The 288,358-nt window shown below is 38.4% G+C and overlaps 14 protein-coding genes, 1 long non-coding RNA gene and 3 other non-coding genes across 31 annotated transcripts; 10 read left to right on the top strand and 8 right to left on the bottom strand.

The window, feature by feature from the left end:
- Positions 1-11,142: 11,142 nt before the first annotated feature.
- pcdh8.2 (protocadherin 8, tandem duplication 2) lies at positions 11,143-15,417 on the top strand. The gene is made up of 3 exons (XM_066706672.1): positions 11,143-13,746; positions 13,861-14,068; positions 14,489-15,417. Exons 1-3 carry the CDS (start codon positions 11,299-11,301, stop codon positions 14,836-14,838), a joined length of 3,006 nt encoding a protein of 1,001 aa, XP_066562769.1. The 5' UTR covers positions 11,143-11,298; the 3' UTR covers positions 14,839-15,417.
- A 2,641-nt stretch (positions 15,418-18,058) lies between these two features.
- On the top strand, positions 18,059-25,679 carry cnmd (chondromodulin). The gene is made up of 7 exons (XM_066706670.1): positions 18,059-18,481; positions 18,871-19,011; positions 20,344-20,484; positions 20,604-20,717; positions 23,175-23,328; positions 23,601-23,764; positions 25,017-25,679. The coding sequence occupies exons 1-7, from the start codon at positions 18,410-18,412 to the stop codon at positions 25,236-25,238; spliced, it is 1,008 nt and encodes a 335-aa protein (XP_066562767.1). The 5' UTR covers positions 18,059-18,409; the 3' UTR covers positions 25,239-25,679.
- Positions 25,680-26,279: 600 nt separating this feature from the next.
- On the bottom strand, positions 26,280-36,943 carry sugt1 (SGT1 homolog, MIS12 kinetochore complex assembly cochaperone). 2 transcript variants are annotated; one of them, XM_066706668.1, is made up of 13 exons: positions 36,834-36,943; positions 36,692-36,740; positions 35,607-35,697; positions 35,307-35,376; positions 34,632-34,702; positions 34,475-34,528; positions 33,377-33,405; positions 32,815-32,840; positions 31,858-31,954; positions 29,750-29,857; positions 27,645-27,735; positions 27,071-27,243; positions 26,280-26,824 (listed from the first exon to the last, which is right to left on the bottom strand). In XM_066706668.1, the coding sequence occupies exons 1-13, from the start codon at positions 36,932-36,934 to the stop codon at positions 26,723-26,725; spliced, it is 1,062 nt and encodes a 353-aa protein (XP_066562765.1). In that variant the 5' UTR covers positions 36,935-36,943; the 3' UTR covers positions 26,280-26,722. The 2 variants fall into 2 exon arrangements, with proteins under 2 accessions (XP_066562765.1, XP_066562766.1); XM_066706669.1 differs by having other exon boundaries at positions 36,692-36,737.
- A 2,570-nt stretch (positions 36,944-39,513) lies between these two features.
- LOC136751229 (ETS-related transcription factor Elf-1) lies at positions 39,514-59,174 on the bottom strand. Of its 8 annotated transcripts, XM_066706662.1 has the most exons (10): positions 57,059-57,123; positions 56,607-56,668; positions 50,000-50,380; positions 48,055-48,226; positions 45,689-45,799; positions 45,182-45,337; positions 44,292-44,372; positions 43,058-43,250; positions 41,842-42,360; positions 39,514-40,954 (listed from the first exon to the last, which is right to left on the bottom strand). In XM_066706662.1, the coding sequence occupies exons 3-10, from the start codon at positions 50,069-50,071 to the stop codon at positions 40,375-40,377; spliced, it is 1,884 nt and encodes a 627-aa protein (XP_066562759.1). In that variant the 5' UTR covers positions 50,072-50,380; positions 56,607-56,668; positions 57,059-57,123; the 3' UTR covers positions 39,514-40,374. The 8 variants fall into 8 exon arrangements, with proteins under 8 accessions (XP_066562759.1, XP_066562760.1, XP_066562758.1 ...); XM_066706663.1 differs by lacking the exons at positions 56,607-56,668; positions 57,059-57,123 and adding an exon at positions 59,073-59,174; XM_066706661.1 differs by lacking the exons at positions 56,607-56,668; positions 57,059-57,123 and adding an exon at positions 58,469-58,558.
- A 5,837-nt stretch (positions 59,175-65,011) lies between these two features.
- Positions 65,012-71,454, bottom strand: LOC136751228 (endothelin receptor type B). Its single transcript, XM_066706658.1, has 8 exons — positions 71,317-71,454; positions 70,109-70,620; positions 68,475-68,587; positions 68,162-68,366; positions 67,836-67,985; positions 67,611-67,744; positions 67,399-67,507; positions 65,012-66,643 (listed from the first exon to the last, which is right to left on the bottom strand). The coding sequence occupies exons 2-8, from the start codon at positions 70,529-70,531 to the stop codon at positions 66,506-66,508; spliced, it is 1,272 nt and encodes a 423-aa protein (XP_066562755.1). The 5' UTR covers positions 70,532-70,620; positions 71,317-71,454; the 3' UTR covers positions 65,012-66,505.
- A 29,456-nt stretch (positions 71,455-100,910) lies between these two features.
- Positions 100,911-117,157, bottom strand: cog3 (component of oligomeric golgi complex 3). The gene is made up of 23 exons (XM_066706657.1): positions 116,956-117,157; positions 115,788-115,934; positions 115,582-115,643; positions 115,300-115,465; positions 114,890-114,964; positions 114,501-114,593; positions 114,136-114,261; positions 113,663-113,743; positions 113,350-113,393; positions 112,893-113,019; positions 112,664-112,755; positions 112,261-112,400; positions 111,718-111,878; positions 111,387-111,492; positions 111,126-111,250; positions 110,864-110,953; positions 105,294-105,414; positions 104,619-104,707; positions 104,262-104,396; positions 103,946-104,021; positions 103,520-103,647; positions 103,242-103,340; positions 100,911-103,100 (listed from the first exon to the last, which is right to left on the bottom strand). The coding sequence occupies exons 1-23, from the start codon at positions 117,130-117,132 to the stop codon at positions 103,071-103,073; spliced, it is 2,490 nt and encodes an 829-aa protein (XP_066562754.1). The 5' UTR covers positions 117,133-117,157; the 3' UTR covers positions 100,911-103,070.
- Positions 117,158-117,919: 762 nt separating this feature from the next.
- On the bottom strand, positions 117,920-130,970 carry LOC136751223 (kidney mitochondrial carrier protein 1). Its single transcript, XM_066706651.1, has 10 exons — positions 130,662-130,970; positions 128,242-128,336; positions 127,311-127,458; positions 125,673-125,767; positions 124,324-124,409; positions 122,321-122,416; positions 121,832-121,956; positions 121,085-121,223; positions 120,680-120,760; positions 117,920-120,333 (listed from the first exon to the last, which is right to left on the bottom strand). The coding sequence occupies exons 2-10, from the start codon at positions 128,303-128,305 to the stop codon at positions 120,292-120,294; spliced, it is 876 nt and encodes a 291-aa protein (XP_066562748.1). The 5' UTR covers positions 128,306-128,336; positions 130,662-130,970; the 3' UTR covers positions 117,920-120,291.
- An 858-nt stretch (positions 130,971-131,828) lies between these two features.
- tpt1 (tumor protein, translationally-controlled 1) lies at positions 131,829-136,391 on the top strand. Its single transcript, XM_066706656.1, has 6 exons — positions 131,829-131,985; positions 132,664-132,737; positions 133,101-133,285; positions 135,080-135,185; positions 135,370-135,486; positions 135,886-136,391. Exons 1-6 carry the CDS (start codon positions 131,958-131,960, stop codon positions 135,886-135,888), a joined length of 513 nt encoding a protein of 170 aa, XP_066562753.1. The 5' UTR covers positions 131,829-131,957; the 3' UTR covers positions 135,889-136,391.
- On the top strand, positions 133,369-133,501 carry LOC136752100 (small nucleolar RNA SNORA31). The gene has a single exon (XR_010817265.1). It is a non-coding gene; the product is annotated as a small nucleolar RNA SNORA31 (small nucleolar RNA).
- Positions 135,231-135,303, top strand: LOC136752098 (small nucleolar RNA SNORD58). The gene has a single exon (XR_010817263.1). It is a non-coding gene; the product is annotated as a small nucleolar RNA SNORD58 (small nucleolar RNA).
- LOC136752099 (small nucleolar RNA SNORA31) lies at positions 135,617-135,746 on the top strand. Its single transcript, XR_010817264.1, has one exon. It is a non-coding gene; the product is annotated as a small nucleolar RNA SNORA31 (small nucleolar RNA).
- Positions 136,392-137,669: 1,278 nt separating the features above from the next.
- Positions 137,670-162,793, bottom strand: LOC136751224 (general transcription factor IIF subunit 2). 2 transcript variants are annotated; one of them, XM_066706652.1, is made up of 9 exons: positions 162,598-162,793; positions 161,808-161,881; positions 161,422-161,440; positions 160,667-160,811; positions 156,545-156,580; positions 140,422-140,503; positions 139,701-139,800; positions 139,465-139,608; positions 137,670-138,497 (listed from the first exon to the last, which is right to left on the bottom strand). In XM_066706652.1, exons 1-9 carry the CDS (start codon positions 162,661-162,663, stop codon positions 138,378-138,380), a joined length of 786 nt encoding a protein of 261 aa, XP_066562749.1. In that variant the 5' UTR covers positions 162,664-162,793; the 3' UTR covers positions 137,670-138,377. The 2 variants fall into 2 exon arrangements, with proteins under 2 accessions (XP_066562749.1, XP_066562751.1); XM_066706654.1 differs by lacking the exon at positions 156,545-156,580 and having other exon boundaries at positions 162,598-162,791.
- kctd4 (potassium channel tetramerization domain containing 4) lies at positions 150,464-152,268 on the top strand. The gene has a single exon (XM_066706655.1). The coding sequence runs from the start codon at positions 150,639-150,641 to the stop codon at positions 151,413-151,415; it is 777 nt and encodes a 258-aa protein (XP_066562752.1). The 5' UTR covers positions 150,464-150,638; the 3' UTR covers positions 151,416-152,268.
- Positions 162,794-163,329: 536 nt separating the features above from the next.
- Positions 163,330-169,841, bottom strand: gpalpp1 (GPALPP motifs containing 1). The gene is made up of 8 exons (XM_066706650.1): positions 169,645-169,841; positions 168,752-168,926; positions 168,208-168,324; positions 167,867-167,987; positions 167,045-167,179; positions 166,594-166,758; positions 166,313-166,414; positions 163,330-164,577 (listed from the first exon to the last, which is right to left on the bottom strand). Exons 1-8 carry the CDS (start codon positions 169,727-169,729, stop codon positions 164,359-164,361), a joined length of 1,119 nt encoding a protein of 372 aa, XP_066562747.1. The 5' UTR covers positions 169,730-169,841; the 3' UTR covers positions 163,330-164,358.
- A 65-nt stretch (positions 169,842-169,906) lies between these two features.
- On the top strand, positions 169,907-178,513 carry nufip1 (nuclear FMR1 interacting protein 1). Of its 2 annotated transcripts, none has more exons than XM_066706649.1 (10): positions 169,907-170,379; positions 170,660-170,730; positions 171,015-171,116; positions 171,412-171,474; positions 171,642-171,718; positions 173,972-174,064; positions 174,403-174,569; positions 175,225-175,356; positions 175,879-176,114; positions 178,057-178,513. In XM_066706649.1, exons 1-10 carry the CDS (start codon positions 170,148-170,150, stop codon positions 178,396-178,398), a joined length of 1,515 nt encoding a protein of 504 aa, XP_066562746.1. In that variant the 5' UTR covers positions 169,907-170,147; the 3' UTR covers positions 178,399-178,513. The 2 variants fall into 2 exon arrangements, with proteins under 2 accessions (XP_066562746.1, XP_066562745.1); XM_066706648.1 differs by having other exon boundaries at positions 169,908-170,379; positions 174,403-174,629.
- Positions 178,514-190,005: 11,492 nt separating this feature from the next.
- Positions 190,006-239,144, top strand: tsc22d1 (TSC22 domain family, member 1). Of its 4 annotated transcripts, none has more exons than XM_066706644.1 (3): positions 190,006-193,551; positions 236,636-236,687; positions 237,619-239,144. In XM_066706644.1, the coding sequence occupies exons 1-3, from the start codon at positions 190,652-190,654 to the stop codon at positions 237,886-237,888; spliced, it is 3,222 nt and encodes a 1,073-aa protein (XP_066562741.1). In that variant the 5' UTR covers positions 190,006-190,651; the 3' UTR covers positions 237,889-239,144. The 4 variants fall into 4 exon arrangements, with proteins under 4 accessions (XP_066562741.1, XP_066562743.1, XP_066562742.1 ...); XM_066706646.1 differs by lacking the exon at positions 190,006-193,551 and adding an exon at positions 230,464-230,771; XM_066706645.1 differs by lacking the exon at positions 190,006-193,551 and adding an exon at positions 235,656-236,013.
- A 2,275-nt stretch (positions 239,145-241,419) lies between these two features.
- serp2 (stress-associated endoplasmic reticulum protein family member 2) lies at positions 241,420-246,763 on the bottom strand. The gene is made up of 3 exons (XM_066706643.1): positions 246,187-246,763; positions 243,016-243,088; positions 241,420-242,233 (listed from the first exon to the last, which is right to left on the bottom strand). Exons 1-3 carry the CDS (start codon positions 246,268-246,270, stop codon positions 242,193-242,195), a joined length of 198 nt encoding a protein of 65 aa, XP_066562740.1. The 5' UTR covers positions 246,271-246,763; the 3' UTR covers positions 241,420-242,192.
- A 1,347-nt stretch (positions 246,764-248,110) lies between these two features.
- Positions 248,111-280,724, top strand: LOC136751790 (uncharacterized). Its single transcript, XR_010817071.1, has 3 exons — positions 248,111-248,252; positions 252,254-252,292; positions 279,367-280,724. It is a non-coding gene; the product is annotated as an uncharacterized LOC136751790 (long non-coding RNA).
- The last annotated feature ends 7,634 nt before the right edge of the window (positions 280,725-288,358 follow it).

Genomic DNA, 288,358 nt, shown 5'->3' with positions numbered 1-288,358 from the left:
GAACTTTTAAAACAATCTTCTAGAAGTTTTCAGCAAACTTTCCCTGCAAGGCTCTTGATTATGGAAAAGAACTGAAAGCTTATTTAGAAGGTAGAAACTATAGGAAAGCTGGCAACTTTTACAAGCTACATTTAATATTACAAAACCACGCTTGTTAACAGCCTGAGGTATACTAGCCAGCATAAGAGGTTTCAATTATGTGAATAGTTTATGAAAACTTACAAAAGTCTGGGGAAACATGATTTCTACAAGGGTTGCAATTATTCAATTTTCAGTAAGGGGTGAACAATGTAAAATGACAAATTTGTCTTGGAACACTGCCCGTTACTGAAATAAATTGTACTTTGCTTCATTTTTAAAAGTAAAATATAGCTATCAACCACATTTAGACCCACAGGCTAGGTGTAGCCTGTAACTGCTGATAAAAAGGAATTTCAAGGAGCTCTGCTATCAACATATATTCGAGGGCTGCTGGGTATTTGATAAATCATTTATTTATAGATTTTTATATTTTGGGGGTAACCTTATTCATTTATAAGGGTTCCATTGACATATTGCCATTGAATTCTGTGAAGTCCTGCCTGCAAATAAAATGCATTAAGAATATAGGCTAATTGAACCTATTTTTAAGACTATATTACACATTCAAGGAAGTGATGCAAATATGTCATAGAATATATGTCTGATACTTTTAAGTTGGATGTAGAGAACATTATGCAATTTTTTTTTTTAAGGCAATTTTCAAGAATATATAGCACACCGACAGCTCTGTCCTTAAAGCATCGGGTGTTTATGTGTGATGATTAAACATTTGTTGCCATGTGCGCAAATCTGCAAAATAAATAATGCTCTCACATTGTGATGAACAGATTGTACTTTTGTGGTTGGGAGCACGTAGGTGGCAAATTTACTCCGCATGAGGTACTACCGGGATGCCATTCAGGAGCAATTTGCATAATCTTCTGTCTCTTTGTAAAAAGCACACCACCCTTTTAACAACCCACTCTTCCTTCACTCGCGTGCCTTGGATGGCATGATTGCTTTTAGCAGAAGAATGCAAGTAATTATCACATGTTTAACCCCTATAGCGAAGACCCCAAAATGATGAAAGTGTTTACTCGTCCCATCTGTTAAATTTCAGAGAATGAAGCAATGGCTTCATTTAGGGAAAAAAATACAGTAAGACGGAATATTTAAAACACAAAAGAGTGAAATACAAGTAATATATAAATTGAACTTTAACGAATACACACATGATATTATGATGTGTTGTGTGTGTGTGTGTCTTTCACGAATTCGTATGCTATTTCAAGGCATTATATACTGTATTCTATGACACCTGTCAAGTTTCAAGTCTGATATATTGTGCTATGTATAGGCTACATTGAGATTTAAACCATAAGTATTGTTGTTGTCCGTTACTTATTGTGTATGCCTGAGCCAATTCTCTTTATCCAAAGGTGATAGAGAGATGGATAGATGGATGAATGGATATATATATATATATATATATATATATATATATATATATATATATATATATATATATTGACTAATAGATAGATGGCTAGATTGATACATGGATAGATAGATAGGTAGAGAAGAGCCGTCTATTATATAATCGCATATAAAGCCTTGTCTTGCATGCAAACCAGGTAGGCACAGAATCTGAAGACACAGTAAGTAGAAGTAGGGTTCATGACCGATGGACATGTGGCTATGCATAACTATTCTAGATTGAATCTGAATTGTTAATTGGCCATGGACCACATTAACATTTTAATGTCGCCTTGATTAATACCAGGATCTTAAACATAACAAGATTGGAAATGTTCAGAGGATAATAACCATTTCTCAGCTGGCACAGCCTCTAATACAATTCTTAAATACATAAAGTGAAGCGTAGTGGAGGGAGGGGTGGGGGCTCTCTCTTTTTTGGGCAGATGGTTGCAGATCTCCAGGTTACTTTCTCACTTAACCTCCTGCAGATGTTGACTCGAACGAAAAGCAATCTGAAGACAAGGCAGAAAATCTGTAATATACCGTAACGAAGTTGTCAATAGAGAGGACCACTAACCGCTTTTTTATTGCAAGCGCTAAATGCGTCGCATCACTCTTTAGAGTCGGAGTTATGTCAGTAATTGTGAGGGAGATGAAAGGCTAACTGGATGCATGTGGTGGTTTGGTATTATTAAGAAACAGTGGAATGGTGAATGCGTGAAAGATATGGACGGGTTTCTACTTTATATAGTAGTACTGCACCAAACTGGACGTTGATATATTGTCTCCTTTGAGACCAAAGCCATTTTCTTTCTCCTAATGAGGTTGTCATGCACTTGTCTTTATTTGGCTATTAAAACCTTGTCTGCATCTGCCGAGTCTAACCGGTTTTGCTAAACTCTTATCATTTAGACTGAAATCTCATGTATTTGCGAAATGTTCCGTTTATTACAGTATTCACCAATACATTAAGTAAACACAACATGTTAGGAAATCTAAAGTTAATAGCCTATATATCAGATTTCCTTGCTTTATTGTTTCATATTAGGAATCAAACTTAATCTCGTGTTTCTGTCATGAGTGATGACTAGAATTAAGAGAAGATTGAACATGTTCACTTATGATGTTGTTGTCGAATAATTAACTTAAAATTATATATTTAATGTTATAAATATGTGAGTTTATGCAAAAAGGCATATACGATCGTTAAGATCGGTCAAATTGGATGTCTGAAGGCTATTTAACATGTATGGTGAAGTGTAAAGTGATAGAGATGGATGGATGGATGGATGGATGGATGGATAGATTTGAGAAGACACCATTTAAAAGATGTATAGACTTTAGTTATGGGACTGGAATGTGTATATTGGTCCTCTCCGTAAGAGGCAGGTGAAATATTAATTAGTTAATGGGCCGAAACGACACGGCTATATATTAGGCGTCTAGTTTGTTTCAGCATGGAAAATCGTGGATGCTTTCCTCGCTAAATGCCGGACAATAGGCAAGCTCCACATGAATCCATTGTGCTCTAAATGCCACTTAGAGACAGAGGCTGTTGCCATTTAATCCAAAAATAAAAGCACTTGCAAAAGATGCTCTAACAATACCTTATTCCGTTTAGATTTACATTCGTTTCATATCAAGTGTAACTATGTTGTACGTTTTATACATTTCGCGCTTAATGAAGAAGCCCGCCATAGCTACTATCAGATGTATTAACATGTTTTATTGACATGTCTGTATTAGTATTGAAAAACAATTGAGTCAGTAACAAAGGTGGCAATTGTTCAGTTGAGGACCGGGGGTGGGTCCAACTCTTTTGCCCATCTCAAAATGCACCCAAGTTAGCAGAAACTCAAAAATTGTGAAGATGTTTCTTTTCTTAGACTCATAATATATATATATATATATATATATATATATATATATATATATATATATATATATATATATTGCTCATTTGTGCAATGCAGTTATTTATTTTCTCTCTCAAATGGCACACTATAAACCAGGGCCTGGAAACCTTGACACATCGACACTATTTCACTACAGGACTTCAATCCCACCAGTATTTTATGCATTAATTGACCCTTAATTATTCAGTTGACCCCGCTGCTACAGATCACCTAAATAATTTAGGATTCGTTGGGAGAAAGATATGGAGTGGAAGAGCAAAAGATGCTTACCTCTGCTATAAACTGGGGTAGAATTGGTTCATGCTGATCCTGGCGGAGATGTATCTTCAATGCCTCTTTTGACTTCTACATGTCAAGAAGGCACACTTAAGTCATGAATCACGTTTTCCCGATTTCTGAATCCTTAGCTAAGATTAAGGGGAGACCTTTTTTATTGCTTTGACCAGCAATAATGGCACTAAATCTTAACTCTTGGTTTATTCTGTGTGCCTAACTTAGGTAACTTCAACAATTTGTTTAACCTTGCTTCATTGCGCCTGATTTAATATGATAACACCATTTTTTGAAATAACTCTTTTCACATAATTGCTGAAACCTGATCTGCTATATAAACACTCATTGCCTTCTTTCACACACAAAAAAAGTGAAGATTAGAAAATGCAGAATATATACAGTAGACGAAGAAAAGCACTGTTGTAAATACGATATTTTTAGATTCAGTGACAGAAAAGCACCCACAGCAATGACTCCCCCGAGGTTACACAGGTCTCTTACGGTTTTAATCTCCTCTTGTGTCTCAATTCTGCCAACAGGTCAAAGGATGGCATATCAGTCATTCAACTTCCTAGCATTTTCATCTTTTGCATTCGTGTTTTCTTGGTAGGACTGGAGGAGGGGGGTCGGACACCCTTGAGAGTTATAGGGTACACTCTATAGGATGTTGGCTGTGGGCCAAAATGAAAACATTCATGTTGTTTATTGTCTACAGACTGTGGCAGCAAAATCAATAAAACATCATATTCAAATCCTCCTGGTGCCTTTTTAACGAATTTGAGATGCCATGTGGGTTTTTTCCTGGATGACTGCAGAACCTTTTTATTACAAAAACATAATTGTTCTGTTTAAAATAAATAATAGAGATTTATTTTCAGTTGAATTAACGCAAGTTGCAGACATGAAATACTTTTAACTTCTACCATTGTGCAAAAAGTGCATAAACTTAGAAACATTGTATCAGCTACAAAATAGTTAAAATTGCTCATTTGCTTTTGCAAGATTTGTTGATGTGAAACTATTTTTAAAGAGAATTTCGTAACGGTTTCCCAATGCAATTTGACTTTAAGCTGAATAAAATGAACAAGGGGCATTTTAATAAATAAACAATCAAGCATTCTAATGAGGCAAGCATTCAAATCTGTATTAGCTATAAAACTAGGTTCATTTACTTATGATTATCCTGCAGATTTTGTTCCTTGTTTGTTTGTTTTTCCCTTTTCTTTTTTCCCTAGCAATTATTTACGCTCCCAGGGGGATAGTCTGCAATAAACAGTATGCATGTAAGAAAGAAAAGCACAGAGACAAATTGATCATGCATGACTTTTTTCAGATGAAATATATTTCCTGGCGTTCAAAGAGAATTGTATATTAAAAACGTTGTATGTGGCCTTAAACATATATTGCGTTTTATAAACGCTTCTTTTCAAATAAAAAAACAGAAAGCTGAATAGTTGTAATAATTGCCTGGGGATTCTCCCAAGTGCCATTATCGATTATGCGCATCATCAAATGTTTCTCAACATTAAGAGGTCTCAAATTGAGCAATCTTATTAAATAATGCAGTTCAATCGTTGTAGCTGCAGAAGTATTTCAGGCCATGAATAACAATCTTTTTCGCACTTCCAAATATCCTTTGTTCAGATTTGTATACTGTGGGTTGTAATTGTATTGGGAAGTCATAGGCTATTAACACAAAATATGTCGAAGGTAGGATGCACATGTTTTAGAAAAAGACTTCTGCAGGCGAGCAATCAACATACAAAAGGTTTTACTTAGATAGGAACAGCAACTTTCCAAATAGACTAGTGCACCAGGGTTTCATTTTAATGTTAAGAATATCTTAATGTTCAGTTCTGTGAGAAACTGAAAGACTATCAAATGCTCAAATGCAGTACACGTGCCTTATCTGTCATTTCCTTTTTGGTGGCATTGTTGCATGTTAATACATTTCGACTACAGTGCTCTATGATGACCCAGTTAACTCCGCACTTCGGATATTGTAAGTACAAGCCATACGCACCTCTGCTGTAGAGGGTGCATTTGTAATGCGTTTGCTTCTGACACCTTTTGCAATAGCTGAACGTTTGAATTATCCCAGCAGGGTGTTCTGGGATCTTTGGGAACGGCTCGAAAGACAATCACAGCAAAAGAAGAGACGCGAGCCGAGTGACACGGATGTGTGTACACAAGACACTACCTGAATTCCCACAGAGGAGACTTTTGTTAAGAGTTTGTTCAGTGTGTGAACCTTTTGTATGACGACAAACCTCTGATCCAATTTACGGATGAATCACTCGTGCATTTTGAAAGGGATTTGGAGGCTTGTCCTCAATATATAAAAACATCACCCAAACATGCCTACAGCCTCGGGAGTTTGGGCTAAATTAGCACTATGCATTGTATGGACACATCTGTGTTAAAGAAGCTGCAATAAGCTAAATCTTTAAGATAATGTGTAGTACTGGTTTCAGTACTTGTTGGCAATGGTCAAAAAGTCTTCCTTTTAAACAGCAATCAGGCAGAACACATCAGTCTCAGCTGTGTAAATGTGTCTGCCTGATTCTCAAGATGTTCTCAGCAGTTGTCAAAGGTATGTGAATACCGAGGGAAAGGGAATGAAAGGTAATGCACTGCCATACAATATAATGTCCAGTTAATTTATTTTGTATTTGCATTGCAGCTGACCAACCACATGAAAGGCTAGGAGAATTAAAAATGAAATCTTTTTAAAGACTAAATGCTCTAATACAAGTTCATTTAATAAGACAATCTCTAATGTTTACTGAGCAGTAGCTGCACCTAGGCTATGTATAACCCCATACCCTTTTCCAAGTATCACATATTGCATTGTTACTCCAGGGCTTTTTCATACATTTCCACATGTCTTACTTTGTTCCTCACTTGAATGTGCATTAAGGCCTATTTGTATGAATGTCTTGACATATATCAACTAATAGAGCAGCATGTCAAAACAGATCCACGAAACTAGGGGGAGGGGGGGAGAGAGCATCAATAAAACTCAGATCTGCTCAATTGAAATTATTCACAGTGTGTATGCATCAAACTTATGGTCAATTACACCTGCATTTAGGGAGTACAATTAAGCATTTCAGCAACTGTGATCACCACTGCCGATAAGGGCTGATGATAAAACAATATAGGGTACACTTATTTTCAATGTCAGTGATTGTAATTGTAATTGACCAAAGTCTCTTTTGATCGCATACACATATTTCATGTGTAGCCTACATGTCAGATGTTGTCATGACAGTTAGATGATACACAGCCCAAAGCCATGTTGAAATTAGGCAGGTTTCTGCAATAGGACCAAAGTAAGAAACCGGTGAAAACGCACAAGGCCGATGTGTAATGACGCTTCACACTTTTGTTTTTTAAACACCTAAACATAACAATGAATTAAAAATGGTTAACAAAATAAGTGAATAAAAGGCATTTTTATTAATACTGAGTTTTTCCTTCCTTGTTGTATTGCTTATTTTTCGTCCTTGAATGTGATACTGATACTCTCCACGAACTTATTGTAATTCTTGCCTTTTTTACTTCTGAATTGCAATGTTTGATCTTGTGACCCTGCTAAAGTCAGAAAGAACCACAGCAATGAAGTCGATGAGGCGAATATGAGACAAAAGGTGAAGATATTCAAAAGGGCTGCCGGGGAGTGAAAGAATCAGGAGGTACAAAGACTCTTAAATCATCATTGGAAAATCATTAGAAATCTGGCGGGGTGGGCAGCACAGATTGCAGGGAAACAACACAAAACCCTGGTTGCTTTGGATAATGCTGGAAATGAACTGGAAGAAAGGTGGGTGTGGTTTGAGACAGATTTCTTGGGTTACACCAAGCTCGTAAAGTTTTTCGCCTTTTAACATTGTTTAAAAGTTTTATTCATGAGTTGTTAACCATTTTGTTTTGTAATTGGGTTTATCCCAGTGACCTCTCCCTGTTTAATTTTCTGGGTGCCAGATGGCAGGACCCAAAGTCTGCTAAATCCAGCTAAGCAAGGCTTATTTCTCAATGCCAGATACATAAAAATGGTATTTGTGCTACTGAAAACAATTAGTAATTTGCCAAGCTATTATTTATTGGCCACAGACGCTATTTTATGTTTTTTGTTTCCTGCCTTCCCCAAATCTGCTGTCAATATGCACCATATTTGATGCCAAAAGCCTTGTGAAAGCCAGTGAATTTGTATAGTCTCAAATGAAAAGTATTATGTTATATACGTGTACATATAGTTGAACTAAAACAATGTTATTTGGTTATTCCTAAATTTCATTACGCTTTTGTAAAAGTTTTTTGTTCAGTGTACAGGAAACTGTAAGGATCTCAGTTAATTGAATTGAATTAAGACAGGATGTGTGAAAACATTTGATTACAAAGAGACAGTCCAAAGGTTACACGCCGATTGTCTTAACCTGGTTCAGTCTGCTGGGATCTTTACAGGTTCCTCTAGGCTGCATTACTATGTATAAATAAGAATACTTATTAAACTAATCTAATCAAATAACTGTTTCAAAAGAAGGAAGTGAATACTTTTTACATGTGGACCCTTCATGGTTATTAGGTTCAGTTTAATTCCGATATGATTGCTGATTTGCTGAAACTACTCTCTTCTTGCAGTTGTTATTGTTGTTAAAGCGTGGTGTTCAAACAATATCTTTGTAGTGCAGTTGTCTACTGAGAGGTTTGCGTTGCAGCATTTGTGGTGAGGACCAGTGCACTCCGAACACATTCATCAATGCTTTGCCACTAATATACTTTTCATATGGGAAACACATAGGCCCGAGGAAGGTATTGTTTTCCTTACTACAGTAGCCTGCCTATAAGGTGGGCTCATACCCACAATAGGAATGAGACTGGGAAACTGTTAATGCTGCATTGAAAATACCCATTTTAAAATGCAACTGGGCCTTACCGTATGACTGTAACACAGGTGCCAAATGTTGGTGTCCTTCATGCCAGCGTCAGTTCAGACTAAATATTTACTTGAGCAATTTACAAGGGTGAGATATTAGAGTGTTTCATTCAAGCGTGCCAAGTACTCGGGGAAAAGTGTTGCTAATTAGCTTTAAGTTGTGTTAAGGAGTAATTAGCAGAAGAGTGTGATGGCACGCGAGTTAAGCGAGCGCAGGTTGCTGGGGTTGCCCGCGATTCTGCAGCCTGGATACTGGATTATGGAGATTTGATTTAAACGCCGCTGCAATTCAAGAATCGATGGTTTAAACCTCTTTTGCCCATCGCTTATCCCAGCAACAAAAGACCAAAATCACCTCGTTATCATACCAAAAGGGCTGAGCTTACTCAGAAGGACGGCTCCTACGGGCAACTTAGCTGACAACCGCCTGGCAATCATGAGAACAAATGTGGCCACAATGGCAGGCTTTCTCTATTTAAAGACAAAAATGCAAATACCCTGCGCGAATAAAAGCTGGCTTTCCGTGGCTGCCTCTAATTCTGCCATTGTGCGACTCGCGTGCAGACGGCGAGATTGACACGCAAGTCACGTGATTGAATGGGTGTCTGCAGAAGTTTGAAGGGACTTTACAATAGCCGGCTCAGTGGGAGAAAGTCTGTCTCGCAGCCTAAAGAGATCTTAAAAGCAGGAGATCCCCCGCAAATAGCATGATAATCTGTCCAGTGGAAATCCAGCATTGTGTAATTTGCTTCTGATTGGAATGATTTTCTCAGAAACTGGAGCTCCGAAGGCACCGCGACTGTCTATTATCATCCAATTTCCTATAAGGGGCATTGTGTACGGGAGTGATTAGTGCACCAGTACAAGTGCAATAGCTTTGTGTGCAACGCCTCGTCGTTTCTTCCTTTGCACGTTTATTTTGGCAGTGCTCATTGGAATTACTATCACCTCCACTTTTCCGAGACAGACAATTACACGTTTAAAGTATTAGATACAGCGTTGCTTATTGTCGGGGCGACGATGCTGCATATCTGTGGCACATTGCAAGGGATACACATGTTTGTCTGTGTCTCGGCGACTTGCTGCTGTGTTTATAGGACTTGCAAACCACACGCACACACACACACACACACACACACACACACACACACACACAAACACTTAATAAACTCTCGGGTGTCTCAGTTACAGGTATTTTAACACCTCTTCTGTGTCGTCGTGATTTGGAGGGCAGATGGTCCCATTCCCTTTGGTTCGTGCCAAACCCGAACCCCACACTGTTGTTTTGTCCTTCTGTTGGGAGGCAAGTGTTTCTTCCCAGAGAGGTCCCAGGGAAACAAAAAGAGAAAATCCTCTAAACAGCCGTGACGGGGCAATCGGGAGGGATCGGGCTCTAAATGTATTTTAATACGAGCTCGCAGTGCTATACAATGCAGCGCCCATCATCGTTTAGTCAAAGAGTTATGGCAGTGATGGGGGGTGAAAGGGAAGGCACAATAGATACATGTGGCGCTCGCTCATTATATTCAACTTAGCCGCAGCCCTCTGTGGAAACTGTTGAAGTTGCTTTCCCTTTAGACTGCCACACCGGAATAATACAGACATTGATGCCTCCAGTGGGATACCCTACCATGCTATTATATCTCTCCTGCTAACGAGGGTTTCATAAGCCTTTGATATAATCTGACTATAGAAATCCTTCTAAATCTCCTTGCGCTTAAGCCAAATCCCATTTGAAACAGGTTTTCTTCACCTGCTAGCGGGCAAGGTTAAAGAAAGCTGCATAAGTAGTGCCATGCATGTTAAAAACTACCCCACAATGCTGAAATTCAATAGCAAATTACAGCTCTGATCACACGAGATTGCGTGAGTAAAACACATTCATGCCCACCAAATTTAAATAAAATCAATTTTTAAATTGATCTATTTTTTTATGAAGGGAAACTGCATTAAATGCCTTTATTGGATTACAAGACGCAAGGGAGAGAAAAAAAATATGTAGCTATATCCTCCTTAGTTTCCCTTAACGACTTTGACATCAGACAAAATAACATATCTCACTACTACCCAGATAAGCGAAATAATATCATAAATTGGATAGATAGATAGAAGAGCTTTATTATTTAAATGTATATATGTATATGTTTAATGTTTGTATATATATATATATATATATATATATACAGAGATAGAGATAGAGATAGAGAGATGGGAGAGAGAGACAGAGAGAGAGATAAACAGTTTCAAATTCTGTATCTATATACCCTGTTTATATTTCAGGAAACTGAAGGAATAGAGCAACATAAAATATTTCAAAACCACTACGGCGTTTTACATTTCAGTGCCAAGTTCTTTACACATTCAAGGAATTTCCAAATAGGCTTAGATGTCTTTAAAAAGACCATTTTTAATTTCAAAGCGTGGGATTGGTCACACTTCATCTCATTTGCATGTGGCTCTCTATAAACCTCCCCGCCACTGCAGTTTGTGGAGTTGTCTGAATGCTTTCTGAAAACTGGCACAGCAGTGTGCGCGCATTCAACAGCCACTTTCATCGCAGGTTAGGAAACCTGGTGTGCCGCACAGAGACAAATTCGACTTGACAAGAGCTTTGTTTTAAATGAACAGTTAAGATAAGTGGAGTGTTTTTAGATTAGTTAACCAACCAACATGGTTTCAAGAAAGATACCAGGAATGTTACATACATGGATGCTCGGGCTTTACTTATTGCACATGTTGGCTGTCTTCCCCGCTATATCTGAAGGAAAGACGATCAAATACCAGACCTTTGAGGAAGACGTCCCTGACACGGTGATCGGAAATCTAGCCAAGGACTTGTTGTTCAATCCCTCTCAGGGCAGCAAGACTAATTTCAGGATGATGAAACAGTTCAACGCTTCCTTTATCCGACTGAGAGAAAGCGATGGGCAGCTTACCATCGGGGAGAGGATTGACAGAGAAAGGATCTGCAGGCACTCTCTACAGTGTCTGATCGCCTTCGACGTGGTCAGTTTCTCAAAGGAGCAGTTCAAGCTCATCCATGTCGAGGTGGAAGTAAAGGACATCAACGACAACTCTCCAGAGTTCCCCAACCAGGAGTCGACGTTGGACATTTCAGAAAACGCAGCCGTGGGCACCCGATTCCCCCTAGATGTTGCAGTTGACGAGGATGTGGGTTCAAACTACATTCAGAGCTACCAAATTTCGGTAAACAGTCATTTCACAATCGAAGTCCTGAACAGGGCGGATGGGGTTAAATATGCGGAGCTGGTGCTCATGAAAGAGCTTGACAGGGAAACTCAGTCATCTCATATTCTAGAGCTTGTTGCTACTGATGGAGGAAACCCCTCCAGGTCTGGCACCACTAGGATACACATCAAGGTAAAAGACTTCAACGACAACAGCCCCGTTTTCGACCAAAACAATTTCTCTGTGGAGCTGCACGAAGATGCGCCTGTCGGGTTTCTGTTACTGGACTTACATGCTGTGGATGCCGACGAAGGCTTAAACGGTGAAGTTGTTTATGGCTTCGGACACCAAGCATCCGCTGAGATCCGACAACTTTTCAAAGTGGACCGCAAATCCGGCCGTTTAACCCTTGAAAGCCCAATCGACTTCGAGACCAAGAAAACCTATGAATTAGACGTGCAAGCTTCTGACCTGGGTCCCAACCCGACACCCTCCGTCTGTAAAATTATCATTCACGTCCAAGATGTGAACGACAATGCTCCAGAAATCAGTATCACCCCGATGACTTCAATCACTGCGGGCATCGCCTACATCACTGAAGCTGCAGCCAAGGACAGCTTCGTGGCTCTCATCAGCACCTCGGACAGGGACTCGGGCGCAAACGGGAAGGTCCACTGCACTCTGTACGGACACGACCACTTCAAACTGCAGCAGGCTTACGAAGACAGCTACATGATTGTAACCACCTCTTTCCTGGACCGAGAAAAGATAGCCGAGTATAACCTAACCGTGGTGGCAGAAGATCTTGGTTCACCCCCCTTCAGAACCATAACTCAATACACCATTAGGCTCAGCGACGAGAACGACAACGCCCCTGTTTTTAGCAAACCGGTGTATGAAGTTTCGGTGGTGGAGAATAACGCACCAGGCGCATACATCACCACAGTGGTGGCAAGGGACCTGGATTTGGGGCACAATGGGAAAGTAATGTATAGGCTGTCAGATACTTATGTGATGGGCTCTCCCGTGTCTACCTTTGTGTCTGTTGACCCCGCTACAGGTTCAATTTATGCCCTGAGGAGTTTCAATTATGAAGTCATGAAACAGTTGGAGATACAAATCCAGGCCAGCGATGGGGGGTCTCCACAGCTTCACAACAGTGCCACCATCAATCTGAAGATAGTCGACCAGAATGACAACGCACCGTCTATCACGCAGCCCGTCCTTACTAATGGGTCTGCCGAGATCCTGGTACCCAAAGACGTGCCTTCGGGTTATCTGGTCACTCAGGTTAAAGCTAGGGATGCTGACGACGGCGTGAACTCGGAGCTGTCCTACAGGATTGTCAAAGAAGGCGACAACATGGCTTTTTCGATCAACAAAGTTACAGGACAAATCTACTTAAACCGTGAATTAAGCTATGAGGTGAGGGAAAGTTTAAAAGTCATAATCATGGTCAGTGACAACGGCAGACCTTCACTGTCATCCACAGCCACCATTCACTTTATCATTACTGCAGGGGCTCCACCTAGTGACCACGTCGTGGTCAAGCAGAGCAACGAAGACGAGGACATCTTTCTCTGGGATACGTCAATAATCATCATTGTGGTTTTAGCGGGGAGCTGCTCTCTGCTCTTGCTAGCCATCATCTTGATTGCCACAACGTGCAACCGACGTAAAAAAGACAAGAAAACGACCAGCTTCCAGGACCAAGTCGATATTCAAAACTTGGAAAAGGGGAGAAATAATACAGACTCTTTAATATCCAGTCACAGCGGGAACATATTTGATGCCCGCACATACTCCACTAAATCATCCTTCTCCAATTCCCAAGCTACAGGCAGTGATATGTGCTCAGCCTCTGAAGATGGAAATGAAACCGTGTGCGCCTATGAACCCGAAGGCAGGGTCCGGGCTTCTAAATTAGAGGTAAGATGCCGACATACTGTGCTTTACCCTTTGCTTGTTTTGCTTCTGACAGAATTTGCTTATATCTCTCTTGCTGGTGCTAATGGTTTTCTTCTTTTGGTTTGGCCGTTGCAGGGTTACTCCACTCTTCCTGGCTACGGGAAAGAAGCTGTGCGACCGATTGCCATATGGAAGGGGAATTCCTACACCACCATCTCCGCCCGGGACCCACAGTTCAGTGGGAAGGACAGTGGCAAGGGGGACAGTGACTTCAATGACAGCGATTCGGACATAAGCGGAGACGGCATCAAGAAAGAAAGTGCACCGGTCAATGTGCCAAATGGTAAGGACTGAAACATTCACACCGCCACAATTATGGACTGGGGTCTGAACTTCCAAAAGTCAGATAAGTCGTTAAAGTCAAACTTAAGCCCACAGAGGTTAAATCAAGGATTCCCAAACCGGTCGTGGAGGACCTCCTGCCCTGCTGGATTTTGTTCCAGCCAAGCTTAATTAGATAATTGATCCTTACATTGCATTGTTAGCTTAATAAAAGATGCAATAAAACAAGTAAGGTCTCAGTTGGAACACAAATCAGCAGGGGGGTCCTCCAGGACCGGTTTGGGAACCCCTGGGTTAAATCAATTGTTGTATTTGATGCATGTTGTATCACTTTGTCAGCAATTACAATGAACTACTAATGACAGGGTTGTTTTCAGGCACATCAGTTTGTTAACTGGTTATATGTGTTTTATCTTCTCAGGTCTGTGGGCGTGTACGAGCGAGTGTAAGATCCTGGGTCACTCGGATCGCTGCTGGAGTCCCTCGGCCATCAGGGGCAGTGCCAACAGCCAGCCCCACGCAGTGCCGCATCTCTCTTCCTTTGCCAAGACTGCGTCGCTTCCCCGCGAGTCTCTCCGCAGGGACAACTTCTACCAGGCGCAGATACCCAAAACGGTGGGGCTGCAGAGCGTCTACGAGAAGGTCCTTCACCGAGAGTACGACTATGTCCTGGTGTCCCCCCCTTTGCCCGTCAGGATCCAGGAGATCAACGAAATCACCCTGCCCGTTTACGCGCCAACCACAACAAGGTGCCAGGCTAAAAATGTGTAAAACGTGTCCAGATATACACACAGGCTCAAAAAGTGAAATTAATTTATTAATTTAAAAATATGTATATATATATATATATATATATATATAAAATTGTGAAGATTTTGCCTCGGGGCACAGGGCTAAGTAACATATAAGTCTTGGCTTTGTATAAACAGTATATATAGGATTTATATGTATTTACATTTTTTTAATGTCGGTGTAAGTCTTTTTTGATTGTACCCAGTCACTTGTATGACTTTGTTAAACATACTATGTATATTATGCAAGGTTTTGTACATACAGATTATATTTTTATATTAATAATAATAATAATAACAATAATAATCATTAATAATATTGAACTGAGCTCTTGTTATTGGTTCTTAAGGCATGCTTTAAAAGGAAATGGATATCCTTGTTATTAAATGGGGCCTGAAATTTCGATGGGCCGAGTAATTCAAATGCCTTAGCCTATAGGGCTTGAAAAATACTGTATCAAGTTGATAATTGTGTATGAAAATATTTGAATGCAAAGTGTCATTGATGTGTTTGTTTCTGTTTTATATTTTTATTGCAACATTGTTATAAATAAAATATTTAAATGTTGTTTATTTTATGGTAAATCAAAACTTGTGTGTGTTTTTTTCCGCACATGACAAAAACGTACATGTAATGACAATCAAAAGGCTCTTCATTTTCTTTTGCTGTATGCAGGAATAACTTCATAGCCAAAAACAGACAAAAAAATCATGTTAGCAAGGAAGGGTCGGAAGGTGGCGCTGTTGTTATATAAGACCACGAAGGTCGACATTGATTCAATAAATATTTCCAGTTCGTTATTTTACTGAGACATATAAATTATTAAAAATACAAAATATTAAAACATGAACATGAGAGTTCATGAGAGTTAACTTATCTATACAATTCTTAACGTATCATGCTTATTTGCTTAATTATTATTACGTTTTGTTCAATTAATTAGTTAATTAATTAATGATTGTTTAAGTACCTAATCACTAAGCCAGGCTGCTAGTAATTGTCCTATTAAACAACGTAACAGCCTTTCCTGTTGATCAAGGCAACAACATACACACACATTGATTCACAGGATTAAGAGATTAAAATTCCGCTCACAGCTCAGGTTTCTAGGGCCTTTTGCTCCTTCTGTCTGAGTCCTAATGTTTTCAGCTGGAGTATGTCTAAGAATTTAATACTAATGTTATTTATTTTTTTATGAATGTGCATGAATACTAATTTCTTCATATAAGCACATGAGTCAAACCCAGACTGCATATTGCACTTCACCACGGGTCCTGATTAACAGAGTTAAGTGTATTTAAGTTTTTCTTCTTCTCTCTCTCTCTCTCTCACTCTCACTCTCTCTCTCTCTCTCTCTCTCTCTCTCTCTCTCTCTCTCTCTCTCTCTCTCTCTCTCTCTCTCTCTCTCTCTCTCTCTCCACAGCTTGAAAATGCAGGTTACTCTCCAGCTAATGGCTTTTCGAGCAATTCAGTTTCTTCAGCCACCCCGCGTATACACACACACATACATACACACATATAGATATACATATGCATATACACATCAGTTTGCCTCTAAATGCATTCATACCCTCGATACAGTGTAGCTAAAAGTGAATTCATCAAAGCAAGCTCAGTCCTTCGGCATTGTTTATCAGGAGTCTCCAACCGAGGTCCCTGAGAGCTTCGGGGCCTTCTGGATGTAATACCAACCAAGTTCTCAATTAAATAATTTAACCAATTATTTCCATAATCAAGTCAAGCTTGACACAATCTTTAGCCACTGATTAAAAACATCTTTAAAATCCAATGAATTGGGAATCTCCAGGAAGAGTGTTATAGACCACTAATCTATATTAGAGAGTCCAAGGTAATGGGTTTAGAGTGATCGATATAGGTTCAACAAAATATCTTCAAAGGGGTTCTTAAGGCTCTAAGACCAAGGTACAGTTCTCCCAACCCACTTTGCATTTTGCATTGCATGAGCACTGTATTCTGGACCATCATTTTCAATACAAATGCTGTCCCCTGTAAACAATATATAAATCATAAGGCAAAGCTTTCCCACAACATTAACTGATTATCCATTCAGTTACATTACATACTAAAGCGGGAAAGGGAGATCTTTTTTTTCTTATTTATTCATTTTAAAGAAGTTAGGCTACTATTTTACATTATGCAGTTGTAATACCCTGCTCCGAATTCCAAAGTTTGATTTCCAGCATTCTTGCATACATACATAACAGTAATACTTTACAATAAGGTACCATCATTCCTCTTGAATTAATATATGAATACCATAGGATTTAAACATCAATACATCATCTGAGTTCTGCTGTTGAGTACACTTACCCTAACCCTGTTATACATGTGATTAACATCAGAACTCAGATGAAGTGCATGACATATTCATGTGTTTATCCTGTGGTATTCATATATTAATTCATAAAATCACAGTACCTTATTGTAAAGTGTGACTCAAATAATGATTTCATATTCAAAACAGTCAAATGTATGTAACAGTCAAACCTCTCTCTATGTTTGGGAGAGAGGTTCCCTAACATTCAAGTTTCTTTTAGTTCACATGACAATGACGCAAATAAATGGGGGGAGGCTCTCAAGACGAGGTAACTTGCTTAGAATTTGTGAAGTAAAAGACGAGGGGGTGAAAGGTTTGCCTTAGGATGATCTTCAAACAGACCCTGTGTATTCAACTGGAGGGGATGAAACGAGTCACACACTATATCGAGTCTGTTCACCTATGTGAGAAAATATGCGACCCTTCCCCGAAATGATATTCATGCATGGACTTTTCAGTTTGTGTTCGCAGATGCTGATAATGTTTCATAGGCTGGGGGGTTATAAGATGATGAAAGGCGCTATAAATAAGTCACCCATGCTTTAATCATAAACCCTGTAGTGTCAGGATCATAACGTTATGCTTTAGAATGTCCTCAGTCTAAAATGTTCAAACCCTTTAAATGTAATTAATAATTACTTGATAGCCTGGATGAGCCGGGGATATAGCAATTCACTTAATAAAGAAATTAATTGCATGTTCAGGAAATTCGTAAAGCTGGACACATGAACTCTTTACGCTTTGGTAGTTTATGCAAAGGAGATGGGGGGGGGGATGTTTCTGAACCATGTTCCCAGGTCTGAATATCTGATCTTCTCGTGTTATTGGCTATACGATGTGTATTCACATCAAGCTGATGCCTCCAGAGGAATTCAACTTTTTTCTTTCTTTCTTTCTAGCCAATTATGTCAAATATTCTAAGTGGAAGCACTAGTCTTTTCATTGAGAAATGTGCAATTAAGAGGAGCCTTTATGCACACAAATGAGGGCTGTCGTCTTTCGCTAAAATATCTGAAGGGGAAAGCATATGACATGAAAAGATTTTATGGGCGAAGGAATCTAGCAAGTTTTGTCAGTGGGTTTCTTCAGTTGCCGGTAGGAAACAGCGCTAGGGTAATATAACACGAGTTGGCAGTCTCGTCACGTCCAGGACTGGGGAAGTGCAGAAAGTGGACTGGTGGACAATCTGACTCCATAAGTTCATAGGACACCATGGCAGAGACTTCGGAGAAAGTCCCAATTGCTCTGGCAGGACCAGAAGATGTGGAACAATGTTTACCACCTGTAAGTGCTGACTTTTATATTGTATTATACAGTGACAAAGTTGGACTGATTTAAGTTGGAGAATCTTTGTGTTACTTGCAGGTAAAAAGTTACAGATGTCATCAATGTGTTAATTATTAGTAATATTAGTAGTATTAGTATTGACAAGGGATTTAGAACGCAGGCATTACAAAACATTTTATTTTGGATCTGTCTTTAATTCCTCAAGCACTATGGGACCTACACTGGATTAGTTCTTTACTTTCCCCAATTAAGTAACACATTCTCCCGATGTTGAATTAAATACTATAGCTCTGATTGTAAAACTAATTAAAGTAACTTTGGTACTTGGGAGCTGAGATGTAAAGGATTTAAATGTTTTGATCTTCATTCCACTTTTATTTCCAAAGGCGTACACTGCAGTCTCGGTAAAGCCCCCCAACAGCGGCCGTCTTGTGAAAGTGGGAGCTGCCGTGCTTATTGTGGGAGCCGCTCTTTTGCTTTTTGGAGCAATCGGCGCCTTTTACTTTTGGAAAGTGAATGACAAACATGTAAGACTTTCCATTTTTTCCATAAGTCCAAGTTGACTGATTTTCATAGAACTGTTTCTGCACTGAGTCCTGAAGAAGGTGCTAATTCAGGGCTGTCTGCTGGGTTGTTTCTAGTGGGAGGTTAGGGTTTTAGCTTGGTGGTCTTCTGGCTGCCCTGGGATCGAGAGGTGTATTAGCTGGCAACATTATTCAGTGTAGAGGATTATTATTACTCCTAGGGTTTACTTTTATTTTGATAGACTATAGGTATCAGTCTGGTGCTTAAAAAATGAATATGTAATATATTGTAGAACGGTAATAATTGTGAATATTTCTTTATTTTGTGAACTTGTTTGTTTTGCTGAAACAAAACAAAAAAAAGTTATATATGGTCACAACCATCTAGTCTCCACAATAATGTAACAGTAGGACATTTTAGACTTCAACATAGTTTATATATGACCAATTTTTATTTTGATTATTGTCTTGTCACCGTTTTGATATCAAAGTCGAAATCTTTGTTTTATTAAACAGTGATGTAAGAATAAGAAATTGTTGCTAGAATACCTACTTATGCTTAACAATAAATGTGTTATTGACTTGTTATTGACTTTGAAGTACCGCAGTGGCTACGTCACGACTCTGTTGTACTGTACTACGTCAGTTATACATTACAACAGAGTATTGTTTTGAGCTAAAGTTTTCTCATGGTGCAGACATTTTTGCGATTCACTATAGGACAATGTAATATTAAAACAAATAAGACAAAAATATGTAAAACAATCAAACAAACAAATCACAATTTGATAGCTCATGTTTTCTTGGTTATACCATGTGATATACTGAATACAATTGTGCAAGAAGCATACACACTTATTGCACTGGATGTGACTTTGTCTCTGTGTGTGTTTTAAAAGTTGACACAAATCATGGAACTATTTACAATATGTCACTACCCTATGCACATTGTATGTACTCATTGAAAGGCTGGTTTTAAGAAGTCTTTGCACTATGAAGCATCCAGCTTGCCCTTAAATGTGCAAGACAATTAAAATATCTTAGAAAGATATCACACATTTTTGTAGACAGGCTCTGAACAAGTCCGTTCCCCTGTAAAACAAAGTCTTTTAATCAGGAATACATCTTACTGAAAAAGTAAAGTATTATTCTGTTCAGGTAAGAATTTGTCTCTTTCAATTAATGAAAATCTTATTAACACAGCAAGTACATGAAAATAATAATAAATACAGATATGTAAAGCACTTTTGTCATTGAAGGGGTGTCCTCTCCATACATAAATTAAATGAACGTGATTGGAAGAAATGTTTCACTGCTGTATTTGACTCTTTGCAGGTGTACAATGTTCACTATAGTATGAGCATCAATGGAAAAGTCGAGGAGGGATCAATGGAAATTGATACCGGAAATAACCTGGAGACATTTAGAACCGGAAGCGGGAGTGACGAGGCTGTGGAAGTTCATGATTTTCACATTGTGAGTTTGTATCACTAATAACAGTTCCTTCAAAATGCAGTGTCATTGTATTTCAATTAATTGAGCATTCCCAAAACAATCTATCTACTATTTGTTTACAGTATAATTGTACATTGCAGGGAATTACAGGAATTCGTTTCTCCAGTGGAGAGAAATGTTATATTAAAGCACAAGCCAAAGCCCACCTGCCTAATGTGGAGAGCTTGAACAAGGAGACATTGACATTTGACCTGGTAAGTATTAAAGTAAAACCATAAGAAAACTCAACCTGAGATTGAACGATCATTTGTCAAAATTCACATCCAAATATCTTTGTTGAAAACATTTTATTGTTCACTATCTTCCATCAGCAAACATTCAAAAAAGCATTTGGTAGACTTACTGGTTTTACTGAAATTTTAAATACTGTGACCTCTTTGTGTTCATGTTGGGAAGTTTATACAAACTCTGAAAACTTGTATTCATGAATAAGGCTTTTCATGTACATTTATCTTCCCCTAAAAATAGTCAAACATCAATCATAATGTAGTCTTAAAGGTAGCAGATATAATCTATAGTTTTAGCTTAATGTCATAACTTTTAAGACCTGGTTCCGGTGCTCCCCATGAATGAACAGATACTGTGCTTCACATAAGTTTAATACATATTGGCCATTAAACTATATTAAGTTATCAATACAGTTTTATTTTTAACACTGATTCAGTCTAGGGGTAAAATGTAACAATTCCAGTAAATGGAACAAAGCTAAAATGGTGTGTGTTTAATCTTTTGACTGCCGCTTGATTTATGTGAAGATGGTACAGAAGTATAGCTGTACAGATGATGGTAAAGCAGTTTATCAAACTGATTTTTTTTAAATAATTACATATAACCCTACAACCCATAAATACATACAGGTCTACTGTCTATCACAACCAGAGAGTACAGCTGCAGCCTTCTGCACAATTAGCAGCTTGCTCTTTTGCCTAAGGCAATGCATCCAGTCTAATCCATAACCGCTGCTCAAAACATCATTATAAAGAAGCACTCTCATTGCTGGTGGGATTACTGCTACAAACGTGCCAAATTAATCCAGTAATGCCAATCCAATTTCACCAAACAGCTGCAATATGCTTTTTTCATAGTGACTTTCTCTTTGATACTTGGGATATCCATACATTTAACATATACATTCATTTAGATCTAAGCAAGGCGCTTTTAAAGCCAGACGAGGCATAGCCCAGACTAATAGTTGACCTTATATAGTCTGTCTGTTTATAGGCCTAGAATACACAGCAGAAATTACTAAACTAAATAAAAATCATTCAGTTTTAACATCTGTTGGAACAGGCCGTGAGACTATTAGTAAACAGGATGTATAAAATCTTTAGATATGATACCAAATACACCGATCAGCCATAACATTATGACCACTGACAGGTGAAGTGAATAACACTGATAATCTCGTTATCATGGCACCTGTCAGTGGGTGGGATATATTAGGCAGCAAGTGAACATTTTGTTCTCAAAGTTGATGTGTTAGAAGCAGGAAAAATGGGCAAGCGTAAGGATCTGAGTGACTTTGACAAGGGCCAAATTGTGATGGCTAGACGACTGGGTCAGAGCATCTCCAAAACTGCAGCTCTTGTGGAGTGTTCCCAGTCTGCAGTGGTCAGTACCTATCAAAAGTGGTCCAAGGAAGGAAAAGCGGTGAACCGGCGACAGGGTCATGGGCAGCCAAGGCTCATTGATGCACGTGGGGAGCGAAGGCTGGCCCGTGTGGTCCGATCCAACAGACGAGCTACTGTAGCTCAAATTGCTGAAAAAGTGAATGCTGGTTCTGATAGAAAGGTGTCAGAACACACAGTGCATCGCAGTTTGTTGCGTATGGGGCTGCGTAGCCGCAGACCAGTCAGGGTGCCCATGCTGACCCCTGTCCACTGCCGAAAGCGCCTACAATGGGCACGTGAGCATCAGAACTGGAGCACTGAGCAATGGAAGAAGGTGGCCTGGTCTGATGAATCACGAGTTCAAGGTGTTGACTTGGCCTCCAAATTCCTCAGATCTCAATCCAATCGAGCATCTGTGGGATGTGCTGGACAAACAAGTCTGATCCATGGAGGTCCCACCTTGCAACTTACAGGACTTAAAGGATCTGCTGCTAACGTCTTGGTGCCAGATACCTTCAGAGGTCTAGTGGAGTCCATGCCTCGACGGGTCAGGGCTGTTTTGGCGGCAAAAGGGGGACCTACACAATATTAGGCAGGTGGTCATAATGTTATGGCTGATCGGTGTATAATCACTATACTTGTTTTAAGTAGTATACACATAATTGCCTCGTAAATAAAATACTTCATTTGTCATTTCTGCTACACTTGCCTTAAAATCCATAACCATCACTGTTTAAATGTCTTCATTTATTAAGTTGCTTTTAACTTAATTGTAAAACAAGTTCAATTATTTGGGAGAAACATTAATTGAATAAGATATATGAACATATAATCCCATTGTTTCACTTGCTGTAGAATAGGCTCATTCGTATACATCACAGAATTGACTGAATAAATCTTGCCATTAAGTGGTTTGCTCAGTTTTACATTTAGTCAGGCGCATCCTTTGGGGAAAAAACAAAGACAGAAATAACAATAATAATTACATAATAACCAAGACGATCTAGAAGGTGTAATAAAGGGCTTCTTTCATCTCGGCAGGAAGACGAAATCATGCCAGCTAAGTTTGATGAGGAGTCTCTCATATGGGTGGCTGCAGACCAGCCAGTGAAAGATAACAGCTTCCTGAGCACTAAAATCTTGGACCTCTGTGGCGATCTTCCAATTTTCTGGCTTCGTCCCACATATCCTAAAGGTACAGAATCACAGGTTGCAGTCCTGAGTCCAGTCACAGAAAATATCTGAACCAGGTCTGAAATGTGATTGTTATATCTGTTATATTATATTGTTAGTAATGCAAGACTGGAAATTCAGTGAGTTGTAAGTAAAGGGTTGTGCTCATTTCTGGTAAAATTATAATGCTCTAATGAGTTGCCGGTTTTTGTATTAATAACTAACACCCATGTCTCAAAAAAGCTGGCTGTGAATCAATTGTGTGAAAGATCTAATTATTAATCTAATGAGTAGATGGTCAGAGGAAGAAAAGGGAAGCTCCGCGTGAAAGACGTCAGTCAGCCGATGCCGAGCGAGTGAACACTATCGGTGTGCCTCGAAACAATGTTACCTCAAGGAGAGTCGCAGGTGAAGAGGAGGAGCCAACCACCGCTTTCAACCCAGAAAATCCCTACCACGTAAGTCCTAGACAGCAGGGAACACAGATCACTGAGGTACCAAACTACATTGTAATTTATATGTCTTTAAATGTACCTGTTTTACAAAATAATACACCGCTGCATATCAAATACATTAACATTTTATACCAGTTTATATACCAACAATAATTTGATCTTAACCATTTCCCTGATCATCAAGAATTAAGTATTTACAAAATAAAAATAGAAATAAGGGTTAGATTTACGATATATATGTTTTGTCCAATCTAAAGCAAATAAAATAAAAGAACAACCCACAAAACCTTTATTACTACATTGAGCCATTCATCCACTATTTTCTATTTGGTAAAAGAAAAGAAAAAATTGTAGGCTGCATGGACATACATTTAACACTCTGGCTCGTGAGTCAGCATTATAATCAGATTTGAATAGCGGGGCAGCTGTGCGTTTCTTCACAGCTGCTAAGGTCACTGACAAAACCGATGGCTGCCACCTCAAGTCTATTTCCACAGCCTCCTTTTCAACAAATGAAACAAACGCCTTTGTCAATCCTACCATTATTCAGAAAGCCAGCACGATCCCCAGGAGAGATGAAGGGTCAGGCTTTGGCACCAGACCACTGAGCTCACACATGGAGACACACAGGTTTAACATATTTCAGGTTATTCTGTGTAATTCATTCACCATACCTCGCCAGAAGTGGTCTATGAAACGTGAGGAAAAAGAACATCGTTTGTATGGATCTGAAGGCTGAATTCACAAAAAATAAGTCATTATATAAATTAAAAATATCTGCGTTCTTAAGAGAGACTTAAAACAATTAAATATATGCCATTGGTTCTTACAAATTAACTGCAGTAAAATTAGGAATTGAAAGATTTGCAGGCTGAACCTACTTTATTTTTAATTAATCAAAGAACACAAAGGGGAGGAAAAACAAATGGATAATGTGGAATTAGACTGCCAGAGGTTTCAAGATTAGCACGACAATATATACATATATATATATTTTTTATGGGTTTCAAAATTCAACACATACATCCTCTGATGCTGCCCTATTGCGGCAAAGGGCAGACCATTACCTATGGGAGTTTATGGCAAACAAAATAAAAACAAGAATAAATTATGACTACCAGTACAAGACGTCTTATGAAGGTACACGCTGCAAGCACCAAGCAATTAAAATAGCCAAGAGAGGGAAAATAAAAAGTCTCACTACCAGTTTTCCTTTCCCTATTTGTTTATTTATACATTTAACATTAATTTCTAGCGAAGCCAAGAAGATGAAGGAGCCATGACATTCGACCCCATGCTGGACCACAAAGGAATCTGCTGTATCGAGTGCAGACGCAGCTACACACACTGCCAGCGGATATGCGAGCCCCTCGGTGGCTACTGGCCCTGGCCGTACGACCACAAAGGATGCCAAGTTGCCTGTAGGATCATTATGCCGTGCCGCTGGTGGGTTGGGCGCATGTTAGGGATTTTGTAGACCTGCAATTGATGACTAAAACCATAGGAAATTTAGCTCTGACCCAAGCTGAAGAAGCCCTTTAAATCCACCTTACATTAAACACTTTTCTGAAATGTATTTCAATGCCAAATAATGAAAAAATACTTTTTCTGGATGTAAATAAATATAATAAAGTGCTAACTATATTGGTGTTAAGCCATTGCAAAATTGTGTTACTTCTGAAACTGAAAAGGTAGAAAGCATGTCTTTTAGTGTAGTACATGTTACATGAGGACTAAATCGTAATCATGAAACAACCGATATCCAGTTTTACTTGTTTTGCTCTTGATGGTGTAAGCATTATAGAAATTCTCTTCACTTTTCTGCACACTTTGTTTTTTCCTGTAAACATCAATCTGTAATTCCCCACATGTGGTTTGTGATGAACTTGTTAATAAACCCAAACTTTGTTTTCCCGGCTTTCCTTTCCATTCACGGATTTGTTCATGGTCTTTAGATCTAACCACCTTCAATTTACATACATTTTTCTGGTTAATTAAAAACAAAGTGCAGACCAATTGTAATGTCCAGTAAGTATGTTTAAAATACCGATTAGACATACTTTAAAATATTTTCTTGTTTTGTAGACTGCAGTTCAATTCTGTAGATTTCAATGCTTAATGTATCATGAAAAAAATCTATAGCAATGTGACAAGCAACATATCAAAAATAATGAATGAAGGTAATTTATGGTTGTAATGATTATGGTCTGAAGTCAGTAACATCCTACTGATCAGACAGTACAGAAAATAAAATGAGCAAAGGAACAGTGATAAACAAGAATGCTGTAAACCTCTCTATGATCAATGCATGAACTAAAGGTGAACTAAATGATGTGTAACAATCTTTTACTTCAATCCCCACCCATGAGAAAGTAATTTAATTTGATTATCCTCCTATATGATAAACTTTGAAGTAATTAGAGGACTTCATGTACAGTATGAATTACACAAAGATTAAGGTAATTGATATCCTGAAGTATTAAATGCTGCAGAATTAAATACAATCAATTCAAACTAACCAGATCAGACAAATTTATTTACATTTTCTTCATCATCTTTTGTAAAGTAACCCTCTACATGCACACTGTAAAACTTAATGCCCCGACTAGCATGTCCTTTATGTAAAGTAGAATGGAGTATAATGAATTCAGTTTAATATTCCAATGCAACATTTATGAAATCATTTACATAAAAAAGATGCAGAAAAGATCAACTTTAATAAAAGATTATAAATCTATTAAATGTACAATTATTTTTCATTTAAAAATTAACAAATTCCTCCGTCACATCTTTTCCTAAAACACTGTTACAGGTCTCCTAAAACACATGCCAAGAAGTGAAAAGGGGGCATAATGAATTCTAGTGCATTCTCAGTGCATGAACCAAACATCCAATTGTGTAGACAAAAGGGTACACAAGGCCAAAGAAAAGCGTCTGATTTTTCGAAGGCTGATGAAACCTTTAAAACTTCTTCCATTCCGCGTCATCGGGAGGACTCACATCTACTTTCCGTTTGCCGACGTCCATCCAATTGGTGCTCAGGACTGTGCCTCCAGACTCCATCTAGAACAGAGATTGAAATAAGGATGCGTGTTTAGAGCTGCGCAGTTCCAGTGACCCTCAGTCCAGCTGTGCAGAACTGGCATCTCCAACATCGTCATTACGATCTGCTAGGGCAAACCTTACTATATTAACCCCCTGTTTGTCTACACACTCCCCATGAATGGGATCTGAAGTACAAACACTCAGCAAGTCTATTTTCAGTTCACATTTATTCACCCCCAATAATAAATTGGACGCTTTACTTACAAATGACTTGTTCATGGCCCGTTTCACCTCGTCGGAGCCGTCCGAGTAGATCTGCTGGAACAGCTTGTTTAGGGCAGCGTCGCCCTCTAGTTTCTCATTCTTCTCCTCCTCTTTTATGTCCACTACTAGCTTGTCCCAGTTTTTTGTATAATGTGAAGAGGAAGGATATTGGCCTGACAACACAGAAATTAATCGTTTTTTCTGCACATTTACGAAACGTGAGCAGAACATTAATTTATGGGAATCATTTGAACTACCCCCCCCAACACGTGCCTGTCCGCAATCACTTTGAGATATTTTAATTAAATTTTCTAAAGTCGTAAACAGACGCATTAAAAGCACTGACGACCTGCTTTGTGAATTATCTGGATAAGGACTGGTATATTTCTCTTGGTTAAGTATTGACTATCTTTCATGACATGAAACAAAAAACGAAGGCTGGAGGATTAGACTGAAATCCCTTATGAGATTGTTACCTTCAAACATTACACACATTTTATAGACATGCAGAACTGAAATTTCTTCAAGATCAAATAAATGAACCTGAAATGCATCATCCAAAGTTAGTGCTTACTTGGTGTGAAGTGCTTCACACATGCCTGGGCACCTTCCCCCTCTAGTTTCTCCCATCTGATAGCTTCAGTCTTTCTCATTTTAATTTCAATCTGTGAAGAGAAGCATTTCCAAACCTGTCAGTATAGGCTTATTATAGCATAAGCTGAACTTTGTCATAAATTAAACATTTAAAAATGTATTCATAATTAGAGGTAAAATCCATAAAGCTTCACCAAGGCATACACAGCAAGGTTCAATAAACAGAATGTAAAACATTGTATCAAATCTTTGGATACATTTATTCTGACATTTAATTATCACAGTAAGTGTGAAAGAAATGTTCAAAGTGCAAATTAATATTGGCACTGTTCTAATGTCAAACCAATTAAGAATCTGCTCTGTCAACTGCCTTCACAATGCACATGTTTTTAATTAATGTTGCACTAGTGCTAGAGCTGACTGGTAGACAAGCTCAGGAGCCAAAATCTTAAATATAGTGCAGCTAGTTAAGTAATCCACTGGACAAGTGGATCCATGATAGTTTAATGAAAAATGTGAGGCTGCTTTGTTAGAATTGTAAATATATTGAACACAAATGACAATAAGAGACTTGAAATGTTTCTATGCAACACAGATATTATTGTAAGGGGAAGAGGAGCTATACACAGCTAAATCAACCTGAAGTGAACACATTCCTCAACACAAGGCATATTGCTCAAGCACACATCAACTGATATTTTGAACAGGATATTCATCTAGTGGAGATGCAGCCTTCAGTTTCCCATTCTAGTAATTCAGTATGCCATATCATAGCGAACGCTCACAGCACACATATAGATATTGCACACACAACAAAGACATTGTTTGAGGGATGTTAAACTTTTTAAGTCTACTCAAACCAACGGGGAGTAAACACTAGAAATTACAGAACACAAAATATAATTTTCCATCTATTAGGATCAGACATTCTACATATTATACAAAATACATCACAATTCAAGTACTAAAAACATGTACATTTGTTTTAATTAGAAAAATACTAATTCTGTCAGCATTTAGCCTAACTGAGCCTCAATTTAAAACTCAAAAACTAGTTATTGCCCCTTTTTTCTTTTTAAACTGAACCACACATTTACCCATTAGATACAGTGAGGAAAAAAGTTCCATGTGGAATTCCACTGATGGACACTGAAATGCTTTACTATTTAAGTCTCGTTTAGACCAGGCTAACCTGGGGAGCCTTCAGGCCGCAGAACAAACAGGGCTTTGTGAAGGCTGACCTGTGCTGAGCAGCCAGCTGCTGAAGCCCTGCCACTGTGCTAATGGGACACTGCGAACACGTGCTCCACTGTAGCAGGAATGAGAAAAAAACTAAATCAAAACCACTCTTTTACCTACAGAACTATTTTCAGGTTTCATTTTCCTTTCCTTTAAGTTGTTATTTAGCCATTTGAACAGTTTTTCAGGAATGAAACATTCCACACTCGCTGACAACCTGTCACTTCTAACTGCCTTGTGTTTCACGGATGAATGCCAACAAATGAAATGGACTGCTTTCACCTTGTTAAAACCATTTCAATGTGCATTAACTAGAATTATTCATTAAAACAATTACCAATACATGTCAGGATTTTTTTTTTTTAACAAACTTTGTAATATAGATATTTAACTGTAATGTGCACATTTGAACAAGTCATAATTTAGACATTTCTTACTAATAAAAATTGCATTATCCCAAGCAGAATTTGTCAAGTCTCATTAATATATTGTGAATATAATCACAATAAAAGCTGCAATGATACCAGGCTTTACCTTTCTTTTCCCTAAGTATTATGGATGAGTGACCATTACTAGCTAGGCACAGCAGTGTAATCATCCTGCAGAGTCCAGATTGCTATGAAGTTTGCCGGCCTGAGGCAGAAATGAAAGCTGCACCTCCTGCAAGCACGATATAGAGCCCCAAATGCCCATTAATTAACTGCTTGCAAGTTTAATTCCAGAAGGTCCCCATTTCCATTAATTTTAATCATATTCATTTAAAATTGCTCATAAACACCATCAATTAAAATTAATGTACGTGTGAAAACTAATATGAAATTGAGGGGAAAAAAACACAGCCTTTACCTTTGACGAGAGAATTTTAAATGTGCTTTGCTGAGGATCAATTGGGTGAAGGAGATGAGTTTCCAAATTGAAGTCCTCTCCCGAGGGCAGTTTTATTGCTGCGTGCAGCTGAAGACACAAACAGAACACATTCAACCTTTTATTAATTTCCATTCCTTCCAAGCCCCCCAAATGATTCCACCCCCCTGTGTGAACAGCAGGAATGTCAGTACATTAATGATACCTCAATTAATTTGGTAAACTAAGATTTGGAATCCATGTGCAAATCAGGCAGATATATAGATATAGTACAATAGGGACTTCAGCAATTCACATTTTAAATCTATAAAAAGAGGAAATGTGCTCTGACTAGAAACATCATAATTATGCAGTCTTAACATGAGCAAGCCAAGACACCACATGAGGTTCAAAGAGGCAACTCCAGTCATGTAAGCTCATCACTGTTAGCTGTACCAACACAAAGGCCAGATGAAGCTTCACTGAACAGGTAGCCATGCCAGAAAACAGATGGGCTCTGAAAGGGGATGGCTGGCTGACCTATACAACATTGGTGGATGCCAAAAGGAAATCTCCAATGCATGCGATGTGCCAATGTCCACTGTTTATAGGGAGATCGTCAAGTTCAGGAGAAGCCAAAAGACAACAGTTCATGTGCATCCAAAAGGCATCAGAACATACAGATTTACTTTCCACAACAAATGTCCAACTTTCTCTATATACCATAGCGTTCATGGCAAGAAATCACAAACCACCCAACACCATCTCAGGGGTTGTATATAACAGGTTTGCTTCTGCACCTTGTTGTCTTTTGCACGATCTCAAGACCGTGTTCATGTACGGGCATGGTGCCCCACAGCACAGGAATTGGTGGTGGTGTGAAACTTGCTCCACTGGTGCAGCCTCAGTACCTGTGTCACAAATGGAGCTTATACTTAAAATTGTGATTCTCAAGAAGGGACGGCTGCCAACGTCTATGCCAGCAGTATCCTGGCCAGACAACACTTTCCCCACAGAACTCCAAGATGCAAAGAATCAGGGCATCACGCGGCCTGCCAAGTCTCAACACTACAGTGAGTGTGTGTGGGATAATGCTTGCCCCACCCTGAAGTGTCCCAGTAAACCCTCTTCCTGGCAGTGCTCTATATAAATTGTGCCAGGCATTGACTGCAGTCAGGGACTGTTTTTCTCCACCACACAATGTGTTAAAGCATGGCTGCCTTTAAGAGTGCGAAGGGTGGCAGAAAAAAATAAGAAGTAATTTTGTTTACAGGTGCTATAAAAAGTTCCAAAATAAACAGGTGTTGGGGGGTCTACACACTCGGGTATCTATTTAATTTCATTTAGTATCTGTCTTTGCATACACACATACAGACCATGTATCCACCCAAAATCAGACTTAAGTTTATAGGAAAGTTTTTAATCATACCACTGCGACCGTAACAATGAGGCCATAATCCTAAGATCTGAGGCGGCCCCAGGGGTAGGCTCTATACTTAAGATTTACAACACCCTCATTATCCTCCACATCTCAGATCAGAACCTACCAGCAGAGTGTCACAGGAAGAAATTGCTACCCCAACAGGCATCAGGCCAATACTCTCATACACTTCTGTACATAATTGCCATATGGACAGCATTTTGAGCCAGACTGAAGCCTAGAAAGCCCTACAGGCAGATTCCCTAGATAACTAAATTAATATTTTATCTCATTTCCATCTAATTTGCACCAAATTATTATACAGAACTGAAGTTTTTAATTAATTTATAGAACAGATCAAACACAGGTTTATACTTTGATTTTGGGAGATGTTATTTTTATAATTTGTACGATTTTTTTCCCCCCTTGCTTTTAATCTTTTGGCTTTCAACATGGAGATATGTAAGCAGACATAATAAAGTGTACAACAATTTAATAACTGTCACTAAATATGAAATGCTTGTCTGGTATTCATATGAAGCGTTACTGTATGATTCCTACCTGATAGCCACCGCTTAATTAGTTTCACACTGTTTAATTAGTTCTACTGTCTGTTGAAAGTGTATTGCATCAAAAGCCAATATCAAAAGATTGCTTGTTACGAAATACAAATAAAAAGATAGGTACTTACCATTCTCTCTTCAAACTGAATATTAACATCATCCTTTGTGGTATTTTTGACCAAGATTGTGACAATAACTTGAGATTCTGTCTGGTACCAATCATACCTAAGACAAAATTAAATAATTATATATTTTTGTTATTTCAAAATAACTTTAAAATCTAGCGCCTTCTGCTGGTTAAAATCTTTTATTTCATTATGTTTATTACACATTTATGTATTTCTTCAATACTTTTCCACTGCCAGCTTAAATTTAATTCCAAAAGATTAAGTAATATCTTTCCATCAAAACTAATTCAATATTCTCCCTTAAGCACACTGGTAGTATTCAGGAGATTTCAGTTTAAATAGAAGAATTACAAATGATCTGGGTACTTCAAACCAAACAGGAAAAAAGTCCAAAGCAGTAAAAAGAAACTTCAATTTTGAGCCACTAGCCAATTATTCATTCCAAACCCAAACACTTTATTCATGACAGCTATCCAATGGGAACCGGTACACATCCGATGGGTACCGAGGCCCAGAACGAGTACAGAGTTCGGTCCGTCACTTTGTTTGACAGACTTCTTACAGGATTCCAGTTTATTAAACAAAGTTAAGACTAGAGCTGCACAATCTTTGGACTGTCTATATTCAGATTTGTAAAATTAAAAGGTGCAAGGTTAATGTTCCCACGTTCCCGGGTTTTAAACAAGCTGGGCTGGAATGTTCCAAAAAGAAAGACTGAAATTGATATTATCGAATCTGTTCATTGTAAAACCAGTGAACTTGGTGATTAGGCTGACTCTAGAAGCAGTGGTGATGTGGGCTTTCAACTGGGCACTATGCAATCTGTAGATAAAATGCTGAAATCCTAGGTTTTAAAGGAAATGTTGGTCTTTCACACACAATGTAAAACAGGTGCTGACTGATCCACAAACTAACTCTTTGGGAGACAGGATAAAAGGAAAAAGACCTTCCACTTACTTCACATTTGCTGATGCTGCTTGTTTCTTGGTAAAGTAAGATGTACATTTGGGTCAGTTGATTAAACAAAGGGAAAAAAAATAAAAATATTTAATTTATAAAATTTCAGTAAAATCACAGAAAGCAATATACAGTATTTAGTCCTTTTGTGGAGCAAACCCCCTTTTGAGGTAAAACAGCTCCACCGTGTGGTTGTGAGGAATGATTCACACTGGGAAGCTCAGGGACCAGATTCATTCTCATTTCCTCAGTCCTGAAGTCTTCTCCCATACCATTTATTCTGCTGCAGTCTATTATTTTCTGTATGTACTTAAAATTACTTTGAAAATACCATTACACTTTCTTTAACATGTAAAATGGAAACCGAGATGGATGGATAAAGGAATCTTCACAGTTAATTCAGGAGCAAATACTACTCACCTAGAATAAGTTATAAGTGCTCAAAATTGGTTGTTTTCTTGAGACAAATCCTTACTGCAGGTGTTTATATATGCATTTATAGGGATAATTTCTGACTGGTATTTTATTCACCTTCTTATTAGGTATTAAAAAGAACACTTACCCCAGTTGCTGATCCTGTGTCTTTATTCACTATAAAAACAAAAACATAAAAAAAAAAAAACATTATCCTGATCCCCAACAGAAATTGAGTGCTTTTATGTTGTTGTTGTTTTTTAATACATTTAAACTAGTTTTATAAAACTTAAAACATGAACTCAAGTCATTTTAAGGCAGGACACAAGGATTCTAGTATCTTTGTTACCAGTAGCCTAATTCTCATAACCCCGGCTCACATAGACATTTCACAGGCAGAACACTCATTTTTTATGTAGTTTTTAATTAGATTACTCATAATTCACTTACAGATCAATTAAATTAGTTAATTATTAGGTGCATGACAAACCATGTTTCTTGGAGTGCAGTAGGATTATACTGGAAAAAAATATGACTAAGCAAGAACTGCAATGTAGCAACAGTTGGTGTAGAGTAACTCACTACAATCTCAAGAATGCTTTACACACAAATGTTTTTAGTGAACGGTTCTATAATTTGATTCTGCTGAATTCAAAGTGTGTCAATGATTTCACAATGAAATCCTGCATCCATCAGGATTTCATTGTGAAATCATTGACACGCTTTGAAGACTATACCTAAACAGTCATTCAGTTTTGCCTTTAGTAACACAGATTATTTTTCCAGGATTGGATTAAAAGCCATTTGAGTATACTGGATTTTCACTGAAATGCATATGAAATAAATATGTCAGCAGTTTCATAGTGTAATGGAAAATGGTTTTGGAATTTTGGTTATGGTATAATACTATTTTATAAATGACACTAATTACATTAAAGTCATTTTTCTTCCCCTTTCAGCTTCAAGTGACCAAGAACTTAATTTACTTCACTTGATTTCAGCTTTTGATCTGAGTGAGTTATAGTAGTTCAATACCAGTGTAGCCCTTCACACAAACCAGTAGAAGAGGCTTATAATATTAAACTTGAAAAGCTGTTCAGTGGCTTTTCTTCGGGCGCAGGACATTTACACAACCCAATATGCTCCTTCATTGATGTGTAAAAGCTATAATACTATGTTATCTATATAAATTCACATTTAAAATATATATACCTAGACCAGAAAAAGAGAATATAGATAGACTTACAACCCAGGCTTTCTTCACATCGTTTAATCCAAACTTGAAAGGTTGATTCTGAATCTAGGGCAAAGGGAGCACAGATATACTGGGGTCAAGAAATTATTACAAAAAGGGTTGCAGAGGGAAATAAACCCCCTGATTAAGAAAAGCATGGAGCTCTCACCATCTATCTTCTGTCCAGCTGCAAAGGCCTCATGCGAGGATGTGAAGTTTTCCAAATGGTATTCAGCAATTCTAATTAAAAAATAAAAAGGAAAAAACATGAAGGCCCTGCAGATTATTCTTATTCAGGTCTTGGCAGACACCCTGATCCAGGTGTCAGTTTACAAAAGCAGACAGAACAGAGCCACAAAGCAAAGCAACAAGCGAACTACACCAGATGATGGCATACAAGATGATGCCTTTTGCCATTTTAAAACAGTGACATCAGTGTGAAGAAAAGTATATGCATGCTTCTGTTACTTAACCTATTGGCTGATGAAAGTCCTATAAAGTGCTGTGTGTGTGTGTGTGTGTGTGTGTGTGTGTATTTCACCATTTGTGCTATTTCAATCCACGTCTGGACAAAAGCCTCCCCAAGATGCTTCGAATGTGTGTGTGTGTGTGTGTGTGTGTGTTCAAGTTAATTTTTAAAACCTCTAGACTAAATTGCTTGCCTTACTAACATCTTAAATATGTTTGATTTTATACGTCTTTTCAGGTGCAAATCTTGGTAAAGAAAATATCTTCTTACCAAAAGAGGAGAAAGCTGAATTTCTTACAAAAAGGACCATAGAAATCAACATAAACAATATTACACACAAAATGTAGGCCTGTGCATTTTATTCATGAAACATACCCTGTTCTTAGGTAAGCCAGAGCAAAGTTTGGCTGTAGCTCAATGGCTTTCTTTGCATCGTCAACAGCACCTACAAACAGTGAAATACATTGAACATATTAGCATTAAGATCGGCCAACCTCGTACATAATAATTTGAATAATGGCTAGGATCACAAGGAGGACATAATGAAGGGAATCAACTGAAGACAACACATTTAAACAGGTGTGCAAGTTTGAAGGAGTGTTGAAGAAACATACCTCCAGGCAAAAGGTTTGTGAAAACCCCTGAAACATCATACAATGCTTCTAATTTACTTACTGGTGTAATTCTTCAGTAGAATATGGGCGTAAGCACGCTGACAGTACAGCTCGGCATTATCCGAAGTCTGCTCCAAAGCCCCATTTAGCCCCTGGGAGACAATAGAAATGATTGTGTACAGTCATAAGGTTACATTTGGTACATTACAATTTTCTTTTTGTGCAAAATGTGTCACGTACAAAACTTCCACAATTCCATTCTATTGCTAATAAAACCAGCGAGCTTTCCATACGCATGCCCTGCCAGGGTTTACTACTTATAGCATCCAATAAACCAACAACCGAGTCTAATTGGTAAGCGTGAGGTGGACAAGGTCTATAAATAAGATATGCAGAACCAGTGAAACCAAAATAAGTCTTCCTGACTGTAGACATTTTATTTACAGTCCCTTCGTGGCAGAAATCCCGGGCCAAGGGGAGATGATTCGAGAACTTAATCAATGGCCTGGACAACTTCAGCTGCACTACTGATGCTGTTGATTTGAAAAGCCTACATTCAAATATAAGAATAAGATGTGTAACTTCATTAAAACAACAATTTCCCAGCAGAAAAATCAAGACATTTTGTGTGAACAATAAGAATGGACACCCGGGTGATAAAACATGATATATAGATATATATATATATATATATGTCATGTTTGACATACAAAGTGGTAACAAATAGAAAGGCTTAAGTTTTTTAAGGAGAACCCACTTTCATTATTTCATTATATTGAAATAAACAGAAGATGACAACAATCCTCACCAAAGCAAGGTTGGGTATTTAACAAAGTATGTAATGATTTAAAGATCAAATCAGCGTTTCTGCTTCAACTGCGGAATAAAGTCCAGATGGGCATCTCTGTGAAAGGTGACATGTTCAGGAATATCCCCCAAAGCTACCGAGATGCAGCAGCAGCAGCAGTCAGCTACTCCACGTACTGAAAAGGTCATATTTGACTATTATTTCAGATGACTACATAACTTGCCAAGCAGAAGCTGAGCACTGGCTGCTGCTGACAGGTACTGTCGTTGCTACAACACACGCAGCCGGGCTGGCAGTAAGGAAGTGCGGGGATAGTTGTGCGGGACGCTGTTGTTTACCTCCAGCGCTGTCTGGGGATCCTCGTCTATGAGGCTGTCCGAGAATCTGCTGAAATGCAAAACAGCATCTAGTTAGAGGACACCATTTGTACAACGCATGCCTTTCAATTTCACGCTGCGATGAAGCATCTGTTACACTTGCCGTTGGTCCTCCATGAGACGCTGCTCAGTCGGGCTCCGCTCGGAAAGTTCTGGACGAGCTGCGGGCTGCGGGGACGGAAGCGCGGCGCTCGGCGTGCTCATCTGACGTCAGACCTGGCGCCGCCTGCATCCGGGCACAGCGCCCCGCACCGCCGCCTGCTGGCCGGGAGGACTTGCGCACTATAAACGTGAGAGTGATGCGTACTGATAAGATATGGGTAGGGTTTAAGGAATTATGTCTATTCTTTATTCATTTTAACACATTGTCTAAATAAGGATCTTGTTTATTATTATTATTATTATTATTATTATTATTATTTCATACAATGCATATGGCATTTTGATATTAAGCAGATGAGGAAACTGAAGGCTGTTTAAGAGACATGTTGGTAGGGTAATGTGGGTCATTTTGTGCCTCTTGTACCATTAATTATTTAAATGTTTGTTTGATTATTGAATGTTTATTTGATTTATTGTTTAAGCCTAACCTCAGTAGCTACCAGATGATTGTATGTCTTTCCCAAGGTCAGTAGCCTAAGGCAAGGCTGATACCATTGCAAATTGCAGTTGCATTTTATTATTATTATTATTATTATTATTATTATTATTATTATTATTATTATTATTATTTCTTGGCAGATGCCCTTATCCATGGTGACTTACAACATACGTGCAATACAAAGTGCAAGAATACAGTTAAGTACAAGGCATCAAACATTACAAATTCGAATTTACATTAAACAGAGCAATTCAAAATATAATACATTTTACAACTTTTGTAAAATTAGCTCCTGGTTACTTTCCATTAGTCTTCCCTCTCAGCTGTAACAGATTCGCATAATGACTTCTCTTTGTGTTGTTTATTAACAGGAAATTAATGTTCCGGTGTTATCCAACCTTTTAAATTGTCCTCATTATATACTGTACTTTATGAAAAGCAGACACATTGTGATTCAATACTCTGTACATACGTCTCCCAGCTGCCGTGAGGATTTCTGGTTGTGTGACAGTGTCTTCTGCTTTGTCAACTGTAAAAGAGAAATTCTAGTTTCAGGTTTCTGGGCACTAATTCTAGGACTTCACTACAAACTTATCATAAGCATCCATCACAGATGTGGCTCCTTCAGGGAAAGAGACAGATTTGTCAATTATTTGCATTGAGAGCTGGGTGAACTGAGGACTTGTCAGCTCTTGTGGGTTGCAAGAGGAATCGTGTGGACTTTTCTGCCAGCCAGGTCACACTTTTATTTCTTCAAACAATCCAGAAGGTAAAACAGATGCAAACAGGAAACATGGATTAAGAAGTTTCAGCCACTTCCTTCTGGTGGTTAGTGGACTGCTTCAAATGCTTAGCAATGTTGCAGGTGTATCTCCTGAGAAAAGACCCTCTAGGCTCAGGTGAAGACTAATTAGTTTGTTTTAGTTGATTTCAGCAACAGCAGCTCATTCTCAGCAGCTGTTGCAAACTGTAGCATTGGCCTTAGGATACTGATTTATTCTGCAGTTGTGTGAGGAAGCAGTGTACAATCCTACTGACAGGGATGGGTTCACAGCAGACATTGCTTTCTTCTGGTTGCATGCAGGCTGTCATCCCCAGTACAGCTGTCAGCTGGCTTACCACATTAGCAAAGAGAGGCTGGATATGCAAGTATCTGACATGTTGGCTAGATCTCTTGCTCTTGATAAATTGTGGCATATTTGCAGCAGCCGCCTGGTTATCTTTTTGTTTCTTCACATTTTCACAATCTATTACTGGCCTTTGGAAGAGGCCTGTGATGATGACACTGATATGCTCTGGCTGGGGAAGTCACAGAGCAAAGGGTATTACAGGTTTCTTCAATGTCGAAGGATGCTGATCTAGTTGGAGGGAATTTGGAGTTGGGAGAATTGAATAGCAGTAGTAAATACACTAGTCAATGCCTGACCCTCACAGCTCACGCTCTCGTTCAGTGCAGTCAGGGTGTTGGGTTGGGTTTTATTTGTTTTCCTTAATCCACAAACCCACTGAAATTAATTGTGGGTTCTAGCTTTAAATATAGCTCTTGTTGATCCCTCTCAGGTGTATGAAAACTATTTAATCTGCAGATTTCAATAATATTACAATACATATCTTCTACAAGAACCAGTAGTCTAAAAGTCTAGCATCATATGTGTTCTCAACTAAATCTTTCTGCTGCCTGTGATGCTTTACTAAAATACATTGCCAGGTGTGCTTGTGTAGTAACGCCACTAGATGGCAGCATGGAAGAAAGCACAGTATAAGAAAGTTATATTAGTAGGAGTCGATGGACTGCGTTTTTATTTTTGAGCTTTGCATAGCATGGGGAAAATACGAGTTGGGGTTAATACATCATGGTGATACAGTGTCTTATTGTGTGTATGAAACAATTCAGGTTAATTGGGTTCTATATATGAACAGAATATATAGGTTCTATACTTGGACTATATATTAATCAAATCTACAGCTAGAAGTGCATAGGCAGGAGAGTTCAATTTGCCCAACTTTACTAGCAAAGCATTGTAAATGGTGTGAAAACGGTTTGGACTTAACTTTGTGTGAATGGCAGCTGAATTCTTCTAAGCACTCTGGATTTAAATTATTTTGTAGTACCTGTATAATGTTTTAGGTGAGCGACTGAGATAATCCTTACTGATTCTCCAGACACAAAACGGAAAGAAAGTTTGTGAAAATTACAAATTTATTTTATAAATACAAATCCACTCTTTCATTATTAAAAGTATTCTTTATCAAGAACTATTGAACTTATATAAAAAAAAATGGTACTCACACAATTAGTAACAAACTATATCCAGTCAAACATACTGTACAATATTTACAAGTATAGTATTCTCATCTCAAAAAGGTATTAGACGGTTAGCCCATAGTATCCAGTAGATAGGTCACAATATTATGTTAATAAAAAAATATGCATTTAAGAGCATTGCATCTGGGAAAATATGTTCTAACAAAAGGCAACAAACTAATTTTACAAATAAATAAGAATTACAATTTTAAAAATGCATGTCCCAATTATAGCTTAATTCAAATGTATTGGATCTAAAGCTTTTTGTACAATTATTCTTAATTAAAATTAATATACTCAGGCTTGATTGAAATCATTACAGACTTTAGTGATCCATATATATAATATCTGTAATGTAGAGGATCATTAGAAATTAGAAAGAGTGCAAAAGCCACAGAAAATGAAGCAGGTTAGAGAGCTAGCAATTCAGAAATTACACTTAGTTAGATCAATAAACAGGCCTGAGTGAATACCAAGATGAGACAACTGAGCACTTATGTCACTTTCTTCAATTTGTTCCAAGTGATGTTTGTAATGTAAAGTTAAGCAAGCCACCATAGTAAAAAAATAAATAAATAAACAAACAACTCACACTTGTGTCACTTTTAGGCAAGGATTAATAAACAGCAATCTCTTCACTGTGGATCTAAAGATGCCGACAGACACCAGATCCAAACTGCTAAATGTGGTTCAATTAGTTCACTTTAATTTAATGGCCAGGATCAACCCACAAGGAACTTAACCAGAGTCTTCGTCAGCATCACGGCGGTTTGCCTCGGCTTCGATCCAGGCATCGTTCAACACCACAACCCTGAACGATGGGTGCTCGTGGCTGTCCCTCTCACTGTCCTGAGGGTCTTCTCTCTGCTCCACAGTCTGCTTGCTGTCTGGCGCTGTGATGACAGAAGCGATGACCGTCCCAGGAGGCTGGGAGACGAGCTGCTGGCCGCCCCCTGCGAAGGTCACCACAGATGTTGCAGCAGCCCCCGTTGGAGAGGAAGGGGTGGAAACTGCCACATTAGCACTCTCTTGCAAAAGCACGATGGGGGGTTGATGAGATGAGTTGGGGGTGGACGCCACTGGAGAAGTTGCCGTCAATGTTTTGGGAGAAGACACGGTGACGTTTTCCATCAGCACCGTCACAGGCTGGCAGGAGGAGACAGGCTGCAGGAAGAACTTGGGGGATGAGGCTATGGTTACAGAAGGGTCCTTGCCACCAAGCAATGTGCCCAGAGGGAGCGCCTGCAGTGTCAATGAATGGAGCTGCTGGTTGCCTGGGGTTAAGACCACTGGGATCTGCGTTTGGCTGTTTGTGTCGCTGAAAAGAAGAAGAGACAAATGCAAATAAAAATATAATCAACTATTTATCAGTTATGGATGAAGCATTTTTGCAATTTATATCAGCAAGCAACTGTAGGTGTTTGGATAAGAAAACTTTCATATGTATTTTGCTAAATATATAACTTGCTTAACTGGCTTCATGTTAATTTTACATCATCATATTTTGGATTTAAATGGCAAAATAAAGTACGTAGAAAGTCCTGCATTTGTGGCCTGTGCAAAATATTGACAGATGTTTCCAAAACTCAGTGAGCACTAAAAAATATATTTATTTATTAGTAGACATGCTTATCCAGGGTGACAATTATATTCCACAGCAGTAAACATCATTCTCAGGTACCCTCTTTCAAACAATTACCAAACCACTTATAATGCTCTATTAGAATTAGAATAAAAAAACAACCTTTCATAGAACAGAATACAAAAAGGCTCGCTGTATGCACTTAATATTCACAGATGTTCAGGAGAACTTCAAAGAACTTGAATAGAAGAATTTGATAGAATCTGGAAAAGTTAATCTCAAACTGTACAGCAGGCCTTTCTGAACAGCTGGCAAGTCATCAAAATGGAAAGTTGGTTTGATAAAGGTTTTTTTAATTAAACAATGACAAAAATGCTGTGACAAATCAATATGTTGATAGTGAATCAATCATAATATGGGCTTTAATGGTGATAACGGCAACACAGGAGTAACTGCACGGAAAATAAACATTATGACTGTGAATTAAGCTCTGTTGCTTAATTTTCAAACTTTGAGACGAAAACTGTAGCTCTGAGGTTCAAACTGATATCAAAAGCATTGGAAATACACATACGTGAGAAGTTCGACCCTAGAGTAAATGGTAAGGAAAAGGCCCTGCGTACCCAGGCTGGCTGTGTGCAGGCACTGCAGTTGTGCACTGAAGGCCCCCAGCTGTTGGCCCCTCCTGGACGTTCTGAAGGTTCTCCAGCAGCTGGACTGTCCTAAACACAGAGCCATGCTGCCCTGGCTGCAGCGCCTGGAGGTTCTGCAAACTCTTCAACATTTCTGCAGACACTATCGGCAAATGATGCTGCTGAATAAGTCCCATGGGCTTGACGACCTTTGCAGTATTTTCATCTCCCACAGATTTCAGGACCATTCCAGTAGCCCCACCGGGGCCCGACGCTGTAGGTCCCTTTGCCCTGGATTTCACTGTTGAAATCCTGCTGACTGAAGATGAGCTGGAGAGGGCTGATGGTTGATCTTCAATTTGGAAATTGGCTTCTGCCGTATCTGTCGATTCATCGTTAAAGGAAGGGTCGTCCTCTTCAACGCACACAATATTTTTTGGCATCTCCTTAAATTGATAGACCAACCTCTGTCCTTCTACCTTGGCCAGTATCCCACGTTGGTAATAGTATCTGATGAAGAGATCACAAGGAATATTTAGGTTCAGGTCAAACTCCTAGCACTGAATCAAAATAGCAAGGTGTGATTATTTTTAGACCCAGTATGACAGATATAACTAACCTAATGTGGAAAAGGGCATAAGATTAACCAAACACCTCTCATAGAAACTCACAACTTCCATTTCTTCTAAGTTTTGATTTGGTCATTTGATCTCCAAACTTGCTTTATTTTAGCCAATTCTATTCATTAGAACCACATGGATTATACTCAGGAGAGGATCTGTGACGTTCAATAGATGAGTGCTCTAGCTGAAGTTAGGGAAAGGAACCTAGGAAGAAAACGTAGCAATGAAAACACCAATGAGCTCATTCTAAGGGTCTCCAAAAAGTGCTTTAGGTGGAGAGGTGATGGAATAATTAAATCGATGACTTTATTTGCAGTATTTTAAACTGAAAGAGAAGTCTTTGAAAAGAAGCCCTATACCTTGGTGATTCTGAAATCAATGCTTTCAGTCTGTGAAAGCAGCCCTGGGATCAGTTGAAATATAATGAATAAGTGTACCACTGTGACCAGGCTTTAGCCCCTTCCCCTCAGTCAACTATCTGCAAACAACCCCACCTCCCACCCCAATCAACAAATCTGAAACACCGCCATGCCTATGCTAATTTCTGGAGGAAACCCTGCTATGACCAGACATTAGCGCCTTACCTGAGAGCTCTGCCCATGGTCTCGTAATTCATGTCAGGCTTGTTTTTATGTTTTCCCCACAGGCGTGAGACAGCCTTGGAATCCACCAGCTTAAAGATGCCCTTCTCTCTGTGTGTCCATTTTATATACCTCGGACATGTAGTCTTGTCCTGCAGCAATGCCATCAAGAACTCCCACAGGTACAATGTATTTCCTGTGGAAAGATATGATTGGATAGATTTCAGTTTGATCTTCAGTGGATTCCTGCAAAGCTCAAATGCAAAACATAGCAGGCCCGGGTATTTCTAATGCAGTAAATGAAAACATCAGAAACACTAATACATGTCTCCAAGCTAAATGCTTCACAATGTTGAATACAGAAGATCAGTTTATGGACAGCTAATGTTACCTCTTTAGTAAATGACCTAATGTTTAGAATTTTTAGTTTGGGTTAGCAGTTAATTTGATACTTGCAATGGAATAGGAAAGTTAAAATCTTTTTTAGTCTAGTGGTAGAGAAGAAAAATCAGTTACTGATTTTATGTCATACATAATCTCAAGATCATAATGACATTTTGTAGCTGTGAAAACAGCTTAATTCTGCATTTTCATTAAAACAAGAAATGAACACTACAAAAATAAATCTTCATTAATTACTATTTTGATTACATAATGACAAGTAATACTATAATTACATTGTGCTTCAGTTATCTTTGGTGAAAATCTCATCTAATTAATGACACACAAAAACAAGTTAGATTGTGGAAGAGTCGGCAATATAATTTACATACAGTTAAGTTTGATAGAAAATCGAACATTTTTTTTTAATATTACCAGAAATTAAACATAACAGACCAAGTGATATAAAAATGTAGTGTTTTTGTAATAAATAACAAAACAACAGTATTTTACAATATACCTGTAACAAGTTAAACGTTACTAGCCCAATAATTAAAAAAGCGAAATATTATACATTATAATCTTGCTTCTGTGGTATTTTTAGTAAGTAAGGTTCTTGGCTAATCTCCACTCCAGTAAAAGCAGAGTTGCTCTTTTCCCTCATTTTCTAACTTGTGGGTTGTTCAGCTGAGTAATATCCAATACTGTGTCTTTCAATTAGCTGACAGAGACCATGCTCATCTATGCACAGAGCTCATCCACCCTGGGAACTGATGAACCAGATTCAATCCTGACCCATTTCCTGCAGTAGCTTCCTACCACTGGCATTGAACTCTGATACTGGACAGCACCTTACCTTTGCCATCTTTACTTTTCTTCTTGACTAAGATATCTGGCGTAGTTGGGGACTCGGGCCGGGACTGCTTCGCTTTTCTTCCTGTAATTAACATTACGATTTGTCTTTCAATCTGTAAAAATGTCTCTACTATTTTGTCTGATACACATCAAAAGAAACTGCAATGGTAATTCATGCTGTGCAAATCAATCATGCATACCTTAATATACTCTCTAAGAATTACCAGTACCAAGGGATGTATGCATAGAAAGCTAGCTGCTTATATACTCAGATTCTACCAACAAATCACCAAAGCTAATGTTCGCATGTTGTATATATGCCCTTTAAAAGTTATGTGGACTTTCTCTTCAGAATTGATAATGGAATTACTTCTATACAAGCAGAGCTACAGACTATCTCCAAAACCAGTGCGTTCTAATTTATTTTCATTGCCTTTACTAATCAAACCAAAGCCTGCTCTTCACAGACATACTGAAAGTTTGCCCAGTATCCAATCAAGTGTTGCAAATCCTACTAACCACAAAAATACTAATTGCAGAGCACTGACATTTCCAAATATAATAGGCCACGTTATGCTTATATTATAAGCTATGGCATGAGCTTCAAACCAGCCGCACAGTTGTACTTTCAATATTCAATGGAGTTGCATACTCTGTGTGTCTTCATAATAGAAAAGCAGAATAACAAATTTACATGAACGCAAGTGAAAGTAAAGAATGCATTCAAATCAATGCCCAAAGACTTTAACTAATGTTGTTAATCAACACTTTAATGTTATATTAGTGCACCAAAGCTCAGCTCAAATGTGAACAATGACTCAAGAATAAATCCAGTACTCGTTTCATACAATGTGACCCCAATGACTGCTGTGAAATCGCCTTGTCCCTTACCTTTCTTCTTCCTGGGCTGCTCTGGTGTTTGCGCAGCTGCCGCCCTACTGCCTGTGTGTTGGCCCTCCATCGCCTGCTCAATTCCATGAGATGTTATCGATACTTGCGAAACTGGAGTAGCGATGACCTCACCCACCGACGGGACAAACACATGAGCTGAGGAAAACACCACAACAACGGTCAGGACACTATCCTCTCGAAGCACTCCTCTGTAAAATAAGCTACTGGCTAGCCCTTTGCAGCAGTAGACTTTAGAATAAAGTTGCAAATCAGAACACAGCTAAAGACATATGGAAGGTGCTCTCTTTTTGTGCATGGTTTTGATGTATACATTAACCCCCACACATTAACTGTAAATACAAGACATGTATTCAAACAAATATCTGTACAGTAAAGACAGTGCCATTTGCAATGTGTTCCACGTATACAAGTGGGACCATGGGGACATGCCATCTAGCTCTTCGGTGCAGCACTGGTAGGACAGAGGCCCATCTAAATCAGACTCACTGATGCGCTTGTCGTCCAGCAGGGATCCAGGGGAGTCCATATTGAGCAAAGCCTCCGCGGCCTCGATGGTTTCCATGGTCTCTTCATCTCCATTCTGACAGGACGCCTCAACTGCACAAGAAAAGAGGACCCACAGAACCGTTAATCCCACATGCCCGATATCCACAGCAATGCCAATATTTCATACACAGCCTCTAGCACTGTGCTTTAAACCATGTTGTTGTTATTCATATTACAAGTATCATTCTTTTGATTGTATTTTATTACTATTCTAGTTCAAAGTTGTTGTAGTGGTATAAAGACATTGCAGTCACCTTAATCTCTCTGGGAATACTTAAAAAAAAAAACCTGCAGAAGAACATAATTGCACTTAAATTAAAGGCATGGACATTATTTAAGTTTTAACTTTAAGATAAAAAATTTAAAAAATCCTTGCAACTGGTTAAGGCAAGGTCAACAAGCACTGCAGTAAAGTTGCACATACTGGGAGCTCATGTTAATTTATTATTAATACTGCACAACGATGTGTGCTAACTTTGGAAACTGCACTATTGACACTGGTTGAGTACATAAATGGATATGGGCTGCCAGAGGAGGAATGCCAGAACATGATCTCTTCCTGGGCAGATGAGCCAGGAATCCCAACAAAGCCCTGCAGTTAATGAAGAGCCATAACTGTTTACTTCCACGATACATAGCGGATAAACATCACGTCTAGGTGACGCAGACTAGCGGGGAAAACGCAAAGCCTGCGGAATGTAAATCAGCAACAAACACTCAGTCCAACTAACAAAGTGCGTTTTGGAGACCAATCGATGCAGCAGCATTTCAATTTTTTTACAAATAAAACAGTATATGATTAGGCTTATTATGTTTCAGAAACAGGGCGATGCATTTACCTCGCAGATACTTAACATTGAAGTAACGCTGTTTTACTACAGTAACCGATTTTACAGTGGACGACTGCGAGTGTGTATCGTACAAGGAAAGTACTTTAAAAGTTGACTAGCAAAACACAAATAAATGCATCGATCAATTAATTAACCAAACATTCCTTTCCTTACTAATACTTTCTCTCGATTACTAACATATATCGGAAATAGAGGTAACTTGGTACAATCGTGCAAGTAAAAAAACAGCACCACAGTATGTTTGAATCACTGCACAACACATGCGTAGACAATACAATCTCACCCGTTACCTGCTTTAATTAATAGATCCAACTGATTTCTCCCCTGGTATAGTGTAGTCGCCATTTTATCAAACACTTATTTATATTCTAGATAGTTATCCTTCAAAGTTAAAAAAAATAAAAAATCCGGAAATCTATTTTTGTGCTCCACCCCACGAGCAGGGGAGCTTTGCACAAACCTTCAAATGTAGGTCTGTGTAAAAACGGACTTCATTGCGGCTGTTATATATGCGTCAATACTGGATCAACACGTTTGATTTCATATTCACTAGCAGCTGCTTTTTGCAATCGCAAAGCACAGATAATAAAGTGCGCAAATGCATGCAGGCGCGACAGTTCACCTACAGAGGCAGCTCCAGTGGACGGTGCCAGTGTTTTGCTACACTTCCTGGATAAAGGTCGGTCCATGTGCAAAAGCCAGAGCAAACTTGCTTCCTGGAGAGGCGGCGTCCGGGAAACTGAAACTCCGGAGACAGAGGTCGCTTCTGGTGGCGCAGATTCCCGCGGCTCTGCGCAGATCTGCACGGTTCCAGCGATTCCATTGGTGGAGCAGCGCAGACGCGAGCAGGGCTGCGGGGATCTGGGCCACATGGACGCGACCAGAGACTCCTTCCCTACGTGACCGCTCGAAATGCCATGTTGCAGACATGCTTTGAAGTTTTCAACACGCACATGCAAACAGTGGTTGGCAGAGTACCAGGCAATCGCAAATATGAATACTTTAATATGCATGAAATAAAATACTTAATTAAGACATTTTAATTTAGGTTATGCAACCCCTGTTTTTTCAGTCTTTATTATTATTAGGAAGGGATATTGTAGATATGATATGCTATGTTTATATTGTATGCCATACATATTGTACTCCCAGTCCCCCATTATGTTGTTACATATTGTATATTGTTAATATTCAGCATTCTCACAACGTTAAAGTAAGGTTGTGGTTTGGTTGGGGGTAATATTGTGAGCTAATTAGTTAGGCAATATTGTCTAGAATACAATTATGATGTTCAACACCAACAACAAACACAACAACACTAGGCTACTACAACTACCACTATTTATTTAAAGCATGAGAGTGATGGAATACAATTATGAAGTTAATTGCCTATAATAATAATAATAATAATAATAATAGCAGCCTAATAATAATCAGTATATAACAGACTCAGACCTGTGAGAGTGACGTCCTCCTGTATGACCACTTGTTCCTCTGCCACGTCGAGGGGGTGGTGGATCATGTCTGCAGAGTGATCTGCACAGGCCAGCTCGGAGTAGTTGTGCAGGAGGTGTGCACTGGGCACCTGCTCCACAATGACCGCAGGGAAGACTGACGGGTCATCCAGCTGCACAACACAATGGATATTGGATCACCAGGGATAACAGCAAATAGGTCATGTGTGGATTCAGGCTACAGTATTACACAGGGATACATTGAAGTGTCCTAAGCCTACTCTGTTTTTTTGTTTCTCTTCTAAACACTGACCTCTGTGCTTAGCAGAAAAGGAGAAGTATTTCAAAAAATGACAGATTTGACATTTTGTTACATCAGAAACCAATTGTGTATTATTTAGTTTGAGATCAGCGTTTATGTACCATGTGTGCTTGACCACTCTGTGCATGGGATCCTGTGGTGAACGACCTGCCCACCATATTAGCTGCTAATCTCCACAGATACATACAGCGCTGAGGTCGATAACAGGGAGTACCTAGACTGTCCCTAGTGGCAATACTGTTAAACATGTAGGCTATTTCTGTTAACTTTAACTGTTCTGGAATTGGGGGGGAAAAGGGAACTTAAATTTGAAAGCAGTTAGAGTGTGAAAGAATAGGATTGTTGTACATACAGTACAAAAGCATGTTTTTCCAGGTGTGACATCTGTTTTTGTCAGTATTCCAACGGCATTTTCTCTGGCTTGTGGTTAGAGCTGATGAAACTGCCTTCACAGTGTAGCTCTCAGAAATATCTTTAAAAAGTCATTCACACATTTCTAATGATTAACATATATAGACGAACATAAATTAACTGTTTTTTAATTGGTTACATTCCCAATTTGGGTAGACTTCATATATTTGTAGAGTATATTAATATGTGTGCGTTTTCCAGTTTCTTGCAAAAATTAAAAGTTATTTTTTTATAAATGGACAGGTAAACATTAGAAATTGAAGTGGATTTCAAGTGTTTCTTAAATATGTATACATACATATTGTATTTAATTCTTATAATCTTTGGAAAGATCTTGAGAATATACACAAAGGAATAATCTGTGTTTTAGAGGCCTCATTCTGCCTACTGTGTGTAGATTTTTTAAAGTCTTATGGAATTATTTTATTATTATTATTTTGCATAAATGACAGATGGAATGTATTACCAAAATTTAGAAAGGATTTGTGATACTCTTGATAACATTGTTTTTTTTTTTTGAGCTAGACTGAATCTAGTGTAATTCCCCGATCCTTTAAAACATTACAACAAAAACAGCTGTGGTTTATTAGCATGCTGAATTTGTATAACCCAGACTGTCTTTATATAGTTGTCGAGAATTTCCAATGAATCTCTAAAACAATGTCTGAAATACTCACTACACATTTTTTTTAATTCACCAAAGGAAATGTAGCACTGGTATAAAATTAGCATAACAAACATAACAAACAGGATATGTCAGGCACCAAACACATCATAGGAAAGTACAGTGTAAGAATCTCTTGAACCTGACAGGGATTATAAAACATGGTGTTTTTACATTATTTTGGTATTCCCCTTTGTCAAGATGAATTGACTTTCTTGGTAGTATTGTTTTATACATCGTCGGTGTGAAAGGAAAATTTGTAACAACTTCAGTCTAAGCACAAGATCTTGGTTTGCATGCCACTTTGTTGTCGTTAATCACACCTGCTTATCTACTTATCTTTTCCCCCTTCTGGTCTGTCCGCTTTGTGTTGGTGAAAAAACTAATTATTCAGTTTAATTTTCCTTTTTATTTTAGTCTCTTTGATGTTTGAAGTCACAAGGCCTAAGTTGTTTTTTGTGGTTGTATTTTCTTTCAATTTCAGATGGTTACAAAAGATGAGACAACATTAAACAAAAGCCTCTCTTGCTCTGTATTCCGTACACTTACCTGTTGTACGTCTTCCATGCAGTTGCTGGCAAACTCAAAAACAAGCTCATTCTGCTGAACCGCTGCAGCCATAGTGATGCATTCCCTGAGGTTTAGCACTTCATTACAGACGGTCTGAAAAATCTTCTAGCTTTCGTCCAAGTGTGGTTTCGTGTTTATCTTTCTTCTTTCTTGATGCACATGTGTGAGCACTGTCTTTGCACTGCACAGTTAGAACAGGCACCAGAGACCTTTAATAACATATGCATTTAAAACATAAAGATGTCATCTTTAAGGCACGGTTTGTAATCCAGGGTTACAAGAGAACTTTAAGTGGCTTCCAGCAAATTATCTTCTGTCAGCAGACATCCTTTGGGGAAAAAACACAGCCCAGTTTTTGCTCTGCAAAGGAAAGGGAAACAAAAAACAGCTTTCAATGATTTATCCTTTGGAACAGCTCAACAGCAGAAACAAATAATGGTTGAATCCTACAATTGAAAATAATCCTTTACAATAGATTGTATGTGGTTTCAAAGTTCAGAAGACTCCACAGCCATGTGAGCTGCAGTTCCTTTGTAAGAAGCAGGTTTAGCTGTCAGAGTTCATGTTGCTAGTCAGACGAACACTTTTTGTGTGGCACTTTGGTCTCTACAGTTACGGTTTATTGCTGTGCCTCTGACTTCGGTTAGTCATTCTGCTGTTCTCTCTTGACTATTTCTTATCTCTACTCGAGTCTTAAAAGCTGCAGGAAGGAAGCTCGCTGACCACGTCATGGCAAACAAGAACATGCAAACAAGCAGCTGCACACCCGCTCAACAGAAAACCAAGAGTTGCATTACATTTGAAGTGGAAAATGTAAGCAACGATTACTGTGTGAGCCTGATTTGAGAGCTGTTTTCTGTCAGAACGTGGTTTCAGAACATATTTCCCCTTGGTATTGCAAACAGAATATTATATTAAAATCAGCGAACCGCCCTTAACTGTATGAGTCATTGAATTGCAATTGTTAAAATATTTTAAGACAGAAGAAAACACATTTATATTGTTCAGGTTAGTAAGAGTACCATCAAACTTGTTTTATGTAACATCTCATGTTAACTGAGTTGTATTATTGAAAGTGATAAATTACAGATTACCATCTTTGTCTTTGGTTGTGATATACTTCAAAACAAGAACTGTAACCCTATTTTTAAACAACCCATATATATAGGCCTACATGTACTTGAATACATCTTACACTACATTGTGTGGGAGAAACTATTTAAAAAGGTATAGTAACTTTTTCTATTAGATGACCAGAAATAAGATATTAAACAGTTAAAGTACATCTTTGTATGAAATAGTTTCTTCTGTTTCATGTTACAGTAAATAATCATACTAATTTGCCATGAATGTGTACAGTCTGCTTGTTGTAGACAGAGCTGCCAAACATAATCAAGGACCGTTGATTGAAAAAGCATCTTCCTCATCTGGACAACATTCCTTTGAAACAACAGTGGAATTACCAAATAATTATTCATGTTTTACTGCACATTATATGATTTTCTGTTTCTAACTGGTAATACTAACCACGCCTCCTAGTTTTTACAGTTGGAAAATGTGACAGTATTATAAACATTAGATACATTTAAATACATGTTAATAGTTCTCTAGATATCCCGTCCCATGTTTTGCCTTCTCACAAAGCTATAAAAAAAGACACTGCGGTGAATCCTTTAGGAGGCACTAGCCATTTTGAGAACTTCAATCTAGTTATCCCAAAGCCTTCATTTGAATTTAAAATAATTAGCCTTAGGCTGACTTTCAACCACAAAAGCAGAACCTTACAAGCACTAACATGTTGAATGAAATCAGCTAGGTAGCTCATTTGAAGACCAACTGAAGCTTTGCTTACACATGCATATTATCTTTAATGCTTGCCCTTTTGGAACACATTACAAAACCTAATGAATTATCTGCACTAGTCATGCATATCTTACCTGCATTTAGTGTAAACTCTGCAAGTCTGTATTCAGGATCTCTGTTGTTCATTTCTGTTCCCTGTTCTCATCTCTCATTTAGCATGGATAGTATGGAAGTAGAGAGTACACCAACTGTTCCTATTTGGTCAGGACCAGAAAATCCTGTTGCAAACAATGTTTTTCTCTTTACCATTCCTACCTTGGTGTCAGATTACACAACGCAAGCACAACAGCAGTACCTTGCCATCCAGCCAAACAGATTGCATACCTGAGACTGCCGACACCTTCCGGCCCAGTCTGTTAACCCTTAGGTGTCTGGTTACTCTCTTCCAACAGCAACACAAAAGGAAAACAAATGTAGGCCAAGAATCCTGGAAAGTATGCGACACATATCTATGCTGTTCCACAATAACAAGTAAGAGGAGTTCAGTACGTGGAACAAAAGAGTAATATCCACTACTAAGATGGTCTTCTGGTCTTCCTGTTAATCATGTATACTATTTTACAGGTTATAGTCGGGTTAAATGACATTTACTACTGCCTGCAAATTCAGGTCTAAGGATACACATATGCTGGTCCACAAGAACATGTCGTATATATTACAACTATAAATATTACCCTAAAGTAGCTTATAACAGAAAATTGTAGTTTTGTAATTAACATACACCACAGTCATATGAATGTAAAACACTCAAACCTGCAGTAGTATAGCTTTCATGTTTTAAGTAATCCTGAGGAAGGTAATTAACAGTCTTCAAACAGGAAATTGATATTAATAAAGATATCAAGTGAGATGGAGTGTGTATAGAGCTTGTTATGATTACACGACAGTAGAGGTGTTGGCAGGAAATTATAATTCCTGCTCAGCAAAATTAGGTTTATTTAATCTTTTTTTGTTTCTGCACCAGTGAAAGAAGTTGTCCGTTTTACTTCCCCATTTCGCACTCTCACATTGGAGAATTCTTATATGAATATGAATATTTAGATAATATATCAGAGATTATAAATCAAATTACATTTTACTTTTTAAAAACTGCATTTCCTTTCCATTTCAGCCAAAAACACTGAGTTGTCTAGCTTTTTTACAATTACCGTTTAAAACTTAATAGTTGTGCCTTATCTTACACTTCAACTTGCATCACAATACACACTGCACATGCACGTCTGACAGTATATTACATGTTTGTTTTTTGAGCAGCCTTTTTATTTTCATTTCTCTCTATAGAACATATACAACATAATCCTAAGCAGTGTTATTTCTCAGTTACATGCTCACTTATTCATGGAAAAATATATAGATTAATAATTTCAAGTAAGATCAAAATAAATAATTGAATTAATTTAATACTAGCACCGCCAACACCATCATTTTAACAGCACACAGCTTTAATTTTGTAATTACTCTGTGGTTCTGAAAGATGCATGGTTGTCTGTTCTTGACTTTCCTAAATATGCATTTTAAATACCATGACATTGTTTGGAATTTTTTTTTTTTTTAAATATTACTTTCTCACTAAAAATGCCATAGTATGGAATTATCATCATTATTATGTATTAATCTCCAAACAGACTTTTTACTTTCTGTTATTACTAAAAAAAGTACCAGTAAAAAAGCCGAAAGATTTTGGGAATTCCAGTTTGTGGTCATATACTGTAGACACCAATCAAAACTCAAGGAGCCTATCTAGATGCATTCAACAGCTCATGAATGGAATTCAGAAACATTATGCCGAAAATCGTTCAGCCTCCAAAAAAACTACTTTAGTATCGACCTTTTGGAAAGAGCACCAGTAGCGACTATGGCAACAAAACATTTTTTTTTTAAATCAGATATTTCAAGATAATTCTTGTTGGCTTTTCAAGCTATGATTTTTTTCCCCAAAAAACTGCTTCTCTTTAGACAAAAATGATCTGGTATTGTTCCTCTCAAAACATTTGAATAGTATTCCAAAAAATAGATTTATACATGAAACTTCACGAGCTTGTGTTTTCGCAGTGCAGTGCACATTGACAAGCTGCTGCTCATATGTTTATCAAACAGGAAGCACAGCGCAGTAAATGGACAAAGTGCTTCCTGCCTCTCGATTGCAGGTCCATATCTGTGAGAAGTTATTTTTAATCTTCTGCTCCTTGCCCTCCTCCATTTCCTCACATCCTTGTCATTGAAAACTATAAATATTAGTGTAGATGTTTATATTCTTTATGAAAAAAAAGCGTTTGATCCCCCAAGAAATATAGTATTGCTGGGTATGTTAAGAAGGCATAAACTAATGTTATCTTTGTTATAATTTTCTTTTTTTATAGTATATGGTTAGACATTGTTATGTATAAATAAGGTGCTCCATCTCAAAAGGGTGAAAACACATCAAAAATTTTAAATGTTTCAGCAGGTAAAATGTAATGTTTAAGATACTGTAGCTCTTGGGGTGGTTTCCAATTAAAGAGTAGCCATACTATTAACAATCGGACAATTCAAACAATAGGCTGTGCTCCATCCGATGAAAGTAAGTCACCCTCTATAGGTTTCACTTATTTGATGATGATGATGATGATGATGATTATTACTATTATTATTATTATTATTATTATTATTATTATTTCTTAGCAGATGCCCTTATCCAGGGTGACTTACAAAACATAAGAGCATTATAAAAGTGCAATAGAGTCTAGAATTACAGCTCAAAACAGTACAAATTACAAGTTAAAAATTACATAAGTGCATATGAAAATATACAGTTAATACAAGTCCTAGAATCCCATGAAAGTGTGATGTGAAATCCCTGTGAACTTAACACTTAGCAGTTAAGGCTGTCTATCAACAGGTAATACCTGGTATCAAGACCTTTTATCATGGGATGTCTGCGTCAGGTTATAAATCCATCACTGTTATCATAATACGTGAGATTGTTCCCTTTTCATGTATTTACACCCTAGTTGCCGTCACAAGATCAATACCTCAAAAAGGAGAAGTGAAAAAGTGTTTTCCCTCCATTTTACGTTTTATGCAATTAGACTCCATACTGCAGTCTCTGAAAATGTACTAATGTCTTCTGTGTTCAAGAGTTAAGTAATCGTACATTCTATTTCTTAAGTTTGTTAAAAGTATATAAAGGTTCTTCTACTCTCACCAACATTAATGAACACTCCTGCTAAATCAAGTACACCAAAATAGCATTGTTTCATTTCAATACTTTGGCACTTCTGCAGTTTGCACTGTAATCTGCAGGGATTGTAATTCAACTCGTAAGCATTTTGGTAGAACAAATAACCACTGTCAAAGCTCTTGGTAGCTGTTTTGTAGACAAACAGCCTCTGCAGTATAAAAGCACCACCATGCTTCATAGAATCTGATTAAAGAACCTTACCTGAGTTGTTTTCCATTTTGAAATGAAAGGACATGTCTTTGGCTGGCTGTACTAAAGGTGACTGACTGATTGTTCAAAGGTTACTATTAGTTCATGTAAATACTCTGCCAATGTTGTTATGAGTCACAAGTCTGATGTATGCAAATAACACTGCACACAGAAATCTAACTGTGTAACAAAGCAGACTTTTTTAAAGGTTTAAACTACACAAAATCTCAGTATTTGTTTACATAAACATAACATCCACCTAGATGCAACCAACCAAATATGTTGATGTTGCAGTCATTTGCCTTGTTCAGAAGAATGAGGTGTTGTTATTCTTTTATTAAAATATTCCAATTGCATTGATTCATCCTCTTAATTAGTTTAAATACTCCAAACAAGTTTTGTATCTGAACAACTTGTCTGTATCCAACAATTTGACTCTATTGATTGTTTTGTCCATTTTGCCAGGGACACCTGTGTAAAGCTTTTATAAATGGCAGGCAATTTAATAAATTAAGTAGGCAAATGTCAAGCAGGATTTCAGAGAAAACAATATTGACTAAAACTAGATGATTCTAGGAACATAGTTCTGCTAATTCCAATTTAAAACAGCACTGAAGCTATATGCAGTGCCTCAGATAGAACAAAAGTTTTATTTTATTTTTATATTTTGCAGACTGTAGCTATTTCAATCAGTTAATGCTTTTATAGTCCCTTTGCCTCCTGCCAAAATAAATGATCTTCCTCTTCTGGACAGATACCGAAAAACCACACAACTGTTCTGTGCTATAGACTTGAACATAGGTCACTGTGCTGATCCTTGTGTGACTAACAAAAAAATGAACATTTTAAGTTAGCAGAACTGAATTTCAACTTTGGAGAGCAGCACACAAGTCTTCGTTTAACATTGTTGAATCCATATGTATGTCATCAGGAATGGCTTGTTTAATATTAATTGTATTCAGTGTATCATGTGCTCTCTGTATAGTTATCGACTCCTCTTTTTAATTATATGTTTAAGCACCTATACAAATCAAACAAAGTCTTGTTGAAACACAATCACATTTGAACAAATAAATCTCCCTAACACCAGAGTTGCTGCTGGCAAATGTGGACCTGGAGTTAACCCACATTTGCCTTAATTGTGTGTGTGTGTATATGTATGTATATATATGGTTGCATGGAGCCTGACTGTATGAAATCTTTGGTTTTATGTTATAACCTTGTATGATCTATAATGTATATAAACAATGACTGTCCTGCCATACCAATTGAATTAAACATTTTTAACACAGTTGGGCATATTTGAACCATCACCATCTTTTCAGGAAGCAGTCAACCACCCTCCTGTTCTTCCGCTATGCTCTTTGTGAAACTACCTAACAAAAATAGACACAAGGAGTAGTGTCAGAAGGTTTCATTGCCCCCGAACCGATGACAGCCCCTGCACAGGGTGTTGCTTTTATCTTATTTTGTGGTCACTTGCAAATGATTTAGCTACCTCCCCCCCCAAAAAAAACCCCCAAAACAATTACAGCATTAAAGGGTTGAGAAAGTATTAACTGTTAACAATGTTATCAGGAGTAATAAAACATACTGGGAGCAGATTCAACCCTGGCCAATTCAGGTCCTTTTAAAGCACACTAATTATTATACACAATGTATATTCAGTTTTGAAGAAGACCAAACTGAACTGAAAAATCAAATCAAGATTACAATAAGTGTTTGTTGGGTTGGGCTCAGATTTACAGAGAAATGCTATTTAATACCTTGGGGATGATTGGTCTTCTACTTCATTTGACTATAACTTTACATATGTCATCTTTGCATAACGTGTGTTTAGAAGTCTGCAAGAGAATGGTAATATACAGTTGGTTAAGCAAGCATCTTTCAAAATTATTTGTGCTGTATCATGTTCAGGTGTGTGTGTTGGGGGGGGGGGTCTGTTTTGGATCTTTCTTGCGTATGTTTAGAATAGCCGTCTGTCCACTATGCGACTGAAAAAAAAAATGTTTTTCTCCGGTCCACAAAAAGAAAATCCCACTCTTATCTAATTTTAGTGTTTCATGTTCTCTCTAGGAGGTGTGCCTGAAAAATATTTCTGTCAAGTCTCTTGTTTAGTTACTAAAAATGTTCACCCACAAGTTTGAAATCTGTTAATAAGACCAAAATCAAATTACTAGTTTAACATTTAACAAAACAAAATCACGTATTCAAAGTATTGTAAACAATGTGAGACTGATTTCATACATTATATATATTATGCATAAGAGAATGATTACACATTTTTTATATATAGATTTTGTTACTTACTGTGCAACCACAAAATTAATTGTGATTCGGTTTAACACTTTCCAACAACACTCTGACCCCTAAGACTCAGTGATGTCTGCAGCATTAAGAGTTATTCTCCCGCTTGCTTATCAGACTCACACTGAGTTTGGTTTGGAATGCGTTGACTTATTGTTTACTTCCACCTCTTCCCCTCAATCCAGCTCCTCTATTCCCTCGCTCACTGGTACAGTTTGTTAGCGCCAAACAATCCCCGGATTTCTTTAAACTGTAGCGGCACAGGGAGAACAAACTGGTTTTGCTTTTTACTCCTGATGAAAATGCACTCCCCATTTTTCTAGGTATTAGATAATGGATTAAGGATGCAAACATAGAATGTGTAAATGTTAGTGTAACAAAACACAAATTAAGACAACCCTTTTTTACCCACACTGCAAGTATAAGAAAACTATCCAAAGTGTTTTTTCATGTTAGGGAAAGTATATCACTTGTCCAATGTTTAGAGTATTTTTTGATAATGGTTTTATTTATGAAATAAGAAAACGTGTGCGATTACACAGTTAAGTAACGTGAATATTCAAAGCTGCCATGGTTTGTGCCTTCAGAAATTATAATTCTGTTTTTAACACTCTGAACCCGAAATGCAAAGCATACAATAATCAGACTAGGAAATTACCCATCCCCATTTTATGTATTAATGTATGTTTTACCGCACTCTACAACTGTCCACAAATTCAAATAATGCTCCCATGACTGCTTTCACTTTCATTTGACATTACATGTGTGGTGAGATATACAGCTCTTAACATAGATAGCTAGTTTTAGTCTTGTTTTACTAAGAACAAGCTATGTTGCTATTTAAATAATAACAAATACATTTACTATACCTTCTCTTCTGTGGCCCCAAGGTATTTGAAGTTATGCAGTGGAATAAAATGGCTACTGTAGGTTTTGGGAAGTTGTATGGCGGAACATTATGAGTCATATGTGAGCATGTTTTAGCCACACCCATGCTTTATCAGATTAGACACAAATCATGCAGGTGAGAGGGAACTCCAGCACCAATAACTAACCATATAGCCTCGGCCCCGCCTTTAGATGAAACAGACAAAGAGGAGGCAAGAGTGCTCAAGAGTGAGAGTTGGACAACCACACAATGGCTGGAGGCAGTTATTCTGCAACACCACACAGCTATTATCATGTTTCTACATGGAATCTGCAAAGTCCCCGTCCACCAATATTAACAAAAACACGAGAGCCATACAAAAGCGAATTATTTTAATTATAGGGTTATTATTCTCAGGTCAGGTAAGCAGTGCAAACTGAATTCTTCAACCTTTTCATTTATATACACCCTCTCTCTCACACTCTCACACACACACACACACACACACACACACACACACACATATATATGGACATAAGAATAATTTCACATTTAATAATACAAACACACACATAAACATAGGGTCTGTTGTTTCTCAAACTAACCTCTTATTTTATTATTCATTTGGATTCAGTCTGTAGTGCCCTCTAGTGGTCAGTGGTTGAAGTAGTATTTATGTAATGTCCTTAGGCCCCTTGTGACTGCGAATTTCTTGCTCTGAAACTTTACACCAAAAGCAAAATACAAATAAAGACGTTTTGGATCAACATTCAAGGTTTTTAACTTGAATGTATAGTGTTTACTATGAAGTTTACTATGCAAGGAAATTAATAAATCTATATAGTTTTGTGCCGCATTGTATAATATTGCATGCTATCAATCTTTCTTGTGTTGTTGCATTGTATTAACATGAATTAGCCACTGATATCAGAACACTGACATTAAATAGTAATATAGATTAACAGTATACATTACAAATATGACACCTATCTACTATCAGTTAACCAAAATCCTACCTGCAACCACAAATCCGTGCTTTAACGCAACCTCACCCTAATTCTTACCCTTAGTTTTAAAGCTTACCATAGTTAACCCCAGTCTAAACCCTAATATTAGGTTTGACTCTAAACACAACACTAATATTAAACCCTGGTCTCCAGCTCTAACCCTAGCATACTATCATGATATATCTGGAATATACATTAATCTTATTAAAATACCATTGCATATACAATGGTTAGTGTATGTGTTACATTTCATTTTTTATTTTACATATATCTAGTTTATGTTCATATGCATGTCTACACACACTTTTGACCGTTTCAGTGATGTGCCTGCTTATTTGTGGGTACGGTACCTAAAGAGGTACATTTCATTGCTGGCAGCATTAAACGGCAGGCTGGTACATCTACTGGAGTCGCTCTTGCACAGCTTAAGAGAAAACATTTCTGTTCAGTGAGAGGTACATGTGGACACCACTCAATAAGATACATCTTGACACCATATCTTTTATTAAAATGAGGAAGTTGAGTGTCCTCCCCTTAAAAATGTGCATATCAATGAATGTGCTCAATCAAAGTTCAGTTCTTGTTTTTTTTTTTAATTATAGCTTGCTCTCTTTAATTTTCAGTATTTTCAATGTTTCAGTATTAGTGTAATACATGTAAACAATAAGGCACAACAGGGTGTTGGCTGTACTTCAATAACTACATACCCTGAGGCATAGTGAGAAAACAAGAAAACACTGAAATTACTCAGATAATACTCATCTTGAGGCTGGCATGAGGAATGACGAACACCTGTTTCTAGTTTTCTTTTCACTTCACTGCCTTCACTCTTTGGATTCACAAACTCCATGTACCTCATATAACCTCTGGATACTGCTTCTATTAAATACAATAAAGGTAAACAAATGTCATTAACCATTGTTTGAATTGATACAAATGCTGTTACTTTAACCACACCGCTTCTCATAACAAACCAATGGATAACAGTCAAACAAAATTTATTCATATTGGTATGTGAAGTACCTTAGTACAAATCCACAGAACTTTCATGTTTTTCCCCACAGGAAAAATGTCTGACCCTTTCTGTTATACCCTTTACATTATATATACTGCAGATTGCTTTTAGATACCAGTTATACAATCTAAATGTATATCTATACTGAGAGCTTCCATTGGTAGCTAGCAGTTTCTACAGATGTATTTCAGTGTCTGTGGAGGCAGGTCTGATATAAACACTGACAATATGCAGTTGTAGCTCACTGCATAGCCCTTGCATTGTTCCTCTGGGTTATATATGATGTCCCATGAGAACTGGGGTTAATAGTTAGACTGTAAAAGTCTGAGAAGCACTGAAAAATGTCAGGTATGCCTTCGTTTTGCATAGTTGGCCACTGCACGTTTTGGCTTCTGCAGCCAGAGGCGAGGGATGATGTTTTGAGCAGGGGCTGCTGCCGACCGAAAAGCAAAACAATGACGTCATTGCCACTTTCAATTATATGTTGCTTTATCAATCCGTTTGTTTATGTATCTTGCAGGGAGGATCTTAATAATAGATAGTGGTATTTGTACAATACACACGCACCGATCATAGTCACATAACGGCGAGACAAAACAGACGCAAACTAGTCTGTGAGAATATAATGACATTAATTACCAAAACGCCTCTTCTCTTCCATACACAACACTACAGGCTAACCATCTATATAAAACTTGCAAGCATAACAATAAATAAAGATGGATATTAGCGTATTGACGATGGCTAAACTTGACCCTATCTATCTTACCAGCTTCAGGGCAAAGTATACAAATGAGCAGCACATTAAACACGCTTTCTGCATGGCGGCGTCGTTGGGAAAACAAATGCGCCCATTTCCCATATGTGTGAGCGCCAGCAACGGCGGCGCTGATTGGCTGTTGTTAACCTGAAGAGGCTACGTATCGTCTTCCCTCAACAAATCACGATGCACTGTTATTCGGCCCGCCCCTTTTCCCTGCCGGTTCAACCAATCACGGCACTTTCAGCGATATCAAAATCATATGTATTGCGATCCTCACCAGCCAGTTGGTTGGTTCTGCGCATGTGCACGGTACTAGGAAGTGTGCGCGCCGTGCGTGGTTAAGTTAATGTCGTAAAGTTCATCTGATGCTCTCTGTGTGTCTTTGAAATACATGTGCTTGGATAGTATAGATAGCAAGACTACACACGACTACACAAGATGGCGGTAGAGTTTTAGTAAATGCATAATCAAGGGCTTCACTATAAAAGAGAATTAAGTGCAGATCTTCCATCCTTTATCTGTTTGTTTAGAGGATATTTGTGGAGACGTGCAGCAAGTCTACAAACACTTAACCTGGGCAAAATGAATGTAGGGTTCAGTTCCCCCCATGATGAGACTTTGTATCATGGTTAGGAATTGTATGTTTACTAGGTGGAATAAATGGGGAAATGAATAGCCTATAGGTTAATATTTCACCTATTCTAAATGATTTGACTTGTTGAACACATTTACAAATGAAGGGCCACATATTTTGTGTTTAGCTGCTTTTTAGAGTACACAAATATATTTATACATATTTCAGAAGCAAGCAGATTGGTGCATAAAGCGGCAAAGAAAATAATAATTTGAAGTTGGAACGTCCTGCACTGGCATTTGCTTCATCACATTGATTCTACAGCCATATCTGAATATACAAGTGCGTCCTTGACATGAAACTAGGCCAAACAATCACTGGCCTAGCACATGCTCTGAAAACTATGGTGACTCCATCAAAAGGTTTCTCTGTGAACCCTACTATGCCTAAGGCTAAATAGTCATGTATACAGTGCAATCCCAACTCTTAAATATGCTGAAACACTTAGGAAGCGTTGTATCATTTATTGTTCAACATAATCCACCAATATATTAATTTAGAATATGCCAGATACCTTTGGAAACTGTACACTATGCTCTTATTTGTTTTGGATAACACTTGCAAAATATTGGAATAAATTGTGTTTGATTTTGAGAAAGGATCAAGAAACTCTGACTTGTAAGATGAAATGATACACTGTCTCTAGAGGCATTGTGCAAATGATTAAAAACTAAAGAGAAAAAAAAAGACAACTTAAAATGCACAAAAGAGTTTTATAAGGTAATTTGCCATGCATGAGTGGTGCATAACCCAAGGGTATTTTGCCAGGTCACAAGTAAGTTTTGGAACTGGACAGGCTTTTAGTGCATCTCACATGATGGCTTGTGGTTACACACTTCAGAAATCATATGATCTCATAGTGTTTTTTGACATGCCCCTTTGATGCATCCCTTAGAGTACATGTAACAGTTGAAAACTAATCAAATGCACATTTTTAGGAAGATTGCAGTAGTTCAGCTGCTTAAGAAAAAGTAATACTCGTGTTAATTTCACTTTGATAGTTTACTTTGGGCCAAACATATTTTTCAGTTATCCATTCCATTCCAGAGCTTTTAGCTTTTACCAGGCCCTTAATATATACTTAAAATATAAATTACATAAGTTAGTTAATAAAATATAACAAAAAATGTATAAAGAGGAGTGATCTGGAGGAACCCTAATACAACCCATCTCCCCTTACCCTTCACACACACTCTCTCTCTCTCTCTACTACACCCCCTGACCTACTTTTGTCATGTTAGTATCTTTGTTTTATTTATTTTTTATACTTCTATGTGGCTCCCAATGAATTCACATCCTCTATTAAGAGTAACTAAAATTTAATTTTGCAAAATAATTCCAGGTGTGTACCACTTTTTCGTAGAAATGTATTGATTACTGTGAAGAATTATAGATTTTTTTGTCAAACAGGATTTAGAATATATGAAGACCTGAGAGTAAAGGTTTATCGAAGTGTTTGTTTTATATATATATATATATATATATGTTCATCGTGTAAAGTGAATTTAAATCTCTGCAATTAACACAATTTAATTGCTTCATATTCTACTACATTATTATACTAATAACAATTGCGCTCCTATTGTCCTCACAAATGCATAATGCTGGTTTATGGAAGTGGGAGTTTTTTTTATACAGTATACCTTTACATCTTTATACAGTACATGTCATAAAATCAGACTTCAGTTTCCTTATCCTGTTAATGAATTACTGAGGTATGTTGCTAACAGATTGAAATTCTGCTCATCAGTGTGAAAAAATATGTTGGATACGTGGGTTTCAGCAATTAACACATTTTACAATGTGTACATTTACAGAAAATGAGCAGTTTTAAGGGAGAGTCGACCTTCCCATTTTATGTAAAATACTCTAAGCACAATACATGTAGCATCTTCTTTCCTCAATCTAGCTTTCCTATATGGTTAAAAATTAGACATGGGCATGGGTTGACTGGCAGACTGTGAAGTCTGCTCACATTATTAAATTAATTAATGTTTAATGTTTCTAACCTTGTAGCTAAAACAATTAAGCACACGTCAATGAGGGCTTTTGTAAATTCCTCTAAAATGTACTTGATAGTTAAACTAAACATTCAACTGCTTTGAAAAATGTTAAACATTTTACATATTGTAAACATCTCTGTGTGCTGTGTAAATAGGTAGTCATTAAAGTCCTTCTGTTGGCCAACATAAATTGTACACTCTGGGTCAACTGTCATGTTAATGCACAGTTTGTAGTGTATTTTGTTTTGTAAGAATATATTATTTTATATTGTTTGTTAGATTGGAATATTTCTGTTTCCTTGTGTGAGACTGTACACACAATTGATGAGGACACACCTGAGGAATGTTGGTGCTACTTTTGAGTGACCAAGCTGTTAGTGTTCATGTTCAGTGTATGATCAGTAATGTCTTTCTGTATAAAAGATTTACTGCCTACTTTAAGTGTCTTTTTTTAAATTTCAAATATCTTTCTGCTAAAATGAAGGATAGTCTTACCGCACCCTTTCATGAACATTTATCTGTGAATAAAGATTTTGATGTGCTTGTTGTGTTGGTCAGATTAAGAGTATATTTTACATGAAGGCCAATGGTTCACCCAAAAAAGCACAGACACCGTAAACAATGTAAAAAATATGTTCTCATGACTTTGTAATCTGCATTATGAAGAACCAGTAAGGCTAGTTAAATTAAATTATTTTTTCAGAAGCACATAGTTACAGACACTTCAGTAGTAAAAGCAGTGACCTGAAATATTGTAAGGGAACATTGTTTTTCATGAGTACATACGATTCCAGGCATATATTGAATATTTAATAGGAAAGGAAAATGCATTATAAATAATAGAAAGGTTTTCCTTACAGCAGGAAACTATGGTAATTCATTAAGGATAATGGGGGGAAACAATGTTAAAACCACAAAAATATAGTATCAGGAATTAAACTATTAGTCTAAATCATACCTTGCAGAAAATAAAAAAATATATATGTTAACTAAATTTGGAATACAGAAATCCTAATTATAAGTTAGAAAATAAAATAGATGGACATCTGGATAATTATATTTAAATAATGCAGCTTTTACAACGACAACCATTCTCAAATCAAGTAATACACCACAGGACACAATTTAGAACTTTATTATGAACAAATTTATAAAGGCATTCATGACTACAATTAGAATGCATAAATCATCAACAGTACTATAATCCTTCAGTGATAAGCCATACAAATAAATGTATAATAAAAAACAAATTTACTAAATTATATATGTATAAAAAACAAACATCTGTTTTTATGAATGCACAAAGGTATGCACAATATGTACAGTAATGCTTACATAGCTAATATAATACAGTGTTTCATAATATTGAAAGCTATTAAATACTGGCACTTCATGCAATAAAATATTGATACATGTGTAGCTCTTGATTGAGCTGAAAATCAAGCTGAATGCAGTGATTGTCATTGTCCACACTAAGCTACTCAAAGCCCACCGATTGACAGTAGTAAAACTATTATAGCTATTAAAATGTGAATCGACATGAATGCAGTATCATGAACATAACAAAGCAGTTATTGCTCAGCACGTTTTCTGATATTTTTTAGGTTACAAAATTAAGCTTGATTCACATCATAAGGCATAAGTAACATAAAAAACAGTATAATACAAACATTGCGCCAGGCAAGTTATAATTTCTTTGTTCTGTTTTTTTGTGATATATTTTTTTATTATTTAGAAACATAAAACATCTTAACCATGGGACCTGCCCATTAAGTTTTCTTTAACACTTTGTTTAAAGAAAATGTATGTAAAAACAGTGTGGCTGTTAATAATGGAACAAGGCTGAGTCTTCCTTATACAGCTGTAGCTCGTGCTGTGCTCTGTATATAAGGAGTTACCCAGATGCTACATAACAAAGCAAGTTTACTATTATTAAAGTCAGTTCATTGTAATTAAAATGGGGAACTTGTTACTCAGATAAAGCTCCTATTTAGTCTTTCTGCAACAGATTTGTTAATGAGCTTTTACCAGGACAGTCTGAAACATATCCATGATTTCCTAGACTGGGGGCAACGTAGAATAACAAGGAAATGAAAATGAAGGCAGCTGAAGCGCATTGAAATGAATTGGTCAACAGCACAATATTTAAATATTGTGTTGGAAGTTATATTCAGTAATAAAAATGTGACCCTTAAGACCCATAGCTTTTCATTGATTGATGATGTAATAATTTGTATTAATCTGAAATGAGAGTTTGTCAAACATGTTAGCGATCTTTTCTTGCAAATTGGCTACCATCTCTGATTCATCTAGCTTTGAAATATTCATAAGAGAGGCCTTAACGCAACATTAATTCTTAATAAGGCTCCAAATTCCTTTCCCAGAGAAAGCACCTATTTCTATGGGGTGCCCGATCAGAGTGCATTTAACAGATATGAAATGCAAATGAAGTTTCTTTACAAAAACAGTCATAAAAAATTAAAACAGTCACTGTCTTAAGTGCCTTCACACATGGTTTCCCAGGTGGGAGAAAACATACTTGTGATGATAAAAAAATAATTTTTTAGTCAGCTGAGAGAAGTCCAGCTTAAATCAGTGTTTTGTGAACAAGCAGCTTCAGGTGGAGGTGTATTTGTTTGTGGGGCGGGAGTTGCTCTGTTCAGAGGCGCGGTCGTTGACTTTTGACTTCATGCAGGATTGCTTGTCATCCAGGGCCAGCATGTCTGGGGATGTGCACCAGCAGCACAGGCACGACTGATTAGAAGGAAGAGATGGGAACAAAGGCAGACTGTAAGCACCACAGATATCATACAGACTGACGCTGGCCACAAAAAAGAGCAACGACAACAAAAAAAAGTATTCAAAAGAATACTACATAATACTAATTTTGTTTTCATTTCCTTTCAATCTACCATAACAACTTAAGCTCTTCAGCACAATCTACATGTGAGAGGAGGGAAAAAATATATTTACACCATATGACCTTCCCACTGCACCAGGCTATCTGATAACCCAGCTCTTCAGTCTTGTGAGGCCAGTCTGAGCCTGAGTGATCTCAGCATGGTGTCTCATGGCAGTCTGTTGTCAAGTGATCACTGTGGGGTGGTGAGGTGTGTGGGATGGGGGGGCTAGGGATCTGTGAGTCCCTGAGGCATGGTTCACCCTCTTGAATCACATTACAAATGCAGGACTTACTCAGATGAGCACTACTAGGAGGGATCTGCAGGAGCACAACTTTAAACATTGTAATTATGTTAGTTGCAATTGTGAGGGGGGTTAATGGGCTTGTACAGTGGGTCAGAAAGGAACATAAATAAAATATTGTACAGCATTTCTTTATTATATTGGTATTTGCTGTCTGATACTAAAGTGGCTATCCCTGCTCTTTCTTTTCTGCAGAAAGACTGAAGCATGTCGCTGTTAATTAGCTTAATCTGCAACAGGCTGTCCCACATTAGATGCACAATGACCTGAATGAGCAAGAACAGAGAGAAGAAAAGAGATCTTACCCTGAAACAGTTTTTGAATCTCTTGCTGACCAAGTAGAGTGCAATGGGATTGATACAAGAATTTACGGAAGCCATGTTGATGCCAATATAATCCAGAACAAGGAAGAAGCTAAAGAAGTAGAAGAAAAGGAAATTAACAAGGTTGAAGTTTTCACAAATACCACAAGCTGGGAGATATCTGTAACACAGATGCATATTTGTTGGTTTCTTACCTCAGTAATTCACACCGATTAGGGTCCTCTTCGTCATAAATGGTTAACTTCAAGATTCTGCTGACGTGCAGGGGTAGCCAGCAAAGAGCGAATACAAGTACCAAACAGAAAACTGTCTTTGCCACTTCACGCCTCTGTGAATAAATGAATAAATGAATAGTTGTTTTAAAGGCTCAAAATATTTTGGGGATACATTAAGTGAAATTAACAAAAGCTTTTTCCTACCTGTTTAAGGTGATCATTTAAAGCGATCTGCATTCCGTTTTTCTTTCTCAGCATCTCACATGTCATGAGCGTGTAGAAAATGGCTGTACACGCTAGGGGCATGCAGAAGTAGAAGCTGAACAGCCACCAGTCTTTCGCAGACTTATAAAACTAGTGGAGCAAAAAAACAAAACATGTTAGTTACTGACTCACTGCACAAGACACACTGACTTTTTCTGGGTTTTGTTTTAAGAGCAAATAAATACAGCTTTACAGAGAAACCTATGTACCCAACCTATGTAAACAATCAAATATATAAATAAATGCCATGTACCCTGTCTTCTTACCTGCATAAACTGTGATTTCTGCATCGGATGCAGCAAACAGATTCTGAGGTGCTCTCCTTTGTAATCCATTGCAATCATATCAAAAGCAATAGCCTCAGGCACTGCTAGAACAAATGATATCACCCATATCAGTGTAATCTCTATTGCTGTCCACTTTGGAACTCCAATTCCTTTGATACGGTTCCAAGATGCCACGGCTCTGTATCTAGATGTGGATTAAAGAATATTTACTAATTAACATTCATATGATACCCATTTTTAGTATTTTTTTAAATACTCAAAAATAGTATATATGGTAAGCATTTTAACATACCTGTCAATGCTGAGTGCACATAAACTCAGCACAGTTATCCCAACAGATGATTTTTGAATAAATGGCATGAGTTTACACATCTCTACTCCAAATGGCCAATCTTCAGCTAGCAGCTGTGGAAGGAAATACACACATATATATATATATATATATATAATTATAGATATATATACACTATGTCATACTCCCAACACATCTGCACTCTGACACACGATTCTTCCTGGGCAACATACACAGAATCTGCTTCTTACTCATCAACTACGTGACTCAGACCAGACTTGTCCAGACCCTGGTTGTCCCCCCCGGATTACTGCAACTCCTTCCTGGGTGGCCTGCCTGCATCTGCTGCCCCATCCAGCTCATCCAGAACTCGTCTGCTCGTCTGGTGTTCTCTCTGTCTCAGTTCACACATACTACTACATTACGCCACTCCCTTCACAAACTCCTAATCTTGGCTCACATCTAGTTCAAGACTTTCACTCTTTCCTACTGTTGTCCCAGACGGCACCTAGTTACCTACAGACTCTCATCTCTCCTTAAACTCCCTCCAGACCATTCCAGGCCACCAGAAAACTCCCTTTACTCCACTTCCCTTCCACAGAGCATGATCTTTCTTAACCCTCGCCCCTAAGTGGTGAAACGACCTTCGCACTGAGGTCAGGACGACACAGTCCTCGACCACCATCCAGTGAAGACACATCTGTTCAGACTGTACTTGTAATACAGCAGCCTGATCTAGTGGTCTACTCAGCACTTGTGATATTACTCAATTTATTTAACTATACTTCCTTATGCTTCCATGTACTAATGTATTGTTAGCACTTCTATTGTTTTACTGCAACTTCTGCTATGACCCCCTCCATTTAGCACATACCTGGATAAGGGTGTCTGCTAAGAAATGCATTATAATAATAATTTAATCTGTAAACATTTACCATTTATGAAACTACTTTTGATTCTAAAACAAAAACATCTTTAATTAAATTAAATTACTTATACACACGTATGTAATGGACACAACAATAATACGACAGAAGCTGTGAATTGTTTCCAAAACACATTTTCAGATTCTATGCGATTTTTAACTGCACATTTCCTGTTTAATAAATAATGTAACATAGTTAGCCCACATTAATTTATACAAACTCGAAAGCTCATCCCGAATATATTTATATGTGTGTATACAGCTCTGGAAAAAATTGAGACCACTGCAATTTTTTCTTAAATCAGCATCTCTACAGGTATGGCAGCCGTTCCATTCCTTTCATATTTTTATTTGGAATTTGGGAGAAATGTTGTCAGTAGTTTACAGAATAGAACAATGTTAATTTTACCCAAACACATACCTATAAATAGTAACACCAGAGAAACTGATCATTTTGCAGTGGTCTCACAATGTTTTCCAGAGCTGTATATAGATCAATTGATAGATTAATAAGCTGTCTTTATTTTTATTTTTTATTTTTTTGAGGGAGTGGGAGAATTTTCATTGATATACTAATTTGTAACTGTTGCAACACCTGTTCCAAAGAACACCATCAGTTCTCGGTATTTTAGCAAGAAACTTCTCATTATACACTGATGCGCATATCATAATAGGAGAGTACTTTTTGCATGAAAAAAAAAAAACTCACCTTGTACACGTTTATAGGTATATCAATCACAATATGCAACAGATCTCCCAATGCGAGACTGGCGATGAGGATGTTCGGTCCGTTTCTCATGCATTTATTTTTGTAGATGATCCTCAGCAAGGTGGAGTTGCCGATGATCCCCACCACAAACACCAGGCAGGAGACCACCGTGTTAATGTACTTAAAAGTATCCCTGATTTCAGTGGGTCCTGAACACATTGGCGGCAACTGCCTGGGACCGCCCGGCTTCATGGTTTTGGGATGGTTGTGAGCAGGCAGCGCATTGGAGATGTTGATACTGAGAGCATGCCTGCCGCCTTGGGGTTTCGGTGTCGGATCCAGGTTCTGGGCAGAGACTGGCAGCGTCAGGGGCTCGACCAGCACCAGCAAGAGCAGGGACGTCATAAGCCGTATCTTTGCCATCTTCAGAACAGCTGCTTGTGTGTTCTGCACGAATGGGGGCAGATTGCAATCTCTGTTTTTCGGGATGTGGTTTTAATTCCAGAAAGAACCTATGATAAGAAGATCAAAATAAAGGATGTGTAATAGTAGACGATAGCAATAAGATAACAATAACAATAAGAACAATTCTGTTCTGCAACAGGCTGTAACAATCCCTTTTTCCTTATCACAGACTTGCTGCCTGTGTTTTGGTGTGGATTTTACCTAATGGTTGTAATTATTTATTTTCATGTATTGCACTTAAATATAGATTACACTATTTAAACTGCACAAACACTATCACTGGATGACTATTTTGTATTGCTTCTGCTAAGATGATCAATACAAGCACTACAACAAATGACATCAATATTTACCATTTACAAATTAAAGATGGGGTGCACATCAAAGCTTAAAATACATAACTATATTATAAGGGAGTTCCTTTAACTTTCAGCCCTCTTTAAATTACTGAAACATATGTTTGTTATTGACACAACTATCATACAACAGAGGCCGTCAATTGTTTCCAAAACACAAGTGTCTACATCAGATTTCCATGTTTAATTAATAATGTAACATAGCCAACATTAATACATCATCATGACATATGAAGAAACGCACAGAAATCCCTAAACTATCATACTACGCATGACATAAATATATATGTTGACCATGAATACAACATTACCTACAGCAATTACAAAACAGCTACAAAAAAAAATTACAACCCCCCCTGGTTAGACGGTAACGTATGAAAGCCTTACCTTAGCGGATATGAAATGCTCAGGAGGACATGGCTGGTGGGTGCCCAGAGTCCTTCAGTGGCATGATGTGCGGATGATGCGAGTCTTGTCTGAGATCAAAACTACTCCTACTGAGGTCGAATCATCATGTTAGACCAAGACTTTATCTCTGGAGGGCTGGGAGATCAATCACAGCTCTGTTGCTGCTAACTGACCCCTCCTACCAAACGCATCCTGAGGAAAATGTATGGAGGATCATCTCTAGGGCCTCCTCTCTGTCTCTGGGATCAAATTACCAAAGTTCAATGTTATTTGTATATCAGCGGAAGCAGTCGAACTGTTTATTAAAGGTTCTTATTATATTTATTTGTTAAAGGTGATACATTTGGACTCCATAGAGAGCTTTAATGAAACAGTCATCTATTGCTTAATTTGACTAAGCAGTGACTTGCAAATAAATAGTTTAGTACCAGTAGCAGGATAATCTCTATGATTCAGAAGAGCACAATTAGATCACTGCTTCCACCGGAAAACAAAATACATGTCATACTGAAAAGTTAGCTTAAGTCTGCTAAGTAATCACACCTAGGGGCCCTGAAGGGATGGAGAGTCTAGTCAAAGATTGGAATGACTGCTTCACCTGTCATTGATTTTTTTTTTCTATTTTCCACGTGAAGAAATCTCAGATCATTGCCATGATTTGCTGCCAACACGGCATCAGTACCAGATGTTTTACCTTGATTGATGGTGTGCTGTCTGTCTGTTGTGGTCTTAAAGAAGCCAGTACCTTAATTCAGCAAAGGCCTTGCTCTGTCCACAGCTGTGAGGGTAGCAGGAAACACAGGGCAGTATTCCTGCCAGGAAGGTGTCACATGTTTTATAGAACCCCGACCAAAGAAAAAGTGTCCTACTAGGAGGTGATCTGTCTTGGAGTTACTTTAGTCTTATATAATTGTATATTCCATTCTGTGTATCTGTTTTTTGTTTTGTTTTTTGGTATTCCCCCTTCCTGTCCAGATGCTGTTAAAACATTAAAACGAATGAAGAATTGTTAAAAAATAAAAATCTATCTTGGAGTTGTCTTGAACCTCTTGAGGTATAAGGATGAAGTGTCTAGCTTGACTTTTTCTTTAAAGCCATGCCTCCTTTTATCAATTACTGTACTTTCTCCACACTGTAAAAATGATTGAACTCATTGTATTAACCGAGAAACAAGTACCACGAGAATTTGAAAGAGCATGCTATTGTTTAAAATAACTTTCACCACTAAACACCCATATCATTACAAATCACTATGGTTTTAAAGTTTAAACTATTTGTTGGAATAAAATAATAATACTACATGAATAGGTGTTATAGTCAGTAAATGAAGTAAACATACAAATAAAAGGTTAGTAAGAAGTGTAAAGCAGGAATGTCAGTAAAGTTTTGGAAGCAGTTATATTCCATTCAAATTCCACATTTGAAGTTTACTTTTAGTTATTCTGTTAGATTAATGATTCACCAGTATGCTCATTGGATACCAATCCTGAGGTACACCAGACATCAGTTATGTTCCAATGAGCTTGAATTCAATAACTTTTTACCGTGCTCACTTTAAAATGGGCCATATCATAAATCATTTTCTCATTAACCTGGGTGCATTTGTGTTTCAAGCTCAGTTACTCAATAAATTTATTTAACTCAATTAGTAAAGTGAGAGCAAATCCTGTCTGGGAGAGGCTAACTACAACAGACTTAAGTCACACATAATAATAATCTTATAATACAATGCTTTTATGAATTCACTTGCATTTGTCACGGATACTTTGTGAGTGTCTAAAAAAAACAACTAAAAACTGTCCTTTTAACATAATAGGAGTAAAGACTGTTCCACAGTGAGAGGGAAACATTGAAAACTTTATTTTTAAAAAGAGAAATACACAATTCTAAGAAAAATATGTTATTTTGGGAATGTAAATTCAAATTCCAAGAAAGAATGAGGGAATACTACATTAATAATCCAAAGTTTCTTGCTTTCATAGTATGCTTCACAAAATGTTGCTTAAAAGCATGAAAGCCTGACCAATGATCCCACTGAAGAAGCGTGAACAGTTTGAAAGCTGCCTTTTTGTTCACTGACTCACTGACACAGTGGTTCACTGGTTACAAAAGCACAAATGCATAAAACAAGCCTTGTGTTGTTGTTTTTTAACTGAAAGAATGTTGTGTTCTACAATAATATAGAAAGATTTGCCCAACAAATGGGAGGACAGAGCATCTTCTGATCTGAAATATCAAATTCATTTATCAGTGCTTATAAAAACTATCTAGCTGGTAACGTTCACTTTTCTTTCATTCATTATTTCTTCAGTCTATCCTTTTTGAGTTCTGAATCCTTTCATTCTTTTGAGAATTCTATTTGATGTCCCTAAAATTCAAGATACTTCTCAGAAATGGAGATAAGTGGTACACTAGACATACACAGACATTCTATTGACATTTGACATCCACATGCTAAAGTGTATTGTTGATAGATTTTCAAAAACTTACAAATGGACATACTATGTTTGATCATTTTCTGAAAATAATTTAAAGCTTAAAGTTGCAGATTATGCAGCCTATACTCAAGTTTACCTTGGCACATTTATTATAAGATTTTGCATCTTTCACAACTTGGTTTTATTGTGGTTCTTAAAAATAGAAATGTACAAAGTCAAACAATTAGAAGCAAAAAATGGTTGATCCTGCATTACAGGTGTGTGAATGAATAATAGGATGAAGAGAGACAAATCCTGTCCACACTGTATTTAGGAAGAAACAAAGTCATCAAAAAAATGTATTATCATATACACCACATTTTATTTCTTAGTGTAAGTGCTAGAAGTGCTCAAGTGACAACAGCATTAACCAATTCAGCAATCAAGCTTTCATCAGTGCTTGTGTAGCATACAAATTCACACAATGCAATGCATACAGGTGAAACGTATTGAGTAATCATTTGACTACACCTTCATTAAACATCAATTGGCAATTATGTTATCTTAGACCAGAACAAATGAATTCATATAACTGATTAACAAAACAGAACTGTAATTGACAATAATACGAATAATGGTTAAATGATTACAATAACAACCAAATAACTATAAATTAATAATAAAATAGTTAAATTGAAAAACAATAACATACATCAATTGCCAAGTAAATGCTATACTGAGACAAAACAAATTAATTGAACAACTGACAATGACAAATGCAATTACTAGTTATGGCAATGGTTAAGAAATTACAATTACAAATATATAGAAATTATTGACAGAAACAAATACATAGATCATTAGGCTAACAATACCAAACCAATAGTCAGTAAATTGCTGGATTAAAGGCAAATCAGATTGAATTTTAACAGAATGACAAATGTAGTCAAAGATATCAGCACACTAACAATGGGGTGTCAATACCAGAACCCTATAGTCACAGAAGTGCTAAAGAGAAAAAAGAAAAAAAGAAACATACAATCAATTAAGGACCTGACATTGACAGGAATACACATTATCCATGATACCTATGATAGTAAAAAGGAATTAATGAAAACAGAGAGGGTTGCAACCATAGCTTAGAAAACAGAGACAGTAAACATACCAGGAGGATTTTTATAGATAACAAAATAATCCCAAATTTTCATTCATACCATTAGGAATGAGTGTGCCAAGTTCATAAATCCAAAAGTTGTGCTTTACTATAGTGGATCATAAGTAAACCATGGTGTACTACAGTAAAACTGCCTTAGAAACTCATATTATGGTATATCCAGAACTTATACTCCAATGTAGTCAAGTACAATGAAGGCCAGATGAACCTGTAGGAACAACACTAAAAGTGCAAAAATCCAATGGCAAATGTACTAAGTTAAATTTGCATAAGAAAAGATAAAGCAAATGTATACAAAAGATAACAATTTATTTTGCTTTGTTTTTATTTAAAAAAATAATAATCATATTGGACTAGGTTTGTTTGCAGCAGTTAAAGGATGTGCATGTTCCATGCAATTACGGGAACCATCAATAGATACATCCATTGATCCATTTTATAGAAGCATAACAATTATTTTGTACAGTCACGCTCAAGCTGCCTTCAGTGAAATTTAATTAAAGTGTGCCAAGATTCACTAACAGGTTGGACATGCAATTTCTGTTCCTTTTGTATAAGTTTCCTTTCATAGTTGTTGCAGACATGAGTATATTCTTTACTTCTGTTATAGAGAACATAACGTGTGTATGTCCTTCTTAAGCCGGGACATGTACAAACACCTGAATAGTCTATAATAAAAAATATATATTATATATTGAAAATATATAGGAAATATTATTGAAAATAATAATATATAATGATCAACTAGTGCTTCAATTTGTTCAATTAAAATAAGGGGTTTTGCTTGCTTTGTTTTTCAATACAATTGTAACAAATTTCATGATATTTTAAAACCTTTGAGCATGCTAAAGATCAAACCACAAACAGTTCCAGAACAGATTATATTGAGCTTATGGATGAGCTGTTGAGTGTTTCATTTTCTTCCTGCTTTCTTAATGACTCCACTTCCCAGACTCAGAGACCATTTTCCTCCTTAACACTGAATAAAGGCTTTTAGATTAAGGATTTTATACCCCTTTATAGAAGAGCGCTGGTGTAAGAGACTGCAAATCAATACTTGTTTTCAGCTTAATGTGTAGAGAATGTCTGACAGAAATATATTCCTTCTGCACTAAAATGAGATACAAATCTAACAACAGTCAAGGAGGAGGCAATGTAAAGAGGGAAAATAACATACTATTTACCCCAGCATCAATAGGTTGTTATGAAATAAAATCCCCAGGCTTGTTGGCTTGTTGTTGTCTGAAAATAAGCTCATAGGAACTTAAACCTTACAGCAAGGAATGTGCAACAGCTATAGGCCACCTAGGCACACTCAGTCCAGTGGATCCACCAGAACAAAAACAGATAGTGTTACACCTGCTTAAGCTTAAAGTACTCAAATCTGACACCTTGGACTAAATTGGCTGACGTTTAGAGAGGTTTAAGAGCACCTGTGTGCCAGAAAATGGCCTCCTTGACCTTTTAATGATGCATTGTGATTTGAACATGCCTGTCTGCACTGAAAGGTTGTAGTTTTTTACTTCTTTTTGTTAACTAAGAGTTTCTTGTGATCTGCTTGTCAACTTGTTATTGACGTGTTATGTGAGCCAGAAACCAAGAGATTGCATCCCCTCTCTCCAACTTTTGAGTGCCAGTTTTGGGGCATACAAGCCTCATTTTCTAATTCTTCATTAATCTAATTTCAAAAGCTATATTTGGCTTTTCCATGAATACATGTTCTTTTTTCTTTCAAAATGATAAAATCTCTGTACATACAATAACTCATTTTACTTTATAACTCAAACCCCCATATGTATTATCATTAGCTCAGTCTTAGTGATTCAAGTGGCTTGTTGACTCTTAAAACTCTTTGGGTAAAGCACTTTTGTATATTCTTGACGGTTGATAATCTCCTGTCTAACTAGAAAAATAACAAAGAGTGCATTAGGACTTCTTAAAAAATGGTTTATTCATTTTGTTGGTTTAAACTCAGCAGCCTTTTGCAATATTTTTGAGTCGGCGAACCACTAAATACACTTTCATATTTCATATGCATTAAGCATTACCTCCTGTAACTCATGTGAAAATGTATACTATTTCATGACATATGCACAGAACAAACCAATGTAACCCAAAATGTCAGCATTAGGTTTTCTGAAGTAAACACTTAACTCTAATGTTTTGCGAGCTCTCCTTGTTCTCAGAGTAGCTGCCTATAAGTAGAGCTAGTGTTTCTCAGTGCCTATGTGAATTTGATGATGGGAATAGAAGGTTTCAGATGGAGTCTTTTGTCTTCATTGACCATGCCCCAAGGTATTTTCAGAGTTCTGGCAGGGTAAGCTTGATTTCATAAGCACTTTATCCCACTGATGTCTAGCTTGTCAGTCAGTGAATGAAACAATTGTCTCCTCTGTGGAACAACATAAATTCCTCCTTATTTAAATTTTAGGTGAAGACAAAAAACTGAACCCAAATCCCATGTCATGACAATATTTTTTGGAGATGTTTGCTGTTAATGTATGGTATATAAGACTCAAACATTTGAAATATCAGTATAATTGTTTTGTGATGGACACTGATGGTCTGAATATATTTTACTCTGAAGAATATTTTTGTTGAACCAGGCACTGCATAATTAGGTACTTATAGGTCTATTGTGTTTGCAACTATTCCCTCTTTCTTAAATTTGGTTACATTTCAGTTGTTTGGTCTTAAAGCCTTGGTGTTGTTGAGCTTTTATCTCTGTCCCTATGAGACATTGCATTCTAGAGCCAATTCTAGAGCCACACTGAATTACTGCAATATCATAAAGTTCACCCCCTGCTTCATATAATGATCATTTCCATTTAGTCTCTTAGCTTTTGACCTTATTGGAAAATTAATGTGTAATTTGACTTGACTCTCAGCCGGGTGACACGAATCCTCCTTGGGGTCAGCCGGTCAGGGGGCAACATCTCTTAGTGTTCATTAGTAAATATTCAACTTCTTGGCAATGGGAGTTGCTTCTCTTGCCTGCTTGTGGACATAAATCATTGCCCAAGTATGTGGTGTATCCCTTAAAGCCAGTTACTAAACTGAATTGCACTGTGGTCTTCATTTATATTCTCAGCATCCACGTACAATTGCATCTGGTTCCAGCTCGTAAATGCGGCATCTGGTTGCAGCTTAACCTTTGCTGTCTCTGAAAAGGCTCCACTCCCAGGTAAACATAAAAGGCCTGTGTATGGGGGGGAATTGTGTTCATTTCAGGTTGAATTCTCACAACAAAACAGTATGTTCATTAAAAAGATATAACAGATAGATAAAATAGATATAAAATTAATCTTTAATAGATAAAATAGATATAGAATGAAATGTCCTCTATGGATCATATGTTTAATTAATATGATAGAAATGTATGTTATATTTACGACGGACCTCGCGGTTCTTAAACAAACCCTTTAATGAAAATAAACTGATTCTAAATAGAACCACTGAAGAACCTTACATTTTCAGAGTGTATGGTTTTCTGTCCTTTATTAATATGTTATTGTTTCCATTAAGCCATCTCAACATGAGAACAATAACTTATATTTTCTAATGTTTAATTATCAACACATCAGTAATCAATATAGGCTTAACGTTTAAATTGAAATCCTAGTTTCCTTCACAAGTTGCATCTATGCTACATTATTATAACACTATCAGACTATATAAGAACTTTACCATTTAAGAAGACTTTCATTTTCTTGACTATATTTCTTGCCTCCTTCTGAGGGCAAATACATAAACTTTTGCCCACAAGATTAAGTGTGATTTAAACAGCTGCAAGCCAAGAGGAGAGAGAATTGGCCTATTGTTTGGAGAATTTGTTTTCCAGCATTACCAGTGATGTACAATTACCCCCTCCAGCCATACTTATAAAGACCTTTAGTTGCAAATGTGATGACTGCTGTGTTAGTCAATTAATACACAGATCAAGCTGCTGCAGTAACAATAGACCCTTTACATAAGTCATTTTGCAGCAAAGAAATGGCGTTGTGTCTGCTGGTCATGCTCTAGTTTCATGCACCACAAGTTAATGCAGGTAACACATATCTATCTGTCTTAAAAGGTTTAGGGCCAGAATCAGAATCAGAATCTGCACACATAATTGTTTTATTCAATAATGAAGCATTATTACAAAGCTCAGTCATGAAGTACACCTAGTGACCTGCACAAAAACAGCCTTGAATCAGATCTTCAAAGAAACGTCCTTAAAAATGATACATAGTTTCTCAAACTTTGCATGAGTTTTGATGGCCTATAATGTAGCATCTGTCAGACTTAAATGCTAATCTGAGAAGAAGATTTCAACCTTGCAATGTCTTGGGTGAATGCATTCATAACATAAAGCACAGTTAAAAGCACATTTGGTTACTCAATCTGAGTGGTTATCAAGGCCGCACAAATGAAGATCATTCTCTTGTGTTGTAACTAGTGGGTAACCAGTAAAATCTGATTTTCTGATGCTGAGGCATGTATTGGACTTGATAGGGAAATAAATAGTAGAATCAGATATACTGCTATGCACCATTGTGGGCAGATACAATATTGCTGTCCTTCTTTTAGCATTAAAAATAAAAACATAATGCATCATTTAAGAAATAGACACTCCACTGCAAAGACCTCTTCATTTAAATTAAAGTATTGAACTAAACTAAAATAATAACAGTACTGCTAGATAAGAAAAGCAGCTGTCAATCTTTGTGCTGTGGATACTGTGTTGGACTTCTTTTTTAAACTTATTGGCTAATAATTACAAATGCTTTCTAGAGCTTAAAGGGATTTAACTAGAAATGAATCCCAATGGGAATGGGACAAGCAGTACAACATATCATTTGATGATGGAGACCTATAAACCTAAGAAAACAAAGTGAGTGAAACTGCTTCATTTTGATACAATTTGATCAACTGTAATAGATCATAAGGTTTCTATCAATAGGTGAGCATCTAGGAAGCAAAAATATGTAAAAGGCAAAGTGAAATATTTCATGCATGTTGCAAAATCATTGTACCATGTTACCTTTTTCAAAATAAAAAATCAACTTAATTTCTAGTGGTATTAACTTCCTGTGACTTTCTGTTCTGCATCATTTCATTCTAAACACAGCTGTTCCAATAAACAGTTTCAGAGTTTGAATAAACTTTCAAAAAGTAGTTGATTAGGCAGTAGTAGAAGCTAACATGACTAGCCATTCAGAAGTGATATTCAAAAATAACAACCCGCAGGCATTTTAAGCTATGTTATGCAGACAATATTTCTCAAAACAAAAAGACAGGAAAACACTAATCAGAGAAAGGAATGGTGTTGAATCCTTATAACATGTTAACTCTGGAGATATGGAAATATGATCACGTTTGAATTAAATAGATGGTTGTCAACAGAGGTGTATGAGTTATATTTTAATGTAGGAACTGGGGAGAGCTGGTTGGCCAAACAAATGTGAATCCCTACAGTGTTTGTGAATATCTTATATCTGACTAATACAGGCCCACTTTTCTGTGCTTTGAATAAGAGTTCAGAATCATTATGTGAGCTATTAACTGTTGTAGTAGTAGTATAGTAGTAGGTGGAGGAGGGTGAAGTGGAGTAGTTGTAGTATAGCAGGAGGGGGATAAGGAGGAGTAGGAATACTAATAATATTTTTAATTTAATATCACATTTTTGTCTCATTGTGTATCAAAACAAAGCATATTCACATATTTTCCTTTCTGCTTCATCTCTTGTCCATGGATCCATTCACTGAGCTTTGTGAAGTTTTTCTTTTATTATGTTCACTGACCCATGTGTTCTCTCTCAAGAATTCAAAAAAGTGCTATTTTGGGTTCCCTAGCTCACTTCTCGGGCAGACAGCTAATGAATGTAGACGTCTCTTCATTCAACACTTATTAGTCCAGTACTTTTTCACATCAAAGATTTTGCAGTAACTAAAAGGTGAACTATATTATTTGCAGCAAAATTATAAACACATTTTAAGACTTTTATTTCCAAGCTCTTCACAAAAAACTGCTCTTCAGTGACCTTAACCTTCGTTCACAAAAAAAAATCCTTGATATATTTCCTTATATATTTTTCTCTGTTTACTCAATATTTGTTTAACCATTGAATACGAATTCATACTATGTTTGACTGTTTTTGAAATGTAGTATTCTTACACACTGTGCTAATCTTTGTGTTGCATTGCTTTACAGAAGAGAACTTTGAAAATGATAAAAACTGCATATTGATAACCTTCCTGAAAGGCATTCACAAATTGAACAAAAACTAATGGTGTCTGATTAGTTATTCATTTTGATGTAAAGTATTGCAAATAGAATCCCTTAATTGAACCTCAACATGGAAATGTGTAATCAAGGAATTTGTCGGAAGCAGAGGAGATGAACCTGTCCCATTGATAAAGCTGTATTAAAAAACACACAGCCACCATTTAGACAAGATAATTTAGTTTCCTTGTTTATTAGTTAAGCAGGCATGCTACTCCTATCTTGGTTCTGTTCTGAGGATCCACAGGATACACACTGAAATTAGATTCTGTTTGGAATTTGTTCAGATAAATGATTAATATGGTTTCCAGAAGTTTAAAGCTGGTAAGTCGAAAGCAACATGCAGCGATTTTGGTACATCGGCTTTATATCAACCTCCCACTTCATGTATAATTTTCCCTCTACTTTGCAATGCATCTGAGCAGAAAGTGGAAGGCTTTATTTTGAGCTCCTCAGTGTATGAAAATGACATTGTGTGAATGTCGTGCAGTGTGCTGTAGCTGACTAATTGCCTGTGACTGATTCCTGATGCCCTGCTGATCCTCCGTGAAAAGAAGTCACTGTTTGTTCTAACTAGTCGCTCTTCAGACAGTGGCAGAGGAAAAAAAAAATCTTCCTTCAACTGGAATAGTCTTTGTTGCTGTGGCAAAAAAAAGCTTTCTAAAACCCATTCCACAGCGAAGGTGCAGAATTAAAATAATAATAATAATACCAAAAAGTTGAGACATTAAATCGACAAATAGTGTATTTTGTTGTTGTTGTTGTTGAGTGTTTGAGATCAGTCTATGAACCACATTTTTAGATTAGTTATTTTTTGTAGAATTAATTATTTTTAAAAAGAAACATTCACTTTACCACTTTTAGTAGGAAACTGGTTCACGTTTTTATTCAGATACAGTCCAAATTAAATTAAATTTAGTGCTGAGTCATTGACATCAGTGATAATTACAAGCTCGACAACACACTCTAACAGGAAAATGGGGTGTTTATTTCAAAAACAAATGATACTGTTCAGCATTTTTAAATTCAGTCAACTGTTAAATTCAGAAGCTGTGCTGAGTTAAGCCAAATAAGAACATGTTACCTAACCATACAGAGTTCTCATCACCTTTTAATAAACCAGACAAACTACCTCAGTTTAAGATCCACTTGGATTGTAGTCAGTGAAGCAATCCCCAGTACTCTGACTGGAGAGCCAACATGTGTCCTTAATATAAACCTCTAGAATATTTAGAACCACTTTAGGTTGAACAAATTGGACAAACCTCCGTTTCTGTTAGCAGTAATTGATTGGGATCAATAAAAACCATCTGCTAAGACTGTCTAAACTGAAAAGTATTTACAGGACACTCCTATAGGTAAGCACAATTTTGAATTTTAACATAATTTAGTGTGTCCAGACATCATATGATGCCTCCAATCCCAATGATATGCAACAGTAAAAGAAGAATATCCAGGGTGCAAAGAATCAAAGGCAAGCTAAATTGTATTTGAATAAAACAGTGCAGTAGCATCTAAGATACATTCATCACTGTGACCAGGAAAATACTTTTTATACTATTCAGTATTATCCATTTCTCATACATATGTTGGTGTCTAAAATCCATATCACGCTATATCATTTAATCAAATAGTTGAGGGTGGTGCTATTGCCAATGTCATCTGTTCATATCCTTTGACCTAAGCTAGCTCTGAGAACAGAAAGGAAATCAGTCAGATTAAGTCATTGCCTGTTGAATGTTACACAGTCTGGGCTGATGTTTATATGAAAAGAAAATGTTATCTACAAAACAGACTGATGACTTCTGAAGAAGAAAAGCCTTTCAGTTCAGTAGGTCATGATGTCATATGCACATATCCCATCCACTTAATATTCATTACCTCATGACAAGTGCTGCACACTACATATGAGTTTTTGTTATATATCCAATAAAGAAACATGAGCTATGTTTTTCTACGAATTGTAAACTAAAAATATAGTTTTCAGAAGTATCAGGTTTGCATTTTAGCTGGAATTTGATAAACATGTAAAGTGTACTTCTTGTGGCAGTAATCTGTCTTCTAAAGAGTTAGCAAATACATTGTGACTGATATAAATGATCGAAATGAGTTTAAATTCGTGTAACATTTCAATTCATAATTTAATCTAGAAAACTGAATACTAACATGTCAGGAAAACATAGCTGAATATAAGTGTTAGGTGTGAGAATGGTCTGTTGGTCTATTTTAAAAATAAAATGACAGAATCCCTCCATTACTTTGCATATTTTGTTGTTGGTATTCATTGTCTTCTTAAATTTATCATCCTGTAAAGCCCTATAAGATCTCTTTCATGAGGATAAGGGCCATTCGGATGAGCTTCCCTCCTCCATTTGGTTCACTCATTTAGTGGCCTAATCCCTAACTCAGCCTTGGTCAAGACTTTGACAGCTTTAATTGGATCAGGAGAGTAGGGTCTGATTCAAATTACACTACATTTCTCCAACTATCTATTCAGTGACTAGAATCGCCATCTTTGTTCCGCTGGGACTCAACATTATTTTTTATTGGATACATGCATTCCAAATAATTTTGCATTACTATCCAATTCCAAATTTAAATTGGCTTCACTAATTCCCCAATTTATTTTTATTCTCTTGTTTAGAGCAAAAATGTTTCATATGAACAATTAACTGTAATAATCCCTGCTGTGGAAAACAGGTCAGTATTAAAATTAAATGGAAATCTTTTTCATGCTTCAAATGCAGAACTAGAACATGTCCTCACCTAGTGGCAGGTTACTTAACATTCCTTACATTCTTGTTATGCTGTTTAAGTGACAAGGCTGCAGCTGCAAAAAGCTGCAAAAACAACTTCACTTTAAACTATTGACTCAAACAAGATGTTTAAGATTAAAGTTCTGCCCTCAATTCTTCAAAGAGTGTACTGCTACCCTGTCACATTTGTACCTGAAAAGCATTTCTGTACCTCAAGAGAGTCTAAGTTTCTGGTTCAGATGACAAAGAAATCCTTTTTGAAGGGAAATACAAAACTGAAAACAATATACTACATATATATCCAAACATTCTGCTGACCATTTTAGTTGCTAGATCTTTCTCATAGCTTGCTTCTTCCAACTCAGTACCTCACATCTGATACTTTTGCACATTCTTGATATTAGCAGGTAGCTATTTGCACTTGAGAACACTGGAATTCATGTTTCAATTTTCTGCCAATTACTGACATGCCATATATATATATTTGACAGGTTGAAGTTAATAATATGCCATGCAAGTAAACAAATGCAGAAGCTAGGCCATAGATTCTCTGTTTATATTTTCTAATTAATGTAATGTAGTACAGGGGGAAAAATTTCTGCAATGTAAAGTAATAAAAAGTCACTGTTTTTTTGTTTTATGATTTTTTGAAAGCAGAAGCTACACATTGAGGCAATGCATACGCTTCAGGGCATATGAAAAACAAGAGGAGTGTCTGAAATGCTCGATTCAGTACATTTATCTTTATATATTTGATTTTACTTTGCAGAATCTATTTTGGCGTGGGGATCTGCACAATGACTCTTTTTTACTTTCTTGATTTAGTTTGGCATTTCCAGACACTGGTAGACACATTCTAAATATAAGTATGCTGTATTTAGTAGTAGCTGCCAGTGGCCATTTTATAATTTTATGGTAACATTGTAGTGTAGAATGACCTTCCCATTAGTTTCACTGTAACATATCATTCAGCGGTTCTATTTTGATCCATTTACACCAGTGTGGAGAAAACTAATTTACAAATAATAGATTTACAGTAACAATAATATAATTGAGGACAGTGTTGCCTCTTGATTCAAGAGCATAATTCATCAAGTAAAAGATTGTTAGGTCCAAGTGAAAAAAGAGAGAAGAAAGTAGAGTTATTTGCCAAAAAAAGGGTTTATTCTAGGCCTGTATGCAGTAACTGTTTTGTATTTCTCCTGAAAGAATTATTCATTATTTATTTTTTGTCATATGTAGCCTCAAATTTTAAATCAGTTTTGGCAATGCTGTTAATGCTCAAATGCAAATACATTGAATTACAAAGAATATTCCATTGTGTTTATAACATTATTACAGGAAAAAACATTTCATTTTAAAGGTATGGCTTTATGCTAGCCTTATTCATATTTCAGGCCAATATAAAAGGAATATTGTTGAAATAAAACATAAGGCTGTATTCAATCTTAAATCGTATTATTTTGAATTAATGTAGCCATTAGCTGTAGCCATTTACTTGGCCTTTCAGCCAAATAAAAACTTCTACTTTATCATTTTCAGATTTAGAGGGAGCTTTTCAAATTCAACTATTATGAATGTTAAAAGTCGAAACTGGGTGCTGAGTTGAGAAAATTAAAGACATATTTCTTCATATTTAAATGTGGTGGAAGAGTTCATAGTTAATAAAAGCTACTGGATGTTATGTTGATTGACAGGAGGATGCCCACAGAAAGAGAATTGTGTGAAGATCTGGCATATTAACATGTACATGTCTTTTAAGAACTATAAACAAATGTGTTTATTCAGATAATGTTTCACCTATAAAATATGCTAGTGGGACAGTTACTAAACTTTACAAGGGAGAGTAGATAGGAAACTTTTAACCAAATATGCATTCAAAACCCTAAAATTGCACCCAAACCCTACAGCAAAAGATGGGGGATCTTCAGAAACCTCTGACATCATATATATCAAACATCTACCATTCAATATTTGCTCAGAGAATCTGGTGTCAATGTATTGGGGAAATTAATTTAATTAGTGTATAATGATGAAATTTGTGTAGATTGTTAAGGTAGATAACTAATCTAATATATACATTTAAGATAGGGGAAACATTTCCATGGGATAATGAATGAGGTACTGTACTATACTAGACAGCATGCAATGCCGAGAGATGAGGGCACAGTGAGACTTGAAAAAATATTAATATTACTGACTATTTCTGTTCTAAAACTGAACCATTGTGGAGGAAATGTTCTCAGAAATTCAAATTCCCAGCACTAAGGAGAATAACTTCCAATGAAGTTACACAAAGTAACCAGCCATTAAAAATGTAGATGTAACACACAAGATCCAAGTTATAAGAAATAATTGTGGTGACTTTGGTCTACATTGCTTTAACAATTGTGCATATTTGCTAAATAGGTAGAGAGACAGACAGATGTGATTTGCATGCAGCCTATTATCTACTAGCAGTTTAAATTCATAAAGGCTGCAGATTCACTTTATGCAGACTCTTCATCATGAAATCATGCCATTATTGCATTAGCTATAGTGCCTGTAGGGCTTTCAAATTTCTTAAAGCCTGAAGTGAACTTGGATTCAGCCTCACTGTGGTGTTAAGGGGGGTTACTCTTTGAATGGAGCCTTATATGTACACAGCTCAAAGAGGAGCCAAGGTGTATCATGTTAAATCCAAGTTTTTAGATTCACTACACAGACAGACAGCATCCTACATTGACTATTTGTGTACTAAACCTGGACCATTGTGGAAGAAATATTCTAAGAGATTCAAAATTCCAGCACTAAAGCAAAATAATATACTGGTATATATATTGTTATATATTATATATAGAAGTTTAGTGTTATATAATACTGTGTACTGTAATGCACTGTTGTATTTATACTGCTTCCAACATTTCCTTCTACTTATATACTATCATGGGTTCTAACATACCTGCTTTTATACTACTTATACTAACCTACTTACTGTAACATACTATGCATACAATTTCTAAACTAATTTCTACTACTACTACTTACACTAACCACACAAAATATCACTGATTGTAACCTTCATACTACCATACAAAATATTAAATATACTACGTATTCAATATTGTTAAATTATGTTTAATAGTAGTAGTATAATGGTCTAAAGAGCAAGTGCCACCTACACCGATAAATGATCACTAGTTTCAATAATGATGAAGAATTCTTCAGTATACTGTTTAAGAAAATTAAATGTTTTGTTTTTTGGCTCAAGGCCCTCAGAACAGCAGTATCTCAGTGAGGCAGTCCCAAGTCTACGAATTATGCATAGGCAGCAATTCAGAGGAACTATCACACCATGTCTATGCAGGAGATGGTATAATAAAGTGTAACTGAATAAAGTTCATGGAGGGAAGACACTGAACCACAAAGTGCCCCTCCAGTGAATCACTGTATCGTATGGTGGTGAATGTCTGTGTTTATGAATGACTTGATGCAGAGCGCGGCCTCACAGAGTTCTGTGGTTCCAGTGTAACAGAGCAGCTAACTAAACTAGTATAATTTACTGAAGCAGAGTGAAACCACTAAATGGTCATAGTTACAGCCCATTCCACCTTCCACTGGAGAGAAACACACTTTAGACTCTAGACTGGATTTCATTAAGAGATTCATAAGAAACCCTTTAAAGTCCAGCCCATTCTTGACATACATCCCATACCCATAGAATAGTGGATAGCTGACTGCCCATAACACCGATGGGTTCCAATCAGAGAAGTGAAGCCAGGACAGGGATATGCAGTGTAGTGTATGGTTTCCTTATTATGAACATTGGAACTATAAATATGTATTAAACCAGAACATCTGGACCTTTTAATTTATTTGTTCAGGAATTCATTGCATCAGTGAAGATACAGACTAATTCCTGCTTCCTTTGTGTTCTCTTCTTTTATATTACTAGTTATGTCTTTCTCTGCTGTGGTTTTAAGAATGAGTGAATTTGTGTCAAAAGAGCAGTGTGGGTTTCGACATTTTTAAGCCATTATATATGCTGCTGTTATCAGCACCATGCAAAACAGCTTTATGTGGCCTTTTCTGACATGCATAACAATATATATTTTTTTTAACCATTCACTGCATTTGCTACTGATCAAAGCAAAGAAAATTTTAATTTAAATCTGTAAATTGCAATGCCTTTACTGAACACTCTATAGCATAATGTAAGATTTGAGGGTCAGCTACAACATCTTGTGCCAGAGTTACGAAACTCAAGAACAGCCTGAAGTTGTCTTCTCTATCATGTAAGTCATGTTCAGTTTAACACATTGTAATCAATTAAATAGCTCTGTGACTGCATGTGTAATTGGACACAGTGTTACAATACAGATCCATAGGGTCACAATATGGAGAACATCCGAGGAAGCACCTGAGGCTGAAATACAGTTGGAGTGATGTTTTTTAGTGACATCGTCATTCTTGGAGCAATAAAGTAATTGGTGAGTGTAAATGGAGTTTGATTAGTCAGGCTTGTTACTAATTTATTTGTTATGTTGGCACCAGAGAACTTTGAATGAAAAGTTTTGACAGGACAAATCTTGAAAAAATGGCAGGCCTAAATATGAGTATATGTATTTAGTATATGTATATGCACAACTATTTTAAGGGTCTGTATATATTGTTTTATTATGTAAGACTTATGAATACAAAAATTGCATAATAGATGCATACCATTTCCAACAGATCACATGCCAACTGAATAATATTGATTGCTTATATTTAATTCTGCACTACTTCTCGGGGTATGACTTCTGAACATTTTACATTTCAATATGGTATTCATTTGTAAGCACCAAAGGTTTCAGCATGCTCTAGTGACCAACATCCCTTGCAGCAGGTAATAGGTTGCAGACTGAGAGAAGATCAAAGAAAACTTTGGCACGTAACAGGATCAGTTTTCAGAACACCTTGCGTTTGCATTGCTAGGGAGCACAGGTGTTTGCCTGACAGATTGTCCATTTTCACTTTGAATCTAGAATGTTACCTGTTTGTTTGGGTGACTTTGTTAGGCTTCCGATACCACGGGCTCCTCTGTTTCTTCAGCAAACAAACCTTTGCTAGAATCCACAGGCCGAGCAAGTCACATCTGCGTCCGTCTTGGGTGGTCGTTCTTTTCACACAGTCTTCACTCCAATAAGACTTTCATTAGGACCCTGAATGGGGAGGAATTGACTGCTTTTAAATGGATTGCTTATTGCACAGGTTTGTAATGTCGAAATGGCTCTGACCTCTTGCAATTCAACAGCTCAATGTCTAAACCACAGGGTTTTAAGCCTGCATTAAGCAGAGGTTCAGCAACCATTTTCTAATCCATGATATTAATGTTCCTGTGCACCCCTGCCTAATGCAATGTTTATTTTCAGTGTTTTCTCCTTTTAAACATTGATTCATCGATACAGTAGTGTTTATCACTCTTTAATGTGGATGAGGTTAGAGGGATACATTTTTTAAATCGGCAAGCATAATTCAAGACACTGCAGCAATGAATAGTATATATATAGGATATATAAAAAAATAATAAGCTATTACAGAAAATAAATGTAGTAGGCATTAGTAGGGGGTAGTGGGCATGTCGTATGGGACAGTCTTTCGAACCACAATGCCTGTGTTCATATTACTATCTTTGTACCATGGTACACTGTACATTACCATGATTGTACCATGTTTTAACCTGGTTTGATCAGGGTTTTTTTTACCGTGCTATGACATTTTCTTGTCGCGCATGACACCTTTTCCCCCTCCTGTATATTTGTTGGTTCAATATGACACAATATGACACCTGCCTTTTTTCTTGCTTGTATATATTTTCTCACATCTTTTTAACGTAATATAAATATAATACTGATGTCTTGTGTCCTATAGTCACACATAAAATCATGTAATGTCATCAATGGTGAGGTAGAGACACGTCGCCATTGGCCGAGAATGGAAGATATAGGGTGTCTCAAGTGTGTTATGTGTCTCTCTCCAACTGCCCATTACTGCAGCGATTTAAATATTTATGGATAATTAGTTCAAAGCTGATGTAGACTCCTCACTTTCTCCATCCAAACAATGTGGGGAAGCAATAAAAAAGGCAAACAGGATGTTAGGGTATATTGTCAAAAGTGTAGAATTGAGAACAAGGACAGTAATGTTCAGACTGTACAATGCACTAGTTAGAGCTCATCTGGATACTGTGTGCAGTTCTGGGCTCCACACTTCAAGAAAGATATCGCTGCTCTAGAGGCAGTTCAGAGGAGAGCAACCAGACTTATTCCAGGTCTGAAGGGAATGTCCTACTGAGAGACTGAGGGACCTGAGCCTTTTCACCCTGGAACAGAGGAGACTATGTGTGGACTTGATTCAAGTCTTCAAAATCATTAAAAGCATTGACCACATCAAACCAGAGGAGCTTTTCCAGATCAACAGGGACACACGCACCCGGGGACACAAATGGAAATTGGACCTGAACCTTTTCACCCTGGAACAGAGGAGACTATGTGGGGACTTGATTCATGACCTGATTTGATTTCCCTGCTGCTGTGCAAACATTGGGGATTCTTCTGACGGATACAGTGCCATTGGCTTTATAGGATTCCCTCAAACAAAGTAATGGTCACGTGCATGTAGCGCAGATTTCCACAGTTCTGCGCGGCTCCAACAATGGGGTCACTGGAATTCTGCAGATCTGGCCAAGTTGGACGGCCAAGTCCACTCCTTAACCCCTCTAGAATATTCTAGTATTCTTCCCAAAATGTAAGAACAAAAATCTAGAATCAGGTTTGTACATAACTTGAATTAATACTTGCTTCTGTTAATTGAAGAAGAATGCTCCGCACATTTTAATCCACATTGGTGATTGGTATTGGTGCACAAATCCTGGAATCCTGTCCTGGAAACACTGATTCTCTTTCAAGAAAGCAGGGTATCAGTAATTCCCCTGAATATATTCTTGGTCATGTACCGGATAGAAGAGAGTTCATTCCTGTGCACAGAAGGAGCCAGACTGACTGGAATTGGGAAACAAAACAGACCTTAATTCATAAGTACGTTTTATGTTCTCAGCTTGTGTGGTTTATAGATCATCTTCAATCAACCTCTGTCCTTTTACTAGGATCTTTGTGGGCTGGGAAATTGGTTATAGCTGCATCAGTAATATAGATTAGCAAATGGAAATTAAATTGGATCATTATCTGACATTTTGTGTTAGGTGTAAGTTATTCAGAATCGATTTTTGTTTGCTTGCTTTTATTACATTATTCATTTTTCTGGCTTTATCATGATGCTTATAGCCTGTCAGTTATTAATTGATTATGAAAAAAACATCTACAAAAGTACCTTGTGACTTAATGCATTCAATGATAAAGAATGTTGTGTGGCTGAGCCACCACAGTTGCAGTAAAATGAAACATCACAATGCCTTCTTGTACTCTCCAAAATAATTAATTTTGCACCATGTGTACTTCTTGTCAGTCGTACATGAAACAGAGCTTAGCGGGGGAGAGCTCAGCAGGGCCGAGTCAGCAAGACTCACAGAGTCATCTTGGAGGGCTGGTTCTTGGCTCCTGCTCAGATGTTAGTTACAAAATCTCCTGGGTAGTTTTTCAGAAAGAAATAACCCAGATGCCCTCAGCCCTGTGTTTCTGTCTTATTTTAACTACAGCAATTATTTTTGAATGATCCAGTATCATGTAAGGTTACAATATCAAATGCCCTTCATGTTGAATAAAGGCCTAGCTAGTAGTTACATGTTTGTCTGCTCCAGTTTGTGCTTGTTGCAGTTGCATTAACCCCTTTTAACAAAGCAGAAACTGGTTGCTTATGTAAGTTATGTAACTTCATCTTACAGATGAACTTACAGATCTTTGTCAAGCTCTAATGAGCACTACGTTATTTAGAAAACTGCACCAGAAATGTTTTCGGTATAGCCTCTTATGGACTTAGATGATTTAAAAAAACATAGTTAATTGAAAACTAAGTTAATTAAAAAAGGGTAAGAACTATTAATTTAACTGGAATTATCAATTTATTGAAGACTTGCATTTGCATTTTATATCTTGTTTTATAATGATGCTACCGGTTTCTATGTCCTTCTCTCAAAGAGTGAGCATGTTCAGATCCAAAAGCTACAGAATGATGCATTATACATTTTACCAGAGGTTCCTGCTGTTCTTGCATACAAGCCTGAGTCCAGCCACCTCCTATCTAAGTTTAACTATTGTACAGTTGTAATCAATGGTACTCTTTAAATCTGAAAAAAAAAAGTAAAACCTTTTGTAAATGATTGTACACTTACAATTCTTCCAGCATTGCAGTATGCTCCTGATATTTACCTGGCTCTGTGTCTCTTCCTTCAGTCTGCCAGGTCCTCCGTGGAGCCTTCAGGAAGTGAAGCGGATTTGGGTGTGTATGAGTTCTGTCAGCAGGTCAGCAAGCTCTTTGTGACGAGGCAGCAGCTGAGCACTGAGCCTGACCTGACCAAGTGAGCTGTTTCTCGGATGTAATGTGAAAATACTGTCCAGAAAAGGAACAATAAACAAAATATGTTGAAGAAACACAGTCATCTTGCTGAGAAACCATTTGTATTTGTGTATTTAGGGAGTTGTTCTTCATCTTAAACATCTTCAGTATTTAGCACGGGAGAGGCCCTGACACAAAACTATATGAATGCAGAAGACATAAATTAAAAGAAATAAAAAAAGTGTTTTACATAATTAAAGGCGCAACTGAGGAAAAAACACAACCACCACTGTTGTCTCCGCAGGGTATTGATTAGTGAAGCTATGGGCAGTGGAGGACTGCTGGGAATAATCCTCCATGAAGCCTCAAGAATCCAGCGTGACATATCCGTCACATACTTGTTAAATGTTTGTGCCATGTACGTCATGGTGTGGATAGCAGTTTGAGTCCCTTCAGTACATCTTTAAACTGCCCACTTCCTTGTTTCAAATTGCATGGTGATCAGTTCATGTCTACACTGCACTGTGCACCATGCAATATCTGGCAAACCGACATCCTTTTTGGGCTGTATCCAGCTGTTCTGTTGTCTGGCCTATAAGTCGGTGTGTGAGAACATCTTAGAGGAGGAGGAGGCTCTCGCCGCTGGCCAGGAGCATAAGCGCAAGAGCCAGCTGGAGAAAGGTGCTGCCAATGAAAGAGCAGCTCAGAAGTAACTTTGTTTTTTGTTTTGTACCTAATGTTGTATACGTTTCTTGCATTTTGTATAATTACATACCAGACATCTTGTGCTTTGCAATCACAATTGACCAACATAGCGGGTAAAATAGTATAAAATGCCTTTCAAAATATGTTTCACGTGTTGGAAAGGTGTATGGTGATGAATTGTTTGGTGCCCCTCCTGTGTCAGATCTGTGTTGTTATAGGCTGAGAGTGAGGGAGCAGCAGAGGGATATGAATTCCACAACTCCGACTCGCTTCTTCACACGTGAGTATAGCTGTGTTCAGGGCTGACCACCTGGATATCATTGAGCCTGTAGGAATGTAGGCTTCCACAGCCAACCCTTTCAACAAACACCGAACACAAAGCTGCCCACCACTCGGCTGGAATGTTCTCTGTGCTCTATTCTCTTGATTGTCAAACTAGCTTTGATTGCTCATAATGGATAGGGAAGACTGCCAGGTAGAAACTTTGACCTGGACATATATTCCTCAGGCTTGAGGAATCTTTCTGTTTCTGTTTTATATTGTATTTCTATTTTGTTGTGAAAGTACAATATTTATAATTTGTAATAAAATCATATTTTATGTCATACTTATAATAGAAAGGCTTTAGATTTCCAGTCATGCCCCATAAATATGATGAAGGTCTTGTGATATGATATCACATTTCCCCACTATGTTTTCACTATCATTCTATAATAATTACGTATATTTCACTAGTTGATTTGAAGTAAGGAACACAGGTTAGGTTGTTAGTGGAGTTCCACAGGGATCAGTACTAGGGCCTTTGCTTTTTCTAATCTACATTAATGATCTGGACTCTGGGATAGTTAGCAAACTTGTGAAATTTGCAGATGATACTAAAATAGGTGGCTCAGCAGATACAATCTCGGCAGCACAGGTTATTCAAAGGGACTTAGATAATATTCAGTTGTGTGCCGACACCTGGCAGATGAAATTGAATGTGGACAAGTGCAAGGTATTACATGCTGGTAATAAAAATGTCCACTATAATTACACTATGGGAGGAATAGAACTAGATGAAGTAACGCATGAGAAAGACCTAGGAGTCTATGTGGACTCCTCACTTTCTCCATCCAAACAATGTGGGGAAGCAATAAAAAAGGCAAACAGAGTGTTAGGGTATATTGTCAAAAGTGTAGAATTTAAAACAAGGGCAGTAATGTTAAGACTGTACAATGCACTAGCCCTCATCTATAATACTGTGTGTAGTTCTGGGCACCACACTTCAAGAAAGATATCGCTGCTCTAGAGGCAGTTCAGAGGAGAGCAACCAGACTTATTCCAGGTCTGAAGGGAATGTCCTACTGAGAGACTGAGGGACCTGAGCCTTTTCACCCTGGAACAGAGGAGACTATGTGTGGACTTGATTCAAGTCTTCAAAATCATTAAAAGCATTGACCACATCAAACCAGAGGAGCTTTTCCAGATCAACAGGGACACACGCACCCAGGGACACAAATGGAAATTGGGCTTCAAGGCATTCAAAACGGAAAACAGGAGACACTTCTTCACACAGAGAGTCGTCACAATCTGGAACAAACTCCCCAGCGATGTGGTTGAAGCGACAATTTGGGAACATTTAAAAATAGACTGGATAGGATCCTTGGATCACTTAGTTATTAATGGACACCAAACGAGCATGATGGGTTGAATGGCCCCCTCCTGCTTGTAAACTTTCTTCTTCTTCTTCTTCTTCTTCTTCTTCTTCTTCTTCTTCTTCTTCTACATTTCCTATTTGTTTCTTAGCAGACACCCTTGTCTAGGGCGACTTACAAAATATAAGAGCTTATGTTCTTCTTATGTTCTTCTCAACATAATAATGAGATGAAGAATAACTAGTACCCTTGTCAGATTTTTACTCTTCAGTCGTGGAAAGATAAGGCAAAGGTAAATGAACAAAGCAATGTACAGGCTTATACACTTCAGAGAAAAATGTGTTTCCCATTCTTCCTGAGTACAGGCATTTAAATATTTAGCAAAGAGACTGTAGGCACGCAAAGGATTTATGTATTTCATTTTATGTAAATCTTGAGGAGCACTGTTTAGCTACAAAGAGTGGAGCAAGTGTTGCACTAGAGTAAACTTCCAGGTGCAGCCATGTTAGTAAAAAATAAGATAATTTTGTCTGCTTACTCCACAGTAGATTTAAACATATACTAATAGAAATCACATTACACTGATTGTGCAGACCCTCCATAATCTAACAGTGAAAAACTGGGCAGCTGTTCAACATAACTCTAAAGCTAACATCAAAAGGAGTGGAGCATGACTGCATGAAAGCTGGATTCGGTGTAGATTAAAGAAAAAACAAGAAAAAAACCCACTGCTATGAAGATTATATCTCTTGCCGGGGTGTGTTCGATAAGCAGAGACGCGCAAAGCCACAAAAGGATTTCAGTTTATTGCTGTTAATAATGTGCACTTCACAACACTGAGTACACACTCATCAGCTGTGCATTCAATAAGCCAAACACTGTCTAGTAGATCTGAGAAAGGTTAGTGTCCTTGGCTCAGTGTCCTGGTGCCATGGTGGAAATGATCTCTTAGGTGTGCACAAACGCCACTTAACAATGTTATGCGTAATGCACTGTTCAGCAAGAACTAGCCTCGGCCTCACAGAGCCTCTTCAGAGCTCTTTTGCTTATTTAACATACACCCTGTATTCAAGTAGGTGATAGTATTGAAATATCTTTTGGAAAAAGCAGAATTTATAAATGTTCCATGGCCCTGTGAATCCAGAACATGACTGGCAACTGAAAACACATAGCCTACATGTGGTGTGAGGAAAAAGACCTGTGCTAACTTCATCCCTACCTGAAGCAAGTATATAGGAGTGTGGGATGTAAAACAATGAATGCTGGGGGTGTGTGTTAAGGACGGGGTATTTATACTGGAAGTGAGTGCGATGAAATCGAAAGTCGGGTTCCTCCACCATTGGAGTCCAGTATGCTAGTGAATTTGGTCTGTACGCCAGTTTTTGGCCACCATTTTAAGCAATTGATCTGGGCGGTACAGCAGTAATACATTGTACGCAATGACTATTTAATATATTTACCAAATTAAACTTGTATTTAAATTAATCATCGTCTCCCAAAAAATAAGATATTAAAATGTAAGCTCTCGTTTTCTTCCAGTTTTCAGAAAAATGTTCCAAATGCTTCCATTCTTACTCAAAAGGTAGCTGTATTTTCGTCTGTAAAATCATGTGTTAAATCAACATCTCACATTCATGTTTTTCCTTACTAACAAGGAAAGGTGTCTTTTAAGCAAAGCTGCATGTGATTCTTGATTAACATGATATACGGAAGGTACTACTGCCTTCTAGAATTCCAGATACACTTAAAGAATTGTATTCTCAACTTCTGAGATATGATCTTCAGTTACAAGATGTGAAACTACAGATCAAAGTTCAGAAGACTTGGTTGTCCAGAGCTTGCCATCAACTCAGTGAAGAATAAGAGATCTACTGCAGCAAGAGCTGTTAAAAAACACAGAAAGCTTAGGTGAACTCAGCCAGCTGGAGAAACCTCACAAACTCTAGAAAATGAAAGTGGATCTCCTTAGAGAGGTAAAAAAAAAGGAAAATTGGAACATCATAAATGAGAAAATGGCCAAGACATTTTCCTTTAGGAGGCAGGAGATCGTGGAGGACATCCCTGCTATAGAGTACCTTAAACAAAGATGGCCTGCTTTGTTTGAAGTCATTCAGGTATCTATTAGTCTATGGTCTTACATTGGATGTAGGCTACACTGAGTTTTTCTTTTATTCATGTTTTCCATTCAACTTACATTGAATCTCAAAGGAAATTACTCATAGATTGTTGAACTCTTTTGCTCATGCCCTTTTAGAATTTGTTTAAAAAATGTATTTGCATAGGCTATATTTACCATGTCATATGCAGACAGAATCATAAACCTTTTGTTTTACCTTTTAGCAGACGTAATTGCAAAACCTTCTAACAGAAATTTAAAAATCAACAATTTCGTTGAACCCCTCCAAAAAAAGACCTTTTCAACATAAATCTGTAAAATGATAGTAGCCTAAAGCAAAGTGTGATTATATAAAGCTGATGACTTAACAATCGACATTGAAGGCAGTGACCATGTTTAACCTGAAATGACTACTAATGAACAAAATAATACTAATAACTAGAAGTTGCATGCAACATTTAAGGTTCCCAAAATAGGCCTATGTGAGTAGGTTTTAGATTATAGCAGGCATTTATAGGTGGAAAGCTTGTATAGCTGAAGGTGTGCATTTCTTTGTTAATGGATTGTAATTTGAAGCTTGAAGTTTGAATGCTTATGTTATTCTAGGCCAGTGGTTTCCAACCCTAGTCCTGGAGAGCCCCAATCCACTTTATGTTATAGGTTATTCCAAATCACCAATTTAAAAATACTGTGAACATGTCAGTTATTAATGAGTTAAGCAACTACAATTTGCAAATGTACTGAAATATCATGTCATATAAAATATATTCACCCCAATGTAATGTAATCAAAACTTAGCTGAAAGCATATAGTCAGGAAAATCAATAATGTGGCTCAACAGCACTGCATTACTGAGCAAGATTGTGAGAATCTGCTGCACATGTTGATGCAAGAGTGCACTGTGCATGCAGAGGGTTGCAATTCTACTGGATTCCCAAACAAATTGTAATATTTTAACCAAAACATGCCACAAGACCTAGAATTGCCTTATTATGTGTATTCCTCCCCCTACAAAAAGTTCACTATTATAAGCTAACATTTTCTGATGAAATTGGGGAAAATTCCCATAATTCCCAGGCTTACACACCTTGTCCTGACAGGGATACTGTAGCCCGCCTTGTTCTGATAGGGACATTGTTATATGCTTTTGTTATGCCTTGAGTGTTTCTATAATCTCTTTGGTCCAACTCTTAAAAATGAAATGCATTCTCTTTAATTAAACTTTACTCAGACTTAGATGTCATGTTCTCCAAACAGGTTGAATTATTACATAAACATATTTTGTTAGGGAGTTAATAACTTATATATATAATTTATTTTATCTTTATTGCATGAACGTGTAGTCAGGGATTATTATCTGCCTTGAGCCATAACAAAACCTCCTATATTCTTACATTGTTGTTCAAAAGTGTTCCATAGTCTACCAACAATCTCTCGAGATCTGCGTTTATGTGATTTCCATCACAACTGATCAATGATTGAGGTAAGGAAGGATGGAGAGAGGGAGAAAGGTGGGTGGGGTGAGGGAGTGTGTGGAGGGGATAGGAGAGTGAAGGAAAGGGGCTTATCAGTGACACGGTGCCAAAGCAGAGAGCCTTATAGGGACCAGAGGCTTGGGGTGAGTGCTGGAGTGGACTTGAATGGGTGTAGCTCTCTGTCTCTCTGTAACACTGCTGTTGCTGTTTTACCTGCCGGTTGTCTCCTATAACAATGTGCTGCTTTCTCCTCTACCTCATCTTTCTTAACTGTTTGGTCAGCTATTCAATAAAATAATTAATGATTTCATGAATGATTGGTATTTGCAGTAAAAGGCACTTGACCCTTTTAATTCTGTGGGAGAAGTTGGAAAGATTTAACCTGGGGATTTCATGCATAATCAATGTAGAGTCATAATTCTCTGATTTCCCCTGAGTATTTGAGCCTGTGGTTTTATTAAAAAAGTACATTAAATGCTAAATTGTCAGTTACCATTGTTTCTTCTGAAGAGATCGGCGTCTGACTGCAACCACCCTACATTGTAACAATAGGCACCACATGTATTCAGCCATGTTTGACATGACATTAATTTGACAAGTAACATCTCAATCTCATGTCTTTCAAAAGAGAACATTAGGATGAGGTGGGTTTAGAGTACCAAGTATAGGGTTTTGTGGCATAAGTACATAAGAACATAAGAACATAAGAAAGTTTCAAACGAGAGGCCATTCAACCCATGGTGCTAGTTTGGTGTCCATTAATATCTAAGTGATCCAAGGATCCTATCCAGTCTGTTTTTAAATGTTCCCAAACTTTCAGCTTCTACCACATCGCTGGGTAGTTTATTCCAGATTGTGACGACTCTCTGTGTAAAGAAGTGTCTCCTGTTTTCCGTTTTGCACGGTTCTGGGTTTGCTTTTGGGTATGGTGTAGTCATGCAGACGCTCTCTCCGTGCTGGGTGTGTTTCTGAAGGCCTGGTCTCTGCTGACGTGGCTGCAGGTTGTCCAGGTGCTGATGGTCCTCTCTGTTGTCTTCTCCACCCTGTCCTCCCTGATGTTCCTGGGGCAGCCCTTCACTCTTTCTAAAGGAGGTCTCTTCTACATCACCGGGTTTGGCAGGTGTTCACAGGTATGGTACACAGTGATGGACCCCCTGTCTTGTTCTTGGACTCTTTTGAGACACACTACATGCTTTCCAAATGTGGAACTGTCCGCTAATCTTAATTATTCTCAATGCATGACCGGCTCGGCTCTGATTGCGTCGTCTTGCCTCTTAGACATGATCATTATTGCAATGTTTACCTTTAATGCATCTTTTATTATATATTTCAAGTGTTCAAGTCTTTATCTATTTATTTTCCATGTAGATGTGTTATTCAAAATGAATCAGTGCCTGGCAGCGTTCCTGACCTCTGCTGGTTACTTAGTGATGGCTGTTGCTGAGGATGTTAGTTTTACTCATGGGTGTTCCTTATATAGTGTCTGTGGGCAACAGTTCAATATCCTCTCATAGCATGGAAGCAAAGTACCTCACAATGTAAAGTTTAAAACTGATGTTACACAGTTAAGTGAATTAATGTTTGCATAGTTTACCGCTTAATCTAAAACACATCTACAAATTGTCTAAAAATGTCTGCTAAGTGACTGATGGTTATTATAGGCTTGTTGGTTCCCCTTCCTCACACATACACAGACACACACACCACAGTACAGCTAGTGGACATGGCATTTGCGACCTCAATAGTGGATTTCAACGTTGGGAGGCTTTAACACTGTACTGATTTTACTGAGGGGTTACGTCACTTCTAATGTGCTCGTATACCATATGAGCCGCATTACATTTTATGTCCATTAAATTATGTAAGGATTAAAACATTTTGTGCACAAAATGTAAAAGTTGCATTTCATTTTGTGGATGAAATGAAAGCTTTCATCATTTCATCCACAAAATGAATGAATGAATTTCAGATCTTTTTCATTTTGTGGTATGAAATGTGTAATGTTGAGTTGCTGTCCTGATCTCTTCTGTGAATCCAGTTGATTTTAAATAGAGAATTATAGAAGACTGTAGCATTAGTCCCAAAATACAAGCAGTCTTCACCACCCGAAGGAAGATCTTGTGGGTGAATGCCAGTCTCAACAAATACATGTATATATGTATTTCCTGCTGAATACTGTATTTTAATCCAGGATAAAGTGGTTAGACTCGATCATTTTTTTAGTGGTAAATGTGATAAATCAGGGAAATATATTAGATAATATTGCTATTTCAACTCTGCGCATGATAAAAAAAAAATCATTGATTCCATTCAGCTGGTAAGAATAAGCATTTGGAATTAAAAACTAAAAAACACTACACAGCTGATACATTTCCCATGATGCCTGGCCCAAAGATAACAAAAGAGAATTAAAGCTCAGTTTGCATTTCATTGTGAAAGTTGAGAATAGGTAAAAGGGCACAGACAGTGCTGAACCTGACACTCCACAGGATCAGCATACCTATGGGCAGTAATTTAGTCCTTGTAAGCCTGAATAAAATGAGTCATGAGGTGGAGAGAGAGAGAGAGAGGAAAAAAAGCTTTATTTAAACTTCATCATGAATCCGAGTAGATAAATATTTTAATTTTATATACACTGCTATATAGAAGATGATAAAGAAAATGTTAAATAGATCTTATATATTTAGAACTTGACACAAATATTTGTATTCATGACGCACCTGCATACTTCAAATGGATAAACACCGCACTTGTTCGCAGTTTTCTATTACACAGATGCAGGGAGCCTCTGGCCAATCAAAAGGCAGCATCAGGTAACATTTGGAATTTGCAATGTGCAGTTGGGTGGATATTTCCATTTAAACTGGTCGCAAATTCATGAAATCATCTGAATCAGTTAAGTAGATCATCCAAGTGCACTAGAAGTTACCATACAGTGTGCAACTACGCCTGAGAGAATCACTTCCCCTTTAATCATTTGCAACATTAGAAATTTGATGTCGATCATTATAAAAATATGCAGCAATCCGTGTCCCCTGCGCATGGAGTCTTGCACACACAGACAGAGGTGTAACTTTACAAGGCTCACTGGAATTTACTAACGTGTCAAACATAAAACCTGGCTCTTGAAAGTTAAACCATGAGCTTTACACAGTTAGAGCAAAACACTTTATACCAAAGCCTCCTTCAAAGACCGTTCTCTGACCAAAAATAAAATAGGCTGATGTCTTGCATTTAAGCTTTGTCTCTTTATCTAAGAAGTGTCTTCTCAGTGCAGGCACAATGAAAGGCCTATGTGAATAGAGAGCGTGAACTACAGTTAGCGCACGCGGGACATTTCTGGGTCAGAGATATCAATCTGCTCTGTATTGCACTCTGGCATGAGAAGTACAAAGGCTCCTCATACTCACAATGTGCAGAAACCCCAAACCCCATTGACCCTGTGTGTTTTCAGTGCCTTACAGGCAGGGCCCTCTGGGTTAGCTGTGGAAGTGTGCAAAGCCCAGCAAATATGCTCAGTTAAGCCGAATCTTTTGTGTAGGTTCAAAAGCTCTGACTCAACTATCTGCCAAATGTCGGTGGAAAAGCACACTTAATGGAACTGGAGCTCTAGAAGAAAATGGTGATGTGACATCTGCCCCCAACATCATGATAAATAGAGGTATTTGGCAGCAGACAGAGAGGAACGGTACAAACAACACTTTTGATTTGAGAAAGCTCAAAGCATCCAAAAGAAAAAAAATAAAGGCTGTGAATATAAACATTACTCCACCCTTTTTAATCAATTTAATGAAGACCATGCATTAAAAGCAAGCTGCCGTTTGTTTCCCACCTGAATAAGGCTCTGGTATAAACATGCTCATGTATTATTACAGGCTTAAGCTCCCCTCAGTGGCAAAACCCACATCAAAACACAAGCATCCCTGATACTAAACCACTGTACCCAGAAACAACTGCCTGTTTGTGCTGTAGGATTCCAGTGATCCTGTTAAACAGTCAGTTTCCTGGAATACTTGCAAGATGGACGTTTAATTAACGATATGGCATTCTAGTCTGATTACAGGAACCCCCACCTCTAATCTGGAACCGGACAAGTACAGGCATCTACAATGATAACCGCTGCTCCCGAATTACCTGCTAGTTTCATAGTAACACCCCGCATTTGAGTTAATGGCATGGAAACTGTTGTGTCAAATGTACAATCTCAGCTGTCCCCGTATGCACTATTATATAGAAAAAGGTTGGTATAAAAGAGAAAAGGTACCAAAAGATAATGGAAGAGATCCCATGTGGACGTCAGAAAGGACCAAGTCCAGGCTGCTTCCAAGCCGAGGAGCCTCACCCAACATCCACCTCAGGCCCACCTTCTTCCTGCGGTTCTCGGTTTTGGAACTAGTGTTACTACGTTTAATAATGACAGATACACAGAACTCAAAAAGGACAGGCATGTCAGATGTTTGCAAGGCCAGCTTTTTTCCTTTGTCAGCATGACTTGGTCTTTGGTAGAAATGCATTGACTATGAATCCCAGGAAACCTCTCAAGATCACTCAAGCCCTGGATGTCGCTTCAGCTGGTGAAGACCTGCAGTTCACAGATTTTGGAGTGAGCTTGCCCGAGATTGCAGCCGCTGTGGAAGCCAACAAACTGGAGTCCGATAGCACCTCCTGCTCGCCCGGCCAATAACACCCCTTCATTCAGGACCATCTCAACAGGATGCTATTTATTCACAGACAGTAGTAAGTTGATCTGTAAGAGAAAGTGGAAAAAAAGTGAGGAAAGCTCTTTGAGGCGCCCTTGCTTCATGGGCCCCAGTTTTTGTATTGTATTTTTTCCTTTTTCATTGGATCCCGCTTGTAATATTGAGCCGTGAAGTGTATGAGGTTTTACCTGTTCCATAGAAGGGCAGGCTATGATCTGGAGGTCCTCTCCGCTGTATTGCTCCTGTATGAGTGCATGGAGCTTCTGGAACACTTGTTGAATATTGTTCTGGAAACATAAGAAGGTGTCACAGAGTAAAACGCTTGTTTTAGAGTTATCATGCCTTGTGTGGAAAAGTATCTGCCCCTGCTGCAATTAGAAAAGATAATACAAGCCGAACTGCCTTTTGGATTGTAAGCAAGTCTCGGGGGATCTATTCTGTCAAACACTCGGTGTGAAGTACCTACCCTGACTGGTTTGAACAGGATGAACTCTGTGTCGCGGTTGGCCAGGTACAAAGATAAGCTCTGCATAGTCATCGGCAGCTTCGTTTTCATAGTTCTGTAGGTCGCGGTCACGATGTCATTGATCTTCGCTGTGAGGGACAGGAAGAAAAGCAGTAAGGGTCAACTCTAAGGGTTAAAGGGTTAGCCCACTTTAGGTAACTGATAAGAAGCATGATTTGTACACACAATCATACAATATTTAAATCAGGTATCATTATTTCACCCATTTCACTTATTTTTGGACACTATCACTGATTGTTATAGTAGCCCATATATATTTTCAAAAATAATAAAAATAAGTTAGATTTTAGCCTAGAACATGGAAATTATTAAAGGATTGGTTACAATTTTATATTTTCTTATTGCAGATAAACAGATGCATCTCACCTGGCTGTGCCCATGGCTGTTGAGCGAGGTTGTACTTTGGGCCCCCTTGACTGGCCATGGTTTTCAGCGCTGCCACCTGAAACACCAAGCCAACCAACAGCCATCAAGACCCATCTCCACCAGCTAAGGGTGTTACAGCAAAAGAAACATATTTAAGTGGTATAAATACCGTAACAATTACATGAGCAAAACTGAAGAGATGCAGGGTAATAAAAGAAAATAATATATATACACTACCCTTTCATAGTTTAATGTTACCCTGTTTTTCTTAATCAGTGCAGCTAATGCTCTCTATGACAGTCTTTTCTATTTTCACCTTCGTCAGAAATTCCTCCAGGTTCCCCACAAACAGTGTGGTCTGCTGCTGGATGAACTGCTCACAACTGGACTTCAGGTGGCGATCGACGTCTTTCTTGGAGTCTATATAATGCTCCTTTATCTCTGGGGTTCCCTGCAGCAGAAAAACCACCCTCACTTTGAGCCACAGTAACATGTTTTGCACAACAGGCCATTTTTCTCAACTGATTTCAGAATCTGTGGTCAAAGTGAAACATTTAACCTCTAATATAATATCACTCGGAACGTAAAGGGAGATTTTCTACATAGACATATATGAAAACATATCTCAGATCACATTTACAAGGCTTGCATAAGGAAAGGTAAAACGCCTTACCTCTAATAGAAACTCAAGGATAGCATTGTGACTGTTCAGACGAAAGAAATTAGGAACAGTCTTGGGATTCAAAATTTTAAAAGCAGCATCTGAAAAGGAAAAGCAAGTCGCAGGGCTTTTAATGCCGTCATGCTAAACAACACAGGAGCCCCCTCTACTGGATGACATCTAAAACTACACAAATAGTAAACCAGATTTCATCCATGTAGTTGGAATGTCTATTTTTTTCTGCTATGTAACCATCAGATAAAATTAGTAATTGCTATACATTTTGCTTCTTGCTGTAGTGTAATTTTTACATGCAAGAAAACAATACTATATTGATTACAATATGTTGTGTATATTTGCAGTTATGGGAGGTCAAGCACAAAAATGCCAATTAAAAATATAATGTATTCCTGTCAAGAAGGAATGGAAGAATGAACAAGTTAGTGGTGGAATGGTGAACCTTTAAAGGCAGAGGTGACTGTCATATTTAATACATTGCCATTATAACTTGGTAACACACAAATGAACACTTAAGTTATAATTAAGCAATAAATAAACAATTTTTTAATAAATAACCTTTTCACAAAGAAAAATCAAATGTAATTCTGGGTGAAAAAGTGAAGATTAAATTGGCAGACAATCTGATAAAGACAGGCCTGGTCTGAATCCTGTGATGAAGGCACGTACCTCTAGTTTTTTTGAGATCCAGAGAAATCTCCTTAATGGCGAAGTCCGTGTGGAAGGGAGCGATCTGTTCCCTCAAGATCAGGAGATGTTTGATAAGAAACAGCTGACCGTCAATCTGTGTCTGCACAGCACAAAGAACACAGTCCTGTTAGCACAGACACCCCCACTAGCAGCTTACCCCACACTCAATGCTGGGAATTTAAAGTCAGTATTGATTTAAGAACATAGAACAAAGTTTGCAAACGAGAGGAGGCCATTCGACCCATCGTGCTCGTTTGGTGTCCATTAGTAACTAAGTGATCAAATTTTCAGCTTCAACCACATCGCTGGGGAGTTTGTTCCACATTGTGACAACTCTCTGTATGAAGAAGTGTCTCCCGTTTCCATCCTGAATGCCTTGAAGCCCAATTTCCATCTGTGTCCCCAGGTGCGTGTGTCCCTGCTGATCTGGAAAAGCTCCTCTGGTTTGATGTGGTCGATTGCTTTCAAGATTTTGAAGACTTGAATCAAGTCCCCACGTAGTCTCCTCTGTTCCAGAGTGAAAAGGTTCAGTTCCCTCAGTCTCTCAGTAGGACATTCCCTTCAGACCTGGAATAAGTCTGGTTGCTCTCCTCTGAACTGCCTCTAGAGCAGCGATATGTTTCTTGAAGTGTGGAGCCCAGAACTGTCCACAGTATCCAGATGAGCTCTAACTAGCGCATTGTACAGTCTGAACATTAATGCCCTTGTTCTCAATTCTACACTTTTGACAATATACCCTAACACTCTGTTTGCCTTTTTTATTGCTTCCCCACATTGTTTGGATGGAGAAAGTGAGGAGTCCACATAGACTCCTAGGTCTTTCTCATGCGATACTTCATCTAGTTCTATTCCTCCCATAGTGTCATTATAGTGGACATTTTTGTTACCTGCATGTATTAATTGCACTTGTCCACATTGAATTTAATCTGCCAGGTGTCGGCCCACAACTGAATATTCAAGTCCCTTTGAATAGCCTGTGCTGCCAAGATTGTATCTGCTGAGCCACCTATTTTAGTATCATCTGCAAATTTGACAAGTATGTAAACTATCCCAGAGTCCAGATCATTAATATAGATTAGAAAAAGCACAGGCCCTAGTACTGATCCCTGTGGAACTCCACTAACAACCTCACTCCAGTTAGAAGCTACTCCTCTAATCGACACCCTCTGTTTCCTATACATCAACCAGTTCATAATCCATCTACTTACATTACCCTGAATGACTACAGCTTCTGATTTGAGGATCAGTCTTTGGTGTAGAACCTTATCAAAAGCTTTTTGAAAATCTAAGTATATCATATAATATTCTTTCACACAATCTACAGCTGCAGTTGCATGTTCAAAGAACTCTAATAGATTAGACAGAAAATAGAGGAGCATTTTAATGAAACCATATTCTTGGAGATAGTCAACATGGGTTTAGATGAGGCAGATCATGTCTTACTAATCATTTTTTCCAACATTTTACAGGTGATGCAGGTGAGACTGATTGGTCTGTAATTTCCTGGCTCTGTTTTGTCCCTTTCTTGTGGATTGGTATGACATTTGCTGTCTTCCAGTCAGTTGGCACATCCCCTGTTCTAAGTGTCATTTGGAATATTTAGTTAATATAAATATAAAACGGCCTATAAATAATTTCCCTCATTTCTTTAAGTACTGTTGGAAATATACCATCTGGCCAAGGTGATTTGTTTGTTTTTAATTCTGCTAGTCCCTTTAGTACCCCCTCCTCATTTATCCTGATCTCTCTTAGGGTTTTACTGGCATTGTTGTTAACCTGTGGCATGTTATCCGTTTTTTATTTTGTAAAAACTTCTGTGAAACACTCATTTAGAACATTTGCCACATCTTGTTAATTTTCCATGATACTTCCATTTTTGCCCTATATCTGTTTCACTTCCTCCTCTATTGACCGCTGTTGTAATATTGAAAAAAGCTCTTTGCATTAGTTTTAGCTCCAAGAGCTTTTTTTCTTTTTATTTCCCTTTGATTTCCTGATCCCTTTCTTAAAATCTCTTTGCACTCAATATATTCTTTAGATTTTGTTTTGTCTGTATCTCTTTTGTATGCACTACACAACATTTTCTTTCTCTTGATATAGTCTATGTCTGGGAAATTGAAATTCCCCATTATAACAACCACATCCTTGCTACATGCAGTCCTGATTACAATGCAACATCTTTCTGAATATCTAAGTTGGGTGGTCTGTAACACACTCCTACCACTAATCCTCCGGATCTTTTATTCAAAAGTTTAACCCACAAAGACTCTGTTTCGTTACTAGGATTACTTCTGCCTCAATGGCATTTGTTACATCTAGCATCTTGTTCCTTATACTCCTGGCATTGAGGTACAAACTAGGGCTGCAACAAACAACTATTTTGATAATCGATTAATCTGTCGATTACTACTTCGATTAATCGGATAAAAATAATTCCAGCATTAAATGCAAGTATTTTATTTAAGTTTTGAGTTTTTCCTCATCTTGCGTAACGCTCTCTTTAAAACAAATTGAGACGGCAGTTGTAAAACCAATAGAAAACATATGTGCACAAAATAAAGGGCTTTTTTGTATATAGTGTATATATTAACAGGTGTTTACAGGCTTTTCTACATCAAATAGCTTCCATGGCAGTCCAGTACTGGACTGTGGAGGTAGATGTTTTTTTCCTGAAATGAGAGACGATACGAGTATGCATAGTAGCACAATATTTAAATGTACATGCACCCTGGATGATGCATACGATCACAACTTGTGTGAAAATAAAAAAACACGAGTGTGTTCATCTTCCCTTTCCCACCTAGGACACTGACTGTGATTAGATCTGATTTCATGTGTTAACAATGACATTGGACAATGACACACGAGAGGAAGACGTGGACTGGTGGAAAAGCTCATCATCTGCATGTCTAACCATGAATAACTTTACAACAGAGCAAATAAATATAGACCGACAATCTATGACAAGTTATCGCATAGGAGTTGCGCAGGAAAGGTACCTACTGTCTGATGTAGCTAGAATTGGTGGTGAAGCACAGATCAACACATTAAAAGTAAAATATTATTTCAATAGTAAAATAGTATTTTAAATAAATAGTTTAACATTGAAACATGCACTCTGCTTTTGTGTCTTTATGGTGAGGTGTAGTTTATGTGCGATATTTTTAACATATTTCGTTAAAAGATCATCATTTCTTCAGCAGCCCCATTGCAAACTCAAAACGAAACTCAAACATTTTCCATTTGTTTTTTCGTTTACAATATATATTTATATTTTGAATTCAATATTTACGTCACTAATTTGATCATATAGTCAGAGCCTCTGCAGCACTGCACTGTGCAACACACTTCCAGAGGCTCTGAAGCGCTCCTACACATGCTAGTTTAAAGAAATGTCTTAAAAATACAATTTTAAATACGTTTTTAAGGATCTCTGTTAGTTGCAAGTTTTAAAATCCTCATAGGCTTTTTTTTTTTTTTTATTGCTTGCTCCCCTTTATTGGCTACCCTGCTTTCTTGCTTACTTTGTCTTTTCTCTGTGTCTGTTGTAGCACGCGGGTATAAGATTGTGTTATAAACACAATGTATATTATGAACATTAATAATAATGTAGTTGAGGAGGTAAAGAAACATACGTAGCTTGTTTTACACATAACAGTTCAAGAAACGGAAAAGCTGTGTACTTTGTGTGTGTGGTTTTATTGGATCCAAAGTGTAATAATAATGTAACAGCCACCAGGGGGCCGGAGCTGCCCAGGCTCATTAGCATGCACACCGCGCACTAGGGCTGCTAGGGGTAGCAACCCGCTGGACATTGGAGTGGACAGTGTGGGGTGTTTAGGGTTTGGGGATGTTTGTTGTGTGTTGTCTTTTCTTCCCCTGTGTCCTCCCACTGCGTGTGTCCCTCTGTCTGATGTCATGTTTTTTTTAACCCCAGCTGAACAGTGAAGCTGAAAACTGCTATAATAATAATAATAATTATTATTATATTATTATTATTATTATTATTATTAATACTACAAAGTGCCATGTCATTTTTTTTTAGCTGTGCCCTGGTAGGCCCAACTAATCGACGATGAAATTAGACGATGAAAACAGACGATTAGACTGTGATTAGACGATGAAAACATCTCCCTTTGTCAGAGCTCCCTGCCCCCCTGGTCCCTAGTTTAAAAGATCCTCAATTACTCTGCACATACGCTCTCCCAATGCATTAGCCCCCTTCGGTTTAGATGTACACCGTCCGGTTTGTACAGGTCCCATCTATCCCAAAAGAAAGATGAATGCTCCATAAATCTAAAACCCTCTTCCCTACACCAAGATTTCAAACACTTTCTAATCTCTGCCTGTCTCCCTGGCCTGGCACGTGGTACTGGAAGTATTTAGGAGAAAACTACCATGGAGGTTCTGCTCTTTAGTTTCTTTCCTAACTCTTTAAATTTGTCTTGCAGAACTTCTGCCCTACCTTTTCCTATGTCATTGGTTCCAATGTGGACCATGACCAGTGGATTCCCCCCAGCTTTGGCCAGTAGCCCGTCTACAAGTTTAGGGAGATCTGCAACCTGAGCACCAGGCAGGCAAGATACCATGTGGGTCTCCTTATCACTAGAACACACTGTGTGATCTACACTTCTAAGAAATGATTCTCCTACTATAACTACCTCCCTCTTCTGAGGGGGAGTGGGCACCATGGTGCTCTGTTGCTAAACTGCCGTCCCATCAACCTCTGAGCTGTCACTGTCCAACTCGGTGTCCAACAGTTGGAACCTGTTGGGCATTTCTAGCTCTAGTCTCTATGGGTTGTGCGCGCCCTTTTCTGCGGTGACGACCTACTGTAACCCAGCAGTTCTCTACACTTTCCTGCTCTAAGGTCTCAGCTCTCCTTGGTTTTGGCGTGCACACCATCTCTCTCATGGGCTGATTGACCAAATCTTCCATATCACTGATACATCACAGATCAGCAAGCTGGCCCTCAAGATCACGGACCTTGATCTCTAGGATTTCAACATGCCGACAACGTTCACAAATGAAACCTTCATTCATTCATTCATTCATTCAGGAGATCATTCAGGAAGGCAATCATTCTGCAAACCTGACACTGTAGTGGCCACATGCTTCTAAATTGTACAAGATTTTTTATTTTATTTTTTATTGTTTTGGGGCTCTTGGTTTCTGTTCCCTGGTCAACTGCTTGACTTTTTTGTCACAGAGAAACAGCACAGCTCTTTTGTCTACCTGCCCCCAATTCATACCTAACTGTCTCCAACTGGTTCCACCTGGAACAGAATTCCTGCTAGTCCCAGACTAAATCACCTTTCCTGCAACCTATTTACTTTCACCAACTCAGCAGCTGTACTGAATTGACTTAAATTAAGGCAAACTACAGACAAGATTAACTTCAGTTAAGGCAGTTAAAACAAGATCAGGAATGCTAAGACTGTCTGAAACTAGGAACACAACAAGATGGCTGACTCTCACCTGTACTGTCCTGTGTGAGTACTGGTGGATGTGAGTGTGCCTATTCGAAAATCACAGAAAATCACACTGACCTTGTTTTTCACAATGGCGTCTGTAGCTTTCAGTAAGGACTGGATACATGCGGATAAAGCCTCTTGTGATAAACCTTGAAAAACCCTTCTCTAGAAATGAGATGAAAATAATCATGTGAAGGCACAATGCAGAACACCATTATTCAAGAACATTTTTCATTTCAGTACTATGCGGTTAACTTAAACTTGAATGGAAATTGCTTGTGTCAGTTTAAATTTCTCCAGGCCAAGAAGAGTTACTGGAAGATGTCAGTGTACGTACGTCTATACAGCGGTACAGCTTGGAGAGGCAGACCAGCGTCCTCCTCACAGTGGGGTACCACATGCCATGCAGGTCGGCAGGGGAGATGGAGGCGTGGGGCCGCGCTGCCGGGGCATCTGGGGTACCTGCAGCCACAGGAGATGGGTGTCGGGAACACTTACACAGACAGAAGGCCACCAGCTCCAACAGACTCAAGCATGTATTACTGTCATTATTGTCTTTTCTGGAACATTCCTCGTGAAGGCAACTGAACCGCTTTACCTGATTTTATCACATTTTTTGAGTCGGCATCCTCCAGCTGTACATCTGAAAATGACGAATCTAAAGAAAGCTTCTTCTGCTCTTCCTTTAAGCTCTGAGCAATTTTCTGGAAAATAAAAAGGAGAGGAAAAAAAAAAAGTGTGAAAATCACCTACTCTAAGTTGGAGGTGGCAATGGTGAAGTATTCCTAAACTAGGCCAAATCACACGCCTCCTCTTTTGAAAGGTTTTTCTCTATGGAATGGAAATTAGAGCAGCTGTTCACAGTTCATTTGTCTCTAGGCCCAGGACATGTGACATGAACAGGGACTGACAGATTGTATTCTCCGCACCTCCATCATTTCCAGCTTTTCAGGGTAGGCCAGGTCTCCCGGAGCAGGATTGTAGCCGATGATGTCAGACTGGATGTAGATGTGCGTTCTGTACATCAGCCTCTCTTGTACGTCCTCCAGCATCTGCTTGATCACGCCTTCAAAGGCCCCCAGCTGTTCCACTGAAATGACAAACGGCGTACTTCCCAACACCAGGACCTCCAGAAACAGACAGGCAGGTGGCTCTGGCAGAAGCCCGTTTGTCCTACAGATCATGGATTTACAGCTGTAGGGCTCTAGACTTCTTAATAAGGAGTATCGCTGTTGTGTTGTTAAGCACTTTGTCTTATTTAATGGATAGAGAAACAGAAAATCAATTTATAGTGCAGGCGGTATAAGGTATAATTCTGAAACTAGGGAGACCAGAAAGAACCTGATTGGAGAGTTTGTTCCCCCAATAAACATGCACATTTGTCTACAGGCATTAGTTTATCATCAACAGCCTCAATCAATCCACTTAAAAAATGTTGCAACAGCCCTGAGCAGCTTCACAGTGGGTCTGACCGTTGTTTTGCACATGGTCCTCGATCATCTCGTTCTTGAGGATCCCACAGAGCTCGGACAGCGTCTCCAGGTGGATGAAGTGGATGATGAGCGGTCTGAGCACGTCGTACAGGGACAGGCACAGCTTCTCCAGCAGCTCACTGCGGAAGGAAGACATCGCAGTGAGAACTAGTCACCTCACAGGGGATGTCAACTGCCTGCGGACTTCACTAACCACCCAAAACCAGTACAGAATTGTATTGGTAAACCGGGACAGAACTGATTTATGGATATTTCAATTTGACACTACTGCAAATTGGAATCAAAAATGCTTAGGATTTTTTTTCTAATGAATCTGCCCTAAGGTTGAAGAACTGGGCAGACTTCTATTCAAAGACATCAGGCATATTAAAGGCCTACTCACTCAAGCTTGGCAGTTGGTTTGGAGAAGAACTCATTGTAGAGCTGGTGTTCATCCTGACACACATGGGCCATGAAGGCACAGCCACTGCGCACCTGCACAGAGAGAAAAAAGGGCCGTTAGGACTTCTCACACTTCAGTACAGCACTGCTGAAGTTACTTGAGGAGGACAATTGCCAGTAGCTCCAAGAATAAACATGCTGTATTTCAGACATCCCGTTAAAGATCATACCAGTGCACAGTGGTCCTTATTGTTCTGGGTGGTCAGGTCTGTAATGGTGGATGTTATGCTGGGACTGAGTAACTGATCCCTTTGTTCCAGGTAGCACTGATGGATTTCACCCAATAGCTGCTGATACCTGAAAGGAAGAACAGCCCACATATAAAGATGCCCTAGCTGTGGAAGTGAAAATTGACATTGCAATTGTTTGGAGGTTTAATGGGCATGTATGATTTACTAGAGAATATGGTTTAGAAAGTGTCTGACAGGGGAGTGTACCAAAAAAGAAAGGTAATAAAATAAGAAAAATGTGTCATAAGATTCTGGTTATATTTAAACAAACCAAACAAACAAAAAAAGGTTAATATTAACTAAAATATCAGTTCAGGTGTTCTGACAATCCCAAACAGACAAATAATAAATTATTGAATGAAAACCAAGTGCTGTTCTGCAAGCACAAGCTACTTACTCAGGTATCTTCTCAGATCTCTGTTCGATTTGTTCTATGAGTGTCTGCAACAGAACACAGAAATGCTCATTAATCAACTCTGTAGATATCTAGTCTTGCCTTATGAAAGGAAAACAAATACATCCCAATTTAAAGCATTATTCGATCCTGGATATAAAAATACAACCATGTGACTATAAGAGTGCACAAGCACTTGTTCACAAAGCCCCTAAAAATCTCCAGCGCTGGAATACAGCACAACACAATTTTCTGTGAAATTCTACGTTTTTCTGAAATTTCATAAGCTATAGGCGCAAAAATGTGTCATACTTACTCTGACTTTAGGAGCGGAGGCTCTGAACTTCACGTAATACAGTGTGAAAGCATTGTCCACAATAGGCACACCAGCTGGGTCCTAAAAAAAAAAAAAAAAAAAAAAACAGCAAATATCAAATTTGTGAATAAATGTATTTAATGTTAGACTTATCTGATGGAGAGCAGAAAACATTTGTGACATATGAGAGCAGACAACTACTCATTTGAACAGAGAGTATACAATGAATGGTGCTGAAGGTCAAGGTTAAGGGGTCATTCCCTTACATTTCCATGATTTGTTCATAGCAACAAACCACTTATTTCCTTTTGAAACTCAATTTGGAACCACAAGCACCTGTTAAAGATCAAATAGCAGGTTGACAAAAACATGCTGCTTGTTTCCCAGACCTCAGTTAGCACTAGTGTTTGTTAAGTGGTCTAGAACTGGTGCTAATCTGGGTTTGTGATGGCATGGTTAGTGTGGCTGCTTACCCTTTTTGTCAGCTGGCTGGTGAGGTTTTGTAGTGTGTTCACAGTGTGAGTCTTCATCAGTTGCATAGCTTTGGAAAGGCATTGTTTAAATTTCACTAAGTAAACCGGATAGTCTTTGAAATTAGGCTGAAAGAGAAGAATTAATTCAATTAGGTTCTTTCAATCCTTAAAAATCAGAACAATTTCAGATACGATACTGTATTGTATTGATATCACACACACAAAAGTCATAATTATTCATAGAAGGGTCAGTCATATATTTTCTAATGGAACTAGCTGATTTTGGAAAAACAGCACACAATAAATCAGTTCCAGAATAATTAACTGTAACCAATAAAAAATTACAATAAATAAACACTACTTACATGTGAGGAAACATACTCTACACAGTCATCCAGTTTAGATAGCATGGGTATAAAACCTTCACTGTTCACAGACAATGTGGGAGAATTCAACTTCTGTAAAGAGGGAGGAAAAAACAAACAATTGTTGATTGTTCTTTCCTCAGATTCTGAGGTTTAGTCTACATTTCCTCATAATGGGCACCTGATTTTAAAATATTAGACATTACATGCTATTTTTATACCACAGTTAAAGAATGAATATTAATAGTAACTTCATTCATTTAAAGCATTCCATTTATCATCAATTGAAAATTAAACATTTAAAGATACTTATTGATATCAATAAAAACTTAAAAGCAGCCAGCCTTAATCTTAAACTGCAGTCTGAATGAACTGTAATACATTCCTACCGTGTTGATGTTTTCTAGCTCATTAAAGTAGGAAAGCTTCTGCTGTATGCTCTCTGCCAGGTCCACCAGTTCTGACTATATGAATGAAAACAAACCGAAAACAATTTCATTTTATTTTTAACTTGTTTGTTTACTGAGGTTTATAGTTTCCCACAGTTAAAACCAATGAACAACAAATGACTACTGAACAAACCTAGGAGAAAAAAAAAAAAAATCTTAAAAGAAAAAGCCATTTTATACATTGAATGCTAAATTATATAATCGCTTCAGCAACATCACAATAGGTCCTCCCTAATCAATAAAATGACTAATGTGTCAAACGGGCAGCTCGTATTTCACGCTACTTTGCCTTTTTTAATTGCCTTTTCAATTTTCAAGGACCTATCAAGCAGTCAGAATAGCATCAGTACCTGCTCTTTCAGCAGCTGCTCACAGGCCTCATGCAGTGTCCCAGTCTTGGTCGACACGAACAGGTACTGCTTCTGCAGAGAGTCCAGGTGCTGCAGGGCGGTGTTCACATCGGCCAGGATCGCATCACACTGCTCCTGGAAACCACTCAGGTGATCCCTGGTTTGCCTGCAGGCAGAAAACGACTCATTGTCCCAGCAAGACCTCTGCTTTCAAGTCTACACTCCCAGTAAAGCATCTCACTATGAGCAGAGGTCTCACTTGAGCACAGCCATGGAACTAACCTGTGCTTTGCTCCTTCATCTTGGTCCATCTGTGTCTGCAGTTTGGAAAACCAAGAGAAGAACTGAAAGAGATGGGGAGGGAGGGAAAGATTATACAAAATAAATTCCAGAGATTGATCAGATCCAATCCACCAAATCAAAACGAGTGCAAGGCAAGTTCCAGTTAAATGCACCACAATGCTTATTCAGTGTTGGCGAGTGTGCACCTGCTGAGCTGTCTCTATCCTTTCGTTCTCCAGGCCGAGGGACTGGAAGCCCTTGAGCAAGATGTCCTCGGTGGAGGCGGGGACCATGGCTGTTAGCGGCGCACACAGGGAGCGGGACGTCAGGCTGCACAGGTCCTCGATGGGCAGCTGGATTTTGAAACAACCCACACAAAACATGAGCCCAACTCCCTACATCTTGACAGCACTTCGCTTTTACTGTCCAGGATGTAGGACCTCACTTACTGTACTTGCCTGTGTAAATTGTAAATTGGAACTTGTAAAATGTATTATATTTTGAATTGCTATGTTTTAGTTAAATTGAATTTGAAATGATTGATGCCTTTACTGAACTGTATTTTTGCACTTTGTTTTGCACTCATGTTGTAGTCGCCCTGGATAAGGGCGTCTGCCAATAAATATTATTATTATTATTATTAGTATTATTATTAACTCCACAAAGTCACTGCAAAGAGAAAGCTTCTCTCCAAACACCCTGCACATTCAATCCAACTGAAAAATATTCTTCCCCATGGACTCGGGGAAAATCTCACCCCATCTCAATGGTTGTGTGTGCAAGAATTTGTTAGTTTTATTTTATTTTACTTTTATCAATATTTATGTTTATTTCCTCCTGCAAATAATCACAATTTCCATGTAGTGCAAATACAAGGTTATGTATGGCAAGATACCTTAACAAAACGTGTTTATGGCAAGATTATGCTTATTTTATTTGTGCAACAATGTATCTCTTAAAGTTTCGAGTGTCAATCTGCATGCAATGTTCCAGCTTATCTTGTAAAAAGTAACTTGTAAAAGCCTAGTCTCTCCCTTCTGGGCTGCATACGTGGCAGATCTGGACAAACAATGCTACATAACACACATTTATTGGGCTATCAGTGGTTAGTGGGCCGATATGTGTTATTCGTATGTGTTATTTGATTCGGCCCCAAAGCTGCCCAATGGCGAGCAGAGGTATGCGACAAATACGTTTGAATTTTGTACGCTGCTACTATTATGGAGGTTTAAGCAATACACTATAAACTGCAGATTAATTCATATAACTTAAAGTTTTCAATCACTGATTGTAAACATCACTATTGTAACACAGACACTTTCTGGCTAGGGCCACCGAGCATTATTGTACATTTCCCCTGCCGTCTCTCCTCACCTCTGCCGGAATTGGTAGGTTCTCGGCGGCTGCTCGGATCTCCAGGATGGAGTCGGTCTGTCTCTCTGTCAAGGGCGCCATGGCGTCGGATCTCCGGTCCCAGAGAGAGAGCTTCTCTCGGGTTTCTCTCTCACTCAGGTCCAAGACAGACAGATCCACCACCGCCATCATCAACATCAAACGTCAGCATTGACAAGAGATCCTGTTCCGGGGGCCTGAGGTTCAGGATCAAACGCTAGCCAATCACCAGCGTGCTCCTCAGTTACGTACTCCAGTGCTAGCCAATCACCAGCGTGCTCCTCAGTTACGTACTCCAGTGCTAGCCAATCACCAGCGTGCTCCTCAGTACTGCATATTCCAGGAAGAATTGATCGCCTTATTGTAGCGCAGCTTTCCGCAACTGTGCGCAGATCTGCAGAATCTCTTCGATCCCATTGGTGGAGCAGCGCAGATCCATGCAAAACTGCGGACATTTGCGCTACACGAACGCGATTGATTTCTTAAAGGAGAAGTGCACTACTTTAATAAATTGTAGGTGTAACGTAAACCAAACGCCACCATGCCAACTACACAGACTCCACCTAACACTGCTACAGAATTACCAGTGACTTTTACTTCACTTTTAAACATAATCTTTTGAATAACAAGAGACTAATACCAATATTCAATTGTAAAGTTGTTAAATTAAAAACTAAAAGCTGATTAAGTCCAGAGGTTTATCTTAATATCAGTGTCTCTCGTTACATCAGCAGTGAGCAACATTTGAAAACCACTCCCTCTTAATGAGCTAATTTCCCCAATTAAGTCAGTTTATAAATACTCATCTCATACAATGTACTTCATCGTTCCCACCATAACACAATAACTACAGTATTTGACTAGGTAGAACAGAAACAGAAAATACATTAATTGCAGGACGTTTTAATAAAACACAGTGAGAATCAGAAATGAATCAATAGCAAAATATCTTAAGCTTTTTATTGACTGCAATATTGCCAAACACTGAATTTTGTCACAAAACAATACAAAACAGTTGCAGCATACACTGTGAACATATATTCAGCCTGTTCACAACATTTATACAATAGTAATAAACTCCCATTACTGAAAAAAATTTAATATACTTATTCCTATCTTTACAATCTTTCTCAAAGACATTTTCATGTTGCTTATTTATTTTCCACAACACATGTATAAAAATATCCCTCTATGCCAAGTACAGTACTGTCAGTTTCACACCTGAAGCTTTTATGAAAGTCAAACAGACAAAACAAGTTAATATACACGCACTGCATGAAGTGTAGGCTATGCTTGATGCAGTGTGCAGGTGGTGTTTGGCAAAGAAACAGAGCATGTGTGAAGAAGGGAAAAAAAAAGGAATGAAATGAAGGTCCCTTTATACAGTTTAGTTTAACTGATGCTCCACACTGCTCAGTAGCAATGAGTAAAATATACCATAAACTGCAAAACTGCTGCAAAGACCCACATGTATTATATACAAAAATACTTTACTCATATCTGTTGTAAGAATTGTAATAATGCATATACCTAAAACAATTAACTGGCAGTCAATATAGAAGAACACATTTAACCTCATGTCAGTAGAAATGCTTCAAAATGGGCTGATGATCACATAATTGCAAGTTACTTATTATGAAATGATGAAATCTTTAAATATCTGCCTTTATAGCAACGTGTGCACGTCATTCAAGTACACTTTTAATAACACCTATGAAAAAAAAGAGGAATAAGGGAACTGCCACTGTTTAACCCACTCTTAAAATGATGTTAGATTAGCTTTTTCATTTAAAGTGCAGTATGAAAATATCATCTTTGGCTTAGCTGCATCAAGAGGCAATACATTTATCAAGGCCTTTATACAGAAGTGCAATTCATAATATATTTGGGGGATAATGAAAGTGTGACAATTACCTTTTTTTTTTTTTTCAATCTGCAAAATGGGCTGAATTTCGTGAATTCACGGCCATGTTTATTTTGCCAATGTTTTACCAATAAGCTTAGACTACATCATTACTTTTACAGTAATGGGTTTATATTTTTATAAAGATCACACTTATTACATTTCAATTTTAAATATATTATGTGCAAGATCCCATCTTCTCATAGTGAAACTGAAGTTTGCAGTGACAGATTTTAGACAAGAAATTGCCAATTTCAAAAGCCGGCACATGCATAAAACAGTTGATTCAAGTTTTGAAACATTACAAGAAAATATTACATCGAAATTCCTTAATATATGTAGGTTGCAACTGTGTAACATCTCTTCCAATGATTAAGAATGGACTTCCATTGACATTTTTAGAAAAACAAATATAACACCACCAGTTTTTAAAAGGGTGCAATACAATTATTCACTAGAACACAAACAAATCGGTGTCCAAACCCACCCACTAGTTCTTTCCTCTCCATGAGGAACTGCAACATCATTTAACTGTAAGCCCTTCATACATACTAAACATCTTTGGTGCATTCATTTCCATTCATATTTTTGATGTAGGCCTGGTTCAATATTCCTCTCTCAAAAGGAGCACATATGTTTTGTGATGTCAGGGCTGTATAAATGCATAAGTAGGTTAACTGACCTTTCTGATCCAAGATCTGGACTAGCTCACACTAACTTTTCAAAAATTAGGAAATCCTAATATAATTGGTCTCTTTACAGGATGCACAATGTATTTTCAAGTAGAAATAAAAAAAAGTTAATCTGTATGATCTATATTTACCACAGATATGCTACAACCTTCAATACAGAGTTTTCCACAAAAGTAAATACTGTGCCAAAGCATCTTTTGCCACAATAGAGCAATGGCTAATTTTCTAGTAAAGAAGGCTAATAGGCCACTGTAAGATTTTGAATGAACTAACATGTACCAAATGTACAACAGGTCAGGGGAGACATTTTATATTAAAAGTGTTGCGTGCGTTTGAGGTACAGACTGCTTAATCTGATCTGACCACTGAAACATGCAAATGTAGTAAAATCCAAACAGGATGACACTTTTTTTTTTTTACCTAACAAGTTAAAAGGCAGAAGTGAGTTTCTCATCGGATAACATTCACAAAACTGTCTGCCATACGATGTCCCCCATCTACAGTTAGAATCATTGTTTTTAAGGCCACGACAAGAACAGTACTGATTTCTGGCTTTCAGAATCAATATGGTTTCCATCAGCTTTCATCTGTTCCAATGATAACCGGTCCAAGGGCAGCACACACTTAGCATCACATACAAGAAAAGATTGATATTTTAAAGCATTAGATGCCACTGAATTGATCTCTTTGAAGCGTTCTTCAAGCCAGATCGAGCACACAGAATCAAACCTCAATCTTCTTCAGCTGTTCATATGTTATGAAGAACTGAGACAAGAGTGTTAAGGGAAAAATATATTTAACAAGCAAACAAGATTATATAAAGATTATCAACCAATTGTGAACTATGAATGATAAACTGCTTTAAAAAAAACTATGCTATATACATTATGAAAACAGGATTAGGTTACATTCAGACAAAAACAAACATTGTAATGATAGTTCAGAAGAGTTTCTCAGTTTTCATGTAAACAATTTTTCCTTATGTTACTGCTAGTAAATGCCGCTACACTGTCAACTAACCACATTAATAAAATCTAATCCAAATGAGAAAACAGCAGAATCCAGTGGCACCCCCACTAAAGTACATTAGGGTGCAAATGAAAAAGGATACAATAATATTCCATGGCCCCAGCCTCAACCAGTTAGGAAAAAAACCCTTGTACAGTGCAAAGAAACCTTCAGCTCTCCATGTCTGTGAGGAAACAAAATAGAGCAAATGAGGAAAATACAAGAGCAAATTTCACAAAATCTGAATTCTTCAGGTATAAAAAATAAAACAATACAATCTACTTAATCTTTTAAAAACTGTTTCCTGCTAGATACACATACAGCTCAGGAAACAATTAAGAAACCACTTAACATTGATTTCTGAACTTGGAGTGGTCTCAAATTTTTCCAGAGCTGTGTATGTCCACTTTGCTTGTCAACAAGGGAAGCAATACAAATAAAAACAAACAATTACAAATTCAATTAAACAACAGAACAGCAGAGGAACACATTTCTGACATTGAACTACCTGCAACAGGCAATCCAGCGTGCTTTTATAGCCAGCACACGTTCCATCCAGTAGAGCCCGCTGGTTCATCATACGGGTCCGTACAACATCAATAGGATTGGAGGCCAGAGCGCCTGCCAGCCCACACACAAAGCTTGATCTGGAAAAAGGACGTTGTAGCGAACACAGGATTAGAACATTCTTCTCTGCAGCCAAAAAGCATAAACTAGGGTTGCTGAGCTGTGCTAAACCAGTGTAGTAGCTGGCTGGTGTGACAGAGGAACATTTTTTACTTGATTTAAACATTCAGCTTTAACTTGCAACAGGTATGTACATTATGCACATGTAATCTGGGTTTATCTATGCCCAAGTTACAATAACAAACACCAAATAGTGCACATGTAAACACTAAATTGTCAATAGATCCACTGAAGCAAGATTCATATTCATATTCATTAAATAAAGATAGGAGTTCAGTATAGCACATTTAAAGAATCTGCTTTGTAAAGTATGCGATTGTTTTCTTCTTTATTTTGTATATCCTTAGAAAGAGAGAAAATGCAACCTCCTGTTAAATACAAGCTTTGAAAGGTATTTAACCAAATGCCAGTGCGGAGCCAAGCCACTTTTCTGTAAACTTCACATGCATGAAACGACATTTACACAAGACCATGCTTAACACCAAATAAGGGCCAAAGCAGAACAGCAGCAGCTTCTGCTGGTCTTCACTGCAGTGGCATAGTTCACTGATTATCTGAAGTTACTCACAGAAAGTGTGTATAGACAGTATCTCCCATGTATCCCGAGAGAATGAGGTGCTTCTTGGTGAGGTCATACGCAGGCAGCTCCACTCCCACCACAATGGCTGCCCTCTGAGCAGTCAGGGATACGCCCTAATAAAAACATTTTCAAGGGGTATTGAATACATTTTATTTTTATTTAAGTTCATATTTAATCCTTCTCACATCTCCATTGATATGGAATGGTCTTCAAGTTGCTTCTCATATCACAGAAAAACAAATAGTTCATGTTTAATATACACTGCATAATAATGTACCATTATTTATAAACGCATTGCTTACACCTACAGATTGAGTCAGTCTGTGTGTAGTGCACATAACCTGCACATCAAAACAAGCATTGCTCATCAGACAAGTCACTGCTGCTTAGGCACAATGTGGTAATAATAATGTGGAGAAATGGATATTTGGAATAGAAATTAATATTTCCAGGTTACATATATCAACTTATACATACTTTCCACAAACCTCGGGTCCCTTCCTGCTGATAGATATCAATGAAGTTTCCAATCATTCCTCCCTGAAGCACGTTTCCTTGTGCCTGCATTCTTATCTAGTAGATTGAAAAACACACAAAATAGTAAATACAGTATACAGAAAGAACAGAAATAATCACACTGCACAGATAGATTTATAAAAAAAATAATGAAAATAAATGTGTATTTTCCAAACGTAACTTGGTTATATTTTGTCATTACCAAAAACAGTTTGTAAACAGTAACTTTGCATTTGTATAGGGGTATGGGAGACACTGGTGTCTAGGAGAAACAGACATTTACTTTCACCATCCAGTCACAACAGCTGAGCCTGTGGAGAGTTATTGCAGCTGGCACAAGAGGCAGCTTGGTCTCAGTGACCTTTACACAAGAAAATAAAAAATAAAAAAGCTTCCTGGCTGAGTCAAAATGTTCTGTCCCCCTTCACCACAGTATCATTAAACCAGCCAGTTCTCAAAGTCTGCACTTAACCATGCAAGACCAATGGAGAAGTAAAGTTAAAATACCTATTGCAACAGCTACATTAAAACTAAGGAACACATTAACTGTTGTAAGCGTTTAACGTGACTGCGTGTTGTCCATCCACGAAGGATTAGACATTTGTTTTCAGTTGTAAATGCATCTCAAAGTGTCCAGGGATTGCAGGTGAATGAGGAAGCAGTTTAACACACATTGTGAAACCTAATCTTATCATGCACATTTTCCCTGTCCTCCACAGTCATGCAGGGCTGAGGTCATGTGTTGTGTGCCGCCTGTCAGCACACTGTCCCTGGTGTAGACAAGCAGACTTACACTGAGATAGGACAGTGTGAGCCTATTGTCCCAGTAACAAGTGAGCCCTCCTATGCCAGTGAACATGAATAATGTATTCAACTGCATGACAGAGTATCTGTGCACTTCTGCCAAATTACACACAACATTGGCAGTTCTTCAAAACTCTTGAGACCACAGTTTAATTTCCTACATTGTTTTAGCATAAAGTACAGAACTCCCTGACCTTTCATGCTCCGTGTAGCTTTAAAATAAAAATAAGTACAAGGCCAAGATGATCTTAGGTCTGAAGGACAAACCTGTTCTCCAATATTTCTATCCAAATTTCATTTTTGCATCAAAGGTTTAAATTCACCAACAGCGGAGAACTAAATAAACTAAAGAGATTAAGTAATAAATATAAAACCAAAAGAAGAAAAAATATTAATTTAATTTACTTTAATTCCAGCATGGGACAGATGAAAATGTAAAATCCTCTTATGTGGATCATTAATTTCTTAATAGAAGTTTTTCTTGTTCAGTCATTTAACAAGTAGGCATTACAAAAAAAAAAAAAAAAAAAAAAAAAAAAAAAAAATTGCAAACAATAGAAATGAAACCAAGACCCAGATACTTCACACACATTAAACTGCTGATGAAATCAAAGATCCCGTAAATATAATGGTAATAATTCAGTGGAGTAAAAAAACCTACACAAAATCAAAAGGATACATCTATCTCACCCATATGAGCATATTGTAATCTTTAGAAATACAACTACCTGTTGGTCTACTTGTAGTTTATACATTTAAATTAAGTGCTGATAAATAAATTACACAACAATTCTAAATTAATCTGGTGTTCAACTTTTTCTCAGAGTTCATCTGCAAGTTAGTAGTAAAATGGTTGCAAAACCCACAATTACATTGTAAGTCAATTTCAAAAGAAGCAATATGATCAATCGCTTATAAATGTTCTTCTTGATTATTGGGAATCTAACCAATTTTAAAGAGAGAAGCAGGTCATACTGGGATTGTCAACAGTATTTAAACACCCCATAATGATGAATGCTGTACAGCCCAAGTCAAATTTTGTGTTGACTGAATCTGTTCAAAACAAGTTTCTTCTTAAAAACGGTTTATCCTTCGTAACCAGAAAAAAGGGTAAGCGCTGACATGCGAAGTCTACACAAACAAACCATTCACTATTTTACCTTGAGGACATCGGTAGGGTTTGCAATTGAAGATGAGATCACCCCCGACAGCACCCCACACATCATGTTCATCACTAGTGTCTCATCTGAAAAATAAGTGTCATCGTTTGAGGCAGTAAAGTATTACAGAGCCTTTATCTCAGTATAAAAAAATAACTGAAGCAAATAATCTGATCTGAAAGTTAACTCTGATCGTGTCACAAGTTCCCATAACTTTATAGATGTTTTTTTGTGCTCCTATCACTTAGGAGTATTGGAGTAATTTTAGTGACAGAAAGCACAATAAGCGATTGTAATTTGGGGTATTTTGCATTTCTTTTGTTTAAATTCCATAAGTCATTACTTTGTGTAAAAAAGGGTAAGAGCTAATTGACCTCCCCACTTACTGTGAATGCGCCCGAGTACATGATTACATAGCCGATTCAAAGCACAATTGAACAGTGAACCTCTACTGAAACCGAATAGAAAGGAGGTTAACAGGCTCACAGCAGAGAGGTCCTAGAGACTAATTTAGTGGCGGCTGCCAGCATCAAGTTTCCAGGTTTGAAACTATCCTTTTTTTAAACTGAGAATACTCACAGAATTATGTCAGGCAGCTTGTACCAGTTTGTGCAAACTGCTTAGTACTGTATGTCCAGCTGAGGGTATTGGGAGATACTTATGGATGTAAAGTGTATCAAATGTCTATCCATCTTTGGCCACACGTATAAATAAAACACCCCACATGACAGGACCTAAATGTCATCTAACCTTTAAATCAGAAGCCATGATTTACACACCAGCCCCTCTGCCAGAAAGATACATAGTTTCCGGTGTACTAATAAGAGAAACGTGATGCGGTTTAAACATGTATTATGCCTTTTGAGAACCAAACAAAGCAAAAAATAAAATAATCAATCCAGGCAGTTTAAGAGGTCATATTAGAAGACTCAATTACACTACTAGACCACAGAAAACATTCCACAAGACAAGGTTATACGCTTATTCTACATTTAACTGAGCAGCACAACAATTATTTCTAAAGTTATTTGATCTGTAATAAATATAACCATTTGAATCTGTTGCATATTTAAAAAGCTACATCTCAGAAAACTTGACCTTCAGTATGCGAGTCTATTATTCGAGTTGGCATAATTCAATGAGAAGTGTGGTGGGAGGGAATCATAATATAGAAATATGAATCCAACTAAGCCGAGGACCGACTGAATTACCACCCTGTGGAATTGGGATCGGCAGACCCAGAGATAAAAGAACAGTGAGAATGTGTGCTGTGATTAGAATGTCACTGGCTACAGAGAAACAAGAGCCACGTGCCCAGCGCTGTGTGGGCCAGGTTTACTCTCACTCACCTTCTGGACTGTCAACAAGCAATCGTTTAAAGCTCTGATATGCGCCAATCTTGATGGTACCATAGGACGCCTGCCGCAGCATCGCTGGGGCAATCCTGCAACATAATACCAATCATAAGAAATGGGATGACTGTGGCTGGTAATGAGCACACATAGGCTACACGGGCATTTTATTTGTTTGAAATTAAACTGAGACAAACCATGGTGTATAAAAATAGGAACCAATCCAGTGAATTCATTCACCCAATATAACATACTTAGTGTCTAGACATGACAGTGTTTAATTTCAGAATGGAGGAGGCACTGGGCTTTACTTAAAGAATTCTGATTTTTACATTACTCCATCATACATGATTATATAATAAAACATTGTTTCTGGTAGTGCCAATATACAGTACTGTGCAAAAGTTTTAGGCAGGTGCTGTAAAGTAACAATGCTTTCAAAAATAGACATGATAAATATATTCTATTAACAATTAACTAAATGCAAAGTGGGTGAACAGAAGAAAAATCTACATCAAATCCATATTTGGTGTGACCACCCTGTGCCTTCAATGTACACTTGCACACAGTTGTTGAAGGAACTCGGCAGGTAGGTTGGCCCAAACATCTTGGAGAACTAACCACAGTTCTTCTGTGGGTTTAGGCAGCCTCAGTTGCTTCTCTCTCTTCATGTAATCCCAGACAGACTCGATGATGAGATCAGTTCTCTGTGGGAGCCATACCATCACTTCCAGGACTCCTTGTTATTCTTTACACTGAAGATAGTTCTTAATGACTGTCACTGTATGTTTGGCGTTGTCATGCTGCAGAATACATTTGGGGCCAATCAGAAGCCTCCCTGATGGCATTGCATGATGGATAAGCATCTGTCTGTATTTCTCAGCACTGAGGAAACCATTCATTCTGACCAAATCCCCAACTCCATTTGCAGAAATGCAGCCCCAAACTTGCAAGGAACCTCCACCATGCTTCACTGTTGCCTGCAGACACTCATCCGTGTACCGCTCTCCAGCCCTTCGGTGAACAAACTGCCTTCTGCTACAGCCAAATATTTCAAATTTTGACTCATCAGTCCAGAGCACCTGCTGCCATTTTTCTGCAGCCCAGTTCCTGTGTTTTCATGCATAGTTTTAGTCACTTGGTCTTGTTGCCATGTCGGAGATACGGCTTTTTGGCCGCAAGTCTTCCATGAAGGCCACTTCTGACCAGACTTCTGCGGACAGTAGATGGGTATACGAGGGTCCCACTGTTTCCTGCCAATTCTGAGCTGACAGTAAACTGTCTTCAGCAACCTCACCTTGTTAGCTGAGTTTGGCTGTTTGATTCCTCCTACACAGCTGTTTCTGTTTTTCACACCTGCCTAAAACCTTTGCACAGTACTGTATATTTCAGATTCTCTCCAAAACATCAATAAAAACAAAAGTTCAACGAGTTTAAACATAGATCATTCTAAATCCTGTACAGTCCTGTTCATCCAGCATTCAATACAGAACAATCTATATGCACAAGGCCGTAAATATAGATTATGTAAATAGGTTGTGCTTACATAGAGACACTTCAACAGTCTTTGGATAAAGAGCCCCAGTGCTATTTTTTTGTGGCTCAGTTTTGATCATTGATCAGGCCCATTCTTACCCTGAGTACAGCGCTAGGAGCCCTTCTTCTCTGCAGATCCTGCCCAAGGCATGCAGCATTCCCCGGTACCGGATCTCTGTGTACTTACTGTCACCGACCTGGCCTTGCACTTGCAAGCGGGTCTTAGTAAGGTCAATGGGGAAGGTACCTAAAATAAACAAAACAGTAATTTTAATTATACTTTTTTGACAATTGACATTACATTTTTGCATAAATGTTCTCCCCTGTTGAAAATAATGCTGCTGCAACCATGTGCCCATCACAAACCATGTTCAGTCCTTATCCTCACAAAATGTGCTTGAACTTGCTATCTGAACTTTGGAGGATGCCTATATTCTTGCTGCAGTGTTGACAGGCAGGAGGCATGCTTTTCAGTGACTCCATGCTAACCACTATCTTAGTGTCCTCTATGCGATTCTCAGGTAAGTTCACTCTTGTAACTTCAGTGTATTCTTTTTGATGAAGGAAATAAACTTCACACAAGCTACAACTTCAATATCTGGTACTTGCAACAAATTTTAAGAACTTCAAAGCAGTGGAAATTCCTCTATATGTTAATAAAAAGTGCATTGCAAAAACACATGAATACATTTCTTAAATTACCACCCCCCCTCCCACCCAATTATTCTTGTAGAAATGTTCAAGCCATTTAAAGAAATGGCTTCCTTTGTAATTTAGGTCACAAGATCCAAGTATTAATGAATGCCATTGGTTCACTCTGGCAGCAAACATTCTTGGATCATAGTACTGTAAACTAGTCTGCTCACAGCAATTTAACCCCCTCCAATACTATAGAAAAAGCTTATTTGTTTGTAATCAAATCCCAGAAAAACAATTATTTAACATTTAACTTGATAACTATACATATATTACTTTAAAGGTTAAAAATACCATTTAAAGTGATTGAGAAAAAACTAACGAGCCTACTTACCACATTCTGCAGTTACAGAAGCCAAACCTCCGTAAACAAATGGCTTCCAGTTTAAGTTAGACATTTTTCACCTTCAAGGCAAATCTCTCCTTACGCTACGAGACAGAAAAAAAAACAAGTCTGAATTACAAGACTTCTCCACATTAAATTGGTTCAGAATCACCTGTAGTTTCCCCATCAAGAATGCACAGGGCAAAGCCATACCACCACACACTGGCCTGCAAGTGTTAACAGGAGTCCCTGTACTTCGGTTCTGTTCCTCATATCGAAAGGCAGCAAGACACTCAAGAGACCCTCCCCTTACTGTGCCCCTCCTGGCCTCCGTCCATACTTTAGTATCGCTCAACACTATTGGACAGAAAGAACCAGCTACTACAAAGCAACTAACTTATACTTATAGTTAAACGAGTGCTCCTCTAAAAGTGGGATGCCTGGTATCTCCCACAAGAATATATAAATAAAGATTTCAGCCAAATATTAAAATCGATGCTGTGGATATCTGAACAGCAGTAGAAAAGGGTGAAGCAAGAACTGCTGTGACTACATTCAGAGCTAGAATGTATTAATGGAAACCTCAGATACCTTGCCAAAACATTTTTCACAAGACTACCAAAGTAAACTAATCATTTTAGATATAATCAGAATCATGTGATAATAGTGCACATAAAGATACAATCTTGTTATATATAGGCAGGATCTTTTTTTTTTTTTTTTTCCAAAGCCTGAAAGATTACAATGATTCCCTAAAACTCAATTTAAAAAGAAAATAAAGGCCAGTAACTTTTCACATGGAGGGTCTGTGGTGTACAGTATAGTACAGGTATAATCAATTTAGTATCAGATGAAAACCACAGAGATAATCAAAGAAACCCAATGGCTCACAGTAGATTTTGGAATTAAATGGTTTATTCTGCCTGGTGGAAAGCAACACAATACATTTCACTGTTATTAATTAACACTTTGTGGACAATAAAGATGCCACCTGTTGCTCCGCAAACAAAGCTGGAATCACACTTTCACAGATGAGATCCAAGGATGGTTTAACTTAGTTCAAAAAGAGAATGCGGTGTTTATCACATGAAAAGTAAAGAACCCACTTCACAAACCTTTAAGTATACAACATTTTAAGTTAGTATCACTACTTTAACACGTGCAAATGACATGCACACATTCAAATGGTTAAATTGAAGATTTTATCATTTAAACCTTGTCCTAGATTCAACTTCAACTTATCAAACCCTGAGCTCGACAGAGGCTTTTAATGTCCGGAAACCTACCATTGAGATGGTCAATGGGAAAGCCTCCAGACACCAACGACTGCGCATGCAAATTTCTACCGGGCATTAATCCAAAACTGATAAAGGGAGATCATCTCAATAAATGTCCAAGATATCAACACTGTAAAAAGAGGTAAGCTGGATAGCATCTGTATACCTAGCCTAAACACATGTAAACCTAAATTCATGTGAAAGACAAATAAAGAGCTTGCGCAAGTTCTTGTTTCCACTACAAAACTATAAGTAACAATAAACAGTAACAGGAAACAAGTGCAGATCTAAAACTACTTTAGTAGTTTAGTTTAGTGTGACCTCTACAAATATGCGCCCTTTGCTTTGAGGGCAAGGGAAAGACTACTTTCCAACTGACCAGCCCGTTTCTAAATTGAATAAAATACTAATGATAGCATAGTTAAATTGAAGTGCAATAGCTTGATTTAAATATGCCCTGTGATACAGTTAGACTTTTCTCAGAGTAGGTTTACTCAGATTTGAATAGCGTCAGTATTTGCAAATTGGTGTCAAACGTAGAAGAATATGACCTACACAATAAATGAGTTACACCCAAAAATGTGCATGACTTAATCGTTATATTTGATGATGGTACATAGATCTTTCAAACAGCCTTTAACGTGTAATAGAAAAGCACTTGGTAATTTAAAATAACACAAAAAGTGTGAATTCCCTTCAAGGCATGTTGTGTAGTGCAGTTGCAGGAAACCATGCTTCTCCCATAGCTTTGTATACGGGGGACGAGGTTTGGTACAAAAACAATTATTAAGAAGTTAATCTTAAAATGCCAGTGTCGGTGCATTACAGTACAACTACAACAATAAAACTTTTAGATGCAGGTTGGTGGGCTGCGTCAGCGTGGTGCCTCCCCCCTTGTTACGTGTCATGCGTTCTATTATCAAATCCATAATAAAAGCACAAATACCAGGTTTCTACATAAAATGGTTAAGACTATCATTTTTAACATGGCTCTGCTTTTTCTTCTTTTTTCCTTCAATTTCCTGTGCACTCTCACGAAACACACAGCAGACCGGATACATAATGCGTCATGTGGTGATCTAGATCAAGATCGGGTACTTTATTGGACGTGTGAGAGCATCAATGAGGACGATTTTTTTTGTAATTACTTACAGGTGATTAAATAAATCGGGTCGCCAGCAGTCTTTTGATGATTCCAGTGAATTCTCCCACGCCCAGTCCCTCAAAATGAAACAAAGTCGATGATGGCACTAATTAGGTCTCCAAATAATGCACGCTTCATTAAAACACCTACAATATTGTAAGACAAAAATGCTGCGTCTCCAACCAATGTGTTGCAATGATTTCAGGCATACTCGCCCTGAGCACTCATTGCTGTGAGTGATGCAGCCCGGCGGGACGGACGACGGCGCATCGTTTCGGAGCCGATCCGCCAACTTTTACAAGTGTCCACACGGCGTGCGAAGCCCCGCCCCCATTCCCATCCTCACGCCCTCATTGGCTGCTCCACTCAAGCCGTTCCATCTGAAACTCAACCAAGGCATTACGAGACGAGCGTCGATAAAAGCTGAGGATGAGGATATATGTCTAAATAATACCATCAGCCATATCGATCCACTCCAGCCTCCCCAAGATGTTTCCACTTCAAGTGTATGATTTCATCTCCCCATCCTCTACGAGGTCTTTTGTTTTCTTCGTCACGTCTTGCGATCCACTCAATGTGCTTCTTGCAATGTGGAGCATTTTCACTCTTTCAGTTCCGTCACAGATTGTGGTCTGTGCTCGGATCCATTCGTGTCTTTTTCCATCTCTTCTTGCTATTCCAAGCATACGCCTTTCCATGCTCCTCTGTGTCGTCCGCAGTTTCTGTATCATAAAGTTTGCATTAAGTGACCAGATTTCACCTCCAGAAGTGTGGGTGTCTATAACTGAAACAGTGCCGTGCATACGCATTTTAGTACATGACTGCAATGAAAAGTGTGCAGATTGACTCTCTGGGTTTGCAGCACTGATCTACAAAAACTAGCAACAACGCGACCATACATATATATATATAGACACTGAATAGCACATTATAATTGAACGAGTGTGTGTTTGGGCAGCTACAATTGGATCTGGGTTGCAAAAAATATGGCTTCCCTATTAAGAAGACAAACACCACCCCTCCCAATATTATTGAGCTACCCTGTCCTGGTCCTAAACGCTAGGTTTCTTGTTAGATCCTAGATTTGTGTACGCATTTGCACACAGAGACACAGCGACTCGCCTACAGACCACAAGGGGGCAAATTAGTTGGATGGTTTGTTTCCAGACTTTACTGGATGACGTCATCACGGCCGCTAGTATCTAAGTTGGGGGAAAGGGTGTACCGGTCCTTTTCAGCCGAGTCCGCAAGCGGGGAGAGCAGGAGCCATCTTTGACGCAAGTCCTGAAACACAATCCAACAGAATGATCATCTACAAGGACATCATCACCGGTAAGAAACATCGGCTTTGGAGAGAGCAGGCTTTTATAGTTTGGATGCCGAGGCCATTTTTTGGAGGCGTACGTGGGGGATTGGGGGAATAGGATTTGTTGTAGGTCTTACCTGAGGCCTAGCGGTGCAGGCCGCAAATCCGATACCAGGATGGTCGCAAACAGTTGTTTTTTTATTGTTACACTTCGCGTCTGCTTTCACTGTGTAGATGCGGGTATTTTAATGATCGTCCGGGTCGGGTTGTGAGGGTGTTAACGCATTTCGATATTAAAGGGGTTAAGTTAAAAGCCATGGAATCGAAGCGGGATTTCTGCCGGTAATAAACTGACTGTAATGTCTAATGTCGTTTTAGGTAGGTTTTAATGTATACGTTTAACGCCAAATTAATCATTTACTGGGTGGAAAAAACAAACATCGTTCAGTGATGCCGGTATTGAGTCTAGTGAATATTATTGTATTATTATTAAAGGATTAGGTAAAGGTCAGCTTTTTCTTGAACTATGACGCAGTTAACCTAAATTTTGAAAAGTAACTTTATCCGGGGTGATGGGACATAATGCCCCTTTAGTGAACGTCGGGGCTCCACGCATGCTCTTTAAAGTTTCATTGACGCTGGCAGGTTTTTCTTTTCTTTTCTGGCCGTCGCACATTCGTCATTTTTCTCTCCCTTTGTTTTAGGGGATGAAATGTTCTCGGACATTTACAAAATCAAGGAATCACCCAATGGGATCTTAATAGAAGTAGAGGGAAAGGTAAGTTATATATGTATTTATTTTTTTTCCTCGTTTTGTGGTTTCGAGAGAAGTGACGGGGTGTGGAATCTGCGGTGTAGGATGTTGAAATGACTCGTCGCATTTCCTCTAGGTGTGACTTCAGGGCGCTCCCTTTACGTCACCGAAATTCATGTTAAATTTCAATGACCCACATGAGCTCAATCGTTATAAAGTGAAGCATTAAGTTGGGATAAACACTGTTGTTAGAAACCTCTTGCAAAGGCCTTCTTCCAACAGGATCTACAAAGATCTATATCAATGTGACCATAGGTATTTTAAAGTAGTTTTCAGAGAGACAGATGTGCTTTGTTGCACAGGTACCCATATGTTCTGCTCTTGTAGGTCGTCAGCCGGAGTGATGACATTGACGATGCTCTCATTGGTGGGAATGCTTCGGCAGAAGTGGTGGAAGAGGGAGCCGAGGCGTCCACGGTCAGTGGAGTAGACATTGTTTTAAACCACAAACTTCAAGAAACTGGCTTCACAAAGGACACCTTCAAAGCCTACATCAAAGACTACATGAAGGCGTAAGTTTGCCTATGGATGGGTGTGGAAGTACTGCATGTGTGTCGGTTGATTCCCAAAAGCTGGAAGAAATCTCCAGCCTTCACTGCATCTTTTGACAGACCCAAAGCAAATTCAGTGGCTTTTAAGGGTTTTTATATGATGATGCAAAAGCGATTTCCTCGCGCTTTCTGTGCACCTTCTCTGTAGTTGCCTGGATTGAATAGAGGAAGACACTTGCTTATTGATTATTATGCATTATGCTTTTGACTTGAAATATCTTAATATCCCTGTAGGGCTTGTAGAAGGGGCAACATATCCAGAACATACATTAAACTTCCACCTTTATTTTCCTTGCATATACAAAACCATTTCACAAGCAATTGTGAAAATGTACTGGTTGAAACATGAGTGAAGTGATGTAATCGGTCAAATTTGACACTGAAGCAATTACAGTAGCATATACAGCAACGGAAAATTAAGTTAATGATTACATTTATGCTTGATTAGCAAGCATGTAGTAGGATTAAGAATTAAACGCAAGGTGCTTGTGATCTGATCTTCCATAGTGAGCAGCTTGAAGTAATGCTGTGGATCGTAGGATCAATATACAGAAAAGCTCCACAAAAGGTTTAAGTCCATGGGTAAGCACTTTCTTTAAATGATGGTGTCTCCAGAACTGTTTCAGATATTGACTTCTCATTCACATTAAAGACTTGGGGTTTATTTGCCTCTGTTGCAGGTTTTTGTTTGTTGCAGCCCTGGCACTCCGTAGTATCGATTTGCCATCTGTGTAGTTTGACCAAAGGTCACCTAACCAAACCCTAAAATGAACTAGTCTCAGATGTTGTTTGTCAATTCCATACTATAAATAGCAGTTGACGGCTGAGGAGTGAATACTGTGGCTATAAAATGCTTTTGAAAGCAAAGAAGCTAATTGGAAGATGTACCTTTCACATTGCAAAAAGAAGTACTAGGTCTCATTGGTTTCCCATTAGAGGCGCACAGCACCAGGACTGGTAATGTCAGATTTTGTGGGGTGGATAAAAAGTAGTATCCTGTTCTACTTGTACAGCTTAATTGTCTAAAGTTTAAAGGGCATTGCATTGATTTATTAAACATTATAAAAGTTCAATTTTAGACTTTCAAAATTTGATCCATCGAATAAGTCCACCCTTACAGGCTACATTACCATTTTTGTATAAAGCTTAGCAGAATTATGTTAGTGTTTTTAATTCGGTACCTTTAATTTGTCTTCAATTAGGAGAACTAGTTTGTATGGGACAAGTATTCCCACCAACAGATCACTTCCACACACACACACCCCTCACTTTCTTCAGCATAGTTACTGGATTTTGACAGGGATACCTAATTGTATAAGACTGAAGGGATGACCATATAGTCTGATACCAGAACCGTCTCCACAAAGGAAATCTCCAGTGCTTTGGCAGTGCTCCCTAATCTGGTCTGCTTACACACATTTACAAATGTAAGGATCTGACATTCCCCTTAATAACTTGTATTGGTGTGAGCATCTTTCCCTGGTATCTATTTCCTATGGTCAGAGCTGAGGTATACACAACTTGTCAGATATTTATGATATGCAAGTGCCATGCAAGATTTAATTTCTGACTGAAGGAATATTAATTCACTGCCTTCATGTGAGGAGTACAGGAATGCACCACACTTTTTTTCCCCCTCCACTTTCCTCTCTCTCCCTTATTCATAATACAATGAAATTGTACACGAGGGGGTGATTTTAATTCTATTCTGAAGTGGCAAGATCATATTTTAATTAAGCTTTTTGTTTTGGGCAGAATCAAAGCAAAACTCGAAGAGACTAAGCCAGAAAGAGTAAAGCCCTTCATGGCCGGAGCACAAGAAGAAATCAAAAGAATTATGGCCAATGTGAAGAACTATCAGGTAAGAGGGCAAAGTAGCAGAGCACTGATCTAATCTGGAAACAACATGCTGTGATGACAATCTTAGGACACCTTTGGAGGACAAAATCCTGTGAAACGAACGCATTTCTCTGAGCATCTCCTCTGAAGTATTTTCTGTATTTCCTCCTTATAAATGGGAGACTGACACCAGTGTCTTGTTTCAGTTCTTCACAGGTGAAACCATGAACCCCGATGGAATGGTTGGATTATTAGACTACCGTGAAGATGGCATCACTCCATTCATGACCTTTTTCAAGGATGGCCTGGAAATTGAGAAATGTGTAAGTGTCTGCAGTTCGACCTCTGTACCAATTGGTCTGTTTATCGCGACGGGTTCAGTTTAATCCCTTCTTAATTAAGAAATGCATTCTCCAGTGTTCGCTTTCGCCTCCGAAGACTATTCCAAGCTATCTGCATCCTCTGATAGACCTAAAGCAAAATACATTGGCTTTTTGGTTTGCACTAGGATGCAACATTAACATTCCTTGCGCTTTCTGACTGTCACGTGTGGCAGATTTGGATTGAATAAAGGAGGACAAATCAAACTAAGTTCTTAAGATTGATGTATGTAAGATTCCTAACTGTAAAGAACCATACTGTACATTTTTACCTTTGAAGCCAATGCACTGAAATGTTTTATTCTGATTTACAATTCTCTTTCTCCCTCTACTTGTTTTCAGTAACACGTCAGGATATCACGTTTTGCTCCCCACCCATCCTAACCGGCTGCTGCTTCTCATCAAGATTTAGACGAGAATATGGACTGGACTTCATTTTGCTCTTTTGTTTGGAATGAAAACATTGTTTTAAATTGTAATGTCAAATTTAAAATAAAACACTTTTTGGCCCTCAGACAACCACCAGTCTTCATGACCTGAATTGTAAATGGCGGAGACCATCAGGACATTTTACAGAACATTTTTATCAACAGGTATCAAATTGTCTGATGTGAGTGTTGCAGTATGAAACTTCTTCTAAATGGAAATGCCTTCAGAGCAAGAAAATCTCAATTGGAGTCCTCTTTTTATTTGGGTTTTCAATTCATCGGTTCAAAAAACATCTCCAGCATCATGGTTTGCTCTATGTATTCAGCTGCATCTGATGTATCTCCCTCTCCCCCAGGATTGTTCAGCTACTGCCATGACTTGTAAAAACAGAATAAACCACTGGACAAAATGTCTCATGATCTTGTATTTCATGTCTTTGGTTTAGATTTAATGTTTATTGGTGCTTTGTCTTGACTGCAGTCTTTAATTATCTGCAGTAAACCTGTGAATGGTGAAATATTATTTGAATTGGAGATTACCTGAAGGTTTTATGTATTGTAGTATCCCTAAAACATGATCAAATCGGTGTTAACCATTTGGGAATTAGTTTGTGCGTTATAGGACATTATTAATACAGGAAATGTATGAATGAGGGAACTAATCCTCAAGTCTAGTTGCATTTAATGTGTAGTTTGTAAATCTAATCAGTTTAATATCTGCAATTAAACTGATCTGCATTGTGGTTATATACAACTGTGAAATCTACATCGATGGCATAGAAGTTTACAACCTCAGTCAGTCTTTACATGAAAGTGTTTGGAAAATTAACATCTTCAATACCCTTGTACTTGACACACAGATATACACAAGCTGTCTAGGTGGGTCAGAAAAATATTGATGTATTTACAAAACTAAATTGATTTAAAAACAATTTTCCAACATACAATTCAAATTGAATAATAAAAGAACTGATACTGTTCTTAAGTGGTAACCACAGAACCTAGAAGTATTTGTGATAGGATGATTGGTGACCCCAGGACCAAATAATGATAAAAGTTAATCTTGGACAGACTGGGAGTCAATACAAGGGGCTGACCTACTTCCTAGGAAGGCTTGATTTACAACCAGGTCTCAGAAGTACTGAAGTCCTACAACTACATGGGCCGTAATAAACTAATAGACTAAATATAGTTTATCATTTTGGGAAATGGAAGTTAAAACCAAATGAAATTAGCTTACAGCATGAACAGTATACTGGCTGCATTAGATAAATGCCATTATTCAGTAAACCACAACATACCAGGTATTCCAGTTTTTTTTGACACCATGTGTCTACTGCAGATGCAGCTGTATTGCATAAATTTTGTTAACTTTCTAAAGGTCTTTACTGATGGAAGTTTGAGCCTCATACTTATTCAGCTAATAGCTTTTCTATAGACATGCACACTATTCCCATCAAATCGATATAGCAAGGGAGGTATTTTTCCCCAAAACAATTTGAGATTAAAATAAATAAGGAAAAAGATACAATTATAATTTAAAATAATTAGAAAAATGCATGGTTGTAGCAGAAGAAAGTTAACCGTAGAAGTTCTGTACATATAAACAGTCTGCACAGATAGTCATTTAATCTGCATTACAGTTTGATCTGAAATTGAGTACCTTTTTTAAATCATCAAGTAATAAATAATTATTCCTTCAAGGCTGGAAATATTTTATTTTATTGAGCAGTCCATCTGTAAAACAAATAAAATTGAGAAAATATCTTACACATTTTCACAAACTATTTCAATATACAAAACGCAATGCTGCTTACAGCACTATCAAACCAACAGAAACTGCCTGAAATATCAGGCAATACAGAAAGCTCCTCTAACTGTAGACATGCTTATTGTGGACACAGTTTAAAGTCCAAACACAGTATTGAACACCTCCAGCTTCAATTCCGTTGAGATCACTGACACACACAGGCCTACATCAGTGCATGAGGGCTCTCCGGTATCATTAGCTCCAAGAACATAAAGTAAATAAAAGTCAGACACTTATTGCTTCTATTTAAACATTATCTTTAGATGAATAGTCATAAAAACATTAACAGATTTTCTTTTCCCCAAAAGCTCTTGTAAATATATGCATGTACACTGGGTAGTATAAGAAATAACATTGACTATTTATTTTGCGCTGATCCTTGAGTTTATCAGTGGAAAATTTAAAAAAAAAACATTTGGTATTGGGTGGGGGAGTGTGTCTACAAGCATCCATCTTCAGAGGAGTCAGCCGTATTAAAAAACATTGAAATACAAAAAGGTTAAAACAAATGGAGTTTTTCAGTGACAAGGTATCAGCGCAACAGGTAAGCGCACTGTGCCAGTATCTTTCCCAGAATGCACTTCTGCCAGGCCAGGCTAGTCACTCTTCTCCTCGCCCTGGTAGTGTCTGTACTCTGGCTTGAGCTCCCACGTGTTTTTGTGGGTGCCTTTCACATTGTAGATCCCAATCTCACGCAGAATCTCTTTCAGGTAAATCTGCAATGACGAGAGAAAGAAAGAAAGCGTTCAGCTCTCTCTGAGGAATCTACAACCGAGCTACTTTGACAGCCATCTGAGGTGTTCTTACGTATTGGCTTTATATTGTTTCTAAACATTCCCAGTTTATGCCCATCTTGAAATCGATGTGTTTGACCACTAGGTGTCTGTAGCAGATTGTGTTTTCACAAATTGAATGTGTTCTCAAGTATAGACTGAAACTGAAATGATTATGGAAGTCTGAGAGTCCTGATGCCCCGAAGCTAATTGGGCCCTTCAATAATCATTTTGGTTTATCTTAAAAAATGCAGTCTTTTCCCTCACTATTTTTTGTTAATTAACTGTGACCTAAACAGATTTTTCAGCTTAAATATGTGGTTACATTGTTACATATATTTCTAAGATATCCAAGTTGAATTCAAGGTACATTTTACAATATTCTTGACTTGACCAATTCAATTGGCCTCTTGACAACATCAAACTAGATTTTTGACCCAATAGATGTTTGGTTATTAAAAGTGGATGACATGATACACGGACCAAAAAAGAAGAAAAGCACTGCTGAAAGACATCTCTGACATGACACAAATGTGTGAAAGCACTAATTTCCTTTAAGGTTTTTTGTAAATATATCCTGCTAATTTAAGCATCTGCCTTATCCCAGCAATTCCACAGGCTTAATTTCACACATGACTTTTAAAACATAACATTTAAAGGAAAAAACATATTTAATACAGCAGAACAGGATTTTTTCCACTTCTGATATTCATACTGTCTTGTCTATTTCCAAATAAATGTTTAATACAAAAACATTTCACAACTAAAATAAATAGTACCTAGCCTTGCACATGAAGTAATACAAGCATTACATTCATTAAGTGTTGTCTAAATGAGGAAATTGTGCAGATTGGGGCGATTGTGCAGTGTCATCCTGGGCAGGCTCCCTGTTTGCCAGTGAAATGCTTACCACAGGTTGTTTGGTGATGTCCACCAGATCCTTGATGTTGTAGTACTGATGCTTCTCAAAGGCCGAGAAGAGCATATCCAGGACCTGCTGCTTGTCGGCCCGAGCTCGCTTCCCTTCCTCCTTCTTCTTCTTATCGTACTCCACCTGCCAAAAACAAGCCACAGTGGAGAATTCAGAGGCTTTGTCAATCTTCCATGACAGTAAATGTGTACGGCAGGGGACGGTATCTGTCTCACGTTGTAAGTGTGATTTGACACCGGTTTGTAGTTGGTCGTGACTGCCTTATCCAGCTGTTGTGACAGGCGGACAGGTTTAGATGATTCTTCAATCTGTAGCCTACAGAAAAGTTGAAAAGTACAGAGAACATTGGTAATGATGGATGAAAATGAGCAATTTCTTGTTTTGTTACTGCACGATGACTAATTACAGTAATTTTAAATCATTTGCCATTAGACACAAATTATGTGTTGCCCTGGCACACTGTGATCCAAGACATCCTAGGAATTTCGTGATTAAAAACGAAGCCCGGCGATTCATGCCATTTATAACGTTGGTCATTATTATGAAAACAATTAAGCAGATGCAGCCAGCAGCACACAAAATGAATTAATAACAATGGCAAAAGTGTGCCAGGAGCCTCAACAGATGTCTGTTGCAAATAAATACAATGAGGTGTCGTGGTGGATCCATGCTCAAGCTATAATACTCTTCAGCCATGGAAAACAAATGAGGCCCTGCATCACTTGGATAGCTGGTTTAAATACTAGTGGGGGCAGTTCTTTAACACAGAACTGTTGGCACTGAGTGCTGCAGAGCTGCTGGGGAAAGAGCACAGGGCTGAAGACGCGGCAGGCTGGGCAGCACCTGTATTTCCAAAAGGGTTATTAAGGGGGCTATACATATTAGGGGTGACAATGAGAAAACCATCCAGTTTATTAGTAATCTAATGATACCAACCTTTTCAACTTCATGTAATTCTCACTGACCGCAGGCCTGCATTCAGCTCGCTGCACCACTACTCCTTCCAGTGCAACTTTGTCTTCAAAATAAAGAGAGGAAATCATTTATATATGAATATATAACCCACAAGGCTACAGAACACTTTGTATGGCTTATAAACCATTTCACTGATGGCGCTAGGAGTGACTAAGGACAAAAGCACTGTTGCTTTCATTCCTGTTTTTATTGTGTGGAGTGGTCTGGTTAATGTGTTCTACTCTTTGGTGGATGTTGCTAATGACATTATGGAAGTACATAAAAGCTACCATTCAAAGTGTCTATCTTTTTTATGGCATACATTTTAAGTTTGTATGATCATTTAAAAAGTTAGAATTTAAATCCTAAACATTCTGGAGAGCTGTACTCTCAAATACTTAAACTTAAATTGTTCAAACTTATGATCTAGATAAAGACATCTATGACTATGATTGTGCCTCATATTCAATACTCTTTCCAGAATAAAGCAACCAACAGAGGTCAAGCCACATTCATTAACATTCATTTTACCCACACAGAAATACAACCATCTCCTTTTTTTTTTTAATAAAAAATATTTGCTTAGAGAAGAAAAAAAAAATCCAGTTCCAGCTTCTCAGGTAAAATCACCCACTCTCCATATGCTGTTCCACAAAAATAGCCAAACCTTTCTTCTGTGAAGTGTGTGCCTTTAAACAAACCCAAAAAACAACTTTGCTTTAACAAATCCAATCCCATTAAAACACTGCACTTCGTTAACACTACAAACAATTTGCATTTTGAGCATTTAAATTTTATATGTCACCTCACACTCACAAAATTCATCATAATTTTGATAATGGACAAAATTACTCACAATTGTTCAAACAAGTGCCACAGTGCATGTTTTAATAACCCCATAAACACTCATCTTCAAATCATGTTAATAGAACAGAGGCAAACCGTTGTGTAGGACGCCTACACGTGCATTTGAACATCATGGAAAGTTATTAACACAAGTGAAGCATCCATTTGCAGTGAAACTTTAAATAAGCCACTAGCTGGGTGACTGGCTTAAGCGTGACTAAGTTTAAAAAAATAAAGTCCAGTTTTAAGAAGGTTTCACACTAAAGGGAATTAACCGTGTTGTTACATTTCCACTTGTGTTGCTTATGTTCAGATCGCTTCCAGGCAAGCTTAAAAACTTTTTTTTTTGGAGAATTTAAATGAAAAAAAAAGTTTGCTCCAAGTTCCATCTCTCCCCTTAGAAATCTCAGAGTGATGGATTGCTTATGTAACACTCTGTCCAAGAGCAGTAGGAGTTAACCGACTCTCGCATTGCATTTCGGGGGGGGAAGGTGACAGAGGCCAAGCTGGCCTGAGGCGACTGTGTTGGAGGAGCAGAGATTTCAATGCCAGGAGGGCCGCTGGGGTGGACTGGCCTCCCCCTCACTTGAGTTAAGTAACTGTGTTTTTCTACCCTCTATCCCTTGTTGCTGCACCTCTCGCAGTGTGAACGCTAGCCTGTTTCTGTCAGAACTGTCAGTTTGCAGAGCCGTCTCGGTCTCCCTCCCCAGGTGGGGTGAGGAGATCCAGACGTACAGTCCCCAGCAGCCTGACACAGAGGAGGTCCAGAGGCCTTTGCATTCTCATAATTGTGTCTTACAATAGGAAGGAAGAGGAGAGGGCATGTTGTTGTATCTGAAGTAATTCACAATATTTTAAGATCTCTCCTCAACCAATTATTATAACCATATATATATATATATATATATATATCTTTTTTTCTTTCTTTTTTTTTTTTTTTTTTACACACACACACATATATATATATGGACATAAATAAATATACACATAAATTGTAAACACAAAGGTCTGGTCATATTCTCAGGCTACATTTTTCACCCTCTATGTGTAACACATAAAAGGATTTTCTTCAACTACCTCTCTTTGGCATAAGTCAGTTGTCAGAGGTCACGCTTTTATTTTTTAACGCATTTATTTCACAGAACTGATATTTCCACTGCTAGCTGACCACGAGAACAGAAAGTCTTTTATCCAAGAATCCCATTGATATTCATGACAGTCAACACTCGTTCTTTCTCGCAGCAATATGAGGAAGCACTTTCTTCCTAAGAATTGCCATTGATTAAATAGAGCCTCAATTACAAGGCAAGAATTCCATGTCTTCATTTATTTAAAGTACTCAAGTTTTTTGAAGCCAGGATGCCAATTCTATATGCAAGTTAATAAGCCATAGCTCTCCGCTGCTTGATGATGCTTGTTAGATTGCTTAGATAACTTGCAGTTAGTATAGGTTCTTCTCTGAACTATAATGAAACAGCATTTATAACAGCACAATCTACATATATACAGCTCTGGAATAAATTAAGAGACCACTGCAAAATTATCAGTTTTGTCTGGTTTTACTATTTATAGGTATGTGTTTAAAATTAACATTTTTGTTTTATTCTATAAACTACTGACAACATTTCTCCCAAATTCCAATTAAAAATATTGTCATTTAGAGCATTTATTTGCAGAAAGTGAAAATTACAAAAAGATGCAGTGTTGTCAGACCTCTAATAATGCAAAGAAAATAAGCCCATATTCATTTTTAAACACAATACTAATGTTTTAACTTAGGAAGAGTTCAGAAATCAATATTTGATCGCATAACCCTGATTTTCAAATTGGACTAATCAGAGAAGATGACCTTACTCCAGTCCTCTACAGTCCAATCCTTGTTCGTGGTTATCCCGGTCATTAGAGAGTCGTTTTTGCCCTCTGCCAGTCTGTAGCTTTGTTGTCCCCAATGTCTGCTGTTTGACCTTGTTCTTATGAACTGCCGTCTTTGAAATTTTAAGGATGGAAGCAACCCGACGCTCACTGTATCCCCCTTCCAGTAAAGCCAGAATTGAACCCTTCTTTTCCTCACTCAAAACTTTCCTTTTCAGCTCTTTAGGCATGGTAAATAATTATTTTTTGATTCCAATTACTTTTGAGGTACTACTAGCACTGTTTTCACCATCCAGCTGGTCCTATTGCAAGAGGAAGTGATGACCACAGCAATGGATTTTATGCTTTTCCTTGTTAAATAAGATTTGCTTCAGGTGATCAGATAATAAGTAGCTCATTCAGTAGATGAGGCGTGCCTGTGTTGGAATTCAACAGACACTGGAATGGAATGGCTGCCATACAGGTAGAGATGCTGATTTAAGAAAAAACTGCAGTGGTCTTAATTTTTTCCAGAGCTGTATGTATAAGTTGTAAGGCAACAAAATGTGAAAAAGTCTAAGGTGGGTGAATATTTCCTATAGTATTCATTATATTAATTCATCTTAGGGAGGCCTTCATCCAGCAGTGGATCGATATAGGCTGATGATGATATGTAGGCCTACATAAACACACACACACACACACTAATGATGTTTCATTGACTTTTCATTTAATACAGACATACAAAAAACATTTAACAAGAATATATTGCACAGACCAAATTCTGTTTTTATGTAGAATCAAATGTTATGTAACCTGTAGTACATATTGCAAAACCAAGGATTAACCCTTCTATGTAATTGCAAGCTGCATTGTACAGATACAATTGCTATGAAACAGCTGGGCACCTGCAATCAAAATGCTGCCCTTCACAGAAGGGCCTCCACCACTAGCCACCAAGAACCATAATATATTTAGCCTGTCTGACTGCTTGCTCTGATTGCAGAAGAGAGGTCAGGAGAAGGTAGAAAGAAAACTGACCAGAGAGGGGCAAATATGAGGAAGCAACGAGACCTTAAACACTTCAACTAACTGACAGGGTAAGAAAAACAAGGACAACACAGTACTTTCTAACAAATGAATGTGCTTTGAGTACTGATGTCCAAACAACAATAATCTCATAATAATGATCATCATCATTATACAATATTAGCACACCTAATTCTCAGTCAATCAGGGCTTCCCCTTTATTTCTTTATATTAAAAACTTGACAAGATTCTGACATTTCAGTCAAGTCCTCAGCCTTCCTCAGACACATTTATGAACACTGTCAGAAGAGCTTTAGCAAATCATGTTATGGCTGTTTCTTTGTCACTAGAAAGTCACTAGCATCCGTCTCGTAGCACTCGCACACATCAGTTCTCAACAGGACAATCCGATACAGCTCCCCAAGCTCTCGGGCAGCCAGCATGCAGAACTCCCTCAGCCTATCCAGACACAATCACCTGTCACAGAACCAGCCCCCACTGAGCCCCCATGTACACACACACACACACCCTGCAATTATGTTCTCCCTAGCACAACACCAGCTTACACATCAATAATGGTTCCCCTATTTACAGTTCAAACCCCTGAAGTGTTAAAGTATCGATTTCAGGTATTCTAGAGGCTCCCTGCATCTCTGCCTGAGGAGCTCACACTGAATCAATGTAATGCAGCTGATTGAAAATCTTTATAGGAGAGAAAACAAAGCCTGGAAAAATCCCCCCCCTCCTTTTATGCTGCAATGAACAACCTTGGATTTTTTTTGTCCAAATTTAGTTGAAAGAGAAATGCAACAAAGAGCTGTAATCATATTATTGGAAAGGTCTCACATTTGCAACATGTTATGATCCCGACTACAATTTTTGCACCGATACAATCTATTCCCCTGGCTGTACTCTCAGCCAATCAGAGTTTACCATTAATAGCAACACTAGTAGTGACAGAAACACAATATGGCAGGCTTACAACTACATGCAGCTGCCACAAATTAAGGTCAGGCTTCTAGGCCTCCACTAACATACTGCTACAAACTGATTTACCTGTGGTCACAGATATCCATGTAAGTGACAGATTACTTTTGTTTTCCTGGTGATCTTGCAAATTGAATGCTTGCTTTCATAATAAAAACACTGGGCATTCATTTGAAATTACTAGAACATGCAGGGGCAGGTTATTATAACAACAATAAGCATCTTGCTTTAATACTCACGTATTTCCCTGCAATTACAGAAGAAGCCACTTGCAATGTTTGAAGAAATGTGGAAATTCAAAACAGCAACAATTACATATATACTCTAAGTACCGGTAATCTCAGAGCATTAATTAAAATATAATTGAGTATTGCTCCTCCTATACAGTATCCTCTCATCTGTCTGGCTAATCTGTTTTGTATACTAGACAAAAATGTATCATCAGTATTTTTAAGGTTAATGTAATACTGAAGAACCAAAAGTACAGAACTCTGCCATTTTGTATGTGGCTGGTATATTACCAATGCATAATTATGTGATTCAGTCAACCTGTTTAAACATGCAGTACAATTAACTGAGAAATCTAGCACATCTTTCCAGCAATGTTTATTTGCTCAACCTTATCATAGCTGCTGTGAAAATAAAAGTTACTATATGAAACCCTTAAGAAAAAGTCATAGGTGAGCAAGAGGGTCACAATCAGAGCACTGCCTTCAATAGAATGACAATTTTTCAATTTTCTGTCAATTGCACAGTTGAAAATGTTGTTATGCCTTGTGACTCATAATTTGTGGGTTTATCCTTTTCATAAAATGTATAGTGTACATCTTCACCATTAAAAAAAAAATATATATATATAAAATGTTATGAAATGTGTGTATATACATACATATATACATACATACATACATACATACATACATATATACATGTATACATATATATATACATATATATATATATATACATATATATATACATATATACACATATATATATATATATATATATATATATATATATATATATACACACACACACACACACACACATATATATATATATATATAAAATTTACATACATACATACACGTATATACACTCACCTAAAGGATTATTAGGAACACCATACTAATACTGTGTTTGACCCCCTTTCGCCTTCAGAACTGCCTTAATTCTACGTGGCATTGATTCAACAAGGTGCTGAAAGCATTCTTTAGAAATGTTGGCCCATATTGATAGGATAGCATCTTGCAGTTGATGGAGATTTGTGGGATGCACATCCAGGGCACGAAGCTCCCGTTCCACCACATCCCAAAGATGCTCTATTGGGTTGAGATCTGTTGACTGTGGGGGCCAGTTTAGTACAGTGAACTCATTGTCATGTTCAAGAAACCAATTTGAAATGATTTGACCTTTGTGACATGGTGCATTATCCTGCTGGAAGTAGCCATCAGAGGATGGGTACATGGTGGTCATAAAGGGATGGACATGGTCAGAAACAATGCTCAGGTAGGCCGTGGCATTTAAACGATGCCCAATTGGCACTAAGGGTCTAAAGTGTGCCAAGAAAACATCCCCCACACCATTACACCACCACCACCAGCCTGCACAGTGGTAACAAGGCATGATGGATCCATGTTCTCATTCTGTTTACGCCAAATTCTGACTCTACCATCTGAATGTCTCAACAGAAATCGAGACTCATCAGACCAGGCAACATTTTTCCAGTCTTCAACTGTCCAATTTTGGTGAGCTTGTGCAAATTGTAGCCTCTTCCTATTTGTAGTGGAGATGAGTGGTACCCGGTGGGGTCTTCTGCTGTTGTAGCCCATCCGCCTCAAGGTTGTACGTGTTGTGGCTTCACAAATGCTTTGCTGCATACCTCGGTTGTAACGAGTGGTTATTTCAGTCAAAGGTGCTCTTCTATCAGCTTGAATCAGTCGGCCCATTCTCCTCTGACCTCTAGCATCAACAAGGCATTTTAGCCCACAGGACTGCCGCATACTGGATGTTTTTCCCTTTTCACACCATTCTTTGTAAACCCTAGAAATGGTTGTGCGTGAAAATCCCAGTAACTGAGCAGATTGTGAAACCGGCCCGTCTGGCACCAACAACCATGCCACGCTCAAAATTGCTTAAATCACCTTTCTTTCCCATTCAGACATTCAGTTTGGAGTTCAGGAGATTGTCTTGACCAGGACCACACCCCTAAATGCATTGAAGCAACTGCCATGTGATTGGTTGGTTAGATAATTGCATTAATGAGAAATTGAACAGGTGTTCCTAATAATCCTTTAGGTGAGTGTATATACACATTATATATATATATATATATATATATATATATATATATATATATATATATATATATATATATATATATATACACATACATATACATACACACACACATTTATATATATTATTTTCTGGCTACTTCATACCGCCGATTTAGAAATATATTTTTTCCTTTTTCTTTAAATATATTTTATTTAAAAAGGCATGTTTGTTTATGAAGTATTTAGAACAACATAACTTATATTAACTGGTGTGGTAAGGGCAGAGTAAATAGCTGTCAGTCTAAGCCTACAGTTTTCTTGTTCCGTGACAAATGTCAAATACAACGAAAGCTACCTACTCTGAACTTTCCATTTTCTCAAGGACAACTAACATATAAAACCTTTACATTACCATGATATTTAAACGTTAAGAGTCCAAATCATGCATTCTGTAAATGTCAAAGCTTCTACAACACTGTATTTTATCAAATAAAGTACTCTAAACTGCCTCAAGTCATGATGAAAGTGTAATTCAAAGTCCCTGTTCCTATAAGCTATAATGACCCTACAGAAATAAATAATTATTTATATTGTAGTCCTGATGCAAAAATGGTCCACCAGTGCTGTGTCAGTTCTAGAAAGAAAACAAATGAATAATGGAGTGAATCTTTCAGATTTTATAAATCCAGAATACATGTTTAAATTAAATTGTAAATTAAAGTGATATTTATTAATTTGTAGTTTAGCAATCATTTTGAATGTAGTGAATATGGATATGTATCTGTTGGCCAACTATCCAGACCCCATGCATGAACTTAAATTCCACAATGATCGTACATACTACTTTCCCTAGGTGTGACATGCAAGCGATCCCTTCATAGAAGACCTTTAATGTATACCATTACTTAGCATGTCATCGTATTTATCACTGTCAGCTCCAATACAGACAGCAGAAACATGAACACACAAAACATATCCAGATATTATTTGAATTAAATTCATACAAAGATACCTGTGCAAAAATAACGAGCCTCCTGCATTAGTATCTACATAAAAGGTACTGCTGTGTTGCAGCCATTCCATTTTGTGCTGGGTGCTATGTCGCATGCAGATAAGCTCAATGTCAAGGCTTCTAGCTTTATAATGCCAGGATGCTGCATCTGATATGGAATGACATTCTTTAATGTGAACCTTTAGAAATCAAAGCATTTCTTCCCAGCCATGCTCCACAAGCTGCTAATTAGGTCCTTTCTCCCTTCTAACACCTATGCTAAGCAGGCGCTGACAGACACACTAGGGAAGGGAACAGAAGAGCCCTGGAAACTTCTAATGAAACCAGAAAATTCCTTTCTTGGCTTTCCCTGAGCAGCTGAAAATCACAAAACCAAACCAATAACACAGTGATATTAGCTATATCACCTGACTGGTCAGTGCAGCAGAAGTCACACTATACAGCAATTAAGCACTACAAATCCAAAACGTAATTATAATTAATTTACAATCAGGTGAACAGTATTAAGACAACCAAAGGCATCCTGATCACTATAATTTGACATGTTTTAAGTCATTCTAGTCATTAACAGCTGCTAGATGAAATGAGGTGGAGGAAAATCCATAAAACTATGGGAACAAAAATATATATAAAAAAAGTGTGTACATTTTTTTTAAGAAACTGCAAACCAAGCTTTTCCCCAGTTAAGAGTTTAGAAGATTAGCATTTGTACGAGTGTAAAGATCACAATAACAGGGTTGGTAGGTTGCACCAATTATACAGAATAGAGTATCAAGATTGCTAAAAACACTTGCTATTCACTTAATATACATCATTAGATGGATTCAAACTGGAGAACATGTTAGCTTGTATAAAAAGTCATGTGACAAAATAGAAAATACCAAATGTGATTTTGTTAGCTTATATATACATACCCACCCCAATATCTAAATATGTAAGCTGCTACTCATTCAAATTCATAATATTTGTGGTTTTTATGGTTGTTTTTTCCCCCTCACTATAAGATTCTTCAGCAATTTCCTACTAATTTAATTTGGTTTTGTAAGCATTTAAATACAGACAGAAAGCCCCAAAATGTATCTACAAGTCACTCAACAAAATACAAAGCCCTACAGGAAACTATTGACTACATAAACAGTTGTCAGATATCAAACCTAATTTTATATATGTACATTAAAAGTGTTGATGTTTAATGCACATATTGCATTCAACTATGAAGGTTAATCTAAAACCAAACAAGGGTTATGCTGTTTAAACATGCTGTACATAAACATTTCAGTAGAGCTTCAATCAGAGCTTTCCGGTCTGTGACCTCAGAACAACAGTGTAATCTAATTTTCATTTTAACAGAGCTCTAAATTACTATAATGACTGCAATTATACTTTGCTTAATTCACCACTTTATTAATATGGATTCTCTGAAACCTGACCTTTAGATAATAGTTTGTGTTCCTACTGCAGTCTTAATTTCCTCATTATTCATGAAATTTGATGGGTTATATCCTAAAGCTCACCACGTGCAGGACCACACCAACAAAAAGTCACAATACAACCAACAAAGCAAAATTAAATCACTAATTTCCCACACATTAATATACCGAGAGAGGGACAGATATTGTAGCTAGATATAAATGTATATAAAAACTCTTGCACTGACAGGGTTCAGGTTCAGTAACACTGCCATAATTAGAATCACTGGTATTAAAAATCAAGTTGTTTGTTTTTCTCTCAAAAACATGCCTCCAGGCAGTGTGACATGTTTAAAAGTGGATCACACTCTAACAGTTCAACCATTTCAATTCTCTGCGATTTTTTTTTTTTTACTCCATAAGAGGCACATGCACTTCTCACGAGATGACACTCTCCTTTCATCACTGAGAGAATGTTAATTGCTCGAATGCAACTGCAGCACACTGGAATAATGAAGTGATTAAATCATCCCTTTTGAATGGAGGGTTAAAAGCTCTTCTGCCCATCCCCCGCCTCCTCATCAAACCCACCTCGCAGCACAGTCGATACACCTCCTACAGCGCAGCACTGCTGAAAAGCTTAAGAAATGTAAGCGGCATTTGCATATCTCGTTCACTGCCAACCCTGCTCAGCTCAGCACAGAGACCCGCGCTTACAGGTGCTCCAGCTTCACACAGGGAGACGAGGTGCAGCCGGGCAGCAGAAAAGCTCATTACTCAGGAATGGAATGGAATCTCAGAAGAATGGAAAGTGAAATAAGGCAAATGAATCCAGATTTGCTTCAGCCCAGCAAGAGCTTTAAGAAGCCGTCCTCGTTTACTTTCACCCTCAATATCGGAGGCTATCTCTATGTCACTCAGAAGCAGACTTTATCCAAATACCCAGGGTCGTTGCTGGAAGAGATAGTGACTGGGAAAAAGGCAGTATTGCACGTGGACTCCGTAGGCAATGCCTTCATCGACAGGGACGGTCCTCTCTTCCGCCACGTCCTCAACTTTCTGCGGATCGGGGAGCTGCTCCTGCCTGAAGACTTCAAAGAGTACAGCCTGTTGGTTCGCGAGGCTGAGTTTTACCGTTTAGGGGAGCTTTCAGAAGCAGTCAAGAACTGTGAGCAGCAGCAGGCAGCTGCCAGGGAGCCTGCCTTTCTGGAGGTGACAGACAGCCATGAGCGCTCCCAGGGCCTCAAGGTCTTCTGCAGTGACTCCAGCTTCATCGAGAAGGTCAAGGGGCGCCTGGTGCAGGTGTCCAAGAGCAGGCTGGATGGTTTCCCTGAAGAGTTTGTGGTCTCCTCCAACGTGATCCAGTTCCGGCACTTCATCAAGTCCGAGATGGGCTCACGGCTGGTGCTGAAGGAAGACAACACTTTCCTGTGCACCCTGGAGACCCTCAAGCTGGAGATCGTGATGCTGGCGCTGCGAGGAGGGTACCGCCTGCTCACCAGCCTGGACAGCTCTCGGGGATCCGTGGTGCACTGCGAGGCGCTCCACTTCGTCAAGTGAGCTCCTCCACCAACACACAGCAGCCTTTCCCTGTGTCCTAACAGCATCTGGCCTCAAGTTACAGAGTCCAAAAGGAAGATGTTGTTTTGCAGGTTACTATGTAGTTCATAGCTCCAAAGCGCCCATCTGCACATCACAGCTCGGAGTGATATATTCAGTATTGTGCGTCTGTGTCTGTGTATGATTTAATACGATTCATCTCGCCCGTGGCTTTCGGTTTTTAGCATCTTGGTAAGTGTCAAGTTTTATTGTGCTGCCAGAGGCTGTTTAAATGACATGGATTAACAACTCCTTGCCAAACTATTTCCTCAAATTACAGATGAAGAAAATAAATAAATGTTTTAGTTGTTTTCTTCAAATGATGGAATCTTATCCAGTCATCCAAAATGAACAATGCAGTAAAGCTGTTCTTGTAGAACAAACTCGCACAGAATCCACGGTCTCTCACTTAGCTAAGCAAGTGTAAAATGTGTGCCGATTAAAGAGCATTAAAATGTGAACAAAAGGATAAGTGAAAAAAAAAATTAATGGTCTGTAATTGTCACATGAAGTAATCTTCGCAATGTCAAAATGCTGTGTGGCATATATGATGCAATGAAAATGCTGTAATAGAAATCACAAAAAAGGCTTCATTATCTGGTTAAAATTGATTAATGCATGCGTAAAAATATATTAAACAAAACTGTTGTTTTAGTTTTTTTAATTAAATCTGTAATATGGGCTATTATGTTTAGTTACTATAAGTTACAAGAAATGTATCTTTGTGGAGTTCCGTTGTCTTATGACAATAAAGAGAATAACAAATTATCTAAATCGGTTCTTCTAAATAAACGTCACACTTTATAAAACAAAACCCTTTTCACTTGTGCCAACCACAAACACGTGAATGCACAACCTATTAATACCGTGCAGCACACATATATACGCCTTTGCAAAAATATATTTTTGAAGCTATTTGGCATAGTCTTTACAGCTGGCACAGTAAATCCTTCACTGTGACTGTAACGGGGCTGGGACTCGGCAGTCCTATAGCTAATAGCAGGGTTAGTTAAGCCGTTTGGTTATAAATTATTATCTATAATGTTAAAATTGCATTCCCAACAGCATGAAAGTAGTGCTAAATAATAGATGAGGTTAACTAGATATGAATAAAACAGCAGTGAAGCAAGATCCATAACATTTGCTTTAAAAAAAAAAAGTCGTCACTACAGAAGCATGCCTCCTCCTGACTTCAACATTTCTCAGTTCTTTCGGTTATGAAACATGTTTTAATACAAGGTTTGAAATGTGCTCCTTAGGTACTACAACAGCAGCAGCAAAAAAATATGAATAATAATAATAATGATTATGTTATTTAGCGAGACCAGGACTTGCCTGGACATAAGCCCATGTTCTTGCTTCCTGTGCTTCATCACTAAGTCATATTTGCAGTCCAGACTTGTTCTCATGAGTTGCTCTGACTGCAAAATAGGGGCCAGATTAAATCAAAACTTTGACCCACCTGCTAAAAGCAAACTACAAACCTGTACATCATAGTGGTTACATTCATGTGCAGAAGAAAGCAGAATCTTGCAAAAAATGAACCCACCACTGAATACAGGTTTATAGTTTTACATTAGTGGGTGGGTCCAATATTCGATTTAATCGTAGCCTAGGTCTTTTTTTTAAATCGAGGAATGTGTTAATCTGATTTGTAAGAATAAACTAAATGCATAAGGTTCTTTGCCAATGATTACAGGTAAATCATCATAGGTGTAACGAGATGTAAAGAATCTACACGAGCCCCCGTGGCACTAATCATATACAAAATGTATATGTTACAATACCAAATAAATTGTTACATTTAAAAACCTTACAACATACCTTTTTGGTCATGATTACCCTATCCTTATTGAAATTCATTACACTGTTCCCATTATTTGAGAAAACAGTATGAAGAGAACTCTTCCAAATTCATGAATAATAAATAAAGTAGATTTATCATTCTTAAACTTTTAGCTAGGCAAAGTGAAAATATTCTATTACTAATGTTGATCTATCATCGGGTGGGAATGTATTTTACTCTCTGTTCTGTGCATGCTTTGTAGCAGAAAGCTGATCATCAGTAACTCCTGTAAAAAGCTCCCAGCTGTAGACTTGTATTGTTTACTTATCATTTCAATTGTGACAGGCTCTCTGCTGTAAAATTACTTAATGTGGGAAGGAAAATACTTTTAATTAACACAGAACAAATAATTAACTTTTTAAATAACAAAATGTTGTAATTATGCCAATATGTCAATCAGCCTTAAAAATGTTTTGTGTGGGGGCTTTATAAAATTTCACAGCATAGCTGTAGATACTCTCTTCCAGCTTAACCATTCCCCCCATGGCTGCAATTGTTATTAGAAACAGACTGGTTGCTATAGATACTCGACAGAATCAGGGACTTAAAGGGAAATGTGCATGATAATCAAAAAGGATGATTTTAACCATATTTATGTGTTGCTATAGCGATCTTCAAGATCATATAAGCAACATTTAAAACATTAAACTTACCAAATTATGGTGGATGTATGCTACTTCAGTATTTCAGGATGTACTGCATCATAACATCCTGAATAGTGGAAAAAAACTACAAAATCACTGGATTTGTCTTCCCCACAGCAACTTTAATCTTTATTATCAGGTCAACAGTGGTAGTGTTTCTTATTTAATATTCTTAATCCTTGATTGTAATGATTTCCATAAATATCATGAAGTGTTGCTGTGCCCACTGCTGCAGAAAAAACAGTGAAGACAGTTATTTTCTCCTTTTCAACAACAGAGGAGTTCAATGCATAGTGTAGGTGTTTTTTGCAAGTAAACAATCCATCATTCAAAAAGGGAACAAAAATCAGCAATCTGCAGCGATTCGTTTGATCTCAGTGCAATCCATTACCCCACCCATCTCTGCTGGATTGTATGAATAGGTGAAAAGGCTAATGCACAGTAATGTATGTTACAGTGTGTGATTTTCTGAATCGAATGTCTTCGCAAAGCAAATTTTAACTTGTCTTTTGTAGAATGGGCCATTTAAAAATAAATGCCGCCCCAACATTCCAGTCTGAGGCAACTGTGCCACCTACAAAACAACAATCATAATATTGCTTGTCGATATTCTCGCTTATCGTGTTTTGTCCAAAATTGAAATGAAAGTGTATACTTCTGTAAGTACGAAAACAACAAAAGCACAAAACAAAAAACAGCCTAGATTAGAAAATATATAGGCTATATTAATATGTTAATAGAATTTATTATGTACCAAATAAAATTTAATTTAATACAGAACATGAACATGTATTATATAAAAATACCGATATAATATAAACATGAAAATAAGCAAAGCAAGAAAGCAATACCCATTTTTTAATATGCTGAAAATACATTTTAGGAGACCCCGATAAGCACCTAAGGAACTCTCAAATGCTTGTGACACACAGATCTATTTGAGAAAAAAAACAATCTTTAGCTTTAATATATATTCAATGCGTATATATATATATATATATATATTTTTATACATATAAAATCTAATAAATTCTGAACTTGGTCTATTTTACATTGCACTACATTACATTTACATGCATTACAACAAAAATAGTGCCTGACTCAATACACAAACAGCCAGGACAGCAGTCATACTCGGTTGTCTTTCCAAGCTATAAGAATGGTGCAATTCTGTAAGTTTGTTGTTTTTATTTGAGTAATATGTCACTAATATTGATCACTGCAGATTGTTTTTTTCTTCTTCTCCTTTTTTGGATTGTGGGATTACTTGCACAAACTCTCCACTGCGCATTAATCTCCTGTTGTTGGAAATTAGATAAATAACTCAATCTTAACTGTTTTCCCACAGCTGTGGAAACAGCAACACTTCATGTCTTTGGATCAAGGAGAAAGAATATGGAGCAAGAAACAGTAACACCGTTTACTTGACAATAATGACATGAGTTGCTGCAGGCGATTTTGTTATTTTTCTGCTATCCAGGAAGTTATGACGGTACATCCTGAAATACCGAAGTAGCATACCTGCTCGGTTTGGACATCCACCATTATTGGTTAAGTTTAAATGTTTGAAAGTTGCTGATATAACTGATTTGGAAGAGTGGCATACATCTTACTTACACACTATAATACAAAGACACAAAAAAACATGCATTGTCGGGGGGGGGGGGGGGATCTATCCAAATACTGGTAAAAAAAGAGAAAAGATTCTGCATTTAATTATGTGCCGTTTTAAATTGCAAGGGCATTGCCTTATCATGTGAACCTTAGAACAAATGATGCCATCTTCATTACAGGCTTCATCTGCACAAATCTGAAAGAGCCCTGAATCAACAGAACAAGCAATAATTCAGTTTGTACAGCTGTCTGCTCTATTTCACGAATCTAATTTTTGCTCTGCTAAATCTGTGATCTTTTATATTTTAGCAAATTAAGACATGAACAAACTCTCCTGAGAAGTAAAATGTGACCCAATAAAGTTTTGATAGTATTGTGCCAATTAACTGTTGGTGAACTAACATGGATTCAAAGTAGTCCGTGTTTTGCTTTATGTTTTTTTTTTTTTTTTTTAATTGGACTTCATTAATTTTTGATGAAGATTCAGCAAGTAGCCATGGCTGCTTATTAAGCCATCACTCTTGTTGATATGGGTCTAACCTTGAGGCAGCATGAAACCAACAGGGGAGCCAGGGGGCTGACAGTTGTATTAGTTTAAAACCTTGAGGATAGCTGATTAAAATATCCAAAGATTACTGGTACACAGTATCTGGGGCAAGGAAAAAAAAACTACTATTTAATTCACATGGGTGCTTGTAAACACACAAAGGATTACATATACTATGTAAATGTAGTTTCCTGATTAAATAAAGTTAGCAAGGAAACACTGTGTATCAAAGCACTAAAACAGATTCCTGGAGAGGGACAACTTTTTCTGATCCAGGCTAAAACAATCACCCCAAGTTTAAAAAATAAAAAGGATTCTACCGAACAGAAGAATCTAAACACAATGTTCAGACAATTTTCTGAACAGTAAATCAATACAATGTTAAACTCCAAGACAACCACTCCACTCAGTAGGATTAGGCTGCGGTCAGAGCACTTACCTGGGTAACTGTGGTCTGATTTTTCATCTGACTGTCCTACAGAAGAAGAATGTGCTGCTGTGATTGGATACAATACTAAAATGGACATACGTTACCTAGACCTCAATTCAGTCCAACCCCGACTGCATGATTAAGGCATACAAAATAACCAAACAATGCTGTACCATACATTGAACACATTTGAACTGAAAAGTATGTAGCTTTTAAACACAGATTAACATTGCAATAACAAAGTCACTTTTAATTATGTAACTGCATTGTGCTTTTACTCAAAGAAAGGCCAATCACACTATATGGAAAAACAAAGTGATTGAACACTAAAGAATTTGCTGCAATGCTTATTTAACATCAAATACGGATAGGGAAAAAATAATAAATACTTTATTTAGCTTTCAAAAGCTACAGCATCCACATTGCTGCACAGAAGAAAATAATCTCTGCTATGACTTCACTAATGCTGCATTTGGAATTAACCCAGGTCAATATTAGTTTACATAAACTGTAGGAATGTTTCTTCTACCATTATTCAGCACTTTTGATCTTTTGACTATTAATTTGTGATAGGAAAGGGTGGTGATGAAAATGATCGTTGACCAAAACTCAAACTTGTTTCTCTTTTCCCCCCAGGGAATTTTGCATGTTCTTTAGAATAGTTTTTGCTCAAAAATGAGGTTCTACTCAGTTTAGACTTTCTGGATGATAAAACACAACAAAAATGTTGTAGTGCGCAAGCTTCATTTTTGTGTACTGCAGAAAATCAGCTCTGCAATTATAAACCATAAGTCAAAAGACAAAGCAGCATTTCAGTTGTGAAGTACCCATCTATAAGGAAACGGCATAATGCAGCTACAGGTAAGTGGTCTTGTCAAATGCTTTCAGCTCCAGCATGGAGACTCCCACTCCTTAATACAGAGCACAGATACAGCAGCATTATCATTTTGTATGCCTTATTCCTAACAGATGCAGAGCTCATAAAATAGCAGTGGCCTGAATCCCAATGAAGGGTGTTAGAACTTGGAACAACCCTCATTTAAATAATCATGTACAAAGAAATTAAGCAATCAGACCTTTTCGAGACGCACACTAGACTGGTTAAATTACATTGACATCAAGCACAATACTTCAAATATTTCAAAGAAAATGTATACAGCCTACAACCATCATTGCAAGGTCACTATTACCATTATCATTTTGCGGTTTATTAGCTCACTGAAATTGAATCTGAAGGGGAGGCGTGTGCTCCACTGAGGAAGTGCGTTTGTCATCACGATTACAAAACACAGACAGAACACTTCTGTGTAAAGGTGTGAACATTTATATGTCCTTCAGAAGTAACAATGGCAGAAGCTCTTCATTTGTGCTGCGACACAAAAAGCACCACAAAAACAAACATAGAATACACCGTGAATTAAATGTAATCACTTTCCAGAAGCTGTATTATGCATAGCACAAATCCAAACAACAAAGTCAGATGTGGCGGGGGGGGAGCAGTTTAAAAATGAAAGAAGCCCACAGTTACACATGAACCCTGGGAGAGATGCATCCCCTGACGAGGAAAGAAAGCATATTACACTTGACACTACAAGCCTCAGTCATATGACAATCACCATGAAGCAATTAAAAGCAAGAGACACTGATTAATGGAAGTGAAGGCTGTGGCATCTAATCAGAAAGCAAAGCACCTTTTCACAATTCCTTCCTGCACACTCTACGAGTCATACAAATTTGCAATTAAGACATCTTCTGCTCAATCTACAAACTTAACTGCCTGTAAATTGTAGTTGGATGCTTTAATCTTAGGAAAAAAAACAAATGGAGCACATTTAAATATTGACCTTTGACAGGTTGTACAATAAGCAACATCTTGAAAGCAATCGTTTAAAACTGTCTAATTGCAAATCATGGGCCTGCTGAACACCGGAGGAATGTCCATCTGATTACAATAGATATTCCCCAGACAGAAATGCAGCAGTCTATAATGCCAATGGTTTCATTTACAATTCTTTTCTCTGCAGACTGGAAGAGATAATTAAAAAAAGTTTGAGCACAACTACGTTTTTAAAAGCACTTTTCGATTGGCAATCACTGCCTCATCACCTCAAATGGAGACTTCCAACAGCTATAGTGGGATCATTTGTTTCAGTTTCTCAAGGCTACAATAAGCAGCGCTAATAATATCATCCTTTAGCTCTCAATCCTTCAGAGATGGTAACAATGCTAAACTAGGGGTGAATAATTATCTTTTCAAGAACACAAGATAGGAAGAGAATCTTTCCCTGTGCTATTTCCTGTCAGACACACACTGGGTTCAAAATGTGAACATAACATTATACGATTAAACTCTGATACAAACCGAGAGAGAGAAAGCACCATACTTTTATTATTGAATGAGCACAATGACTGCCCCAAGGATTGCGAGACGTCTTCTTCACTGAAGAGACAGCAATGCAAGAGCAAGATTACTGCCACCCACACCAAGTAGTCGCAAAGTTCTTCCAGCAAGTTTCCCCTTCACCTTGACTCATATTAATCGGAATACATTTTTCATCAAAATGTCTTTGTTGTTTCAAATGGTCACATACATAAATTGTAACACAAACATGGGAAATGTGTGTGATCATAGGTTAAGGCTATGCACTTATCTACCTACAGAAAATATAAATAAAATAAAATCTTTCTATTAGGCCATTCTTGTGATACAACAATAAGAGAATAACTTAGCCATTCTCTAAGCAACATATTAATAGCTACAGGAGTAAAGGGTGAACTTGTCCTGGATAGAAACAGTCAATCATTTGCAGAAGAAGGAGAGCTACATTTATTCAATGCCATTTGATATGACACCTGCTCACAACCTCAGTAGTGTAGCGAGAAAGGCAAGCAGAGCGCACACAGCCAAGAAGCACAGCACAGTGTTGATTAATACAGAATCACACGGCTCCCCACTAACGGGATTAAAACAAGGAAACTATACAGTACTTACCACGCACAGCACCGCTCTTAAAATAAAATGTACGTTAAACACCTGCTGTTAATGTTAAATTAATAGAAGAAAATGACAGTGTTTGCCCTGGGAAATGTCACACCCTGCATTAAAGGAAACTGGAGATCTCCTTTACTGATGTGCTCTAATATATTCTTTCCCTGGCTTCAAAAATGGCATAATAAAATGAGTGCCCTGAAGTTATCTTTGGCAGCTAACACCACCAGGTTAAATTGAAAGAATCTCAAAGCAACATTCCTCAATAATGAAGAAAATGCCTTTCCTGTTTTTGAGAAAGGGTACATACATTCTTCATTGTATTATGGCTTCAATAAAAGCATTAGATAGGAGGTCTACTTAAAGCCAGTCCTCAATGTAATTATGCACTTTGGTATCATTTTCAGTTGCTACAGAGTTAACAGCATTTACAAAAGTGCTTTCTACTTCTGAGAATTTTCAATGTACAACTCGATGAGAGAGGGGAGAAAATCAGATCTCTTTTTCAAGCAGAATGGGACTTAGCCTAATACTATGGAACAGTTTTATAAAGCATCTATTCATTACAGATTTCTCTGGAAAAAGGAGTTGCTTAGCAACTGCTTGATCAATACTTGCAGCAAGATAACATCAGTTGCCATTCTGCGTGCTACAGTTATACAGAGAGATCCAGGCTGCATCTGTATGCTTGATTTTTTTTAAACTAAAATTGAAATTCTGCAGATGTTTCTGGATGAATGAAGTCACCAATAGGCATAATTATTGACTATTATAAAATTTGCCTGTCATAAAGCCATTCATTATCTTTCAGCAGAACCATCTTAATGCAAATGAGACAGTAACGCAGCTGTCAGTCACACCAACTGTATGACATCATGTGCAGGAATAAACACAAGGAATAGAAAACATGGATGGAAATACAGTATCAGCTACAAAGGATTAGGTTCTGTAGACTCAAATTTATTTTTGACATAAAGGGTCAATATTGTTTAGTCTTCACCCATTCTATAAACACAGAGCTAAGTCCCATTCTAGTCCCCTTGATAGATACATAACAGAACAACTTCATTATGTTCTTCTTCAGGCTTTCGCAAAAATTCAAACAATGGCCGTGTCAAAGTGTTCTTGGTTTTGAAGCTTACCAGAGGAGCTCTCTGTGAACACACCCAGGGTCTGCCCTCCTACACTCTGCATGGTGAAAGGATGGTCTCGTGGGGCTTTGACTGAGGTGGCCTTCTCGCCTATCTCTGTGATGGTCGTTAGCTCCTCATTGAGAGTGAAGGACACCTGGTGATACAAAGAGCCGCATAGTCAATCCACACACAGAACGCAGCATTCAGACGCAGCTGCTCAGAACTACATTAGCGACGGGACACTGAAACAGGCCAAGCAATCGCTTATGATCATCTTAACCCCCAACATTGGCCTTAACCCTAACCATACCAATCTTGAACTAACTGTAGCCTTCATCTGAATCTTAACCTGAACACCGACATATTTACTGCTTTAGCTTTTCCTACAGTGTCCCTTTCTGAGGGGGGGGGGCACCCATAAGAGGAAAAGGAGCTCTACCAGATTACAGTTCAGATACTACATGCATCAACAGAGTACCACAATGAAGTGATGTAGCTGCAATGCTAGTAAAGTACAGTGCTAGAAAGAGGCAATATAACCTCTCACCGCCAGATCCGCAATTTATGTACCATAGTACATTGGGGGGGTTTGTATGCAATACATTGCTCTGTGATTTAGTAATGACCTGAACCCCATAAGTGATTTATTTCAGGGCTGTGCACAGACGTTCATATTACAACGGTGACACCCAGTGGCAAACTAAATACCTCAAATTCTTAAAGCACTAGACATCAGGTAATGTCCACCAGGAGTAATGCCTTACCTCTGCTTTTCCTTGATTCCTTTGTGGAAAACAAATAAGACAAAATGTGTTAATAAACTGCATGAATATCAATACATCAAAGCAAATGGTGTGTTAACATTAAAGTGATTACATTTGGCATCTACAATAACCACACAAAAAAGTAGTTTCCTTCATGCCAATTTAGAGGGGAATATGGAACTTAATTCTAGTTACATATGTATTTTAAGGTCAAGATAAGCCTACCATATTTGTATAACAACTATAAATACCTCAGGTATTTCATGTACACAGCCTACTATGGTAATACAAGTTAAAATGTAAGGATAGCCTTTTCTTTTAAAGTACATTAGTAAACATGGCACAGGGATACTGACACTGCAGAACCATCACATATTTGTACTTACTTGCCAATCCTAAGCTTCCCTACTTCACCTCTTCCTGTTGCTTTGGCCCATTGCTGGGCAAGGTACTTTGGGACCTGTGAGGAAGGAAGATGTACATGAATCCTCATACGACAACACAGCAGTAGTGCGTTCCCTTACTTCTGGGGTGCTTTGAGACATTGCAGCCAGATAAGCTACCTGGTATTGAACTAGCATTAAGATGAAGTGGATGCATGGAGGATTAACCAGGGCCTGCAATATTCTAGCTAACAATATACAGGTTCAACACGAAAAGTGGCATGATAGGTGATTGAGACACCATCTAGGTTGGCAGCAAAAGAATGAAGTATTAAAATGTGGGAGGTGTGATGTTTATGCAGTACCGTGAAAGGGCAGCAGATGTAAGACTGTGGGGATATGATGCCCCGCATGGTTTTCCTATTGCATGTAAAATACAGCTGCACTTGAGCTGCTTTACTCTGAGGAGCTGGTCAATCCGCATCGCAACAAACCGCACGACCATTACAAACCGACACGCTGTAACAAAGGAAACGGGGCGCTTGTTGTGCTGTGGTTGGTTTGTATTTACTGTAGACCACGTTAGCCGGACACTGACCATTTAAAAGCACGGATTGTGTTATTAAGCCCAGAGGATTCTCGTCAAATCGGATACACTCCTGGAAATCAGCTCTCTTTACCCCATGTTTCTTATTCACATTATGATGTCAAATGGCTGAACTTTATGCGACTTGCTTTATGGAGTAGATCTGTGTAACAGATAACTTCACAATTATGTATCCAAACCACTTACCTTTACCAACCAAACACCCGTGTTCTGCTTTGCTCCTGTTAAATCTACTTCTCCTTTCTCAGACATTATTGTTGTTTGAATTACACCGTATTTGTGACAAAAACATTACAATATCAGCCTGTTTTTTTGTCCGACTCTCCACGGCAGCTCGCAAAACAGAAGCAGAAATGGTGCCAATTAGTACGGTGGCTCGGAAGACACAACCTGCATGATCTCGATAAACGAAACGCCGCAATCGAAAGGACGCCATACATGTGATACCGGCTGTAGAGGAAGGGGTCGTTGTTTTACACTTCTGTAAACAGTCTATACAGCTTGAGATTCGGCAAGAACATAAAATATTCTAGTTATAAAAATGTCATACACATGGAAATTGCCAAGTAAAATGTATCTTTAACACAGTTTCTTTTTTAGATTAAAGATGGTAGGTTTCCACACACAAAAAAGGAATTGTACAGTTAAGTATCCTACTCAGTTCTTTCATGTACGATCATACAAATACTGTATATGATATCTCATATGACAATTACTCAAATTGTGTAGTAGTTCATTCTCTAATGTATACACAGATAAAAAGTCACTAGTGCACACTGGTATCACAATAATATCATTCTCCTTCAAGTAATCTGTACATTTTACCAATAAAATGTATGCATTTTATTTTAAACATTTTAATGAAGCCACATTCAAATACAGATACATATACATATACATAAGAAATACCCACATATGTTCTGTATTAAATGACTTTTATTCAAAACAGCATACAATTATTTCAATGAAATCCAGAAGTGTTTACAGTGTTATTATTTAACAAGGTAATAATGAATATGATTAAATTGTTTTAAGAAAAAACATAAACATCCTTGTATCAACAGAAATGGCCAAATGTTTTAAAAATAACTGTCTGTGTTACAGGCTATTTATGAACATCAAAATAGTTGTAATTTAACAGTAGATATGACATACAATCCAGTTTTAATTTATATTAATGCTTTACTGTGTGGTGTTTTCTCCAAATTACACTAAACTATATACTTTACATCGTTAAAAACAAATACAAAATAGGTATCTCAAAACTCCCATTCTTTACACTCTAATCAGTGGTATCCTGTCCTTACCTGTGATCACCTGTCATGCAGCCTGATACATTTGAGTTTAATTAGGTCTACTTCTTATAAAACAATGCAATATACAATCATCCCTTATTGAAACATGGGCCTGACAAAAGTATGATGGGTATTCATAGCTTATACCTCCTGATCTAAGCTTTGAACTTTCAGGGAACATTTTTCAAACATGTGTGCTCATGTTTCATCCAACACAGATCTGGCATGAACGGAGTCAATTAAATACAAGTGGGTCTGAAATTGCAGGGTTCTGACACACAGCTGTACACTCAGAGAAAGCTTTAGTATGCATGTTTAAATCAGGTTTGAAACTCTAAAATAGACTCCAACTCTAAAAGATGAATACTAAGAGTTGGAAAAAAAATAGAAATATAGGTGTGTGCACATACACAAGCAAACAAACAAAACAAAAAAATGTTTCATGCTAACTCAGAATCTAACTGCAAGCTTTCCCAGTTTTTTCTTTATTTTTTCATTTTCCAGTTGTGAATGTGTGACTGTATAAAAATCGGTCCGCTGCCTAATTTTCTATGAACCCTTTTCAAAGAAGCATATACCAGACAAACCCAGCTGTTCTTTTCCACAGGGAGGCCTGTGGCAGTCCATGGGAGTGAGCCAGCAGGGCAGAGCGCTACAGGAACATGCTGCCCTTGCTGTGGGAGAAGCGCGTGTTGAGCTCCTCAGACTTCCTGAGGAGAACCTTCTTCTGGGCATCGTCGAAGCGGTTCACCTGCAGGTCCTGGTCTCTGTCAAAGGCCCTCCTCTCCTGGGGTTTCTTGGCCTCCTCCTCGGACTTCTTCTTCATCTTTTTACTGTGCATGCTGATAAGGGACTCTGCTCGCTTGGACTCCTGAGGACACAGTGACATTACCCAGTGTCAGTAGCATTTCACCACAATCTACTTACTACTTATTACTCCTCTCTCATGGATTGTCACCTTGTTGTGGTCGAGAGGCTTGTGTGCCTCAGTGACCAGTAGAGCTATGACGACGGGAGCTTTGCTCCTGGTAGGTCCAACCATGTCAAACAGGTCAAAGGGTAGAGGCCTGACTAAAGGACAATCCCTGGTCCTCCAGGTTGGGGGTTCGGCATTAGGCTAACAACCTCATCCGGTAAAAAAAACCTCAAAATGATACCCAAGGAGATTCAAGCAGCAGCATTAGCAGTATGACCGCCCAGGGTCAAAACCCTACAAGGGAAGCTGTGGGTGTGAGAAAGAATCTTCTGGGTACAAAACAGGTAACTAGAATTGCAGCCTGGAATGCAAGATCTACAGTGAGGGAAAAAAGTATTTGATCCCCTGCTGATTTTGTACGTTTGCCCACTGACAAAGAAATGATCAGTCTATCATTTTAATGGTAGGTGTATTTTAACAGTGAGAGACAGAATAACAGCAAAAAAATCCTGAAAAACGCATTGCAAAAAAGTTATAAATTGATTTGCATGTTAATGAGGGAAATAATTATTTGATCCCCTATCAATCAGCAAGATTTCTGGCTCCCAGGTGTCTTTTATACAGGTAACGAGCTGAGATTAGGAGCACTCTCTTAAAGGGAGTGCTCCTAATCTCAGCTCGTTACCTGTATAAAAGACACCTGTCCACAGAAGCAATCAATCAATCAGATTCCAAACTCTCCACCATGGCCAAGACCAAAGAGCTGTCCAAGGATGTCAGGGACAAGATTGTAGACCTACACAAGGCTGGAATGGGCTACAAGACCATCGCCAAGCAGCTTGGTGAGAAGGTGACAACAGTTGGTGTGATTATTCGCAAATGGAAGAAACACAAAATAACTGTCAGTCTCCCTCGGTCTGGGGCTCCATGCAAGATCTCACCTCGTGGAGTTTCAATGATCATGAGAACGGTGAGGAATCAGCCCAGAACTACACGGGAGGATCTTGTTAATGATCTCAAGGCAGCTGGGACCATAGTCACCAAGAAAACAATTGGTAACACACTACGCTGTGAAGGACTGAAATCCTGCAGCGCCCGCAAGGTCCCCCTGCTCAAGAAAGCACATGTACAGGCCCGTCTGAAGTTTGCCAATGAACATCTGAATGATTCAGAGGAGAACTGGGTGAAAGTGTTGAGGTCAGATGAGACCAAAATCGAGCTCTTTGGCATCAACTCAACTCGACGTGTTTGGAGGAGGAGGAATGACCCCAAGAACACCATCCCCACCGTCAAACATGGAGGTGGAAACATTATGCTTTGGGGGTGTTTTTCTGCTAAGGGTACAGAATTGACATCCTTGGCGTGAGCGAGTGCCAGTGGACATGGTCAGGAAAAATCAAAACTCCTGAGAAACACATCATCATATACTCTGGTAGAGATGGTGGCCAACACTCAGAGGGAGTGGCAATTGTCATGAACAAGTATGCAGCAAGTGCACTGATAGAATGGGAACCAATCAATCACAGACTGATTAGAGCCCGCTTTAATTCCTCCTATAGTAAGCTGACTATGGTATGCTATGCACCTACCAATGAAGCTGATGATGACAATAATGCTAAGCCATCACTGAATTAGGGCTCATGGTTTCATTGTGGGGTTCTGCTAAGTGAACAAAAATGTGTCTGCTTACATTGTACTTGGACACCTTCTCTGCCATCTTCAGATCTTTTGCTGATGGCTGCACAATCTCCTCCTTCTCTGGCTTAGAACTCTCTTTCCCTTCCAGACGCTCCTGTCAAAAATGTAAAATCAAAAGTTAACAAAAAAGCTTTCCAATTTCATAACAAGCAAACATGTAAGAACTGGATCTTTAAAATCCTTTCAAATCATCTGACAATCACAAATTATACATCAGTGATTAGTCAAATTGTAAATCAACTGTAATTATAATGTCCAGTGTTCAGCAAGCACCATGATTTTCCTCTCCTTGTCCGCCGGGGTGTCTGTCCAAAGAGAACGGTCCTTGGACTCTGGCCCTGCCCGTTTCTTGAAAGTCCTGGCTCCCAGACCGATGTGCTGCAATACCGGGGGGAGCTCAATCATCCACGTCTCCCGAGCCTGCTCCTTTGGGTCATCCTAAGAAGAGAAACAACAAATTAGCCATTTGCTCAAGTCATTTTTAAATGGAAAACTTGTTAATATGTACCTTTTTGCTATAAACTGTAGACACAAATAATAGTCTAGACTTTGTAATGTGAAGAACAAACACATACATTATAAAAAGACCCTTCATATTGCATCTTCCCTCTGACATGTTCTGACCTATATATAAATGATGGCCATCACCTATCCTTAAATGGCTGCAATCAGCCTCAGTGAGAGGGATCTTGATACTGATATCAGAATGAGACTTTATACTTACGTCGCCTCCAGAAATAAGCTTTTCTTTCATCTTCTGTGCTCTGCGTTCAAACTCCATGGCAACAGTGTTTTCGATTGGTCCCTTGGGAGGCAACGGTCCTATAACTTCACCATCATCGTCATCACTGCTGGAGGCCTGCAGCACAGACGTCATGTACACCAAATTTTAAATATGGCAACCTCTCAGGACTGTGACTCGAGACGTTTGACACAGAAGTCAGTTAAAGTCAGGCTCTTCAAATTAAGGACTATGTAGATATTCAAAAGGAACATACAAAATTTAGATGTTAACCTATATTTTCCAATTAGTTGTTAATCTGTTTAATCTGATTAATCAGAAAAAGTAATAATCCTTTACTCAATGTATTAGTAATACACTATGTATTCATACTCTATCATACACTATGCATTCTAATTCATGTAATTCAGGTGATCACAGGCAAGGACAGGATACCACTGATTAGAGTGTAAAGAATGGGAGTTTTGAGATACCTATTTTGTATTTGTTTTTAACGATGTAAAATATATAGTTTAGTGTAATTTGGAGAAAACACACCACACTGTAAAGCATTAATATAAATTAAAACTGGATTGTATGTCATATCTACTGTTAAATTACAACTATTTTGATGTTCATAAATAGCCTGTAACACAGACAGTTATTTTTAATACATTTGGCAATTTCTGTTGATACAAGGATGTTTATGGTTTTTCTTAAAACAATTTTATCATATTCATTATTACCTTGTTAAATAATAACACTGTAAACACGTCTTTACTCATCCTTCCCTTTCTAATTATCTCTCAGAAAGCATCTCCTCACCTCTGCAGTGTAGTCTGGTGGTAATGCAGGTCCAGTGCAGTCTTGACTATCATCATCATCATCATCATCATCATCAACTGGTTTGGTAAACCCAGGGGGCAAAGCTGGTCCTAAAATAGGCCTCAGAGGAAGAATACATCTCTCATTAGGCCTCCAGTTCACAGCACACTAAAATATCTCTTACTATTTTGGTAAAGAGAAAAAATCCAGTGATGAACTCCATTCCCAGTTCTTTATCTATTTGCTGTAATACAGTATATCCTATTACACATGATATTATGCAATGGCAGATTTAAAATTAACTGGATGGATCATTTCTTGACGTAAACATCTGCAGCTACCTCTCAGGGGAGTCATGTCGTTTCTGATAGCCAGGAGGGAGAGCGGGACCAAAGAAGCCGTCATCATCGTCATCTTCCTGTGGATTTCTCTCTGCTTCTTGCACCCTCCTCATTTTGCTATGAATTTACACATGAAATAGATCAGAAAATGATGTCACTTATTACTCCACCTATTATCATTAAATGTAACAAGCAGTTATAAATATTACCAGACTAAACTAACTTAAATCCTCCCTTTTCATCACAAGACAATAGCTTTTGCATACTTGATATGAACTTCCTCTGATGTTGTATTGCAAATCCAGATGCAGAAGTAATAAGACGTTAAACTTGTTTTGTGCGTGTTTGTGTATTATATATATTACACACACACACCGTTGATACGGCTTTGAACAAAATAACATAACGGAATAATAACAGAATACAAGCAAAAGATGTTGCATGAACAAGAGAAAGTAATACAAATGCAATGCAGTAGGATGCAATAATATTGATAGATGATGCAAGACCTTCATTTCAAGCATGATGTGAAAAAATACAGTACCTTTGTTTTGGTCCATCTTCATCACGGCATAAACGTTTGTGGCTAGAGCTGCCAGGTGGCAAGGCAGGACCGCTGGCTCTCCCTCTCTTAAACAAAACCTCCTCCTGCTCGCTATCCTCTGCAGAACTGGAGCTCCCCCCGGGCCTGTACCCTGGAGGCAGTGCTGGGCCTGCAACTGTGTACAGCGGCTCATCAGAAAGAGTGCACATTCAGCTCCCCATTACTAGTATATAAATAGTTGAACACAGATACAATTATATGCAAGAAATAAAACAATAGTATTAGCAAATAATTGTTATTTGTTTCTTAATTCATATTCTGCCTTTTATTTCCTGGCTTGCTATGAGTTTTCAGTTTTCTGTGTCGATTCATACATATCATTTTTTGTCTTAGGCTTTTAAAGTGCAGTTGTAAAATTAAAGAACCAAGCATAACAGGATTCATACTATCTGAAGTCTTCTATGAAATGAATAATTGACTAAATCCACAGCTTATAGCCATGAATTAGACTGAGGTGTTATAACTGTAAGTGCACACACGTCCATTCATTTCAAAAGCAGCCCTTCCTGGTTTTATTTATCAATCAAGTATTATTTACCTTATAGTCTTCATATTCAACATATGCTTTCAATACAGACATGTAGTAAGAACTAGGCTAATGATACCTTCCACAACAAAAACACCATTGACTTAAAGAGCTGCATCCATTCATTTGACTGACGGTATTCTAATCTAAGCGACTTAAAATGGTTACAATAAGCAAAATAATAAGGACTGCATGCACAAATAATACTTACAGAAAATAAATGTGGTGCTTTCATTTGTGTTAATATATATTAAAAAAAGAATAGAATAGCATCATATTACTCTGTGCAGGAAATGGTTTTAGTTACCTGTGTCTTCATCGGAATCGTCTGATCTGTTTTCTGCAAAGCCCGGAGGCAGGGCTGGCCCAATAATGTCTTCAGTATCAGACATAATATCTCTCACTACACCTCAACACCCAGACAATCTGTATTAACACACTGAAAAACGTGCCGCTGCAAAAAGTAAACACTTTACACAGGATGTGAACCGGCCGCAACCCGGAAGTGGATCGCCAGGAAGAGGCGGGGACAAGCATTCACAATTAGCATTTTTGTTTTCCAAGGTAAAACATGGTAGGCCTGCTATATGGTACAGGGGAATGGATGCCCGTTGTTAGGAGATGTTTTTGTCACAGTCTAGTGTTAAAATGCTGAACTGCATCGTTTTGATTCCCGGACGTGACGTATGCCGGAAAATGCACATGGTTGTGTGGAGAAGCTAGACATGTGAGAGATAGCAAACAAATCGTGGTGAAGGGTTTAAAGTGCGGTGCCAGGTCTTCAGATTTGGTGGAAAGGAAAATATTAACATGATGAATAATTTCGGACATTACCCCCCACCAGAGTTTAGCTGTCCTCCTCCGGGACCTATGCTTAGACCGCCGGTATTTCATGGGCCACCTCCAGGACCTCCTGGCCACTTTTATCCAGGTTACAGCAACTGGTTTGGACCTCCTCCGGGCCAGGGCTTCTACCCACCTCCAGGATGTTGGTATGGGGGACAAAGTCAGCAGCAACCTGGGTTTACTAACCAAATGGATGGTGAGTTATCATTTTATTAGCTGATGTAAGCAGTTTAAAACTTACCTTTGTCTCAAGTTTACTGTTTTAATGTCCTGTTTTCTCACTATATTATCATTATAGTATGCTGTAGTACACCCTTCTCACACAGGGTTTCTGTATGCATTCATGAGGTTTGTTATTCAAACCCATTATGTGCTTCTATTGCAGTAGTCGAGGTCCTGTAGTCATCTGCTCATACAGGCCTACTGCATGTTTGTTAATGCAAACTGCCTGTTTACTCTAAACCTGACATTTGCAGATCAAGTGAACCAATTTCAACATCTCCCAGACTCACAAGTGGGACAGGGCCAACAAGGAGGAGGAAAAAAGGTACTAATCATCTAAGCATGCTTTACACACGAGTGGGGATAATAACAACATTTAACATTTCAATTAACATCTTGTTTAAAAGAAGAAGCAAATGAAAATAGTAAAATGATGTTGCTGTGATTATTAGTCGTTTAGTTGATCAATGCCTGATTTGTTAAAAATACATTAAACAAATGCAATATTCACACATGTAAAGCTAAATTGTTGCCACAGCCTGTCTATGCACTCCACACCTTCTTGCACGTTGATGTTTGTGTCCTTATAAGTGTGTTATTGTTCTGCAGAAAAAGAAGAAGGAGCCTGTGTTCACACACTTCTGTGACACGTGTGACCGTGGGTTTAAAAACCAGGAGAAGTACGAAGAACACAGGTCTCAGCACATAAAGGTGAAGTATTGCACAGTTTCACTAAATCATTGTGTGGATTTCAGTACAAATAATATTGTGCCTTTGTTCACAATACTTATGAATTGCCATTCATCACAATTATTCATCACTATATTACCTAATTGGTCAAAACTATATAAAAAAAATGTGTAGTGTTCATTTTACCTGACTGAAAAATGCATTTAGTTTTCATTCAATTAAAAGATGCATTTGAACTGCAATAGCTGTGGATACTTGATGTCCGATTTGTGTGAAATCTCTCTCAGCTGAAATATTTAACTTTTTTTTTTTCCAGTGTTCTGTAGTTGGCTGCAATTTTACTGCCCACGAAAAGCTGGTCAGCATTCATTGGAGAAATGTAAGTCATTTTAATGTGTGCCATTTAACAATGCAGTATTTTTTAAACCTGCTTGCTTTTCTTGGTCCTGCATAGGTTTACTTTCTCAGCATTGGGACCTGTTACTTACATTTCTTATCTTAAAATGTACAGTTTGCACATTCTCATCTCAGTGTTTTGTTTCCCAGATGCATGCCCCAGGAGCAAAAAGAATAAAACTTGATACTCCAGAGGAAATTTCAAAATGGAGAGAAGAAAGAAAAAAGTGAGTGTGTGTCAGTCAAACTGAAGGCTGGGCTACAGAATGGCAATATGTTTTAACAGAAGTAGGTGTAAAAAGCAAAAAACAAAATGAATTCCTTGATTTAAGCAACTTTTCTATAAGAAACATTTTTGTATGTCCCCACTTATTTGCCTTTATTGATATGGATTTTACCTTTTTACATAATCTATAGTGCTGTTTTTTTGTAGGCTAAATACTATTACTATTACTACGTCTTCTGCTACTACTGATATACAGTTAGGTCCATACATATTTGGACAGTGACACAGTTGTTATCATTTTGGCTCTGTATGCCACCACAATGGATTTGAAAGGAAACAAGTTTAGACTTTCATATTTAATTTGAGGGTATTTACATCCAAATTGGGTGAACAGTGTAGGAATTATGTCCGTTTCTGTAAGTGGTCCCACCAATTTTATGGGCTCTAAAGTATTTGGACAAACTAACATAATCATGAATTAAATTGTAAGTTTCAATACTTGGTGGCAAATCCTTTGCAGTCAATGACTGCCTGAAGTCTGGAACCCATAGACATCACCAGATGCTGGGTTTCTTCCCTGGTGATGCTCTGCCAGGCCTGCACTGCAGCTGTCTTTAGTTCCTGCTTGTTCTTGGGGTGTTTTGCCTTCAGTTTTGCCCTAGAAATAAAAACAAACCAATCAGAGAGAGCAAAAACATGAGGTGTGGCCAAATCATCCATTTGGTACATTCTTAAAAAGAAAGAACGCACTGGTGAGATCAGGAACACCAAAAGGTCCGGAAGACCATGGAAAACAACTATGTGGGTGACAGAAGAATTATTTCCCTGCTGAAGAAAAACCCCTTCACAACATTTGGCCAGATCAAGAACACCCTCCAGGAGGTAGACGCATCTGTGTCAAAGTCAACAATCAAGAGAAAACTTCACCAGAGTAAATACAGAGGGTTTACCACAAGATGTGAACAGGAAACAGGAAGACCAGATTAGAGTTTGCCAAAAAAACATCTAAAGAACCCTGTACAGTTCTGGAACAACATCCTATGGACAGATGAGACAAAGATCAACTTTGAATGATGGGAAGAGAAGAGCATGGAGAAGGAAAGGAAGTGCTCATGATCCAAAGCATACCACCTCATCTGTGAAGCATGTTATGGCATGAGCATGTATGGCTGCCAAGGGAACTGGTTCACTTGTATTTATTGATGATGTGACTGCTGACAAAAGCAGCAGATGAATTCTGAAGTGTTTAGGGCTATATTATCTGCTCAGATTCAGCTAAATGCTTCAAAACTCATTGGACGGCGCTTCACAGTGCAGATGGACAATGACCCGAAGCATACTGCGAAAGCAACCCAAGACTTTTTTAAGGTGAAGAAGTGGAATGCTCTGCAATGGCCAAGTCAATCACCTGACCTGAATCCAATTGAGCAGCATTTCACTTGCTGAAGGCAAAACTGAAGGCAAAACGCCTCAAGAACAAGCAGGAACTAAAGACAGCAATGCAGGCCTGACAGAGCATCACCAGGGAAGAAACCCAGCATCTGGTGATGTCTATGGGTTCCAGACTTCAGGCAGTCATTGACTGCAAAGGATTTGCAACCAAGTATAGAAACTCATCATTTAATTAATGATTGTTAGTTTGTCCAAATACTTTTGAGCCCCTAAAACTGGGGGCACCACATATAAAAATGGGTGTAATTCCTTCACCGTCACCTAATTTGGATGTAAATACCCTCAAATTAAAGATGAAAGTCTACACTTGATTGTTTCCTTTCAAATCTATTGTGGTGGTGTACAGAGCCAAAATGATGACAATTGTGTCACTCTCCAAATATTTATGGACCTAACTGTATAAATCACACTTCCCTGGTATATATAGAGTGACAGATTGCTCCTAGGTGCTGGTATTATTATTGTCACATTTGTTTGGAAATGGTCTATTTTTTTTTTCTTCACACTTCTGATTCAAGCTGTATCCACGCATGACTCATGTGTGATTTCTCTGTTTGCAGTATATGCTGCATACATTTTCAAGGTTCCTGTATAAAAATGAAAATGCACTAGGGGGAGCAGTTTCATGTTTTATTTAAATATTTATGCAGTCTTTGTTTTATACCCTTAGTTTTCAAGAATCTAGTGTTGTATGATCAATCTTCTAGTATCCTTGGGGTTAATAATGTACCATTAATATTCTATTAACTCACTTGCTTAATTGAATTTAATTTACTTTGGTTGCTCTTTATATTAATCCCAGGAACTACCCTACTCTGACTAATATTGAGAGGAAGGTCAGGATGAGGCAACACAAGGAGGAACGAGGAGATGTGCTGGAGACAGCAGAGTTTGGGCAAGTTTTAAAATAACCCTTTTTCATTTCAGGTTTGTTTGTGTATATAAATATACACATTATATTGTATTCATGAAATTGAACAATAAACCCATCAGCTATGTATATTTTTATCTTCTGCTTTTCTTGAGCAACCTTTACTATAACCAGAACTTTGTGCTTCTGTTTGAGGATTCATATCAGCCGACTTTATGTGGGTAAAAGGGGCTTATGAAAATTGATCAAATCCGTTTTATTAAAATGTTCAATCCTGGCTTGACTGCTTAATTAAGTTAACTGAGAACCTGATAATACCTGTGATTTGTGCTCACTCCTGTGCTGGATGATGTTGTACACAGACGGATGAAGAAGAAAGGAAGTTGGAGAGGTCCTGAAGCGCAGAATATGGGTCAGAACTGCCCATCTCGAGGAAGGTTTCAGATCTCTCAGAAAAGGCCCTGGAACCAGATGCAGAAGGACCAGCTGATTCATGGTCCAGAGAGCAACGTAGCTGAGAAGCAAGCCGGTACACAGAGCATACCCGAGGGAGACCCATTAGGAGCTCTAGTCAACAGCGACTCAACAGGTCCGCTTGTACAGCACGTTGACGGGCCCTGCCAAATGCAAAAACCATACGCTTAGCCTCATAAAAAAAAATATTTAGGAAACTGCTAATTTTAGTTATCTTTAGTTTGATTTATTGCATTGAAAGTTGGCAGTTTATTAATGCAAATTTTACAGATGAAGTCAAATTTTAGGCCAATCAAAACTCCTGATCTTGATAAGATAAGAGCATCAATTTTAGTGCTACGCTTACAGTTGGGAGAACAGAGTTTGTTGTTTTTTCACAGCCTTCGGAATTCCAAATCTCAATTTATAAACAGTGATCAGCCATGGGCATAAGACGTACATGCATTAAGCCTTTCTTCAAGCTTGCCATGGCATCCATTCTGAGGCACTTTAGACATGGCCCAAGACTAGTTACACAAAGAGCAGCTTACAGAGCCGAGATCCAACCTGTCTTTCAGCAAACGGTTTCATTACTCTTCGATAATCTCAGAGAAGACCGAGAATGGAGTGCCGATGAATTCGTGTTCTTCAAGGTTATTTTCATGTTCTCTATCTCAAGGTCAGACTGATAATAGGAAGCTGTTGACATATTTGTGGTTTCCGTCTTGTAGATTCAGACAAGGATGAAGCGGCGCCCAGTGTGTCGGTGACCCCAAAACAGATGACCTCGGGTCTGTGCTCCCTTGTTGCCAGCTATGGCAGCACATCGGGCAGTGACAGTGACAGCGACCAAGCCCCTGATGGTAGGTGACTTCACAAATGTTTGCTCAGTCCCACCCCACCCACTTTAGGGTCATTGACAAATTTAATTAACCTGTGTACCACAAGTCTACTTAAGTCCAAACTGTTGAAAGATTTTATTTTCACTTTTCATCATCTGAAATTAAGTCGTGCTTCCTTAATTCTGATGTGTGACTAAAGGTATGGTATTAATTACCAATTTTCATTTTGAAACATTGTAACAGCCCCTGTTGTTTTTCAAAGTGATTATTCTAGGCTTTTTCAAGACCATCGTTGTCTACTGTGGCTAACGGAGAAACATTATAGTTTCACGTGAAAAGCTTATTTTATCCTGGGATGCTGTGGATTGGTAGCCAGGATTAAAGTGAGTGGCACTGTGAGAGAGAAGTCATCCATTCGTCAGTTAATGAACACTGGAATTTTGTTAACCTGCACAGAGCAAAAAAATGTTATTGCTTAGCTACTGTGGGGAGGGGGTGGGTAATGTCGTTGATTTAAACTGGTTTCTTTTGTGTTCTGTGCAGAAATGCCCCTCTTGAAAATCTCTAAAGTTGTGGAGGAAAATCAGGCTCTGTTGCGGGCTGTGGCAGAGAGCAGGAATCCCAGTGACGGCTCAGCAAAGCACTGTGAAAACAGGGGGCCGCAGCCCCAGCCTCCCACCAACAGGGGGCAGTTCAACCCTGGCCAACGCAGGAGAGGCGGCCGTCGCCCTCCGCCCAGAGGCGGCCCTGTGCCCCGCCGGCCGACCCTGCTGCAAATGGTAAGGCCTTTCTCCACACACCGAGAACACGCACATGCAGCCTGCAGCTTCATCACTTCCTGCCTCGTGATAAACTATTCATTTCAATCTTGGATTGTTCCTCGTCACTGTTTTCAACATGGATGCATATTTTAGGATTTCTCGTTAAATCCAATTGTCATTTTTGAGCTCAGGTCAGGTTGAGTTTTTTTTGTTTCCTTTTTCCACTCAATTATGGCATAATTGTAGAACACAAATAATCCCAGGTAGTTGTCTCATACTTGCAGAGAATAACTCGGAATATAGAATTTAGGCTACTCTTTACAATAATGAGCACAGATTCTTAATTAATTCATTTATTTTAACACATGCATGTGGTATGCACTTCAGTTGTGTTCTGCTTTTAATCCCATGTTTAATAAGGTTAGTGACGGCAGGTTACAGACTAGGTTTGAGGTTAGGGATTATACATGTAATCAACATGAAGTGATTGAGGCATTTGTATGTTATTCCTGTGGGATTCATACATTCATTCATGAAGGATTGGTGCCCATAAGTTACAAGAAGTTATACTGTGGACTCCATGGTTTCAAATTTTAATCTCCAGTCCAGATCAAAACTTTATAGATGTTTAGACAGTGGCTGATTTCAGACCTAATGAACAATCCCAGAGAGCAGAAGTTGCTGCAGGTTGGCTTCATACTTCAATTCATGGATGCCAGCAGTGATTTCACAGAGAAAGCTGTTCAGCTGATTCAATTTCCGAAGGAGGTTTCTTGTTACTGGAGCTGCTCCAGTGGTGCACTAGTTACAAAAAAAAGATCTTGAGAGGTACTGTTGAATTTTGTGATTCAAACCCGTTGCCAGGCTACCAGCCCCTTTGGGCTTTTGTGCCGTGGCCAGGATGAATGAGTACCTCTACCCATTTACCTAATGAGCCTGCTCAGGCTTGGGAAAATATTTTTTATTCACATAAGAAGATTGCTAAGAAAAGAGAGGGATAATGTGAATTATAGCCATTAATTACATACTTGTTGCTTTAATTGAAGAACTCCACATAAACCTGCTCCTTACAAGTTGAAAACCCCTCACGTTTAAGTTTCCTATTAAAAATGGGAATAAATATTTCTGTGAATAAAGGCTTGTATACCAGTAAATTGGAGTAATAGTGGACTTTGATACATTTGAATAATACAGACTTTAGAATATCATTATGTAGTATGCTTTTTAGAAAAACATTTTTTTTATGTTTTAAAAGTCTTTGTGTGCACTATTGCATCTTGAACTGCATAGAAATGGCAGAAAATGTGACTTGTGACGTCATTGGAACAGAAAGCAGCCATTAAAAACAGAACTGAGATTCTCCAGAAAAGTCCTCACAGATGACTTGGAAACCTGCTGACGGTGGCATCCACTGGGTCACTCACATTACACAATAAGACTGTGTGATTGTGTGCCCAAAATATAGTTTTTAAAGTACAAATCTCACTTGGCAGAGTTTGTATTAACCACTATTGATAACAACCTAAAACCTCTCATACAATGCAGTGATTTGTAGTCTATTTTCCTGCCTATTGATGAATGCTACAACGTGTATAAAATATGCTAAGGGTTGCATAAAGTCTTCATACACACAAGTTGATCTTTTCAAAGAGCTTTTGTTCCAGACAAAAATGTTCTTTCAAGTATTAATTACACTACTGGTATGAGAGCTAAACAGTTATTCCAGGACACCTGCATGGTAGAAAGTCATGTTTTAAAGAAATCTATAAAGCTGCTTTTTTTTGGAAGAGGAGAGGTAATGTTCTTCTCTGTAAATGTCACGGACTCCCCGTAAAACATGTTGGCAACACGTTTTACCTTGTACAGCTACTGTCTCTACTTTGAGGTTTAAACGTTTCTGTAGAATCTGTGCTCTGTTTTGTGAATGTTGTTCACAATGATGTTGTTTCTTTGCCCCCAGCTGCTTGCTCAAGACATCCGTCACGAGAGAAATGTGATCTTGCAGTGCGTTCGCTACGTCGTTCAGAATGACTTCTTTAGGACTGATAAAAAGACTACACAGGCCCAAGAAGTGAGTCCTGTGCAGGATGATCAAGCTGAGAATGGTGCCTCTTCCCCAGCGGGCTTGGAGGAGGCTGCACAGAATGAGGAGCCACGACCAGCTGAGCCGTCGCCGGTCTCTCCTTCCCGAGAACACCTGGCTGAGCCCGAACTGGCACACACTGAAGACGCACCTGTCACACAGGTGGTCGACGACGAGATTTGGGAGATTCCAGCAGTTCATCCCGAGAGCTGCTACTGATATCCGTACAATGTTTCGATTAGTTTACAAATCCATCAACTTGATTATGAATTATTTTTTACAGATTTTATGTTGGTTCATTGACTCACTCAAATTAAATGCAAGTATTTCCAAATATTGTGTGTTCTTCTTTTATAGATGTTTATTTTTGTGGGGTTTAATTTTGAATGCTTAGCCTTTCCCAATTAAGAGTGGTTTCCGGTTAATAAAATTGTCTGATCAAAATGACTCACTTGGGAGAGATGTAGATGCTTGCATCCCCTGTAGTGTTCAGTCAGACCACCTGTTCACAGTGAGAGAGCACAAGTGATCCTGTTGCCCCATGCATAAAAATGAAGAGAATTTAATAGAACAGCATTGTTCTGTTGGTTGTGGACGTCAGCAAATAACTAGTGCAGCGTGTACAGCTCCTGTGGGATTATGCTACACTTGAAAGTCAGATAAATGAGCTTTGAGCTGTATTTTGAAGGAATATACACCAATGCTTGTGTAATGTCTGTTCCGAAGGCGTCTGATTAACAGGATTGCAGTTAGTGGCTGGACATGGATTTTTGCGGACATTAATTCTTTGTATCCATTTTGGCATTTTCGGCCACCAAGTGTCTCGTGGGCCTTTTTCTATGCCAAGCCAAATTATCAGTTAGAGATATCTTTAATTAATTTAAAGATATCTTCAAATATTTCGAGACATCTGCAAATAAACATTTAAAGATCTAATTTCAAAGTACATTTAGAGATCTCTAAATGATTTGCAGATATCTTTAAATGATTTAGAGATCTTGAAAGATATCTTCAAATGACTTCCTGTTAATTTTGAGATTTCTAAATCATTGAGATTTCTTCAGATCACGTCCTGTATGTAGCCCAAGATTATAACTTAGTTAATTAGTTAATTCATTTGTATGTAACTGAAGGACGAAACGGGAAGTGATAATCTCAGTCAAAATACAGGAAGTAATTTAAAGATATCTTGAAATTATTTGCACATATCTAAATTAACAGGAAGTCATTTGAAGATCTCAATGATATGCAGATATGTCTAAATCATTTAGAGATATCTTCAAATCATTTAGAGATCTTTAAAAAGCACCTTATTTGGAGAGATCTTGAAATATTTGAAGATATCTTGAAATGCATTTAGAGATATCTAAATGATAATTTGGCTTGCCATATTTTTCAGCCTTCTGGTTATAAAATGTGGTTTTAATTTAACTTAATTTTCTACCCAACAATCAGTCTTGACAGCCACTTGATTACAGCTGTCAAGAGTTGAACAATTGCGTAGTCAAGTGATTTAGCTCTGCCACTACCTTGGCTTTGACCAGTTCCCACTTCCCTTACAAGTGTATTTCCCTTTTCATCTAATCCACTGTTTCAAATAATTTTCTTTTTTTCAATCCCTAATTGTGTTGCTGTTATTTTCCACCTATGACCTTTGCCCTTGTTTCTTGGTTGAATTTGAAGTTCTACCTTGAGTTGTCTTTGTCAGTACCTTGGAGAATCAAATCCGTTTATGGGAGTCTGTTCAGACTAAAGAGATGCAGTTCAGTTTTCAACATGCCTGACATTCCACAGAAACTTATGAATTAGGTTTACAGTGCAATCTAATGATGTGGTAAGCTGTATAGATAAGGCTCCACTTTTGTGCATGTGTCCTTGCTGACACCAGCAACCGCAATATAATTCATAATTATCTAACAAGAAATAGCTTGATTGCAACTCCCCCCCCCCCCATTCAACACAACTTGCTAACTAAACCAAAGCCTGATGAGGGAATAAGCAGATGTGTGTCACAGAGCTCTGTAGCTGCTGCAATAATGTTCACTAAACATAGGATAAACTATCATACACTACAGTTTACAATGTTCAAGGAAGTGTACATACATGTGCACGGGATCAGTACCTCTCTGTGGTCTAATGTTTCCCAGAGAGATGGGATGGTCTTGTCTAACAATAATAGTCTGTCCTCAAAAATGTACTGCTAATATCTTGTTTTGGCAAGATCAAAGGGGCCGATTTATGAAATTACAAACAATGCTTCTGTTGCTTTACAATGCATTAGTTCATTTTATTATTTTTAACACATGGTTACATACTTTTTATGAGCAGTAATATTGCCGTTGCCACAGTCTTAACTGGTTGGCTTCTTCCATACAATCACTCGGAAGACCAGCTCAGCTCGCTTTCACGCTTATGTAATCTTTTTTTACTCTTCATTATTAACTGGCATTCACAAACATTTAACTGACTAAGATAACAGTTTATGCTTCAGGAAACCCAAGGGCTGTGAAATCAGTTTAGTGCTGATAGTAAAGATAGTTTGTGAACTTCAAACTAACCTTAGATGCTTTCTAAGAGTTACCTTCAATCTTCCTCCTATTAGCAATATTAACATATACTAGACATAAATGTTTATACGTATTTGTGTGATGTTTCGATAAACAGACTGCTTTTGAGAGACCCTTCATAAACAGGGCTACTTTAGCTAGAGGTAATTTAGAAAGCAACAAGTCAGAAGATGCACAGTCACTGATACTGACTCACAAAATTCAGTATTTGAGAAGGGTATTTATATTGTCTTGTACCTAGTTTACACACTAGTTAACTAAAAAATATTTTTCTGTGTGTTTCCCATCTTTTTCACCATGTCAATTCAAGGAGCAAATAAAAATATTGATCAAATGTATTGAGATGGTTTATAATTGTATGCCATCTAGCTCCTTTCAACTGATACTGTAATTAGGTGAACTGCAGTGAGCTTTTATTAACCCCCCCCTTCAGCAACATACAATACACACCTTATCTATGAAGTATTAAGCAAACATTTCGGCTATTAGTTGGAGGGGTAAAGTATATACTGTACTTACTCATCTGTTTCTGTGGATGACTCAGATATAAAGGTCCAATGTCGCAACAGACTTGATGAGACGTTCAAAGCTTGATTTGTAAAGGCTCCTTACATGAATTATGAATCCTCTGCATAGTTCCCTAAACACTACTACCTGTCTGAACAGAACAAAATATTTGAACATAACCAACATGCTCTAGAAAATAACTAATTATTATACCTTATGCAAATGTGATACAATCCAAAATTGCATATTAAGTGACAATACTCAGAATGTATGATGTACTGTATAAAAATATGACATAGATAACTAAGCATATGTTAATAAGCTTTTGATTTGTTATGGTATTCTATTTTGTTATGTTTACATAAAGATTAAAAACCAATACCCTTAAGTTTTGATTATGAATTGACACTTTATCTAATTCAAGGTTAAAGAATGGCAGGCTGAAGGTGTCAGTTACCACCAAAATATGTGAACGTGTCTGTCTCCCTGCCCAAAATGTTCTACTTTAAATTAATGTTCCAGGTTTGTGCTTTCCATACTTTTTTCTACACCAATAGTCAATAGTGTTTTGCAATAGTCTTTCAGTATCAGATTATTGGTGAGTCATTCATAGTGATCTGGAGAATCATTTCTCTGGCAAGTATACAGCCCTTACATATTATGAATTACAGTCATGAAATCTCCAGGAGGATATTTAAAATTTTAGTAATATTTCCATGTGTTTGATTGTGTATATATTACTACAACTAGTGTAGAGTTGCATTAGCATTCTTTTCTTTTATTTTGGACTAGAAATTAATAAACAAAGACTTATATGTGTTTTTCACTTTGGTATACAAACCTTTCTCGAGTCCCTTGAGGTGTTAGATAATTCCGAATTTCAGAGGGATGATCACAGTGGTTAAAGACAATTTCAATACCACTATGACAGTAAATGAAAGGTCATAGTTGTTAGTCATTTCCTGAGGAGTACAGCTCCACCCTCATGTGACACTTCACTTAATATCAAGAGAGCTGTGTGTCACTGGAAGATCAGGCACAGATCCTACTTATTATAGCTCCCACCGCTCCCTGTGTCCAGGCATTGCAATCAGGGGTGCAGGCTATAGGTGAAGGCACATTGTACACAGTTTGGCACAATTTAGATTCAGACCGGTCATCCTGGGTTCACACTGAAGGCTTTTGACTAGGGCTGCCCCGCAGGAGTCCAGTCATGTGCCATGTTTTGGCCTGTGATAATGATTTATAGATTTTCGACCTGCCAAATGGACTTGTAAAACCAGCAACATAACACCAAAAAAAGTCCTTGGCAATGGTAATGAAACGGATTATCAAGTGTATCCATTGCAGTCTGTAAGCACTTTGTCAAGGACAGTGTCAGTGCAGTTAAAGCTATTGTACACCCAAAGCAAAATCTAACCAATCTTGCGTTATTTTAATTTATATATCATACTGTATATATCGTTTGTGTAGCTTTGAAAATAGCAACCTACTTTTTCAAAGTAACTTTAAATGTAGCTAGCTACTTATTTGGGGATTTTTTTTTTTTTGTATCCCTTTCTCATAGTAACTTCCCCAGTACTGTGATCCCACTTATTTGTTTTACTTTACTTCACTGAACAAGTTGTAGAGTCAAGTAAAGTAAAACAAACAGCTGATAAGTCTTCTCCACATCCTTTACTTTGATGTTCTAAGTCATTTCAGTACCATGATTGGAAAGTTTGGGTAATCACGCGACTAAACCAAGGTTAAAGGACTCATGTGGAGCCTGTGCTGGTTTTCACTTCCACACACACTGGCACTCTCAGTTTCATTTTGTGGCGTTCTCACCAGTGGAATATTCCTAAGTCAATTGTTACTTGTTTTAGGTGTAAGTGCATAACAATACATATGAGGGAGGTAACCGATATACATTATTTTTTAATTTAAGTAAGCTCCAGTTTTTTACATTTCTTCATGGTTGGTTTGATGAACACTTTACCTTGTCTTAGCTTCTTAAGATACAAAACGGGTGCTTACCTCAGGCTTGGGTGGGAATATGGAAACCTCAGGATTCAATGTTTGCGCTATGTATGTGGTTACCATAATTACAGTGCTTTGAATTTGTTCATTTAAGCATAGACCTGATCACCTTGTTTTGACAAATATAATTATTGCATCACTGTCAGAGTCTTGAAAACTCATTTATAAATGTAATCCATGCTCAGTTTTCCCTTTTTTTAACCACATCTTAAATATTTCCTTGTCAATAGTGGATTATTTAATATACACAGATCAGTCATAACATTATGACCACTGACAGGTGAAGTGAATAACACTGATAATCTCGTTTTCATTGCACCTGTCAGTGGGTGGGAAAGGGCCAAATTGTGATGGCTAGACGACTGGGTCAGAGCATCTCCAAAACTTCAGCTCTTGTGGGGTGTTCCCGGTCTGCAGTGGTCAATACCTATCAAAAGTGGTCCAAGGAAGGAAAAGCGGTGAACCGGCAACAGGGTCATGGGCGGCCAAGGCTCATTGATGCACGTGGGGAGCGAAGGCTGGCCCGTGTGGTCCGATCCAACATATGAGCTACTGTAGCTCAAATTGCTGAAAGAGTTCATGCTGGTTCTGCTAGAAAGGTGTCAGAACACACAGTGCATCGCAGTTTGTTGCGTATGGGGCTGCGTAGCCGCAGACCAGTCAGGGTGCCCATGCTGACCCCTGTCCACTGCCGAAAGCGCCTACAATGGGCACCTGAGCATCAGAACTGGACCACAGAGCAATGGAAGAAGGTGGCCTGGTCTGATGAATCGCGAGGTGTTGACTCTCAATCCAATCGAGCATCTGTGGGATGTGCTGGACAAACAAGTCCGATCCATGGAGGCCCCACATCGCAACTTACAGGACTTAAAGGATCTGCTGCTAAGGTCTTGGTGCCAGATACCACAGCACACCTTCAGAGGTCTAGTGGAGTCCATGCCTCGATGGATCAGGGCTGTTTTGGCAGCAAAAGGGGGACCTACACAATGGCAGATTATGGCAGATCAGTGTATATATCAGTGTATATATCAGTGTATATATCAGTTAATTTGTTTCTTTTATGACAAATATTCCACTTCTAGTGACAGTATTACTTTAAATGCCAGCTTTCTTCTTTACAATGCAATGACACACATGCGCTCAGATTAAGATAAGACTGACATGTATGCCATGGCTGTGATAATTGTGTGATAAGACCAGGAGGGATCTTTGAAGGAGTACATCTTTATTTCACATAATGTGCAACATCTCTCATGGCATTTGTCATCTGTGTTTTATCATAATCACTACAGTGTGTGATTAACTACTGTAATTTGTGCTTGCATCGTGTTTTGACATGCAAAGCAAGTATTTCCTGCAAAAAACAAATAATAATCCTGAGATCCCTCAAGACATGCTATAATGAAATGAGTAATGCAATGCATCCCTAGGTGATTCAAGAGCACATGGGTCAAAATAATTTGCTTGTCCACCATACTTTAGTAAAATGTATAAATAAAAATGAACTTTAAGAGAGGAAAATAAAAGTAATTAAAGTAGATTTCCTGTTATTCATGTCACTTTTTAATGTACTAATATGTCTGCGCTGGTCTATTCTGAGACTTACAGAGTCTGACTGGAGCTGATCTGGAAAAAGCAAACAGAGGAGCCAGAAGAAAACATGTGAAAATCAACATTGGAAGCCTGAAGATATGAAATGATGATTATGACCACTAATTCTCCCCCTACTGTTGTTTGTTTAAAGGAGAACCTTGGAAAGTCAAGACTTTGTGATACTGAGACACAGAAGTCAGTCTTGAGATGTAAATCCTTCCCATAAAGTCCTGGCTTTTGGAAGCACAGATATCAAGTTAAAGCCCTTTGGTATTACTGAGATTTCCTCCTGAATCCATCTCAATATTATTTTTATTCATGTTTGTTTTAATGCATGGTACAGGGGTACAACATATAATAAGCCTGCAACAATATCCTTTATTCAACAGACAGTATTCATCTCAGTGTTAGTTTATCTTATTTAAATGATTGAAATCCCGACAAAAATAATATCAACAAGCTCTAGGTTGATTTAAAATGCACCATACTTAAAATGTCCTGTTTCTTTTGGTAGCATCTGATTGTAAACAGAACATGACTGCCACAATCAAATTAAAACCATGAACTCGAGAGAACCAAAAGCACATTTAAATTCCAACAATAACAAGAATCATAAAACTACAAGAGAGAAGGAGCATAGAAAAGTATCGACAACAAACAATATGTGAATGAAAAATAAACCTTTTTTTCTGCTCCTCTAGCTTGATATTCATTTGGTTAGTGTACACATTATCAAACCTAACACAACGCCTTCAATTTCAATTTTTTGGAGCTACAATAAAACAATCTAGCTATTTTAAATATGTGGAACCAGAGATTTTATGACAATATTATCAAAACAGGGCACATTATAGTTCGATATAATATTGTTCGATATAATCATGTATATACCATTCATAAGTTTCTGGAAATGTGCTGTTAAAAATCATACAATAAAGCTTTGTAAAAGATGGGCCTAACTCAACACAAAAGCATACATTACAATTGGAAGCAAAAACCAAAATCATTAAGACGAATTCCAGTTTTATGGAGTCATAGCAGGATGTAGCCTGTTTTGTATGTATAGTCCCATGACAAAAGCTTTCAAGATAAATGAAAGGGGCTCCAGAAATATGAAGAGAATCATACATTATAAAGACATTTATCAATGACCAAATAATGTATTTCTAATTCTATATATTGTTTCTAATGCTAAAACCAGAGAATGTTATATACTGTAAATTATCCCTATATTTCCCATGTCTTAATAAACCTCTAATGGATTTATTTCAGGTCGAAGCTGCCATTTTATTGTGTCAGTGGGTTTTTCTTTAATTTAATAGTTTATGGTTATTGTGGGTACTCTAAACACTGCAGTGGAATGTATTATTTATTTACTTTCTGGGATGTAACATGTCAGCTTCAATTACGTTTGAGAAAATAAAAATATATGGGATTTTTCAATTTTGTATTAAGTAGTTTGTAGGCATCCTACTTATAACATGACAGGAACGCATCACTGAAGTAAAGCAGGCAGACAGTCCAACGCATTTGATAACCCAGCACAACACTAGAGCTCTCTGTTGGGAGGGCCGTCCAAAAATAATAAACCGAGCATTCCAATGGAGTTGTGATTCTCCATGGGCTCTCATTCATATCCCCGGCAGGACGACTGGGAGCGAAGAGATCAGCATGTGGAAGAGAGTGACACAGGAGTCTCCAGCCCGAGACTGAGATAGACACTCATCGAGGTTTTGGTCTGTTTGTTTCCCATTGATCACTGTTTGTTCCTTCAGTTTATGCAATTGATGTTGAAACCACACATTTACATTATGCATAGACTTCTAAAATATATATGTACAATGAATATGTCTACAAATGTCTTCTGTTATTGGAATATCTCTCTCTCTCTCTCACTCTCTCTAAATATATATGTACTATTCACAGAAAATCATAGCCATACCCACTATTCTTTATAAACATTACCAGTGCTCTTCAGTTCAAAATATATTAATGATTATAAGTGTGATAGTTAAACCTGTAACAGACTCAATACTATATAATGATCATATCATTTTTTTACAGTTCATTAAATGCCTGTTTATAAGTGTTTGTGAAATGAAAGCAGGCTGCACTGTATAAATTTAACATTATTGTTCCTGAACACAATAGCGCTCTGTGTTTTTTGTTGTCGAGGGCCAGTGTGATTTAAAGCTGCTGACAGCACCAGACGCTTACATTGCAATCGGCTCTCGCTGGCTCTCACACACCATCATTTGTATGGAAGGGGACAGCCTGTCTACCCAGCCTGGCCAAAGACTCGCAGTTACAAAGGGCATATGTTAATCACAGTGTGGCAGCGTGCTTTACTTTAATATGTATTACCATGACACACCTGCTTATTCAAGACTTCTGGGGTCCTTAATATTTAATTAGCCAAAAGTAATTTGTGTAGAGGAGGTGGGTTTTTTTTAGACATGATTAGTATTCTGATTATCTAATGAATATAAATATGGCAGCATATTCAATTACCCACTGACTTGCCATTATTAAACAAAACTGGACCACTTGTCTGTCTATCTACATATCTATCTGTTTACCCGTTCATCTGTTTTATCAGAAAATGAATTGCCTTTCTACTTTGTTTTATCTATAGACTTCATGTATCCTACCTTCATTACAGAAGGATGACTTATATGACTTAAAACAAAGTGTTAAATAATTTAAAAATGTAATGGTTATGAAAACATACATGGATTACTGGATATCTATTTGGAATTACATAAGATTTAACATTTGAGACTGTAATACTGTAGTTTCCACAATATCTCTAATATAATTATATTGCAATAGCATGTTTGACCACTGAGAAAGATAATGCATGGATGAAATATCATCATGTGTTTCAGAAATCTATGACTGCAACTAAGAACAACTTCAGTACAGATAATTCAAATAGTTCAAATATACTCATCTCCATCTTTCAGATATTGATAAAACAAGGGTCATTAAGTTATTTTAAAGTATTTTTGAGGGTAACTCTGATAATGGTGTGTGAAAAAGCTGAGCAGAGCCCAGCAACAAGCACAAACTGCAAGGCCTGTTACATCCAATATTAATGAGAGGCTCTCTCTCCCAGCATGAATTACTAGTCCAGCAGGACCAACCACCAGCCAGTCTTAATCATATCCACAAACTGTACCCTTGCTTCTCTGTCATATTCAAGTCTGCAATTGACTTTTTTCACACAGCACTGTCTCTGATACATCCTTTTAAAATGGGTCACAGGCATAGCAATAACACTTGCAATCTTCTAACTCTGCTAAAAATGTGGCATTTTTATTTTGCCCTAGAATGATGATGATATCCATCATTATTATCTTTATTATAGGTTGAAATCTGAACATAGCCAGAACTCTCTACTAAGGTGAATTTGTTTGTATTGAAGAAAGAAGGGCAAACATCATGATCCGGTTATATTTCCCTTAGCTAAGATTGTTAATGGAAGTTTGAAACAACAGGCAGATCTTTATTATTGTTGTTGTTGTTGTTGTTGTTGTTGTTGTTGTTGCTGCAGAGCCTTCTTTGTCTGTTTTCACAGCTCATTATGTGATCATATGAAACCCACTGACTGAATCCAGCTTCCATGTCAGCTCACAATAAGAATAAAAGAGAAAGCTCCGGAAAGTGAAGGTCTGTAGGTATTCACAGAGCAAGTACACACATATAACTCCAATACGAGAGTTCCTGCTCGGCCAGCAGAGTACTACTGCAAGATTGAAGACCTGCACAATTGCAGCCCTCTGCCATACATGCTGACACATCCATGGGCACACAGCAAATTGGCCTGGATGCTGAAAAAAGTTATTTTTTAAAACACCATCTGTGTGGTGATGTTTAAAGCCAAAGGCTGGTGCAGGCATTTATTCTGTTTTGTACTGGAGTTGCTTCACTTTAATGTGGCAGCCCAACCGGGAGACTGTGTATGACTGTGCAGATCCGATGATAAAACTTGGTCTTCACTGTAATATCCTTCAGCAGGTATAAAGTAGCTGACATTCCTCTGACCTTACCCCAGGTATAATGTTGTGGCTTGATATTTCGATTAAAATATGATGCACAAAAAAGCCAACAATAGATAACCCATGTTGAATTTGAAATGTTTGTCCTGTTATGCATTATTTTCTTCTAAACTCCAAACATGTAAGATAAATAAATAAGTAAAAAACAAATAGTAAAATATAACTAGAAAACATTGTTCTGGCAGTTTTTGTTGTTTTTGGAATAACAAGATAACTAGGTGTTTCATGTACACGTTTTATAAAAGCATAAAAATGCTCCTACTCAGACGAAACAACAAAGAATAATGCTGACCTGCCTCAATACTGAATATAATCCAGTTATTCTTATTTCACGTTTCTGCAGAAAGCAAACTCACTGAATCCTTGTGTATTAACCAGTAAACACATTATTACATAGTGGTTTGTGAAATGACCAAAAATGAATAAAAAATGCTGTTGTTTTTTTTGTTAATGCTATCAAAGAATGAAACAATTGTACATTTTGCTTATTTTATTATCATTTGTAATATTCAAAATACAAAAAAAACAATATTACACTACATTAGAACACCTGTGTCATTCCACATTTATTTAAATGATGTGTTTCATGATCGGAAGCATCGCTGAATGATACAGAGAGGACATTGCAATTTGAGTTTTATCATAAATGATGAGCCCCAGGACAACGCCCATCTCTGCAGTTTGAACCACAGATAAGATGCCCGTCTCCGATGCATCGCTGCGGTTGTCTTATTTCATTTCAGTGCATTCAAATATCAGTCACACAGCTGCAGACTCGGCACATGTGTCTTAAACACCCACCTAATGCTCACACGACCGCCGCCTGTAACATACATGTGCTATACAAATGCACAAGATCGAACCCGAACAATGCTGCGGACACTCGGCACGTTTCGGGAAAGACTCGTTTTTGTTCGTCAGCCTTCGTCACTCCCTCTCGGTACTTTCCGGGTCAGCCGCCCGAAGCTCTTCTCCTGCTCTTGCCTCCCCTCCCTCCGCCTCTCCCAGACTGGCTTTATGTCTGGCTGCTCTGCGGCGGCACTGCGCCTGCGCCGTCGCCATGTTAGTGAGCCCTCCTCCCCCTTTAGTCTCGTCACAGGCACAGAGAAATACAGTGCAAGAGGGTGGCTGGTAGCTAAAGAGAATCAGAGAGAGAGAGAGGGGTGAGACAGCAATCATTGGATAAAAAACCCGAAAAAAAACACACAGAAAGATGAAGGCACGGATTAAACAACTGCCGTGACAAACAAAAAAAGGACAACCCCTGTCGACAGACACCGCACCGGCGACAGACTGTTTCATTGCATTCATTTTCAAATAATGCGACTCAACGCCTGGCAGTGATGGAGGTGATCTCTTGCTGCAATACTGGTAGATGTATCACTTTATCTGACATACGGATTTGAAATCAAATATTAATAAATAGATCTGTGTCGGAGCGGAAATAGACTGAGACCCGTGTGCCGCACTCCCGATAACCGCGTCTGGATAGCGTAACGCTGCGGCCGCGCACCGCCGACTTTGTTTGGCATTACCGGAGGGGAAATATTTAAATAGAGAAAAAGTTGAATGGCGGCGGCTTGAATTTACATTAGAAACTGTTGGTGCGTTTGGTCGGTTGTATTAGCCAGTACAGGAATAACCCCGCTGTCAGCTCGGGCTTTGTAGGCTTGCTACCTGCATTTACAACACGGAAAGAAACTACCCCTGGATTTGTACAAAATGCATCATCCGGAGTCTGCAGGAGATTCAGCTAACACTAGGAAGATGGCGCACCCGGCAATATTTCCTAGAAGGGGCAGTAACACCGGCAGCGGCAATATCTCAGTGTTGGCAACGCCAGCAGTAACCAGTATTAGCAATAATGTCAATCCGGCTGATGACTACCAGTCTCCCCTGTTGATACAGCCTCCACCCCCGGCCGGGTCTTCCTCCCCGGGGCCCCAGCATCCTCCCCAGAGCCTGAACCTCCTCTCCTCGCAGTCCCAGCTGCAAGCCCAGCCTCTCGCGTCCGCCGGGGCTCAGCTGAAAAAGAAAAGTGGCTTCCAGATCACCAGTGTCACCCCGGCTCAGATCTCTGTGAGCACCAACAACAGCATCGCAGAAGACACTGAGAGCTATGATGACCTGGATGAGTCACACACGGAGGACCTGTCTTCCTCTGAGATCTTGGATGTCTCTCTGTCTCGGGCCACGGACATGGGGGGTCCGGAGAGGAGCTCCTCGGAGGAGACGCTGAACAACTTCCATGAGGCTGAAACCCCAGGTGCTGTCTCCCCTAATCAGCCTCACCTGTCCAACCCCCCACCCCAGCATGGCACCATGGTGAATGGGACTATGCACCACAACCAGCAGCATCACCACCACCACCACCACCACCACCACCATGGGCATCCTCTCCACCATTCACCAGCTGCGCACCCAGGAGTCCTACCCACAGCTGTGTCGGCTCCAGGAGGGGGGGGTGCTGCTGCTGCTGCCACCAGCACTACCACTACCCCATTGCCCAGCGCTGAACAGAAAATGTCTTCAAATGCTGGGGTTGCTCTTGAGCCCGCCTCTGTGGTGACCCAATCTTTGCCTGCTGGTGCCCCAGGAACTGCCACTGGAATGCTCTCAGTTGCAGCAGGTACCGCTCTTAGTGTTAATCCTTTGACAAGCAATGTTAGTAATGTGAACATAGCCGTAGCGAGTTCTGCCAGCTTGCCAGGTTTAGTGAGCACTAGTGTTACCAGTACTTGTAGTAGCACCAGTGGCCTTCCAGCTGGCTTAATGAACTTGAATACGGGCAGTGCCCTAATGGGAACTAACAGCCAAAATATAAACCTGATGCAGCAGCAAGGTAGCATTGTGAATCCTGGTGTTGCATTGGCAGCTGCTGGTGTTAGTGGTGCACCTGCTTCCAGTGTAATAATGGGTGGGGCTGTGAACACTCAATCTGGGGTGGCACCCATTGTCCAACCTGCAGCAGTTGCCTCTGTCCCCCAGGTGCAACAGCAGCCGCAACAGCAGCCGCCACAGCCACCACCACCTACCACCACTACCAGTTCCCGCTTCAGGGTAGTGAAGCTGGATTCTAGCTCTGAGCCTTTCAGGAAAGGCAGGTGGACCTGCACTGAGTACTATGACAAGGAGACCCCAACCATGGCGACAGCAACTGCCCCTTCAGATAGCATGCCCAGCCACAGGGTGGTGGAGAGCATCAGACAGGTTGCTCCTGAAAGTGCGACAGGCTCTGAACGCGATAGCACAAGTGGAAGCTCGGTGAGCAGCACAGTCAGCACTCTGAGCCACTATACTGAGAGTGTTGGAAGTGGTGAGGTGGGAGCCCCCTCTGTGTTACAGGCCTTTCAGCAGCAGCCTCCTCAAGCACTGGACTACAGTAGCCCTCAAGGCTTACAGACCTCCCACCCAGGCCTGCCACAGAGTTTGTCACAGTCTCAGCTTGCCCAGGCCCACATGCATCCCCAGGATGTTGCGCACTCTCTTCTGAAGACAAGTGGAGCCCCCTCTGTACCTGCCAGCATCGCCACTGTTCAGCAGCAAGCTCCGATCAACATTGCGAGCATACAGACGTCAATGGGGCACCCAGGCGCTGCCATCGCCCAGCAGCAGCTGGCATATGCACAGAAGGGTCAGCAGCCAGGCCCAGTGCAGAGCTTGCAGGGGGTCCCGCAGCAGCAGCAGATGGGTTACTCTCCACAGCAGCAGTGCACCGCACCAGCCCAGGTACCCCCGGCGCATGTCATGTCTGTAAGTCAAGGAGGGAGTCTGCCACCTGATTTCACACAACACCAACAGATTATTCAGACTCCAGTCCAGCCTGTCCCTTCTGGAATGGGGGTAGGAGGGCAGCAGCCATCACAGGCTCTACCCCACATTTCTGGCACCATGGCCCCCCAACCAGGATCTGGGAATGGTCAGATGATGTCAGTGGGGCAGCAGGCCGGAGGGAGCATGGCCACAGTGGTCAGCCAGCCTACCCCTCAAGGAATTTTGCAGCAGCAACAGACTTCATCACCGCCCCAGATTGCACAGCCTTCCCAAGGTGGGATCCTACAGCAGATGTTGCCTGGTACTGTTTCAGGACTGGCACAGCAGCTGGCAAAAGTCCATCCACAGCAGCAAGGTGTGACACAGCCGCAGTCTCAAATGTCAGTTGAACAGCCACCATTAGCTCAAGGACTAGCCGGCCAGCAGCCTTCCACTATGACCTTGAGCCAGGTTGCAACTAACGTGCCTCCTAATGTTGTCCCTCAGCCCACCATGGGCCAAAGTGCCACGCAGTCTGTACAGAACGGCAGTGTACTTCCCAGTGTTAGTCAGCCCTCCGCAATGCCTGCTAGGGTTAGCCTTCCTGTGGGGCAGGGAGCTGCTGCCCAGTACCCTAACCTGCTGCCTCTCACTGCCGCACAGCTGGAAGATGCCCGTCGCCTTTTCTTTCACGACCAGTCCCTGCTCTCTCTACCCAAACTAGGAGCTGGAGAAGTTGCCTCGGAGGCTGGCACCTCTCTAGCTCAAGATGCGAGCAGTGGTATCAATGCCTTAGCTGCCTCTGCCACCCTGTTACCACTGAAGACCTTGCCACTGGCGGCACACGTGGTGGATGGTGAGGAAGACAGGTAAGAATCGTCAGTCGGAACCTCGGTCCGGTTACAGTGGAGCAAAGCCACAATGCACAACAGTAGGGTTTTAGTTTACAGGAAGTGAGGATGCAAACATGGAAATGACAGCTCTCCTTTGTAGTAAATCTTCCAGTGGAAATGTTACACTGTGTGGTTCTATGACCACTGTGTTGTTGGGAATGCACCTCAGTATTTTATTTAGTATGTTATTCATCCTTCTTCAGAAGCTCCAATTACTTTTTCAGGTATTGTGTGTTAACTGTGGCCTAGCTGGGCTAATTCAGTGTTTTGAAAACCTTTAAGGTTGAGGTTTTCTGTGGTGTGATTCTAAATTTAGAATAATCTGCTCAAGCGTGTCTCTTTGAAGATTGCAAGTGGTGTTTATATTCTTGTATGTCACTACTTCTTACACAGTTATATGGTTCACAAAACTTTTTCGCCCCTAATGCACCCTGGGCAGCTGCAGGCTTCACTGACATTCTGTGGGTTTTGAAACTGATTTTACATCATCTTTCCAAAAATATTTTTATTCAATTTAAAATCTCCCCTTTAGCTTAACCACTCATGTATACTCTAACCAGAGTTCATCTGTAACCTTAATATTGCTATTCAGTTAACAATTTATAATGATTGGGTTATGCAGTAACACTCACAAATGATTTTTTTAGCAGCTATGCAAAAGAGCACCAGTTTAATGGAATAAATTATTTAAATAAATATTTTTTTATTTCTCTCTTCTGCTATGACACCTTTGTGTTTTTAATAAGCTTTCTGTTATGTATTCCTCTACTGGCAAGATTGAACCTTTATTATTTGGATAAGAACAAAACCCACTGAAGGTACTCTTAATCTGATGAGATGCGTACAGGACATGTTTGACCAAAAAACGTGCTTGTTACAGGGGCAAAATGACCTGATACGGTATTTCTTGGCCCGTTTTTGTTGTTTTGTTATCCCTCTTAGAATGGAGATTGTATCTGAGCGAGTAACTGGTTAATTTCCCTCCATTTGTTGCAGCTTGTGTGTTGGGTTTGATTATCTCGTTATATCAATCTTAAATGAATAATTTAAGCTTGCACAGTCAGGGCCCTGCTTGGTTTTTCTGAGCCCAGCACATAGGAACTACACACTGCAGGTTGCTGTCATCATATGCTGCTGACAGCTGCTGAAGAAATGCAGGCCTGAGCCGGAAGTGACGGTTGTGCGTATTAATCTTTTGCTCTTTCGTGATTGTCTTGTGCTGCTTGCTTTGGTAACTGGTGGCTGCAAGACTTGTCAGAATGATATGTCATTATATATTTGTGTGTGTGTGTGTGTGTGTAAGGGGTATGTGTAAATCTAATCTTCAGAACATTATAATATTGCTGCCAAAATATGTACTGTGTAAACACAACATACTGGACAGGTTTGCTGGTTAAAAAGGTTAAAGTAATTGTTTCCATCTTGTTTATTCTCTAAATAAGACTGTATCTGAGCCCAGCCAGAATGCAGCCGTATAGGAATGTTTGGCAGATGGTTGAGGAATATCCACTCACGTTTTGCAGTTGTTCATTCAAGATTCCATTTGCATCGAATTCCCGTCTTGTAGCTCTTACTCCTGCAGTACTGACTAAGTGGCCGTGCTGCCCATATTTGGTATTTCACTTTCTGCTCTATGAAGCTCCTTTGTAGGTCTGCAGTTCTGGCATTGGCTAATTCCCAGTTAATTCTGTCAAAGGCTTGTGGGTTTCTCTCCACCGTACAGCAACACAAAAATAGTGAAGACTACAAATTTTAATCTTAACTGCAGATGTGTTGTTTTTTTTTGGCCAATTAAGTTTAGTGTTCATGGTCATGGAACCCCTAATAAAGATTCATTTTATCAAAGTACTTGCTGCTTGGCTTTATACAAAGCACTAAAAGAACATGCCCCGTCTCTGTACAATGCAGCACCAGCAATTATTTGTTTCCATTGGGTCAGAAACTGCTTTGACAAGTGTATGTCAAATTCAATTTAAGACAGGCTTTGCAATACAGATTATTCTTGTAGGTGCTCTGTTGATAAGGTGACCCCGTTAGACTACATCAAATATTTGTTTTATTTTTTACTCCAGTAATGTACAGCAACACATTCAAATTTGATCACATTAATCTCCTTTTGTGGTGGGGAAGGCAACAGAATTTGCTCTCCTAATCTGTTTTAATAATGGTCTTGAGGTTGCTGCAGAAGGAATTTTAATCGCTTTGTTACCATTGAAGGACCTGCTTGTTAATAAAGCTCTAAAGCTGTATCCTTCACTTAGTAAAGACCTACTGGCACTTTGGCAAAACAAAATCCTGCTGATTTATTTTGTCTAATAGACATTTTCAGTCTTTCAAAGTCCTCTATTAAAAAGCATATTAAGAGCTGTAGACAGTCTTATCTTCAGCATTGGCCTTCTTCCTTAAAAGTATGCATCCCCATCGTTGTGACCCAGCATGACCACTGTCAGGTCTCTGTGTTGAGAAGGTGGGAATGCCAGCTGGCATTATTCGGGATCTGGTGCCTGCAGTTAGTTTTCTTAGGAGCTGGGTCCCAGTGGATTTGGAAATACACAGCAGTCATACTTGATTGATTACAAATTCATATTTGTATCACTTGCAGTAGGTTTATAAAATGTTCTTTGTGTTTTGTGGAAGTAAAATGTATTTCCATAAAGATCTTCCCTGAAAATATCTAGCCTACTCTGCTTCAAAACCAGACAGCTCTGCCTGCTTTTTGTTCCTGTCAAACCTCTCTCTGTACAGTACCAAGTAATTTTTCCAGCGATGTTGTCCCTCATACTGTGCTGGTGTGGTAGAAATGGAAGAATGTTTACTCTGTTGCCGTTGCAAGCATTATAAATAAAACATCAGATTGGTCACAGCTACATTTAATCCAACAGACGAAACAAGGGTCACATGTACTTTTACCCAAAGGAATTCATAATCTGTGTGGATAAGTGGTGTTTGATAAACTGTATAGGTTTTATCCAAATGAACAGTGCCTCTTTACAAAGTCAAGTTGCAGGTATATCCCATTAGAATTGCACAGGACATTCTGTGGTTTCAAAGGCATCTGCTAATTTATAGCTTTCTCAAACAATGTCAAGTTATCCTGGGACCCAGCGTTACTACAAACACTTGATGTCTTTGGTTCCGTCATACAGTGCAAATGCCAGTTCAGTATCAACTAAATATAATTGTAGTTACTGTATTAACTATGCCCTTGTCTGTTATCTGGGGTTGAACAAAATATATTGATATAGTTGTGGGAAAATAAATGTACTTGATGAACTTGTGCACAAGCTTTTTAAAATTGTCAAGTCAATTTCGTAAACTGCATAAATTATAATACATTCTGAATTACATTTTACTAAATTCTGGTTGCAAATTTCAAAAGCTGTATGAATTGGTAAACTGTACTACAAACTAATATACCATGTACACACAGATGTTGTTTTATTTCCCCCCCAACTATGTCACCTTTGGGGCTCAATAATCAAGTTCAAAATAATATGCAATTTCTAATGGATAACTTCCATTTTGATGGAATCGCGTGGCTTAGTAAATGTTATATTGTTTTCCCCCTTTGCTTTTACAAACATTATTGCTCAATACAATATTGCAAAACGATTCCAGTATAATAATATTTACTGTAATGATGCCACCCTCAGCAGGTTTCAAAGTAATCTGTGAGAACTACTCTTTCTACAAAGATGTTACAGAGACAAGTTACATTTTCTACCATTTCTGTGCAGGCCAAGATGCAATAGTGCACACAAAGGATGTCTTTAATTAAACTGCTAAATTCTTAAAAATATCTTGATATTGTAAAGAGACTCATTTGGATTTCTGTGAATCTGTGCCATTATTAATCTTAATTACTAGTATATAAGTCTTTATTTAAAACACTTTTTTTTTTCCTTATTGTAATATATATATAAAAAAAAACTTGTATAGAGTTCAGACATTGCTCGTTTCCTGATTTGTATTTATTTTGGAGATCTTTCCGCATAGCCTGGGTTTTGAATTTCGTTTTCATAACTGGGTCACTACTGCATTTCGGGATGGGTAAACTCTCTTGAAGTGTCTGCGTTGTCTTTTTTAAGTCTTATGTGCCTAATTCGTTCAATAGGATTGCCTTTTATGGTGGAATAAGATGCATTAGCAGTCACCTTCTTATCGTGCTAGACAAGCCCTCCTGTGTTCTAATTTTTCATCAGAAGGTCAGAAGGAAGGTCATACTTTTACAATTACAGAGCCGAATACGACCCCAAAACGAATGTATGTACATGCAGAACCATAAAGAGGCAAAATATCAGGAGCCATCAGAACTGTCCTCTGCCAATGGTACGATAGTGTTGGTAAATATCATCAATAGGAATTCCTCCCTCTGTAAATGTCATTAAAGTAAAAGACTGATACCACCTAATCAGATCTGTTCTCGTTTTGATAGTCATCCTGCTGAGGTCAGGTGTTGGAGCATTTATTGATCTTCTCTAGATTCTAATTATCTTGTGTAAAGATTTGTGGCAGGCCCAAAACAGCATAATGATAAAAAGAAAAAGTTAGCCAAGCTTTTAAGCTTTTAAGCTTTTTTTTTTCTCATTTGGGAAGAGGGGGATTGTTGTTACAGTACCATATCGACTTGGCACAGGGAGTGTTTGTGTGGTGACATAATAAAATGGTTAATGGACAAATTCTTCCAGGATGAGAAGATTTTTCAGAGAAGGAAATCCTTAAGAAGTGACCTTGGTTCTGTATCAGGTTTAAGCTGTATTGTGGCTGCCATTATGTTGTATTGCTGACTGCCAAAAAAATAGCAGATTTAGTTTGGCTGGATCCTGCTCAGAAGACATTGGATTTCAAAGAGTTAGCAGCTTTTGTTGCAGACTTTTAATTATCCAGAGCTTTCCATGACTGGAGGTTCTGTTCCTTTTCCAGCGCCTTCCAAAATTAGCAATTTAACTCTTAAATTATGGTGTCATATTAAAGATTACAGTATTGGAAAGTGTTTAATTATTTGTGTGCTTATGCATTTTTTTAAATTGCTTTCATGTTTTAGAAGTTTGGTGGCCCCTTCTTTTGTGGCCAAAACATGGCAATAACCATGCATTTTTGCTGCTTTTAAATGTAGTTTTGGCTTTATTTGGTAATTTGTCCTACAAAGTAATGAACCAAATACAGGGGAATACCAAGGGAATCCTTTGAAACCTTTTGTATAGTTAGCACTGCTTTCATTAGATGCTGGCATTTTCATTGTATGTAGCAGTGATTTTCTCCTTTAAGATGATTTTAACATTAATTTAGGGACTGTCAAACAGTCTCTTTTTTTTGTCCTTAATGCCAATATAAATTGCCCTGACAAATACATGGCTACGACTTATTGCTTAGCACAATGCATACTTAACTTAGGAGATGCTGATATAATGTGCACAAAGTTAAGTTTGCTCTCTTGTTATGGTTCAGTACATATCTATATAAATAGGTGTGAGGTTCTGTGGTGTTTGAAGTTTTTGAAGAAAGCAATGCTATTGAAATCTATATATATATATATATATATATATATATATATATATATATATATATATATATATATATAAAAGCTATATCCATTTAACAATTTAGTAACGTTTCTGCTGATACAGTTCTTGTGAATTTGAATTTCTGTGTAATAGTCATTGGCATAATGTAGCACAGAATGCCTGACAACTGTCTTTGTTGTAAAGGTGCACCTTCTTGGCAGCAATTTGTGACTTGGCAGGAAAGGACAGTTTCTGGCCAGACACCTGCTTCGACCTCTCTTATTAGTCTTCAGTGTCTGTGGGCTGACATTAGCCCTATCAACTCCCTCAGGTCCACTGAGTCTCTGTCTTGCATTCAGTCTCCAAATAATGCAGGATCTCTGCAGTACAGTGTGAATATAGTGTGACATTGCTATGCCCCTTGTAGGGAAGAAAGCATAACAGATACTAAGCCACCGAAACTCTGAACAAAAATGTATTGTCGTTCACAGTGCTTTGTTAAAGTACAGTGTGTTGTGATTTAATGCGGTAGTCTTAGTAAATGTATTATGAGGATTTCCCTGATCGTACTGGTTTTGTCCGCTTTGCAAATCGTGTCTTTAGAAGTGTGGGAGAAGAAATGATTTTGATTCTGTAAATGATTGCCATACGCTCTGAGTGCAGAGGCTCCTGCTTTGGTCCTTGCTCTCGCTGAGGCCTAATGGAGTGCTTGTGGAGCGTTCAGGGTGATATTAAATCATCAAGGATGCTTTGCCCCATCATCTCCAAAGGCGCTGAAGTAATTAGTCAAGACAGAGCTGTCAGTGTTGGGGTTTCTTTCCATAGCACCCAGAGCCCCCTGCTGTAGCCTGTGTGCCGGGCTGTTGGGGGGGGTGTTCTCTTGCAGCCGGCCAAGTCACGTGTGTGCCAGCACAGCTGTCAGGCAAGCTCGCCTGGCCTGTGTTTTAAATCAACCTCCCATTGCTAGCCACAAGAAGGCCACTTACTTGAAGACCTAATTATCATGGGCTAATGACTTCTCCCTTATTGTGCAGTAGGTTGGGAACAGTGATAACCTCCATCTCTGGAGTAATATAAAAAACAACAACACTGTATCAACAGAATTTAAGTGTTTGTGTGTTTGATCGATGGTTTACTTATTTATTTGTCTATGGTATGAGTTCAGGCTACAGACTGTCAGGCATATAGCCATGCTTTCTTTTTTAATGTAATCTGATTTTGGCAGTACTAGAGCTGCACACGAGAGTCTCCATGAATCATTCTTTGTGTTGAGATCAAGTAGATTATCTCTCCAATTAACAGGGACTGTGGAATTAGTGGAAAAAAGGAAGTACTTTTGTTAAGGCTGCTTTTTCTATTCTAAAATTCCAGTGTAAGGTATCTGCACTGTACCTGGTCTAATGTTTTTGATTGAAATCAAAGTTGTTGAAAGCAATAGCTTATTCACAAAATTATTGACATGAATACTATGGGTTTCTATGAATAAATCTGCAAGCCCTGTCTTTTGTCTCTCGTTAATAATTGTCATTCATGGCCTGGCATGCACATGCATCAAGTATTTGGTTCAGTATTGGGAATACCGAGTGATTTGCACATCTTTCTGGAATAAAAATATAAAAATGCAGCTCTAGTGAAATGCCTACAAAATGCATGACTAATTCTATTTGTGCTACTGCAGTGATAAAACTGGATAATAATCCATGGTGGCCTGGCCTCCCCAGTTTGAAGTAGATTTATTAAGCAACAAATCTGATTAAGCACAAGGAGCTGCACAGGGTTCCTTACATCTAAACTTTTTTGTAAAGTTAATAAAGTATGAAAAAATCAACCAGGCAGTGTATTCAAGCTTTTGAATTAAGATTCTCCCTTACATTTGAGGGGAAAATTATAGTGAGCATGTTGTTAATGTATGGTTGAAGTTTTATTAATGAAGATTTAAAAATATTTTGATATAAAATGCAACAGAAGGATGTGTTGCGCTACAGCAGCAGGATATGAAAATAATCGGTGACGTGGCAACTCCAATGTGAATATAGCACATTTCCATTCACCATTTTAGACTAAGCTAAATGTGCTTCTAACATTGAGTCAGAAGGCCCTTTAAACCAGAGCGAGTGGGTTGGCTAAATTTACGATCAACATTGTGTACCAACGAACTGTAACTGAATATGAATTGTGCAACATTTGTCTTTTCTTCAGAAATATGCATTGATACGTTATTTTATTTTTTTTACCATCCAGAGGAATATCATGTTGCTTAATCTTATGAAAAGCTTCCTGTAATAGTAGTTGGTTTTGATAAGGCTTACACCTGGAGGGTAAAGTATTGTAGTTTATCAGCAGTCAGCAGTGCACACCTTTTAACCAAATGATGCATACATCACAAGTTAAAGCAACTCTGCCCTTTTCATTCTACAGGTTAACTCCTTCCTAGAAAACAAGTGTTTGCACGATTTATGTAAGAGTAGCAGATACCGTCCCTTTCATCTTCAGTGAAATCTCCTTAACATTTAATATAGCTGTTTGACATTAAATTCCCATGGGTTAAAAAGGCAAAGCATAGGCCTAGTGCTTTATACATAGTTGTTGTATGTGTACCTCTGAACATATCCAGTTTGTTATAATAATAATAATAATAATAATAATAATAATAATAAATTATTATTATTACTTTGTTTTGCAATAAATCCTTTTTTTTGATTATCCTCTGTTGCTTTGTTCCTGGGCAGACTGGAAGGATATTGACTCAGTTTACTTCATAGCTGCTGTTTTTGGAGGTGTTTTTGAAAAGCGTTCTAATGTAAACAGCTTCCATTATTCTAAAGCTCCCCTCTTTGCTTTTCCACACAAAGCAGTCCAGAGAGATCCAGAACCCCACACATTTTATTACCAATAAAGTTTTGCATTTTTTTTTCTCCTTTTCATCAAAACCCATTGAAACAGCCTGTTGAATAGAACAGAGAGCAAGTGCAAAACAACTTGAAACGTATCGCTTCATATGTTGTGAAGCACTCCTATTGTTTTCAAAGGTTAATACAATCAATCCTAGCTAAATGAACAATTAAAACATGGCTTTGTGTAATTTAAAAACAGGAGACAGCTGAGACATGGAGATGTGATTTTTTTTTTAGCAGACAAAGCTGTTTTAATACATATTTTTTTATGTTTACCATGTAGTGCTTTACCAACAAGCCGCTAAAGAGTGAGTGGAGGGCTGGGAGAGGGGGGGCGGTTGTTGTATTTTGTATCAGACATAGGATGGTAGTAGACCATACAGCCTGGTTTAACCTCTGAAAAATGTGTGTGTGTATAATCTGCAAACTCACTGCATTTGGAAACAACGTACTGAAGTCATCTGCCACAGCAAGTGCTTTATCTCTTTGAATGCTGAGTCTGTTACAGATATTAGGTTTAGGCTAATCCATTATGAAATTTTGGAGAATATATTTTGTGTGGCAAATCTTGCAATGACTAGATGGATATGTTCAGGGCCCTTGCGGCTACTGTAACAATATGCCTGTGTCTGAGAATTGATGCCTATGTAGTATGACCAATGTGGTATTACTAGTCAAAGACTGCTCTTTTACCTGCATAGGTTTGTTGCTGTATTTGTCCTGGATTGTCAAACTCTCACTGTGACTTGTCAATGCAGCTAATGTGTTAAAGGCTGAAGTATTTAAATTCTGGGTGTAAATGGAACCAGTTGGTGTTTGGTTTGTACACTTTTTCTCCTCTGAATGAATTCAAGTATAAATAATGAGACGAGATGCAGCAGCATTATTCATGGTATGTGCTGTCACCTTTAGAGATGGTCTTTGTTAAATATGAGTGTGATATTAATTGACATCCCCATGGCAAATTATGTATTATTATTTTAACACATGAAAACCGGAAACTAAAGCTCTACAGTCAGTAATAGTATATTTAATTGTGTGATTTGGAACCACAGCCTGTGTCAGCAGTGCCCGCCTGTCCCAAAGTGTGAGGCCACATATGAAGCTAGAAGGAAATATTCTGCCACTGGGCGATCTGAGCAGTACATAAGACAAAGAGTACAAGGCAGCAACTGACAAGACCAATTGGACCCAAATGATAAACCAGTTGGTTATGACATGAAAACTTAAACACAGGCAAACTCACACCTTGGATAGACAGCAGTACACCACTTCTAAATATGTGGAGAGAATTGTTTTGCTACTCTGTTACCTACAATGATATTGGCCTCGTTGTCTGGTGAAACACCTAAAGGGGTTAAGTCTATGAAGAGCCTTTATGCTCTCTGTTGCAGAATATCTCGGTAAAAGTGTGAATTGTTGAGCAAGTGTCCTTGTGCTTCTTTTGCTCTGTTAAACATGTACAATTAGATTTCCCCAGATTTTGTACTGTGAAATGAGGTCACTATAGACAATAGACATTGTGTGGAAAACATACAGAAAGCACAATACTCTAGGCCAGTGTGTGTATGGAAACAGTGTGATACTGGTCAGAGATGCACTTATGCTTTTCTAATCAAAATTTTTAACATCACAAACAAATTATACATTAAGTACAGTTAGTTGGAATATTAATGGTTTAAATACTTGATCTTATCCCAGATTGTGGTTTGCAGGACATTACTAGTTATACATCCAGGAATATTTTGAATAGGAATGTGTGATTTCCAAAGATTAACAACCCACGGTCATTTAGGCCAAATGCAAGTAAATAAACCATCTGAAATTCTTAAAAATAAATCTACATTTTATTAATATATTTTGTATGCTATATAATGGAAACAATATCCTTCATTTGAACAATTCCTTTAGTTTCACAATATTGTTCATTAAACTATATTTATTTATCAATTACATCTTTTCAGAGTTGGTTGAATACTGATTTAGCCTAGAGAAAACTGTAAAGACAGAATTTGGAAACTTGACTGCCACTCCATGGGTTTCTATACAGTCAAAACTAAACCCTTTGAATTATTTTATTTTAAATGAAGGATGAGAATATGTTCAACTACAACAATCTCTTTTCTTCCGACACCATCGTTTTCTTCTTGGTAAGATGGCCATGTAGTTTTATTGTCTAATAGGGAGAGAGATTTGAAAGTATACATCTCATGGTGCTAAAAAGACTTCATCATGATTAAAAAAGTTTTAGGAACAAACGTTTTATCATGGCTGTGAAAATGCTATAACGCCTTCTAAAACGGCTTTTATCTATTGCGCCCATGCTGTCTGACTGTTATACACAAGTTTTTTTTGTGTTGAGGGTAAAAATGAGGTGAGAAGAGAAGTGAATAGTTTGCTTTCTGATGTCTACTTTATAATTTGCAAATTTGCCTTTTTTGTGGAGGGGGGCTGGGTTCAGAGTTATACTCCTGAATGTTTTAATAAACCAACACAAAAACAACAAAAACCTTACAAATTAGTTGCATCTTGCAGTAGCTAAATTGGAAATGAGGTCAAGGCCATAGATGTGCTGTGGAGTGTTTCTAGTGCTGCAGTCCTGTTTAGGCCTATTATTCCCCCTAAAAATGTGATTTAAATGTAAATGCAGCATCCTAACACATTGTTGAATTTAAGCTGTGTTCTCTTGAGGCTCAGAAATAGTAATAATACTAATTATAATAAATAATTATTATTGTAACTAACAGTGTAGACTTCTTATATGAGTACATTTAGTCATATGAATACTTAAGTTATCTATAATTACTGGCCGGCTTGAAGATTCACACGCAGAATTGAATGGCTTTAATCTGAAGAGAAAACAAGCCTGTAACTCCACACTTTATCCTGGTATTGTCTTCATTCATTCTGATATTTGTGGTTCATGGAATCCCATCCTGTAAAATTATAATACACAAATGAAAATTCATCACCTAATGAGTTAATTTCCCAGAATAAACAGACTGATTAACTGACCAGATTAACTGATGGCTTACCAATACATAATGGATAACCGAAGAACAACTGAGTAAGAAAATTATCCAAATATTGAAAGTAATGCAAACCTCAACTAAGGTGGTTTCCACACTTTAATTACATATATGAAGTAAATCTTTTAAGACTAGGTCAGGAGAATTCACAATGCTCTTGCTGCATACTTACAATGTTTAAATGTCAAGTAAAAATGTTCCTTTTGAGCACTCCATATCCTATAGGGAAGGTGTGGTACAATACACTTATCAATTCACATTTTCCACTCCTACAAGTCATGTCCTATAATATAGCCTTACTATAAATGTGTATTGAATATCACCTCTCCATTAACTTCATGAAGTTTTATTCTTCATGAAGATGTAGGCTAGATGAGCTGCCTCTCTCTCTCTGGCCCATTGTTTTCTGAGCTGTGATTTAAGGAGAGGAAAATTTGTATTTTTTGATATCTGTTCTCTTTGGTCTAGATTAAAGTCTCTGCAGTCGGTTGAAATAAAGGGCATTTGTCTGTTCAGGTCTCTTTTTTTAAAGATCTCCTAGATTATTATTTTTACCCTGCAGCTGGCTCTTCACTGCATCCTTTTTCTCACAGTGCTAAGTAAGGACTAAAGTTTCCTATCTAGCAAATTGTTTTTTGCTTGCCGTCTTTTTTTTTTTTTTTTTCCTTTCGCCTATTATTTCAAGTTTGCAATGAAGATTCAGTCCCCGAGCACGATCTGTTGCTATAGTGCTAGACCTCTGGTAGTTGTTACTTAGATGCACCCGCCAGCTAAAGCCTGGTGCTTGACAGCCTTGAGGTGGGGTTCAGTCTGCTGGCTCGGGCATGCTTAAGTCCTCCCTCATGGAGTGAGCTTGATGCCTGGAGTCTTGGATGGCACCGTGTCTACCTTTGCCCGAGGCTTTCAGCAGGTGCAGGCCTTATCCAATTGAGTGTTCAGGCCCTCTGTGCCAAGTTCTCCTGGGAACTTCACTTTCTAGACTGATTCAGTGTGTGACTAAGGCCTGCCTCTTTGGATGTGTTATCTCACTTGGTGCTTCAGATAAACGAGTCAAGAACTTCCTAGACATTGAGAATCCATTAAGCTTCTATTCAGAGGCAAGCCTCAGTGCTGGAGGACGTGGGTGTTTGGGCTTGCAGCTTTGAGAGTCCTTTCTAAAACCTTGTTCATAGTCTTATATTGCTGTCAATCCCATGGCAGTGTTCCTGTGGTTATCACATTCAAAGCTTGTGACTTTGAGGCCTGTCTCTAGTACTGATAACTTGTTGTTGTTAGTTATATTAATTAATAATAATCCTTTAGAATCTTAAAGGCCTTTCATCAGTGCTTCAACAAATAGTCCTACATTTTTGATCCTCTCCTGTTCGTCCTTTTATCCAAAACACTTCTAACAAGTCAAGCAGAGTCATCATTTTAACCCCTGTTTCCAAGGACTGCAGCACCTTTGGCAGTTTTTCTCTTGCTCTACCCAAAGATGCCAGTCAACCTTGCTGTTTTTGCTCATGTGCCCAGTTATTTGAATCAGCTACTATGGAGACTGTTGTGATCCGTGCCCTTGTATTTAGTGTTTTTAAAGCCAAGTATGTTGTCGGCACCTTCCCCCTGGAACAGGATTCTTTAGCTTTGCAACTCAATACACTGGTTGCACTAAGAGACCAAAATTACTTTAAATCCTGCTTTGGCATTTGTTTTCCTGACGCAGAGTCGCTAATATATACAACTGTCTTTTAAAGAGAACATTGTGACTTTAAGTTTGCCTAACCTTTCCCTCCCCCATTGTCCATTTGCCCCTTTATGTCTTGGTAATTTGAATCAGGTGCTATTTGCTTTCAGTATAACTCTCATTGTGTTTGCATGGCCACTAATATTCCCCTGCTATTCGGAATACTGAATATTCAGAATATATACTCTGCCATTTAAACACAATTTTCTTACTCAGGGTGGGATATTCCTCTAGTATTCAGAAGGCTTAAGGATTTTTTAGCCATGTGAATGTCATATTCCCATTTTGAGACATATCTTAACAACGGAAGGATCAATGGATTTGAAACAACTCCGCATTGTATGGAATAGCATTAGCGGCTGTTTCACATAACTAAATGGACTCTGTACTATAAAACATGAGAACAGAAGAGCAGCTACTTTTGGTCAGTTGATTAAACTGTGGTTTTGTTAAGGATTTTAAAATAATTAGAAATTAGAAAGCCACTCCATGGGGGGAAAAAAATGGTTTACTGAACTTTTCGTGCCTCAAAAAATCTGGCCAGCATCAGCGTATCGCACTAAATTTAAACCCACACATCAACACAATCTCAAAATATTAATTTAAATATGTGAAAAAATACAACTAGAGGTCTGCCTATTGCTAAATATTGCTACAAGATCTTCTGCCATTTATATGCTGAATATCAGGAATTCAATGGATGTAAATGGAACATTCTACATATGCCATCTTGCATTCTGAATGCTCAAAATTCCTTATACTGGTGTCATGTAAGTGCACTGACAGTCACCCATGGCCAGGGGCATCGCTAAACCCTATTTAAGAGGACTTCAACCCCCCTGTATTTTCTCTCAGCCCCCCTAAAAATAATACAACAAAAGAATTAAATAATGAAGAAGTAACTCCGCAAACCCCTGTCAGCAGCCCCCCCCCCCCGCTCTGACACCGGAAAAAATACCGTCGGCACCATCCCCCCCTTCACCAGAAAAAGCATGGTCAGCACCCCTTCCCCCGATCCTGGACACCGTTTCAAAGCCCCTTTAAAACTTGAAGTCTAGAAACTATGTATGGGTCAGCCACAGAAATGATCCATTGCCGTGATAGCGGAGAATAGTGGCAAAGGAGCACTTCAGTGGAACAGAAGAAGTGATAGGGAGTTAGTCTATAGTATCTGCTGTTATGTTTTAAGACTTTGGCTTTAAATAAAAATTGAACCCCTGTCTTTTTTGCATCTCAGATTACCCCCCCCCCCCGCCTAAAGCATTATTATAATATGGATTTAATCTATTTTATAAATTCGGTTTTTTTTTGTTTGTTTTTTTTTACTAAGCTGGGTGGCTGACTTTGCTGGAAGGGTCCTGGAAGTTAGTAGGAATCAAGATGGGATGAGCCAGATGAGTTGGCCTCCTCTCATTTGCAACCTTTTTGTGTGAAATTGTTTGTGTTGAAAGTACAAAGTCATTGAATTCCTCAAACCACATGACATTTTCACAGCTAGTTAGACAGGTTAATAATTTGCATCAGAGTTCACTTTGCTACTTAGTTTGCTTAATCTGAGCAAGTATGAAATGGCAAAAATTGTTTCAGACCAAACAACTGAGTTTCATGCTGACGTTTCTGAAATACAGTGTTGGGTTATACCACGGGTTGTAAGAATATATTTTGACTCCATGTTTAAGCACTGTGGTTGTCTCAAGGAAAAAAAAAAAAAAAAAATCCCCGTAATCAATCTAGGCAACTCAATATTCTTTGATTCCCTTTTGTATATTGTACGATGTGGTGATTTGAATACAAATTTTACAAAATAATATGTATATGAACAAGTCAAACATCATCTTCTTTTTTTTCTTTTTTTTGTTGTTGTTGTTTGACGCTAATTTGTCCTTAGGAGGTAGGTGTGAAAAGGACCACAGTTGCCATGCTCCCTGCTCTGTGCTCTGTAATTCTGAGTACCTGTTGCAGTGAACCCTACAGGACCAGCATTTTGCTTCAGGTTATGGTAGAAGGCAGAAGTTGAGGTTAGCCTTTACTAGACTAGGAAGAATGAAGCCACTAATGTTGTCACTAAATAGGCTAAAGGTTGTCTGAACACAAGGTTAGATTAATTTCATCCTCTGAACTGCTTACTTCCTTCTCTCTCATGTCTCGCAGGGATTGGTAGATATCGTGTCTTTGCAGCACTGCTCCTAATTGTCCCTCAGTTTCTGCTCTGGTTTTATCTTAGTTACAGCTTAGTTGATTTCCTCAGCGGTGGAGATTAGTCCTTGAGGAACTCTCCCTGCCTGTTGCTGTAGTTGAGATGTTTGACTTCAAAATCACAGGGCACTTTTGGACTATCTGAGTTTAGAGTCAATGAAACGGAAAGTATGTGTTAAGACTGATAGCATGTAAGTGCTGCTGTACATTCACTAACATAATTTTCCATAATTCTAAGGATTTTTAAATAGAGGTCTAAGCCTTGTATGCCCATTCTTACATTCCCTGTGTGTGTGTGTTCTTATCCACATATGGGGAAGTCACTCTCTAAAATGAATACCATTGTAACCAGTGCCATAGATCTCTGTCCATATAAATCACTGAGCAGTGGTCTATTCACTCACTTTATGGACAGTACATGCAGGGTTCTGTGGTTTGTCCAGAACACTCTTCCAGTACAATTTGCTTTTTTAGTTCCCTTCAATATCTATGATTTGCATTTAGCTGTGGTGATCTGTAAAACAGGATTTCTTTAAGAGGAAGATGTTAGTATAGCATTTCTGGTTTCATTTTAGTATTTGTTGTCAACAACAAATGTGTCAACAAAGCACACCTTAGAATACATTTGCTCTTCATATCAAATGTATCCTGTTGGTGTGTTATTTATTGACAGAAATACAGGGTTATTCTGGTGTTTTTATTATTATTATTCCATGTTGTAAAAGGTTCTATTTCCTAGAGAAGTTTTAAAAGTAAGACTCTGTTGTCGGCAAGTGCTAGATCATCCCTATCTGAAATGAACACAATTCTTAGACTCATGGATACCTGTAATAATGCTACTTGTAGCCTGCTTCTCAGATTTTGTGGCAGATGTAAAGCTCTGGTCACAACAGGCTGACAGCTCCCATTCTAAACCTTATAACGGGCACACACAAAAAAAAAAAGTGTCATTAGAACAAAACTGTATCAAATACTTATTGAAGGCTTTGATGCCTCCACAAAATTATAAACAATTCTGTTTTATGGAGGAAAATCTAAATCCATATCCATTCATATCATAATTTTCATTTCAGATGTATAATGTTTGTGAAATGTCAATGGCTCCTACTGGTTTTGTATATGGCACAGTGTGAGTTTTTTTTCTGCTCTTTGGTTTGTGCCTGCAGGTTCAGGCCCACAGGGAGAGCAGTTGAAATGAAAGCTCTGTCTGTTCTGTACTTTAAAAACAACTTCCATAGACGCCTAGTTTTTTGCGGGGCTTATTTGTGGTTGTTGATATAAGAAGTACACAAAACAAATATTTCAGCACAGACCTTGTTTGCACTTGGCAGCATTTAGTTTTAATAGTGTTACATTTTGCATTTGTGGTAATTTTGAAGGAATAAACTGCTTTGTTTGGTGGGACAATGACATCGTATTGATTCAACAGAGCCTCCACTATCTATGATTTAAGCACAGAATATTAGTGGGTCTTATGGAGCAGCTTTTGAGTCTTTGTATCTATGTTCAGATATAGGAGTATTGTCTTAGAGAGTAGGCCAACGGTTTTGATTAGAAAATTAAACCAAAATAAAAATCGAGATGAATGTGGATGGTTAACTTTTTTTCAATTCGCCTAGTCCGAATACCTTCTGATTGCTGTAGTTTATCTGTTACTTGACTTGACCGCTTGTTTAGTGAAAGCCTGAAAAAGCCTTTTCACAGAGTCTGGGTTCTGTATAAATACTTGACATTGCCACTGGTACTGCTCAAGACATTCCAGACTTCTAGCAGCTCCAACAGAACCATTCATTTACATTTCTGTCAATTAGTGCGACAGATTATAGCGTGGTCTAGCTAAACCAGAGACACAGTTGTTAAGCATTTTTAAAATGGGGTCTTGGAGAAGTCCCATGCTCTCTCTGCGTCTCAGCAGTAAAATCCTGATACAAAGCATCATTCTCACTGTAATTGTGGTGTACCTAGGAGATTTACTGTAATTGTGCTTACATGCTGTAAATTATCTTAATTAGTGATTTAAATAAAGCATTCCAGACATAGATCATGATTAAGGATGCATTACAAATACCTGAATGTGCCATATTGTTACAAGTAATTTTTTTCCTGTTCACTCCCGATTAACAAGATCCCCCCCCCCCCTCCCATCAGTACAACATCCATGCATAACCATAGAGGTTGGACTGGTGTGCTTATTTGTTTTGGTCTGCCCCTCTTTTTTTTGTACATTTGAAATCGTACAAAGTGCTTTAGCAAGAATGCCCTTAGTGCAGGGGTGCACAAAATATGACCCTCCACTAGACTCCCTCTAGCCCACGAATGAACGAATCACAGTAAAAAAAAATTATACAAATAAAAATTGACATTATTTTTCTGCATGGGGCTCAGACGTCGGTTATATAACACACACAAATTGATCTGATATAAACTATAAAAATATCATGTTATTAGCTGTGGGGATGACCGTGGACCTTGTGTGGCTCTTTGTCTGATGACTTTTCATGAGACTGGCCCTCGTTAAAAATAATTTGTGCACCCCTGCCTTATTGCTCTCCATGCTACAGCAACATCTTTGTGGTGGATTTCCTTAAGGTAGGTATTCTGCACACTGCTATGTCCCCCAATACCTTGAATATGTTCTTATTTAAGTGAACTATCACACTTAAGCATAGTTTCACAGAATAGTTATGAATATGAAGTCATTGTAAGAAAACAAAAATGTTTCTAACATTCAGTTTAAGTTAAATTAAAATTGTGTTTGTGTGGAAATGCATTGTAGCTATGCAACTCTAGAACTGGATGGTTGTCAGTTACTCTTCTGGTGTAAAGATCAATTTACGATGACTGAAACCTTTCATTAAAAAAAAAAAGCTGATTAAAGCGAGATGCCTTAGACAAGCAGCGTGATAAGTAGCTACTTCAATGACATGCATTTTTTTCGCACCTCAGTCATCCCAATTAAAATGTTGAAACTCAGGTTTAAATATATCTTCAGTACTTTTGATATCGACAGCGATTCTGACTAAAATTGTGCTAATGGAAAGCTGCACTTCAGTGTCCATTAGGTGCATTTTGATGTAGTATTGATGTATTTTATCAGGCATTAGATCAGAGTAGCTCATCATTGCACTACAAGTGACAGATAGCTCTGATGATGAAGGAGGGAATGCCCCAGAAGCTGGCACCTGTTATTCACAGAAACAACTTGCATAATGCCGATGAAAGTAAACTTGACTTCATGAGAGGAGCGAGGTATGTTTTGAGAGTTGCAAGTTAAAGTAGAATGCCAAGCAACTGACACTATTGTATTCTAGTAGTTTAAGAAGAAACACATAGTTGTAATTTACAGTAGAAGGAAACTTTTTCTGGTTTTAAGGATTCTTAATTCATTTAAAAGTAAAATAACAGAAGTGTAATGAATATACAGCAGCAGAACATTAGATTTTCCTGTTGTCATCCACTTTCTCCATCCAAACGCATTGTTGTGGTTGTCATTTCACAATGCATACAGAGCTGACATTAGCATGTAGCGAGTCCCAGACAAATGTAGCCTGATCAGTCATTTTTCTCTGACTGTGACACCTGACCGGGCAGGTCAATAAATGCAAGTTTAAATTTGCAAACTGTACCCACATTGCTACTTGTTATCAGGAGTATTGCAGCAGTGAAATGGATCTCAATGTGCTGTACTTATCTGCAATGTGTTTGTTGAAGTAGTAAAAGAAAATGGTAAAGGGATATAATGAAATCACTGTTTTCGCAGCTTTGGGCTTCTTTTGGAATTTGCCTCTGTGTGACCCTGAAATAACCCTCACAGTCTGTCCGCAGTTGGTTGTTTCAGATCCTTCAAACGCATTTTGTAAGATCAGTCTTGCTAGGCCACAAAGACGAGCCCTAATTTGTGCTCATGAACTTCGGTGTAGCTGAATGCTTGGGTCTTTTGCTCAGGCTGTTATTATGGGTGTCATTGCTACCATTGTTTCCCAAAAGTCTTTAAGTGTGAATTAGTGCTTAAGGCAAAGCATGAATAGATGGGCCTGAACTATATAATTATAGAAGAAGCACTTCACAGCTTTGTACCTCTATGATCTTTTGGCTTTGTTCTATTGTGATGAAACACTAATGTTTTCCGCATAAGCAGGATAAACCTCAAGTCACAATGAAGAATGATGACAGCCTAGGATTTGCTTAGGTCTACAGCAGGCGTTCACTGAAATAATAAACTAGTAATATAAATGGTATTTCAAACAAGACTTGTAAATGGTTTCACTGTGTAATTTTATTGCATTTTGAAATCATCCCTGAGCTAAATTTATCATTTTTTTTCCAGGTGGGAAGTACATTTTCTCACTGTTTCCCATTTGATAATGTATTTGCTCAGTCAAGAACAACCTTTACAGTGTTGTAGCCTGTATCCAGAAGAAGAAAAAAGTACATTTCCTCTATTAGAAAGCAGTAATAACAAATTCACCATGTCCCATTTAAAAGTCCCAGCAGTGTCGGAAACCAGCTTAATTATTTTTTCTCCTAAAATTTAAAAAATATCACCAAAAGCTTTGAGTCGGTTTACATCGTTGAGATCCCTGTGAACATTTTAGCTAGCTCAGAATATTGTGCTTTCTGCTTGTTGGTGCTTAAAAGATATCTTAGGCATTGCTGAATGTATCTTTTGAAAGCTCTGTAATTATAGTAAGCAAAGATCTCTATTGAATCTTCTCTTTCTCTCTAATTTGAAGCATTTATTTTTATTTTTTTATTTAAACAAATCAGCTTCAGGAATAGCTGTTACTAACTTTATAGATCTGGCCTCTGGCTTTATACCTCTGAAATTCACTCAAACGTCACAGTACACTGAACAAACTGGGTAGAGTGACAGGCTCATACACAATTCATGGGCACTTTCCTTTCAGACCACACTTTGTAGCTTATTCGCTGCACCTCTGTAAAGGCCAGGCGCTGGCTACACGCGGGTAATCCGAGAGACTGGGCTCATTCCTATTGTTCTTTGGATAGCAGAGGAGCTTCTGTTGATGTGCAGTGGTGGGGTTGTGTTTTCCTCGTGTTTCATCAGGAGCTCTCCCCAGTGAAAGCAGCGTGTCAGCAGTACTCGCATAATCAATGCAATGAGCTCATAGGCTGCAGGGGATGAAACATATCGATTGGACACAGCCTTTTATACCTGGAGGCTGTCAGCTGAGCAGCACAGTGTATGAGCCTTGTTTGTCTGTGTGTGTTTACATGTTCAGAGAGAAAGAGCATGTATAAGTAGATTATTACCCAAGTTTAGGAAGAAGACCCTCATTGTGCATTTGAGCCCAGCCAACATGGTCTGTGAGATTAGATGCCTGTTCCTGGCACAACTGTTTTATGAAGGGGACCTGAGAAGTGGCTTTGATGGGATGGTTTTGCAGGGATTGGTCCATAATAGCTTGAAGGCTCTCACTTGGGTTCATGGAGATGTTTGCATTTTACGTGTATTTTGCATTTGGGTGCAATTGTCCAAGTTGGAAGCTTCCCAATGGAGACAAAAACAACCTAAAACAACAAATATTTGATGAGCATTGGGACTGGCAGAACTAAAGCAGCTGGAGGTTCCTGGAATTATACCTTGACATTAAAATGGAATAGATAGGCCTGCATGTCCACATCTTTGCTCATCTTTTCTTCTGCTTCATTTTGTGATGGTGCTCAAATAACCTGTCACTGTTTTAAAGTTGAATTGAATGTGCAATATGGCAGTGAATTCAGTGACAATCAGTCCAAGGAAAGGCTAGGCCACTGAAGCAGTGTGTCATTTACAAGCAGACTCATGTGCTCACTTTATAGCACATTCCAAAACTGGTATTGTTTGAACAGTATTTTATGGAGCTGGGTTTTAAACAGCTTAATTATGTGAATTTGTCTTGTCTGTTTTCTGAAATGTAATCTTAAGTTTTGTATCGATTAGTAAAACTGTTCTGTGCTTAAAACGTTCATTAGATGCAGGTCCAGGATATGATTATTTCAGGACATTGATGTGCTTTACTGTGGCCTAAACCGTGCTACTTACTGGGGTAGAGGAATCCAGGCAGCCTCTAGCCATTCCTCACTGCAACCACATGCCTTTTATTCCCTGCCCTTTGTTGGCATCCATCATGCTTCATTTATTGTCCACCCAAAAAATTCTGAAGCATTTGTCTTTCTATTTGCATGCATAACTTGTCAGTGATGGCAGTTACTTATTCTGCATAATGAGGTCCTGGGATGAATGCAGCAGTTGTCTATTGAGTTCTTGATGCCTGCTTGTGCCTTTTAAGTTGCCAGAAGAGGGGTCTTTAGCCTGTGTGATTACTTCAGTTGTGCAGCCCCCTCCACCACCCTGCCACCAATCCAGTGCCACCACCGACACTGTGAAAGTCTTTAGTGTTCTTCCCAGCCGCGGAATGCTGAAGGCCAGATTCATCTGTATTTATCAAACAGACCCTTTAAAGTGTAAGAAAATGGAAGTTGATGGATACTCTGGTGGTTTCTGTTCTTCATTAAGCTTTTGAAATGAATGACTCTCAACTACAGGTGGGACCGGCCTGTGATGATATCGTCTGCGTCCAGAGCAGTCTCACCCCTCCCTTTCATTATATTTTAATACCTTTTAAAAGCACTTTTAGGAACTTAATTATTTAATTACCCTTTACCTGATTAGTGTCCGTGAAGGGATTAAAGAACCTGTTTAGATGCATTTTTATTTCATAATGAAATGCATTAAGTTGCCTAATCTTAATGAGGACTCTTCTGTGTAGTCATGAATGTGCCGGCATGCTGAACTAGGCCAGGGTAAAGCTGGGTTGGCAGCATTTACCCACATTTGAGGATATCAGTCTCTCTGTCACTAACCTGTCAAAGGCTGCAGACTGTTCAATCCAGGCAACAGGCTCAATTTATTGCTGAAGTTACTGGCATTGATTCAACCTTTATTTCAGTTTATTGTGCATTTTGTTATATACTCTTGTAAACCTGTATGTCATCTTAACATTGATTTCTGAACTTGGAGTGGTCTCTTAATTTTTTCCAGAGCTGTATATGATTATGAATACAAAAAACAGATTTTGGGGATTTTAAAAACGATCGCAGTTTTGAAAGTCTGGACTGAATTTGTTTCCCAGACTGGATGGATTCACCTTGACTCCAATTTAAATAAAATGTCGACAAAGGAGTAGAAACAATTCCAGGAGGAGGATCTCAAAATTGCTGTGTATATATAAATACATATAACATTTAAATTTTACAATTCAGCACATTCATATAGGCCTTTTGCCAAACTCACTTGCTGTCAGACAGGCTTTTATTCAGCAAAGATGGTGTCTTTTGCCAGCACAAGCTTACTGTCACACTGGGTGTCAACGAGGCCTTTGTTAGTGCTTTTAGATCTCTGGGAGGGAAAGCACAAAAACAGGGCTGACATCATTTTTTTTTCTTTTTCTTTTTTTAATTGGAGTCCTCCATTATATTGGATCAACAGCCTCAAGCACGGTGAATGGCAGGCAGTAGGAAAGGAGCAGTTCAGGCGCTGTGAGTGCATGCACTACCTGGCTGTATCCACTGCTGCTTCTAAACTCGAATATGGGCACAGTGGGAAATACACGCTCACTGTTGCAAGGAGTCCAGTAATAAGCCATGCTCAGCTCAGATACATTAATAAATAAATAAATGTAAGTTGATAACTCTGTAAATATATCTAAACAATGGATCTATTCTACTATAGTAAAAGCAGAATTTGACTTTGGAATGAGCTTTTGTGCAGGCTTCATATTTCAAGGGATGCATTGAGCCCTGTGATCAATGACCGCACTTAGTGCAATACTCAAGGAGACATCAGCAGCCAGTCTTGTTTCATATTTGAAAGCGATTTGTGTTCTTCTCTCTCAACCATGGTATTTTTATTTAGTTTCACAGTGTTGCCTTTGTGTAAGCGCAGACCTCTAATTGTCAGGACTCTGCAGTGAAGAATGAATGAGAGAAGTGTGGGACGGGGTGGGTAGTCAGGTATTACTCCTGGAGGTATAGAATAGGGTGTTTGCGCTAGTCAGGCCTTGGGAAAGACGGCAGTGCATGCTATATGAATGAATTCCCCTCCTGGCATTGTTCCAGCGCTGTGATGTCACCCTGGCCGTATTCTTTCACTCAGTAGGGGTTTTTAGAACCTACAGTCCCCTCCACAAAGAGAACAACACACTTCCAATACTTTTTTCTTAATGACACATTACCTAGTGACAGCATCTCACATCACTGTTGACGATGACTTGTCTTTGACTCTCCCGTGACTTTACACTGCATTAGAAACACTTAATTTTTCTAATTTGTAATCTCTATTTATCTGTAATGCGCTAGGCCTATGGAAAATGGGTTGCTACTGCAGAGCTGACCTTGTGTGTTTCTGTTTTCATTTTGTGGTCTTGAAATTTACATGCCAAAGTTGCAACAGTTTCCCCCAAATATTATCATTGTATTTAATCACTTCTGGGAAAATGCCTGAGGGTATACTGTTGGCTATAGAAACATGATATATACACATATATTGCACTCTCCTTCAAAATAAACCACAACATATTTTTTCCCCCTTGACAAACTTCCATCTACAGATGAAGAAGTTTTGGAGGGATATTGTTGACTGCCAGTTTGATTTTCTGAGGAAGCATATCTTATTGTACTGGGCCCTGACTGGCAGCAGTGCCCTGTTGACTGTAGCACTTTCAATCTACTGAAGCACTTGACACCAGGACATTTAATATAATACCTAAGCATTGTCGAAACTGCTTAAGAAGGCAACCCTGCAGTTAACTCCTCATTCGCACCCATTTTCCCTATTTGTTGCTGGTAGCTCACAATGCAACTCGGTTCAAAATTGTCTTTAATTAATCCAACTCCCTGCCCAACAAAGGGCAATGTCTGGCAGAGCTGCCTGGCAGGCCAGATACGTAATGACTGCACAGCAAACAACTCCCAGCACAGTTAAATGTGTCCTTAGCAAAGTTCATCCACTATTTTTGTAGAAATCAACCACGGACCGCACAATGGGCAATGCAATTACTCCTTTTATTACCGCTCCTATCTTTAAACATTTTAATTGAGGGTAAATATTTGTGTATATTGATGACTTGTAGGCACAGACATTGGTTGAAATTGACTAAGTTTTAAACGTCCCCAGTAATAGGCATTTGTGGAGGAAATTCATTAAAGGGATGAAAAATAGAATCTGTAAGTTGTATGGAGGCCTTCAAGGCACAATGCCTGACAAAATACTGACTAGGCTAATGAAATAACCTGGCTGTGTGGAATTGGATGTGGATTTGCAGCTTCCCAGTATGGAATGGAAATGCTGAAACTCTCATCCTTGATGCTTAAGTGACCCTAAGACACGGAACAGACTATGCTGTTAAACTGTGCATGTCGCCCAGAGTTGGTCTGTGCTTTTTTTTATGTTACTAGACATTTTAGATTTATTTATTTAGTTGGTTGTTTATTTGAGAGGTTATTCACTTGTAGCAAGGCTGAAAACATTAAATAAACATGCTGTTTGTCTACTTGTGAGGTGAATGCGGGTTGTGTGTGCAGTCTGTTTTTGTATGAGTCTATAGTCTATAAGACTTTTTATAGTCTTTGCTGCCCTCTAGTGGCTTTTCAATGGTCATTTTGGGCATGTCTTCAGCAAGTAACTGATTGGAAAGGCTTGATGAGTATTGTTTGATAGTATTGTTTCTGTACTCGTATCATTATAGGTAATCCAGGGTTCCCACGCTTCCTATTTAGGCTGATTCTTGCATGATCGGGTAAATATGGTGTAAATCTGAAATATAAGGCTTTATCCAACTAATCTAACACCCAATCAAACTAAAGTAATTGAAATATTTAATAGGGCTACAAGAGAAATCTATTGTATGGTGAGGTGCAATGCCATTGGAAGTGAAATAGTGCCACCTTATGGTAGAACATGGAGGATACATTTAATAAAGGTTCAGAGGGATATTTTAAACACTCTGAGTGAGTTCAAAAACAAATTGGCTGACTCCATTAAAATAATTTATGGCTCAATATCGTTATTCAGTGATGTATTTACTATTGAACCTTGTGCTGTGCCAGGTATTCAGACTTCCATCAACAAGACATTGGGTTAAATGGCCCCCTGCAGCGATGATATATTAAACACAACATATTAATTTGAACAAAGAATTAAACTGAATAAAGTTAAATTACTGTAAATGAGAATAGATTTAATACTAATGCATTGTCCACATGTACACTGTTTACTTCCGAAGTATGCAGAATTTAAGATTTAAGAAATTTGAGAATTTAAATAATTTGAAATGTACCATGGTTTGAACTGACAGATGCTGTTATTATTATTAATGGTTGTCATAGTTTAATCACTTGTATACTTTTACATTTTCATTCATACATTTAATTGTATAATAGAAAATTGAAATTACAATGCTTGGCATTGTTTTAAGTATGAGTAGGCCTTGGCATGTTTTCTATAAAGGATACTAACTCAACATTGCAGAATTTAAAATGAAAGTAAGTTTAATACATGCAAACTGAATCTGCAGGGTGTGGTAGAGAAAAGAATGAATACTAAAAGGACTTTTTAGTGCTGATGTAATAGTAATTGGTAATTGCACATATACAGATAGTTCTTATAACCACAAGGGGTCACCATTTAAACGGCTTAAAAACACTGCAATGTAAGCCATATTAAGGAAATAAAATGCTTTTTATTCTCTGAATAGCCATATTCATGTGTTCATATTCTGGATTAAATGTATTGACCACTTGTGCATAAAATATTGCAGACTATTACAGTGGCCAAACAATAAAGATCAAACTCTAGTACTTAAGTGGAATGTAATTAAAAATAATAAATGCACTAAATGTCAGTGAAAGTGGTGCTGAGTCAATAATGCACATTAGACCACTTTCCTAAACCACTTAGGCCTACATTTGTTTCATTCCAGAAGATAAACACATTGAATTTGTGAGGCAACGCACAAACCACTCAGACTTTTAATTAAAAATTCCAAGTGTGAATTTACAGTTTAGTATGACTAACGTACTAGTATTAACCTTCACAGTATAAAAAATACTGAATATGAATAAATAATAATCTGTGCTGAACACATTTTTTTTTAATTTGAACACTACCGAAATTGTAAACCAGTGGCTATGCTTAGATTTAAGAACAAATTTGATTTTTTTTTTTTTTTTCCTTTATGGGTGAGTTAGATTCGTGACTTGCTAGTTGGTTTTTGTTTCCATAGCGGTGGAATATGTGGGTGGGCTGGAACGTATCTCGTGATTTTCCTGCTGTCTTCACGGGGAAGGCAGTGTCCAGATAGCGAGTCGGAGATGGTTAAGGATCCGTTTCTTAGTACAGTTGATCTTGTGACTGTGCTCAGAAATGTGTGTCTCTGTCAGAACCTGTGCCAGCTGGCTCTTTAAATATTCCTGTTCCTTTTCCTGGTCATTGGGGAGAGGAGCTATGAGGAGGGAATTACACAGTAAATCAAGGCATGCTGACTTCAGAATTAATAACAGATAAGAGCTAGGGATAAGTCTTTACATAAGCTTGGTGTAATATGTATCCATTCAGTTATCTTGCCATGCCCTTTATTTGGTGTGATATGCATCCCTCGTGTTACTAAAGGGAGTGTGTCTATATCTACATGGAATGTGTGCAGTTAATTAAGCAGTGTTCTACCCTGTTTTCACTGCACTGTACTTATACACTCCCACACATTAGATTTACGCAAAAGCCAGTGTATCCCACAGATGATGGAGCAGAAAATTATTACTATAGACCATATTGTACATACGTCGAGTGCAGCATGCTATTCATTAACCTGTAACAGTTTCAGTTTAGTAACTTTTTAACCAAAGCTTTTAAAGCGTGAGACCTACAGAGCTGCTTGGTTGATCGCATGGCTTATTAATCGCTGCCCATCGATCCGTTTCATTGTCATGCACTTGAAGATCAAGTCACCGTTTTGGAATTGCAATCTCTGTTTCCCAGTATGGTCATCACATTCGTCAGCCCAGGCAGCTGGAATGGGGGCTCTGGTGTGCAGCTCATGATGGGAGATTCACATAGGATTAAAGCATTAAAGGCTGTCACTGCCTAAAAACAAATGAATCTCCTTAAGCTTTGACATTTTTAGGGTTCCCCAGAACTGATTATTCTAAATTGAACTACTATTGCTTCATTAAAGAAATAGATTTGAAGTATTTGAATAATTTTCACCAACATGTCCCAACTGGTCTAGAAGAACAGCAATGAATATAAGCATTTTGAATTTGAAATACAGAAGGGTTTGCACATTTTTTTGCTTACAGCTGGGCATATTGCAGTGTCAGGAAGTGGAATGTGAAGGGATATAAAAGCACACTTGTCGAAATACCATATGGTTTATTTAAATGAAACATCTAGTCACCTCCCTCAATAGCTTTTGGTGTATTTTTAAGCCTTTGCATATTCGTGCTTGACTAGTTTGGTTGCTGTGCTAATTGTTTTCTTTTCTTTTTTTTTTTCTTTCCAATGTCCTCTGGAACTGTCTTTGGTTTCTACTGTCCTTCATAGGTAAGATATATCTCTCTCCCATTAATCTGCCAGTGTTGTGCTGTCATGTTTCATTTCATGTAGTAATGTAATCTGTTGTATGCAGTATATATGAAATGGGCTGGTACTCAGTAGATGGGTTTCTGTCCAGGCTTTTCTTCCAATAAAAGTCCTGTCGAATATAAAAAAAAAAAAAAAAAAAAGACTTTACGACAGACTTGATGGTAACCCCAAATGTTGATTGAATTTTGTAAACATCGACCAGAAGTTTTTACATCCATTTAATTTTTAATGTATCAATAGTTGGTTATATGACATGCCAGTGGAATCTGGTTTTACAGATTACTAATACCTTGCAAATTTACAGTCACGTGCTATGCGACTAAGTGTTTTTTCAGGAAATTATATTGGCATTTAAATCGTTTTAAATATTTTGTTTGCTACAATGCGTATATACTTGTTTTTCGAACTTAAGATTTTTCCACACAAAACGTGTCCAATAAGTGGATGGAAATAGAGATATTGGTATGTAGGACAGACCCTTCACCATTTTTAATGTATAAGTATGGGCACTTCTTGATTTAAAAATAAATAAATAATAATAATCTAGGTCCTTTTCATAGCTAGTTAATTTGTAAGGATCCAATTTAGAATTCACTTGCAAAATTACAAATATTGCCCATTTGATTTGATTGCCTTCACATCACTTTTTTTTTTTTCACCACTGTAATCATGCCAGACTGTTTCTTTTCACAGCGAATGTGGTCATCTGGGTTTGTGCATGTGACTAAAATGATAACTTCCTGTTAATGCCCCAGTAGATAAAAACAGTTAACATGATATGGAAGTGGAGAGTGCTGCCTGAGTTACGCTTGCATATTAGGTAGGCTATATCTACATTTATGGTGTTTATTTATAAATGATAAGCAGTGTGTTCCTCAGCTCTAAAAAACAAAACGACAAAAAAATGTTTTAGATGAACTGGTTCCCAATCCCGTCACAGTCTCTACCGCCTGCAGTCGAAACCCTTAATGGGTGTGCTTCAGTTTAAAAATACTTTTGCGTGTCACAGAAGTACATTTTTGTAACTTTTTTCCTCTCCCTCAAGAGCCCCTCTCACCATTTTGGAGTTCTGATATAAATCAGTTTACCCTAAATGCCAGGCTTTTGCGTCTCTGCATCATATCACACCTGTTGCAGCTGCTGCTTGATTTAATGTAAAGTGTAGAAGTAATGGAAAGTGTTTAGCGTGTCAGACAAAAGCAGGAATAAAGAGGTCTATGTGGAGCTTCCTCATATGGACAGCCAGGCTGTTTTTTTTTCTCTTTAATACCTGTGCATTTCTGAGGGTGTCTGGGGAGACATTTTCTTTAGTGTCCTTAAACGCAGATAAGCTTTTATCAGCAGGAAAAAACATTGACGAATGGCAGGAAGTTGAAGTTTTGTACAGAGATTCTGATGGGGGCGAGGGGGCGGGGGGTAAACAACATCTCACTCACACCATGGCTTAATAATAATTTGAAGGGGATTCTAATTTATTTTTAATAACATTTTTCATGTTCCCTCCCCCACTCCAGTCACCATGCAGTCATGGTCTCGAAACAAAATCACAGCACGGGTATACAGAGCAGCGCAACGGTTCAGCTCCCAGCTAAACCTTGGACACTTGTTTGAGTAAATCCAGATTATACTAAATACCTCGGTGTCACAGCTTTAACGCTGACGTATTCACGGTAGTAATCTAGGACATTTTTGACCCTGACGTTGAACATTTAATAGGATATTGAACTGATCAGCGAGAAGGAAAAAGCATGGAGCTGCATCATAGTTAAAAGGGAGTGCTAATCTACACTTCATCAGGGTAGCATTAATGAGGCTCGGACTCTCATCACTCCCATCTTGGACTGCGAGGCCCGTAGTAACACCGGAAACTGTTTTAAGCTGTTTTCGTTTTCCCCTCTGGTGGTCTGTTGATGTCCTGAATCATACACAAACTGTGATTAACCTAGTCTTTTTCAGGACACAATGTATTGATTGTGTGTAGTACATTTTGTCCCTTTTCTGTGGTTGCACAAGTGGTATAGTGGCAGTAAAGTTTATTTGGATAGAATTAGCCATCACACCATGGCGTCTGTATCTGTGAGTGTATCTGTAGGTAGTTCAGTTCTGGGTGGGCATTATGCTTACATAATACATTCTTGGGTCTGTTGATGAAAACTGCAATCCAACCTTGAAGCGTTGGCAGTCAAATTTATTGTCCTATTGCAATAAGAATACAGCGCATTAACTATAAATCGTACATTTCCTTTAATCAAAATAATAGATTTGTGTGTTCGCCTCTGGTCACAAACATACTGAATATAAATAGGCTACTGAATATAAATGTTATTTAACATTCATCCAGGTATGATAGTAATCAAGACCAATTAATGGGGTTTACGCTGAAGACATGCAGTTGAATCGTACCAAGTTAGTCACCTCAGTTCTAAAAATTGTATTTGTAGAGCGAACATTGCAGTAGTGATGTACTTATTTTTTTTTTTTTTGTCACACCTACACTGCTGACGCAGAATCAGAAACCAAACAACATTTGTTTTTTATGTGGGTAAGCTGCAGAGCAGAAGAAAGTATTTTCTGATACGATAAATCTTCTTACTGCAAGTTATCTGGATTCTCCACAATTAAGTAAATGGTACTCTTTGATACAGTTAGCAAATCATAAACCACACGAGGACTGATTTAATGTATAACTAGTTTGTGTTTGCCTGGATTTTAGAATGGTTGTAATCATTAATACAGAACTGTATTTATGGTTACAGTTAATCTCTTTGGCACCTGTTTATTGGTATTTGAATTGAAATCATGCTATAAGTTTGCCAGGGTTGATGGGGCATTATTACTTCTTAATCTAGTAGGTTAACATCAGAATGATCATAATTTATACTGTTGTCAAGTGCTGATCTCCCATGTTATTGGTCTTCCGCACAATTGCACAGTCTGTGGTCTATTTGGTTTTATATCATCAGATGTCTTTGATCTGAACAAATCTTCAGCTGTTTCAGACCACCAGGAAACATGGATTTATTGCAGAAAAAGAATTTTGCAAGAAATGGAATAGGTTTACATTCTAAGAATCCTGTAATAACTTTTTCCATCAAATGAAACTCATCAGAGCCAAATGTGGTGGAGGGTAAAATAAAACAACTCAACGATGTTGATTTTAAGAAGTAGCGACGCTACATATCCAGGGGAAGCAGAGTAATCTCCCCAAAGCCTGACATGAATGGGGCCTCTCCAGTAAGAGCCCGGTGTTTGTTCTCGTGCCAGCGTGAGGGATTGAGGTCTTTAGCAGCGGAAGCAGACTTTCTTGTTGTCTGAAATCTTTCTAGATTTCTTACAGCATGTTCAATCACAGACCTATCCTGTCTGCTCCTCTACCCTGGTAGGGAGTAATTAAAATACATCTGCATCTCCCAATCATTTGATGATTATCATTCACGCATATTTCGCTTGATGAGATTAAAGAATTGTTCTCTCTTCGCACACAGCAGGCTCGTTATGTAACAGGACATAGGTCGTGGAAATTTCAAATTCTCCACTTTCAGGCTGCTAGATAGGAGAGAGGTGATTGCTTATTTTTTGTTAACAGCTTCTGAAAGTGTAAAAGTCAGACTTAGGGTAGCTTTCAAATTCAGGGGCATCCACGCACAAGTGGGATTTTTTCTGTAACTATACAGACCTGACAGATTGAGTTGATCAAAGGGAAATACACAGATTTCTCTCGTGTGTTTTAGCATCGCAAAAAACTGCCTGCGTATTGTCCGAATACATATAGAAGCTCAGTGTTGTACTTGTACTGCTTTGTGAAAGAATCCCCCCCAAAACACAGGAATGTGTTTTCGTTTTTTCTGTTTCCGAGAAGACCTGGTTGTTTTCATGCTGTGGGTGTGCGAAGGCATTATCACAGGATTCTGCCATCGGGGAAGGTGATGAGACAACGTAGAGTAAGCCCTCTGAGCTGCATCCTTGCAATACCCACCCTGGGCCTGCCTCTTGGCTGAGCGCGGCAGCCATCTAGCACACAAACTGGATCCTGCCGGTCTGCACGCTGCAGATGGTCACCCTGGAATTAGGGCAGTGAGTGTGCGCCGACACTGTAGACACGACAGATGCAGCGAGAGGCTTCTGAATGGATCTCGCAAATCAAGTCCGTCCCCTAAACGCCCAAATCAGACGGGGATTACAGCATTACTTCCAGTGGAGGTATTAAACACCCAGATGAGGGCACAAGCCGAGGGGGTGTGAAGCGTGCCTTGGACGTCGCCATTCAAATCAAACACGGGCCTGTCCTGTTGTTCTGTGGCAGCAGCGTTTCCAGTTGAGCACCTTGTTTTCTGTCCCCGGCACTACAAACCACTATAATCTTTTGTGTGCGGAAAGGCCAGCCTGTTCAAGAGCTATCTCGTATTTAATTGAATTGAATTTACTTGATAAAGACAGTGGATGTTTCACTGAACAACCACAATATCTTTTTTTTTTTTTTCTTGACTGTCCAAATAGTGGCCTCGAAAGAGCAATGCATGTGTGTGTGTGTGTCAGGCTTACATGTTGTTTTTTTTTTTTTGTTTGTTTTTTTAAACATACCTTCATTTTATTACGGACTTGTTATTCATACCAGAAACACGTGATTTCCTGTGTGCGTGACAATATAATATAGTTTGGTTTTCTGCTCTTGCATTGTGGCTTTAAACACACTTGTGATCTCAGATAGGGGGCTGTATTTGATTTCAAATATTTATACATCAAGATTTCCCTTATCTAATAAACCCCATTCTCGGGATACAATAATAGCATTTTAATTGTTACACAACTCTTTATCCAGTGGACATAAAATAATAAGTAAGTTCTAGTTTGTAATTCTCTTCCATAGCTATTTAACATAACATTATTTTACATAACAAAAAGCAAATAATACTTGGTACCAGAGCTCTCTATAACTATATTGATCTGTCTTTCATTCAGTTGTAAGTGCATGGCAACTGCTCCAGTAGTAAAGGGCTAATAGCTGTCTGTGTTGTGGACAGACAGACACCCCTCACTTCTTAGAAATTGGCATGGACTGCTGAGGAAATGTCGCCCCTTGTTAACAACTTAACTCTCTGAGTTTCATGTCCTTGGGATCCCACATTAGTTGTGAGACTAGGTTAAAACACTGTATTAACAAGGAGTCTTTTGTCAGGACCTATATTCATCAGTTTTGTCCTTGGGAAAATGGTAGGCTGAGGGCTACATTAGATATAGCTGTGTGTCATTGCAATTATTATTAATATCAAGCAATCAATCATATTTAAAAAAAGAAATTTTAAACTTTTGCTGAAAATCTGTGCAATCTGTAATAGAATGTACAGAATAACACACACTTAATTTCCTTACTGTAAAATTGCCCAACATTTGGTCATATGGAGGGAAATAAAGGGAAACTTTCCTTTTACTCTCTCCTCCCCAAGTCCCAAAGAAGAGGTTCCCAAAAGAAGTGAGATCTTTACATGGTATTTAATTAGAAAGGAAATATTTTTTATCTCCTCATCAAGTCAATCCAATACCCAGTGTTTAAGCCTTATTTTTGTTACCCAGTTATGCAAATATTCCTTGAGTGCAGTTCTTGTTTTCCAATTCATCAGTGACAGTTTCTCTGTTCAGGCGTATGTTCCTCTAGGTCTTTGCTTCAGGGGATTATGTCATTAGTGTGTTAGATGTGTTAGATACTAGGTACACTTTAATAGAAGATTAGACGGGACGTGCGGTGCACATAAACAGATTTGTGTGTGTTCACATATAGGCAAGAAGTGATGGAAATGGAATTTGCCAGGACATCCACTGGTATTAAAGTGGCCTTATCCAAATAACTGAAACAAATCCACAGCATTTAGATCCACTCAACAAAGACTTCTCATATTTGAAATATGTGTGGGTTTGTCTCCTGTGCAAGTCATAACTGTTGAGTCCAGACTCAGATCTGGTACAATGATTTAGTACATTCTCAAGGAGTTTCTGTAACAGCCAAGGTTTCTCCTAGTCACCTTCATACCATGAAAAGATCATCTATCCTGGTGTGAGCTGGGGGGTACAATTATAGACTGTTGCTAAAAATGGATGATTTCAACAGCAGGTATGGATTGCTGTAATGTCTGTTTCACTTGTCTTGTGTCAATAACAAGCTTTGGAGGTGTAAGAATGTTGTTGCTTTATACATCTGTATAATTATATGGAATCAAGTATGCAAGAATGATAGTATATCTGCAGAATGCTTGAGACAATCCACCAATCATATTAGTGATGGAAAACAGGTTCATGCCTGAATTGCTTCTCTTCTGTGATGACCAATAAGTACAATGTACCCCACTTCTGTCTTCAGTGCCATAACTCCACATCAGCTACATTTGTAAAGGCATTTTTCAAAGCTCGTTAATGGAAATACTTTGCGTGGGGGTGGGAAATGTGAAATAGTTCACATGCTTGCTGTGAAAAATAAATATATGGCTGTCCATTGTTTGTTTCTTAAACTGCAGACTTCTAGGCTGAAATCTTAATTGGAGGAGAAAGCCGGGATGCAGTTCAATCCACACCCAAACTCCCTCAGTGCGAACACTGCAGCGGTTGCCTTTATTACAGTAAAGGGGCCAGGACTTGCCTGCATCTTACATCATAACAGTGATTCATCTGTCACTTTATATAAAGGCAGCAGTGAGTCCAGACAAAAGAGGGGAAGGCTGAGCCTAGTGCAGATTTGGTGGCTATGACAGCGCAAGAGAGACAAACCCCCACACACTTCAGGGCCTTTCTGCTGTTGTAGCCCTGGGCGCTCGTTCATGCTTCATGCCGTAAAATGCATTCTGAGCTATTTGTTCAACGTTTTCTTGTGCATTTTTTGGTTAATCCTGTTAATACCAGGTTTCTTTTCAAATTACTTATACTCACTGCTCTCCTAACTATCACTGCTCACTATTACATAAACTGTAATGTGGATACACCATATGGGATTGCGGATTCAATGGTACGAACGTTTTCTGTTTTGTTGTAGGAGGTGCATAACCTACATAAGTAAGGTTAGAGTAAGAAGGAGTTTGGGAATTACTGGGGTGTTGCTTCTGTTTTCATTAGGTCAATTTTTATAAAGTGTTCTATGATTTTGTATAATACTGTAATATACATGTTTTTTACCCTTTCATAAACTAATTTACATTTAAAACAATCTATACATTTTATAACCAAAAACATTGTTCTGCCCCCCTCAAAAAAGGATATGAAAGCAATTATATATCCTTCAAAACATATATTCCATTTAAAAGCAAATGTGTAAGATTTTATTTGCAAATTATATTATTTTATTAACATTCTGCAGAATTATATTGAGATTTTCCCTTTCCCAGTGGCTCTTACTGACATGTGTAAGCTGGTTACATCACGAAGAGTTTTGTCAGGTGTAATTGGAATTCAGTGTCATGACGTTATCTGGTTTATTCTGGACTGCCTTTCAACTGAACGAGCATGGCATTTCTGTGTAGATTTTAAGTATGTTTGTTTTGGTTAGCCTGCACATTCTGGATTAATTTACAGTTTCTTAATATATAAGCCTTGATATCCATTTCTCACAGATGGAAAGATGCATCACTTGCTCAATGTGGTTATCGGCATGGCCTGCGCGCAGTAGACATGGAAACATGACTCCAGTTTTGTAACGGTTTATGCAGTTTAATCTATTACTAGCTGCAGGCTGCTGTTTTTATGTCAACACTAGTTGATAGATATGATACTATTTAACTTATTTTGAGTAAATGTACGTAAACTGAAAGATCTGTGACGTTTAAGCCCCTGGTGGTGCATGAAGTAGCACTTTTGAGTGGCAAAGTTTCAATTTATTCACGGGCCACCAAAGACACCTGCATTGCATTTAGATACCAGGTTTTGCCAGGCATCTACAAACATTATTAGTAAATAATAAACGGGCTTCTAATCTGAGAAGTCCGAGTCCCTGACATTTCAGTTGATAAAGTCTGATGTTTGTCTGGCAACGGCGTGAAATTCACGGGCTCAGTGTGTACTGGAAACACAATGGGATGGCCCTGCATCGCCACAGGGGAGCCTTTATATTCACAGTAGCACATGTCTAATCTGATTATTTTTTGATGGCACGTAGTAGATTTATGGGGATAAGAATCAGATTGTAAGGTGTTGACTTCAATCTATTCTACTGCTTTTCTGGGGGCTGTAAAACAAAACAGCTTCCTTGATTTAATCGGTTCCATAACACTAAAATCATTTTAGTACTTTCCTGTATCTATGCTGAAATACACAATTAGAATGGCTTTATTTTCCTGGATGTGGTAAACCACACATGAGGCTTTAGTTTCATGGTGCTTTAGTAATTTTAAACTAATTAAGTAATTAAAGATGATCCGAATGGCAACATTTGTACCACCCGGCTGAATCTTTAGTATTACTTGGTGTGTTTTGAATCTTATCAGCTACAATGAAACATACTTAAAGATAAGCTTTCTGTCTGTATGTATACTCTACATGTAGTGTGCAGAAATGACTTGCTTGTTAAAATGAACAGGTGAAATCCATTACGAAGTTAAGCACGGAAATCTCGTGTTGTGCATTAGTTCCGGACATACGTGCCTCGGTTTCTACTACAGTATAGGAAACTGATGAAAAGTGACAAGATAAGTCTCTGTGAAATCCAAGAGACTTGTCTCAATTTACTATAGAACAGAGAAATACATGTAGCTGGGACACATATGGTAGGGGAGGCTCTGGTGTTTGGTAGGGAGGAAGCCTGTATTCAGTGAGTTGTAAAATCACTAATCATCATAAAGATTTTAATCTCTGTTGATGGTTTATGTAAGAGCGTGTCACATGACCCGAGAGCTGCGTGACATCACAGCTTGTCCTGCTTGTTTTCATTCAATCACTCACAACCTGCCATGAAGAGGCGCACGATGCACAATCGCAGAAATAAGTACTGAGCCTTGATTGGCTGCCCTCGTGTCTTTCCCTGTGAGAAATTAAATGGAGTATTTAGTCTTGGGGGTCCAGAGTCTGAAAGAAGTTGTTTCTGGAAGGGAAGGGAAAATCGAGTGATCTTTCAGTACTCTGAGGGGTTCAGCAGATTAACATATCAATGAGAGAAACGGCTCTGCGGGTACAAGGCCGGAACGGGATGGCCCTGAAACTACTGTTTTGGGAGCTGGAGCAGCATTTGAAAAGGTAAAGGAGAATGAATGGAAAACCTATCCAGTAAATTCAGTTTAACCTAATTTATTTCCGTTGGCCGATTCATTTGAAAACTTATTTTTTGTGAAGGTGTGACTGAATGTTTGTGTAATAGCTTGTAATAGCAGTTTTAAGAACTTTCTGTGATTTGGGATGTTCCTTAAGTTGATCTTCTGTAACTTCAGTGAAGAGAGGGGTTTGGGTATTCATTTTACAGTTGGGGGCCCTTAGTAAGTTGAGGACATACCTCTGGATTGCTTTTGTTTGTTTGTTTTTGAGTAAGGAAGTTCAATAGTTAATTTTATTTGTATTTATTTTTCATTGCTGGCTGCTGTTTAAGGTATTTTAAATCGGTAATCTGGACATGCTAGTTTGTTTTTAGTTTTTGACAACATTTGGAGAAGAGTATATGGATTACAAATTGCTTTCCTTTCTGGATCTAGTTTTATCATTTCCTGGTTTTGAATTACATTTACAGAGCATATCTCTTATACTTTTTAGATGTGCGTATTATAAATCCATGTTACGATCATGTTGGTCTGTATTGAATTGTGTTCAAAAAGCATAATTGAATGTGAAAAAACAAGTTTAGCTACAGTACTGACATTAATATTGATCTGGAGTTCTGTTATTTAGCACCATCAGTTTTAAACCAGTATTATTTTAATAAAAAAAAATCTGAATTAATGACAAACGCAGCCAGTGTATTCCCAGAAAAGCTGGGATTTATATGGGATTGGTTTGTGGATTTTCCTTTCCTTCAGGTCAGTAGTACTTCCAGTTCAGATCTGTAACATGGATAATGGTGATAAATCAGAACAGTTGATGGAAATTTAGATGTACTGGCTGCCTTATATTGGGGTTTTGTGTTTCTGTAGGCTGTTTAAACAAGGTGCTGTATACATCTGATGTCAGTCTCCTTGGTAATCTTGGCCTGATTCTATTGTGAAATGCATGGAGGGAACCTGAAAGGAGAATGCTATTTGATTGTAAAGCAATCAGTCACTATAAGAAATTCTGGGAAGATGGACAACAATCTCCACATTTTCCATGTTTACCATATTTACCACTTTAACCACCAGTCATAGGCTGAGCAGCACTGTACTTCACAATGGTTAACCATTTAGAGTGGCCAGGTGTCAGTCCCTAATTGTTTGGCAATGTTTTTTTTCACATAATTCAAGTAAAATATTTTTTGGATTTGAGGAAGTGCAACCAAGCTTACAAGGTAGACTGAATAATTTAATGAGAAATATAGTTCTGGACTTGTTTTGTCTTGATTTTATTGATCTTGTTGTACTGCCACACAATATTTGGTATCTGCCCCCCTATGCAGGAGTCAGGTGAAGAACTGCCCAATTTATTAATAGTAAATAGGAGCTCTTAATGTTTTAATAGAATGACATCATGTTCTGTGTGATCTCAGGCTGCTCAGCAATGTTGTGTGTTCAGACCCTGAACCAAATCATGTTGGTGGTCCCTGCTACTATGCCTTTAATGGAATAGCTACTAGTTGTCCCACACCTGTCTCCACAAGCTTCGCTCCAGTTGGACCCTGTGCAGTTTGGCCATTGAAAGGTCCAGACTGTCTGACCCGAGGGTGCATAGTGAAGCTGCTAGCTTCACTGTCCCCAGCAGACATGGTGAGACATCCAGTGACTCTCATTTATGTGGAGGTTTTATTTCTAAAACTGAGTTAATAATGCAATGTTCTGCCAATAATTAGTGTTTTTGAAGAGAGAATTATGTGAAAACACATTTTAATTTGGAAAGCGGTGATCTGGATTTAGAATTCGAATTATTATTTTTAAATAAAACTGAATTTGGTACGATTATGTATAAATTGTTTTTATGGGTTTACATTTATTAGCAGCATTTGACGGGACAGATATAATACATGTATAGGCCTATATATAATCCACTTAACTTTAAAATTAATTAGATAAAATAGATTCAGAATCCGGATTACTGGCCCCAGAAATGGAAGGGCCCAGGTCAGTGGAATTTTACAGTGCCTGTTCTGACTACACACCTGAAGCACTAAACAAAAACACGTGTACCCAGCCAAGCTCTGTGGTGAGGTAGCTGGTACATGTGGAGTTTGGGTGCCTGTCCTAGTTCTCCATTCTAATTTTAAGTTGAAATTTGCGTTTTAATTACTATGACATGAATTTAGTCAAATACGAATGTTTAGACATCACCTGGTATTGTACTGTAGTGTAGCACTAGCGTAAGCAGCAGCATTTGGATTTTCCCCATCCCATAAGCGGTTGTCTGATTTTAATACAATTAATTTCCAGACTTTGCAACCAAACATTCTGGAACATGACCACTGCTTGATGGGGTGGTAAATTAGGTTTTGGTGAGACTCTGGTTTCTGCAATCAAAGTTGAATAGCCTGCTTGTTTTCTTGACCATATATAAACTCTATGGATTCCTTTCTAAAATGAAAGATTTGGGGACCAGAATAACCACGATAAGCTGCTTAGGGACAGGCACGATGACAACACCTCTAATACAATAAGGTCAGCTTCTATATGCCAGGAGTATATTTGGATTCTGTAATTGCCTAAACCAGCTTCCCGTCAAAGAACTCTGGAAGAGAAACCAATTTCCCTTGAGCAGATTACTACCATTCTTAGCTTCATAGGGGAAAGTCACTGTTTAAATAGTGCAGTAAACACTCTTGACTTATCCCTATTTTATTTATGGCATCGTTAATATGTTAAACTAGTTTTACATTCTGCTCTCTCTCGTCTGTGCAGTATGAGGCTGCAAGTGTTTGGTCATTTCGGTTTGAAGATCACTTACTCTTGTACAGGCATTTTAATAAAATTTGAATTACTACAATTTTAAATTAAAGTGAGGGGAGTTATTAATGTAGTGGGTAAAATCACCTTTCAACTTCACATTGCGTTAACCAGAAGTCTATATGGTTACCTGTGTTGTAAAGTCTCAATATAAGTCAATACTTGCTGTGCATGATCAAAAACATCATCTGCAGATAATGACTGTGGGGTTATTTTACAGTTTTAAAAACTTCATTTTAGTGACATGACGGAAAACATGGATCAATGGAAAATGTTTCCTAGGCAATCACCTGCTTCCAAATGGACTAAAAATAAATATCAAAAAGAAACATTTAGTAACTAGACATGATACCATGATCTTATGCCATGATCACAACTTGCCATATCTTTGAGTTCTTCCACATTTTGTTACCTCTACAGGTCAGTGTAAGGCTGTTTACTTGGTTAGATGGTGGAGTTTACACTACTAATTTGAATAATTTTCTTATTTCCTATTGTCAGCTACAATCCTCTGAATTCTGCCACTTGCAATATGAAATGAAAATAAGCTTTTAGTTGTTTTGTTGAATTTATGATAAATAATAATGTTTCCAGTCATGTCAAAGGCAATTGAGACAATTTTGACTGTAAATGTAAATCCCTGATATTTATTGATAATAGATTAATAAAGAAGACCCTCCTCTAATATACAGCTCAGTTTGCCTATTCTCCTGTATTATTTCACACCCATTAAAAAGGCTTTCCTATTTTAATTTTCTCATTGTAGTATACAGTAATATGAAGTGAGATTTCCTTTTCTAACTTGCTTAGGTAGTCTTCAATCCAGGAACATTGTGTGTAGGTGGGTGCCTGGTGTAAAACCAACAAGTCACTTCTGATTTCATCTTTTTTGTGAGTAACTGAATAGGGGCCAAGTGTTAAATTTGATAACTCCAGGTTTTCCACTGCATATTTGGGCAACTGAATTCTCACAGGTGATGGTGGGTGGTAATGCATTAAAATTGTCCAAATGGACAGTGGACCGATACTTCTCTATACCAAGGGTAGTTTGTCTGATGAAAGTAAAATGGTGTGTAATTTTTTGCTTGTTTTGAGTTTGAATGCAGCAATACAAAACTATAATGGCTCATCTTATACATGCAATATACGCTGATTGATGGATCATATAAGGAAATACAGTAGTACCAGCAAGCAGTAACCTCACCTATATAGTTCTAGGACAGAGCTGTTTATATGCAGGAAAGTGCTTATGTGTACTCCTAAAGAAGCTTAAAAAATAAGATCTATAAATGCACTGAATATATTATGGATTATATACACACATACTCAAATGAGAGGGTGCACAAATGTGTTTGATTCTAGTAAAAAAATAGATAGATGCATTGAGTAATCATATCTTTTTTTCCCTTAAATTACTGAAATAATCGATTGCAACATGGTATCTATTATATGTGCAGAGCATTCTCCTTAGGATTTAATTTGAATCGATTTGTGTGGGGCTCGTTTTTAAGATGCTATACTGCAGAAGTGTAATGCATATTTCGAAAAAAATGGAATGAAATCCCCTTCCCTTCGATTGTCCCTTCATAAATCCCCCTCCCAGGACGTGTGGTAATAGCTCTGGTTGTGCGGTATCTAGCGAAAGCAGCGCTTGGTGGTTTGCTGCCAGAGCGGCCGGCAGGTGGCAGCAGCAGCGCGGGCACAGCTGATCTAATGCCCGGTGCCAAGCTTTGCACCTGCAGACACCGAGCTGCTCTATGTCGTCAGATCACTGAATACACGCTTAAAATAATGTCTGTAAACATCCAGGTGTTTGTATTGATGCAATATATATGCAGTCCAGATAACGGGAGCGGGTTGTTGATAAAATATGAATGTTTTGTGGTGTTGGAGTTTACGGCAAGGCGTACAAAGTCGCACCGGGTCCTGCCTCCTCTTCCCGTCCGGTTTTCCCCGGTTTGCACTGTGCTCTCGGCATATATTATGTGAGCGAGTCGGCCGAGCTCCAGGTGGGGGCGTTCCTGCATACATTATTGTAGTGAGTCGCTCTCGGCCAATGGGGTGGCGGAGTGCGCTGTTTTTCTTACATAAATTATGCAAATGTCCCGAAGCCTGCAGATTTTCAGCTCGGCGGAGATGAGCTGACCTTGGAGATTCCTTTGTGCGGCGCTGCGAGAGGCGAGCTCCCCGAGCACACAGCCTTCCTGAAGGGACAGCCGGCTGTCTGAAAACAATGTGAATCGGGACTCGAGTCGGGACGATCTTTTGCTTTGACTGCGTTTTGTGATATATGGACGGAATAGCATGAATGCCCCATGCTATACAGTGGCGATGGATCTTGGGGTTTGCCAGCTGAGAAATTTCTCGATATCTTTTTTGTCGTCGTTACTGGGTACAGAGAGCTCGTCTGTACGGCTTGATAACAGGTAAATGTCAGTCGAAATGAAATTGTTAACGAGAAATGGGTGTTGCAGGAGAAAAATAAATAAGCTGGTGGTGTTGGGGGTGGGGGGGTGGGGGTATTGATGCTGAATATTCACCTTTCTGTTGATGTTTAAATTGTGTTTTCAAGATGTTTTAAATATGACGATCAGGGATATGCGTGTCTTTTTTGTGCATGATTATTGGTTTAATTACTCGAAATATGGAGCAACCTGAGCATTGCCAGCGCTGAGATGTGCATGACAGATCATACTGTACGCCTAACGAGAGGTGCTGTACTACTGAACAGCCTGCTCTCCATCATTGTGTTAAGCTGTACAGACACATTCATAACGTTTAGTGGATCCTTTTTGGACTAGGATGATTCAAGGCTATCTATCTATATAAAAAAAAAATACAATTTATCCCAGTAGTTAAAAATGCTTAGGTTGCTGAAAGCCTTATGTTTGCAGCACTGAGTCCAGCCCTAGTGTATTCAGTAGGACAGCTTAGCAATAGCTTGGAAAACATTTGCATTTACCAGATATTGTCGAGTTGTGTAAGCAAGTCATTTAAAATGATTGTGTATTTCTGTATTTTAATATCGTTTCTTTGTGTGTCCCCCAGTTCTTCTGGTGCCAGTGTGGTGGCCATAGACAACAAGATTGAACAAGCGATGGTGAGTTATTTATCAGAAAATATACAAGTATCTAGTCATTTGTGTGCGAATCAAAGTGTGTGTTTATCCAGGTGCACTTCTAATCTGAAAATGTGGTATATCCTCAACGATTGTTTGTGTTCTCATATACAATGAAATATTGAAATGTGAATAGAAACCATATGCACACTCCAAAATACACACGCTATAATTCTTGTAATGTCGATTGACAGTATGGAGACTTTATAGTGCCAATTGCATGTGCTTGTCCTGGAGACTGGATGACGGGAGGGAGGAATACAATGCAGCAGCGTCGGATAGCTGTCTGTGTTTGAGTTTCGATGCAGTGTATCCTTTAGCTCTTGTTGCGATGTCTTGTGTTAAGCAGTGCAGTCGCAGCGTTAAGAAAATGAATGTATAGCAAATGTAGTCAGCGGGATTAAACGACCCATTGCATTACGTGCATGACTTGCGCGTTTGGGTGAAAGGGTGCTGTGTGCGGGAGCTGCGGGAGCTGCGGGAGCGCGAGCTGCGCTCTTTGTTGCTGGGTCCGCGCCTGCAGCGCTCTCACGCGATGCCCCGCCGCTGTTGCCAGGCAAACTCCCCGTCTGCGGCCGGGTATAAATAGCGCGGCCGCTGATTGGCTGCGCGGCGGGCCGGCCATTTTGTCGTTCGTGACGGCGCCGTGGTCTCGCCGAGGAAGAGGGAGTGGAGCGCTGCGGAGGAGCCTGTTTACCCAGCCGGGCTGCACAGCGCCGTGTTGAGTGGCCAGGGTTTAGACATGGATTATCAACAGCACCCCCACCGCACCCTCTGTATCAGAGACACGTCTTTTAATACGGTATATAACGTTCAGTCGCTGTCGCCCATCTGCCGGCCTGCCTGTTTGTGTAACGGTTTCCTTCAGCTCTGTGCGGTGCTAACGTGTCTGCTTGCTGTTTTTGTTGTGCAGGATCTAGTGAAGAGTCACTTGATGTACGCGGTGCGGGAGGAGGTGGAGGTTTTGAAGGAGCAGATTAAGGAACTGATCGAAAGAAACTCGCAGCTGGAGCAGGAAAACAACCTGCTGAAGAACCTGGCGAGCCCGGAGCAGCTCGCCCAGTTTCAAGCACAGCTACAGAGCGGCTCGCCGCCGGCTGCCACTCAGCCCCCGGCGACAGCAGCTCCGCCAGCCCCTGCGCCTGCCCAGCCAGCCTCGCAGAGCACCGGCCCGTCCGCGTAGCGCCGTGGGACCCCAGTGAAGGGGTGCATCTAGGGAACTCAAAACTACAAACAGACTCGCTGCAATCGCAGGAATATTGCATTCAAAATGTGCACATTTCATTTTCCAACTTGATAAGTGTGCATATAATTATATATATATACAAATTATGTATATGTATATAATTATATATCTATATGTCATTTCCTTACCCTTTAAGAGGCTTTACACACTTAAGACATTCGTCTTTCTTTCTGCAAAAGACTGTCAACAGATGACGAACTTGCCCGAATCCGTGGACTACTGACGTCATTTCGACTCTTATTTGGTGACGTAGGGATCTCCGCGGCTGAGTGAGGGACGTCAATCCTGATTTCAGCGGGACTCCCGGATTCTACACATGTTACCCAGCTCATTGAAATGTGTAGTGTATATATCATACTTTGTGAAGGCTGTGAGTAATTAGAACAAGCACTTTCTTGGTGGCAAATGTGAAGGAACCCAGAGGACCATAAAGATGACCGAGAGCCCCATCTGGAATGGGGGAAACTAAGCAGGAGATAAGTGACTTATATTATGCATCAACCGCATCTTGTTCGTTTGGATGAAGGGGAAACGGTTCCATAAGGTGGTGTAAATAATTTTTCAGTATTTAAGTTTGAACTGTCCTTGTACTTGGCTCCTTAAAGTTTAGGCTGCTGATTTTTCAAGCAGTTATGAGGTGCAGGAAGGGGAGAAGGAGACGTTTGGGGTTTAGCTGAATTGCAAGGGTTGTTAGCCTTATGTATATTTGTGTATTTAGTGTAAGTACTCTGTAATATAGTATACACTGTAACTATTTAGATTGTACAGATTGAAATCTAGCTGTTTCATTGGCTGACCTGAGCAAGTTTGGACAGTCTTTTTTTATGCTGTAAATCAGGAATGCAGCTTTTCAACTGTTGAGAACATGAAACTGACAGTGACTTGTGTTTTCTCGTTTTCTTGGCTGCATTAAATACTACAGTAAACCGATGTTCACTTGAAGTTATACGAAGAATTAAAGCACCGTTGTGAACTTTTGTTTGTTTTCTTTTGACAGTGAAGCAATCCGGATGTTCAACAATTACTCTTGATGACATTAAAACAAATCTGATATGATATTTTGCATATACGTACAAGTTGTATGCTTATGTTTTGTGCATGTTCCTCTGGAAGAGAAAAAAAAAAGTTGTAACAAAATTCAGTTGCACCTGACTGTTGCACTTCTCAACTTTCAATAAAAAAAGCAAAACCGATCAGCGCGATGTTTGGTGATTTGAAGGCGCTGTGTGTGTGTGTGTGTGTGTGTGTGTGTGTGTGTGTGTGTGTGTGTGTGTGACCCGCTGCACGCAGGCGCAGATCCGCGCGGCACGGTGACCGCTCCGTGACCTCTGACTCACGCGCGGCGGCACGCGGGGGGTTCCCTGGCGCGAGCTGCGTCTCCGGCGGCCCGGGGGGGGGCAGCGCCTCTCAGCACTTCACTCCGGCGGCCCGGGGGGGGGCAGCGCCTCTCAGCACTTCACTCCGGCGGCCCGGGGGGGGGCAGCGCCTCTCAGCACTTCACTCCGGCGGCCCGGGGGGGGGCAGCGCCTCACAGCACAGCCACTCCGGCGGCCCGGGGGGGGGCAGCGCCTCTCAGCACTTCACTCCGGCGGCCTCCAGACTGCAGGTAGTCTAACACCAACCCGGCGAGGTCGCACAGGGCCACGCCCGCAGAAAGTGCTCGAAACGCCGGAAGGCATAGTCTGAGTAGTTCCGTAGACTCATTGAAACGTACAGTGGGAGGGTGCGTGTGCAGTTTGATTGTAACTTAGAGAAAACAATAACATGAACATTTTGTAACCTCAGTGACCTAGTATCAAGAGACTGTGCCATTCGTTTATGAAGCATTTACATTTTCAGAATTCTTTTAACTGTAAAACCAATGCATATTAGTTTGTAATAACGTTTTTTGTTTTGTTTTTATTATTTGAGCTGTCAAATGTTGCAACCAGCCTTGCTTTAAATACACCTTTCTGACAGCTATTTATGACCTATGCCTGCATGTCTTATTTGATAGTGACACACACAAATCAAACGCATTTAAGCATAAAATATAATCTTTCGAAGTTATGGAATATACATCTGAGTAAATTCTGTTCGCTTCTTTTGAAGTTCAGTCATTATCCAGCCCTTTGCTGCAATTGAATTGACTGTTCTTATGCAATGTATTTTTAAACCTTCATTTAACTAGTACACGTTATACAATTTCATGACACTTTACTGAATAGTGGGTGTTGCTTTCAGGAGAAAACCTGCATGTTATCTTTAGAAATGGTTTTAGAAAGCTGTTAGTGCACTGTCTGTATTGTAATTAATGACAGTGCAGGGCCCCATGCCTTTCCCCAACCTTGTCATGTAGGTCAGGGATTAACTGCAAGCAGATCAATCCCATTGTTGAAATGCACTTGTTAAATTGAAAGAGAATTGGATTCCTGTCTAGAATTCATATATTGATAAATACAGAATTGTGCATTTTATAATTCTAGCTTTAAAATGTAAGTTGAGCATTCATGCATCATTTAAATATTGATTTTAAATGTTTTTTTTTTTTGTTTTTTTTAATAATGCTAAAATGTTTACATACACAGCTTTGTTTTTGTGAAGAACTGCAAGTAACACAGTCTTGTGTTCAATGAAGGTGAGTTCTTGTGTAATGCTTCTGTCGTTATCAATGCACTAGAGAAATCATAGGCAACAACTGCTTGTCACCAGGGGGGACATTTGTGAAGAGAAGGTATTCTGGTGTAGTCAATTGATGTACAAGTAATGTGTCCCCAGATAAAGCTATTTGTCATTTGTATTGATTTTCTTATTTATACATTTCTGCTTATCTTGATTGTGCAGTTTCTAGTATCTTATTGATCCAATAATCTCAGCAGCTATTTCTTGAAGGATCTAAGAGAATTGGTATCCACAACAGTTTCTGGCAGTACATGGATTTCCTTAAACCTGATTGACTGAAAGTATCCTGAAGGTTATCAACGTATGGAGTCACTATTTCATGAAGTTGCACCAGGGGATTGTAATGAGAGTTGAATGTTTTCTATGGCTAATCTATCTTGGCATCTTATCACACTGAGCAGAATATCGGCATTATCATCAAGGACTAGGTTTTATACAGTTCAAAATGAAGGGGAAGATGGAATATTATAAACTGCAAACCCCAGGAATTACAAAATGAAATGGCACATTGAAACACATGCCTTCACTAGCATTGCTATTGAAATGATGCCTGGTATCTCTATAGGCTGGTGAAATGCCTTAATATATATTTAAAGGTGTTATTGTTAAGACCAGGATAAAGGTGAACCGTCAGACCGAAGAAAACTACTGTTAGAAGTTGATCTCAAGTGGTTTTCATGGAAATACACCAAACACGTTTCAGGAATGATGTAATCGGATTTCTATTCCTGATGTATCGGTGGAAGGGATCTGTCAGTTCATGCCTACAGAATGCCCTGTCAGGTCACATGGATCATGTATTTCAAATTCAGTTAACTGTGGTTTTATTAATAACATTTGATTTCTTTCGGTGTAATGGTCAGGATTAACAATAAATCCAGGTATGTCCCAAAAGCTAGGTCTCATAGAGTAGCAATGCAACATGGGATACTTTGTTTCAGGAAAAGCAATACATTTGGAAACCAGAGATGACTGAAAACATTATCAAGGCCATTTGATGTATTTTGCCCAGTTTTCACGAAAGTAAGAAATTACACAATTCACTCTTGTGGACTGGCATATTTACTTAATTATTGTAAATACTTGACAACAAAACTAAGGTTTAAGGCAAAATGGATGACTTGCATTAATTCAGAAATGCAAAAAAACAAAGCATTACATAACACTGAGGTGAATGTTACAATTTACATGGATCAGTGTTTAACATTTATTTGTAAAAGTTGCTTATTAATCCATACTAAACATTATACAAAGAAAGTATGGTACACACATTCAGCAACACTTATTTGCACAAAAAACATTAGGTGAATGGAAAGAACCATAGACAGGTGCCAAAGCCAACCAATATGGTTAATCTACGGAGTCTGTATAATAGCACTGTGTCCCTTTTGGTGAGGGTTCTTTTGATCTTCAACACATTAACAAAGATGCCATGTACAAAGGATTGTGTTCTTTTCTTCAGTGCCGTGTGAGCTGAAAAATTCTAGTAAGCACTCCTGGTCTTCCCCCGAAAGCGTCGTGCCAAAAAGACAGCTGGTCCTCGCAAATGTGAAGGGAAATGGTCCGCAAAGCACAGGGGCTCACATGCCCATCCGGATGCTTTGTATGATCTGAAATATGGCTGCAAGAGAAATCAAAGAAGCTGGTTAGAAAACCATTTGAGCAAATAGTTAAAGAATGGATTGTATGTGTTTTTGGACTGAATCCAAGGAGCTGAAACTCTGAGAAAAAAACAACCAACTTTTCGATTACATATCACACCTGCAGAGCATGCCATTATTTCATACTCTAATCTATAGATCCTATTTGTACAGGTGACACCAGCAGAGGCAATACAAAGGATGGCTGTCTGGCTCGGGCCAAATAACTGATTCTGTGGAGAGCTGAAGTTTGGTAAATGTTTTTACAATGGTCAGTTCAGAAGGAACAAGAATTGCCTTTATCAGCCCATCTCAGCTCACCCACTTGGCCAAGATACTTTGAGAGGTGGACGTGATGAAAGATTTATAATGGTTCACCACATTTGCATAACGTGATAAAGAGCTCCAAGGCAATCGGTAAAATACAACCTTCAAGACTAATCAACATCAACAATACATGTATTATTAAACGCTTTACTTATTCAACTTAGCTGACAAAGGTAAGAAAGCACAATGACTGTACAATTCGTAATTTTATTTTTTTCACAAACCAGAATGTGGATTCAAATCGCAGGCCATTTTCATCTCTTTCTTGCTCATCAGAAATCTATTAATAATAGGAAAATAAACAATAAAACAAAAACAACTGCATATAATTAAGAGTCTTCAGAAACCTTACTTTTTTTTGTAAGAAAAAACACCAACATATAAACAATATAAAATGTACATTTTACTTTCATAGTTCCATTCCCAATCTTCTCACCTGATCCACACACAACAAATACAAACAGAGCCAAAAGCCAGGGTCCCACTGGGTATTTCTCTTCTTGTGGTCGCTAGAAGGCAAATGCATTACAGTCAGTATAGAAACCAAAAAGAAAAAAACACAGCTCCCACCACAATTATATAAGGCTTTCTACCAGGGCCAGTTTTAATGAGCCCTGTTCTACATATTCATGATGAGTTTAAAGAGTCCTTGGAAGAGATCTATGAAAACAAGGTCTTGCTGGGAAAAACACTCAATTATTTGAGCAGGATTTCTGGAAGAGGTAATCACTTGAACTGAAGATACTGCCATTCATATTTAAATGTATCTGTATATTAGTTGTTAAATTATTCAAATAATGTGACATGAAACAGGTATGTGTGAGTCTTTCTTGTTTGAAACCATTTATAATTGATCTGATTATAGTACCATAAGTATTGTAGCTCCAATCTGTCTGTATCTGTCAGCTACAAAATGTCATTGGCTGTAGGTAAATTTTGCAGAACCAATAAAAAAGGCCCAACTGGGTTATTCATAAGGAATGTATTACATAATGTAATATGCAATAGACATAAAAAATGTGTGAACTCATAAATGGTAAAAATATGGTAAAGTGTAGCATGGTGTACCATGGTAAAAACACAGTAAAGTATAGTGTGTTTTACCTCAAAATGCTCTTCCTCTGTTTAAGATTCTGTGGTAGCCAGCACAGTTTGCACTGACATTAAATTAAACGGCAAAAAAGTGAATGGTGGCAAATGCCTTTATTTAAAAATATAATTATATAATGGACATATACAGCACTGTCCTTTCCCTATAAAACAATGCTTATCCTCCACTCCATCTCCTGCTACAATGCTGGTGTTTTTCAATGGATTACAGAACTACAGTCGCGACTGTAGCAAAACGAATACAGACGAAGCCCTATTCTCGCCCACCACACTCACTATTCTGCGTCTATTTGTAAAGCAGAAGCTGGCACAGACGCACAGTGACTGGCCAACACTTACACACAGACCAATGTTGTAGTGATAAAATACTAAGCATGTACTGTATACTATATGATGCTGTGACACTTCTGACCCCTGCAACAAGCTTGTGTCTCCTATGACACTTTTGTGACTGACTCAGTGACTGATATATAACACCTGCCCAGGAGTTTTATTACCCTGCATGTGACAACACGCAGAGTACTCTTCTTATACCATATTATTATTATTATTGCGCTTGCACAATCACTAACTCCTCCCACAGCTTTTGTGCTAGACATAAACATGACAGTGTATAGTGATTCTGCCTAATACATAATAAGTTGCTTGATATTTTTTGTAGTTGGTATCGTCCCAAATTACTGATTTATAACTGATTAAAAATTAAACATAATGCCATTTGCAAAGCAAAACACACATACACACACACTGACAAACACAGACACACATATACTCAGACCTGTGGTCTAGTGGAAAAATATTAAGCAGGTATACGACATGGGCCAAAGATGGAGTATGGAGTGTGTAGTGTACAGCAGTACAAATAGTGTGGTGTACTGTGGTAAAAACACAGTACAGTGTTAAACTATGCCATCAATGGCAGCTTTCCTGATATGATTGCCTTTCTATACTGAAAGGATTCAAAGCAATTAATTATACACCCTTCCGTGATTTGTAGAACATGAAGCTGGTTGAATACATGCATTGTCAACTAAGCAGAGAGTCAAAATACGACAATATATGCTGACAATATCAGCAAGTGGGGATTTAAGGAACTCACTGCAGAACTCTGGTTACAAATAAGGGAACCACTCATTTTTTGCTTTATAGATGTATGATACATTAAAATAATTATTTAATAGACAGTCTAAGGAAAGCTGCTATATGGGGGGACAATGTTTTTTCTGTGCTGGTTAAAACAAATGATTAGATAAGTATTCATAGGCAACTTATGAGAAAACAACAGACCATTAAAAAGAAAATTAAAGAGCACTACAGTTCGGTAAGTTTATAACAATAATCTTACCTACCATGTGTTTTCACCCCCATCTACAAAGCATATGACACAGCAATGTGATTATGAATGTGACAGCTAGATACCATACAAGGAAACACATCAGGCAACTGCACACTGGACAGTGCAATTCAAAACACTAAAACACATGATTTGTAAGATAATGTATTAACCTTCTCAAGACATGCATTTTGAATCAAAATATCCTTATAATATCCCTGTTAACAATCACAGGTGAACACATTTGGGGCATTCTGTCACACATACTTAGTGGTGGGTCATTGATTGTTTTTCTGTGTCTTCTTGTCTTTGAAATCATATTGGCAGTGGGGCTGGGGAGATCAGCGCTTTTTTTATCATTCCATGTTTCCACATTGTGACTACCCTTCACAAGACAACTTTTTTGCTCTTGTTTATTACATGCTATAGTGTTATGGGATGCACTTGACATGAGAGGGTTCAGACACAGCTGATGTGTTTTATGAGATTGTACAAATATAACAGACACTCTTAAACAGTAATACTATCAAAGTTGTGTGACAGTATGTCTGCAATCTGTGCAGAAGAGAAGATCACAATAAAGGAGACATCATTTCATGAGAAAAGTTTGCAGGAATCGGACAGCAACAGTCCTATTGCCTTTATCTTTTGAGAAGGTTACTACACATGGTCATATGAAACAATATTTATGTTGACTGTTTCTTTCTTAGTTGGATGTCAGTTACATTGCCCTTCATTTGGATAGTCAATGCATACACATCGATATGGATTATAATGGTACGTTGTTATATACACTATTCATATACCATTTGGAGCAGGACATATTCAATCTTATGACTGAACCTCAGATCTATATGATACACTTATCACATCACGTCCATTAGAGCTATTTAAACGCGATCCCTGCATTTGTAAAGCACTGATTACTCTAGTGCTTTACTGCCAATAAATGCAATGCAACTGGATACAAATCTGTCACACAACACAGACAACACATCATAAGGTATGCATTTGTGTCTTTAGAAATAACGAGGGGGGGGGGGAAAGCAATGCAAAGCAATTCTACAGTACATTATTTGAAATTATTAATCCTAGCTATATGTCTTGGCATCATTCCCCTCACGTTGGAAAGAAACCCATCCACTGAAGCAGCCCTTTTCTTACCAGCGTCTTTGCAACGTTTCCCCTCTGTGTGATGTTCTTGCTGTGTTTCTCATTTGCCATTCGGATCCTCTGTTTTGCTACCATCTTCCGAGGCAATTCAGATATTACCGTGCACTAATATTGGCGGATATTTGATGGGGAAGATGGTGATGGGTGCCAAGACCGCTATCCCACAGCACCTGCAAGGCGATCACGTAACATGTAATGGACGGAAGTGCGTTTCCCTCAGCCGCGTCAGTTGCAGAGCCTCATCTCGGGTCTTCGCCTGTGTTTTCATGTGCATCAAGTGTAGTTTCATCTCCTAAGTATATTGCATTGTGTGCCCGAAGCGTGTGCGATAGGATGAGTGTATTAATCGGTATGCATCTGCCTAATTAGAAAGCAGGCATTGCAGTCTATTTTGTGTGCAGGGGAGCAAATGCATTCCAGGTACCACTGACTAGCCATAGACATCAGAGTGTATCTCCAGGTTTAATCTGGGAAAAGTGCATCCTATCTACTGTGCTGGGGTATGAAATACACCGAATAGCATTACTAATCCTCACCCCACCTTTAAAGTGGGTTTCCTACCTAAGACCATGCCATAGAATGAACCAAGCTATGTGTCATAGTAAAATAACTGTGAATAGAACATTATAAACCATTGGAAACTAATCTGCAGTATACAGAAATGCTTAATGATGTTTCATAGATGTATTAGGAATTTATGCTTGATTAGTGTTCATTTTTTATGTTACATTATTGCATTTCTTATGATTTACAGAGTGCTTGTAACAGCTGTAACTGTATCTAAATTTATATTCTGCATGGCTCTATGTGGTTTGTTAGTTTAGAACAGCCCATATAGATCATTTACAAACAGGTCAAAAGTTTCTAAAAGCCTGTGGTAAGCATTGGGACTCTTCCTTATCTTGTCACTCTAGGCAATGTCAGACAGGATCGAGCAATCACAGAGTAATTATAATTTCCTTGTGGAACAAACTTACAATTCTCTGGCAAAAACAAATATATATGATGCCCTTGATGGACAGGATTTAATCCTTTCTGGGAGAGGTTGGTCTAATTATATATGTATCATCCACAAACCCAGCACATCCGTTAATACACTCCATCCACAGAGCCCACCGTATAGAAGATGAACACAATTTGAAATCCTAATTGTATCCTCTGGCAAGCTATTACTCCAGGTACCTTTCCTCTCTGCACATGTTGTGCGATGGTCCTGGCAGTGACAGTTTGTGGAGATGTGATTTCTGGTTCTGTGTTCTGCAACCACTGCTGATTTTATTTTGGGTTGACATGTAATTCAGCTGCACAGATACTGTCGTGGCCTTGTTAGGTGAATTAGTATGTTTATGTGTATTAATTTATTGAAGCTGTGTTTTTCTTATACATGTATGTTCTTTATTAGTTGATTTTTGATATTTTCTTTAAAAAAAAAGTTTGTAAGCAAAAAATGATGTACAAACTCACTGGGGAGAGAAGATTTTTTTTCTTTAGTTTTCTACCTGTATTACTGTCTTCATTTTCCCAAACAGATTACCGACTGCCACTGAAATGTAATGGCAGTCGAATGTGTCATCCTGCTTGGGACAGTTGTGAGTTTTTAACAGGTTACGCTATGATGTTGTGTTAATATTCTATAGCAAAGTCTGTGTTAAAAGTCTACCAAGTATTAAACACTCATGATTTTTTTTTTTTACACTTTTATATGGTAAGATTGAGTCATCAAAGTTACATCAACATCTAACTAAATATTATTTCATTAGTAGTCATAGTGACACCCTGTTGTTGTGCATGTACGACCACTAACTAAAAGCCATGCCTTCCATTGTATTTGTTTACATTTGTAACAGCAATACGCAGCTGTTCAAGGCCAGGTTTTTAAGCAAAATGTTTTGTAACACAATTCTGAGAAGCCTCTGCTTTTGTTTTGAAGAGGGTGACCACATCAAAGAGACTATCAGAGTTCCCACCAGTCTGTCTGTCTACTGCCGACCAGCCACCTTCCAGGGACACATCACGCCTGCTCATCGGCGTCTGGGCTGAAATGTCTGCAGGACGTGGTAATTACTCAAATCACATGACTGGGAAATACCCAAATAACCCAAGGAAGAGCAGTTCTAAATATTGTCACGGCATGTCTGTCCACAGAACTAGAAGTGGAACACAACTGAAACATCTGCACAGAAGCACACTTGCCACTGTCTCATGTCAAACAATGTCCTTGTTCAATGGGAAGGCTGTGCAAGAGCCCATTGCTTATTGGTTTCCCCAAACATTTCCCCAAAAAAGAAACATTATACATTATTTCACCTACATTATCCAACATACACTTTCCCTGTCTGTTATCTTTATGCCATATTCATCTTCATTTACAGAGAGTCTCTCTTCTCCAGTCAATGTTCTGCTAATCCGGCTATGTAAAACCAGGTAAAAAGCCTATTCGGTTCAATCCTTTCATAAGACGATTTTCTGCTGGTTTCGTGAGACAATCTGTGATTGAGCTGAAAATGGAAATGTTTTGCTGTCCAAATTCATTCCACAACTTTGACTCACTTCACTGTAGGCTAGTGAGCTGCTTAATGAACTGGTTTTATCTGGGAAAATGTACAGAGAAGCTTGTGTTTACACAAATAGTTGCCAGGAGTGGCTGTTCTAACAACTGTTTCTTTCTAGGCATACAGCATTCCACACGACACATAGTGACTGTCCAGGACAATGACCAACATACACACGACATAATCAAGTCATTGTAAATAAATAAAGACAAGACACTACTTTTGGGACAAGCATTTAATTAAGAATGCACACTTTGTGAATTTGTAGTTTTAGTTAGTAGTATGATTGATTATAGTGGGTACAATCTGGAATAGATCTGGAGAACAGAAGAGCCTGTTTGAATATATTTTCTGTACATTTATTTATCATATTCAACTTGCATGTAGTAATATTACATACTTTGAATATGTACAACCTCCTAATTTCATGTGCATTCAGTCTTTCGGTCATCTCCTAATCTTGGTTTCCGTCTCTATATGCTACTACTTTAGAGTGAAAGCTGAGGAACAATTTAGTGATGACATAATATATATCCAATAGTGACATTTAGATGGCAAAGGTCTGTTTGGTTTAGTTTTAAGGATGCACTCAATATAACAGCAGAACTCTTTTTCAGTACCCAGATATACAGTACTGTGCAAAAGTTTTAGGCAGGTGTGAAAAAATGCTTAAAAGTAAGAATGCTTTCAAAAATAGACATGTTAATAGATTATATTTATCAATTAACTGAATGCAAAGTGAATGAACAGAAGAAAAATCTACATTAAATCAATTTTTGGTGTGACCACCCTTTGCCTTAAAAACAGCATCAATTCTTCTAGGTACACTTGCACACAGTTTTTGAAGGAACTCGGCAGGTAGGTTGGCCCAAACATCTTGGAGAACTAACCACAGTTCTTCTGTGGATTTAGGCAGCCTCAGTTGCTTCTCTCTCTTCATGTAATCCCAGACAGACTCGATGTTGAGATCAGGGCTCTATGGGGGCCATACCATTATTTCCAGGACTCCTGGTTCTTCTTTACGCTGAAGATAGTTCTTAATGACTTCTGCTGTATGTTTGGGGTCGTTGTCATGCTGCAGAATACATTTGGGGCCAATCAGATGCCTCCCTGATGGCATTGCATGATGGATAAGCATCTGTCTGTACTTCTCAGCATTGAGGAGACCATTCATTCTGACCAAATCCCCAACTCCATTTGCAGAAATGCAGCCCCAAACTTGCAAGGAACCTCCACCATGCTTCACTGTTGCCTGCAGACACTCATTCGTGTACCGCTCTCCAGCCCTTCGGTGAACAAACTGCCTTCTACTAAGGCCAAATATTTCAAATTTTGACTCATCAGTCCAGAGCACCTGCTGCCATTTTTCTGCAGCACAGTTCCTGTGTTTTCGTGCATAGTTGAGTGCCTTGTTGCCACGTCGGAGGTATGGCTTTTTGACCGCACATCTTCCACGAAGGCCACTTCTGACCAGACTTCTCCGGACAGTAGATGGGTGTACCAGGGTCCCACGGTTTTCTGCCATTTCTGAGCTCATGGCACTGCTGGACATCTTTCGATTGTGAAGGGAAGTAAGCATGATGTGTCTTTCATCTGCTGCAGTAAGTTTCCTTGGCCGACCACTGCGTCTACTGTCCTCAACATTGCAAATTTCTTTGTGCTTCTTCAGAAGAGCTTGGACAGCACATCTGGAAACCCCTGTCTGCCTTGATATTTCTGCCTGGGAGAGACCTTGCTGATGCAGTATAACTACCTTGTGTCTTGTTGCTGTCCTCAGTCTTGCCAATAGTGTATGACTTTTGACAGTTAACTGTCTTCAGCAACCTCACCTTGTTAGCTGAGTTTGTCTGTTCCTCACCCAGTTTTATTCCTCCTGCACAGCTGTTTCTGATTCAGTTAATTGTTAGTTATTAACAGTTAATTGTGTTTCAACCTACATATTGAATTGATGATCATTAGCACCTGTTTGGTATAATTGTTTAATCATACACCTGACTATATGCCTACACAAGTGTACCTAGAAGAATTGCTGCTGTTTTGAAGGCAAAGAGTGGTCACAGCAAATATGGATTTGATTTAGATTTTTTTCTGTTCACTCACTTTGCATTTAGTTAATTGATAAATATGATCTATTAACATGTCTATTTTTGAAAGCATTCTTCCTTTACAGCATTTTTTCACACCTGCCTAAAACTTTTGCACAGTACTGTAGATTAATTGAAAACAGACATTTTACAGTTATCTAGGTATGGAAATAACAAACAAACACACAAACAAATAAATACATATATACATTAAAGTTAAGCTGATTTTGAAGATGAAAATTCAAATGTTTTTAAATATATTGAATACAGGTAGAGTTATCCTTTCATCATAGATCAGACATTATCTATGCTATGTGAGAGGCTGAGTCTTGCTGTGCACCTTCCTCAGGCAAGTTAAACTTAGGCAGTCACACATGACATCTGTGCCTTAGGCAGGACACAAGGTCAGTGGCTCTGAAAACAGGAGACTAAACTATATCTCCACCAAAGCATTCCACCCCCTAATATCCATACTTTCTAATGTCTCTCTGTGTTTTTTATTTTGCATAGCATGCCACGCCACTGCAGCTTATCTGGCCAAGTGAATGCCTGACAGCTGTGTGTTTCATTTACAAGTCAAATAGGTCACCTGTGTCACCTGCTTGTATTCAATGTATAGTTACACTGTGCAGCATGTTTGGATTTGTGTTCAAAGGAGAGAAACAAATCTGATGTAGGATCCTTTGACAGTCACCAATACATTAACAATGTACAGTAAATGAATCAATGATGATCCTGTACCACACTGTGTCTGTCTTTTTGTATATTTGTATATTCAAGGGGTTACGTAAAAACAGCTTCATTATTCTTGGGAGCTATTTTCACTGTAGGATGTATGTTCAACTGTAGAAGGAATACTCCCATCAGCTCGGTTTTGTAATACGGTAGTGTTACTATAATACAGTGAAGTTTAATATACTGGTGAGTAGTGCAGTGTTATATAATATGGTGTAGTGTAATATACTGTAGTGCAGTGTAGTACTATTAGATACATACTGCTATATGATCACTACTTCTGACCTACATATACTTCTACTTACATACTATCATGGACTCAACATACCTGTTTTTATTCTAATCTAATTTAGTCTTAATTATGAAGCCTCACCCTGTGGAATAATTTTGCACCACGTACATATATCTATTTACAACTTTTTAATCTCCCCATAGTACTTAATTGGCTAGATTAACCCGCCATCTGTAAAATGGCTGCCAATATGGCCCAACTTCTCCACATTGACTGAGCTTCAAACAGTTCAGGAACAACACTAGTGTTAGAATTTCTCTTAGGAATATATCTGCTACCTTTTTGAGTTCCTTATTAGTAAAGAAGATAAAAAATGCCTTCATTGTTAAAACCAAGATACTGTTTTACACCAAACAACAATAACAGTAATGCAGAAAAATGTATATACTCCCCAGAGTCACCGGGACATCTCCCTGCTCACCAAAGACACACAGGTAAGTTCCCTGAGTCTATATTTGCATGTTTGTTTTGGTTTTGTGTGAAAACAGTAAACAGACCTACATATGACAATGTTAGCTTTTGTTTTCTGAGTGAGTTTTAATTTGTTTGTTTGTCTTCTGTTGTATGGTTTTATATTGATATGTTACTGCCAACATAAATGAAATGCATTTAAATGAGTTGTAAATCCATGTTTACCTGGATGGGTTCCAAACATTGGTGAATATGATATTGTCCTCTTAGAGAGAACCTGCCAGAAAGATGTTTTAATTGATGTTTTGCATATTAAGAGCAAAAGCTCCACAAGTTCTAACCAAGTAAATATTTACTTGGGAAAGTATCTTGGCCTCTGGGGAGGCTGACCATGGGGTGACTGCAGATGGAATTGGTGGAGGAAACAGGAAGGTTCATCTGCCTGTTTCTGGCTAAATCAAGTCATAGATGAGTATCTTTATCTTATTTTTACTTTGCTTCATCTCAGTCTCTGAGGATATTTCTGGTGGGATAATGCAGTTCTCCCCTACCCCCATACCCTAGTTTCCAACGACAGTATTTTTTGCGTTAATCATAACAAGTGTTGCCCCCGGGGCTACTCATTGTATTTATGTAGCCTTGCTGGGTTTTGTAATCTGATTGCAGCACACAATCTCATTTTTACAGGCAGCAGAGAAAACATCTCCACACAGCCCAGTTCATGAATTACTGTTCATTAAGAGCAGCGTAAGCTTTCCAAAGCTTATACACAAGAATAATTTACCATGCAAACTCCATGCAACATTGAAGTGCTAAACATGGCTTTGAATGATAAAAACAACATATCTATTTATATGTATTCCTCAGCCAAATGTCATTTTGAACAGGCACACTGCAATGTGTTATACGTTCGTTGCATTCATGAAATGTGAAACTGGGGCAATGGGAAACCCCTTAGTGCAATCCCTGTCGAGAAGCCAGCCCGGAGGCCAGGTGTGTATTATATGACATGATTTCTATGGACTTCTGTCCTGGGGTTCCTCAGGTGGAAACAGGCTGTCAGGGTGCAGTGGCAGAAAAACACTGCCCTCGCTGTCCTTCCTTTCTGTTTGCTTTTCTGCACTGAGTGGAGTTTTGCATTAGAATATTCAAATCGAGGAGAAAAAAACGATGAATTTGGTGACTGTGTTTGCTTAAAGAGTAGAGAGTAGGATCTAGAAAAAATAGTGTTGCTTCTGCTGTTTACATAATGTGCCTGAATACAATTAGCAACGAGCTTGGCTGGGATTATCACACAGAGCTGGCTCGGAGGGAAGGTGTCCCTCTTTCTCTGCTATCAGCCGAGGTCTAGGAACCCTAAGAAGGGTTGCCTAGCAACTACACGTAGGGAATAGTGATGGCAGTGTTATAAGGGAGGGGAGACTTTGTTATTTTGTTCTTATTTTTGTAAATACAAGGCACAATGTTGTCCAATGCTTAGCTGTAACACTTTAAAATAAGGTGGTGTGATTCCTCATGAATTAATGCATTAATACCACACAACTAACACATGAATATGACGCGCACTTCATCTGATTTGTGCTGATAATCCCGTGTGAAGCAGGGTTGGGGTTAGAGTAAGGGCTAGCATTAGGGTTCATGTGTAAAGCTAACCATACATTTCCTATAGAGCTTGAATTGAATGCAAATGAAAATATTAAAAACATGGTTACCAACCATGAGGACAATCTTCAGTTAATAACGTCCCAGCAATGATCAAGAGGAAACACCCACGTTCCGTTTCAGCAACGAACATTTATATAAAGATCTTGGTCCAATTGTGTATTTGGAGCTTCTCTAAACAGGAAAGCTGGCACAGTATCAATTCCTCACAGAGAGCCCTAGATATGTACCCCTGTGTAGCATTCTGCTGCTTTCTGAAGTTGTTTGTTTACGACACAGAGGAAGCAGACGCATATAAAAAAATGTAAGAAACTGAAGATTACAATTATTTAATTATTTGCGGAGGAAATGTCTGAACAATAGATGACATGTAAATTAGACGATTCTATTTGTGTCCCAGCAGATACGAGCAGCTGTTTTACGTTGAGAGCACTGGTTTCAATTACTAGATGTAATTGGCTTTAATATTGGCACGACCTTACAATTAAAAATGTTACATAATTTGTATATAAGGAAAGTGAAAGGGAGATTATTGTGAATGTTTTCAGATTGGCCTCACAATTTCCCGTTACTGGACAGTGAATACAGAAAGCTGCTTTGCAAGCATATATTGATAACTTCAAAAAAATCAAGTGTGTTGTGGATATTATCCTGTATTATATGTAGCTTAATGCCAGATAGATCTTGACTGACTATTTAGCAAACATAAAATATGGTAGATGTGACTGGAATATATTTGCCACATAGTACTGCTCCTTATTTCAAGAGCGCCTTTGTTTTTTTTGTCTTGGGTTATTAATTTGCCTCCACAGCAGTCGTTTGGCTCTGACTGTGTTTTCAAACATCAGGGCATTGCTTCAGCTAGAGTCTCTGTAAGGATCAGTAGATAGTTTATGGAAAAATTAGTGTTTTCTTGAGCAGTAAAGTAAACCACATGTCCCAAACAGAATGCAGATGGAAGGACGATATTCCTATAAATGGCAAATTTCTCCCACTGCAGACTTGGGAGTGATCTGAATTTGACCTTTTGTTATAAAATATCCTGAAGAAAAATTCTCAGTTTTTCGCTCTACCCCCCTGTGGCTCCTCTGACCCCGTCTCAAAAGTCACAGTGCTCTATTCCCTGTGTGTCCGGGGTTGTTCAGACAAGTACAGATAAAGTCGAGCGAAAATGGTTATTTGAACAATGCTGAGAAAAAGCTTTACAGTGCAAGTAAAAACTCAACCAAACAACTTTAAAAACACAGCTTTAGTACCATGGAACAGAAAGATTTGACTAGATTTGATGTATTTTTGTTCCATAAACTATTTACACATTGAAAAGTGTTCACTGGGTGGCTTTTAATAAACCATTGGGCAGATTGCAGTGCTCAGTGACAACACCACTGTAGACCCAGTGTTTTTAATATAATATAGACAAGACGACACAAATTAGCTGCAACAGATCACTTAGGGCTGAGAAATATTTATCTGAAAGTAAAACTAGCAGCTTTAATTAAATGTATTACATTTCAGAGTTTTTCAAATGAAGACCATTTATGGGTAATTTATGCAACTATGGTGTGTGAGTAGATAAGCTATCAGTGTGTTACAGTAAGTGATAAACATATGTACTGTCCTGACTTATTACCAAATCCCTTCCTAATTTACGAAAATCTGGTCCCTAATCATCAAGTGTAATCATCCCTTGGCTTCCCCTTCCAGCAGCTCAGTCCCTAATCTTTCTCCAACCTCATCAGCAGGTCGTGACCCATGAGGCCCTGCATAACTGCACTCGGTGGCCCTTAGCCTAAGTCCTGCGCCAGTGCTTTTGTCTTTAGAAAGTGGTGGCTGGTGGCAGGCTGCTCCTATCCACCAGCACCGCACCAGCAACTTTGAGAATACATATCACAGGAGAGCTTCCTGAGGAAATGACAGTGGGGTCTTCAAAGAAACACAAGCAAATGTCCCTTTCACCATGTCTTCCCGCAGTCCACACCCCCTTTTCCTGAACACTTACCGTAAGCGCCTCTTGTTTTCCCTGTTACATAAAAAGTTGGATGTTTTATCAGCTGCAAAAGGTGCACACATTCAAGAGAACATTGTACGTAGGAGAGGGTTTGGTGTTCTGAAGGGGCACGTGTACGGGTAGATAATGGCCTTGTTATTCTCACTGTTTCTAATGCTGATTGTTGCAAAGCTCTCGATTGTCACTCTGTGATGATAATTCGGCCTTGCAGGACAATCCCCATGGTTTAAATTCTCTCAGATTATTTCCCTTAACCCTAAATGCTGCATAGTCCTTCTTCCCCACTGCCCTCTATAGAGCTGTAATGTTAAAAAGATACAATTATTATTTAAATAACTTACTCTTTAATCTATAACTTGTAATTTTTCTAAACAATGACATTGAGACTTATTTATACATTTGCTTTCTTTCTGATGCTAGGTTTCATTGCTCTTCGTGTAAGACATCTCCTCCGGTCATTTTAAGTTTACCTTTGTCAGCGTTGCAAGACTATTGTGTCTTTGCTTTTTCTTTCGTTTTTTTTTTTTTTAGATTTATAGCGCAATGCCGCAGGGAGTGGTATTGGGGCCATTGCTCTTTCTCCTCCTAATTCATGTCCTAGACTCTGATATAATTAGCAAACTCATTAAATTTGCAGATTACATAAAGCTGAAGCACTAGCTGACATGCAGACGCAGCCCAGGGATTCCAAAAGGATTTAGACCAGAAACCAAACTGAGCAATAATATCTGCACTATTAAAATGAAAATATGACTTTGTATTTTGGTAACTTTTACAGAAGGACTATTCATTTGATTTGTTAAATTTATTTATTAAATAAATGTACTATATATATATATATATATATATATACAGTGAGGGAAAAAGTATTTGATCCCCTGCTGATTTTGTACGTTTGCCCACTGACAAGGAAATGATCAGTCTATAATTTTAATGGTAGGTGTATTTTAACAGTGAGAGACAGAATAACAACAAAAAAATCCAGAAAAACGCATTTCAAAAAAGTTATACATTGATTTGCATGTTAATGAGGGAAATAAGTATTTGACCCCTTCGACTTAGTACTTGGTGGCAAAACATGTACAGGCCCATCTGAAGTTTGCCAATGAACATCTGAATGATTCAGAGGAGAACTGGGTGAAAGTGTTGTGGTCAGATGAGACCAAAATCGAGCTCTTTGGCATCAACTCAACTCGCCGTGTTTGGAGGAGGAGGAATGACCCCAAGAACACCATCCCTACCATCAAACATGGAGGTGGAAACATTATGCTTTAGGGTAGTTTTTTTGCTAAGGGGACAGGACAACTGCACCGCATCAAAGGGACGATGGACGGGGCCATGTACCGTCAAATCTTGGGTGAGAACCTCCTTCCCTCAGCCAGGACATTGAAAATGGGTCGTGGATGGGTATTCCAGCATGACAATGACCCAAAACACACAGCCAAGGCAACAAAGGAGTGGCTCAAGAAGAAGCACATTAAGGTCCTGGAGTGGCCTAGCCAGTCTCCAGACCTTAATCCCATAGAAAATCTGTGGAGGGAGCTGAAGGTTCGAGTTGCCAAACGTCAGCCTCGAAACCTTAATGACTTGGAGAGGATCTGCAAAGAGGAGTGGGACAAAATCCCTCCTGAGATGTGTGCAAACCTGGTGGCCAACTACAAGAAACGTCTGACCTCTGTGATTGCCAACAAGGGTTTTGCCACCAAGTACTAAGTCGAAGGGGTCAAATACTTATTTCCCTCATTAACATGCAAATCAATGTATAACTTTTTTGAAATGTGTTTTTCTGGATTTTTTTGTTTTTATTCTGTCTCTCACTGTTAAAATACACCTACCATTAAAATTATAGACTGATCATTTCTTTGTCAGTGGGCAAACGTACAAAATCAGCAGGGGATCAAATACTTTTTTCCCTCACTGTATGTTGCTTCAGTTTAATCAGGTAACACACTCATCTTTTTGTATTGTATTGTTTGTTGTGTAGTTGTAAGTCTATTTCTGTATTTCTATTTTAAGAAATCTTAATAAAAGGTATTATATATAATGAAGAATATAATCTTCTTCTCATGTCTGTGTCTTTTACTGAATACATTCCATGTAGCTAAATATTTCGAAACTTTGTTTTTGATTACAGCCAAGGTATATATATATAATTGGAAAATATCAGATTGCATAACATTTCCACTGGTCATGAAAAGTTAATATTTTTCCAGTGGTATGTGTTTAATTCGGATTGCTGAGGTCATCAGGCCTGTATTTAGAGTTGAGGAAATAATTAGATAAACGTCTGTGCCTTTTCTTTTCAGAGTAACCCAAAGCATCGTGCCACTTGTTTGGATTCCCTTCCAAACAGAGTACAATCTGTTCTGTTGTACATAAAAGGCAATTGATGCAGCTAACATTCATCTGAAATGTGTTTTATGGATGAAGTTGTTTAGGCGGAAAAAGATGCCGTAAACAAAGTGTAAAAGCCCTTATTAAGATTGGTTGTTCTACATATTAATGTCAATTGGCATGATTGTGTGGAACAAAAACCAAATACAGATTCTTAACTGAGTGCAGACCCTTCCATTCTCTGATGAAATATTTACCAATGTAACTTGTCTGGTGAAACAAACATATATTTGAAGTAGCCAACATTGCATTGCAGCTGTGTCAACTTGACCCTCTCCCCCTTCCTAAGTAATCATCTAAAATAATCAACCAACTGTAATGATACAAAGATAAAGGCTGGGAGAAATGGAAACAAAGCTGTCTATGGCTGTGTGCGCATCCCAGCACTGTACTCCACAATTAAACTCTCTCTCTCAACACCCAACAGCTGCTGGATTGGCTAACGTGGGTTATGGTCAAGTGCATGTCAGTACAAATCTTGCTCTGTCAGTTAAAGGGATTTTTTAAATGTAATTTAATTTGTGTATAATGGTGCAGCCCCTCTTTAACAGAGATTGCTGCCAACCAGAGAAAGCTCTCCTGATTTCTGGAAATAACGTATGACGTGCAGGCAGGAACGCAGTGACAATGCAGTCATGCTAGTGTCCTCCGGGTGCTCTGAACATGTGTTCATTGAGTGAAAATGAGCAAGTGGAAGAACGCGCACCCTGGAAAGATCCTATTGAGAGGAGAGAGGATTAAAGTATTACAGTGATTTTCTACCCTTTACTGCCTTTCATTACGCAAACAAATAGAAGCTGCTGTCAACTAATGAGGATTTTTGTGTTCATCTTCATTGAATCAGAAGCCAGCTTAAAAAAGAAAAAAAAACTCAATGAAACCGGGATGGTTTTGTTAACTGACTTATCTTATGTGCTGATCGCTGGGGTTTTGTCTAAAAAGCACGCTTTGAGATTTCAGACCATGAGCTGTCGTACAGCTAGAGAAGCTTTTGTTCCAGAATACAGTGGGCCTCTTTTAAAAAAATAACTCTGGCATACATGTGCTTTAAAAAAGACAGAGATAGCGAGAGAAATACTACCAGGACTCACTGCTCATTGTTATCTTTTATATTAATGTTTATGTTGGACACGTTTGTTAAATACGTAAAATGCCCACTTTGTCATGATAAGATTGTGCAGACAATTTCATTTGTGATCCTTTTTTTAGTGGTTACATCAGTGTGCTCTAAATTCCTTTCTGGTTGCAAGGTAATCTAGAAAAAAAAGACCACATAGTTAAAGACTCATGCGATGATATTCAGAATTGGGAAGAAGCCAAGGAAAGAATCAGCAGCTAGTCTTAAAATCCCCAAAATGTACAGAACCATCACTCTTTCTGATGTACATAATCCTTTCTACCTTAATTCATTAATAAGACATCTGCCCTGCATTTATTGTTTTATTTTGTAATTGCGGTATGTACAGAATATCATATCTAGCTGCCTCTTAGGAAATTTAGAAGAGAATATTGATTTGTATGCTGCCCTGGCAGTTCTTATTAGACTTATTAAATATATTTTGGCAGTCATTCCACTGCAGATATTCAAGCATAAGTGACTAAAAAGATAACTTGCGAGGCCTGGCAAATTCAAAAGCTTTTCCACTCCACCCTATAATATCTCTTACTGTATTCTACACCACTTTCATGCTGGAGTTGTGTGCAGATGCATGGTAGTTCGGTTGGGGTGTGATGTAACTGAATAACTGCCACGTAAGAATGCTTTCAGGACTTGGAGTGCAACTTCATCAGCTGTTTGGCTCTGGTGATGGAAGTTTCAGAGGGAAAAAAAGCCAGATTAGCATATTCTCCAGAAAACAGCATCCCCCTGCTGGACACTTGTGAATCGTTAAAATGTTCACTGCTGTAGAGGAATATATATAGAAAGAGACATTTAGGAAAGATAAAGTGTGTGTGAGAGAGAAAGAGATTCAAAATATGCACATATAGTTTAGAAACAAATATTTGTAATATAACCCCTGCTTCTGACAACATCCTGATCGCGTATCACAGCCAGGTGGGTCACTGCTGCACCTGTGTAGTACTGTTTTATCCATCTATTAATGAAAGATATAAAACTGATCTCTTTAAAAACTAGGATGAACACAGTCTTTTTTATCATAAATGGATTATGAATAAACTGAATGGATAATATCAGTTCACGTCATGAATCATAAGTGTATATCGTTTCTACTGCGAATGCCGCAGCCGAGCAGCTGTTTTGCACGGACTGTTTGGCCAGTAAGGTCTGCTGACTGAGCTGTGGCCTTGTCTAGACACTGTGCAGTAAAAATCATGGATGACTGGAGTGCCCAAACAAATTTACACTGTTCCTCTAAAAGGCCAGATTGATAACTAGATTGCCATGCTGACAAGATATACTATAGAAGTCATGAGAAGAATACTCCATTCATCTAAAATGTCACAAAAATGTATTGTGTGTTTATTTGCTTTTAAAAATCCTAGTCTGGCAAACTCCTATATGCTATGAAACATTTCTACATCCAGTGTAGGGAATCTATTTTACAACTTAAGAGTGTTGTATAAATTCTTGCATTTGGTGACTAATGAAACGACTGATTTATGAAAATGATGACCACAAAATGGCAAAGGAAACCTGTGGTTTTGAATAAATTTAGAAACACTGTTCTGTGTCGGAGAAGATGGAAACACTTTAAACCAGAGTCTCAGCCTTTGAAAATTGGAGGTGCTTTTGATTTTAATACTCTACCTTCGTTCAACACAGAAAAGTGAATATTTTGTTTCATACAGTTGGGATTTTGCAAACAAAAGCTCCAGCAGATATTTAGGTCACCCAGGAAACTGGGCTAAGCACATCCGACAGACCCCAGCACTTCTTTCCTGCTTTGGCATTCTCCTGTGAAAGAGCCCTTGTACTTCAAATACGTATTGTTCTTTCAGTGGCTTTATTAGCTTCTCAGAAGTGGTTCTCAATCTTTGACTTCAGATCTCTTGTGAATTCCAGAGAGCACCAGCTGGGAATATCAGGCTTTCAAGCGGCGTTCAGTTCCACCTGCACACTTTGTCTTTGAGGTGTAAAATGCTGTTTGAATTATCAAGACAATATCCCCACAGGGGGAAAATCAAATCACAGGCAGTCCATACAAGCTTGTTTCTGTCCGTTATGTTAGCTGTGTGAACTGCTGTGTTAACCATGCATTAACTGTAAGGGGAAGAAATCATTACTCAGTATTAGAGGAAGTTTGATTTGGTTTTCGTCTTTTCCAGTTTATTCATAGCTCTGGAGAGAACAAAATGCAAACTGTGTCTGACTCAATTCCCATGACTAGTGACTAGAAAAATATGGTCATTTTCAAAGCTTTTGCTTGAGAGGAAAATCTGCCCTGTATTTTTCTGATAGTGGATGCCAAAGCTGAACATTTCCATCTTGGCAGGGACAGTATGAAAAAAAAAAATAGAGAGGCATTCAAATATTTACAGATCCCCCACTCAGTTCAACCAACTGGAATCTTTTTTACTGCTCTATGTGACACACTGTGCAAGAAAATAATAATTAGGTGTGGTCTAATGAACATGTAATGCTTTTTTTGTTCTCAAATGAAGGGTATGAATACTTTCAACTACTACTGTACAAATTTTTCCAAATCCAAAGCTCTATCATCTTATAAAAGTGCCAATAATAATTCAAATGCCTGCCTTGGACGTACAGGGCCATCACATCACGGCATAAAGATGCTGTAAAACATTGACCACAAGAAGACTAGGGAAGACTAATGCAAGCATTTGAATATTCTTGCAGACACGCCATGGGTGTGGCCGGGCTCACACCTCTCCCACTGATTCAAACAGTCAGGCTATTTAGTAAGGAAATCAGCAGACAGGCAGCACAAGGTATCATTGATTATGTAATTCTGCCTACTGCCTTGTTAGCATCACAATGTTGTTAACCCTTCATTATTGGACAATTGCATAGTGAAGTAGGACCAGGAAGACAGAGGAATTCTCCACCAACACAGATTCATGTCTTATCTCAGCTTCTCTCTCCCCCAAAAAAGGCAGGATCTTATGAGAAGTATAAGAGACGGGGGAATAGGATTATTATTTTGTTTTCTTCTCAGATCGGAATCTAAGGAACACAATCATGTTCTCCGTCTTGTCACAATTTCCTTTGTCTGACTGGCACTCATCTTTTTTTTTCCCCTCTTTTGAAAAATATGTATTGGAGTGATCTTTCAAATGTGGTGTTGCCTAACTATTCTTCCGCAAAACCCAATCGCTATTAACATGTATTCAACAACAATTCCTGTAGGCTGCTCTTCTCATTATTTCATTATTTCAGTCTGCCACGCACCTATAAACTTTAACTTATTAAACTTGGTCAGACAAATGTTTTACGTAACACAGCAACAGGTAAACAAAGCAAAATACGGACGTTTTTTCAAACTGAATTCATAAACGAACTCGTTGCCAACTTTCCTTTGCTTCTGAATATGTCTATTTTTATTTTTTTACAATTAGATAGGAAAACATTGCAATGCTTAAGAACCAGGAGTTTTAGAAAGCGTTCAGGTCTTTTGGGTAATTTATAAAAAGATTTGTACATAAGAGGAGACCCATAGTCATCTTGACCTCTATCCTAACTGAACTAATAGAGCAAATGAAATAAACAAATAAATCATGGCATGGTGGGATACTGACAGATACAATCTTTCTACCAATGCTGCACTCCAGGAACCACAGCGGAAGAAGACGCAGCGTGTTTTGAGCCCGGTTGTAAAGTCTCTACATTGTGCTGTCTGACAGACTAAATAAACCTGTTTATAGCATGGGTCTTAAGACTGATCGTTTAGTGTGAACAAAACCTTATAATCACTCTGGCTGGCAGACAGGCACTAGACCATAAAGGATCAGAACCCACAACTCCTCTGGGAGACTTTTCTAGAACTCTTCAAAGCGGTCGAGACTCGCTGATGTGCGGCTCAAGGAAAGACGCTGTCTGACCTGGCGGAGGTTTATTGTTCTAATACAGGCCACTGGTTTGCACGGTTTTCTAAGATCGGTGTTATGATGCACCTTACGGGAGAGGCGGTGGGGATGCTTGCTGGGGCGGAGAGCAGGAACCGGGAGGGAAGTGTCGCAGTCTAATGTTCTATCTGATGGATTAGTTACAAATTAATTTTGAACCCTTGTTAATTTTTACATCAATTGGAAGAGGTCCAGGCCAAGCTTGCCTCGACTGCTGAAGCAAATTAATTCTTGGATGAATTAATCCTCTAGATTGTTAATTTGATTCAGATTTCATTTTAGAAAGACCAAATATTGAATAGAAAACACTGTGACATTCAAGAGGTAAACTCAGCCTCATTTAATGACACACACAATATCAGGGAACATACAATTTGCCAGGAGAAGGCAGTATAATTGCTGTAGTTGTGTCAACAGCCAACAAAGCACCTGCTTTGTGTTCCAGCAGCAGGCAATTATTTTCCAATTTGTACAAAGCAGAAACTGATTGTCGGAACTAAAGGGCAGTTTTGCTCTGTGATCATGAGGTGAATAGAGGCACATAACATAAATGTGAAAAAGAATATGATTTGTCTGATTTATGAATTGTCAGCAGTCAGTATATGGTAAATATCAGCCAAGATCTTCATATATATAAGTGGACACTGAGTCTGAGGAGGATCATTTTATATCAGTATTTAAACGTCATGTCCCTTCAAACTGTAAAGACCTTGCCCTCTGCACAGTACGGATGCACCAGCAATGGTCACCGCCATGACTCACCAGTCCTCTGAGTATAAGTCATAAGTGGGATAGTTTCAATTTATGTACTTAATGTCCAAAATAGAATGGATGGGGAACTCATAAAACTAGGAACCGTATGAGATTACAAAATTCTAATAATTTTAAGGTGGCACATTCAATTTAATTTATATAAAAATAATAGATACAAACTTAAAAAACAAACTTAAGAAAATGGTAGGTAGCATAAGTAAACAGACCTATTGGATTTAATAAGACAACATGCTCTGGTGTACAAATTCCTTGAGACACATTTTATTCTCTGGTGTTTCAGTGACATCACAAAAACTCGCCTCATCATTATTTGTGTTATGATTTCATAGAGCTCAGTCTCATCACAACCTTTTGTCTGCAGGAGAATGTCAGCAATGCGCTGCATCAGGGCCGATTTCCCTTTTCATGGGCTCAGCAGCAGCTGTGATGGGACACCCACTGTGCACTAAAGGGCTGCCGTGTTTGGAGCTCCAGTTCACAACAATGCACCTGTTTCCCCATACTTCAATACAAATCAGCAATTAGTCTTGCCAAAACTGTGAACAGGTATTTAGATGAGGACGTTAGAATATGATCACTGGTTTAGCTAGGCCATTGTTGTGTTGAATAATAATATTAAAATTATCATTATTAGTAGTTAAACATTATGGAAAGAAAAAAAGCTGACAGCATCCCAGTGAAGAAAACCTCTGAGTGTTTGTCTTTCTGAAAAGCATGCTGTACATGTATGTTGAACATTACGGTATGACGGTGCTGTTTGGAAGGCAGCTGGTAGGTTGGTATGGTAAAACAGTGTCAGTCTGTGGGTGGTGGAGAGGCTTGCTTGGCCAACATGCTGTCTCAGGTTTGTTCATAATTTATAAAGAGAAGCTGAGTAACAGCAGGCTGAGTGAGGAGGCAGGTGTCTCTGGGTGGAGCACAATCAGACGACTGAAGCGCGAAACGGGTGTGGCGAGAGAAACTAGACTCAGGAAAACAGGAGGAGAGAGTTTCAGTCCAGACCAGAGGCGACTGCAATCTCGTGGAATGTTAATAATGGCACAACAGTGTGTTCGCACAGCAAGCACCCACTGCGCCTCCTACCAGAGAGAGTCAGGACGATTTGTCAATAGAAGGTCAAGATCTGAAGAACTAAGCCTGGCTATTTATAACAAAATGAGCAATAAGAACAATTAAGTCATCGCATGAGAACAAAGAACAGCCCACTGAAAAACATGTTGTGAAAAAAGATACAAACTCTTCTCTTGGACCAGGTTTACCACAGACATAAATTAAGATCACAAAATCGTTCAATGAAGACACTAGGTGATGTTACAAGACAAAACAAAATGCCAACAATTAAAACATATTTTGCCTTCCTGAATAAATGATCCAATTATGCAGGAATGTAATTAAATTAACATCTTATGTTGCATTTAATACACAATTAAAATCTTCTAAGTTACCAGGGGTGCACCAATGGAGCAGAAAAAAATCTGGTTCCCAATTCCAGTTACATTTGGTTTCACTGAGAATTGCATGCTATTACAAAAGAGTGACTTTTGTTGGAACCCTGCCACAGTACATATTTTTGTATTCTTATTAAACGACTAGCATTCACTGAACCGCACAGCACCCTCGGCAAGCAAGGGGCGGCTTTTTCTGGCGTTCCTCCTCCTCATATTTTTATTAACATATACATCCTGTCTGTGCCAAAAGTAGAAAATGTACCGAGCCGAGGGATGGAGACAAGTCAATATCACATAATAAAGAGGGAAATGCAGTTCCCAGCTGTTTGGCTCTGTCTCTTGAATATAATAGTCTTCTCTGCCTACAGTTCAAAGATCCCTGAAACATTGAAGATTTCAGTTTTGAACCTGTTTTTACACTTTCACTGTTTGTGTGTTTGTTTGTTTGTTCGATTGCGGGCGGAATGTGAAATACACACCAAGTTAGGAACGAAAATGAGAGCAAAGCAGTATACTGTGTGCATAGCAATTCAATTAAAACAGAATTCAAATATATATAAATATATGCACAAGAAGAAACCTGAAAAGTTTCTGATGCAAGGTGCAGGTACTTTGATGTTCAAGGTCAGCCCATGAAATTCTGTTTGGGGGAGGAGTTACAGGCCTGGGGAGGCAGAGGACAAAGAGGAGAAGGAAGGAGTGTAAATGTCATTAGATGGCAGGAGGGATCAGAGGAAAAAAGGGACAGTGGAATTGTTTGGGGAAAGCGTGGCTTCCCTTGGTTGTCATTGTTTCAATATATGACTAGCGCTGCCTTTCTTCTTTGTGAAATACTTCTAGTTTTTCTGTCCTGGCCACAAGCTCTGCCCTGCAAATTAGCAACAAAAGGATCACACAAAACCCCTTTCTCATTTCAGCAGCACTATCAGCAGCCAACTTTTAACTAAACAAAACAGGTGAGGGACAAAAGGGGCACCGTGCTATTGAGGCTGACCTCTGAAAAACCCAGAGAACGCAAGAATCTCGGCGAGCGCGCTTGTGCTAATGACGTATCATATTGAATTGTACTGTCATGGAACAGTGCCGTGTGGGAATCCCTGTGAAAGAGCGCTGAGCCGGCACAGCCCATGGGCAGCACTGCAGCCTAGTGGTGGCAGCTCTGGCACTTTGACAAAACAGTGTACTTATTTTAGCCTTTTCTTGTTTTATTGTGGAGACAAGCCTTCTGTTTAGCATTCTGTTTAGCATTTAGTTATTCTTGGGACTAACTTAGTGTCTGGACTGTCTCATGTCCGCTGCATTGTTTATAAGGAGATCCCGGCTCACAGATGAGAAACGTGAGGCGTCTAAATTAGGACCATATTAAATCAGAGTTATCAAATTGTCAGAAGCTAATCCAAAGGGTGGTGAAGGCAGTGTGGTTGATCTGATATAGCTCTCAGTCTGTTTGTGTAAATACTCACAGCTGATTTGACATTTAGTCACAGTGATGTTCTTAGAGAAATGAAAGATTATGTAATCTGTACCTATACTAATGATAAGAATTATCATTTTTATGCACGCATAACCTCGAAAGAAAAAAAACAACATACAGCAGTTATTGTACAATACAATATCTACATACACACACACATCATCTAGTCTTGATTTCCATCTTTTAATCTTTCTCTGACAGAATATAATTTATCATTGTGGAGATATACTGGGCCCCCTGCAGAAATAAAATTCAGATTGAGTGCTTTAAAGGATGTGATATTTTGGTTGTTATTTTTCAAGCTTCGTTTTCATGTTTTGAATTAAAAATTGACTGAGTTTCCCTGGGCTCATTTAAAATGTATGAGTTTATTTGTTTCCTGGGGAAACTAATGATTACGGTCTGCTCTGTAAAGTCCTGTGACTGATGTACTTTTTATTACGAATATAAAAGGCTCTGCTGTGTATTTGAATTAATAGAATTTTTTCTGCAAATCAAATATTATTATTATTATTATTATTATTATTATTATTATTATTATTATTATTATTATTATTATATTTTTAAAGATTTCCAAGAGATGTGTTTTTACTAGGCCTACACATATGAATGTGCTGTTCTCCTGCAAATTAAGCTTTACAACTGATGTGGAAGTAAGCATGCTCCAAACTGTATTGAACCACAAAGCAGAAGAATAAAATCTGAGGTGGTCAGATGGGGGAGAACTGAAAGATTCACAAATCAAGATGAAGCAACACTTTCACTGTGTAAATAAATTAATTTAGAGTTGCGTAACACCATCACTCCAACACAATCTCAGATGTAGAAAATACCTCTATTTTCAATGCATTTGAAATTTTCTGGGAGGTACATTATTATTATTTTTTAAATCAACCAATATCATGACGATGCGGCTCTTAGGTTATATTGCAGTATCAACACTTTCTACCAGCAGCTTGAAGTCTTTTGCTATCTTAAGCCAAGTGCAATATTAACTAGCAAGTCAGTTCCTTTAAGTCAATCAGTTCTTGTAAAGTGAGGCTGTGTGCCATGTAAAACACACAGAGTTTGTTCAGCCTCCACAGGAAATCACACATCCTGAGAAAGCAGGGCAGTTGAATATGCCACGGTGTCTGAATGCCCAGGTGTCTCCCTTTCACTCCTGGTGATTCTCAGTCACTTATTATAAAGAGGATAGCAGTTGGACTTTGCTGTTGACATTCAAACATCTACCAGTGGTTTCATGGTCCTTGTGAAGAGCACAGCTGGGTTACAGGCACTTACAACAAGCATTACCTTTCATTTCAGTTTCAATAACCAGAATTGGAAACTTGCTGCTGATGTTTGTGTGCCAATGATCAGAAACAACCGCAGGACCACTTCCCTTTTTTATCACAATTTTATTTTGGTAAACTATGTATGTATATTTTGGGAAAACAGTTGGGGAAATTTTTTTAAACAGTGAAGATTAGATGGTCTTGTAGATGGAAATGTTGATTATTCCCCCCCTTTTATAGTTTTTTCTATGAATATCTGTTGATTGTTTGTACTTAAATTCAGTAGAACCATTTCGGCAAAATTATCTTATGGAAAAGCTTCCTGAAATAGATTTTAAAAGCAGTGAAATTACCGGACGCTTTAAAGACAACCAGTTTAGACCCTTCACACCCTATTCCTATGGCAAGCAAGGGAAGGAAATGACAAGGAAATGGAGGTGAATAATTATGATTATTATTTCTGGAAAAGTATGTTTTTGCACTTTAGCTGATGTCTGTTTTTTCGGAATTAGTGGCACTTTTTTCCTACAGAGGACAAACATTTGAAAAGATGCCCAACACTAAGCATAAGCCTGAGCACACACTAACACAGCACTGTCTTTTGAAGATGCTATTGCAAAACTCCTATATTCTTATCATACCATGTCTGTGGAAGTATTCTAGGAAAAGGGAACCATCTGATTTAGTTTGAGATTACTCATTTTATTGTATTTTTTATTTTACTTCTATTTTACTTTGCTCATCTCTTTAAATCATATACTTGTAAAAGGGCATGTGGAGAGTTTGGCGAAGTGTTATTGTTGTATATAAAACCGTTCTTGTCATATTGACAGCAGGGAGCTCCCATGTTATGAAAGCACTTATATTCTGCCTCCTGCTGCATGCTTCAGTTTTGTAGCCAACAAAGACAAACCTGCAGGGGAATGATTAGTTCAGAAAAATAGGGGTCTTCAACCAAGCAGAACACGGCCGAATAGCCTGCCTTTCAGACTTCAGTGACATTCAGTTATGCATTGCTTTCTGAAGGGAGAGAACCTGTGTACTGGAAAGAAGAACAATCTTACCCCCAGCATCCAGTATCCACTTACACAAGTATAGAAAAAAACAATACAGGGCTGTACTGGTAGTCTTGGAACTGAAATGTTTCTTGCGCTGAGCCTTCATGGACACAAATTTCAAAAAATGATTGAATGTTTCAGCCTCCAAGATGAAAGGATACAAAACAATGCATATAATGAATATAAGCACATCCTCAGATATGTCTTAAGGTTTCACCTGTCTTACACCCAAGCAAGAATGTGATTTGTACAATGCGGTGCACTTCCTCGCTGCCTTATCTGTCTGAAACAGGACATATGAGTGCCCTGGGCTTTCTCGCTCACATATGGTTTGCCCTCATTAAGTAATATTTGAGCTGTGCATTCCACACTATGGAGTCAAGTGGGAATACAAACACTAAACACAATGTTCATTTAAGAAGTCCTTATTGCAGCTGTCTCTCAGCTCCCACTGTGACACTAAAGCCCTTATCTGCTGCAGCAGCTACACTTCCTGGGAATGATTATTGCTTTTTGTCATGTTTGTGTCTGCGGGTCTGTTGTTTGACTCATTAAGGGAACACCTATGGGAAAATAATTAATTAAATCAAATGTGCAAATAACCTGAACAACCTGTCAGCCCATGTTAACAGTTTTGCATCCTCTGCTGTGTGGCATTACTTTTCACCTCATTCCTAATATGCATCTTCCTTTTAGCACATCGACAGGAATCGACAGAGCTGTCAGACACACACACCTGAGTGGCTTGATGACTTGAACTGAAATAATGCTTTGTGCATTCAGATCTGCAGTTAACGGCAATGATATCATTGTAAAAATGTTACCCACCTTGAGTCATGCTCATGCAAATGTGATTATGATTATGATTTACTTACGAGCAGAGGCCAGTTCCACCCTCACCCGTATAACGACCTTCCCACTCAGGTCAGGACAGCCCATCCAGCGATAACTCAAGAACAACTGTTCAGACTGTACCTGTAATTCATTACCCTAATCTCCTAGGCTGCTCAGCGCTTTTGCTCATATGCACTTTCTTATTAAACTATGCTTCCTTGCTCCTACTTATTTATGTAACACATCTATTGTTTTACTGCCACTTCTCCTGTCTACCCCTTCCTTTAGCACACACCTAGGACTTAACCTGTCTGCACTGATTAACTCATTGTACTAGAATGTATTCTTATTGTATTTTGTACTGATTGTATTACTGCACAATCAGTAAAGCACAATGCTTTGAAATGTTTCTTGTATAAACTTTAAGCTTATCCAGGGTGTCAACTAAGATGTCAATAATAATAAGAAATCCTGAGTATCCAATAATACTATATATAATTACTGAAGCATACAGAGTTTCAATATTTTTGTCATGCAGAGTTATTGTGACATAGTACGTGTTCATTTTGCTCATTTGACGGAATTGGTCCTTGACTTCATTGTGAGGGTACTTTATTCATAGCTTGTCTGGTTCACCACAGTTTTTGTGCTATGTATCCTGTGTGTCTGGAACAGCCTTAAAGCAGGTTGATGCTTTCTTTCTACGTGACACCGTGCATGTCTTTGGAACACCTTTCACTTGACCTGTCACTTTAATCACTAGGGTGTCTATTAGTGCACCTTGTTATAAGGATTTAATCTTTCATTTGTCTGAGTGGCACTATGGACTAAACATACAGTCTGTCTGTGAAAGACCCCCTGCTGTGCTGCAGTAAATGATCACACCAGTTTCTGGGGGGTGTGGCAAACTCATTTAAACTTTATCCCAAACTAACTAAGTAATATAGACAAGAAGCAGACACTCCCAGTGTCACACATATGTAGTATAGTAAATTGTAGACTGATATCTGTGTAATAAAAAGATTGTTGAAACATTTCCAGTACTTTCGGTAAAGTCTAAAAAACTCTCTGTTTGGTTTTGGTTTCAGTTTCAGTTTTCCACTCCCCTAAATATCTCTTGCTTTATCACTGGAGCTTGTTGTTCTATTATTCTTTTGTAATGCGTACGTGGCACTTGTGTGTTTGTGCGCCGTCGTGCTACCCTGGCTTTTGCTTTACAGTAAATGGTGTGATTACTCTGACAGGAAGTGAGATGCTCTGAAAGGTAGATGAGGTATTTCACAGGAAACAGCTGACTGCCCTTTTCCTTCAGCAAAGCCAATATCTCACTGGCTGGATAACATACTGATGGGTGTCAGCCAGGAAACTATGTCAAGGAGACTTCATTTCACACCCAGGTTTCAAACCTATAGAGCAGGGCAACACTGATAGAAGCCTGTAGGAATCTCAAACCAGAATCTAAATGACAGCTCAGCCTGTCTAGGGCAGGGAGGTTCCACTATTTAATATTGCATTGCAGCAGCAACAAGGTATGATACTAAGAAGGTTTATTTGACACTTAGTGGATTTATTATGACATCAATGACTTGATAAAGACATATTGTAATGATATTGCAATCCAAATACTGATCACTCTATGGTTTTGGGACTGAACTAAACAGAATGCTTTTAAATTGCATTTTCACAGTCTGGACTGCAAGCTTTTTGTGTTGTGAAGGCCTCCCACTACTCCCATAGAGCACCATTTCAGTTCTTTAGAAGAAAAAGGGAAAATTGACATTTCTGTCCTGGAAGATACATTTGTGTAGCTTTAAGTTGTTTTAATGTGCATTTTGAAAGTTGTGCTTAACTTTTACTAAAGCTGGTTTGATAAACAAAGTAAAGACACATCCTCTTCCCTGCAGCCTTATGCCTTTTGTCTCTTCCGAGTAAACTTTTAATGAAATGTCATCTGGGTAGCTTGAGCAAGAGTAATGGCTTTTCTTTGGTAAATTTGATTATAATCCACAGGAGCTTCAATTTTTCTTCTGCCCTTTATGAGGCATTTGTGCTGAGGCAAGCACGTACAGCCACAAACCCCACTGTCAGGCTCTGGGATGAAACCCCATCGAAACAAAACGCAGAGGAGATATTTGACAGAGGTAATGCAGGATTCTTGCTTATACTCCCTGGTGGAAGGCAAAGATTAAAGCATATTGTTCTTCTCCAAAACAGAAAGAGGTACAGCTCCCCTCTGACATCCATTCAAATTTCACACATAAACCGTCAAAAGAAAGTCCCTGGGTACACATCACACTCCCAACATTTAGATTAAGCACCGTGACAATTTTCAGCAGCTGAATTTGATTATTTGGGGAAGGGGGAGGCCTGTACTGTTTTTAAAGAGTCAGAATAGATCAAACTTAAATTCCCCAAATATTCTATTGCATTGTTTTGGGCCCATTGTCTACAAGATGGCAGATTCTTCAGCTCCTGGGGTTGGCGAAATAGCTGGGGGAGCCAATGACGGGTGAGTGGATCCCTCCCTTGATAAGACAGGAAGGCAGACAGCTCCCTGGGGTGGAGAGGCAGGGATAAGTGACAGAAAGAAGAGACGAGAGCCAGTGAAGGAGAGGGAGAGCACCAGCAGCAGCAAAAGAGATCGGAAATAGGATTGACTATGGAAATGAACTTGTATTTTGACAATGATTACAGATTTGCATATTGGGACTGGTTGCTGGGTGTCTCGTGTGTTTATTAGTATTTATCTGGAGAGGGATCTGTTCACTGTTTTAGATGGGCACAAAGAAGCCTTTTGTTTAAGTTTTATATCGGTCTCATTAGGTTTGTTCAAGGAGCACTATAAATAAATCATCACGTCCGTTCTTTCACCACAACCCTGCCTTTATAGACCCCATATATCAATCCCAGCACTGCGGACACCCCCTCACAGTGCCACTACATATTGTGTAATGTGGATGAGCTGTCATTTTACTGGATATTTCTGTACTCACTAAACAGTTGCTTTACTATAAACACTTTAGTTTAAATATTCTTTTTTCTTAGCAAGTTGGGAAATATAATGATTAGCTTACAGTAGACAAATAAGGAGAGTTTGGTAAGAGCACAAACTCGCTTTTATAACAGAAATGCAGTAGTGTTTGAACAGCTGATGTGAAAATGCCTTAATTTGAATTATATGTCCAATGCTATGGACTGTTTGAGTGGGGAAAGTAATACTGCTAATTTGCACTCAGTAACATTTTGGTAGACTTCCATGTTCTGGCTCTGTGCTTTTGTATAATTTTGAATGTTTTCGCTGATGAAAATTGCATGTCCAGGATTAGGACATACAATAGGAAAGAAAAGAAGGAAGCAAGCAGGTTGATTGTACACAACGTTCAAGACACACCTACTCTGACTTGGGTCAGATGGGTGTTACATCCTTAAATTCATTTTTAACTTTCATATGTTCTTAATTGTCCGTCTATTATCTGCATGTTTCATAATTTACGCCCTCACTTCAAAACCCACATCTCCCCTCCCCTGCACCACTCCCTGTTCCATTTCTGTTTTGTGTGCTTTGTGCCTGCAAATGTGTGTTATACATTTAACTGCGACATAAAAAAAGTGAAAAGCATGGGAGGGGAAACGTGTTTCATCAATTGATTCATTGTCTTTTTCAATCAATTGTAACTGCTTTTCTTTCCTTTTTTTCTCCAAAAGTACCACGTTGATACTTATCACAAATGTGTTATGGTGACCATTTTGCTCTTTAACCTAAACAAAAGGGTGAAAAAATGCAATTGCAAAATGCAGTAACTAATTGAAATAAAAAATGAAAACATGAACTCATGAAATAAACTGATCTGCTGTACTGGAACTGACAGGATTTATCTATAATACACAGACCTTCAGCATACCGGCACTTTCCCACCAGTGAAATGTAAACTATCTTTCACACGGGTATAGAATGAGGTCATAACCTGTCAGCTTATTACTCTCAACACTGTTCCAGTAGTGGATGTTTTCAATTTTAATGTCATGATTTTAGTTTCTCTGCAATGTGCAGTAAGAATGATTTGTCATAACTTTCTATACACAATACCGGTTTTCAATTGAGTAGTGTCCTTACAGATGCCCAAGCCTTGCTTTTTGCTTTGTGATTAATTCTTCGATGAGACATCTTGATGTACAATGAGGAAGAAGGAGCTATATGAAAGTAAAACTTAAGCTACATCAAAGGATTGTGAAAGGGCGAACTGTGGAAAGTTTCGTGCACAAAAACCAAACAAACAAAACAGGTTCAGCATTTTATCACAGGACAAATCTGGGGATATTGTTACCTCTCTTTATTTGTTTTTTCTGTGAATTATGTGAACAATATAATACGTATGTAATATTTAGGTAGACAACTACAAAATACTGAATAAGGACAAAATTTAAATATTTTATAAATCTTCTTTAAAAAACAAATGCTTTTAAAACTTGTTTTAAACCTGTTTTGTTTTTTCCTTCTTCATAACAATAAACCACAAGGAAGTAAAGTGCATTCATAATTATGTCAGGATGACTAGCTGAAATGTAAATGTTATTATTACATTAGTTTTCTTTTTCAAATATTTTCTGTGTGCCTTATGAATATATCCCATTGAATACAAATTTAATTTTTAAGAAAGTTTTTTCATATTCAAAGCTCAACATAATTTTCCAAGATCCCCATACGGACATTTAAATAATTTTCTAAATTGGTGAGCAGAGACAAGTTTTTTTCTGAATGAGGTGACTGTGTAAGTCCAAAAGTTGAGTTGGGGGTAGGCAGGTGAATGAGATCAAAGCAAGTGCCTTTAAATTTCCCTTTTATCCACCGTTCACCACCCAGTTCTATTAAACCTAGTGACCGTGACTGAAAAACATCCCTGGTTTGTTTACACATCACTACAGCTGCTGGCTGGGAATGCAGTCAGTGAGTCAGTTGAAGCCACCAACAACAGTCTCCTTGTTTCCCAGGACTAAATTAAGGCATTGAGATCACCTGCATATTCTCCCTCCCTTCCAAAAATAACTCTATTGTGAAAGGCGTCCAGTTATAGCAGCCTATACACCAGGCCAGTTTTGCTGAGTGAAGCAGACTGTGTTTATCTGGAGGGTGGAAAGTACAGCAGCAAAGCATTAGTTGGCAAAAGTACTGCCTGAGAAACACATAATGGCTGCTATTAGTCTCCCCGTAGGATGGCATGAATATTCCCTTTGCTTCCCAGTGTTGTAAACCAATCAGGACATCTTTAGATGTGTTCATATCCTGACTGTAGTAAATAGAGAAGTGAATTTCAGTGACTGAGATCAATGAACAGTCAGGAGTCTGAATGTTAACCTATAAAGTTGGTGTGCTCATTTTCATTCAGTTTTGCGATTCCCATTCAATTTTTATGATGTTCTCTGGAAGGCAGACAATAGCAATTGCAAGTCATTAACCATGAACCATGTCTACCAGCTGAGGGCAAGTCGCCAGGGTAGCACACATAACATACACCACGCTTTGTATTCAACCAAAGACGGAGTCGGCAAGAGACGTCAACAGCAGCTTATTGTAACATGGGATGTAACTTAATACGGACCTGTATCAGGTTTCTGAGTTCTAAGAAGCGGGGGAGTTGAAGTTCTATGTATTGCAACAGGAAGTAAGGAAGGTATTATGTTGTTACCTGGAAGAAACATACAGTTAGGTCCATAAATATTTGGACAGTGACACAATTTGTCAGCTAGTTACATCCAAATTGAGTGAACGGTATAGGAATTACACCCATTTTTATAGGTGGTCCCCCCAATTTTAGGGGCTCAAAAGTAATTGGACAAACTAACATAATCATGAATTAAATTGTGAGTTTTAGTACTTGGTTGCAAATCCTTTGCAGTCAATGACTGCCTGAAGTCTGGAACCCATAGACATCAGCAGATGCTGGGTTTCTTCCCTGCTGATGCTCTGTCAGGCCTGCACTGCAGCTGTCTTTAGTTCCTGCTTGTTCTTGAGGCGTTTTGCCTTCAGTTTTGCCTTCAGCAAGTGAAATGCTGCTCAATTGGATTCAGGTCAGGTGATTGACTTGGCCATTGCAGAGCATTCCACTTCTTCACCTTTAAAAAGTCTTGGGTTGCTTTCGCAGTATGCTTCGGGTCATTGTCCATCTGCACTGTGAAGCGCCGTCCAATGAGTTTTGAAGCATTTAGCTGAATCTGAGCAGATAATATATAAACACTTCAGAATTCATTTGCTGCTTTTGTCAGCAGTCACATCAGCAATAAGGGAACAAAATCCATTGTGGTGGTTGTACAGAGCCAAAATGATTAATTTTGTCCTTGTCCAAATATTTATGGACCTAACTGTATCTGTCAAAAGCCTGCCAATACCAGAAAGGCCTGCTCAAATTCCTGAAGGTCTATAGCCTTCCTAACAGCAATTCCTCAACCCTTTCCATAATAATTGTATGTGGAACAAGGTAATCTATAGGTAGGTATTCTTCCCTGGACCAATTCCACCATTAATTTCCTTTAACAAACTGTGAGCACAATTTAACCTAAAAGCTGAAACCAAATTAGTTTTGCTCAAGTTAACTCCAACAAGAAACATCTTACATCTTTAGTAATCCCTTCTATACCAGCTTCGTTTGGTACCATTTGTATTCATTATAACCTATGTAAAAGTAGGCCAAGTTCTGTTTTGTGTATTACTGCTTACAAAAGCCAAAGCCGGCACTTCAAGATAACAGAGAGCAAACATAGTGATTTAAACGGTTACATTCAGTATCTCTTACAGCTTATGATGCATCACTTCTCCACCCTGATGGCAACTGAGGACTGAAAGCAAAAGTCATGCCTCATAACCCACATTCTCTGTACTATGCAGGACATGTAGGGAAAGTGTAATTTGCCTATTTGTAAATCATCCAAATGCACAAGAAAAATGTAATAAATAAGCAACACAGGAAACTTGCTAATAAATGTACAGGATAGCCTTCAGAGACTTTTTAAAAATAATTTATTTGCTCTACTGCGTATTGGAATATTGTTCATTTTGGGAGGAGCCTCAGACTAGAAATATATGCAGCTAGTAATGCGATCTTCATTGACCAGAGCTGTATGAATGCTGTTCAAACAGCTTTGTCATTCTTATTAAAAGGGATTTCAGTAAGTTACATGGCACCAAGTTTCACTAAGCTATTCAGTGAAGAAGAAGAGGAAACAAGGGATTAAATAAGGAGACTCTGGGCAGATAAGCCTGTCCTTGTAAATTCGGTTTAGTCATTAATCATAAGTATGGCAGCCTCTTTCATGCACTATGAGCTGAAGCCTACAATTCTTCTCAGCTGAGAGAGGGATTCATTTGCTTACAGGTTATATAACCAGCTGTGCCTCGCAATGAGCTTTTACGAGCTGCATTTGTTTTAAGCATGACATTTAGTATGTGGTCCATTAATTTATGGTTTAAAAAAAAATCTCCTCGGGGTCGGCTTGCTCTTATGTGTCGAGACACATTTACCTTTATACTTGCTTCCTTTTGACTCTGAGCCTCTTTGACTGTAGGTGACATTAGAAAGCAAAGAATAACAATATTCAGGCTGACGCATTTTGTTGTTCTTGTTCTTGTAAAGCCAGTAACGTTGATAACAACTGTAAGACTTATCAATTGTTTCCTCCCATGTTACTGTTTAACTGCAGAGATTAACAAAGCACAGAGAGCAGTTGAACATGTTTGTTTTCTGCTCTAGTTAATGAAGATTAAATGTGTCCGGTTACGAATCGAGTACAGAAACACTCTTCGGCAAGTTGCATCCTGAAATCTATCATAATGGCAGTATTTGTCTGTTTATTTATATTTGTATGCACATACACATGTATATTTCAATGCCTTTCCTTCTCAAACAGACTTGTGTGTTTAAATGATCTCAAAAACAAAATCACTTCCTCACCACTTCCTTAAAAACAACATTAGACTAATTATTAATCAATACTGTCCAGCTGAAGTGATCTAAATACTGGAATCACCTAATAGGAAGGGTGGTTGAAAATATTGTAACTATTCTTATACAACCTAGTGGTAATGGGACCAGAATAACAATGAATAAGCCAACACACACATGACGTTCACGGCTGTCCAGGAGTGTGATATGTGAAAAAGTCATTACAGTACCAAGAAAATAAATATCCTCTTATTTCAGGTGTCTCAGCTGTTGGGGGGGGGGGGGATCTGAGCCAGCAGGAGCAGCCACAGGGTGCTGACTTTTCTGTTTTACTAGGGCAGCTGAGAAGAGATGTGATAGCAGTCTCCTCTTAATTGTATTCATTTTCCGAGGAAGAGAGCCAGGAAAAGACACTTCATTTAATCTGAAAATCTGATCAATCTTACAATTATAATTTTAATCGGATATTTTGCAAATTATTCCTCAAGCGTGAAACCATTTGAATGCATTTTTAATCTAGTTTTGTGATTCATGGGCAGTTATCTTTCCTAAATATTCAAGGAAAGGGAAACTGAACGCCTTATCATGACAGAAAACCCATTTTAATAAGCACAATGTACATATCAGCCCATGGCCCAACCGACGTGTCTCGTGTCTAGTAAGAAATTAATGCTGGTGATGGGGTAGAGAGGATAACTCAGTCACCACCCTTCGTTTGTCTTTCTCCTACACACAATAACGAGTATGTCTGTTAATGCTGAGTTGTGAAAATTGTATGGCTTGGGTTAGGCCTCAACACTCAATATAACAGGCTTTAGAAAAGGCCCAGAGAAAGTGCTACGGATTGCTTGTTCTTAACATTAGTGAAATGTGTTCATAAAACCAAAAGGGCAGTAATACAATATCATCTGGTAACCCCCTGTGGAGAATAAGCCTGTTACATAACCAGAGAACAAATTAGTAACCTATTAAAAAATCATCCTATTTTGATGAGCCAGGATTGCTGTCCAAGCTGGTATCTGATAGATTTATCCCAGGTTACCAGATTTTTTTTTTTTTTTGTGGATCCAAGTGAATAATGTCTAATGATCTAATAAACAATAAGAACAGCTCAGCAACCCTTACACACAGTAACAATACCCAGTCTGATCTCCTTGACTTTCTCACTCATTCTCCTCATTCTTGCAGATGAAGGGGTTATGGAGACGGGGCTGCAGTGTCGGAGCGTGCTCAGTTTATCTCCCCGGGAGAAGAGGACGCTACTGCTGCTGCTCAATTTGACGGGCTGTTAGGACTCGGCAGGCCTGGCTGAGTCAGCAGACCATCTCCACAACCTATCAGCAACTTTCCCTGAAGCTCTGCAAACAACTGATACAGCTCCAAAAATCAGACCCACACTGCAGTGTCTAAGCCACGCCTTGAGACTCTGTGTGGGCATTTCTCAGTTAATATCAGTGCGTCACCTTAAGATGTTTAGTACTGTGACATGCACCTCTTACCCACTGATCTTACACTGTATCTTATGTGCTATGGCATGTTTTGTAATAGCCCTCTGGACACTTTTTGTTTTTCAAATTAAAAGTCTCACCTGGTCCCCATTCCCCATTGCTCACATAGTATTAATTGTTGTGCGGCAATCCAGTGCAAAACTACTACTTTCCATCTTAGGACTTATTCTCTTCCCTGTTCGTCAAGCCGGGACATGATTGAGACGCACTCTGTAGCTGTGGTGAAAAGCCTAAGGAAATGTATATTTTGTTTGTAATGTATAGCAATGCCAAATATGTCCACTGGAACATTTCAAAACAAGATTCTGTAACAGTTTATGACATGGATTGGGAAAGATCAGAGTTCCCCAACCCTGTTTGCAAGGACAACAGACAGGACTGTTAACTTACGACGACTGATTGGAATTTGAGCCAAAGATGCAAGAATAAGTGATTCTCACCGCAGCCCCCAATCATATGTTCCTTAGACGACATGCACAGAGAAGTGAACGTCCTGATTTGATTCAGCAGTTCCTCCAGTTTGGGGCCAGTTCTGCTTTTTTTATTTTCAAATGTCATACTTAGTTTTTTTCCTCAAGCAGGAAAGCTAGCTGCTGTGGGAAAGCCAGCCAAGGGTTATGATTGGAATTTCTGTTCAGATAAGTGTTAACTGAGTCGTGGCCGAGGCAAGGCGTCCAAGGAGCTCACGTCCATCCAAAGAAGAAGAGGGGCAGCAACCAGGCAGTGCAACTGGCCAGGGTCACTGATCTGACAGCAGCTGACAGACTTCCAGGAGACTTGCCAAAGGAGACTGCCTCTTCCCTCAAGTTCATGTGTTGCACTTTTTGTCCTCAAAATAAGATAATTACAGCTGCTAGCTTTTATTCCTACAGAAACTACCTACCATTAAACGTCTCCTATGTGGACAGCAGTAATCAACACCAAAACTTAATGTATTTTTACTACAGGCAGAATACAATAGGATACTGAATGATAAGTGCATTCTGTATCGCCACACTCCAATTTAAGCTGTTTAATAAATTGTGTAATTCAACGTCACTATTTACATGTTGGATATTTGCTCACCCACAGGTGTGTCTCAGCCTGAATGACAGTGTTTTTTTAAAGAAGCACTTTTGTGGTGATTACACCCTTGCTCATAGTTAGTGTAAAGCCATGGACTAATTCTCTTATGGCATTTGTAGCTGGAAACTTATTTTACCTTGAATCATCAGGTGTAGGTGATATAAATAGGAACCTGGAGTGTCTGTTAGAGATGACAGGAAATACACACGTTTTAAAAATAATAAACTATGAGAACAGCCAATGACACATGTGAAGCCCTGAGACAGACATTGGGCTGCAGACTGAATCTTTTTCTGGCAATAGAGATTTCTTTCTTTATCTTTCTTTCCTGTTTCCTACAGAGGAGAGAATGATGTGTGTCCCAATTTCTTGCCACTGTCATTACACAATACCATGCGTAATTCATATTATTATTATACTTAATTATACTGCATATGGCAGCAGTGTGTTTCCAGGTGTTCTTGTTTTTTATTATTATTGTTGTTGCTGCTGCTAAGACTGGAGTCGGAGTATTGTGTTCTGAAATATAATCTTCAGAAACAACATTACATTACATTGCAAACAACAATAAGCATGTATAAATGTCATATCTGCCACTTAGACCTGTGATAGAAGATTTTATAGAATGTTATTACACTAAACATAATCCAGTGCCAAATAAACAACTTCAGCATTGAGTCTTGGGTGCATCATTAGCTTTCTGACACCAGTCTGGGAAAATGTTTGACTTGGGGGAGGGAGAAGTGTGTGGTTTAATTTTGGGGACTGCCGTGAATGGTCACCCTACCCTGCTGTCAGTCAGCAGTGAGAGTCTGAAGTGTGTAGTGGTGCTGGCAGACAGCTGCACACCCAATAGTGAGGTAAAACACAGGTATCCTAGTTAGAGAGGTTGGGTACACAATGTTCTTGAATTGTTCCGAGATGTACTGCATGAATGTTGTGTGTGTGAGTGAAAATAAATGATTGATAGATTATGGTAAGAAACTTACATGAAATTGCATTTGGGACAACAGATTGTGGACTGGCTGCTATTGTGTTTAAATTAGTTATATGCTAGAGAGGGGCCCGTTTATATGTTTAGTTTAGGCTGGAGAGGATCTAGGTGTTTGTGTTTGTGTCTGTCTATTTACTTTGAGCACCGCACACTGTCTTTGAACAAATTTACACTTTTGCACCTTAACCGTGTTTGTTGTTTTCCTGAGCCCCGACTTCAGAGCCCACATGTTGTGTCCAACCCCACACGGTGCCACAATATATGTGTGTGTGGTTGTATGTATACAGTAGTCCCTCGCTATCATTATACAAAATGCGACACCTTGCTCTAAAACGATGAAGGGTTGGACATTGTGATTCATAAAAAAAGGACTGCTCCACAGAATATCCCAGCCAATACAGTCATACACTTTAGGATCAATATTTATTTAGTTAGCCCGAAGTTCCTCTCTGTGCGTTCCATGTGATGGGGGAGTGTGAACATTTGGAACGACACAAGGAAGCTAAACTGTTTTATACCCTGCCAAACGTTGTCAAAATTGTTAATATTTCATTAGTAATATTTTGCAAAAAGGAAAGAGTATCAATAGGAATGTATTAAGTCAATATAGCTCACTTATTGCATTTTATGTGACTGGCTTTTCGATGCCATGCAGATTACTCACACCTGGATTTCACAGACATCTTTTTGTCTTGCCACACAGCAGAATACCTTTCTGTTTGCTTAATTTCTTGTGAAAGGTTCCAATTAGTTGTGTTTCGTTTTTCTTCCCCTCCTGTACAAGCGAAGATATTATTTTTGGCCAAGTATAAGACAGGCAGTTTTTGGAGAGAGATGGAGAGACATGGCTGTAAAACCACAGAGCACTGAGGTACCTATAGCAGCTTGTGTTTTCTGCCAGTGGAAACAGAGCAGGACTCAGATTGTATGGCTGGATCTGAGAGACAGATGGAAAGCCAGCAAAGCGATTAACCACTACAGAGATACTTCACAGCCACCACCCACTCTGCTCTCACCGATTCGGCTGGCGAGTATGTTTGCCTGGGTGGTGGCAGTTCACTTCTATTTAAAGACAGAAAACAGGTCAGCCAGACTGAGTCATTAGAACATGATGTTAGTATGTAAAATACCCCCCCATCCTTCTGCCTTCTATTAAAATGCATATCAAATTGCTACTCAGACACACACACACACACACACACAAACAGAAGCAAAAGCTTCCTGATGCTACAGGACATACATTAATTGATGTGGGATAATTTAGTTCACATGAGATATCTTAATTGTTAGTACAAGCAAAAACTATTATACCAGTATAAAAAGTAGAGAAAATATTTTTTCTGTCTGTGAAACACTTTTGTATAAAATGTGAAACTATCTCAAAATTCAAATACATATTTTTATAAAAATGTTATAGAAGATGCTGTAGAAGAAAACATTTTGCTATTAATTCAAAGCATGGTTTGATTGCTGAATGCAGTCCCAGTTGAAGAGCAAAACAATCTTCATTAAGTGTTTGGATGCCTTTCAGATTAAAAGCTGAACATTTGGTGTTTCTGGAACAGCATGCTATGTCAGTGAATCTCCATTAGTCAGGTGAGTAATGAGGTGGAAAATATAATAATGGAATCAAGTCTGATTTCTAATCAAAATATATGTTTTGCCTGATTTGCAGCTGATTTGCATTCTTTCACTGCGTATCAATTTTGTAACCTTTCATTTTCACATCTTTGACTGTGGGAGCAGTTTCTGATGTATCTTATTTAAGCCCCCCCACACACACACACATACGCACACACAAGCCCCCCTGTGAGACTCGGTAAACCAATATATACAGACATATGAAACTATTGTGTGTTTCTGCTCAGAGTCAAAAAGCAGTAGGTGTTTCATAAAGAGAGAGATACACATATGGCACTGTATGGAGGTGGATTGTGGGTGTATAGTGGGGTCATGTGTTCCAACTCTAGTTGCTTTTTATATAACAGGTCTCTGACAAAATCATTAATGTGTGCACAAATAACACAATAAGGAATTGTACAGTGTGGTTCGTTATGTAAGCGCTATTTTCTCACTGATCAACCTGTCTAAGAACATATCGGAAAGGAGACACGCTGATACCCTGAGGAGAATCTCCCCCAGCACATAAACCACTGATCGATCGATTTGAATAAATTGAGACTGCCCCTCAAAGTGAAAATGAGAAGAAATACTTTCAGAAATGCAAAGCTTGAACCAAACTCCAAGAGATCTGGCCTGCGATACAGAGCATTCACAGCCGGACAATAATACTTTAGTGTAGCTTGTGTTTTCTGCTTTCAGTTGTGAACAGTGATGTGAAGATGTCTGAGCGAAGATGACTCTTACCTACTGTACACCCACTCTCACCTTGTACCGCAGCGCTGTTTTCATGTACGTCAGCCTGTGGGAGTGGGACACCTTGCAGTGCTCTTAAAAAAAGAAGCGAGCTGCAACAAAACAAAGACGTATTGATGCTGTTAAGTTCCTTTTCCCAATATCAACATGTGTATTAGACACGCAACATGAAGGAACAGGGCTAGTTAGGCATGCCAGCAATCTAGGAAATTGCCAATTAAAGGAGAAAACATAATGCTATATTCAGTAGCATGACATATCATGACATATCAGCTGCACACTGCAAGCCAATAAAAAGCACTAGACCCTAGAATGTTTCATCACAAAACTTGGCTAAAATGCCTTACACTTTTTACAGAATGTGACTTGGATTTCTTTCATTCTTTCTTCATGTTGATAAAGGCCATTGGTACACATTAAAAATGAAACAAAAAAAGGGAGAAGAGAAATTAATATGTTGAATTAAATAGTACCACAATTGTTCAGTAAAATGTACTGGCTGAATTTTAGGGATGCTGTAAAACAGGCTTCTTGAACGCTGCTCCATGAGAGATCCCATTTTCTCTTTCCATTCCATTTTGTTTAATTTCCTCTCAGTTTTGCTCCAGTAGCTTTAGCGACCAGCAGTTGCCAGTGGGTCATAGTTAATAGGGTTTCTCCGAGACAGTTTGACAGTTGTCCCATTTGTTCTGCTGAGCGATCCTGGTCGTGCTGTACAGCCCTGCAGCTGACATCAGTCATGTTCCTGTTTCTCTGCTGAGTCCATGAAATGATTGTTAACCTGACCCAGTTCATCTTAAGTCCTTTCAGAAGACAGAGCCCCAGCCATCAGTGCCCATTTTCCACTGCAGGCAAACTGGCTCATAGATATGTGAGTACCATGTGTGTGTGCACTCACGGTGAGGGAGTTTTATCAAGAGCAGTGTGTCTTTGGCAGATTTGAATTGAGAGAGTTTGGTTGCTTTAACTCTGATATTCATTTATTAATTCTATTAGGCATTTTAAATATGTTGCTTGGTGGATATTTTTAAATCGATATAATCAGCAACAGCAAGGGACTCCTCTATTCCTCCCAACACGGATGTGACTGTAATTCAGATTTGTTGTGACATTGCCCCTACCCTGCACTATCCCTCCTCCTCATGCGCTGAGACTGTAGGAGGACTGTCCTAAAGACTATTCTGTACTGAAGATCCACCTGGTGTCTTTAACCTATGATGTGCTGCTCTTTGTTAAAGCCATCTTGACAAGAGAACTAAAGGAGATACCGAAATGACTCATGTAATGTTGACCCAACATCACATAAAACAAAGACGGAAAGAAGTGAGTCATCCCTTAGAAACCTTATCACAACATCCCTACCAGACTGAAACACCAACATAGTTTGCCCGAGAGACAGAACTGTACAGGCTGAACAAACACACAGTGGTGTGAAGAGGCAGCGAGCTGTGAACGGTGACAGTAGGTAAATTACTCAGAATGGTGGATGCTACCAGCGACAAGCCGTTTAAAACATGAAATGATGGGATATGTTCCTGCAGCAGAACCAGCACTGCCCAGCTCTCAAAACTGTTTGCATCCAAAAACTACTTTGCTTTTTGTCACTCACTTTTAGGAACCACAGGTTACATAAGCATGTCAATATTGGTGCATAGTTAATATGGACTAAGAAAAACTTGTTTTTCTTGACTGTCGTAATCTTTTCTGCTCTGGACAGAGATGGTAAGATTTTGTATCTGGCAGAGTACTCAGTGATGTATATTTAAAAGCTGACTACAGACATTAACCTTGATTGTCAGTATATTAACTTTCATCTGTGGAAAGCACTCCTGATGACATATTTTGCAGGCTTCCCTTCCCTAAGGAGACATACTAATGAGGGAAATGTAAATCTGTTTACTTATGTATGTGTTGGTTTGCATGTTTGTTTTGAAAATGTGTGGCAGGCGTAGGGTAAAGCTAAAGTAATTCAAAGCCTTTTCCACAATATTTAGTAAATCAAGCAAGACTTAATCGTTTCAAAAGGAAGCCACGCTACACTGTCTCCATTCAATGCCTCTTTTCCACAGCCTGCCTCGGCAGCTTTATGAAGCAATTAATCGTAATGAGAGCCTGAACCAGCCGACGCGTCTCCAATCCAAACAGAACCTTCTAGAAAGGAGCCCTTTTTATATATTAATTAATTTATTTATATTTTTAAGAAAGCCATAAGATATTCATCCCTTAAAAATGCTATTTTGTGTATTAAAAAAGCTGACAAGGCACAATATATTTATATTATCTTCTGTTGCCTTATTAAAAGGCAAGACTATTAGGAAACTTAACCTTTACACTAATGATGAAAATGTAATTTATTTGCACTTTATAGAAGATGCAATACAGAATAAAGCTAATTCTAATGATATTAGCTTACAATATTACTAGTGTGGTGTTCTGGCTTGTTTGTTTTTCCCCTAAAGGTTTAAGACATTTTCACAGGGGACTTGCTATTCTTTCTTTCTGTAAGGATTATGATTGTGTAGATAATTATTACAGTCATATTCTTTCAATCATTTATTTTTATGGCTATTGTAAGATCATATGCTCTTTTATGATCAACTGTTGTGGTATGTAGGTTTCCATGATGTAGAATGAGTAGGCAAGTGTGTTTATGTTGTGTTTTACAGCGCCACCTGCTGATTGATTGTGGACTATTCTCAGGGGACAAAATGTTAAACGTATTTCATGGACAAACATGGGCTTCGGTGCTTTTTACTATGCATCGGAGTCACACTCATTGCATTTATTTATTTATGTATTTGTTTATTTACACTAAGTAGTCATAATACAATGCATTCTTCATCTCATTCTGTTACACTCAGAGGACTTTAGATTTTCAAATAAAGTCCAATTGCTTTATGTTGTTTTGCATTCATTTTGCCTTTAATTGTCCTTTTCACATGTTAATACCTGGCGTTCTAAGACTAAAGCTAAAGCACACCCTTAATATCTCTAAAATAATCAGACATAAAACAGATTCATCATATAAACAGAACATCTAAATTTCATTATGTTCTTGTATTATCAATGGATGTGAAACCTGTTCTCTGAATTAAAAAACAAACACACAAAAAAAACAATAACACAGCACTACACGTATGTTCTAATGATTCTGAGGAAGATGTATGCCCTGTATCTTGAAAGGAGAACAAACAGCATAGCAGATGGGCTAGGGTGCCAACAGTCTGTGACATTATTGCAAGAGTGAAGCAGCAAGGAGAATAAACCATCATTAGACCAAGGGATTCCTGAGCTTAATCCCAAGAGAAATAAACACTAAGAAATCCTGAGGATGATGGCAACATCAATTCAAAAACAGACATGTGTGGAGTATTCTGATGCCTCCATGCATCAGTGGATCAACAATGGCTGAAGATGACACAGAGGATGTGGATGATGGATATAAATTTAGTTATTCTGTTAGGTACTAGAAGTAGCTAATATGAAGTAAAAAACTGATTTTGATTTTAGATTTTTCCATATGCTTTTGCAAAACAGAAATGTAAAGATATTATTGGTGCCTGTGGCCAAAGAGGTTGATGAGGATTTCTAGATTTTTCTGAAGTCCTTTCCAAAACTAATTAAAGAACTACATCTGATCGTACCCATGGTCACGTGCTGTCTGACACACCAATAGGACTAACTTAATCATTATGTAACAACCGATTTCACAAAACATGTACCTTCCCACAAGCCTGCTCTGTCTGCTAACTGATGTTCCCTTGCTATAAATAAAAGATGGAAACATGCATCTGTGTTGGACAGGAATCAAAGGCAGGCAGCTAGTTTTGCAGTCGTTGAGGTTTCTGGTATTCGGAGTGGTTGATTGTTCTCTTTAAAACTGGAACAGTTTGAGGTGTGATTTTGAAGGATGGTGGCTGTGTGTCAGCAGGCAGAAGATGGTGCAGCACACACACACTTTACTAAACCAAACATGGCACGCGAGAGGCCATTATCGACGGCATCCCTGTATCAATGGACCATTATCTGTCCTTGTGAACGAAGTGCAAAACCTCACTCATGGAGGTCCTCAAGCACAGCAGTTCTCAACGGCAGTCCCGAAGAACCACTGCTGTCTGTCACTCCAGCTGAGCTGCGAATTGAACACTTATCTGAAATATCTTCACCTCTCAAACTGATGGTCTACATGGTCTAAGTAAGCCCGCAGTCACGGTGGTTTTCCAGTACCAGAATTGGG

The sequence above is a fragment of the Amia ocellicauda genome, chromosome 6 (assembly GCF_036373705.1).
Source record: "Amia ocellicauda isolate fAmiCal2 chromosome 6, fAmiCal2.hap1, whole genome shotgun sequence".
Classification (NCBI taxonomy): Eukaryota; Metazoa; Chordata; class Actinopteri; order Amiiformes; family Amiidae; genus Amia; species Amia ocellicauda.
Note: the sequence above shows the minus strand (reverse complement) of the source record. Positions and strands in the feature narration are given on the sequence as shown.

Excerpts from the sequence above, each read along its gene's own strand:
- cnmd (XM_066706670.1), top strand. The coding sequence starts at position 18,410 with ATGGCAGAGACTTCGGAGAAAGTCCCAATTGCTCTGGCAGGACCAGAA. Across the intron at positions 18,482-18,870 it reads TGGAACAATGTTTACCACCT|GCGTACACTGCAGTCTCGGT; the intron begins GTAAGTGCTGAC and ends TTATTTCCAAAG. Across the intron at positions 19,012-20,343 it reads GGAAAGTGAATGACAAACAT|GTGTACAATGTTCACTATAG; the intron begins GTAAGACTTTCC and ends GACTCTTTGCAG.
- tsc22d1 (XM_066706644.1), top strand. The coding sequence starts at position 190,652 with ATGCATCATCCGGAGTCTGCAGGAGATTCAGCTAACACTAGGAAGATG. Across the intron at positions 193,552-236,635 it reads GTGGATGGTGAGGAAGACAG|TTCTTCTGGTGCCAGTGTGG; the intron begins GTAAGAATCGTC and ends TGTGTCCCCCAG. Across the intron at positions 236,688-237,618 it reads ACAAGATTGAACAAGCGATG|GATCTAGTGAAGAGTCACTT; the intron begins GTGAGTTATTTA and ends TTTGTTGTGCAG.
- nufip1 (XM_066706648.1), top strand. The coding sequence starts at position 170,148 with ATGATGAATAATTTCGGACATTACCCCCCACCAGAGTTTAGCTGTCCT. Across the intron at positions 170,380-170,659 it reads GTTTACTAACCAAATGGATG|ATCAAGTGAACCAATTTCAA; the intron begins GTGAGTTATCAT and ends TGACATTTGCAG. Across the intron at positions 170,731-171,014 it reads AACAAGGAGGAGGAAAAAAG|AAAAAGAAGAAGGAGCCTGT; the intron begins GTACTAATCATC and ends ATTGTTCTGCAG.
- LOC136751223 (XM_066706651.1), bottom strand. The coding sequence starts at position 128,305 with ATGTCTAACTTAAACTGGAAGCCATTTGTTTACGGAGGTTTGGCTTCT. Across the intron at positions 124,410-125,672 it reads GCTTGTTGACAGTCCAGAAG|ATGAGACACTAGTGATGAAC; the intron begins GTGAGTGAGAGT and ends CTTATTTTTCAG. Across the intron at positions 121,957-122,320 it reads GGACCCGAGGTTTGTGGAAA|GGCGTATCCCTGACTGCTCA; the intron begins GTATGTATAAGT and ends TGTTTTTATTAG.
- LOC136751228 (XM_066706658.1), bottom strand. The coding sequence starts at position 70,531 with ATGGCAAAGATACGGCTTATGACGTCCCTGCTCTTGCTGGTGCTGGTC. Across the intron at positions 68,367-68,474 it reads TGTGCACTCAGCATTGACAG|ATACAGAGCCGTGGCATCTT; the intron begins GTATGTTAAAAT and ends ATCCACATCTAG. Across the intron at positions 66,644-67,398 it reads GATTCAAAAACTGTTTCAGG|TCGTGCCTGTGCTGCTGGTG; the intron begins GTAAGATCTCTT and ends CCTTCTAATCAG.
- serp2 (XM_066706643.1), bottom strand. The coding sequence starts at position 246,270 with ATGGTAGCAAAACAGAGGATCCGAATGGCAAATGAGAAACACAGCAAG. Across the intron at positions 243,089-246,186 it reads GAAACGTTGCAAAGACGCTG|CGACCACAAGAAGAGAAATA; the intron begins GTAAGAAAAGGG and ends TTTGCCTTCTAG. Across the intron at positions 242,234-243,015 it reads ATTTGTTGTGTGTGGATCAG|CCATATTTCAGATCATACAA; the intron begins GTGAGAAGATTG and ends TTTCTCTTGCAG.
- LOC136751229 (XM_066706663.1), bottom strand. The coding sequence starts at position 50,071 with ATGGCTGCAGCGGTTCAGCAGAATGAGCTTGTTTTTGAGTTTGCCAGC. Across the intron at positions 48,227-49,999 it reads GCATGGAAGACGTACAACAG|CTGGATGACCCGTCAGTCTT; the intron begins GTAAGTGTACGG and ends TGTGTTGTGCAG. Across the intron at positions 42,361-43,057 it reads ACCATGGGCAGAGCTCTCAG|ATACTATTACCAACGTGGGA; the intron begins GTAAGGCGCTAA and ends TCTCTTCATCAG.
- gpalpp1 (XM_066706650.1), bottom strand. The coding sequence starts at position 169,729 with ATGTCTGATACTGAAGACATTATTGGGCCAGCCCTGCCTCCGGGCTTT. Across the intron at positions 167,988-168,207 it reads CGACATGACTCCCCTGAGAG|GCCTATTTTAGGACCAGCTT; the intron begins GTAGCTGCAGAT and ends TCTTCCTCTGAG. Across the intron at positions 167,180-167,866 it reads CACCAGACTACACTGCAGAG|GCCTCCAGCAGTGATGACGA; the intron begins GTGAGGAGATGC and ends TCTGTGCTGCAG.
- kctd4 (XM_066706655.1), top strand. The coding sequence starts at position 150,639 with ATGGAATGGAATCTCAGAAGAATGGAAAGTGAAATAAGGCAAATGAAT.
- sugt1 (XM_066706668.1), bottom strand. The coding sequence starts at position 36,934 with ATGAGCACGCCGAGCGCCGCGCTTCCGTCCCCGCAGCCCGCAGCTCGT. Across the intron at positions 35,698-36,691 it reads ATCCCCAGACAGCGCTGGAG|GGGCTAAATGGGGCTTTGGA; the intron begins GTAAACAACAGC and ends ATTGTCTCCCAG. Across the intron at positions 27,244-27,644 it reads TGTGAAGCACTTCACACCAA|GCCAATATCCTTCCTCTTCA; the intron begins GTAAGCACTAAC and ends CTGTGTTGTCAG.
- cog3 (XM_066706657.1), bottom strand. The coding sequence starts at position 117,132 with ATGTTGATGATGGCGGTGGTGGATCTGTCTGTCTTGGACCTGAGTGAG. Across the intron at positions 112,756-112,892 it reads ATAAGGACCACTGTGCACTG|GTGCGCAGTGGCTGTGCCTT; the intron begins GTATGATCTTTA and ends CTCTCTGTGCAG. Across the intron at positions 112,401-112,663 it reads AAACCAACTGCCAAGCTTGA|TGAGCTGCTGGAGAAGCTGT; the intron begins GTGAGTAGGCCT and ends TTCCTTCCGCAG.
- tpt1 (XM_066706656.1), top strand. The coding sequence starts at position 131,958 with ATGATCATCTACAAGGACATCATCACCG. Across the intron at positions 132,738-133,100 it reads TAATAGAAGTAGAGGGAAAG|GTCGTCAGCCGGAGTGATGA; the intron begins GTAAGTTATATA and ends CTGCTCTTGTAG. Across the intron at positions 133,286-135,079 it reads ATCAAAGACTACATGAAGGC|AATCAAAGCAAAACTCGAAG; the intron begins GTAAGTTTGCCT and ends TGTTTTGGGCAG.
- LOC136751224 (XM_066706652.1), bottom strand. The coding sequence starts at position 162,663 with ATGTCTGAGAAAGGAGAAGTAGATTTAACAGGAGCAAAGCAGAACACG. Across the intron at positions 139,609-139,700 it reads TGTCAAATCACACTTACAAC|GTGGAGTACGATAAGAAGAA; the intron begins GTGAGACAGATA and ends TGTTTTTGGCAG. Across the intron at positions 138,498-139,464 it reads ACATCACCAAACAACCTGTG|ATTTACCTGAAAGAGATTCT; the intron begins GTAAGCATTTCA and ends TCGTCATTGCAG.
- pcdh8.2 (XM_066706672.1), top strand. The coding sequence starts at position 11,299 with ATGGTTTCAAGAAAGATACCAGGAATGTTACATACATGGATGCTCGGG. Across the intron at positions 13,747-13,860 it reads TCCGGGCTTCTAAATTAGAG|GGTTACTCCACTCTTCCTGG; the intron begins GTAAGATGCCGA and ends TGGCCGTTGCAG. Across the intron at positions 14,069-14,488 it reads ACCGGTCAATGTGCCAAATG|GTCTGTGGGCGTGTACGAGC; the intron begins GTAAGGACTGAA and ends TTATCTTCTCAG.